We start from the raw sequence: 288358 nt of genomic DNA, 5'->3' as shown, positions 1-288358 counted from the left end.
AGCTGAGGGTCCCAAAGCATTCTAACAAACATAATGAATTTAGCTCTATACCCAACTATGAGGTATGTAATTATTATTCCTGGTGGTGGCATAGAGAGGGTAAGGGACAGATTTTGCCCTGCATTTCATGGGTATACAAGTGCTGGAGAAAGAGATTACAAGTATCCTCTCTCGACGTCTACCTCAGTGCACCTTGTGCAGTGACCTGTACTCTCATTTTCCATGCTATTATACCAGACAATATCTGTAATCTCTTACTCATTCTTGCATGCCCTGACCCACAGAGGAACTCAAATGACTAGTGTTTGGAACAGTTCAAACTCCATTACAAATGACCTAGTAAGTGGTGGACTGCAGTAGTATACGACGGCCCAGCACAGAGGCTCACCTATGAGGAAGAGCGTGGGGAGACTAGAAATTGGAAATTCTGAAGTGACTGGTGAAATCAGGGTCTGACCCACAGGAGTGCTGGCAAGCACAATTATTTCCCTGGCATCAATCACATGGCCAGAGTCAAGGCTCCAAAGGTCAGAGCCCTGTAATGCGACTTGGGGTCAATATGCATATACTCTAAGGATATGTTTACATTGCAGCTGGAGATGGAATTTCCAGCTCAAATAGCCATAACTGTGCTAGCTTTGATCAAGGTAGTTTGCTAAAAACAATATGTAGCCACAGTGGCATGAGCAGTGAGATGGACTAGCTGCCTGAGTATATACCTAGGTTTTCAGAGGAGCTTGTGCTCATGCTATCTAGCCCATCCCACTGCTTGTGCTATCACATCTAAACATCTATTTTTAGCATGCTAGCTTGATCAGAGCTAGTGTGGTTATGGTTTCTACCTGAACTGGAAATTACATCCTAATTAACTAAAAAAAGAAAAGGAGGACTTGTGGCACCTCAGAGACTAACAAATTTATTTGAGCATACGCTTTCGTGAGCTACAGCTCACTTCATTGAATGCATCCGATGAAGTGAGTTGTAGCTCACGAAAGCTTATGCTCAAATAAATTTGTTAGTCTCTAAGGTGCCACAAGTCCTCCTTTTCTTTTTGTGGATACAGACTAACATGGCCGCTACTCTGAATCCTAACTAACTCTTACACTTAATAATTGCTGGGTTTAAAGGCATTGGTTTTGACCTATAAAGCCCTAAATGGTCTAGGACAGACCTACCTCTCTCTTACCTCTCTGATACATTGCTGCAGTATGGGCAGCAGGGGGGCTGATGCTAAATCCCCTTTGGGGTATAAGAGACGGGGTGGCTGGCAGGGCATTCTGTGTAAGAGTCCTGAAGTTCCAGAATGCCCTCCTACCCGGCCCAAAATAGCTTGGTTTTGTTGACCTTCATGGCATGGTGGTTTCATCTGACTTCTGATGAGAGGTAAAGAGATTACAGTATATGCTGATGCATGTGGGTTGTTGGTATTATGCCATGAGTGAAAAGGTTGAGCTCTTTGTATTGTATTTTGTTCTAATTTTAAATAATCAGCAGGGTGCTCATAGCCTGTATATGAGTACTCTATATGGATTCTAAATCAAAATCATATTAAATACTATCCAGTTCCACATTACCTGCTCTGTAATTAAATTAGGCAATGAGGATGATAACAGAGAAATGAAAACAGAGAAATACTCAGACTATATATCACTGAGTGCCTAAAGCATTTTCATGTATATTGTCATTATCATAGACTCAATAAAAATATATCAACACTTCCATATTTTGGAAAACTGTCCAAGTGTCACCCAAATTGGATAGTCCAGACAGAGCTGACATGAGCTTCTGTTAGTGCCAGGACAGTTCAGAGTTCTGAATAAAATATAGCTCCAAAAGTTTTGGAATGAAATATTTTTCTGTAAAATAATCTGGAAAGTCACCTGCTGGTAAACCGGGTCTTGTTGTAAACAGACTGAATACCTTTCATTAGAATTAAGAGAATCTGGAAATGTACCTACAAGCAAATGCTTTGAAGGACTCAGTCTCGCTCTCCTAAAAATCACCCGATCCTAAGGGTTAAATAAAAACATGTTTCCATTATGATTTACAATGGCAATCGCTGTAGAAGTACAGGTACATAAGTGGAGGGAAGTGGCTAACCCAATCAACAGGTAATTTTGAAAAAGTTTCTCTTCATCAGGGTTCCAATGCATTTTATTTTAGGTTTCCTCTCTACCCAAGTCATGGAAAGCTTACAACTTTAAACTCAAAATTTGTTTCCATGGAGATACTGAAACCTCATTTGCAAGGTTATTATTACTATGTAACTTCATGACACCTCAGCTAAAACTTTTGATTGGAATAATTAATACTAATTAGTGCATACAGCACATGTAGCTTCTGTAATATGGAAATACATCATATAGCCATGCCTCCCGTTCCTCTTTCATTTGAGTTTTAATGACTAGATATCAGTGCACTCCAAAAGAAGGACTAATCTGTAATCCAGTCATCTGGATACTTTTAAATATTTTATAAATATACAGCAGCTAAGCAGACACTTACCAATTTGCAGTATGAACGTGTATCATTAACAGCATACATAGAGTTTAAAGCCAGAAGGTACCACTACATCATCTGCTCTGACCTCCTGTGTATCACAGGCCACCAACACCAGCTAGCACCTATACACTGACTAACCCAACAACTGAAATGAGACCAAAATACTGCAACCCACAGGAGACTAGACTATTATGTGCCAGAGGCAAAGAATAGGAGAGACTGAGACACCCAAGACCCCTGTAATGGCAGGGAAATGATTAAGTGAGGTATACATAGGAAATCCTAGCAAGTGACCCACATTCATGTGCTGCAGAGGAAGGCAAAAAACAAGGCAAAACAAAACAAAAAAAATCCAGTGTCACTGCCAATCTGACCTGGGGGAAAATCCTTCCCAACCCCACATATGGCGATCAGTTAGACCCTGTACAAGTATGCAAGAACCAGCCAACCAAGTACCTGAGAGAGAGAATGCTCTGTGCCACTTCAGAGCTCTGGCCCACCCAGCTCAGTGTCCCATCTCAAGTCTTAGCCATCCCTAATGCTTCAGAGGAGGAGATTACCAATCTCCCAGAATACACTGCAGGGGTGGGGGGAGAGATGAATCCCTTCCTGACCCCACCAATGTCCAGTTGAAACCCTGAAGCATGAGCTTTAGGAACATAAGACATAAACCAGAAGTGAGCCGCAGGGCTGTTGAGCCCTGCCCCCCTACCATCACAAACAACCCCATCATACAAATTCTCTGGTAAATTTGTCTAGCTGTCTCTTAAAACGAATTAAATTGTTTCTCCTCACAACTCCGATTTAGAGGCTATTCCAGAACCTCAACCCTCTGGTGGTTAGAAACCTTCTAATTTCCAGCCTGAATTTGTTCTTGGCCAGTTTATATCCATTTGTTCTTGTGCCAACATTGTCCTTTAGCTTAAATAGTTCTTCACCTCCCTGGTGTTGATCCTCCACCTCCAATGTATTTATAAAGAACAATCATAGAGCCTCTCAGCCTTCTTTTTGCTAGACTAAAGAACCCAAGCTCTGCCGCTTCCTCTCATAAAACAGGCCCTTCATTCCCCTGCTCATCCTAGTAGCTCTTCTCTGAGCCTGTTCCAGTTTAAACTGATCTTTCTTGAACATGGGTGACCAGAATTGCCCACAGTTTTCCAAGTGAGGGCTTACTTACCAGTGCCTTACTTACTTACCAGTGCCTTGTATAATCACACTAATACTTCTGTGTATTTACTGGAAATACCACAGCAAATACATTCTAAGATTACATTTGCCTTTTCAAAGCCACATCACATTAGTGGCTCAGAGTCATCCTCTGAGCAATCCACATACCCACATTTTCCCCCGCTGCCACTTCCAACTGATGAACCCCCAGCTTGTAGTAGAAATTATTATTAGACCCCAGGTGCATGATTTTTCTCTTTGTACTATTGAATTTCATCTCATTTCTATCACTGCAGTCTTCAAGTCATCCAGATATTTCTGTATAATGTTCTACACCTCCTCTTGACGATGCCTCTCATCAGCACATTCCTACTTTTTGTGCCAAGGTCATCAATAAAAATATTGAATAAAATTTGTCCCAAGACTGATCCTTGAGGGACAGCACTAGTAACCTCCCTCCAGTCCTACAATTCACATTTCAGCACAACCTGTTGCCTTCTCCTCTTTAGCCAATTCCTTATTCACCTTACAATGCTTGTACTGATCCCCACAAACCTAATTTAAATATGGTAATATGTTCCCATTTGGCGCAATGTCAAATGCTTTACTGAAGTCCAAGTATATTAGATCTACTGCATTTCCCTTAGCTAGAAAATCAGTTATTTTCTCAAAGAAGGAAATCAAGTTAGTCTGGCATGAACTACTTTTAGCAAATGCATGTTGCAGTGCATCCCCTTTACCATTTTACCCTATGAATATAATTATCCTTTCCTTCACGATTTGTTCCAAAACCTTGCATACCACTGACGTCAGACTAGCAGGTCTGTAACAGCCTGGATCACTTTTTCCCCCCACTTCTTAAATCTAGGTACAGTGTTAGCTATTCTTCAGTCCTATGGTACTACACCCAAATAGACAGATTTACTAAAAATCCTTGCTCCTTGATGAGCAATCTCACGTGCCAGTTCTTTCAATATTCCTCAGTAGAAGTTATCCGGTCCCCCCAATTTGAGCACATTAAGTTCTATCAACCATACTGCCTTCATATAATCATCATAACTGAAAACTGAAGCAAAGTATTCATTTAGTTTTTTGGCCATACCTAGATTATCTTTAATCTCCTTCTCATCCACACTGCATAGTGGTCCAACCTCATCCTTCCTTATTCTCTTTTTATTTATATTTTATTTTATTTTCCTTGGCAAGAGCTAATTCCACTTGACTTTTTGCTTTCTCACTTTATTCCTACATTTTCTAACGTCCACAAAGCTGATCAGCCCCTTTTTTTCATTCCCTGTAGGCTTTCTGTTTATTCCCAATAATTTTTTTGAGGTAGTTTTTCATCGGGAGCCTTTCCCTACAAGTTTCTTTCCCTTTGTGGGCTGCAACTTTGTGACACAGAGGCCCATTGGTGGTTCACTACTCTGTGTCAACAACTCTTATCAGGCCTAACATACTCACAACACTTAACACACTGTTGTCATAATCTGTATCTTAAACGTGTCATGAAATATCTCATTGAAAAAGTAATTGTTAACTCTAGTTAATGTGGCAAGCTACTGGATATTGGGTCTTTAAAGGGACAAACTAACATTATTATTTCTCTGAGTGGTCCAGGAGGGGGCTAGACAATTCTGGGCACACTGTTTTGAGGAAACTCAGGTCTTGGAGTGTGTTGGGGTCACTTGGCTAGTAGTATCCAAGGCTGGAGGAGACCAGACTGTGGGTGTGGTATAACAAGCAAGCTACTGGAGTCAGAGTTGCTGAACCAGGACTTGGGAGCATAAAGACAGGGAACTACAACAACAGAGCATTTTAAAGCACTCAAAGTTACAAAGCAGGTGGTGATACAACTCCTTACTGGTCTGGATTGTGCTCCAAAACCTGACAAGTTTTCAGATAGTTTTTGTATAGTTGTGTTGAAGTAATTCCAAGCTTCCTCAATATTTAAGTTCTTGACCTCTTCTGTCCATCTGACTTTTTTAATTAAAGAAGTTTTATTTTGCCAGAGACTTATTTTTTTCAGTTCTTCACATTTTTCAAATTTCAAATTCAGTTCTTCACATAGATTTCATCTAAAGAAAAATGGTTTACATTTGTTTAAAGTTACTTTATTGTATCTAGGATTTGTGTAGAAGGTGAATGAGTCACAAGAGATTTAATTCTCTAAAATCTGTTAGTAAGTGCCAATTCAGAATGTATGCCAGAGACCCTCTGACAAGGGTATACTGAAGTTACTAGACAGCTTTGGTTTTTTTTAAGCTGTTTTATTGTAAATCAGACAGAAAGGCATCATATTGTGCACATGCCTGAAAGACCGATTTGTTCAGCTTTACTAAATTTTGCTGAAAGACTGACAATACCAAACCCTATTTGCAGAACAGTTGCAACTAGAATATTACATGGAAATATTATGCAAAGAATTAGGAAATATGCTAAATATAGAAGTATTTGAAATTATGGATGAGTATGAATGGGATCTTTTGGGATCAAAAAATAAATGCAGAGAGAGGCTCAATTCTAAAATGACACTCAAGTTTTATCACTGTTAAGTTTCAACTTCAAAACTTTGCATTTATTTTCATTTAAGTCCATCTTATTCAAATGGGATCTTTAAGTCAACATGTCAGTTGCATATAAAAACTTATTGGAACTCAAGAAAACTAGTTCTATATTTAATTTTAACTGAAGAGAGGTTGAAGCAAAAGCTTTTTATGTAAACTGTTTCTCCCTTGAACTTCAACTGAAGCTGGATTTGAACAATACCTGGTTCTCCAAACCAAAACCTTGCAGGATCAAGGCCATTGTGATCACAATGCAGATAATATTCTGGTTACCTTGTAGTGGCAGCATAGTTAGCTCAGACAAAATTAAATAAGTAATTTTGTAAATTACTCATTTGATTGCTTTTTGCCTGACTATAATACTTTAATTAAACTCTGCAACCAGTATTACTAAAGATAGCATGCACTGGGCAATGTAAGTAGAGCCCTTTATATTTGAATTTAAAATCCTTTCTTGGAGTCTTCATTGTGGTGTATTAAAAGCTTTTCAGTTGAAATGTAAAACCCAAAAATGAGCAAAAATTAAAAACACTTTCAAGGCAAAAAGATTTGAAAGCGTGTCTGTAATGCTAAGGGAGACACTTGAAATCATGTTTCTCTAATAAGGGTTTGGTAGATCATTATTGCAAGCTAAATAAACTCCAATCCTTAATTAAACACAAATATAATTGAACACCTGAGTCAGAAAATGTTGCACACAGGTTTTCTGCAAATGCATTTTTATTGCAAGTACTTAGATCTCAAATGTTTTTAAAGTCAGTTGCTGTGGAAAGATTATAATGAACACTGCCATGTAAATTGCTAAAAATAATAAATGCATAGCTGCAATAATTATCCTTAATTAGTCTGCAGGGTGCTCAGAATGCTGGGTGCTGGATTTGTACAGCAGCAAGTAAAACATGGAAGAAACAGTAGAGGGGAAAAAAGGAGGCACCTGCTGGTGTGGAGGTCATGCTTGTGTAACCCACTTCAGTCAGGCGTGGTGTCACTGCTGAGCCCTGCCTCACTTCCCTTCACCCAGGTTATAAACAAACTCTCAAAGGCCTTTTTTCCCCCCAAAAGCACACCCTTTTCTAACGGTCGCATTTATTAGCAAGAGCCATAAGCATGAGTAAGAATTTACCCACATAAACCTGGGGACTTTCATTTGTTTGGGCTTAGTCCAACCAGTGGCCTCTGATGCCTTCTTTCAGGAGACTTCTCCTTCCTGAATCTGCAAACAGCCTCTGTTTCTGGAACTCTTCATAGGTCCTTCTCTAGGTTATTCCTTTCAGTCCTCCTTAAAGACATGCGGCAATTCTTCAAAAGAGGCCATATTTTTTTAATTGAATGTAAACCGGACACCAATATCATATATCATTTGAAAGCTTATTTTATGTACATTTAGACAAGGTATGATGTGGAGCTGTCAAGCAGTGATGTAGGCCTGCAAGTAGAGTTGAAAAAATGGTACCCAAAATGAGTGTGTCATTTTTTGCACATTTCCACAAACACTGCAACATGACTACAGTTTTTACTGTTTAAATTAACCATAATAAGGTATTGAAGTTATTGGTCAGAGCTACCAAATGATAATGTATTAAAAAATTTCTATTGATATTACATGGACAAGGGTTTTTTTCCAGAAATGATGAAACCGTTTAGCATGTGACAAAAATGGTGAATATCAATATTTTGTAATATGTTAACATGAAAATGTTTTCACATCTCATATTCTTAAATTTTGAAGCATCTTTCAAAGTAGTTTTTCATATTTTCAATTTCAATTTGCAGACCTGATCTGTCTCACACTGAAGATTGTGCACAAGTAGCAGTAGTGTGCCCATAGTTTGTACTGCATAGTGGATAGACAGAAATGTACACAAATTCCTAACATAGTGCTTCTCCATTTGTAAGACTTTGCACATACAATATAGCATCTAGTCTGCCTGGCTGAAGCTTTTAATTTGTAATTGCCTATGCATGCACCACTAGCCTTTGAAATATTCTAGAAACCAGCTTCTTAATTCAGTCACGCATAGACACAGGTCAAATTAGTGTCAGAGATGACAATACACTGTTCCATATTATGTATATGAAAAAGCTATGAGAGAAAGAAGTGGCCTAATGAGAAGCAGTGAAGACAGAGTCCACAAAAAAGTCCCTGCCTCTGAACTGAAGAGGGATGAAAAGCATGTTAAGCTCTTACCAGCCAAGTCATCAACCATATGACAAACTCATCTGACCCTGAATCACATCCAAAGATAACATATGCTTATCAACATATCTACTGGACTGCACAAAACCTCAGGTGTACAGGAGTCTCTACTGAATATAGCAGCTGTTAATGAAGAACAAATGGAGCGTTTTGTGAGACATGCACTTGATTCTGATGGGACACATAGCTTCTCCAGCCCAATCAAGAAATCTGGAATCAAAATATTTGCTGACATGGCCAAGATGACAAAATTTAGGTCTGGCAAGGGAGGGACAATCCCAGCAGCTATCAGTCTGGAAATTGTCCTTCACAACATGCAGAGATGATGTTTCAGTGGCAAGTGTTCTTAGTCACCGAATAGGACCTGTGCCTATGTCCCTCTTCCATGCTGATGGAAGTATGAGAAAAACACACAAAGCTGAATTAGGGCATCAGCTGGATGCTCAGGCTGAAAGAATCCATGATCTAGGCTCATGCAACAGAGAAAACACAGGATACATCAGAGATGCCATGGCTATCATACAAATGATGGCTGGAGATAAATTCCATGCATCTGAAACATTGGATGCTGAGTATTTAGCAAGTCCTGAAAGGATTTGACTCAAAGCTAATTCTGTAATCAAAGTATCTGACAGGCGGGACAACAGTAATGCTGTGAAAACTGCAGAAGTGACAGACAGGAACGAAGGTGGGATGCAGGAAATACCAGGTGATTGGTGAATGCCCTGTCCCTCCATGGAAAAAGTTTCTAAATGTGACATCCCACATTCAGTCATTTGTAAAATTCCTCTCTGAATATATGGTTCAAAATGCACCTGAGAGCGTAGGAGCATATCCAGCACAATCACTCCTCTTTGCTACTTCACCATTGGAAAAGCCTCCAGCAAGATCTATCACCAGTAGAGATCTTGAAGAATCTCAAGACTTGTACAATACTCAAGAGAAAGTGGACACAAGGATGCTTCTGCATTCTGTATGTGTCAATATGGCTTTTGGTTCGCTTGGTGTCACAGGAATCAGTAATTAGGTCACTGGATACAGATTTTTGGTTCTTGCTATTCACTACTTTCCAAAAGTGGAAAATGTCAATAACATGTGGATTGAAACAGGCACCGTTATCAGCACAACTCACAAGTGCCACTTCATACCTGTGTATGCAATTTGTGATGCAGTCATTCCTGATTTCAGCAACATACTTTCTGCTGTTTAATGTTGTCAGAACAAAGGGATCTTACTTCTTCCAAAATCTTACCAAATTGGGAAAGAATGATAGACAAGCTATCATTTACGCTGCAAGGAAGTTGATAGCAGTGCTGTCTCACCAGAGTGAGAAAGAAAAAGGAGACCCATAGGGACCTGAACTTTTTGACAGCTAGATAGAAGCACAAACAAAACAAGCTACTGGCTACACTCCCACCATGTGAGGACAGTTTTGAAGAGTATGCTAAGAGAATATTTTAGGAAACAAAGATTTGGATGTCTTTACACACAGATAAACCAGGTATTGGATCACCATTGCAACAGCAATGGAAAAATGTGCACAATGAACTACTTTCTGTATTCTTCATGGGCCCAGTGGCATCTGAGCTTCTACAAGACCTTATTTGTGCCTTTACTAGTGAGGGACACTGCACAATCAACTGTGTCTGTAGTCAGAACAATCTTCCCTACATAGAACTCTGTGTGTGCCAAGGCAATGAAGACTGTGGTAACCCATACACACTCGACAGAGATCATAGTGATGAGCAAGATAATGATAATGATGTTGACTATAAATGTCACCAGTGCTATTAAAAATGTATTATTAGATTTTGTTTTACCCTTTAGTTTGTTATTATGACCTCAAAGCATCAAGAAACCCAATTTTGTGTCTTGAAATAATACATTGTCATTAAACTAACAGAAATGAATGCAAATATTTCAAAGTAGCCATTTTAACATGCTGATGGTATTATTGTAACAGCACCACTTGACAGCTCCACATCATACCTCATGTTAAAATAGACATAATAAGCTTTCAAATGATGTATGATTTGCATGTTTGTAGAGAGGATACATTAAATTGGCCAAATCGGCTGTCTGCAGCTTCCCTATTTAGCCAGAGTCCCCTTCCTTAATTAGCCTACAAGGTGTTCAGAAGGTTAGCCTTTCCCTGCTGGTATCTTCTGGTGTCTACTATGCTCTGAGGGAAGAGGTGGTATTTATGCTGTTCACCTTCTCCCAGCTAATCCCCATTTGATTGAGGGAGAGGGGATCCTTGCCCCAGGACCTTAAAGAAACAGTAATATGTGTTTGGGAGGAAAGCCTCTTACTCCCAGAATCACTTCCTTTCTCCCTGTCTACCCCAATGCTTGCATATATATCTGCATTTCTCCAATGCCATCACACACTCTTTATCCGCTGATTCTGCTTGCACCAGTCATTGTTAGATTAATCTAAATGGCATGAACACCAATCCCGTCCAGAATTCTGCTGCATCTTCCCCTTCCACATCTCTAAGATGTGTCCTTTTCTATCTAAATTCTTGATAAGGCCGTCACTATCTCCAGTCTTGATCATTCCTCCCTACCAGCCACCCCACATCCACATTAGCCTCTACTAAATCCAGCAAAATCTTCCTTGCCCATCCCACCCCTGCAGTTTTGAATCTCTCCAATGGCTCCACTATATAAAGACAAGCTTCTTGTCATCATTTTCAACACACTGCACTACTCTGTCCCTCCTTACTTTCCCTCCTTGTTTTGTTTCATGTCAGTCCATGCCTCCTCTGCTCCACCAGTGATGCAAGCCACTTCCACCCACTTATCAGCTTCTTGCACAAATGTTTCAACACCTCTTTCCACACTGCCTTCTAATACATAGAAATTGCCTTCTCTCTCATTCCACAAGGCCACTACCCTCTCCAGAGCCACACCCCAATTAAAGACAACTCTGCTATATGGTCTAGGGGGAAAACTATCTGATGCGGAGTAGTTTAAAAAGTAGTTAGGAATCATTTCCATAGGTAATTTATATTTGAAAAAGATGTTAACTTAACCTTACATTAGTATGACCTGGCCAATCACCATTTCATACACACTGCTATTTTGTATTATCCCTTCCACTTATCCTGTCTGAAAATTGTGAGTTTCTTAGGACATAAGCCAGGACTTCTTTCTTGTTTGGAATGTACTTAATATATTGTGGATGCTACCATCAATAAATTCATAATCACTTTCATGTCTGGCTTGTTTTAATAGCAGAATGCTCTTGTGAGTTGTTACCAAATTAGCAGAATAGATTTAGGTGCTTTATAAACTGGAGGGGGCCAAACTGATACACAAATCTCTCTTGGAATTTTGTTGGGGAATGAGGAAAGGTTCACATTTGAATACCTGGATCCAACACCAATCATTTGGTATTGGCTTCAGTTTAGATCCAAGACTGGAAGTGGCCTGTTTTTCACTTCTGATACAGCTAAAAAGGGATACATTCTGGTCCCATTTAAGCCAATGGGAGTTTTGTCTTTAATTGGAATGGAGCTGGGATTTCATCCATTATGTTGGAAGAATGGTTTGAGACTTGGGCACCTCTGAATCTGAATCCATTCTTGAGACTGAACTATAAACCTCATCTCCTGCCACATACCACCAGTGCTGCCTACTCCTGCTTAAAATATGATACTATGCTCAAACAAGTTACTGAAAGCATTTTTATTTGGTTGGGGGAAAGGGAAGAAAATCTAAAGCATTCATACCTAAATTCACCTTTAGCAAATGTGATTGCTGAAAGATAAATACATACATTTCTATATCAAACAAAAATCCTATCCCTTTTTAACATGACAACATCTGTTTAAAATAAGTACAACACTGTGTTGGACCAGCAAAAGTTTGCTAAGTATCAGTATTAAGAAAAGCAATTTTATTTAGTAACATCTGGATTAGAACTGGGTAAAAAATACTGTACATTTTCAATGAAAATTTTCAAACTAAAAAAAGATGCATTGTTTTAAATTTGTTGCAAAATTTTGACAAAGCAAAAAACTTGAAAATATTTTGTTTTCAGAAAAATGAAAAAAAAAATTTTTTTAGGGTTTTTTCCCTTTCTTCCATTTTTTGCCTTGGGGAGGGGAGTAAAACCGGGAGAGTAAGACAGAAACAAAATAAAACAAAAACTTGGAAAAAAATCATTTTTTAAGTACATTGGAAAATTTCAACCAAAATGGAAAAAAAAATTGAAAATTTTCATTTGAGTCAAAAAGCCATTTTTGATGAAAAAATTTCTACCAGTTCTAGTGTAGATAATTGATTCCAATAGGGATGATGAAAGGACTATAGATTCAAGCCCTACAAAAATACCATATGTGGAAATATACTAATGCTTTTACTTCAACAAGAGCACTCCTGGGAAACTGGGTGGACACAAGATGTCTATTCTTTACGTATTCAGGAATATTACTCAAACAATAAGCGATTTTTACATGGACTGAAAACTAACCATATCATGTCATATCATGATAATAGATTTTCTTGGTAATAACTCCTCTATGTGTTCATTTATGTATTTGTAATACATTTTATTACAGATATGCACATTAATGTTTTAGTAGATATATTTTAAGTCTCTTTATCCACTACAGACAAACCGATTTTGGCCTTTGGAATAGAAATGTATAGTGAATTTAGCAAGACTTTGGAACAAATTTTTATTTTAAAACTTTAATCATTATTTAATCTTGAGAAATATTCACTAAATTAAAAGAGGGTAATTTACATCTCTGTACGCTTCATTGTCTCTGTCAGAAATGTTACAAGTCCTGAGGTCTAATTGCATCTCTCGTGACCCCAATGGTGGCTCACGTTTCATTGATATTGCTAGTGTCTGTCCTACCCATCCTGCCTCTCCTCACCATTACTGCAGGGCCTTGGGGGTGGAATGCATGATCCTGCCCATTTCTTATTAATTAAATTAGACTGAGTTTCTCTCTTCAGCAGCCAGTGTGTTTTCTTCATCGTTCCTGCTCCTTCAGAAACATTGTGGCAGGTGGGACAATTCTTGAGCAAACTCCTAAATTACACCCCAAAACTGGATTATAACTGACTTGACCTTCACTATTTTGAGTGTAGGCATCTTTTTAATTCAATAGAAATAGACAGAAACTGCCTCAGGCTTAGTACTCTTTAGCTTCACTTATGCCAGCACTATTTTCGCTGGACACATACGCTATTCCCTGAATAAATATGTATGCCCCTGGAAGCAAAAACTCCTTCAGTACAAATCTCAGGAATGCAAGTTTGCATAGTATGAAATATATAGTATCATATTAATAAATGATAGGGACAGGAGATGGATGTATTTCTGAGTTTTGATGACTCTCAGTTGCCTTTCTTTGCTATATTACATAGACACTCATTTGTCAATTTTTAAAAGTAATTTCTCATCTTCTGGCATTTTTAATCTAAATTAATAAAAATTATTTTGAATTTAATAAATATGTTTTTATAATACAATAATGTATCATACAGGAATAATGCTGTGTTTGTTTGTAGTAATTTTCTAAATAGAACTTTTGTCATCATTTTTGGATGCAATTTCAACACCTAGAAGTGATATACATCAATGAATCGGTGTCTTCCAATGGCAGTAGATCACCCCATTAATATTTCCTTTAAAGCAAAGTATTTCTGGGCATTGGCAGCTTTAGTCACTTAGCTACCTAGGGTACTACACTTCAGGAAGAGCCATTGCTGCCCCTATGCCTAAAGCTGCCACTGAGGATTTGTTTGTGGGACTCAGTGGGTGGCTGAGGTGCAGAGGTGGAATTGAAGATGGGGTGCAGAGAGGGGGTAGGATGGCTGATCCAATTTCTGAGGCACTTCCAATTGACCAGTTGGGAGTTCTGTATCACCTAGTCGTTCCTTGATTGAAAATTGGCCCTGCCATCATCAAAGCAGGCAACATCCTAGGGGAGGATAGGATGTTTAGAGATAGAGAAGCAGAAACCAGATTACCTTAACTGTTACAGGGCACGGCAGAGGGAGGGAAGTGGGGAAAGAGCTGAGTTGTTGGGCTGCAGAAGGGATGCAGTGTGGCAAGGGTGCTTGAACGTGAGTGCAGAGAGATAGCAATTCTGCAGGGATGTTGAAAAGGTGGAGACTTGGGGAAGTGCTTAGGTTCTGAGGTACCATGGTAACAAGCATGGAATGGGGCATGGGCTGGGGAGAAACAGAGAATGGACACTTGTGGAAATTGAGAAACAGATTAAGAGAAAAAAATTAAAAGAAGGGAGAGAACGTGTAAAGAGGAGAAAAAAATAATAAAAATTAGAAACAGAAAATTAAAATGAGGTGAACAGAAGAAAAGAAAACCAGAAAAGACCATTAAAAAAAAACCCTAACTTTTTAAAAAATAAATCATTCTTACATAGTCACCTATGTTTTAGGAGAGCCTTTTAAGATTTATGATGACTTTAAAATACTGTCTTTTTTATAATATCATTGAGCCTCTTGACACAGAGGCTTGGGCACAAATATTTTCCCCCCGGAGCATCAACACATTTACAAGGCAACCCTTCTCAGACTGATGGAAAATCATTGCTGTGACCATCTAAGTCCGTTTTGTCCTATATCCTGTTTCCTATACACAAACTATTTCAGAAGATTATGAAAAATCTTGTCCCACCACTATACCTGGCCAGATGTACAACAGGCCTTTTTCCCCACTCTTATTTAGCCATTTATCTCTGTAATCTCCTGTAACCATGCTTTGCCCAGATTAATTCTATATTAGCAACCCATGTGAAATAAACGACTGCCTATGTAAGTCTAGGGAATCAGATGTCACCATCTTTTAAATCAGTATCTGTGTCTTGGCCCTTGCACTCTTTTACTGGGCAATGTATTTCATAATTCAGCATTCCATCAGGTCCATAGGCAGAAAGATGGATCATCTTTTGCTCTCAGACCTTGACTATGCTGATGACATTGTTCTTCTAGTACAGAGACCTGACAGTTTTTGCAAGGCATTCTAGCAAAGGGAGGAAGAGTTGGCCACTGTCAGCATCCATTTTTGTGGTCAAAGACAAAGCTGTAAAAACCTAGGATCAAGTCCACCCACAACTCCAATCTCTTTGAATAATGAAATCATTGAAGCAGACTCCAGCTTTTGCTACTTAGGTTCTATATTAATCAATTCCTCCAACTCTCATACACAGGTTCTTCACCAGATTGGCATTGCAGCCTCTTCCATGGGTGATTTACAATGAACATGGAATCAACTTAATCTTGGCATGACATCCAAGTTCAGGAACTATTCAAACTGTATCCTCTCCATACGGTTGTACGGTTGCGAAACATGGACTCTAGGACACTCAGACTGGAGAAAACTGGAGGCTTTCCATACAAAATGTCAATGTCATATATTCGGCATAAAGTGAAATGACTTCATTCATAACACATTATGGTTGCTCCTGTCTACATACTACTGGGGCCATTACCTGCAGCCATTATCTCACTCTTTTTGGACATGTTGCCAGAGTGCCACAAGACGTTCCGGCGAATGCCGTTCTCTGGGTGGCTTGTAACATCTATGTAATAGGAGGTGTGCCTCTGGGCCACTTCCGCCCCTCAGTTGGTGGATTTTTATCATGGATGTATCAAGTGTGTTCTGACATTGGACTTTTGGCCCATCAAGTCCTTGCAGCCACACAGGAACGGACCAAATGCCGAACTATCACTATGGCCAACCATTCGGCTAAGTGTTGGAGGAGAAGATGTAAAATGCATTAATGTTTTTATATAATTGACAGTTCTATTGTTCTTGTTTTGTCAGAAGGATAAAATAGGAACATGTGACTGGCCTTCTTTGCACCACTATTTTATATATTGCCATTGTACACATTCTTATTCTAATCCTTTCCAAACTCAATAATCCAAGCTTTTAAAACATTCTCTCCTTGTATAGAATCCACTGTGCTTTACTAATTTCCTTTGTCCTTCTCTCAATCTTCTCTATTTTGCCCCATCGATTTTGATGTGAAGAAGCCCAAAGTAAACTCAATAGGTTAGGTCCACCAGTCAATTAATACATTTTGATATTTTCCATATTACATATTTTATCTATAAGAGCTCAAGTATTGTGATAATCTATTTCCTTCTTAGCAAAGCCTAACATTTTATTTGCTGTTCTCATTACTCTATGCACTTGAATAGACATCTTAATGGTGTGGTCCATGATGGCAGCGACATTTCTTTCCCTCCCTCACTCCCTCCCTCTTCCCCCACCAAGAGTTTAAAAATTACAAATGGTTGAGAATTCATCAATGTTAATAGAGTTGGAATTGTTCCTTCCTATTGCAACAAATCTATCTGCTGCATACAAATAGCACAGTCACCAAATAAACTGCACCAGCTCTACTAAGTGAGCTAAAGGCCAGTCTTAGCTGTTAGTAATGTTAAGATGCTTACTGTCTCTGTAGATCAGTGTGAAAACTTTAGATTAAATGTACAATACACATTAAAAAAATATGTTAATGCAATGTGTAAAGGGCCTCCTTAGACAGCGAGTTAGCTCCCTGATCAGCTACTCTCCAGCAGCACACACTCAAACAAATGTAAAGAGAATGGTCATGAGGAAGGAATGGTGGCAGAGGACCCAGTCAAGAACTCAGGTTTTAGCCAAGAAGCTCTAGGAACAAAGCTCCTTAGTAGTAAAATGGAGGCATGCCCTCTCGGGACAAACCTTCACACCCAGCTTAGGGACTCAGTTTTAATATATGTGGGACTTTGTATTGCTCTCTTATTTGTAAATCCCTACCCCACCATAGTATCCTCAAAAAGCAGAGAGCCACAGGTCTCAATGAGATTTTTCTATTTAACTATTGCATCAACAATGTAATGGATAAAACTGGATTCATGGTCTTGTTCAGAGATTCCATAAACTCTGTTTTAGACTACTACTGGTTGCCTCCGCACTTTCTGACAGGTACATGCTGTGTCCACAAAATTACATTATTCAACATCTGGCCCCTTTTATTTATTTTAACATCCACACAAACCTGACAAAGATAGGGGAAAAGAGGATTCTCAGTGAAAGACTTCTCTGCTGTTTAGGTTGGTCAATTCCACCAGACAACAGCTAGCCACTAGAGGGCAAAAATCACACATACATTTGAGCTGGTCTGGCATGCTATCTGGGGGAGGGCAGTGGTACAGCTCCATTAGACAATACAATATGTTACCACTCTCAATTGTCAAAGCTAGTCTTCAAAAGCAGGAGATGCCTAGTGTTCAAATGTGAAGTGCCAATCTGTAACTAATTGGTGTGCTGCAGATGTATCAGCAATGTTGTTCAACTCTTGTTTAGCTCCAAAAATCATAGGTCTCTGGCACATGAGCAAAAGGAGAATTTCCATTAACTGTCAGCAGTTTATTCTCTTTAAAGGCTGCTAAGAGAGGGTGACAGACATTTAAAAAGGATTGACATTCTATACAATAAAAAGTACAGGTGAACTTAGAACACACTAGCTAGACCTTACACTAAGCAGAAATTTATTTTGCCACTGTTCTGTATCATATCTAGATTTGGTGCCTCCATCTAAAATTCTTCGCAGTGTTCCTTAGTCTGAACTAACACAAATAACTTTATATTGCTAATCTACAATCCTCTACATTTTCCAAATTCTTAACCAATACAATACACTAAACATCACTGCTCCAACTACAACTACTAGTCCTATTTTAAATAATTTCCATTGGTCATTTATTAATTGGTCATTTATTCTTTCTTTGTTTCTTGTTTTAGCCACGTTTCATCAAGAAAAAGCCTCTTACCCAATGGATTCGAATTTCAAAAGGCTTTTGAAAGTTTAAGTTGATCACTCTTACACATCACTATTAATTATATAGCAGTAAAGCAATATTAGACCCCTATCCTGCAAAGACTAGCATGTGTGTGGGGTAAACTTTAGGTCCCAAATTACTTCAGTGAGAAGATTACATTGATATTCAAATTAAGCATGTGCATAAGTATCTGTAACACCAGGATTTTCATGGTTTAAAAAAATCCAAAACCCTGACAACATACAGTTCTGAAATGTATTGATCTTTTTTGCTTTATGTTTCCTAAAACTGAAGTGTAAGTCAACTAGCAATTCAGAAAGTAGTTCTATGTTCTGACAAATAATAGCTGAAAAGAGTCCATCATTTAGGAAAGTTGCTTTTCCCTGACCAACTCATCTTTCCACTGTGTTCCTATCATACCAACTCCCTGCACACCCTCCATCCCCCTTCTGTGGGCTGTTGTAGAGGCATACATGCAAAAATATTCTCACTAGTGGCAAAACCAGAGCACTGGAGGGAGCTTTGGAAAGAAATCACACTTTTCCAAAATATTAAACATTTTGCCCATTTTGCCCCTGTAGATTTTCCCTTTCCATAGGTTTCCATGAATAACCAGGAACAATTTTTCCCCAAAGTAAAACTATTATTTTGTACGTGATGAAACACCAATTTCTTGGTACAAATGGCCTAATTTCATTTTGAAGCCAATTTTGCACTTGCCCATGTCAAAATTTCACTAAGTTTGCTGGCAGAAAAGATGAACAACATATTTGAATGTTCATAAGAAGCTTACTCTTTCACACCAAAATACTCAAGAAGCAACAAACACTGGTCATTTGGAATAGTTCCTGCCTGCTGTTAAACTATAGCTTTACATATTTTTTCCCCTATAAGAAAAAAAAAAAACCAGCACTTCTGAACATTTCATTTATTTAGGCAAGAAAAATGCTTATTTCATAGCCTCGTGGGTAATGCTTAAACGATCCAATCTCCATTTCATGTAACTGTTCTGTTAACTTTTACTTCTCAGAACATACACCTAATAAGGCAATGCCAGCTCAGAAATTCACGCTGTACTGGAAAGGCTGCTTTTCAGGAGATAGGGTCTAACTCAGACTTTGATGATAATAAATTGGGTGGCTATTATTTGATGTTTGAACCAAATTTTTAACAAATACATATATTTGAGAGTGTTCCATAATACAACAGTTATTCAGCTCCAAAATGCATTTTAGTAGATGTGTTCATTTTTAAAGTAGAGAAGATCCATATATTGCATATTGCATCACAGAAGATATATAAACAAGCATTCAGAAGAGATGCCATTTAAAGAGACGCAATTAATTTGAAATCTAGGCAGTTTAAAAAAAATAGTCAAAGTAGTTTCAATTTTCAGCTAGTCTCTGAAGCTCTCTGCCAAGTTGTGTGTTTAACAATCATATCCTTATTTTTAAAATGTTTCTCTCCCTCATAATGCTTTGTGAAAGATGACCACAAAAAACAGGGGGAAATTAGAAAGAGTGAAAGTGATTATTTATAAATTGTTGTCTAATACGAAAAGCAAAGACAAATAGGAAGAAAAGATTTTTTTCCCTAATCTCTTTTAGTTCCAGTCATCTTAGTTGCTACTTATAAGGAAAAAATGTTCTCACACAAATGTGATCTTTAAATTGGAATTGCCCTTTTAACATAATTTTTATTAGGCTTCTCTGAGTCAGATGTTAACAGTTTTCAGCTTCCTTATCCTTTTTAAGAGGCCTAATCTTTCAAAGCCTTGGTGGTGGTGTAGGTTTGGATATAATCTTGCAGGCAAACAAGCTCTTCCTAGCCTCTAATGCCACTCTGTGGTCAGCAAGTTATGGGGTGGAAGAGAGGGAATCTACACTTTGCTCTGTCAATACTGACTGTGAACATGATATTCCCAAAGCCTAACATTGCAAGACTCAAGAGTCCTTCGGTTGGATACAGTTGTTGCTCCCCAGAGTGCTTGTATGTTACCCTACTAGTGGAAACACTGGCTCAGCGTAACGGTAATGTGTTTCTAATACACCATGATATACAAAAAGAAAAGGAGTACTTGTGGCACCTTAGAGACTAACACATTTATTTGAGCATAAGCTTTCGTGAGCTACAGCTCACTTCATCAGTAATTCAGTATATGATGAAAACTGATATAGTTTATTCCTCATTAGCAATAAGACTCTAACACTGGGGAATGAATTCAGGAATCAGGCTGACTAGGTTAATAGAAGCTGAAATGGTCAGAAAGCTGGAGATGTCTGTGTCCAGATGAGGGGAAAACATAGATCTTATAACTATAATGAACAGATCCACAGCATGGCATAAACTGGAGCTGCTGTGCTCACTGCTTGGGAAGTGCTAGTCCTGATTAAGGAAAGCATCCTCACTTAGGAAAGCACTTGAGCACATGCCTGTGTAAAATTGGGATAATTATACTTACTTCCTTTGTAAAGCCTATGATAACTATGCATGAAAAGCACTGTAAGGACTAGGTATTATTAATGACAGTTAAACATGTGTTTCAGTGCATCCATGAATAGGAATGGACTAAAGCACACACTTAGGTGCTTTCCTCAATTATGGCCTCTGTCTGCCACATTGGGATTTGTGAGTATAGAAGTGGTCATAGGGAGTTGGGGAGAGAAATTAAGTCTGCAGATTCTAGAGGGAAAGATTGTTGTTTGCTATGAGGATGAAAGTAAGATCTCTAGCCTCAAGCAAACAAAAGCAGTCACAGCACGCTTTTCTCAGAGTCAGCTTGATATTTTCCTTCCCGTAAAGTGAAGATTTTTTTAACAAAACTATTATATGCCAATAGTTTTGGGAATTTTATTTTTTGGTAGCAGACGAAATATGTTGTTTTAACTCAATGAATTTCAAGTTTTTAATACAACAGAAAATCCTGTTTTGAACAATAAAATGTATCACTGGCATAACATTACTGTGATGTAAAGAAAATCAAATTTCTAAAAGTTTCTGTACCCATATAAACACATGCACATACTAACACAATATGAATCTTGACTATAAAGACACTGACATTATACAAGTTAGGACTGTCTTTGTACTACTTGCATTGGTTATTAGGAAGTATGTACTATACTGCAGTTTGATATTTCACTGCAGTATGGTAATATAAAACGCAGTTGTAATACATCAATACCATTCCTCTTAAACTTCGTAGGTTATGCTGTTTATCACCTGCATAGTAAATAGCTAAGATTTTCAACATCTAGCAGGGAAATACATATATCAGTGCACTGTATAATACTGTAAAATATTTAAAACTCTTAAAATGTTCACCATTGTCATGTGCGTAATCCTCTAAATCTAGTTTCTAGTAGTTTTGAAAAGTACTGATGCCTCACTGAAAGAAACACTTGGAAAATAGTCTCTTTAGAGAGAACTCCAATATTGATAAAATATTATTTCCTTTTTTATTATCACAAGTTCATATGAGAACAGAATGTTTATTCTTAAATGTTAATCCCCTGCTGATTATTTCTCACTTCCCATTATAATCCTTTGCTTGTGACATAACAATTAAATTGCTGTGGAGATCATTATGACGTCAAAAGCAGCAGGAGTAGATGAGATCTTAATTACCAAATATCCTGCTTTTGTGCAAATGTCTGTATTAATAAAAAAGACCAGAGAAAATACAAAGCCCAAAAAAACTAAGTAGTGTGTTCAGAGTTTCCCCTGACACATCCTTGGCTTTTAACATGTTATAAAACAACTTTCAGAGGGATGAACAATCATCAACTTTTATTAGTTTTGTCATGGAATCAAGAAAATATTAAAATCCTTATAATATGTTTTTATAATGATTTGACCTATTTTAGACCCAGGTTAGTGAGCCAAGGAATTGCAAACTGTTTCTGCTAGTGGCAAAAGGTAAGATGACCAACCATAGTAATTACTATGGTGATTCATGTCCATGCTACCCTCCTTTTGTCGGTGGTACGCATCCTCAGGAGGAGCACTTCCACTCACTTAAGAGGGGCAACATGGGGGGCTGAGAGCCTGGCCTTGCAGCTCCATTCCCCCCTTCCAGGAGCCCCGCTCCCTGCTGAAACTGGACTCCTGCCTGCGAGCTCCGTGCCTGGAGTCTGGGGGTTCCCAGGAGCCTCGGTGCAGCTGCCAGGCTCCCATGGGGAGCCGAGAGCTGGGAGGGGGCAGCTGGGCTCTTGGCGGTGGGAAGCGGGGAGCTCCAGGCAGTAGCCCACCTCGCTGTGAGGAGTGGGGAGCCCAGGCAGAAGCTGGGCTGGAAGCCCGGAGAGCTGAAATTGACAGGAATGACAGACAACAGTCGATGCAAGTAATGCAGTGCCTACGCAGACACTGACACAAGCCCTACACCTCTCGTGGGGGGAGGGAGCGAGGCTGTAATCCATACACTCCTGGGTGGCGGTCACATAGGCTGGAAGAGACTTTGCCTTCCCAAAACAGCCAGGTCTGACCCCCAACCCTCCCATGACCACTCTTTGCATGCAGCCAGGGCCGGGGCCGCCCGCCTTCCCGGGGCTCCAGGACTCGGGAGGCTGGAGTTGCGCACCGCCTGCCTCACGGATGCCCTCTTCTTCAAAGAGTAAATGGTGATCTTATTACTCCCAAGAGATTAATACCAATTACATATCTTTGGCACCCATAACATTTACACACCCATGTCAGAGATGCAAACATGTAACTTGAAAATATCAAAAGAATGGGATATTACAACTCATGGACATCTTTGGACAAGAAGATGAATTTACAGTTTTAAATCTTCCCTGAAACATCTACAAACCACAATAATAAATAACTTGTATAGACCTGCAAATATACAAGCTGAAGGGCAATGTGCTACAAACCACACATACGGTTCCTTATCTTTTTTAAATCATAGGACAGTTACTACAGTTTCATATAACATACAAAAGAATGCCAGGCAAAGGAATGTGTCATTGCTCAGCATTTGCCCTAATAACATATAGGATTCCACTGGCGCATTCCAGCTCTTAAACTTACCTCTCCTAGGCTGTGTCACCAAACCTACCTTTCTGAAGTACTGTCAAAGATGCTAATGAAATAGTAGTATGAAAAACTGAAACAGTAAGATATCAAAGAAGGCTGGAGTTTATATTCTAGTAGTTGTGTGATCACTTACCATAGTTGATGCACATTTCCAAATTAACATCCTGTGGGGAAATTATCTTTTGATTTTGATAATTTTAGTCATAAATATTACTTCACTGAAGTATCTTTCACATATATATTGAGAAAATGTTTTGCTATCTGAATTTTGATAAAATAAACTTTATAAATTTTAGCCACTCTACAATATCTATTTCAATTATATTTCCCCTAAACATTTTAAATGACAATAAAGGCAAAACTTTCAGATGAAAACTGAACTTTCTTGGTCAATAATCAGATCATATTTTTAAATCAGAAGATTTTAATGAAATGCAGCTTTAGCTTTCACATATATAATTTAAAACAAGTATCTATAATTATACAGTATCAAATTTAATAGCTATTTTCTATTTCTTCATACAGAAGATAACACTGATACTTTACATTTCAATTTATTTGCATCACAGACTTTTTAAAATGTGGAGAAACTGCTCATTCAATGAAGCACAATAGCACCATACAAAAAGATTGTGTGTATGTACGTGTGTGTGTACAGAAACAATTCAAATGTCATTAAAATGTATTAAAACAATACATTAAAATGACTTCAGTGAAGCCTAAATAGAAATTAACACAACTATTTTACATAATTCAATACCACCATTTTTCAAAAACATATCTTCTAATTATTTTAATTGTTTTTAATAATTTAAATTTTATGGACATGTTCTTAAGGTATGTTAAACTCCATGGTAATTTTAAACTATAGTATTTCTCTCATGTGGAAGTGGCCAAATTATTTAAGAGTGGGAACCCTCACATCTTCATTATCTTATTTTCCTTTTCTAAGGTGACAAATCTCAGAACTATTCAACTCTTTGCTCTGTAAGACAACATCTGTAATGTCCTGACATTGTGTCACTCCTTAAGATTTATCCATTCAAGCTTTTGTCTGCATTGTAAACAATATTCTATTTTATATTGCACGCAGATTTGATTAAAAACTACTTAAATGAAACTTTTCTTCCAAAAATTTCAGAACCAGCAAGGTCACTAAAGATCCATGAAAGATTAGTCCTGAATTCCTATAATAAAAATTAAGTCTCTACTTTCATTTCAATACATTTAGAGAAGTGGATGACTCACCAAATTTGTCTGTTTATTCTTCATTTGGGCAGACAACTTTCAACAGATGAGCCAATATGAATCCAGCTGTCTCTTCTTCATTCTGGGAAATCTAGGAGATGAGACAGGTGCAAGTGCATTGACAGAGAGCAATAGGGATGTGTTTGTGTGGCAGTGGGCTGGAAGACGAGAGTGAAACCTTACAGCAGTTGAAGAGTTCTGGCATGGTGTGTCTGCCACAGGTTGCAATAATTAACTTGGGCTGATCTCTCCTCTGACATTGCTGCCTATTGAGCTGTGAGTGTGCAAATGAAGACTAATCACTGTGGGTCTTAAGATGTCTCCTACAGTAAGCCCTTATGTTTTGTCAACTGTGGAGATAATAAATGCATAGGGAGGAAAGAAAGTATGCCACCTGTCACCTGAGGTAAAACGATCAATTTCCTCAATGTGGTGCTTATGTTGACTTTAAAAGTAGGTGATAATTATTCCTGCTGTCTTTTGCAATGATTTGTGAAGTACACTGATAATTGTTATTAATACTGGTGTGAAATGCTTTCTGACAAGAGTTCATTTGGTGTAGTTCTGTTTATAGATTAAGCAATCTCTATTTACTGAACCTTGTGGGATTCAGGAAGGACTAGTTCCCTTGTGTTTTACTACACTTTTCCTTAGTAAGGATCAATACTCACTATACATGTGAGGTGTTTGCCACTTCACAATAATGGCATACTATTAAAAAGAAAACAGTGGTTACTTAACAGTTCACTTTGCTTATATACGTCTGAATAAATTAAGACCAAGGTAAACCAGCTGCACTACCATCATATAGGAACAGAAAAGGGGCTGCCTTCACACAGATGTCAAAATAGAATCCTGAGGATGTTTGCTGACTAACACACAAAGCACCACCCAGCATACTCTCTACTTTCATGTTCCAAGAAGGAAAACACTTACCAGTTCAATTCATCTTTCAACAATGGTCAGAATCAGAAGAGAAGTAATCCATATTGTCTCTTTCAGATCACGAGTTTTAGTTCTGAGATGAAAAAGATGAAATAGTACATTTATTCCATTCCTAAAGTTTGATACTGGGACAACAAATAGGTGGATGTGGCCTTGGAACATATTTTGGGCAACTCATAACTTGACTTGTTAGCTGCTATGAATACACAAAAAATTAACTCTACAGCAGAGTTTTCCCAAGTTCAATGGAACTACATTCATATGTAAAGTTGAGCACATGACCAACTGTTTGCAGGATCAAGACCACAGATATGAGTCAGTGTACACAAATAGGAACATGTAGCAGTATTAAAAACTTAAAATATCAGGGATACAATTTTCAAAATAAATACATAACTGCATTGTGGGTCACTGTTTCCAGGTATTGGTCTGCAAAAATGGGGATTACAGCACTGCCCCATCTCACAGGGGTGTGAAGGTAAATACATAACTGGGGCCATATAAGTACCTTAGATGAATGTTAACTCAAGTTAATAAGCATGACAAAAAACTTCAGTCTAGTCAATGCCTTGGAGGGCTCAGCTTCAGGCAGGAAGAGCTTTTCAATACCCCGACCTGGGGTATTCTATCTGCTACCCAAGATCCATAAACCTGGAAATCCTGGAAGCCCCATCATCTCAGGCATTGGCACCCTGACAGCAGGATTGTCTGGCTATGTAGACTCCCTCCTCAGGCCCTTCGTTACCAGCACTCCCAGCTGTCTTCGAGACACCACTGACTTCCTGAGGAAACTACAATCCATTGGTGATCTTCCTAAAAACACCATCCTAGCCACTATGGATGTAGAAGCCCTCTACACCAACATTCCACACAAAGATGGGCTACAAGCCGTCAGGAACAGTATCCCCAATAATGTCATGGCTAACCTGGTGGCTGAACTTTGTGACTTTGTCCTCACCCATAACTATTTCACATTTGGGGACAATGTATACCTCCAAATCAGTGGCACTGCGATGGGACCCGCATGGCCCCACAGTATGCCAACATTATTATGGCTGAGTTAGAACAACGCTTCCTCAGCTCTCGTCCCCTAATGCCCCTACTCTACTTGCGCTACACTGATGACATCTTCATCATCTGGACCCATGGAAAAGAAGCCCTTGAGGAATTCCACCAGGATTTCAACAATTTCCATCCCACCATCAACCTCAGCCTGGACCAGTCCACACAAGAGATCCACTTCCTGGACACTACGGTGCTAATACGCGATGGTCACATAAACACCACCCTATATCGGAAACCTACTGACCGCTATTCCTACCTACATGCCTCTAGCTTTCATCCAGATCACACCACATGATCCATCGTCTACAGCCAAGCTCTACGATATAACCGCATTTGCTCCAACCCCTCAGACCAAGACAAACACCTACAAGATCTCTATCATGCACTCTTACAACTACAGGTTTCAGAGTAGCAGCCGTGTTAGTCTGTATTCGCAAAAAGAAAAGGAGTACTTGTGGCACCTTAGAGACTATTCCACTCTATACGGCTAAATTCAGTGCCTTGCATAATGACAGGTTAACACAGCTGCTACTCTGAAACCTGTCATTATGCAAGGCACTGAATTTAGCCATATAGAGTGGAATAGTCTCTAAGGTCCCACAAGTACTCCTCTTCTTTTTGCAAATACAGACTAACACGGCTGCTACTCTGAAACCTGTCATTATGCAAGGCACTGAATTTAGCTGTATAGAGTGGATTAGTCTCTAAGGTACCACAAGTACTCCTTTTCTTCTTACAACTACAATACCTACCTGCTGAAGTGAAGAAACAGATTGACAGAGCCAGAAGAGTACCCAGAAGTCACCTACTACAGGACAGGCCCAACAAAGAAAATAACAGAACGCCACTAGCCATCACCTTCAGCCCCCAACTAAAACCTCTCCAACGCATCATCAAGGATCTACAACCTACCCTGAAGGACGACCCATCACTCTCACAGATCTTGGAAGACAGTCCAGTCCTTGCTTACAGACAGCCCCCCAACCTGAAGCAAATACTCACCAGCAACCACACAACAGAACCACTAACCCAGGAACCTATCCTTGCAACAAAGCCCATTGCCAACTCTGTCCACATATCTATTCAGGGGACACCATCATAGGGCCTAATTACATCAGCCACGCTATCAGAGGTTTGTTCACCTGCGCATCTACCAATGTGATATATGCCATCATGTGCCAGCAATGCCCCTCTGCCATGTACATTGGTCAAACTGGACAGTCTCTACGTAAAAGAATAAATGGACACAAATCAGACATCAAGAATTATAACATTCAAAAACCAGTCGGAGAACACTTCAATCTCTCCGGTCACTCGATTACAGACCTGAGTGTGGCTATCCTTCAATAAAAAAACGTCAAAAACAGACTCCAACGAGAGACCGGTTAATTTGGAATTAATTTGCAAACTGGATACAATTAACTTAGGTTTGAATAGAGAGTGGGAATGGATGAGTCATTACACAAAGTAAAACTATTTCCCCATGTTATTTCTTCCCCCCCCCCCCCACTGTTCCTCAGATGTTCTTGTTAACTGCTGGAAATGGCCTACCTTGCTTGTCACCATGAAAGGTTTTCCTCCTTCCCTCCCTCCCCCCCGCTGCTGGTGATGGCTCATCTTAAGTGATCACTCTCCTTACAGTGTGTATGATAAAACCCATTGTTTCATATTCTCTGTGTGTGTATTTAAATCTCCCTACTGTATTTTCCACCAAATGCATCTGATGAAGTGAGCTGTAGCTCACGAAAGCTTATGCTCTAATAAATTTGTTAGTCTCTAAGGTGCCACAAGTACTCCTTTACTTTTCAGTCACGTTTTCTTCCCTGTTTTGCATGCTAAGCTGTTTGTTGTTTGACTGCATTCATTCTTTTAGGCCTTAACTGACCATTCTTTGTGAGGCAGACAAATAGGAGATGGAAGAGAACAGAAAGAGATGCTGGCTAGAAGAGACTCACTCACATAAGAGTCCTGATCCTGCTCACCTTAGTTCCCACTGAAGGTTTTGACAACTGAGATAATATGTGAATGAAACAGCAGGAGAAAGTCAAACATTTCTCTAGTTTCATCCAGGAGAGAAGAGTAACTAGAACCCCATTTATTTCAAAATAAAAAGACTAAGACGGTGGAACACAGAGTGATAGCATCTAAAAATAAAGATTGCTTGTCCGTATTTAAAGGGACAGTCTCCATTTAAAAATCATATGCTGAAAATACCCACATTTCTTCACATAGGGCATGCTTATCACCTTTGGTTATTAAAGAATTCTTTAAGATCTCATTTTCTTGTTGATATATATGCTTTTGGTTTGCTGCTTAACTTCCTCTCAGCTTGGACAATGAAAGTGGATGAAGTCAGGTTCACTATTGTTTCAGGTTTTAGTTTGGGAGCATATGTTATTGTTTAAATAACTATTTCCAAGATGAATTTTTTTAAATTGTTGAAACATATCTGGAGGTTTTAGTTTTACATTTTAAAACAAATGTAAATTAACAATCTCCCTTTAAGTAAAAAATATGTATTAATAAAGGATTAACAAGAATAAAATTGAGCATTAAACTAGAAATAATATGATATGAACAACCTCAGTTTTAAAGAAATGGAAACATAGATCTGTATATAATTTAAATACAGATAATAGTTAAGCCATGATAATGACACTTGGCATTATATGGCACCTTTTGTCTATAGAACTCAAAAAGGTTTTGTTTTCAGTGGATGCTCAGCAATTCTGCCAATCAGGCTACTTATTTACGAGCTTAACTTTAGGTATTCAAGTTTAGAATTTTGGGTGGGTGGGAGGACGTGGGAAGTTAAAAAAAAATCAGCCATTGGATTTGATCCTACAAACACTTACACAGGTGAGTAGCCCCCTAAAACTCAAAGGACTACTCACCTGCATAGTTAATCACATATGTAAATATGGGCCACAGGAGCAGTGTGTCACTACGAGTGAGGTGCTGCTTGAAAGTTTATAATCTTCTCTCAAAAAATAGTAAATTACAAAATCTAGGACTATAGGCTAGACCTCACAATTGCTACCAATAAAAAAAGAATATGAAAAAAGTTTGCTTCCATTTAAAACTTTTTTAAATAATACATTCATCCATCTTAAAATATAGCAAATTGAATACTTTAGAGAGCTGAATATTTACTATCTGGTACTTAAACTGTTTATGTTTTTCTACAGTTTTGAATGTTCCTTTTTACAGGAACAAAACCAGTAACATGGAAAGCTTAAAACATCCAGTTTAGAACCTTTAATATAGCACTTAATCCCTTCACTGAAACAACAGATCAGAGAGAAAGATCTGAGCCCAGTTGCTATAGAAATATCGTTTTAGAGGGCCCTGTGTTGATGCTATGCATATGGGATGGCAATGCAGAAAGGAAATGAGACGGTTTCTTTTTTCATGCACAGCAGGACCAGCTTGCACAACTATAACAAATGAGCAAAAATGTCACAGATTGGTAACAGTTGGAGATAGATGGAGGGGGAGATGAGTGGAGAAGAAACAGGTCAGGACACAATAGCAAAGCATGGGGAAAATGGAATGAGTACTATATATATTCTCACCACTTCATCAGCTAGCAGAGGGCTATCACTAAAAATAGGACATATTGTGTTTAGATTTCTTTAATCTTGTTTAAACCTTTCATGTGCCTCCCTATCACCCAACCAGCCAATTTCCATAGCCTAAAGGTAGGCACTAAATTCAAGTCAGATTCTTCCCAAGTATCCTGCACCAGTTGGAGGTGTAGAAAATGGCATCTCAGTCAAAACAAATTGGATTATTGGATAATTCCCATGAATTTTCTGACCGCAAGGTGGAAGATACAATAATTGAAATTGTAGCACCAGTTATCCTAGTGCAGTGCCCATCTCTTTCCTATCTTCCTTTGTGCCACACCATCTAGAAACACTTGACTGCTCAGATGGCATTACTCATTACTCTGGCATTACACTGGATCACTCTAGTGCTCCCACACTAATAACATTGAGGATAAGGACACCAGGTATCTGTGACCTCTCAAGAAAGAGTGAGAGTATTCATTTCTGGTTATTTGTGTGTGTGTGTTTTATATATATGTGTGTGTGTGTGCACGTGTGGGTTGACAATTGGATCATCTTTACAAAATTGTCATATTTTACAATTATATATATTCTATCTCTATATATAGATAGAATATATACAATTCTAAAAAACCCGACAATTTGTAGAGAGGATCCAATTTTCAAAACTTAAAATCTAGAGAAACTTGAAATATAGTTCCCGCTCTTAAAAACTTGACAGTTGCCTTAGATATTTAAATAACATTGCCTCTATATTTGTAGTATTCATTAAATATTTCCTATGGTAATTATGGAGAAGCAATAGAGAGAGTAATGCAAATAGTGGATGTTACCTTATCTATTTATTTTGGATAAAACTGGCAAGATTTTAAAGGATAATCTCTGTATACAATATGTCTAGTTATCAAGATTCTTTCTCTAAAATGTTCTCTGTATGGTGTAGGCAGCTCCTTCTGAAGTCTTTCCCCTCTCTCTCTATAACTCTCTGAGTCCCTATTTGACACCAAATGTCTCCTCCTCCCAGGTATAAGCACACACTCTCCCTCTCACATCATTAGGCATTTGCAAACTAAAACTAATATGTGCAGTAGCCCACGGATCACTTTGTGCCTCTACTTCAGCTTTTCTAAATGCACTTAGCCTTCCTGAATTCTTCAGTGTCCAATGATCCTGTCTCACGCTCATTGTATCACTCTGACCCTTCTGAGTTAGCCAGTGCATACCATGTCAATGTTCTTTCTAACCCAGTATTGTTCACGCCCCGAAAGAGCCAGAGGATGAGGTTATAACAGACTACTACTTTATTTTACACCTTCTGATGCCCTTGTGATAACTTTTCCTGCTGCAGTTTTGCCCTCTGCCCTCTCAGTGTGTAAATTACAGAAACTCATACTCACACTGTCAACATGTAACCTCTGCACCATGTTCTATCTCATCTCCAAATTTGGCCTATTATATGCTACACTGAGCTATCAATTTTGGTAGCAGTGCTGCTTTTGCTGGTCATTCTGTGCTTTTGTGTGTGTTCAAGAAGAAACTGTGGGATTAATTTATGCTTCAGAAATAAATTCAATGAGCTAGTTCCTTGGGAGCTAGGAGGCAGGAAATGAGAGAGGTGAATAAGGTAGAGCTTGCAATCAGGCACACAGGGGGTAATTCACAGATTTGCATTTTATCTCTGAGGTTCCAGTGATTCTGTCTTCATACAAACTATCAGGTAGCATTAAAAAGAGACAAGATAAATAATTCATGGTGTTATTAGATGAAAAAATAGTGCTAGAATTCACTTCAAACAGCATACTGTATTCCATTGTTAGATTCTTAGAGCTGTTCCATTACTGCACATTAAAATGTGTAGTATATCCCAATTAAATATGTTGGTAGGAATGATTCATTTTAATAATTAAAATGTTTCCAGCACTGCCTAAAGAGTGTTACCATGGAGGATCAGACCAACTGCTGGCAATATTCACCACATGCTAATGTACAATCTAGGATGACTGCTTAATGTCAACCCCACATGTATATAAAATCCACATCTCAGGCATGTAGCACTAGTAACTGCATAGACATGCCCTTTCTGTGCATCTTTCAAAGTCTGTGTCTTGTAAAGCTTGCTAGTTGATCCCCCTCTGATAGAATGCAGAGTGGCATTTTTTTTTCTCATTGCTCGTTATGGTGGTGGCTTTTTCCCCACAACTTTCTCCCTCTTATGTTGCCTCATCAAGACCAGATGGCATGGTTTAGTGCTCTAAGCATTGGTGCTGACATTCCTAGCATCCCTGGCAACTACAGGTTCAAATTCTTAGTTTTTCATCTAGTTAAACAGAGTTCCATTAAGTTCCTTGTGTGACTTGGTCTTATAGATGAGAGATTAAAGACATCTGCTCTATATTGATATTAAAGACCCCATGGCTGTTTCTGGAAGAGGAAGGTTTGGTGTGGTGTTTGTGACCAATATTTCTCTCCCCCACTGTTGTGCAGTATATTGGTTAACAGTTGGTATATATGGCTGTCATTTTCCCACCCAGAGATGTCTGCATGGTTTGTGTGCCTCAGTGTGTGTATAAAATGAAAGAGACAGTCTGTAAAGTGCTTAAGGTGTCTTAGCAATGAAACACACTATGTAACATGAAATATCATTATTATCAGAAGGAACCTTCTTTTCTGTATTAAAATGTTCAAAGCCCATTTTAAATTGAACTGAAAGACACCTGACTTGCATTATGCAAAACTAGATACTACAGGGGCCATGGATCCATTTGTATTCATACAATGCTGAGAGTTAGTTTTTATTTTGTGTAACTAAGGAGGGAAGGGGATCAGGGGCATGGTAGGAATCCTACATTCTTCCAGATAAGCAAAGAAACCTATGGGAAGATGAGAAATGTTTATTTAATAAGCTAAAATGATACAACAGATTAAACCAGGCAGAAGAGATAAGTAAAACAAAAACAAAACCTGTTGGCTGAATCATTTTTATTGATAGAGTAAATACATTTGTAACCCTTTCTTACTTCTCATGTACTACAGTCTGAGTGGTCAGTAGCTGTGGAAATGCATTGATAGGGGTCATTCAGCAACGAGAAAATAGTTCAACCTAGGATGTTGTGCAAGGACATTGCCGATAGTGTCAGCCAGTCAGAATTTCCTGTTGCTGTTTTTTGCAATATTTATCTCATATTTGCACATCCTTGAAAGCTTTATGAAGCAATGGTTTATGTTCTCTGAACTATGTTCAGTAAAGCTGATTGAAAATTTTTTGACAACAGGTTTCTTTCCTTTGGAAAATATCAGTTCATCATTGTTGGAACTTTGTGTGGCAAAGAGTCAGTTTCAACAATTCTTTTTACTCCAAGTTTTTTTAAAAATTTTTTTTTAATTGTCAAAATATTTCATTGTGACATTTTTTAAATGAAAAATTCCAGTTTGGGGGTTGTAAAGACTTTGTTCAGAGATTTAAGCTAATTATAGAAAACTGTTGTTTTTTTAAATAACGGTCAAAATGAAAACAAACCCTTTCAACATCATCAAAACAAAACATTTCAAATGACCTGATCCAAATATTTTTCAGAATTTCAGTTCACAAAAATTTTCAAGATTTTGCCTGTTTGTCCCATTTTGGGACAAGAACATTTTTTGAAATCTCAAAAAAATTCAGTTCTAATGTTTAGTAGCAGGAATTTTTAATCACTTGAAAACCAGCTAGTTAGTTGCTGTTTTGTTTTGTTAGTGAAATAGAGAAGAGGAGGCTCACAAGCTTTCATTTGTAGCTATGGTAGATTTCACACACTCTTGATCTCTGTAGACAGCAATATTTTGTAGCATTCTCCTGTGTCTGAGAGGTGGCATGGTTTAGTGGACTGAGCATGAAAGTGAGCCAGTGACCTGTGAGCTGTAGTCTAGAGGCCACTGACTCAGTGTGTGGGCCTTGCACAGGCAATGCCACTAATCTTTCTGTAGTTTCATTTCCCCATCTATAGAAAAGGGGATGATCCTTTCTATCTTCAGCACAGGGAGTGGTAAGGACAATTACTTAATGTTCTCATAATACTTTAAGGATGTAAGGTATAAGGCACCAGTGCTCTGAGATCAGGACTAGTTGCCTGTTGGTTTCAATCTAGAGTTTAAGGTACTGACTATAACTTATCAAGCCATAAATGATCTAGGACCTGCCCACCAGAAATGTTGAATAGTGCACTGTGAACTTTATGGTTTCTTGCACATTAATGCACAACCACAATTTGCACACCCTAAAAACAAAGAAAATTAAAAGGCCGTGACTTCTCCCCACTAGTAGACAAAGGACAGAAAGTATGAATAGGAAGAGTGTGATACTGACAACAAAAAAAGGGTTCACAAACTCTTCAGAGCAAAAAGTCTTCTGGGCTCTCTTAGAGTAAGAGCTGGAATTAGCGCTTCTTGCTAGTGGTCCTCCTTCAGGTGCATTGAGAGACTGGTTGAAGGCTGTTCACATTGTGAGGTGCTCTTGGAAATTCTGGATCATTAGTCTTCTCTCAAGTATCCTGTTGAGCTAAAAGGCTTCGTGATCCAATCATTGATTCTTGTGGTTTACAAATTTCTCACTCCACCTCCCTCCAAGGGCTTCAGGCAAATCAGGTGTGAGGCCTATCTTAGAAGTCATGCAGGCTGGTCGAATCAAGTTTGAACAGGGTCACTGTTACCAAGTGTCAGCTTAGAAAAGTCCCTCTGAGGCCAGCAGTATTCAATAATTTTCATATCATGGAGACTATTCTTTTAATGAACGCCCAAACATATCAAATCTCCAGACACACAAGTCCACTTTGGAAGAAGCTGACTGTCTCTGAAGACATTTGACACCAAAAAAACTATGTCACCAGTTGATGGTTACAGAAACCATCTTGAGTTTACAAAAAAAAAAAAAAAAAAAAAAAAAAAAAAAAAAACAAAATCAAACCCTTATACAAATAAGCACAACAAAGCCACTCACAAACCGTTTAAAAACTGTCAAGAGAAAGGCAGTCTAAACAAGTTAGTGAGAGAGGCCTTAGGGGCTGGATGAAAGTGCACAGGGTTTGGAATTAGGAAGTCTTGAGTTCTAATCTTGGCTCTGCGGCTGATTAACTGGGTAAATCAATTCACCTCTCTGTCTCAAATTCCACATCTATGAAATTGAATGAGGATAATCATTATTATTAATCTAACAAGGATATCATGACAATTATTTATGCATGCAGAGAACTTTGAACACAGAATGAGGTATATAAGTGCTAGAGATAATTAGGAACGGCATATGTATCAAAAAGATGCGCCTGATCTGCGTAGAGAAAATAGGCAGCGTTTCTTATACTTCAGCATTTTCAGTAGGTAGAAAATATCACAAAATGTATTCCTCATATAAATGAAATACAAACATCTGTATAAAATGAGCAGCCCTCATTTGCACATGAATATTCTACAGTACAATGTACTATATGATTTCTTTCCTACCAGTCATTATAGAATTATAAAATACTCTTGTGATTCATATAGGCAGTAGCTGATCTTGGTATTATCCAGAAGCTATTGAACAGAAGCTCTTTGTTAAATCAAAGAGAAACAAGTCGAGGAAACCACAGAAATGACACATCACAAACAACAATATTTTATTTATTTTAAAATAATAAAACAAATTCCCTCAACAGTGACAAAGAAGCAGTCTGGTGGATGATCTATTAAACAAGATAACTCATTTCAAATAAAGAGGATTGAGAATGTTTAGCCACTGGATTGATTTGACTGGTGTAACAAGCTATTTTTATTGGGAGATTTTATTTTATACAATTGAGCTAAGCAATGCTTAACAACTATTTAAAATTGAAATGCACAAAAAGACAGCCAAACCCAAACCAGACCTCATTGCCGATTTTGATTCACGTGGAGATATACTGAACATCAACCCTGGAAATATTTCAGACCATTTGAAATTTTCATGTCATTTAGATATGACTGAAATTCATTTTGGTGATTCCCCCCTCCCAGGAAGTTTTTCCATGATTAGGAGTTAATGCTGTTTAGTCTTGAGGCAGAAGATAGGACCTAGAATCTATTAAGGACTCTGTTTTGTAACTATGGGAAATTACTCAGTTCCCCAACTGTAGAATGCTGCTGCTTGGGTTGTCATCTTTGTAAAGTGCTTTAAGATCCTTGAATGAAAGCTAGATAAAATACAAAGTAAAACATGATAAAATAGCTGCAGCAATTTATCAATCAAAAATATGCAAAATATTTGTCCCTGGAACATTTTCTTGTTTAACTTTCCTCTCATTTCTAAACAGAATCATATCTTAGTTTGACTGACCTACTTCACTCATCCAGTTTATGTAACTAGTTGGATAATTTAATTTTTCTAATATCCCAAACCTAATATGCACCTTTATTCCTTAAGACCCTTCAATTTTCTCTCATCTTAAAATGACAAGTTTGTGTTGAGCGCAGGCGTTTTCTGATCCCATTCCAATATCAGTGTCAAATTCATCCTCAGTGCAACTCAACTGACTTCAGTGGAGTTACACCAAGGACGAATCAGTCCCCACGTAATAAGAAGTTTAAGAAAACAACTAGGCTACAGGAACTGAGCGGGTGTAACATAACATCTCTTTCATCCAGAATCCAGAGAGGGTCTCCAAGTGCTTTTCAAACTATATAACCTGGAATCACACATTCACCACTAAAATACAAACATCCATGGAAAGGAATGCACTAGGCATTCTGTTCCAGTAATACCACACAACATTTTTGTAATTAAAAGTAACTTCAGCTGAAACATGGCAGCTAGGCAGAACTCTGGAATTTGTCCAGGACACTAGGATTAACACCTTATCTGTTGCAGAAAGGGTCATAAGCTTTTTACTAATCCTCTGATAACTGTGTACAGTTTTAGATCTTATGCTATTCAATTTTAGTTCTTCCCTTTTACACTGAATCTTAAATTTTGGACATGAAGAAACCTCATTAAAATGGAGCAACCTACATAATTAGGAAGTAATTCAGAAACAGGGCAAAAATCAAGCTCTTTAAATTTTACTGCAAATGGGAAACTATCATCAAACAGGTGTGTTTCTAGTGGGGTCCCCCAGGGGCTGGTTTTTGGCTCTATACTACAGGACATTTTTATCAGTGACCTTGAAGAAAATATAAAATCATCACTGATAAAGTTTACAGATGACACAAAAATTGGGGGAGTGGTAAATAATGAAGAGGACAGGTCACTGATTCAGAGCACTCCAGATTGCTTGCACCCAGCTTACCAAGCAAACAATATTTGTTTTAATATGGCTAAATGTAAATGTATACATCAGGGAACAAAGAACATAAGCCATTCTTACAGAATGGGGAACTCTATACTGGGAAGCAGTGACACTGAAAAAGATTTGGGGTTGGGATGGATCACCAGATGAACATGAACTCCCATTGTGATGCTGTGGCCAAATAAGCCTATGCGATTCTGGCATACATAGCGAGGGAATCTTGAGTAGGCGTAGAGAGATTATTTTGCCTCCATATTTGGCACTGGTGTGACAGCTGCTAGAATACTGCGTCCAGTTTGGGTGCCCACAATTCAAGAAAGATGTTGATAAATTAAAGAGGCTTCAGAGAAGAGCTTCAAGAATGATTGGATTAGAAAGCATGCCTTATCGTGATAGACTCAAAGAGATCAATCTAGCTTAACACTGTGTAAGCGGGGGAATAGTCTCGCTATTGTGGGGAACTTTCCTGGCTTCTGCACTACCCCGGTGAAGTGGGCTAGCGAAAGGATCTGAGTCCTCGCTCCTACTTCCTTTACCCAGTGGCCTCCCTGCCCTTGAGGACTCCCCTTCCACTCTCCTGTCTGGCAGAGTCCTCGTAACCCCAACAAGGCTGGGCCCAGGATTCCTGGGGGGCTCGACCCCCAACTCTGCTGTGGTCACCTAGGACAGGGGCTAGGGTGACCCCACTCCGGGGTACTCTCTCTGCACTGAGCACTTCTCTGACCCACTGACCATTACATACAAGTTAAAGCAAATGCAAGTTATTTAATCAACAATTAATTTTAAAAAGAATAAGGAAAAATGGGAAAGGTTAAAGGAAACACATCAACTTGCTCTGTGGCAGGGAACATCATAAACAGTCTCTGGAATGTCAGGGCTGTTCACAGTCTGCTCCTTGCAAGTCCCAGGCCTTCTTCTCAGGTCCTGGCTGTGCTGCAGGGATGCTGTGGGTTGGACACTCACTCTGGTGGTGGCCACAGGCTCTAGGTGGCAGGGCCCTTCTTCCCAGTGTTGCCCCTGCCCTGTCAGGGTTACATATCCCCCTCCGAGTCTGGCCTGCAGAGCCTCCTGGCTGAGGCGTCTCCCTGTGCTGGGCCTGCTGCCCAGGGTCCCCCCTCGCTCTCCCCAGCTGCTCACGACACCCGGATCCAGACTGCTCCAGCCCAGCCCCAGCTCCAGCTCCACTCTGTTTTAGCTCCACTCTACCTCAGCACAGCTGCTGCTCTGCCTCCAGCTCCCTGGGCTGCTTCTCTGCCCCTCTGGCTCTGGTTGCTGCAGCTCTGCTCCCAAGACAGGTCTGCTCTGCAGGCTGCTTCTGTGACTCTGCTCCCAGCACTGACCTGCTTCCTGGGCTGCTTTTCTGGCTCCTCTGGCTCTGGTTGCTGCAGCTCTGCTCCCAGGGCAAGTCTGCTCTCTCTGGGCTGCTTTTCTGGTCCCTCCCCAGCTTAGCCTGGGCCCCTGCTTTCTCCTTAGTTCGGCCTCACTCTGTCTGACCCAGGCAATTCCAGCTCACACAGAGGACGGGACCTCTCTGGCCTCCTGACTCCCTGATTAGCCTGCCCACCCTGTCATTCAGGCTGACTTGAAGCATTGGCCTCTCCCCATTTTTCCTGGGGACTGTCAGTCTCAGGGTCCTGATTCCGCATCGACCCTTCCCCTTTTAGTACTGGAGCTAGCCAACCAAAGCACCCCCACTGAATGTTAGTAAGGGGGTAACAATCCCCTTACAACTGGAACAATTTATCAAGGGCCATGATGCGTCATTGATCATTTTAAATCAAAATTGGTTGTTTTTCTAAAAGATCTGTCCTAGGAATTATTTTGAAAAGTTCTATGGCCTGTGTTATACAGGAAGCCAGACTAGTTGATCCCTTCTGGCATCTATAAATAAAGTTGTCTAAATAAGCATGCAACACTAGCAAAACTTGAGAATAGAAGCAAAGAGGATCAGTTGTAATTATTTAATGTTGCTTACAAGATTTTTCCTCTAATTACTATGCAGAACACTTACCTGAAATACCAATTAAAAAGGCAATCAATTATATATCTATTTTTAAAACTTCTCTTTTATTGCACAGGTCTTTTAAGTATTTTGCGAGTATATTTTGAAGTTAAAGCAAAGAGAATCTGTGGTACAATAGGAGGTGTCAAATTCACTATGTATTTGTGCTAATTAAGTGGTCTAAATATCTATCAAGATTATTGTCACTTATTTAACAGCTCATTTTTTGTGGGCTGTATTAGTTTCACCTATTACGTGACTGTCTCACTGCTTATGCCTCCTAGTAATGAAAATAAGAGAACAAACTGGCATGATGAAAGGCCAACTATGCCATAAAGATATTATCATGATAGGGATTGCTTGTGCCTCTTTTTAATCCTATAATATGATTAAAGAACAGAGATGACTCACTGTGGCCCGGAGATGGATCATGCATTGACATACTCTACCAGTGAGCTACAGGCATTGTAGCTAATGTAGAATGAAACAGTGGAAGTGCAGGGGTAGAAGAGAGAGAAGAAACAGATGCCGGAAGGAAGATGTTGAATGTACAAATGTTCTGAATTACAAACCATGTGTGTAAGGGTCAGAAAAGGATGGAGAGGGGAGGCAGAAGTTCCACTGAATATTTTAGTGAGGTTGGTGTAATTTAGAAATCTATTAATACTTACAGAAATGTGACACCCTTCTCTCCTTCCCTTATGCCTTCTATTTTCAATTTTTCCCTCAATTTTCCTGTTGTAAGGATCCCAGAAGCTCATTACTGGGTTAATTCTATTGCCACCTCTGGAATGACCAAGATGGCTAGCGTGGGGCCAAAGGTGTATAGGTAAGCAATCTGTCTAACACCGTCCCACTGAGGAAGGGCTGTTGTAACCAGCGGATCTGGTGCTGGGAAAAGGCTATCCATGGCTTGAACAGGGGCACAAGAGACACAAGGGGCTGCAGAAACCATGTAGCTCAAACTAGGTGAGGCCTCTTTAGCTTTCAAAACAAGGAGAGGTTTATTGGAGGAGGAGGTTTTTTCTTTCTTAGCTTGCATGTCTTTAAAGGGACCCAGAACTTGTTGGGGACAGCAGGCAGCTGTGCTTGGCTTCCTTGGAGACATGAGATAATCAAAATTGCACATTCAAGTGAATAGGAAGGTTTGGGTTCACTTTTAACATCTACAAATGACATTGTTGAGTTCAGATTGCACACTGGCTCCCTGCTGGTGAATTCTAGCAACCTGAATTCAGCATAGTGAGAAATGGATTGAGAGAATTCCAGTGTACACAAGTATTAGATTCCAGGAAAGCAAATTTTGGGGGTGACAAAATCTAGTGAGTCAGATTTGAAGCAAGGGATTAAAACCAACCTAAAGATAGGCTCCTAAATCCATACTTAGCCTCATACATAAAGAAACTGCAGCATCACTTCCTAAAATCAGGCCATTTTTATTCAGGAACATAACTTTAGGTACTCAGGTATGAAATTTTTAGGGGGTGCCTCCAGTGTCAGATTAGCCACTAGGCCTATTGGGCCCATACCCAGGGGCCCCAGCGAACTGCAGGGCCCGGAGTCCTGGGCAGGACGGGAAAGGTCCCACTCCCGGGCAGCAGTGCTGGGCGGGAGGGGCGGCACAGTGGTTGGGAAGCTCCTGTGACCCCAGACCCTGCTTCCAGGCAGGAGTGCTGGGTGGGGCGGCAGCAGGGAAGGCACCCTGCACCCCCAATGGCCATTCTGGGCGCGGGGGCAAGGGTAAAGACCCCACTCCTCATGGCATTGCTGGGCAGGATGGGCACGGCAGCTGGGGAAGCCCCCAGTTACCCACCCCCCCTGACCCCAGCAGAAGCCAGGGGGGCCACAGGGGAAGCCCCTAGTGGCCCCCCCAACCTTATCTCCGGCAGAAGCAGCAGGCAGCAGGGGAAGGACCCAAGACCCCCCGACTCTGTCCCTGGCAGAAACTTGGGGAAGCCCCAGCATCAGGACCCCCACTGTGGCACCAGGACTGGAGAAGCTCTCGCTACCTGCTGCACAGCTCTCACTCCCCACCACAGCCCCAATCTGCAGCAGGGGGACAGAGCTTCTCCCGTCTTGGGCCACAGTGGGGTGAGGCGGAATAAGGGATACTCTGAGTAGAACAGGGGCAGGGCCCCAGGGAAGGGGCTGAAGGGAGTGGGGCTGTGGGTGGGGTTGGAGAGGACAGAAGGGGGTGGGGCCACAGGTGAAAGAGGTGTGGAGGGGGCACCCCACTTGCTCTGGCCCTGGGGCCAAGTAACCCTTAATTCACCTCTGTATGTTTCTATGCAGTGTTAAGCAGGTTATCTAATCAGGGGGTTGAAATATGGAGCTTCTTACTAGGTCAGCCACTAGAGGGCAATAGGATAATACTTGAGCAGATCTGATTCCATCCAGTAGGGGACCTGTTACTCATGCACACTAGCCAGTGACCACAACGGCAAAGTGAATATTAGTTTCTCTGGATGACTCCTATTATTAAGCCAGTGGTTCACATATACACAAATTAGGGCTTGTCTACACAGGAAAGTTTTACCAGATATACCAGTATAATCGTTAAACCAATATAGTTATATGAGTTTCTATAAAACTCCCCTTATTCTGAAATAAGAGTGGCTTTTTTTCAGTTTAACTTAAACGCCTTCCCAAGCAACACAAAATAAACTGATAAAAAAATGAAATAAAAGTGTCCACAAGGAAAATCCTATTGATATCACTAAGATTGGTTTAAGTTCACGCCTTAGCTCATACTAACATAACTTTCCATTTAGGCAAACTCTTAGTCCAAATATAATCAGTCAACAACACCTACTACAAAACTTCACCTATATTGCTCAGCAGAGTGCTTTGAATGTTCACACAGAGGGAAGCAACTCTTGCCATCTATAAACTGCAAAATATGTTTAATATTAAGATTTCTTAATTAAATTTCTATACTTGGGTCTCCTGTTGACACTGCTTATGTTGATTAAAAGATTTCATCTTTGTTTAACAGTTCAGGCCAACTGCAGACCTGCTGTTAAGCACATGCAACTCCACTGATTCACAGGGGTCTGAATTTGGCCCTTAAAAAGTAACATCAGATTCTTTACTAGGAGCAGGCCCAAGACACAAAATTTGGATTTCAAACCCCACAGAATACAAGCATGTTCAGATCTGGAGTTATAGTTAAAGTCCATCGATAACTTGAGCAGGAGGAGCCAAATTTTCAAAGAGTTTCCATAGCTACAGCTACAATATTTATGGGGCATCTGTGCATGAGAAAAAACACAAATTCAGTATTCAGCCTTACATGTACCAAATTTACAAGTGTGACTATCCTTTCACACATATAAAAGCAGGTTGTTATATTCCCAGCAAGAGAAATTAAGATGAGTCTTCCAAAATTTGCACCTGAATTTTCCTCATTTCTATTATTAAACGGTTACGTTTTTCTCCAGTACAGATACCATCTGCATATATTTTACTTGCTGAGAAAGATTCTAACGAACATCTATGTAACATTGGGATCAGTCACTACAAGATATCTCAATTGCTATGATGTAAGCTGAATGTCCAAAGGCTAGCATGAATATTATAAGAAGACTTGAAATATTACATTGGCAAAGCATAGAAAATATTCTTTTTATATTAGTATCTATTACTTTAGGTAGCACCAAAAGTGTGCGAGGTGCTAGATCGTAAATTACATGTGCAATTTCATTTTGACAGGTTAATTTATGTATTGCCCTCATCAAGCAGAGCATTTCAGTTTTTGTAAGTGATCAAAAGTCAGTACAAACTGAAAGGTTTCATATTAAAGAGACATATTTCCATTCAATATTTTCACATTTTGCAGCAAACATTTTCTCTTGAAGGAGTCTGGCAGTTACATAGAAAACAACTTGCATTTCATAGTTTGTTTTTGATAAGGCTTGGTTACAAATGCTTGAAATGCTAACGCCTTAAAGAAAAATCATGATAAATTATGCCAAAAGAGGACTCAAATTCAAGGAAGCTGGTTATGACACAGTTTCCTTGTTAAAATACCTTAATTAGTGTAATATATAAGGAGAAGACAGAGCAGGGCATGCTGAGGGACAGGGAATATTGACATCTTTAAGGAAAATACCTTTGTTTTTCAAGACATCATACCACTCAGAGTTGAAAAAGCATCAGATGCCTCAAATTTAGTCAAGACTAAGGCAATCAGCTATCTGAGCTGGAGTATTTGGTTTGCTTTCTCTGATATGGACTGATAGCTACAGAACTGAACTAAGCCCACTGTTGTATTTATTTCGACAGAATACATGGCCAAACGTGTGAACATAACCCAGTCACTGTTCAACATTAAACAGTCGTAAACAAGGTTTGGGGTTTGGTCTGTTTCAACCTGGATAGTATCCTGGCAAACATAACATTAAAAATCCTTTTAACATTGTATTAAAGATAAAGAAAAGAAGGAAAACAGTTAAAGCATTTGAAATATAAATTATTAAGTAAGGCTTTAACTTGAACAACATCCCTCGTTCTTTGGTTGGAGGGAGATTTTAGAAGGGAAAAGAACCCTTTTTGACAGTCTCTTAGATAGTATCTAGGATGGTAACTGTCCTCTTGGGAAAAAGAGAAGAAATTAATGGCGCTGTTGTTGCTGTGGTTGTTAAAGTCTGATCATGTTTCATCCCAGGTGGTGTTTGGGATTCAGCTGGAGCCAGTAGAGGTAGAGACATCATTTGGGTCCCTCAATGTCCCAGTCTAGTCAGGACATCTTTCAGGGTTATGATGAAGCTCCAGGGTTCCAGGAGATCGTGGGAGTGGCAGTCATGATGATGAAGCTCCCTCCAGTTTCCAATTTTTCTCCTCAAAGTTTCTTTCTTTCTTTAAAGCACCCACAAAGGACTGGTGGGCAGAATAGCCCATCCCTCATTATTTTGTCCACCAGTTAGGCCTAGTTTCTGACACACCAGTTTTGGTTCTCTGATTTCTGGTTTCACACGGATTCCATAGAGAAGGACTGGGCAAACTTTTTAGATTTGTCTTTCTTGTTCCATCCGTAGCCTGGCTCCCCAGTATCGGAACTGGGGGATATTGGGGCCTGTGACCCAAGTTCCAGTTCAGGAGGAAATAGGTCAGCCACCCAGACTTGGCCATAATTACAGTCTATGCACAAGCAGTCCCAGCAGAAATGTCCAGGCTGCCGGGATGCAAAGCTTCCCTCACCAGGCAGATCCCCTTTTGGTCTTCTGCAACTCCTGCCGGATTCAGGGAGAGGCTCTTCATAGGGCCAGCTTCACTTTCTAGGCTTGGGTCCTGGCAGGGGTGAGCTCCCACTTATCTCCCTCGAACTGCAGCCCTGGACTTGTCCCTCTTATGTCCCTCTTCCTCATTCTGCCTTCTGTGGTCTGTGTCAGCTGGGGTGGGGTCAGGTCTCCGCTATTGGCCCGGTGGTGAGTAGATAATTCTTGGATAACATTACAACTGTGGAGAGGGCTTTGGGATGGTGTTGCATCACCCACTCCTATCTTCCAGCCCTCAGGATCTGGATAAACTGCTTCAAGATTACTCATTCAGCTACCTGGGTTCCCATTTTCTCATCAGGCTGGAGCTACTGCCAACAAAGTCTTCTTAGACACGTGCCCATGTTCTCCACCCCTTTGTAGCGGATTTCACTCAGAGGCCAGCAGGCCTAATAGGCAGGTGATGGCTTGACAGTCTTCCATGCCCAAAGACCTGGGATGGGCTTACCCAATGCTCAGTGAATCCAGCAGTCAAACTGCAATCCATTGTTCCCCAGATGGATAGGGTGCGGGGGAGAAAGGTAGGAGGACCCAGACCAAGGGAGAGAAGCATGGAGTGACTGGAGAATTGTTTTGTTCAAGTAGGTGGTTCAAGACCCAGAGCATGCAAAATCAAATTCAGAGGGCCAAATTATGGCCTCTATTCCATGCCTTTCTGGCCCAGTGGCTCTGGAGGCAAGATCAGTTATGCAAATATTTCTTTTCTTGACCACCATGAGTAGGACAATTTATTTCCAATTTATGTTCAGATTACTCAAATATTTCATTTTCTCAGACAAGAACTACTGTAGGCGCACCAATTTATCCTGGCATAAGTGATGTTTTATCCACTACCAGCCAGGGACTACCTACCTTTTCAGCCTCCAACAGAGGAGAAGAGAACCACCACCTGGAAGCTTTCTTCCCTGGGCCTTGGGCAGTCAAAAGTGAAGATTTTCCTATCCACACCAGCACGGCTCCCCTGATACTCCCATGCTTGTGTGTTCATGGGAACATGCAAGACTCCTTCCTGTCTCTGACAGGCACCAGTTCTATCTGCTTAACCCTTGTCCCAGCTTCAGTATGCTGCCCCTGCAGCCTTTTACTCCCCTCACTCTCAACATCTGTTGGGCGGGATAGCTGTCCCCGCATATTTCTTGGTCTCTTTTGAAGTGGGCAATTGGACCATGTCTCCTATTCCATTTCAGCATGGAGGGGTGGGGGCATAAAGGTAAGCTCTTTCTCACCTCCTTTCTGCTGGATCCATCCTTAGAGGCTGCCCCACATTGTCCCACTGAAGCAGTAAAGCTCTTGATCATGCTGCCGCTGCCACTGGCCTATTGACTCCTTGTTAAGAGATGCCACAATAGTGCACATGGCCTAAAGAAAATCTTGCCTCAGGACTCTCTCAAAGAGCCAGTGGAAGCAGTGGTATTAAGCGTATTTCAATCCCCTTGCTCCTGAACAACAGAGCATGAAGAGGCAGCCTAAAGATGGCTCTTCTAGGATTTAGGTGTGGGGGTTGCCTATATTTGTGAACTCTTGAAGGAGCAGAATGAGGAAGCAACTCAGCTGCTAGACCACCAGATTAACCAACTGACCATCCCTCAAAATGCCCAGAAGGGATAAATTGTAATATAACTAGATAAGGAGTTTGATTCATATGGCATCTCTTAGTTTTTCCTGAATGTAGCTTCTTCGGTTAAGTCCTGAGTTTTTGGGGTAGGCTCACAGTATAAGTAAACCCCTTTTCATGTAAACCATTTGCCAGAACAATTAATTTTGTGACAAAGATGCACAAACAAGTGAAAAGGGAAACAAAGCAGCAACAGTTAAGAGTCTGATCCTATGGGGCTGAGTGTCTTTAACATCCATTAAAATCAATGGAAGAGGAGGGTCTCAGCATATAGCATGAGTGGGCCTTTGGAGCTACTTTTTGTTATTCAAGCCCCTTTATTCTGCATTACTTTTCATCCAAGTATCTTACTAAGCAGCAGCTCACACTAATGTTGGCAGAGTCCTGTTAGTGCCATCTATATTAAACCCTGCTTATAAAATGTATAAACAACATCTATAGGTGGTAAATAAAATCCTCATGTCCTGTTAGTGCCCTGGGATTACTGAATCCATGTTTTAATAAAGACTTGCAATTGCAAATGTTTGTAAAGTCTTTATAGTGAATAAAAAAAATATCCAGGATTTTAGCTTTGTCTTTCAGGTACAGAAGCCTCATTTACAAGAGTCTGTGTTGCTCATGTGTATGTCATTAAAAATCAAACAATAGAAGAATGCAAGAAGGCACACAAGTGGCCAAAACAGAAGACAAAGAAAATGAAAAGTAACTTTCTCCTAAAGTTCTACAGAACAATTTTTTTTTAAAAAAAAGAAAGAATAAAAAAATCCAGGTATTTACAAAACTCAAAGTCCACCACAAAGATTGCTTTAGAACAATGATATAATAAATGGTAACATGTATGGTCTACTACGTTGTTTGACCATTAGTATATCTAAACTTGCACACAAAAAAATGCTTTCTCCACAGGCCTTTCTATGCTCACTTGACATGAATTTTACATGGTTGAAATGTCTTCTTTCAATAAAACAGGATGGAAAATGGGCTTCCAGGTCTCCCTATCACAACCACTGAAAATTGCTTACGGTAAATGAGAAAGAATATGAGGAGAATCAACCCATTACAGGAATGAAGGGATGAAATCAGAATTTGAATATCATAGCATTCATCTCTGACAGCTTGAATCTATCGTGAATACTAATACACCCAATACAAATATCATTCAATGTGCAATAATGCGGGCCCAACAGAACTGCTTCAGCACATGCTGTGTGTGAACTTTGAGGGATGTTAGAATTGGTTGCTAGGAACCTTGAGGCATAGAGGAGAAGGTGACCAAGACTGAGGATAGAGAAGGGGCAATCCTGGGAGCCTGTCAGGAGTGAGGGGGTGTTGTATGCTGGTAGCCATTTAGAGAGACCTTTGGATGGTGGTAGGGGAGATCACTGGTGGCCATGAATCTTGATTCAAGCACAGATCTTGTTGGGGAAGGGGTAGAAGATCATGGCATATTACCATACTATCATGGTATACTGAAAGCCTTTGGAGGATGGATCAAAGGAGAAGCCAGCTGGATTTTTTGGGAAGACTGGTCCTGAGGGTGTTCCTAGGAGGACTGTAGGGAAGACAATGCAGAAGTCTGGGATGGGAAGGTACGTGAAGTACCAGGAGTTGCTCATGTGGATGGAAGGCTCTGGGCTGTGAGAAGTCCATTGGGATGCAGTGGCCCATAGCAAGGGACTATGCATGGAGAAGATGGATAGTGAAAAAAAAGCTCTCGTAAGGTTCAATGTGTTAAAGTGCAGAAATCTAAATATAAAAAGCACCTGAAAAAAAATCTACTGAAATAACTTTGAAAAAAGCTACAAAAAAGTTTGTGGTTCCAAGACAGAAGCACTATAACCAGAATGGGCAGAGAAGAGTCCTGAAACCAGAGAATCAGCAGGTGTATGCATGGGACCTAGTACTTTTATCTCAAATATTTGTTTGTAGTTTTGCATTTGTTTTAAGCTTTTCATGAGTTCTCTCCTATTACTACTACAAGGAGACAAAGTAGGCATGTTGCATAGCCCAAAGAAACGCAATCAAACAATTTAATTTCTCTCTCAAGTCTTAACAGTATTTCTTGATTATGGAAGAAAATACAATCTGTAGCCCATAGAATTATTTTGTTAGCTATTATGTTTACTAATTTAGCCAGCAGTGTTAATGAATATGTTTTTTTAAATAATTTATTTTATTTTATATTTTATCAGTATTAATTTTTAAAATTTAAAATGTGTTAAGGCATGTGTTTTTTAATAACAAGTTTTACTAAAATGCTAAAATGCAAGAAGCCTACCGGCCTGTAAAATTTGGTAAAATTTGCTATATAGCAAAAAGTATAATTAGTTATAAATATGTTAGCATAAAAACCTTTGGCACAAATAAGAATGGTCCCTAAACTTTGGAAAACCAAACGGAGAAACTATTTACATTACATTACAAGTTTATCCCAGCATTTATAACCAGTCAGTAACCGCAGGGTACACCACAACTTAAAAGGTCATCAAGAAAGTCTAGAGGCTGGCAGTTTTAAAATAAAATAATTCTTATTAATATATTTAAAAAGTAGGTGTTATAATTTACTAACATATAGAAAAAGGGTACCCATAAATTTTTTAGGGTATGAAAATAAAATGTGGGTATAGTAGGTTGGGCCTAAATTACATAGGTGAGAATTTTATAAAATACCTTGTAAAAGAGCTTTTTGTAGCTTTCTTAGGTGCTAAGCTTTTTAAAGTTTTATAGCTTTGGTTTTTTGGAGTGCTTTACTTTAGAAACGGTTTATTTTTTTTAATTTATTTTATTTTTTATTACGCTATTAGCTTAGCTTGTGCAATATAGTATAAGCATTTAACATTTTTAACCATTAGAAAAGCCAGAACCATTGCAGAATTGGGCATGCCAGAAGTGAGGCTGGTTCTTTACCTTCTATTACTCAAAAAAGGGTGTAAGTATGTTAGGTTAAGGTATTTATAATAAAAATGTTACCACCAAAAGTTTTACATTTTTTTACTGTTTTGTTATGTTTTATTTCATTTTTTATTTTTATGTTAATTTTAATAAAGATTTTATTAATTTGGTATTCTTAGCGTACGTGTTTTCCAAGTACCCCAAATTTTTTTTCCCCCGATATAGAACTTTTTGAGTTCTTGAACGCCGTAGGTTAAATTGGATAAAAACCTATAAATCTTCTGGTCAAATGCAATCAGTGGCAAGTCATAACAACTAACCCATCAAATTCAGGTCAACAGATTGGCGAGCCGGCGGAAATCTTGAGGTGTGCGTGGCAAACACTTACTTAAAATGTTAAAAAGCAAAACTCTGTGTGACCTAGTCATTGGGCATAGTCTGGTAATAATTTCTTTTGTAACAGACAAATTCTGGGCATCAATCCCAGAGAACTTATAATAGTTCCTTTTTTTTCCTCCTTGCAGCTTGTGGGTTAAATGGTTTAACTGTTTTATGTCTTTTTGGTTTATGTGGCCAAATATTAGGAGTAATGGTAGTGTACGCGCGATAAGGGGTGTTTGGTTTTTTTAGTATTGAGTATTAATTAAGCAATTGCATTGGGCCCAATAACCCACACTTGTGGTGGCGGTGAAGTTAATTAACGTAGGTAGGTCAAAACTTGTATGGTTCCAGTTACCCCCTTCGTAGTCCCCTCAGCTCCCCCGGATTGCCCCCCTTAAGCTGTCTCTGAGCAGTATTTGCCCTCCCGTTCAGTAGGTCCTGCCAGGGGTTTTACCTCTTGATCTGCTAATACACATTGGCCATCGAGGGAAGAGAAGGATCCTACCTCCTCCTTTCTTTTGGGACTTGTTTAAGGTATTGTTGAACAGGTCTGGGGTATATTTTTCATTACTATTATTAGTTTTGTAAGGCACCTTTAAATTTATTTACTTAAGATTTAGAGTTAAGTTATAATGTTATGTTTCCCTCCTTGTGGTTAAGTATATTCAGTGTAAAAGCAAAAATAAGTAAAAAGGGCGGCAGAGCCTATAAAGGCTGCCTGCAATATAGCCTTAGAAATGTTTGTCAAAAAATACATTAGGAAACATGGAGAAGGATCGAAGCAATTAAAAGATAAAAAAGTTCTCTCCGAGCATAGTAACCTATGGGGTTGGGTATTTAAAATTAAAAAAAGAGGAAAATAAAAGGGATTGCAATGAAGTGTTTGTGAACAGTGTGTGGTCTTCTAGAACAAAAGTTAAATGCAAAAGTAAAGCTGCTCAAAAGGCACAAAGAGTTGTAAAAAAAAAAAAAAAGTTAAAGGAGCAGTTATATACTGCCTCTAAAAAGTGATTTTCTCTTTTCTGTAAAGGAAAAGAGTTAAAAAAAGTTAAAACAAAGTCAGCATCATAATCATAAGCTGCATAAAAAAGTGTATAAATGGCAAAAACAAGTAGCTGCCAGATTAAAGTCACTAATATGTTATAAGCTAAAGCGTAGTTGATTATTAAATCAAAAAGTTAAAAAGCAATTGTAATTCACTCAATAAGAAGGTAAGGTAAGGTGTATGGAAGAGACCACAAAAGCGCAGGTAACCATAAGCACCGGGGTCCAAACAAAAATTGTAAATAAAAAAAAAAAAATCCCCACAAATTATGGCCAAAAAAAACCCCAAACCTCCAAATAATTCAGCAGCGGTTCCTATCCCTATCGTGTTAGTGAAACCAACAAAAATCAATTGGCCCTTGTGGCCAGTAACAAAAAAATAAAAAGCAAAAAAACTAGCTAGTGTAAAAATGGCTTCTAAAGCTGCTAACACAAAAAAACCAACCTGGTAAGTTAAAAAAAATGTTAACAATAAAGTAACAAAAGCCAGTGTGCCAGCAAAAAAAAAAAAAAAAGTCCTCTGGCCATAGTACCCCCCGGGCCCCCCCCAAAAAGTTAAGTAAACCAAACACTTTAAAAAGTGTTTAAAAAAGTAAGTAAATGTTACCCACCCAAAAAAAGGCAATTCTAAAATAAAAGGTCTCAGCTCTTAGCAGAACAGAAAAAGCACCTTTAAAGGTTCAAATTGCTCAAAAAAAAAAAGAGTGCTGTATCAAAAGTAGTTCAGCTATCTAATGTGTGTAATACAATCACCACCAAAATAAATTAAAAAAAAGTCATTCCCCACCTAATGTGGTGGCACCATCCACTTTAAAAGGTTTTTTAGGATTCCCTGAAAGGGGCAGTCCTTTGCCCTGGCAACCAGGCCAATCACCAGCACCACCCAGGTTCATGGAATACCTGAAAACTCCAACTCCATGGTATGTGTTAATGTCACCACGTGTACCAATAAAAGTGTCAGTATGGTATAAAAATACCTTCCATAAAAGTTATCCAGAATGCTACATTAACTATATATTTCCCAGGATCTACTCAAGAAAAATATCTAATAGTTCTAATAAAACAGGTACTAACTCTGGTAAACGTAAAGCCCCAGTTGCAACTTTACAAAAGCCACAGGCTGCTCCTATAGTAAAAATTAAGAGTCCTGCCGGGGCACCTCAAAGGCAACACTGAACAAATTCCAGGTCTCCTCAATCTCAGTGCTGGGCAAATAATTTCAATTCACAAAACAAATCAACAAGGGTATGCATTTGAACCCCAAAGGGGGTCTCAAAATTGTGGTTTTTTTTTGCAGGTGCTCCGCAAAACTCTTCTTATCCTCAAGGCTCTAGGTCACCACCGCCTTATCAGAAGGAAAACCTCTCAGGGATGTCAATGGTAAAGGCAGTGCAGCAAACCTTGGAGACCCAACGCCAGAATATCCAAAAACTCCAAACACGTCTAAACAAGTTGGTGTTGAAAAATCAACGTCCAAATCCTTTCAACCAACCAGTGGCCTCTGTAAACTCAACCGTTCCTCCTAATTGGGTGGCTTATTCTCAAGGAGGATTGGCTACCCCTAAAACATTAAAGGTAAAAAAGCCTAAAGACTACTCACCTATCTATCCCATAAATTACTCCGCATGACACCAGTTGGCCCCAAAAAGCATCACAACCCCTTTGGGAAGAGACGCAAGTAAAAAACCCACGGTATCTTTAGTGGTAGGGGGCCACCACCTAAATTTTGTTGTAAATACCAAAGTAGCAATCAGTGTCATTCATGTGAAGAATCCTAGATTCTCTGTTTTGGCATCTAAAAACCCCAAAATGTTATCAACATTTGTAAACTACCAAGTTATGGCCATGCTATCTAAACTTATCAAAGTACAAATTGGTCACCTGCGCAAGACCCATGTCTTTGCATTAATCACATTGTCAGACTCAAAAAGTTATCTGTTGGGGTCTGATTTCCTAGGTATGCAAAAATGCATTATTGATTAGCTAATTAATCGTTGTGTATTACTGTAAAACAAAAGTAGGGTTGCCCACTAGTGGTCATGCCGAAGCGTGGTATGGTCACTCCATTGGAGGAACCAAAACCAAACAAATACCACTTAAACACATTAATAGCCAAATATGCACTCTATCCAAAGTTACAAGCCATACTTCACAAACATGCTAATGCCTTTGCTAAACACCAATATAATTGCAAATGCATGTCGGTCACTATAGTTGTAAACTGCCTGCCCCAAAACAATATGCCTATCCAAACTAGGCAATCAAGTCATTGTGGGCACAAAAAGTCATGTGTAAATGCACTTCGACAGCCAATTCCCCAATTTGGCCTGTTAAAAAAACAAATGGTTCTTGGCGTCTCACCATCAATTATCGATGGTTAAATAAGGTCACCCCTACTTGTGCCCCTACTGTGGCAAAAATGCCAAACCTCATGAAGTCTTTTAACCCAAAGGCTAAGTGGTTCTCTGTGCTAAATATCAGTAACAGCTTTTAAACTTTACCAGTGGCCCAAAAGTTGCAATACAGGTTTGCATTAACTTCCAAGGGTCCAATATTCCTGGACCCAATTACCTCAAAAATATAAAAATCACCCAGCATTGTTCCATGCTCAAATGAGGCAAGTCTTAACAAAATTCTCTAAACTGTCTGTTTTATTCCAGTATGTAAACAACTTGTGCTTAGCAACTCGCACCAAAAAGAGGCATTTGGCAAAGCTAAACAAGCTCCTGCAAATTCTTAAGGAAGCAAAATTAAAGTGCAACCCTGCCAAGGCACAACTAATAAAAAACATTGTCTCTTTCTTAGGTCTCACTCTAACAAAATGCGATCAAACTCCCTCACAGCAAAAAGTGAAGGCAGTCTAAAAGTTGCCAATACCAAAAAACCTAACAGTGTTAAAATCCTTTTTTAGGCTTAACTGGGTTCCACTGGAATTTCACTCCTAATTTTGCTTCCATTGCAGGTCTTTTGTACCAACTGCTAAAAAAAACCAAACCAAAAAAAAAAATTCAATAAAAATGGACTGAACACCACACGGAAGCAGTGTCCCAGCTAAAACAGGCCCTTGTCAAGGCTCTGGTGTTGATCACTCCAAATCCTAAAATACCTTATCACCTAAAGGTAAGTGTTAATGCATAAGCGGCTGTTGCTTCCCCAAAAAGGCATAAAAAATTCAAACCTTTGGCCTATGCCTCACATTTAATGTTTCCAGTAAAACTTAAATACAACAACTGTAAAAAGTACTTACTGGGCACTAGTTGGGCCATACAGCATTTTGCTTTCCTAATTGGCCTCAGCCCAATCATATTACACTCATCATACCACCCCCCTTCAGTTTCTGCTATCTAATTGGGTTTAAAATGGGCAAGTTTCCAACGCCCACCTAGCCCATTTGGCTTTATTGTTACCAATATATATATTGCAGTAAAAGCTGTTAAAATGCCATCTTTGCTGCCCACAGCCTTACTATATATAAAAAAACCCCATAACTGTCCAAACACAAATAAATAAAAAAGTCAAAAAAAAAAAAAGGTAAAAAAAAAGTCTTCTTCCCGCCTCTAATCCCCGCCCCCCCCCAAAATAGTTCCTTTAAAGGGCACCACTTCTTTGTAAACAAATCAAGCTATCATAATCCTCAAAAAAATGTGCGCACCAACTTTTAGATTTATGTCATTCGTCCCAAAAAAAAAGCCTTAAAAAAAGGCACTCTCATGTACCCCTCATTCAGCCCAATATGCTAGGTTAGCACCGGTGACTTGTGTATTAATGTACTGTGTACAGGCCTCCCTTAAAACATCGTACCAAAATATTGGTCCGTTTTCAGACTCTGCTTGGGTGTGCAATTCTCTCACTAAGTTCCTGCCCTATTAAAAAGCAAATGGGTTCACGTCCTCTAATGGGTCCCCAATCAAGTATGCATCACTGCTAAAGTACATCCGTAACCTGGCATTAAAAATCACCATCTCAGAATGGCCAGTCATGGTAAAAAAAGTTAAAGCCCATTCCAAATTAAAACCCTATGCAATCAAAAATAAAAAGGCCAATAAATTAGCCAAAAAACCCCCAACAACCTCAATCAAAAAAGCTTTAAAAAAAAAAATTAAAACATTCTCTCATAACCCTTGGTTCAAAATGTTCAACTGCTGCCACCAAGAGGGTAAAAACTAATATTCCAAACTTTAAAAAAATGCAAGCATCAAATAAAAATATAGTAAAAATAATTCAAAAACTCTCCACAACAAAAAAAATAAATGTTAAACCCTGTTTATAAAAAGGTATAAACAACAGCTACAGGTGGTAAATAAAATCCTCATGCACACAAAAGACCTTTTTCCAGTGTGGATGGTTACTACCTCTCTAAATATATATATATTATACACACACACACACAGTCCATAATACTCCAACAAAAAAAATCAGAAAGTAAACAAAACGGTTCAACGTCTCTTAACCGTAAAATGGTGGCCTCTTCTTAAATTAAATGTGCAACAGTACTGTAACAACTGTTTGACTTGTGCTCAAGTCAACCCAACTTCTTCCAAATATAATGCACTATTTACAATCTCAAGTGTATAAAAGTCTGTAAATGGCTTTGCAGATTGATTTCATAGGCCTTCTACCGCATCCCCAAAAAGGCCTTTCATTTAAAAACCAATACTGCAATCCCCAAAAAGGCCTTTCATTTAAAAACCAATACTGCAAAGGCCACAGCCAAGGTCCTGGTAAAACAAGTCTTCTCTCGTTAAAAAATCCCTGCAAAAGTAAAATCAAACCAAAAATCACATTTCACAGGGCAGTTCTTCAAAAACCGTCTTAAATTAATAAAAGTCCCACAAAAACTACACATCCCATTCAAACCACAGTCATCTGGAATGGTAAAATATACAAATCAAACCATAAAAGTAATGTTAAAAAAACTGATAAATGCCAATGAACGCAACTGGAATTCCCTCATGCCTCTAATTCTCATGACATTTAGGGCAAATCCTGCTGCATCTACCAATAAAACACCTTTAAAGTAATAACAGGCCAAAGTACAAGGTTGCCAAAACATCTAATTTGGCACACCAGTGGCACTTAATTTAAAAAAAATCAAAATAAATATCTATCTGCAAAAACATGTAAATCAAATCCAGCTGCAGGTAGCTGCAAAATTAAAAAAATCAAAATGCAAGGCTAAGGCCTACTTTAATAACCGCCCCTTCCCCCCCAAAAATACTTAAAAGATTGATAATATAGTAATGCTGTTATCCTACAAAGCACCAAAGCGTAGGCTGTGTAATCGATAAATTAAACCTTTCCAAATCATCAATAAACTCAGTTCAGCAGTGTACAAAATTAAAGTAACAAAAGGCAAGCATACTAAAAATAAAATCTACCATGCTAATCAGTTAAAGCTGTATCAACCATCCAGGTCCCTGGAGCAGCTTGCTTCCCAAAAGCTAGCTAAATCATCTCCTAAAAACCCACCGTAGTCAAAGTTCAAAAAATTGCAGTCATAAAATAAACATTAAAATTTCTAATCTGCTACTCATTCATCATTGCCCTAAAAATAAAACTAAGTCAAAATCAAAACTTTGGGGCTAAACTCCTGCATAAAGTACACAAGCTGCCCAAAACCATAATTCCCAACAACGCCTCCACACTCAAGTGTTTAAACATTTAAAACGTATCTCACGGCCAACAAAAATTAAACAAACCATTATCACCAATCAAGGTAATAAACTTACTTTAAAGCTATATGCCAATTTGCTGGTAAATGGCTCTACAAACTCATTTCCACATCTTGTAAACATCTTAAGTGTTAATGGAATGGTAAATATCATTTGGGGTTAAAAAAACCAAACAAAAACTAAATCTTCACCTTCACATAATTCAAAATCAAAAAAATATAAGGTAATCATAAATTGGCAATATAAACAAAATAAAAAAAATGGTCACAGCATTAAAACGGTGAACCAAACTATCTGCCTAAACTAATACAATATTAAAAATACACAATGTACCTACATATATGTCCAATGAATACAAAGCAAAAATTTGTACAATTCTTCAACTATTGCCAAATAATTGCATTTGGTAAAGCCATACTAAATTAATTGTTCAAATACCTCACGTAAATAAGTTTCCAATAGTTCTCAATTTAAATCGCTGTCCTAAATTCATCAACCATCCAATCCAACATGTTGCAAAAAAAATAAAATAAAAATAAAAAAATTATGTCACCTTTAAATATCAATTAACAGGGGTAACTTCACTGTCATCAAGTGGTTACAAAAAAAATCATCTATTAAATAAAAATTCCAAACAACAACAAAAAAATGTAACACTATATCTTCACACTAACCAGTTCCACATCCCTCAAACATAAAATTCCCTCTGGGAATTAAAAACACAAGGCCAACTGTAAAAACTCCGTAACCAAAATAGTCTAATCTTACATAAAGTAAAATATCAAAATAAAGGGCTATATAAAGTCTGTCTCATACCTACCTTTCAAGCTAAATTTAAAAACAAAAAATACATATTAAATATAACTTTTAAACTTAAGGTTCGCAACCCAATAATTAACTATAACTACAACACCACCATTGGTAATGTATTAATTTGTCCAGCAACAAACCCAAAACCAGCCAGTGGTCTCACCACAACACCCATGTTTGGAGTATTAATTAATCAAGTTCAATTTATGCATATTCCTGTGGTGTTAAACTTGTCCAACTGACATCTGGAAAAATTTAAATACTGAAAACATACCAAAGTAGCTTCCTTTTTCTCAATACTCTTTGTAAATAAAATTGTAACTTATCAGCAACAAGTACAAAACATATCAATGTTGGCAGTAAATAACAAAACAAAATAATATACCTCTAGGCAAAAACGTAGCTTAAACCCACTGGAAATTCTAAAATCCATATAAAAACTATTTGGTTCAAAAATGTCAATGAAAAACCATATAAATGTTTAAAAAAATCCATAAGCAGATAATTTATGTGTTACAAAAAAGAGCTAATCAAGTAATAAATCCAATGTTATGAGGCATAAAAGGGCCATCACAAAAAAAAAGTTTTACCATTTATAACATGCATAACATAGCGCAACTATTCAATAACACTCAATCCAAAATTAACCAGCTAATTTCTCATAATAATAATTGGCAAAAAACCCAATCATTAAAAAAAATTTATTTGCTCTGCATATAAAAACTATGTTATTTACACTATCACTAAGGCATTACAATCCCTAAAATTAAAAAAAAATCCCCAATCTAATCAAAAATAAACTATTATTAAATTGGTATTGCCCTAAATGTTTTAAAAGGCCTAAAAAAAAATCTGTATGTTTAAATACATGTCCGCATGTATCCATTAAAACTATAAAACAATTGGGGTCTGTAATACCACATCCCAACCAAAACAGTTGTTTATCCTCTCAAAATTGTGTTGTAGCACAATCTTTGTATGTTTCATTCACAGTCTCTTTACCCATGTTTAACTTAAACAATAATGTGTATAAGCAGATGGCTGCAGTACAGTCCTTAGGTCACCTCAAAAACGGCATCTATAAACAACGTGTCAATGTGCCTCCCTTGGTAGTCTATCACACTGCAACCCAAACATAAAAAGTTCCACAAATGGCCTATTGCTCTAAAAAAGGACCTCAGTATATCTGCAAATGTAATGTGTTTAAGGCAAATACTATCTTGTGTAAACTGCAAAAAATGCTCCAAAATCAATCATCATTAAAGTGTATGGTAAAACTAACCAAATAAAAAACTCTTACAAAAAGGGTAACCTATGCTAAAAATGGCCAATTTTGCATAGTAACCAACCAAAAAAATTAATTACCTCAATTAAAAAAATCAAGTAATTTCTCCTATTCCTGCCTTTAAAAACACAACTATTGTTAAATCTAATCCCTTTTATCAGAATTTAACTATCCTATATACCCCAACATTTTCGGTACATATTCCCTCTCTAAAATTACAATTAAAACAATTGGTATCCCCAAACCCCCCTCCACCTTATCCAAATAAACAATGTAAATAAGGCTAAACAAGCAATTGTCCAGTTATTAAATAAAAAAGGCCAAAAGTAAATTCTCCCTAAAACAAAATTAAATTAAAAAAAATAAATCATCCAAAGTATTGCAACGAAAATTGTTTTCATCACTTTAAAATGTATGCAGTGTAAAATCAGTAAGTTACAAAAACAAACACCTCCAATACAACCAACCAGTTATGCCTCTATAATGGATTTGTAATGCATAGAATTATTTTGCTAGCTAATCCTACTAATCCAGCCAGCAGTATCAATTAATTTGTTCCTTTTTCTAAAATTAATCCATTTTATTTTTATATTTTATCAGTATTAATTCCTTAAAATTTTAAATGTGTTAAGGGATGTGTTTCCTAGTAATAAGTTTTGCTAAAATGCTAAAATGCAAGAAGACTACCGGCCTGTAAAATCCAGTAAAATCTGCTATATAGCAAAAAGTATAATCAGTTATAAATATGTCAGCATAAAAGCTGGCACAAATAAGAATGATCCCTAAACTTTGGAAAACCAAAGGGACAGGTTTATCTGGCATCACAGGTTTATCTGGCATCTACAACCTGTCAGTAACCGCAGGGTACACCACAACTTAAAGGTCATCAAGAAGGTCTATGTTGCCAGTTTTAAAATAAAATAATCCTTATTAATATATTTTAAAAGTAAGTGTCAAAATCCACTAACCTATAGAAAAAGGGTACCCATACATTTCTTAGGGTACAAAAATAAAATATGGGTATAATAGGTTGGGCCTAAATTACATAGGTCAGAATCCTATAAAATACCTTGTAAAAGAGCTTTTCGTAGCTCTTCTGGGTGCTAAGCTCTTCTAAATTCTAAGCTCTTCTAATTCCTAAAGCTTCAGTTTCTTGGAGTGCTTTACTCTTTTCATCTATCTATCTATCTATCTGTCTATCTTCTATCACGCTATCAGCTCAGCTTGTGCAGTATAGTATAACTACTCAACATTCCTAACCATTGGAAAAGCCAGCACCATTGCGTAATTGGGCACGCCAGAAGTGAGGCTGGTCCTTCACCTCCTATTACCAGATCCTCAGAAAAGGGGGGAAGTATGTTAGGTTAAGGTACTTACAATAAAAATGTTACCACCAAAAGTTTTTAAATTCTTTTACTGTTTTGCAGTTACAAGTTTCATTGCATTTCTTATTTTTATGTTAATTTCAATAAAGATTGTATCAATTTGGTATTGTGCTCAGTGTACGTGTTCTTGCCAAGTACCCCAAAAATCCTCTCCCGATATAGAACTCTTTGAGTTCTTGAACTCGGTAGTCTAAATTGGATAAAAACCTATAAATCTTCTGGTGGAATGCAATCAGTGGCAAGCCATAACAACTAACCCATCAAATTCAGGTCAACAATTTTTTAATACCATGTTTTGATAATATAACTACCAGTCCCATGCAGGGAAAAAGCAACCTGCCTATTGCAGACCAGCAGAACTGTTGCTGTAACAAATGTAAATCAGTAATTCAAAAGCAGGAAAATCCTTACTTTACAAACAGCTGTGTTACAAAACTACATATAATCCAAAATGCCTATATCTTCCCCCAATCTGACACTAGGATTATTACACATTGCCAAAATTTTCCAAATCCTGATTTTATTTAAATTGTAGGTATCCTCCGAGATCTTCACGCCATCAGGGCTTGCCTATATACTTTTAATTTATCAGAGATCAGTCTTAATGAAAAATATTTTTCAGTTGCTCTTGGCTTTAGACTGCATTTGAGTGAGTTTACAGTACAGTGTTGCCTATTACGGTAAACACATGCTCAGACTGCATACTAGTGGGTGTATAGAAGAAGCATTTGTAACCAGCCACCTATGTTAGTGATGGCCATATACACTACTCTATTTGCCAGGCCAGTATGTCAGGGAGTTGATACTGGAGTTCGGGATCATTCTCATTAGAAAAGCTGGGAAAGCTTTGGTCTAAGCATGGGTGTTAAACTGATTCAAGGTCAGGTTTGTGGAACATTGGTCCACCTTCTATAGGAGAAGGAGAGTGTATGGATTGGATGGCCTTCACAGTAGAAGAAGGATGAATCTCCTTGGAGACAGGCTGCCTAGAGTAGACAAGAGAGGGTTAAACTAAAAGCAAAATGGGAGGGTAAAAAGAGGGAAGACATGAGCACTCTGCATAAAATCAAGATGTTGAGATCAAAATTAATCAAGGAACCAAAGGACTTGAAAAGAAGAAATTCTAGAATTGCCTCTATACCAGTGTTAGGATCCTGGGTAACAAACGAGAGGAATTGGAATTGCTTATTTATGAGCATAAATTCAATCTAATTGGTATTACTGAAATCAGGTGGGATGATTTGCATGACTGGAATGTTAAAATCAATGGTTAAATCCTACTTAGAAAAAAGAGGATGGGAGTAACACTATGTCAAAAATGGCAATACCTTATTTCTGAGTCACTGATAACTTAGAAGAAAATGATCTTGAATGCTTATGGATCAATAACCTAACAGATAAAACACAAGATGAGGTATTAGTTGGTATATGCTCCAGTCCACCAAATCACACTAGGGAACAGAATGACCAACTCCTTATGCACCAATATATAATGTTTAGGGGAAAAAGCTGCATAATCATAATAATTTGAATAATATACGCTGAAGCCAACACAAAAGCATCCTTGTCATTTCTAAGCCTTCTAGATGACAATTTCCTAACTCCAAAAATGTTGCAGATAATACAGGGGAATTCTTTATTAGGCCTTGTACTAACAGATAGAGAGGAACAGATCACAACACTAAAAATTAATGTTAGTTTAGGTACAAGTGGTTGTGACTTGATCATATGTATAATGTGCAAGCGGAATAAAGTCCAGACCAGTAATGTATGTATTGCATTCTTTATTAGGGCCAGTTTCACAAAGCTGAAAACAATTACCAGCCAAGTTAGCTCTGAAGAAGAGTTTAAATCAGACAAATGTGAATGATAATTGGGAATCATTTAATAACACCTTACTAGATAGATGTCCAAAAAGCCACTATCCCATAATTGAGAAAGAAAGCTGTCCTATCTAATATACTTATCTGGTTTAGAGGAGAAGGAAAGGCAGCTATAAATAAATAATATATAACAAATGGAAGAAAGGGGGAGTTGATAGTAATGAATATAAACCAGAAGTTAGTAACTATAGAAAATTGATAAGGGAAGCAAAGGAAAACCAGGAGAAATCTATGGCCAGCAGAGTTACGGACAATAAGGAGTTTTTAAAGTATGTTAGGTACAAAAGGAATCCTGAAAATGGATTTGGTACTTTACTAGATGAAACTGGTAGAATTACCAGTAATAATGCAGAAAAGGCAGAAACCTCCAATAAATATTTCTGTTATGTATTGTGACAGGGTCGGGCCAGATGGCCATAGGAGAGTAATAGAAGGCAGATATATTAGCCCCAGGCTAAGTAGGTCCCTTTTCCCTGGGTAAGGTAACAGGGAAGGTTCCAGAGCAATCAGGAACCTTCTGGAGACAATTAAGACAGGCTGATTAGAATACCTGCAGCCAATCAAGAAGCTGCTAGAATCAATTAAGGAAGGCTAATCAGGGCACCTGGGTTTTAAAAAGGAGCTCACTTCAGTTTGTGGTGTGCGTGTGAGGAGCTGGGAGCAAGAGGCACTAGGAGCTGAGAGTGAGAATGTGGACTGTTGGAGGACTGAGGTGTACAAGCATTATCAGACACCAGGAGGAAGGTCCTATGGTGAGGATAAAGAAGGTGCTGGGAGGAGGCCATGGGGAAGTAGCCCAGGGAGCTGTAGCTGTCGCACAGCTGTTCCAGGAGGCACTCTAGACAGCTGCATTCCACAGGGCCCTGGGCTGGAACCCGGAGTAGAGGGCGGGCCCGAGTTTCCCCCAAATCCTCCCAACTTCTGGTCAGACACAGGAGGAGTCGACCTGGACTGTGGGTTCAGAAAAAAGGCCAAGCTGAGGGCTGCCGTGAAGCTCCAAGGTGAGCAAATCCGCCAATAAGCACAAGACCTACCAAGGTAGAGCAGGAACTTTGTCACAATATTTGGAAGGAAAAGACAGATGATCTAGTCTGATTTTACTCCATTCCACTAGTATCTCTGGCGGATGTTAAACAGAAGCTATTCAAGTTAGACATCTTTAAATAAGCAGGTCCAACTTGCATGCAAGAGTATTAAAAAAGCTGACTGAGCAGCTCACTGAAACATTAATGATTATTTTCAATAAGTCTTGGAGCACTGGGGAAGTTCCAGAAGACTGGAAGAAAGCTAATGTGCCAATTTTTAAAAATGGTGAACAGTATGACCGGGTAATTATAAGCCTGTCATCTTGACACCAATCCCGGTCAAGAAAATGGAGCAGCTGATACAGGACTCTTTATTAATGAAGTTAAAGGAGAGTAAGCAATTAATGCAAATCAAGTTGGGTTTATGGAAAATAGATCCTGTCATACTAACTTGATATCTTTTTTTATTATGAGATTACAACTTTAGTTGATAAAAGTAATTAGAGTGACCAGATAGCAAGTGTGAAAAATCAGGACAGGGGTTGGGGGGTAATAGGAGCCCATATTAAAAAAAACCCCAAATATCAGGATTGTCCCTATAAAATCAGGACATGTGATCACCCTAAAGGTAATAGTATTGACATAATATACTTAGACTTCTGTAAGGTGTTTGACATGGTAGCACATGACATTTTGATTAAAAAACTATAATGATATAAAACTAACATGGCACACATTCAATGGATTAAAAACTGGCTAACTGATAGGTCTCTAAATGTAAATGAAAATGGGGAATCATCACTGACCAGGTGTTTCCAATGGTGTCCCACAGGTATTGGTTCTTGGCCCTACACTATTTAACATTTTTATCAGTGACCTCAAAGAAAATATTAAATCATCACTGATAAAGTTGGCAAATGACACAAAACTTGTGGGACTGGTAAATAATGAAAAAGACAGGTCACTGATTTAGAGCACTCCGGATTGCTTGGTAAACTGGGTGCAAGCAAACAAGATATGTTTTAATATGGCTAAATGTAAACATGTACATCTGGGAACAAAGGCCATACTTACAGAATGGGGAACAAGCTCCTAATGAGATGCTGTGGCCAAAAGAACTAATGCAATCCTGAGATACGTAAACAGGGGAATCTCAAGTAGGAATAGAGAGGTTATTTTAGATCCATATTTGGCACTGGTGTGACCGTTGTTGAAATACTGTGTCCAGTTCAGGTGCCCACAATTCAAGAAGGATATTGATACATTTAGAGGGTTCAGAGAAGAGCTTCAAGATGATTAGAGGATTAGAAAACATGCCTTATTGAGATAGATTCAAACAGAAGGTTAAGGGGTGACTGATGACAGTATACAATACCTACTTGGGGAACACATATTTAGTAATGGGCTTGTTAGTCTAGCAGGGAAAGGTAGAACATGATCCAATGCCTGGAAGTTGAAGCTAGACAAACTCAGACTGGAAATAAGGTGTACGTTTTTGACAGTGAGGATAATTAACTATTGAAGTAGTTTACCAAAGGTCACGGTGCATTCATCATAGATAATTTTTAAATCAAGATTGGATATCTTTCTAAAAGATTGGTTTCAGAGTAGCAGCCATGTTAGTCTGTATTCGCAAAAAGAAAAGGAGTACTTGTGGCACCTTAGAGACTAACAAATTTATTTGAGCATAAGCTTTCGTGAGCTACAGCTCATTTCATCGGATCATCTGTTCCGATGAAGTGAGCTGTAGCTCACGAAAGCTTATGCTCAAATAAATTTGTTAGTCTCTAAGGTGCCACAAGTACTCCTTTTCTTTTTTCTAAAGATGTACTCTAAGAATTATTTTTGGGAAATTCTGTGGCCTGTGCTATACACGAGGTCAATCTAGATCAGTGGCTCTCAATCTTTCCAGACTACGTACCCCTTTCATAAGTCTGATTTGTCTGTGTACCCCCAAGATTCACCTCACTTAAAACTACTTGCTTACAAAATCAGACATAAAGATACAAAAAAGTGTCACAGCACACTGTTACTAAAAAATTGCTTACATTCTCATTTTGCCATATAATTATAAAATAAATCACTGGGAATATAAATATTGCACTTACATTTCAGTGTGTAGTATATAGAGCAGTATAAACAAGTCATTGGCTGTGTGAAATTTTAGTTCGTACTGCCTTCACTAGTGTTTTTTATGTAGCTTGTCGTAAAACTAGGCAAATATCTAGATGAATTGATGTACCCCCCGGAAGACTTCTATGTACCCCCAGGGGTTCACGTACCCCTGGTTGAGGACCACTGATCTAGATGATCACAATGGTCCCGTCAGGCCTTGAAATCTATGAATCATGGCATCCCCCTAGCTTAAGGAAAGATTGCTACCAAATCATGTTCCATCACTAATATATGGAGAGTTACTTTCTCCTCACATTCCTACAGATATTGACTTCAATCAATTCACAAGACCCTGGATCTGCAAATGTTTGATAATGCCTTGGCATTATGAAAATAGGCATAGATCTTTCAACCAACACCATTTTCGTTAGATAAAGGAATGTGTGTATTGTCATCCAGTGAGTTCCTAATCACCAGTCTCAGTGTGTACACACAGCAACAGATGCTAAAAAAATCTGTTATGAAAAATACCACCGCTGAGCGGGCTAACCAGTAATCAGCAAAACTAAATCAGAGCTTCTGATAAAAGGAAGATGAAGGGAGACAAATCCATTGATTCACCATGATCAGATGTTATAGCAAGAAGTCACAACCAAGTGATTGTAAAATGTAAATCACAACTGCTTAGCTGTTTATGTATATACCACTTTTATCATGCTTAGCCTGGCCATTCGGGTTCACAAAACTTGCAGTTTTTTTAAAGCCGGGAATATGAACCCTTGAAATGTACACAGATTACCTTAAACTGTTTGCAGGTAGCTTTAATAGGATTAGTGGTTTAAATGTATTAACATAATTTTTGTGCTAATACCATACATTGTATATATTTACTGTTCAGCAATGGCAGTACGAGATTACAAAGGTGGACATGCTGTCTTTTAAGAAAAGGAGAATATTTACAGGCTGGAATTCAGGAGGGTTGAGGAGGGATGGCCGGAGTAAATGAACTGCATATGGGGAAGACTGTGCAACCATGTCATCTTTGCAATTCCCTACCCACAGGTATTTCTCTCTCCTAAAAACTCCCACAATACAACTCCTCGCTGAGGCCCAGCCTACCTCCAAAGAGACTCTAGTGACGTAGCTCCTTCCCCAGCCCAAGGATGTTGAATCTGAGGGAAAATGTAAGTAGTGTTACGCTTCCAAACTCTGCCCACAAGCTGAGCACCCACCCACTCCACACAGTACAACAAATCACAGGAGACTGTGCAGATGTTCACAAAATAATCACAGAAAACCCTCTGGGTTCTACGGGCTCTTCAAGCTTATCTGTCCTTCTTTGGGGTTCAGATAACCTAAAGGGCTGTCCTGGGTTCCACTCAGCACCTGAAGTGTTTGGCTTGGTTCCCCACTCACTGGCACTTGGATAACAACTAAGCTATAGCTGGGATTGTCTGGTTCTGCTCACTGTCAGGTGCAGAAGAGACTCAGATGCCCCACTGGGCTGTGCTCCTTCATGCCAGCTTTGTGATTGAAGTAATCAGACTGTGGGGGAAAAGAGGGTAATTGGTGGCATTCTCACAGCCTTAGCTCCTAACCCCATGTCCACATGCTCAGCTCACCCAGCCCAAGATGTCACAGCAGATTGTGCACTAGCAGCCCTCTTTCCCTTCTTAAGTGCATTGATCAGCCATGAAATAGTTAATAATGAGGACATTTACATCACTATCATTAAGCTCCAATGTTAACAAGTCAGTGAAACAAAGGGGGACAGTTTACCCTTCTCAAAATGATTCCTTCAGGCTGTTTGCAGAGAGTTAGGCAGATATCAATTTGTAGGTTTTGTTTACAACCATAAGCCATAACCATTATATTTAAAAATGAAAGATTAAATTCTGGATCACAAGATAGCAGCCACAATAGAAGGATCCTGGCTTGCTGAACTGCCATAAACCAATCCCACTGAATAACCCTGCTCCTAATCCCAGGGAGGATCCATCCCTCACTTTAAGAATATCCCAGGTCCATTTTTTCATCCCACTCCTTTAGAAGGGCTTCCTATCTCCCCAGCTACCACTCTGTATCCTAGAAAGAGCAAAACTTCCCCAGTCTCTGCGAGCATGCCTAACTTTACATCTGAAATGTCCCTCACTCAAAGGACATCACTTATTTTAGAGCCAAAGTTTTCTACATTCCACTCAAGCTTGATGCTTTCCTTCATTTACATATTTATAACAAAAAACACCAGAAATGCAGAGTAATGGATCTCGGGTTACAGGAAATGTTATTTACAGTAAAGGAATGAAGTTTTAACTCAATTACATTTCAATGTATTAGCCATAAATGTTAAAAAAAACAAACAAACAAATCATTTACAATTGTTTTTAATCCACAGGTACAAAACAATAACCCTTCCCCACAAAATTCTGTGTTCATGTCAATAAAATAGTCCATGCTGATCATTTCACACTAGACTATGTACTTGAAAAAAATTAATTCTTCACACTCAGATCATTATGTAGGTAAACAAGGAAAAAATATTGAAAAGACAGAAAAAAATGCCTTGTCTGTATTGTAAGTGTGCAGTATAAGGTATTTTCATGAAGAGGGATTAAGATTAATAGGGCTGTCACCACTTTCTTGAAATTAGTGCTATCTGAATGCTGGAAATGGTACATGAGTTGGCTTTTTAGCCTGATGTGGCATGTTTGTTTGAATTTTTTAAAAATGGAAATAGCAGAGGTATGTTTAGAAACAAGGGATAGTCTGTAAACAGAACTGCTGGTAACTAACATATCAATCAAGCATATTTTTCCAATTAATTCAAAGGTTATGCACACGAAATACCAGTTCTGGAATATTCCATGAATATAATTCTGGGAGAGTTTGTGAGGGGGGGCAGGGCTGTGGGTGATAGCGTAAGTCAACCATTTAATAGTCCTATTAATTAAATGGATTTCAAGACAAAGATTTGTGGACAAAGCTCAGTTACCTTACGTGATCATGTGGAAATTCAAAACCTGAATTCAACTGTCCATCTAAATGACCCATTAATGACTTAGGGGTGTATTTTTTCTACACAACACACAGTCAACCTGTGGAACTCCTTGCCAGAGGATGTTGTGAAGGCCAAGACTGTAACAGGATTAAAAAAAAGAACTAGACAAGTTCATGGAGGATAGGTCTATCAATGGCTATTAGCTAGGATGGGCAGGGATGGTGTCCCTAGCTTCTGTTTGTCAGAAGCTGGGAATGGGTGACAGGAAATTGATCACTTGATGATACCTGTTCTGTTCATTCCCTCTGGAGCACTGGCATTGGCCACTGTCAGAAGACAGGACACTTGGCTAGATAGATCTTTGATCTGACCCAGTATGGCCATTCACGTGTGTGTGAGAGAAAGATGTTGAACAATACACCCTAAAATACATTTCAATCATTACAGTCATGAAGAGATCTTTGATTTTAACACTCCGGGCCATTTTTACTATCAGAGGGGTCATCCTGAAAATAGCACCAGACAAATGGAGCTGGTCAGTCAGACCTGTCACTCTCCACAAAGGAGCAAGTTTGACAACATTTTAATGGTATGTGAATGAAATTAAAGAACAAAACATTTTTCCCAATTTGTCATATATTGTCCCTGTTCACTTCAGCTGTCATTTCCCCGCAGATCAAAAATGCAGAAAAAGTCAAAGAAATTCGACTGATCAAACTTCCTCAAGCTATGGGGCAAGCAATAAGAATAGCAATTAAATGGGAATCACTCTTAGGGTGCTTTGTGGCTCCTATTTTTAGATGGGTTTGTTTTTAAATCTGCTGTGAAGAAACATGTCTCTCATTAAAGAGATCCTGCTTCCAGGGACTTCCAGGGCAATCTGTCCAGTCAGCAAGGAGGCTAGTGCTGCTGTTATGAACCTTTGGCTGTATACAGTACACAGCCATCACGGGTATCAGTTGTGAAATTGGGGATAGGACTTAGGATGCTTGGCTCCAAAAATACAAGTTTCCCCCACTTCAGCTAAAGGAAAACCTTTTGGTAGTATCATTAAAGCTGATCTCCAGGATCAGCGCTTGACACTTGCAGACCTTGTTCCCACCAGGGTCCCCAACACCATTGTAAGAGATCTTTCAGTGGAAGCAGGAATTAAATTAGGTGCAACCAATACTAAGCCAAAACATTATGCAGAACAATTAAATGGGTTGTTTTCCTAAATACAAATAATAAACCTAGAGAGAAGTGCACTGCTATCTCTGTGGTACCCGGGGTTTGCCAGTCTGAGAGCGAAAGCACAAAGAGCTATTATAATGTAGCTCTGGGTGTCCAAGATTCTGCATCAGAAGTATGGCATGATGAATTCTATCAAGGAAAAGAGAAATGTTTTTGAAGTCATTAAGCTGGTTTTCTGAAAAGATCGGCAAAAAGCTGCAAAGCAAATGGAGAGAACTAGTAGATGTTAGCTAAGCTTTCCTAACTGGGGAGCTCCAAGCAACCACTGTATTATCTTGCCAAATTTTATGTGGTTCATGGGGAATAAACATATCTCCTCTGGGGGGAAAATGGCAACTGAAAATTGTTGGATACAATACATTCTGATGGTGGAGACAATTCAAAGGATGGATGGCTGCTACTATTTTGTGCTTTCTTCTCTCTCTCATATATACACAGCTACACATACAGACATATGCACATTTAAAAAAAAAAAAGAAGAATCTGTCCTACTGGTAATACTTACTGAGAACCATAACACTTCACAAGGTGTTAACAAGATCTCTCTTGTTTAGGTGTTCTCCTCCATCCCCATTTTATAAGTACTAACTGTGTAATTAGTACATTATAAGGCTACGCAATAATGAAATGTACTTAGAAGGGACATTTTATCCCCTGCACACTAAAGAAGTCATTAATCTCCCACCAGGTTACTTATGTTACAATGTAGGAACTGTGTTACTACAGTATGGATTTGCTTTGCACTGACAGAATTATTGGTACATTTCCAATGATAGCAATTTACACCTTGTGACAATGAGCAGTCTGCCTATATTAGTGGTCTGCCTACAAAAAAAAGTTCATATAGAACCACATTATTGCTTAATGTGCTCTTTCCTTGTATTCATTAATAGCCAAAAATATTTTCATATTATTATGGCTTCAGTTTAAACTGGGTCTCTCAACTTTTCAGAAAGCTCTGGGCCTCATTTTCCTCTCATTCACATCTGTCTAAATTAGCACTAAAAAGCCCACTGACATTCGTAGAGTTATACTAGCATAAGTGAGAACAGAATACAGCATTCTATCTTGGACACAAGATGGAAACAATGGACCTTCTCTCATTGCCGGTGGTGGTAAAGTAAGAAGACAGGCAGGCTCATCCTAAGCAAGATTGCCCTTCCTCAGGTCTCTTCTCCAATGGGATGAGGAAGAAAAGCATTTGTTTCTCCCCTTTCATAGGTGTTAGCTAGGAGAGATTATCTCCTGCTTCTGCTTCAACTGATTAGAAAGATCAGGGAAGGAACAAACCTCCACTACCCACCACTACTTCAAGAGGACTAGCAGAGAAGAATCAGGTTGTGAGTAGCCCCATTCCCCTGGGGAAGATCAAGCCTGGGGAAGCCCCCAACCCACCTCTCAGCTTCTCTCATTCATTGATGGAAGGATGGCGCTACAGTCCCTAATGCCTGACAAGGAAGGGAAGTATGCATGGGAGAAAATGAACCACAGGGAGTAGTGTATGAGAGCAGGTTGGATAGGTCAGCAGAGGTATTAGAAGCCTGGTTGTATCAACCCTGCCTGACAGATGCCATATCAGCATAATGACCCTCACCTTGAGGCTGTAGAGCCATTTCTGGTTCCTCGTAGTGTTAGCAGGTCAAATGGCCTAAGAGGCTCAGAATGATCATGCTGCACCATCTTCACACTGCTTTGCAATAGTGATATCATTGCATGACGATGTCCTGTCTCGATGACCCACAGTCACCCTCCAAACATACCATTCGAATGTCTGGATTTCTGCACTGCTGTGGCTCTCTGTGGCTTGACATCTCTGTAAGACTCTTGCTCTCTAGTAGAGACCCTGTATTCAAAATGCAGACCTAAAGGCTGATATTGTAGTGCCCGTATCCAAATGCTGACAGGTGAGGGGCATGGAAGAAAGGTCAGTTTCCCATCTAGGATTATAGAAAAGTAAGAGAAAAGGTAAGAGCCAAAATGCTTTAGATAGTGTGAGTAAAGCAGTCAATTTGACTACAAAAGACAATGTTCTCTGCTCATGTTACACCTATGCAATTCCATTGATTTTATTGGAGATGCGTGGGTGTAATTTAAGATAGGGGTTAGCCACATTGTTTGTGAATGATCCCAAGAAGTTATACAATAGCATGTTGTATTTTCATACACCAGTGTAAGTCCCTGAGGGGAGTGGGAGTTTGAGGGAGGGAGGGATGCGGGAGTTCTCCCTTTCTTTTATTAATTTAAGCAGTCACTATAAAGTATTTGCTATAAATGCTTCCATTGGACACTGTGCAGTGGGAAAGTTAAGTTATCTCGGGGGAAAAAGTCCAAGCCTCTATTTAGCCAGCTTTCCTATATTAAAACATAAAGGCTTTTAAAATACAGATTAATTCTACAGAAGTGTCTTTTTTTCCTTCACATCACTTACCAGGGATCATGAGAATGATTTAACTGTATAGCAAGCACATAGAACTCTACGCCTTAAGAACTAAAATGTTATGGACTTTCCCCTAGTCCCAAGTGGCCCAATTAAAACACTGAGTTGTAAGTAAGATCACAGTGCCCTCTGCTGAAATATGGAGCTGTGAACAAAAACACACATAACATTTCAAAATCACATCAGGCATGACATTACCATGGTTTTTGTTCAATGTGCAAACAATAAAAGTGGTCTTAAAAGGCTTTACAGTACCTGTGGCTTTCCCTTTACATTAATGTTCTTGGGTACAACAATTTCATTTCTCATTCTACATGGAGGCTATATCCACATAGCATGGTTTACAATAACAGTCTCAGAGAGCTAGTCTAACAGTACTGATGCAGTAGCGAATGTGGGTGGGAATGCTTGGGCCAGTAAAAGATATAATCTCACCTACCTGTCTGTCTTTTACAAAGTGGAGGAAAGTAACTGCAAAGTAATAGTTGGTTCTGATTAGCACGTCTTATATTAGATTATTAAAACCCTGATTATATTATTCTGCTGCAGGTGTGTGTGGAGGAGTGGAAATTAGCATTTCATCCTAACACTTAGAAAGAGGAAGGATAATAATAAGTAGGCTTTTACTGATGTTGGGTTGAATTTTTTAATAGGTTTGGGAAAAACCATGGACAACTAAAGATGGAAGCGGGGGAGTTGAGTCTGAAATAATGCACATCTAATTAGCTGTTTAAGGAAGAGCTATTGTTGACTAATGAGCTTTGGATATTTGACTAATCTGAAAGCATCTGTTCCACATCTGAAAGGCTGATCCAGGAGCAATATGTGGGGGAAGTGGGAGAAGAAAGGGACTGCTGCCACCTATCTGAAAGCTTTTGGTCTGATTAGCTCCTTTTTTCCTTCAATACCAGGACATATATAGTGGATTCAGGTTGGTCTCTATAATGCTGAAGAGGTATTATATAAGCCTTGATTGAAGACTAAGAATCACTAGTATTAAGTTTAAACAGAACCTGGCACCAGCTATTTGGCAGTATAGTGTATAGTAGCACCAGCTGACCCCAAGCACCTGAGAAAAAGATTGAGCCACTCTCATTCTGTTCTTTTTTATCTGGTGCTTAAGATCTTACTAAATCTGTTCTGTAAAACAAGTAATCTTTTTATCAGATGTGCTCTTTAGTACTGACAGATGATGTCTGGTGCTTTGAAATGAGCATAGCTTTTTATAAAACACTCTGATGAACCATCTAAGACAGAGGAGCTGAATAGGGTTGCCAATTTTGGTTGGACATATTCCTGAGGGTTTCATCACGACAAAATTTTAATTAAAGATTAATCTTTAATTCCTGGAGACTCCAGGGCAATCCTGAAGGGTTGGCAACCCAAGAGCTGAATGGAGCCCCATTTCATCAGAAATCAGTTTGTCCCTATACAGCATGCATTTTCTCCATATTTGATGCAGCAGACAGCAGCTTTCAAAAGTTTCTTCAGTCTTTTTAATACCCAAGTAAATCAGAAGTAGAGTTTGTGCAAGCAGAGCTATAAGAATAATATGGTTGTGCTGATTAAAATGTGGCACCCTGTCCTACTTAGAAAGAGATGGCTGAGTGTGATATTTTATTAAATATCCAACACACAGGTTTTGTCTGAGGATGGACATCTGTTGGAGATTTTCACTAGTGAACATCTGGAACTTAATTCTCTAGACTGAGTGGAGCTAGAGACATGCAAAATCTCGTCTTTAGTCAAAGTCATTTGTGGTGCCTATTTTAATCATCCCTCACTCCCCAATACCCCCACCCAAGATATCCTTTCATTCGTATCCATGGCAACAGCGCTTCGCATTTCTTTACACTGAAGCTCTGCAAATGGTGTTAACTCAGTTCAACCAAAGGTTATTCTAATTCCCCCCTCAGTTTCAATTTTAGTGGCTCACATACCCAATAATTAAAGTGGCCCCCCTTCTATTAAAGCAGATCCCCCTTAATTAGTTAATATGATAAGTCTTTTTTTGTCTGTCCTCTCCCTCTCCTTGACAGCAATCTGTTGAGACAACAGCCTCTGTTGGGCAGGGCGCCAAGTGGTAAAATAACAAAGATCCCACAGTAGGCACCAGCCAGAGTCCCTTCCTATGGCATTGAGATTACTGTGGCTATAAACCGTAGGGGATTTACAGCTCCACACAAATGGCTGTTATCAGCAACACTGTAGCTTCCATACCGGTAGACTATGCCAGCAGTTCCTGCCAACACAAAAAGTTAACCAGGATTGGAATACCCTGCTGTATTATATAAGCATAAGCATAAGTTTATGAGTCAGAAAGAAAGCACTACTTTCTTCCTTTTTGGCTGTGGAATCATTTTTACTATTCCGGTTTGGATTGCCTTTGCTCTGCTTTCTCTTCCAGTCATTCTGGTGAACTGTACAAATACAATATCTGCTTCCTTAAAAGCTTTTTTGATGTTGGTGCTCATGTATGTTTACTGTGTGGGTAAGGCCTTGAAATACTCTGTGAGGTCTTTTCCCTCTTACACTTGAGCAATTCCGATAAAGGAAATGTTTATTCTAAATCTTCCTTGTATCTCTTTCATTCAGCACTTCCTGCAATATATGAACACCAGCCAACTGGCTGTACAAAGAATGTAACTTCTTTTAATATAATAGGCAATGATCTGCAGTCTTTAGGCTCATCCTTCCCTTTACAATTTCCTTAGTAAGAGAACTTCCTCCTTCCAGCTAAAATCTCAACTTGAATAATTCCAACAGATACACTGACCACAAACTGATTCAGCTGGCTGCATTTGTTTTTCCTTAAGCAGATGCCTTTTGATCCACATTGTGATGAGAACATGTATTAAATTGTTCTGTACTTCGGAAGTATATGTAGAAAGCAGCACTAAATTGCTTCACTGCAATAATTATGCTTTGGCATAACAGAGGAAGGAAATAGTTGCCGTTGTCTTTGGCTGTGTTTGCTCTACTGCTGCCATGTCCTAATACCACTTGTGCTCTGCCCTGTTTTACAGAAGAAATGCTTCCTGCATGAGAACCTATTCCTGTTTATGAATTTTTTTATCTGGAAAAAAACCATTTTAACTTTTCACCAATGTTCATAGGCATTCTTTCTATAACCATCATTGTCATCAGAATCAGATCTGCTTCTCTTACTGTGTTCTCAGTATTCTGCAGTGGTTGCATCTTTCTTTAGGACTTCCCCCTGGCACCCCTACATCCACCCGCCACCCCCATGAAAGGAAACCTCTGGAAGAACTTGAACTGTCAGCTTGAAAGTGAATTGCCAAACTTTAAAACAACTGTTTTAAAGATCTTTAACAGAAATAAATCACTGAAGACTTAAACACACTCAGTAGTTACATTTAATAACTAGTTTGGATTTTTAAAGAGCTCAGGTTTAAAACCATGTCTACCTCAAAAGTTGAACTGCCTTTAGCTATAGCCTATAGTTAAAGCAATACAACTCCCCAACCCCCTATTCCGCAGATATGGATAAGCGTGCTTGTTCTGGTATAGCTTATTCCCTGTTATAGCTACACATTTATACGCACCTTCGTCCAGTGTAACTGCATCCCACACTAAGGGGTAGTGCTGGGTATGCCCCTACCCAACATATTTTATGGGTACAAAAACTGTGTGTAGCCCAGGCCTTAGGCTTTTTTGAAAACCCTCACCCCCTGCCTTTATTACATATAGTGAAGATAATCTGTAATGAAAGGGCCTTACATACACAGTGTAAGAATGCAGTTCCCTTTTGCACAATGAGGTAGGTAAATAAAGCAAAAGTAACAGATTAAATAAAGCAGAATAAAATACTCTGTCCATTTGCACACTGCAAAATGCACTTCTGTAAAGCTCATAAACAATAACCCACATCAAAAACATTGCCACCCACCCACTACACATATAGGCTCCGAGCCTGCACACAGATGCATGTGAGCCAATTGCTAAGACTACTCATGTACATAAGTGTTGCCAGGGCTGGTTATACCATGAGACGAACTGGGGCAGCCACCTAGGTGCCAGACTGGTGGGGGGGGGGGGAAGGGGGACACCACTAGGATCCAGAGTGTAGAAAATTGTGTCTGCTGCTGGTGCATATGGATTCTCTCTGCTCTAGATGCACAGAGACAGTGAAGTGCTGTGCTGGAGGAAGGAGGGCACAAGAGACATAACAGGCAGGCAGGAGAAAAGGTGAGAGGGAACAACAGACAGCAGCAGGAGCTGCAGGGAGAGAGGGGAGGAGGAGAAGGAGCCTCTTATGTACCTCTCGCACCCCCAGGAGCCTGGACTGATTAACACCAGCTTCCTAGGGAGCTTCCTGTTTCCTGCTGCTTCCCTGAACCCACTAGAGGAGAACAGGCAGCCAACTGAAGTAATAGGAGCCCCTTAGGCCCTTAAGACACTAATATCTTCCCTCACTCAGGCCCAGCTACCAGCCTGCTTATTTTTCCCATTCAACTGAGTGTTGAGAGCCACTATAGCTGGCACAGAACAGCAGTCATGAGGAAAGAAGAAAATGCCCCTCTAGGGCAGCATTCAGAAAAAGAAAGAAAGCAAAGGACAGCTTTTCTATCTAAGCAGGAAGGAGCTCTCCTGAGATACATAGACACAAATGTTCATGGTGAGCTTTCCGGCCCCAGTGAGGATGGGAGTGGTGAGGAGATGCCTGATCTTCCAGTTAGTCAGAGTGCAGGTGACCTGGCAGCTACTGCAGCATCCATATCGCCATCTCAAATGGATGTAACCATGCACATTCCTGAAGAAAAGTGTAGATAGAGAAGAGTTTGGTGGAGGTGCAAGAAACAGCTGCTGCTGAGCTTATTTCCTTAAGTCTAGATGATCCAGGACTGTGGACCCACTTGAGCAGTAGCCTGAGGGACTTCCTTGTACTGCATGGGCCACAGCAAGTGAAAAACTTCATGTTCCCCAAAGACAATGAAAATAGAAGTTTCCATTCAACACTTACAGGCGTGAAATCCCCAATGGTGACAAAGTGGAGAGGCCATGGCTTATGTACTCAAAACCCCAGAATGCTGTATACTGTTTTTGTTGCAAACTGTTCCAATCTAATGTTCCAGCCACATTGGGTTCTACAGGAACAAAGGACTGGAAAAATCTGGCTAGAAATCTGGCATGCCATGAGAAGGCAGCAAATCACCAGAGAGCATACACAGGTGGCAAGAGCTTGAGATGAGGACTAAGGTTAAAGGCCACCATAGATGATCAGCTTCAAGAGAAGATTGCATCAGAATCTCTTTACTGGCAAAATGTTCTGAAAGGCTCATTGCCAATGTGCTTGCTACCCATAACCTAGCACTGCGTGGCACTTCAGATCAGCGTATGTGCCAAACAATGGAAACTTCCTTAAAACTTGTGGAGCTGATGCTGGAGTTGATGCTGTACTCCAGGAGCATCTAAGAATAGTCACCACCCAAGAATGTACACACACGCACTACCTTGGAAAAACCATTCAAATGAGATCATACAGTTACTGGCAACAAGTCAAACAAAAGATTGTGGCAAATCTGAAATCAGCAAGATATTACTCTCTTATTCTGGACTGCACACCCGACATCAGCCATATGGAACAAATGACTTTAACGGTGCGTTTTGTAACAACAACAGAACCTAATGAAAATGTCCCTGCAATGGTGACTATCAGAGAGCATTTTCTAGAATTTATTGACATTGATGATACTACAGGAGCTGGTATGACAAATGTGCTTCTTAAAAAGCTGGAAGATACGGGAATTGCGATAGCTGACATGAAAGGTCAGGGCTACAATAATGGTGCCAACATGAGACGAAAGAACAGAGAAGTGCAGACACGAATCCGAGAGTTAAACGCTCGAGCTTTTTTTGTCCCATGCAGTTCTCATTCATTGAACTTGGTGGTCAGTGATGCAGCATCAGCTTCTAGTGAGGCTGCTGAATTTTTTAATGTAATTCAAAGCATCTATGTATTTTTCTCTGCATCAACTCATCAATGGCAAATTTTGAAGCAACATCTGGGAACATCCTCTCTGACACTGAAACCATTGAGTGCCACACGATGGGAAAGTCAAGTGGAGGCAATAAGCCTAACAAACACCAAATTGGGAAGATAGATGATGCCATAGTTGCCATTATGGAAAATAATTCTATGACAGGAACTGTTTGTGGGAGAATAGTGGCAGAGGGAAATGGAATCACTCGAAACATACATAACTTCAAATTTCTGTTGTGGCATGACATACTGTTTGAAAAAAATGTTGTAAGCAAGAGACTCCAAGGTGTTGACCTTGATATATCTGGAACAATGGAACAACTGGACAAAGCAAAGTCATACCTAGTGTCTTACTGGTTAGATGAGGGATTTCAAAACATTCTGAAGAGTGCACAGAAGTTGGCAGAGGAACTTCACACTGAAGCTGTTTTCTCACCCATTCAAGAATACAAGAGTCACCGAAGAAGACGACATTTTGATTATGAGGCACAGGATAATCCCATAAGAGACCCCAAAAAACAATTCAAAGTTGAATTCTTTAAACAGGTGCTAGATTGTGTAATACAGTCAGTTGAAGAACATTTCATGCAGCTCACGGAACAAGCAGTATATTTGGGATGTTGTATGATATTTCAGAACTCCTCACTATACCTGAAGAAGACCTACACCAGCAATGCAGGGCACTAGAGACAGTGTTGACACATGATGACATGTGCAATATTGATGCGAGTGATTTAGGTGATGAACTGAAAGCCCTTTCAAGATACATTTCAGCAGGATCAACTCCAAAGGCTGTTCTGGAATATATGTGCACAAATAAGATGACCATCCTCTTTCCAAATGCTTTTGTTGCTCTGTGCATACTTCTAACACTTCCTGTAACAATTGCCAGTGGAGAAGGCAGCTTCTCCAAGCTGAAGTAAAAAAGCCAATTTATGCTCAACAATGACACAGGAGAGGCTGGTTGGCCTTGCAACCATCTCAATAGAGCATGAGCTGGCCCAGACTGTGGACCTTCAGCAGGAAGCAGTTCAAATCTTTGCAACCAAGAAGGCAGGGAAAGCACGACTTTGATTATTCAAACAGATAAAAATGCCAGTGTTTATTATGCAGAGAAGAAAAGTTAACTTTCAAATGCCTGAACAACAAATGTAAGTGTTACTTAAAATTTTTGAACACGGCATTTTAAGTTGTTAGTTCTCCTTTATTTGGGTAGGTTGCAGAGCAGTACCACAAGAGGAGTAGAACAGGAAGAAGGCAGAATTGAGACCTTTCAAAGTTTTGGCCCAAGCAAGGGGGAATGGGGAAGTCATTTGAGCTCCCCGCCTCAGGTGCCAAAATGTTGTAGGCCAGCCCTGGTATTTGCAGAATATATATTTTCTCTCTCTCTCCACATACACACACACACACACACTCACGCCCGACAGCTCTTATTATTAAAAATTGTGATTAATCGCACCATTAAAAAAATTAATTGTGATTAATCGCACTGTTAAACAACAGAATACCATTTATTTAAATATTTTTGGACATTTTCTACATTTTCAAATATATTGATTTCAATTACAACACAGAATACAAAGTGTACAGTGCTCACTTTATATTTATTTTTGATTACAAGTATTTGCACTATAAAACAAAAAAATAGTATTTTTCAAATCACCTAACACAAGTACTATAGTGCAATCTCTCTATCATGAAAGTTGAACTTACAAAGGTAGAATTATTTACAGAAAATAACTGCATTAATAAATAAAATAATGTAAAACTTAGAGCCTGCAAGTCCACTCAGTCCTACTTCTTGTTCAGCCAATCGCTCAGACAAACAAGTTTCTTTACATTTGCAGGAGACAATGCTGCCACTTCTTGTTTACAATGTCACCTGAAAATGAGAACAGGCATTCGCATGGCACTGTTGTAGCTGACATTGCAAGATACTTACGTGCCAGATGTGCTAAATATTCATATGTACCTTCATGCTTCAACCACCATTCCAGTGGACATACGTCCATGCTGATGATGGCTTCTAATCGATAACAATCCAAAGCAGTGCGTACCGAAGCATGTTCATTTTCATTATCTGAGTCAGATGCCACCAACAGAAGGTTGATTTTCTTTTTTGGTGGTTCGATTCTGTAGTTTCCTCATTGGAGTGCTGCTCTTTTAAGACTTTTGAAAGCATGCTGCACACCTTGTCCCTCAGATTTTGGAAGGCACTTCAGATTCTTAAACCTTGGGTAGAGTGCTGTAGCTATATTTTGAAATCTCACATTGGTACCTTCTTTGCGTTTTGTCAAATCTGCAGTGAAAGTGTTCTTAAAATGAACATGTGCTGCGTCATCATCTGAGACTGCTATAACATGAAATATATGGCAGAATGTGGGTAAAAAAGAGCAGGGGACATAAAACTCTCCCGCAAGGAGTTCCATCACAAATTTAATTAACACATTATTCTTTTAATGAGTGTCATCAGCATGGAAGCATGTTCTCTGGAATGGTGGCCGAAGCATGAAGGGGCATATGAATGTTTAGCATATCTGGCACATAAATACCTTGGAATATCGGCTACAAAAGTGCCATGTGAACTCCTGTTCTCACTTTCTGTTGACATTGTAAAGAAGAAGAGGGCAGCATTATCTCCTGTAAATGTAAACAAACTTGTTTGTCTTAGCGATTGGCTGCACAAGAAGTAGGACTGAGTGGACTTGTAGGCTCTAAAGTTTTACATTGTTTTGGTTTTGAGTGCAGTTATGTAACAAAAAAGAGTTCTACATTTGTAAGTTGCACTTTCATGACACAGAGATTGCACTACAGTACTTGTATGAGGAGAAAAGAAAAATACTATTTCTTTTGTTTATCTTTCACAGTGCAAATATCTGTAATCAAGAATATACACTTTGATTTCAATTACAACACGGAATTCAATATATATAAAAATGTAGAAAAACATCCAAAATATTTAATACATTTCAATTGGCATTCTATTAAGTGTGATTAATCGTGCTTAATTTTGAATCGCTATTAATTTTTGAGTTTATTGCGTGAGTTAACTGCGATTAACCGACAGCCCTAATATATATTTTATATAAAAAAACAAAAACAAAAACACTTGAAGGTCCCAGTTCTGCAGTGAGCTGTGTGAGTGCAGGGAACTCATTGTGGGAATGAGGCCTAACAATGTTTCTCCCAGAGAGAGAGAGAGAGAGAGAGAGAGATATTTGTGTTGTCTCTTTAGACTGTAAGCTGCTGCACATGGACCAGGACCTCTTCTGTGTTCAGTAGAGCATCCAGGACATTATTAACAACATTTATATTGTAGTAGCCGTGCTTAACCAATGTGCAATAATTATAAACAGCCATTATAAACAATTTCATTTTTTATTTTTATATTGCAGTCTCTTTTACCAAACAGATCTAAAACTTGCTATCATTCTTTCTATATCACTCCAACTTTTTTCACATTTGTAAACACACTTTGTGCAGTATCATTAGGAAACAAATGATGAAAAGTAAGGATGCAGCTACAGATTTCACTTTCTTTTTTAAATTTATCTTCAGTGTTTGTGGACATTACTACAGTGTATGAAGGATATTTGATTCAGACTAAAATCTTAATACAATATAACCCAGAAGAGATTATTTGCTTACTGTAGCGGGGCGGCTGCCCCACTCCCGCAGAAAAGGAGTTAAAGACCAGGGCCGCCCTGGGGGGGGCAAGTGGGGCAATTTGCCCCAGGCCCCGCAGACAGGGCGGGGGCAATTTTGGCAGCAATTTGATGGCAGGTCTTTAAGTCCCTCTCTTCCTCGTCGGCAGCAGCTCAATCGCTCCGCTTCCGTCTTCTGCGGTAATTCGGCAGTGGGTCCTCCTGTCCTCTTCTTTCTTCAGCGGCACGACTTGGGGGTTTTTTTTTCCACCACTTGGGGCGGCAAAACTAACCTTTTTTTATGGAAGAGGCTCCCAAAATTGCTTTGCCCAAGGCCCCCTGAATCCTCTGGGTGGTACCGTTAAAAGCAGCCCTGGAGAGGACTGCAGCAGGGAAAGGATAAGAGGGCTGTGGGCCAGAAGCTGAAGGAGTCTCAATCTAGCTCTAGAGTGGGAAGGGTTGGCTGCCTGGGAGCAAGGTACCTGAGGTGGAGCAGTGCTAAGGAAGGGCAAAGGAAGCTGGGGAGCTCCATCCTGGTAAAGCCCCCAGGCTGCAGGCCTTGGACTCTGGGGCTGCAGAGGCAGCTGGTCCTACCTTTTGCCAATGATGAGTGGCCATTACAGACTGCAGTCTGCCCCAGTGAGCGGGGGGCTAGATGATGACTGGCAGTAGCTGCTGAGGCAAGGTGGGGATAGAGGGTTGGGGGTTCCCCTGGGAGGGGAGACCCAGAGTGGGGGTACTGCTGGGGCAGAACCCAGAGAAAAAAGGCACCAGGGTCTGGGAGGGGCACGGGGCCAGCAGCAGATGAGACACCTGCCTGCAGAGGGCGCTCTGAAGGCTGGAAAGAGCTAAATTCCAAGACAACCAGCAGGAGGTGGTTCAATAACCCTCCAATAACAGACTGCATAACTGAAACCTAAAACAGATTTCCTAAAGTTATATAATGTCAATTATTCTCGCCTGGAGCTCTAATTTCAGGATTTAGCAACTAAGCAGGGGAACTGTCATATAAAGAATAGTTCTGTAATTTTTGACTTTGCTTTGGGATATTTACAAAAGCTTTTCAGTTCACTTTTAATACTCTGGTCTCTTCTAAACTTTAATTCTTCACCCAAACAGGAAATTTCCCTAGGAAAATTAAAACAAAACAAAAAAACGACCCTCAATTAAAGACTTTGGTCTGAAAGTAATGAAACTGGAGTAGCAGGTAGTAGAAAACTTGACAGAAAGCACCAGCACCACTTTTTTTTTTTTGGGTACGTGTCACATCACTAATTCATATCATGCTAATTATAAAACTTTTGTATAATAAACACACAAGCCATTTAAGAACAGAAACCCATCCTTTAACCACAGTTTACAATAGGTCTGATATTAAAGAAATAGCATTGTATACTGAATAGGGAGCAGAGACTTCGGTTTTCACAGTGGTTCTGTTCCATTTAATTCCCTCAATTTCGCTAGCTGGGTGACTCCAGCCTGGGGCCAAAGTCTAGAGTATGTTCACTTTCAATAGAAAGTTCTATGTATCTGTACAATGGGGAACACATAGCTACCATTGGACTCAATCTGTTATCCAGAAAGTAGTATAATTGGAACAGAATTTCTGGGAGAAATCTCTTCAGGGTAATGGATCCTTTAAGAAAGACTGATGAAACTTTAAAGTGGGTTGTGTAGAAAAAGGAGTGGTGGAGGGGAGAGAGAGCAGCTGAAAAGGCTCCACCATTCCAGCTTCCCACAATGATTTGGAAATATCGGTGACATAGAAGAAAGATAGGCCATTCCTCAGGAAAAGCAAGGGAAGCGGGCATTTGGAACACAAGAGATGCAGCTTCCTAGTGGAAACAGAAACACTTTCTGGAGCAGAGTTCTGTTATCTTCTCCTGGAGATGGAAGTATTTCCCATTTCCTCTGTTTCAACTGAAAGGAGGGGGACAAAAGAGAGACTTTCAGAGTTAAAAGAAAAAAATCAGGCAAATTACTTTTGAATGAAGAAAATAAATAGATTTCTATGTCAAACTGTTGAATCTTGTTCTTGGGACAGGTAGTGTCTTATGTTTCTCCACCACTTACCACAATGAGGAGCCACATCTTGACTGGAACTGTTAGGTGCTACTATAATACAAATGACAGTATTTACAGTATTTCATGCTTTTGCTCATGTGTAAGAGAACAAAGGATCTGGGAAAAATGCATTACACCAGTGATATACTAGATTTAATCTCAGGACACACACTTTTAATACTTTTTTTTAAATGGATTAATAAAACTAAGCATTAAAAAGTGGACACACACATTGTATGCCAATGGGTGATGCTAGGATTACCCATAGGATCACACATGCCTCACACATGGATGTTACAGGAGACTATGGCTACTTGTGGCCTTATCTACTTTTATTCAGACTATGTGCCACAAATATCATTTAAGTCATAGAGCATAGATGGAAGAGAGCTATTAGATCAGCACACACACCCTCTAAATGAAGGACACTGTCCCACAATAAAAAGAAACCTAAAAGAAATTAAACTGACACCACTTAATCTTGCGAGATCATTACCAGAGACTAAAATCCCAGCCTACCTAGAGTTGCCAATCCTCCAGGATTGTCCTGGAGTCTCCAGGCATTGAAGATTACTCTTAACTTAAAGATTGTCATGTGATGAAACCTCCAGGAATACGTCCAATCAAAATTGGCAACCTTAACCCTACCTTCCCACCCAAAACCCATGCACCGAAGTGACCCAGACTGATGAAGGCTAGAAATACCAGAATCAGAGATAAAGGTTAAACTTGAAGTTCAACTGTGCCAATGTTCACAATAGGTCCCCTCTCACCTGTCTGAACTAAATACTAATGAATGATTGTGACAACTTCAGAGAGAAAATTAACAGGAAGAAATCTAACTGCAGATACATATAGTATATCTGCTCTAGTATACTTGGGGGAAACAGAAGACACCTACTCATCTTTCACTTAGGAAGTAAATGGGCAGCGAATTTGCTTCATAAAGGAGTGGTCTCAATCAGGCTTGGCTGAAAAACTTTAGGAGAGAAATTTTAGACAGGAGGATAACGTTAGTTTAGGATCTAAAAAGCATGTTATGATTTAGTTTATTTGTAATATTTGTTTCTAATATTCTTACTATCACTTGAATCCCTATTCTTTGAAAGAAAGAGGAAAAAAAACCCCAAACCCTTACTCTCATTTTTACTATACAAAGTGCTGTGCGTTAAGCAAAGTGCTGGTCCTGAGCATACAAGCTGGCATGTATGCTGCCGCTCTGGGAACAGCAGGCCTGGAAATCCTGAGAGTGTTCAGTGGATAAGGGACTGGACACTACAGGGAAGGTTCCAACAGTTCAAGAGTTGGCATGTCCTGTACAGAGAGTGAGGTCCATGGAGGCCTGGAAGACCGTGGTTGTGTTGCCTGAGGCTGATTGTTTCAGGGAATTGACCCACAGCCATCACAGATGAGACTCCCTCACACTGACAGCTGTTGAGGGTGAGGTGCCTCAGAACCCGGGATACCACTGGGGAGCATCACATTTTAAGACAAGCAGCCGGGTCGGGGGATTAGGATACATATCCCCTTATCTGGAAGGCCTGTAGCAGGATTTTAGATTATGGGATCCATAACTAAAAGCATCACTTGAAACAAATACCTTGGACAAACTCCAGAGTAAATTTTAACAGTCTGATTCGTCACTGCCTTGCACCTTATATAATCATGCTGAATTGGTACAATATACTACCAAGTCAGAATGGTACATCGGTGCACATATATACTTTACTCCTACACAAGGTGAAAGGCCCTGTGATTTACAGAACAGGAGTGAGTCAGGAAACCTTTTGTTTCCAAGTGGCTCATGCCCTGGCACAGTCACTTAGTAGCTGGTTCCTCATTTTCTGCTCTCGTTCTCTCCTCTCCCCACTCCATAAATCTGGAAGCATACAGACCATACCTACCCTCACAAGTATATTGGGGCTTGAGAAATTAATGTCTTTAAAGTTTTTTGAAATCCTTAGACCAAAGTAAGTAAAGAACTGTATTTAACATAGAAAGAGTATGAAGATAGCCCATCATTTATCGCCTTGAAGTTGTCAGATATAAAAATTTATTTATATTCCTTGTCAAATGTTAGTAACATGGCTCCCTGGATTAAAAGGAACACACATTAGCACAGAGAAGTTTATTAGATCTAGAATGATTTATTGATAGCAGTTTGAGGTAGTATGCTTTGTAATGTAACAAAACCATAATTTAGCTTCTCTGCATTTTTCTCTAAAGAGACAAGACAGCCTTTGCATTTGTTTCAGGAAGAAAAAATGTACAGATTGATATCTCCACAAAGATACTCATTTTAAATGCAAACTATGAAGTATATTTAAAAGGAGATTCTCATATACAACAATTGGAATCAACAGTACATTTAGAATTGTGGGTACAATGTTGTTCTACTCCTCCCCCACCTTTATGAAACTGGTCTTTGGGCTCTCTGAGATACTGATATTTATGTTCAAAGACAAAAGGACACAACCTCCTAAAATCAGTACCTGCATGAGTTGCAATCCTTCAATGTGGCTTTTCCACAATTTGCAAAAGAATTGACTAGACTGAAAATGAAAACAAACCAAGTGTATAAGCCAGAGGAGGTATTCATTTGTTTATATTAAGAAAGATTCAAACCTAAAGGTCAAGAAGCAGCTGATTATAGCATGAATGAAAATAGCACTAAATATAAATCAAATTACAATTAGAGCAGCGCAAACCAAACATTAGAACAGTGGATCTTTCACACCAATTTCAAAGTACAGTAATACAAATTAAAAGTTTAACTTGCATGGCACAGGTCAAAGAGCATTTGCTCTGCACAAGTTGTTCTGCTGTTTGAAAATTGAATTTTAAAGAGTTATTTTGTGTTTAAGCTATCGCTTGAATAACCAGGCTAGGGGCTGGAGATTTTCAAAGGGGTGAGAAAAGCAGTCTTCTCATCCTAGGCTGTAGCTGCTTTTGTAGTAGCCCCCATGGACCCTGCACATCAGCTGGAGAGAGAGAGGCTAGAGCAGAGGTGGGCAAACTAAGGCCCACGGGCCACATCTAGCCCATGGGACCATCCTGCCCGGCCCCTGAGCTGCCAGCAGGGGAGGCTAGCTCCCAGCCCCTCCCCTGCAGCCAGGCCACTGCGCCACCAGCGCTCTGAGCAGCAGAGCTGCATGCTGCTGCAGGGCAGTGCGTCTGGCTCCGGCCAGGCAACAGCGCTGCCAGGCATGCTGCTCTCAGCAGCATGGTAAAAGGGCCAGGACGGGGGGTTGGATAAGGGTCAGGGGTTCCCTGGGGGCAGTCAGGGGACAGGGGGCAGGGGGCGGTTGGATGGGGCAGAGGTGGTTAGGGGCAAGGGTCCTGGGAGGGGGCAGTCAGGGGACAAGGACCTGGGGGTGGGGGGTTGGATGGGTGGGAGGGGGCAGATAGGGGGCGGGGGCCAGGCTGTTTGGGGAGGCACAGCCTTCCCTACCCGGCCCTCCATACAGTTTTACACCCCCGTGTGGCCCTTGGGCCAAAAAGTTTGCCCACCCCTGAGTTAGAGGATCTACATAACTGTGCATCCATTGGTTTTGTCTTCACTCCAGCCCTACAGCACCCCATATATCCCCTGCACTCCAAGGCACAGGTAGCCTCTGCAGAACATAGCTTCATGACTTGCATAAGGTACAGGCTCCTGCACAGGGTCCTGGAATCCGGTCCCCTTCTCCCCGTGTGCAGTTGAATGACAGAAATTCTGCTACAGTTAGGGCTCTTTGTACCCATGTGGGTAGGGGAACAGGACTTGCCCTTTAATATCTGGAAAAGTGGATATGGACCATAACTAGGCTGGACTGGATTTGATTCAAATAGTCAGTAAACATCGATTTCACCTGACACACAGAAATAAAGAAAAAAATATCCAGTTGGCAAGCACAACCTCCCATGCACCTTCAGAAATCCGGTATCACAGGGAACCCCCTCCAGCCCCTCTGTCATGGCCCTGCTCACTCATTCATCAGCTGGGAGTGTGGAGACTGTCTCCAGGCAGGAGCATTCAACAGCAGGGTGTCATCCCCTACAGCAGATGGCTCACCCTCTTCCTCGTGGGGCTGGCCAGGGGTCTCTGCTCTGCCCAAACTGGACTGGAGCCTCCCTGGCACCTTGTACCCCACAAGGATCCAGTATCCCAAGCCCTGCAGCTGAAAGGGAGCTCCCTGAGAAATGGAAATTTAAAATGCATAGAAAACAGGAGAAAAAAGGTTAAAAATTAAAAAGAGGCTAATTGTTGAATTTACAACAAAACTGATATCTGCTGAGCCTACCCATAACTCGCCTGATTGTCAAATGTGATCTCAGGAATGCGTAAAACAAACAGGAAAAAGGAAATGCAAAGACAGATTAAAATAACCAATTCAAACTGCTTAAGAGAGAGATATTTTAATTAATTTAGTTTTTTTAAAACCCTAAGCAATCCAATAATTGCTACCAAAACCTCTCCAGGCTGATCCTTATGAGCATCCTCAATTCTCAGGCTACAAAAGTATAACACAAAAAAACTGTTTACAGTAAATACAAACATCAGAAAACAAATCTCTGAAAAACCTGTCTATACAAATAGTAATAAATTCTTTAACATTTTGTACAACTAGAAGGTGCACAGACTGGCATTCAAACGGTCAACGTAGGCATATGTCTTTATCAAAACAGTAAAATGGTTTATTTGGGATAAAAGTATAGTTTAAAATGCCATAAATTAAATAAGTTAGTTCACATTTTCTTCCAGCACTTAGTACATCTTAGTCTCTAATGTGCTCTTGAAGCTTGCTTTAAAAGTTCCAAGTCTTTCCGTTTGCTAGAGCTCACTCTGGTGCAGCCATACTCTTCCATTTGTAAAGGTATAAACTTTTCTATCTGCCCTAGGCCCTGCCCAGCAGGACTGGTAAACAGCTTAGCCCAAGAAGGTTTAAAATTTCCTCTGAAGCCAAGAAAAGCTATGCTCCCTGCAATGAAATAATTCAGAGTAAAAGAATCAGAAGTTAGACAGGAAAGAGACACCTTTTACATACAATTTACATGCAAATGGACATTACAACAAGATGACATAGGAGAAAATAATTCCCTTCCCTCCGCCTCATATAATAGTAAATGCAGCCATCCTCACACCAGCCAAACACTATGGTTTTAAAAGCCATCACACCACCACTTTTGAAAGTTTTAAAACCTTAATTAATAGTTTTTCACTAACTTCTTTATTATAAAATAGTTTGACATCAATTGAATGGAAACACTCATGCAACACCTCAAGAATTTGGACTCGTCAAAGGGAATTTTAAAAAAGAAACTGTGTGAGAAAATTAAACAAACCCTTGTTTTGAAGATGAGCTGCTTTGGTTGTTCCCAGGGACATTAAGGCTTCTGAAATATTAAGGTTTCTTATATCACCTCTTGTGCTTAGCAAAACTATTGACCTGCACCAGAAAAAAAGTAGTAAGATGAAGAAACTAAGTATTTATTATCACTGATACTTACACATTTTACAAATTAGCTTGCTTATTAGCCCACTGTATTTGGGGCAACACTTATACAGAGAGCTGACCAAAAATGGTTGGGGAAAAAAAATTTTGGTTGAAGTGTCCTGTTTTAGAAAATGAAACTTTGAAAAATTGTGACTTAATTAAAAACTTTTATTGAAACGTTATCGCTGGTTAAAAAAGTTTGTCTAAGGAAAACTTGGTAAAAGAAAATTGAAAATGATTTCAAGAAAGAGTAAAAAAATTCTACAAAAATTAAAAATGGAGCCATTTTGAAACCTTTTAAATGAAAACTGCAATTTCTATTCTGTGAAGTTAGCTTTTCATTTTTCAACCAGCTTTAGTATAGGCACCTTATTAAAACTGTTTTAGTGACATTTGTATTACTGTCAATGTATAAACAGAAATAAATCTTCAACTTATTACCAATAAAGCACTTTTGTCAAAATTCTCATGGCACAATGTCCTCCATACACCAAAGCTTATTCTTCCTACCACAGTAAAGCTAAAAAACGTGATTATGTAATGCGTCGTTAAAATGAGTCCTTTGAAAAGGAAAGCATATTTTTGGGATTTAATCCAAATGTTTAAGTTTACCTGGTCCATTTTCTCAAATGTAGCTAAACTGTCCCTTTAAAATGTTTGTGCGCTTCTACTTACTCCCTCAATTTAAAAATGTTCTCATAGCAATGTTAAAAGGGAGCTAGAATTGTCAGCCCACAAATAGTGTTCTCTAGCAAGAGTTTGACTATCACGATAAAGCACTCAAGTGTATTTTGTACTCCAGTTTAAGTCTATATTTTATGATACATATAGTAAATAAAAGGATAAGTTTACAATAGCATATACCTTTGCGGAATTCCAGTTTTTAAATATTCGTCTATGCTTTTAATGTTTGCTTGAAAAAAAAGCTTTTTTTCTGTCACAGTGCCAACACAGGCATCAACTATCAGGATAAATACACCCATATCTTTGAAGGGAGACTTATTTCCATTGACCTGAAGTGAGAAAAGACATAAATCACTGCCTGCTTTTGCTGGCGATTTGCAAGTACAATAATATTCTTCTGCACCTGTCAGTTGGCCACATTTATCATAATTTGATATATAGACACATTAGTGTTCTTTTTGACAACCAATAATTTATCAGACAGACATTCTCCATTCTTCCTCTTCCCAAAAAGACCCGGCTGATGGGACTTCTTTATTCCTCAGGGAGCCTTGAGCATCGCCTAGCTTTTCCTCACTTCACTGTAATCACTCACAAGGACATGAATCCTATCTCAGCCACCACCATTCTTGACAAGGAATGGAAGTAGCTCACTTGTCCTGAGACAGTGCCATTCAGAGACCCAACCACTCACTCTGTGCACAAAAGCAGAGCATGTAGCCTGCTCAGTTGATTAATTTGTACTATATTTAACAAAGCATATTATTGAATATTGTTATTAAAAATAAGCCACAAAATCCCTTACAAGCTTGCATTTATGATGTTACAAACGCATGCTGTTATAGCCTGCACTTTTCTGCCTAAATAATTCAGAGTTTTACTATTTCACAAACACAATGTATGCATTACTCTATAGGACAAATATAAATTAAAATTTCACCCTTGGGGTACTGAGAATGCCTGCAAACCCTCACCTCCAGCATCACATACAATTCTCTCTTGGTTCCCAAGTGGAAAAATGGCAACAGACCAAGTGTTAAACAACATTACATCATCGCATTTATCACCACTGAGTTGAAGTGTAAACAAAAAATAATGACTCCTCTCTTCTAATCACAGTTTTGAAGGGCTTTAACAGAACAATGTTGGAGGACTGGTACTGTTAGGTAATAGCCTGTTAGTATAAGAGAGTTATTTCATGGATTTGGATTTAACATAGTACTGAGTACCCACCAGTTCCCATTGGCTTCAGCAGAAGGATGCTTAGCTCAAAAGTGGTGCTCAGTGATACAGAATTGCACCAGTGTGCAACTGCCATAATTCAAACTGCTAAGGAAAAAGCAGTTAAAGAGGCCATAAAAATACTTACAGAGATAAAAGATGGAAGGCTACTTTGTAATTCTACTTTGCTCATTGACTGAATCTGCACAAGGAGGTAGGTATTGTGAGGATCACTGGTAAATGCCATCTAGATGTAAAAAATAAAATTTTAACATGTTTACACTTCCCCCCTTTCCCAGAAACTCTGAACAGCAAGTCTTATTTTAAACCCTAGATAGCATACTGATAATCAACAATTATTCTGACAGACACTCTAGACTGCCAACTGGAAAAACCAAGATTAATAAATCAACACTGTCAAAATGCATGGATACTTTTAGACTGAAAGCTCTTCAGGGAAGGGGAACTATATATCCATAAAGTGCCTAACAGATTTTGAGTGCTATTGTAACATAAATGTATTAGTATGGACGAAAACCAGGACATTAATGTATTCAAGTCTGAGCAACGGCACTTTGTTCTTACAGCATCTTTTGGTGTCTTGCCCCTAGACTTGTGCTGGGTATCAGTTTCTGAGCCACTTCTGCTTTTTTTGGTAACACACAAGTATGAAGTAACGTATATGTTGGAAAAAAGGATCAAGACAGCACTGAAGATACCAAACAGGTGCCTATAGCCCTAATCTTGTAATCTTTATGCTAGCGATATTCCCACTGATAGCAACAGAAGTTTTTCCTGAGTAAAAATTGCAGCATTTAGAATCTCATTAATAGTTAGCATTTTGGGTGTGATGGTACTGTCTGGGGAAGAAATTGCACGACAACAAACTGGAAACTGAAAAATGAAGAAGTAATGAATAAAGTAGATTTCACAAAATATCACCATAAAGCAGACTTTTAACTGTAAAAAAAAAAAAAAATCACATTCACAGAGAGAACAAAACCTGGCTCACTGCAGTGAAATGAGAAGGGTGACCAAAAGGTCTAAGTGGCAGAAAAGAAATGGTAAAAAAAAGTCATGAACTTATTTTTCATGTTCTGTCATGGGGGACAGAGAATGGAGTTATGGAACATGATAAGAGTATGAACATTTTATTGAACTGGAAAGAAAATACATTTTCCCTGTCAAACAGAAGTAAAGAAAAAGATGAGGAAAATCCAGTTACTGCAGAAGGGGAAAAAGTACATTATAAGTAGAGAAGCCAAGTCTTCTCTATGAAAGAATAGGAAGGAAAAATCTTGCACACTCGTTACTGGAATAATGAAAAGTTAAGCAGCAACATAATGGGTTAGATCCTCAACAAGGGCAAAATTGCACCTGGTGCAAATTAAAGGATGGGAGAGACAGCTACTAATGGCCCCCCAAGGGGCTGAAACCACAGGCAGTGTTTGGTGGTAAGGAGATTTCAGCCATGCTCCTTTTCCTCTTGCTATGCCCCATTTCCCTGCTTCTTCACAGAGGAAGTCTTTCTGTGGTATTGAAACCAAATAGAAGATCAGCTCTTCTGAAGCAAACAAGGACTGGGAAAGCCCTAGAGATCAGGCTGTAACTCACGCCATCTTAATTCTCTCCAGAGTCTCATCCGTTTTATCATTAGAAAGACCTGACCCCTCAGAGAGGTTTGTGTGAAACTGGAGCAAGGCCTGATGATTTAAGCCATGGTTTATGCCCCTCTCTTTCTCCATCTGAGGAAGCAGTCACGGATTCACTTTGTTTTGCAGAGATCCTGGGCTAGAGAGATCAACTTTGAATTAGCCAAGGGACATTACAACAAACAACAACAAAAACTGAGGACCCTCTAGGGGTACAAGAGGCATACAGTTAGCTCTTTTTAGTACTGGTGGTGAGGACAGAGAGATGTGTTCTTTAAGCAGTTCTTTAAGCTTTAAGTCAAGCAGTAGAGGCATTGCCAAAAGCCTTGAAAGAGGCCCTCCCGCCCCCCAAGTCATGAGAGGGGAAATCGACTGTCAGAGGTATGTGAAACAGTAATGTGCCAAGGTCACCTGGCACCAGAGTCTCAAAGGAGGAGAATTATATGCCAGGGCAGAATTAAGACTAGTAAGGAGTCTCCAAAAGTGACGTAGTTTTGGAGCAGGAGAACAATGCCCCATTTGGTGGATCATAATGTTGCTGCTTTTCCTTCTTCCCTGAAACAGGGACATAAGATTTGGAAGCCTGATTCCTCAAAGTTGATCTGTGCTGACTAGAGCACTGAGGGAATTTTTGGTGCTGACAGCAGCTTGAAAGCTATTTTGATGGGGACTACAGTGCCAGACAGCATCAGGTGAGAGGCACAGAACCAGCAAACGTGTGCCTTGGGAAGGTCGTTCTTAGGCTCGACACCAAAGCTGGGGTGACAGGGCATCTCACATCTCTTTACAGAAAACCTCAGCAAAGAAGAGGACCTGGAATTCCTGATGGATGACTGGCTGAAGGCTCAAAACAAGCCAAGTGCCACTGCAGTTGTAAGTGCCTATCATGTCCTTACTGAGGAGTGAGGCATGGTAAATTTTGTATTGGAACCCAGTAGCTTTTCTCCCAGCAACGTGGAGTCATCAAGCTGTATGTCCCTCTCTGGAAAGATGGCTGAAGAGGATGCATGCCTTTTGGAGTCCTCTATAGGATCAGGGTATGACACAGCACTGGAGATAACACAAGGCAAGTAGCTCCAACTACTCTAACTATAAGAAGATACGCTACCTAGCTCGTAACAAAGAGGCAGTTCCATTTAGCTCTCTCTGTGGAAGTGAAGGAAATGGGGGGGGCGGGGTGTGTGTGTGCACGCACGCACGCTCTCTTTCTCATGTAAGACGAGCCAATTAAGTCATCTTAGCATGAGAGCACTCCCACACTGCACAGTAGGAATGGCTTTGTTATTTACAGCTCCATAGCCTCATGCTAGAGACACCAAAACCCCTAACTAAAAATGCACAGAGGCCCTTGAAGTACACGCATATTCAAGTTGAAAAACATTGCAGAGGGGCTGTTTCACTTTGGTTTTAAAAAAAAAAGTTATTGGATCACTTTTACAAAGCTTAGTTTTTGTAAAAGCCTTTTTTTTTTAATTTAAAAATTTTGAATAAATTTGAATGGAACTGACTTGCCCTTTATGTAGTAAACAATATACACAATAGTAGAACTTTATTCTAGGTTATATCTGCTTCTGAAGGGTTCACACTCCTTCATAAAAACCATATTTAAGGCAATTATGTGGAAGATAATATCTATTGGTAATTTACATACACATTTATGAATTTTTTTACCTGAGTTGTGCCACAATTTTTACACTGTACAGTAGTTCTGGCTGGCATTGGCTGTAGAACAGTTGGTGCTTGGTAATATTTTGGATAAGCTTTTGTCATGCAGTTACTGATCTCTTTTGATTGAACAGTGGCCTGAATCTTGACCCTTTCACATCCCTGAGCTGAACAATAACTGTGACCATCCCTATTATATTTGGCTTGAAGATATAAAAACAGCAATCTAAACACAAAACAATACAAGAGATTAGAAAACTAGTTGATAAAATACAGAAATTTACATAATCAAAATTTTGTCAAATGTACTGATTAGTGAACACAGGAGATCTCAGACTGCAAGCTTTTCAGGGACAGAGGAATGGTCATGTGTTTTTGTTTTTTAAATCTCCGCAAATTTACAGTACTTTGTAAAATGTTCTGTAATAAGTACAAAAATAGGGAAGTCTTAAGTAATATATATTAGAACTCTCCAACTATTAGAGAAGTCATTATGACAGGATTTGTTTGGTAAGAGAAAAAAAAAAATCATCTAGCCAGCATAAGCCACCCCCCATCTCGCACCAGTAACTTTCACACCATACATCTTAACAAATGTTCATTAAACTTGCTATTTGGCAATTAACATATCAGACATTAATCAAACAAAAACAGTGCTCTTGTTGTACAAAAATACAAAAATATATGAGTATAATTTGAAAACAAATCTTTATTGCTCTGAGTGTGCATAAAGCCCAACACACACATCCTGACTGGAAGACTCTTATACTGATAAGCTCTACCAGCTTCTCTATAGTTGCTTGTCACTGTAGTTTCTAGTTGAAAAAAGAAATTCTAAATATTTTCTAAATGATATCAAAGACTACATACATCAGTTCATCTACATGAGTATCTCAAACTAGTTAATAAAAGCCTCCAAAAATCTTATACTAATATTCTGATTATAATAAAAACAAAATAAAAAACTACAACATTAAAAAAATGTGTACAGTTTTTTTCCCTAAGGAAGCTTTCTTATGGTCTTCAGTGGTAACATTCAAAGTGCTTAAGTGACTTAGTGCTTAAGTGACTTAGGAGCCTAAGTCCCATTTTCAAAAGTGACATGCCTAAGTAACTTTTAAAAATTTTACTCCATAGCTTAAGAAAATTCCTGTTGGTCCAGAAGGAATCAGGCCTATTTTCTTAAACTCTGTTTAAGAGGTGAAGGAAAAACATTTACAGTTGAGCCATACTAAATTAATAAAGCAGTTACTGGCCAAAAGGTACCTCTCCGTGGTATTTGAGATACCACAGTTTTCCCCATACTTAGAATAGGAAATAACTGTGGTAGCTGTGGTATACGTTTACAAGTGCTGATTTGATGGCCACTACATTTATAATTACAAGTTATGTAGATTCCTCTTCCAAACGTCCAAATGGTGACATGCTTAGAGTTTCTCCATAAGATTTCCCTTCTTAAGCAGCCATCAGAGCCAATTCTTAACACTACCAAACTTGCAATTTTACTATTAAATAATGTATCCTTTTATTATCAATCTATATAAAATTACCCAGTGCTGTTATCAAAATAAAACTTCTTCTCTGATCGATTTTTCTGCAGCACCATCATCGAAGTTACTGATGTATAGTCCTCCACACTATAGAAAGCAGATGTCTGCCTTTGAAAGACATCAAACGTTACTTGAAAAGTTGTGCTTGATGGATAACAGAGTCCAACCCGAATCCAGTCATTCCTAGAAATATAGTGAAACAAAGTTGTTATAATTCATTCATTTGAACAAAATTTCTTGTTTTTGTGGTAGTGGACACAGAGTAGCAGAGAGATATTTCATTTCATTTTATTCAACAATTTCAGTTCAATCACTAATCATTCAAAGTAAGACACCATTTGGGAGCTGAAAAAGCAGAAAAGATGTTTTTCTCTTCCAATCTATGAATAAAAGCTGTATATGAGAAGAAGAGGTCCACTAGTTCTAAAATCTTGAAGGACATTGGGACCAGAAACGAACTACAGATAATACTTTTTGTTTAATAAATCAGTTAATTTTAAATGCAAACCATGTTTTGATAAAAAAAATCTCTCTCTTATGTAGCCAGCACATTCAAGGTAGTTTTAGTTAATAAAACAATTAAAATGTTTTTGTGCATTTTTAACTGAATTTCAATTTTCATCCAAATTGAGCTTGACATGAATCTCAAGTGGGAGAAAAAACAAAAAAATCAGTCATCCAGTTGAAAGTTAAGCATGTCTGCTTAAATATAGAGTATCCTCCTGCTTAGCAAAAAGCAGGATCACATTCAGTGTAAAGGTATATTTAGTTGCAAATCATCATGTTTTAATGATTATCAACCAATGCAAATCAACTTTTTTTTTTATATTAAAGTACAAATGCAAAACATGAATAAAATCTATTTCCTACTTGCTGATTTAAATCAGGATACAAATTTCAATGATTTAAATCCATCCACCGTTTGGATACAAATTTTAAATTTTCCAGTTTGACATATTGTATCTTATTCGGGTGACTCCTAACAAGGCCAGTGATAGGTCAAACCATTTGTAGTTCTACTCTGCACAGCTTCACGCAGTAATAAAGCAATAGGGCTTTTCTTTAAATGCTTCTTTACAGAATTTTCTGTATAGCTCTACATAGCTTTTGGTCTAGGTCTCCAGTATACATTTTGCTTTTAATATTTGCTATTTCAGATAAATCAAGTTCCAGTCTTACTCATGGTTGTAATTTTGAATATATAACTATTTCTGCAATACATTATTCCAATGGTGTCTTTGGAATCAAAGGCAAAAATGAAAGGAAAGGAAACATACCTGTTAAAATTAATGAGATAAAGAAAAGTGGTTTGGGGAGCTTGTCCATTCCAATGTATTGTATAGCCCTTCTGAAGCATCATTACAGGCTGGTACTGTTGAAAGGCAGCTCGCTGGTTAATACCTCGGAGTGCCATGGTGCTGGATGGGTATTCATCTCGTACTATGGTCATAGTAAGGTTCTGTGGGTTCCTTGTCTGGATGTATAACTAATATTAAAAAAAAATAATAATAATAAAGGCCTTAGAAGAGGAGAAGGAGATTTGAAGTAATCTGACAATTTTTGATCAGTTTCACTAGAAACAATACAATATATATGAGGGAAAAATACAGAAACAGTGTAAACAGAACCACTAGAACATTACATGTCATGCCTAGAGGCCCCAGTGAGCCTGGCACGGTGCAAACAGTTAAAGACAGCTGCTGTCCTGTAAAGTTTACAACCTAAAACAGACAAGGCCAACGATATTTTCCCCATTTTACAGATTGGAAACATAGGCACAGAGGTATTCAGTAACTTACTTAAGGTCACACAAGGTCTATGATCGGCTAGGAACTGATCTCAGCAGAGGGGTTTATATTTAAAAAACTATATTTCACATTTTTAATAATATTGTGAGAAACAGAACTGCAAGTGTAAGAAAGCCCCCATCCTTAAATGTTTTTGCCAACAGGACTGCGTCATGCAGATGATGGCAAGTCAACTCACTGCATAATCATAATCCTCCCTTCCCCCAACAAGTTGTTCAGAACCATCTACAAGGCAAAGTGTAAAATCAATTTTTAAAAACCTAAGAGGAAGGGCATTTCATGGCTTTGATAAGTTTTTCTTCAAGTCTTGTGAATATATAGAAAATATAGAATACACAAAGAACTGCAACAGTTCCAACCTGTGCATAGGTCCCACTGCAGACCACACCATTCCACTGTGTAACATTAATGCATTTTGGATGTCGGATCAGGAAATTATCCATTCTACCAACGTAAGTGTCCTTGTATTCAGTCACAGAACCATCTATATCATGGAATATTGAGTTCTTGTCACCATCCAGCTCACTGTCTTCAAACCAGGGACCAGGTTTACCAAAGAAGACTTTCAGAGAAACCTGATCATAAAAGGGAAGTGAAACATTCCAATTAAGTCTCTCTTATAAAGCCACCAATTTCAGTTGTGCTACTGCATGTATATGGTTAGTAACACACTGATAAACATTTCCATGTATGTAAAGATCATCAGGAGTCGGACAAGGTTTATGAGCTGAATAACTTCTCTAACAAGGACAACATAATTTTGCAAAACAGAATTTAATTATTTTGTAGTAGTCACGGTTTTCAGTTAACACACGAAGCCCCGGTGGTTCAGACTTCTGCTAAATATGTTTCAGAATTTTGTGTTAATATTTATGACTGCAAATTCATTATTTCAGCTGCCTCAGGTCTTAAATAATGACAGGTTTCAGAATAGCAGCCATGTTAGTCTGTATTTGCAAAAAGAAAAGGAGTACTTGTGGCACCTTAGAGACTAACAAATTTATTTGAGCATAAGCTTTCGTGAGCTACAGCTCACTTCTCACGAAAGCTTATGCTCAAATAAATTTGTTAGTCTCTAAGGTGCCACAAGTACTCCTTTTCTTTCAGGTCTTAAAGAATCTGGTCTCATCATCATCATCACACGTCCACAATCACTTGTTTTTGAGGTCAAAGCAAGCATTAAAAACCCAAACCAAAACCCCATTTTTGGTCTATTCTCTGTCTCCACAGCTGAGCTCAGTTTGCGAGGCATTGACTGGTCTTTTAGTTTCAAGCCTCACTATACAGTTCTGTCAGCAATTGCACAGCCTAATAGGGGTGGTTCTTCACTTTACTATGAATTCTATATTAGAATTCCATGATTTAAGTAACTCTTGTAACCAGAGTAAGCAAGCAAGCAAACAAAATAAAAAAGAAAAGTTAGTTTCCAAACTAAGAGAAAACATATTTGTAAATGTAATTGGCTATAGAGAACAGATTATTCTAAACTGATGATGTGCAAATTTAAAAAAAAAGTCTGGAAGCTCTGTTTTGAATACAATTTTGGACTGGAAACTCTTTGGGCTAGAAACTGCACACAAACAGGCACTTGTTATTTCCTGTACTTCCTGGTAAGCCAGAAATAGTACAAGAACAGCACTTCTCACCAGATTTTAATACAATCATTTCTGGCTCAAATCAGGAAGTTCAAAGGCACGTGACAATGGAGGATAGTATGGTTTTCAACCCTCAAAAGTCCAATTCAGTCTTAATTGTAAGCAAAGGCAGGAGGAGCTGGATGCCATTTTATCCAAACCCATCCATCTCAACGCTATCATGGGACAGACACCAAAAATGGGAAATGTAGGACATGCATAAGTCCCCTAGAAGCTGCTTAATCTCACCTCCCAGCCTCTTCAATGTTTCTGGAGCCTTCTACAGCAGCCCAAACGGTCCTTAAATGTGGCAGACGCCCCTTCTCCAAACTACAACTCCCTTGCTCAGCAGACATTACTTGGGGAACCTCAGTTTGGGCACATTTGCCTGAAGAAAAGCAGTTACTTGCAGGGAGGCAGGGAAAAGGCAACCCAGGCCCAGAGGTGGCAGTCAGCACAGAAACAGGGCAGGTGGAGGCAATATCGGGAGTGCACATGGGACTCCCATTTGTTTGAAGAAATTGGAGGACATCACCAAAATTCTTTCTAAATAAATCTCCTGCATGAGACACTGAATTCATCCTTTCCTACTCCATGAAGTCTCCTCTTTCCACCTCATCCACTGAAAATGAATTTTGCAATAAAAACTTACATTTGTATCAAATTTAATGAGAGAAATGTTGTTTTTAGGTGTCAACTGCCAAGGGTTTTTCAATAGGAATCCAATTGCACTGGTGTATCTATCAGCAGTCGGCACAAAGTTTTTGAATGTGCATTTGGTAAGATGAATGGGTCCATCATAAATCTGAAAACCTCTGATTGGAAATGTCCTGTTAAAAACAGAATATGTTTAACACACAGACACACACACGACCTGTTAGAAGTCTTGGTTCAGGGTCCCTAAGAGGCAATGCTTCCCTTCATTTAAAAGCATTAAGAATGCAGTGCTAAGACAATGGTTTGTAGAGTGGAACACTAAAGACAAATGAAGTCTTCCCTCCACTATTAACTTACAGGTAAGAACCTACACCTCAAATTTTAGAATTAGAAAAGGGAGCCAAGCTGACTGCAGCTCACCCAACTCTTCCCCTTTGCCTCTCCCTCTTAGGATGCTTTGGGACCCCTACAGCAGAAGTGCCCAATTGGGAGTCCCAGTGCTTGGGCAGGCAGGAAGCCTCAGGCTTCCAGACCATCTTAAAACTTCTCTCCGTCAGATGGCCCACCAGCACAGAGCTGCCATGAGCTGAATCTGCCCTACACCTTCTCCCTTCTTATGTGAGGCAAGGGGTGATAGCTGGCAGTGGGTGAATAAGTTTCCCAAGGCAAGCCGTTGGGGAGGTGGAGCTTGTCTGACACGGGGAGAGGAGCGGGACTGGCTATGCATAATAGTCCCAAACCAGCCACTCAAAATCCCCTAGCCACAGACTTTCTAGTCTCCACCAGACCCAATTATTTCAAACCCTATTGGACTTGCTGGTGTTGTAAGACCTAAAAGTTACAGCAATTCATGATATTACGTATGGAAACGTGAAGTTAAAGATGCAATTCACCATACCAGTTAGTTTCTCGAAGGCACAGAAATCAACTGTCAATATGTGCGGCTTTCAACTAATTATTATTGATTTAGTACGAGAATAAATTTTAAAATTTTTGTATTTTATTTTCTCATCACTATTGTTTCATTACAAAGTTGCACAATTTTTAGAATACCAACATTTAAATTTTTATTGCTTATCAATGAATGAAGATTTGACAGCAAGAACACATGAAAAAGTGACTATTATATACTCATATACTCTATTAAAAAAAGGTGCATAACCTTCCATTTGAGATTTTTCACCTCTAACAAATTTGACATTAAAAAAGGAAAAAAAAAAAAAAAAAGGGAAAAAAATGTGATGTTCATGCCAAAATAATTTTACCCCAATCAAAAGTATTTTTCAAAATAATAAATGAGAGAAATGATCAGAAATCACTATTAGTAAAGGACTTTTCTTTTTTTACCCCATTGCAGTTTGCAGGCAAATTATATTGAAATTGAAAGTTTCTGCACAGTAAATCATTTTTTTTTGTTTTGTACTGATGTTCAAACTATTGATTTATTTTGGGCTAGGTAGAAAGAAATTTGTGGCACCTGGCAATTTCCTTTACAAACTGTGTTGAAGTAAGTTTAATACCTTAAAAAACCGCTAGCCCAGAAGCAGAAAGTGGTACACACGGTCATCAAGTCCCCAAACCATGCAGACCCCCTTGTAGCCATGTTTTATCTTGGAGTATTTTTTTATTTTGTGCAATGTAATACTAGTTCTAAATTTATAGTGCTATTTTCAAATAAGACAAAGTAACTTTTGTAAAAAGCAACTTTGTTTTACCCACTGAAACACACTTACCGATTTCTAGGCAGAGTGCGGTTTTTATTGTCTATTCCTCCAGTTCCTGAGTATTTGTTTTGGCCACCCTGAAAGCCATAATTCCTGCTCTCACCAACAAACAAAGATTCTGATACTTCCTGGCTGGAGCCTTCATCTTTTGGGAAGCTTCCATCACTATCAAAATGAAGTCTGAGATTACGGATATGATACTACAGCAAACAGGAAAGTTATATTGCTCTGAAATACAAAGACAATTTCTAACTATTGTTTACCTTTACCTAATCAAAGCAGGCTAAGCCTTTTGTTTAGAAGTGTATTACAATATACAATTTAATCCCTGCTTTTCAAAAACCCCAGCTTTAAAAAAAAAATTACAATTAATTGACTTAATACACATTCTGTTGCTTTTAAGTATTATATTTTCTTGTTCCCCTTGTCCTCCAGTCCCCTCTTTAAAACTTGTATATTCAGTATTAGGAACATTTTAATTATACAAGGTGAAAAGCTAGGATGTTGTACACTTTCCTAGAGTTCTGGGTCATGTCATCTAATTATCTAGCATCATGACTTGACATATCAGAGCTCCAGCAGAAGCAGACTCAGAGTCAAAATTGATGAGACATTCCCCTTATATAAAGAAAAGGAGTACTTGTGGCACCTTAGAGACTAACAAATTTATTAGAGCATAAGCTTTCGTGAGCTACAGCTCACTTCATCGGATGCATCCAATGAAGTGAGCTGCAGCTCACGAAAGCTTATGCTCTAATAAATTTGTTAGTCTCTAAGGTGCCACAAGTACTCCTTTTCTTTTTGCGAATACAGACTAACACGGCTGCTACTCTGAAACCTCCCCTTATATAAACCCTCTTGGCCTTCTTGTTGTCATTTTCACAATTCTAATATTTTTACATTTGGGTTTCTAAATAGCACCAGTATCACATCTACTACTTATTAGTTGACATATACTGACAAAAATTAAGCTAGGAAGACTGAACATAGCGATGAAATCCGGTACAAAAATACTTACCTGGCAAAAGTTAAACCTATTCCATTGTCAGCAAACCTACAAGAGAAAATTATTTTTGAACAAAGCAAATTTCAAACCACATACAATACTTTAATGTTCATTAAATGTGTATTTATATTTTAGCTTCTCAAAGCATCAGAGCACAGGTTCACGTCAAACTGAATCGAATCTTGATCTGTGTATGAAATGAAATTTACAAAAAAACCCACCATAGCTATTATACTTAAGATATTTCTAGTGTTTTAAAATCAGTATAACTGTTTCTATATAGTTTTGTTAAGTGGTAATATGATAGCTTCAGAGAAACCTCAAATATACTAAAAGTCAAAATTTTTAAAAATACTTTCTATGGTCTCAGTTAATTTTTGGACTTAAATTTTCTCTATCATGCAATTTTAAATCTTTGTTTGCTTCCCATTTAAATGAAATTTCCATGTAATCTTGCATAGACTTAGTTTCAGCCCATTAGTGGAATGAGACAGTCAAACAACTTCAATGGTTTAGCTCTGACATTCTCTCTCATAACCCTACTTTAATATAGGCTTTTCCAGACTTTACAACTCTCACTTCTACTAGCTTTTATACCGCTGTCCAGGCGAATATCTTTTTATAGTAGGTAGAGGTTTGCTCTTGGATACCTACCCAGAGTTCCGAATGATGATGTCCCCTCCTCTGACCCAAGACCCATGATCATTGTTTTTAAAAGCGATTAGTCTGTCAATCAGAGCAGCAACTCGGGGCTTCTCAGGGTCAGCATCTTGATGAGGTCGAAACCTTAGAAAGACGAAAAAAAACCCAACACACCTGAAAGGAAGGTATCTGATTTATGCTCTGTGCACATATACGCTGTTGTGGTATATACCAAGATATAAACACTTGCACTCACTGGACAGGCAAAATCAGCTCCTGCAACATGCTTGAGACAAAAAGGCCCATGCTGAAAAATGAAAGACTAGTACCCTAATTTCACTGAGAGTGCCCCCACATTTCTCCATTCCCACAGCAGTGTCTTCAGAGATCTGACCATCCTATTCTTGGGAAGAAGCAATAAAAAGAGACGAAGCATTAATCTTCTCTTCCCTTCCCAGAAGGGCTAGGATATCTCCCACTATGGATTCCCGTCCTACTCTTCCTGAGCTGCACCTTCCTGTTCCCCGACTCCTTTGTCCCACAACTTGAATCTCACCCCCTTCTTCTCTCTCACCTTTCCTGGTGTCTTTCTTCCCTCCCCTTCTCCTTAAAGCATTAATCTGAGGGTATGGAGAGAGAGGAGGAAGATTGACCCTGCCACTGAGAGGGCATATAGGACTGCAGTTGCACTAGACAGAAGGCTGGAGGAATGGGTGCTGAATGCTCCCTCCTAGACCTCTCAAGTACACCTAATTTTGTGGAGTGCTCTTCATTTGGGTAGGACACATGTTTCTCCACTCCTCCATACCTGCTGCCCAGCTGGTCCCACATAGTGGCAGCTGCAGTCTATTTTTGACCCAGTTTAGCAGTGTACTACAAATACAAAAGCAACAGGGAGGATGGAAGAAATAGCCTGGGTACAGGCTGGGGGTGCTGCCAGTTGGGGAGCCCATGAAAGCTTAGGGGGCTTAAGGCATATTCGGTTCCCGTTTTAAGCTAACTGGGAAAGTGGAAAATAATTCATACCCACTCTGTATTTTTATTGATATGAACACAAAAGTAACTAGACAGAATCAAAAAGGTACAGGTACATTTATCGAAGGGGAAACCCACAAAGTAATTGCTATGAAACTTGCCCAATACTATACATTATGGAGCTCTCTGCACCACATTTATGGTTTAGTAAGTTGAAAGACACACTATTCCTTCCTCTCCTGCCTGCCTCAGCCAGTCCCCTCTACTCTGCCCCCAGAAGCATCAGTAGCAGAGAAGGGGCAGAGACAAGGATTGGAGAAGGAAGCAGTTCACAGCTGGCCTACTTCTACCTACTCAGTGATCCAGAGCGGCAAGGAACCTTTTTTAAAAAAAGAAAATTTTCTGACACCAGATTGACTTCTGCTGGGACAAGAACATCTGGGCCTGAATTTAAGAACTATGGATGGTTGACCAGTCTGACACACTAATCATGTCACTGTACATCAGTTCAGGCAACAATGAAATGTATGAAGATTAACTTAAAAAAAAAAAAAAAAGACTTTTCTGCAGTTTCATCTGGGAAAAACTGTTGTAGTATATTATATAAAGTAACTTTACAGTAAGTTATTTTCAACCTTAATGAGGGAAGAAGTCCAACTTTAAAGTAAAAATGGACTATTTTAAATTCTTCTTCAGGTATTACTATCAAATAATCACATGTATGCAGTCTGTCAGATTCTTTTAAGGACAGATTGTGCAATCTTAACTAAAGACAGTGGTTATGACAAGGTTACATTTCTCTGATCAGAGAAAGAATGGATTTCACAAGATATAGTCACTGAAACTATTTTCAATTAACTCAGACAAGCTCAAGGTTTCTGTCTACAGGATGAATGATGCATGATTTCACAGATACTATTTGCTCAAAGTGCCGTGATCATCCTCTACAAGGAAACAGAAGTTTTATTAAATACTAATATGGACTCCCTCCCTGCACAAAGGTATGTTTTTCCTCAGTGAATTGCAGAGAAAGAGAGAGAAATGTTCAGATCCTTCTCTTTCTCCTTGCAACCTTCCTCTGTGCTGCTGCTGATCATGCAACCACCACACCGGACACCCTCCAAGGAGTTGGTTCCCATCTGTTCTCGCTTCAGTGATATGTGTCTTTACCGCATCTCATAAATACTGGTTCCCCCTCCAGCCTCTTTGGACATGTGCTCTAGTGCTTCCCCCCCCCCGCCATAGTAATTAGCTCCCAAGTGCTCTCCTATCCAAATACATGTGCATCCTGACTCCTGTCCCTCAAGGTACGTCTACACAGCAAAGAAAGCCTGCGGCTGGCCTGCGCCAGCTGACTTGAGCTCAGGCTATGGGGCTATTTCCTTGCTGTGTAGACTTCAGGCTCGGCTGAAGCCCAAGCTCTGGGACCCTCCAACCCCACAGGGTCCTAGAGCCCAGGCTCCAGCCTAAGCCTGGACGTTTAACAGCAATGAAACAGCCCAGCAGCCTGAGCCCTGCAAGCCCAAGTCAGCTGGCACAGGCCAAATGCAGGCTTTTCCTTTGCTGTATAAGCATACCCTCAGATTCCAGACAGCCTCCAGCACATAGATACCATTCAGCACCTTGAAATTTCTGAGTTATTCTAGGTAAATAATGTTTTAAGTTCCTCCACTATGATTTAACGTCACCCTCTCCCCCAGAATCTGCTGTGTAAATAATCTTACTTTATTTCCTGGGATGCTCATGCTCTGTTTTAGCCCTCTAAAATGTTTTATGAAATACTTTCAGTTTTTCAATGCTCTTTGTTCCCTGTGAGACTACAGTATATTTTTGTAAGATGTCATGTACTACTTTGTCTCAAATCCCTAGCTATGATTACTTTGTTGGTAATTCACACTGGTCTTATCTGCCTTCCATCATAATTTCTGAACCAGAAGTTCATTTCCAAAGCATGAAGTACAGTATGTTCTCAGAGTCTTGCCTTTTCCTCTCTACGTCCACACCTATCATTCAACTGTCCCCTTCCTAAACAGAGGTCAGTTCAAATACACAGATATAGTCCTCTTACCCAATGACGTTTTCCAGCTCAGGAAAAATCAAGACTTTGAAGGTTATTTATTTTACTAAATTCTACAGCAGGGTATATGGGTAGATGCAACTATTCAGTTTCTCCTCATTAATTTCATTTGAAGTGCAAAAAAAAAAAAAAAAAAAAAAAATAATGTCAGCCAGCCCATAAGAAGGAACCTCTCCACTATTCTTCCACTGAGCAAACTACATTAGGAATCCTAGAGAGAATCTGGAATATGTCTGTCTCTGTATACTGAATCAATTAATACCCTGCAACAGATTCTCTCAAGTTGCACTTTTGAGCTACATATTCAATAAGTTGCTGGAAGACTTAGTGAGAGATTTTCAAAGGTGACCAACTCCTATTGACTTGCAATATGAGTTGTACTTTTGAAAGTCTCTCTCACTAGGTCCTTTAGACCAGTGTCTCTCAACCTTTCCAGACTACAGAACCAGGAGTCTGATTTGTCTTGCATACCCTCAAGTCACACCTCACTTAAAATCTACTTGCTTACAAAATCAGACAAAAAAAGAAAAAAAAAAGTGTCACAGCACACTATTACTGAAAAATTGCTTCCTCTCTCATTTTTACTATATAATTAAAAATAAAGCAATTGCAATATAAATATTGTACTTACATTTGAGTGTATAATATATAGAGCAGTATAAACAAATCATTGTCTGTATGAAATTTTAGTTTTTACTGACTTTGCTAGTGCTTTTTCTGTAGCCTGTTGTAAAACTAGGCAAATATCTAGATGAGTTGATGTACTCCCTGGAAGACCTCTGCATACCCCTGATAGAGAACCACTGCTTTAGACTGAACCACAAGCTAGGGAGTCCAGCATTCAACAGCCTTTAACAGGTTTTCAACTTTGCACATCAGATAGGAAAACATTTTTCAGAGCCTGTTGAAAATAATGGCTTACTATGGTTGAGAGAACCAGCTCAGGATGAGGGTGCATATGGAGCAGCAAGCTCCCAGAACAAGACATGCTCTGCTGATTCAAAAACTGGTGGGTGGGTTGGTATGGGTGTGTGATTATACAAATAAAACAACAGAAATCTGACAACTATCATGTTTTGCAGATAACTGCAAATAATTTTTTTAAACACTTTATAATATTAGGTTACGAATATTTTGAAAGGAGAGGATTCAATTCTGAGAACTTATCTATTTTAATGTTAATACGCATTCAACAGTATTGAAACAACAGATTTTACCTCGCGTTGTTGTCCAGACAAAGATATTCCCTTGGATCCTCAGCACTAGCATTGGTGGTTTTTACACCTTTATCAATAAATAAGCCAGCCTGAAACAAGCGAGGAAAGAAAAATAATTTACCTGACCCAGCCCCAGACAGCTTTACAAAGTTACCTTTCGCAATAAATCTGAAATTGAGTTCACAAAACAGTGAGTCACTGTGTGTATAATGTTGGGTTTGTTTTTTAAACGTACTCTCTTTTAGTTCTTCATTTCCCTTAGCTAACATACTCTTCCTAAGGAAGCAGAAAGCCTGGGGAAATATATCTCAAATAATACTTAATGCCATCACAGGACTGAAAATGTTCATGGAAATACTATAGTTTAGAATTCATTAAAAACATTTGAAATCTGTTATTTTCAAATGTAATTAACTTTTCTACTGCATAGTCACCACATAAAAACTTGAAGTCTTGGCTTAGAATATTCCCTACCATCAACCACATTTTAGTTTAAATAGGAATGTGTGATTTGGTTTAAGCACCTCCATTATAATATACTTCTGATTTGAATACAAATTTTTCCAACTCTCAATAACTGCCATGAATTTTCAGATGGAACTGTTTTTAATTTACAGCCCCCATAAAGTTGTTTATTCCCCCATTCATGCTGTGATACTGTCACTGCTATTTGGAGCAGGAAAGATTATTATAACCGGAAAAGTACTAAAAGCCAGTTTGTAACATCCCAAATTATATGGTATGTAAAATTTACTGTTTAGGACTTGACTTTCAGAGAACTCCTATTATGTCACCTTTAAGCTAATATAGATGGGTAAAGAAATATCTAGACGGTTTTATAAAATGAAGACGTAAATCACCATACAAAGCGGCTACCATGAAATTATAATGCTTTTTACTGAAGGGCTTTAAGAGCTCACTGTGAATTTATAAGGCAAAAATGTAGGAGAGAGACTCTCTTATTTCGTCAACTGAAGTTTACTAATTTAAATAAATTGGAATCACTTTCAATGGCTCAAAAGTCCCTTGCACGTACCCACTGGTACAATAGATCTGAACTGATGCCAAACTACCATATAAAATGGTTTATGGGCTTCTCAAGTCAAATACTGTGAGACTATAAAGAAGCACTTGAAGTTTGTGTGTTAATGATCCAATGGGAACAGGCCACTGACAGTTTATGAACTACAACTTTCACTTCATAGGTTTCAGAGTAGCAGCCGTGTTAGTCTGTATTCGCAAAAAGAAAAGGAGTACTTGTGGCACCTCAGAGACTAAAATTTATTTGAGCATAAGCTTTTGTGAGCTACAGCTCACTTCTCACAAAAACTTATGCTCAAATAAATGTGTTGGTCTCTAAGGTACCACAAGTATGTTTTTTTTGTTTTTTTTTGTTTTTTTTAAAGTTCATAGCCACCCTGATCTGTGGTCTACCTTGACTGTCAACCACCATTGCACTTCAAAGCACCAAATGATAGCCTTAAAACACTGAGCGATAAATATGAGATATTTCAATGCTGAGAAACTAACCATTTCAGTAAGCATGTTATGCAAAAATTGTTGAAGTTTGTCAAAAACAAAAATCCGTAACTCCCCACCTTTTTAAAAAGAGAATATTAAACACCAAAGCTACTTTGAGGACAAGCATTACACGGGACTGCACAAGTACCTGATTATACTATGTGCTACAATACTAGACAACAAATTTCAAGAGCAGCAAGCTTTCAGTCACCTCTGCCATTATGATTTTTTTGTTTAATCATGAAGGTATTAATATTGAATTATTATTATAGTTATTAAAGCCCAAGTATCAAGCTATTACTACACTACCTTGAAATTAGAATGAACTCTGTTGTTATAGAAGATGCCTAATGGTGTAAGCTCAGCTTTGGTTTCAGGGTATAAACCGTGAGAATCTCCTGTTGAAATCTTGTGGAACAAATACCATATTCCAGCATCCTGCAAAGAAGAGTGAGAACATGTTTTAAAAAAGTGACAATGACCTGTCTAGCACCAGCAGGTTTAAATCATCATTACTGCTATATTGACTTCTCCAACAAATCAAATGCATTTTAAAAATAATTTACATATCTCAAATAATAAAATGAAAACACAACCGATATCCTTTCACGATGAATTCCACATTAGATCATGTCTGAAAAAAGAACTGTCTGCAGTAGAACTAAAAATCTGAAAAGGTTGCATGCATCATTACAAGTTACACAGAAAGGAAAATTTTAGCCACAAAGGTTTCCTAATTTTGAACATTTCAAGTCTGAACTCCGAGTCACTAGGAAAAAGTGTAACCTTTTGCATTTCAATGACACATTACATTTCGGTGTACTCAATCATATTTTGTTCAACTAGCTAACAAATTATTTTATTGTAGAATATTGTAGAATATACACAAATATTTTTCCGTTTATTTGTCTTTAAGAATTGCTCATCACTATGCCCATATCAAGATTTAATGATACATTCACAAGAGCTTTCAAAAAAATTGAGAAGTCTGGCCAGTTCAGACCTCTGAGCCAATAATATGCAGCAATTATTTCACACACCTATGTCACTCTCCATTTTCTCTCAATTCGCCAAACAACTGCTCTTAAAAAGGTGACATTTACCAGTAACCCTCTACCCGGTATGTTACCCTGCATGAGAGGTGGCAAGGACATAGTAGTTGAGTAGGAGCCTCTGCAGTCCGGGTACACCGGGGGAAGAGTTCCATGCCATCTCTGAATGCGCTAAAATGGTGTGGCTATAAGATCTGAGCTATTGAGCATTCTCTATATGAGGGTTTTTCTTAAGAGAAATAGGGATGCTCTAGCCCAAAAGGCTTGAATAGTGGCTATAGAGCTACTGTGCTGTACGCTACAGTTTGCCACTGGGGGAGAAGAGAATAGTTTTAAGTCACCAAAATCCTGCTCGCATTCTATATCTGGTGATAGAAGGGTCTCATCATTCTAGGATTTGTGTTCTGCTTGTCACAGCATTTTAGGTATCAGTGTTGAGAAATGACTAACTGCAGAGCCAAGACAATTAACACATTTTAGTCCACTGTAAGAAAAACACAGTACAGCTATTTTGGATTCCACTAAATATGACCAAATTTTAAGTCCTGAACAGTAGCCATACAGTATGCTAACAATATAAACTACAGAAAATACTGAAGCCTTAATATTAGCATGGATGTATTCAAAAGATCCCTTATTCACAAATGATTTCACTATACACAGTCACAAATATAAAAGAATTAAGAATTCAGAAAAAGGAGAATTATCTTCTGTTCTCTTCAGAACAAAGAGGTTCCGTATCTTTCAAATGCCCATTTAGAAGGACAGCTTGCATGTAAAATGCCATTGTACTTCTAAACATAAAAAGACAGACATCTACATGTGAAATTTTGAAATGCCTACCTTTTTAATAGTGTATGCCTTAGTTATCTGAAATATAAACAGTGTGTGTCAAAGAATGTCTATGTGCTCACCTGTGAGCCTGCTGCTGCATTATTGATAAGATGATTGTTAGGATGAGCAATCCAGAATGTTGAAACAGCCCTGCAATATATTATTCAGAAACTATAAATAATTCAGAAGCTATAACTGGTAAAATCCTTACAGAAAACCTAGCATTCATATCTAGCAAATTAGTGAGTGCTAATTTGACATACAAAGCAAGTCTGTCAAAAGATTCAAGTAAGAAATCATGAAGAAAGTCATATTTTCCTAAAGAAAACTGTCTGTTTCTTTCACAAGACCTCCTGCAAGCTCTTGTGGTTAAAATACTACATGCAATGATAAACCATTTTGATAGTAAGTGGCATAATCGTATTTGGCTTTTACAGAAGAAATCTGATACCTTAATTCATAAATTAAGCATTAAAATGGGGGTTTCATAGCATCTGGTGCCTTTGCATAAGAATAAGGAAATAGCCTGAAGAGAAGTATGCTCAATCAGGTACCATATCAAGTAGTTACTGTATTTCAGCACAGTTGTTCATATATTCTATTTGTGTTGTTCAGATTGTTAATGCTTTTTTCTAAATGCCAATGTTGTATTCCAGCTGTCCGCCTTTGGTAGCCTACATAAAAAAAAAATCTTGCCTTTTTGTAGAGCAACAAGAGATTTTCAAAAATTTAATTATGGCAACTAATTTGATTTTCTTTTCTTAGCCAGATACCCACATGCAGTCTGTGGCGGGCACTGGAACGTAATTTCCATACACTTTATCCTTAATGGCCATACACATGGTGCTATTCCTGTCTGTGGGAAGAAGAGTGCCTGGTTTGGTGACTAGTCCAAGGTTGTGGAACAGAATATTCCTCTGTTCAATGCCATCCTCTATGAAGAAACAGTGGCCGAGTGTGTCATAACCAATGGTGTCCTTTATCTGCAGAAATACAAGTTCATTATGTCATTAGCAATGTCAAATAAATCTCAATGAATGCTAAGTACCGTTTAGTTTTACTATCTTGGCATAACTGCAAAATGACGTTTCAATATCAGCCATAATGGACAAGTTAAATGTTAAGTTTTATTTGTTCCCCAGAGACTTTTTCTGAAGATGTTAGCTAACTGCAAGGCTCTAAATATTCAATTAGAAAAAGACCAAGACTTGTCACAAAAGTCATTGTTTACACATGGTAATTATGTACCATCTCTAAATTTTTAGTCATGTTCTGCACATTTAAACTGAAAAATGTAATATAATAAAGTATTTTCACACCGACTGTGCTTTGTAACATTTACTTTCAAACAATTTGAAATGGCACCTACCAACAAGCCATTAGTTGCATGAATTGTCACACATCTGGAGAAACAATGATGAATGGAAAGGCCTTCCAGATAAGTCCTGAAGCTATAACCTCCTTTCTCATCCACATCCCCACAGCGGTGGAAGTGAACAGGGTAACTTCCTATCAGTTGCTGTCCCATTTGCCTCAATTCCACATGGGAGAGATGAACAGATGTGAAATTCTTCAAAATCTGGAGTGTGTAACAAGAAGATCTAACTGAATAATCAATTACACTTTTAAATTGGTAAAAAAGTTTAAATTTAAAGCCATCGTGAACGGATTTCCTCCAGGCACAGACAAGTACAGCAGAATATTACAAAAATCAGTCTGGAGAATCTTCATGTTTTGCTTTCTATCCAGATCTATAAATCGGTGACCTTTATAAACAAGAGACATGCACATAAGCTAAATGTTCATGTTACCAAAACTAAAAAAGTTTCATCAGGAATTTTATTGCTACAGCAAGTCAGTTTTAAATGGCTCTTACTGGAATTCTCACAAATTAAACACTTTAAAGACAGCCAAATGGTATTGAAACAAGAAAGAATTTTTCTCCTTATATACACAAAAGTTGTATTGATTTAACTAAATTGGTTTAGAAATTGATTTAAACAAACATGTGCAATCGTATGGACACTCAAATTGGTTAACTAATTTAAGCATCTACATAAGGGGATTGCACAGTTTAGAAACAGAATTAATTTGGTGCAACTTTCTTGTGCACACAAGGCCTTAGAGAGATAATAAAATCCAGTTACTAATCTGATCCTTAAAAATGAATCTTCTGTGATTACTATAAGCAACGGGCAAAACCTGAACTCTCACTATAAGGGACTTAGCAAAACCAAAAGACTTCTAGACCTGTATTTTATTACAACATTCCTTGAAGCATATACTCTAGTTTAAATTTCCAGTAGACTTTTGTTATAACTGCACTTTCAATTACTCAGATTCCCAAACAATTCTCTGTTTGAATAAAACCCTCAATAATCATTCCCTTTAACACCCAAGGAGTAAGAATCCTTTCAGCATCAAAATGACACACTAAACTAAAACAAAATCCAGCTATACCAGTTCACGTGGCCAACCCTCACAAAAGGAAGTCACTATGTAAGGCTTTGTGTACAGCACTAGCACTTTTGTCAGTAAAACTTTTGTTGGTTAGGGGTGTGAAAAAATACACACCCTTGACAGCCCTAAGTTTCACCAACAAAAGCATCGACAGCGCTATGTCAGCACGAGACGCTCTTTTGCCAACATAGCTACTGCTGTTCATTGGGGGTGGGAGAGCACTCTGTCAGCACAGAGCTGCTACACAGGAGATCTTACAGCAGCTCAGCTACAGTGGTACAGCTGTGCCACTGTAAGATCTGTAGCGTAGACATAGCTTGAGCCTGCAGTTTTAGATAAAAGAGGTGGGTTGCTCTTTTGCTACATGACTATGGGAAATTCCCTCAGAACTATGAAATTTCACATTAAATTGCATAATTGGCTAGTACACAGCTAAATATCGTACATCAAAGTTGTTTAGGTTATGGAATTGCACAAAACAATGGGGCAACTGCAAATATTTCTTCTTCCTTGTCTTAAAAAAAGTAAACTAAACGCAAATGCTTAGTTATGTGAAGTTAAGTTTGCAAATTTGACAAATCAAGAACTAAGTTCTCATTGTAATATTAGCTTACCCACATAGCACATTTGAGGGCTTGTGAATTAGACTGTCAAATATAAATACCTTAACACAAAATTACATGTTGTAGGCAAGTTAAAGAAGCAGTGTTTGACCATTTCAACTTTTTAGCTGCTGAGCTTAGATTTACCACCTCATCTCTCCAATAGCTTTATTGAAGAGACAAGGTTTTGAGCCACACAGAGGCATTTAGGACCAGTGTAATGCTGAGGGCTGATAGAAATTAGCCTTGCTGCATTTGCTCCCAATTAACACCAGCTGAGGATCTGGCTCTTAAATGTTTAAACACACACAGTAATGAAACATTAAAGCTACAAACTAAGGCCTGATTCAGATGTACAGTACAACACTTAAACCACTCTTTCCATGTAAAGGGGTCTTATCAGCCTGTAGTTTCTACTGGGTCCAGACATTTTAAACTAATTGTAATAGCCTATTTTACCCAAATTTAGTACAAAATGAACAAAAGCTGAAAAATGCTCAGTGGTAGATGTTTGTAAACAAATGCTAATGTAAATTAAGCAACATCTGCCCAACTATTCAGAACAGACTCACAAGAACAATTTAACAACTCTGATGTCTCAGAATATTTGTTTTCTGTTCCATCTTCATGCATCTGAGGGGCCCACTCAGTTTGAGTTATTGCAACAGGCTTTGTAATGCACACAACTTGTCAACATCTTTCTCCACTGCATTATCTTAATCACAATAGGAAACTTAAAACCCAATTTATTCCCCTCCCACAAAATAAAGGCTACAACACAAGAGAGACTGTAGATTTTTCCCACCCACTATTTCCAGCATTATGAAACTAAAATCTATACCCAAAACACTTAAAAAAGGAGACTAAGCCTGTGACAAAAAACAGTGAAAGCAAAGCAATTTGCATTTAAAAGGATGAAGCCTCAAACATTTCTAACATCTACTGGGAACCACCATCAAATCACAATCAAATCACGTCAAATTACTCCTTGCATCTATTCCCATTGGAATAAATATGGGAAGTGTTATCTTTAACCCAGCTTCCCAAACAGTGGGTCTCAACTCGAAATGGGGTTGCACCATCAGCAAATGGGGTTGAGATGATCCCTAGTGTGGGGAGGACACCATTCTGTTCTGCACTGCGTGACGTTACGGTGCCTGGAGGACACTATTTTGCTGTGCAGAAGAGCCATTTTGCTCTCATGTGCAACGAATGCCAAGTCATGCTGTGCAGTGGAGGCTATTTTGTTCTTCAAACTGGCGTCCTCCATGCTGTCTGGGGTCCTGGGAGGAAATTAATTAAAATGTGGTCGTACCAGCAAAACTTTTGGGAACTGCTGCTTTAACCATTAGTTTCCATACTACTGCTTTCCATCTCAGCCTTAATCTTCCTTTAATCTATAGCCATGCAAGATATAAGAAGTGGTAACACTAATGATCCTTCTAGATCCCTTTATTTTAAAAAGTGACTCTTGGTTTTGGGTGCCCAACAGGAGATGCCATAAAAAAGCCCAAATTTTCAGATGGTATGGGCTCAGCACTTTCTGAAAATCAAGTTCCATTAAAGTGACTCAGGTTGGGTACCCAAAATCAGTCACTTTTGAAGATCTTGCGCTTTGTATATCAAATCATCAGTAAATTGAACAATGCACAATATAAACATAAGCAACAGGCTTCTAACAACGTTATACACATTAACATTTCCTTGTCCTTGATTCTTCAGTCTAATTCTTGGCAAATTAATTCCAGTTTTAGGAAAGCTGAGAAGAAATATCGATAGACAGAACCGCTCAATGAGAATTTAGTAATATCAAGTTAGAGGATATTGAAACAAACTCGCCCCCCCAAATTTAGAATTAATACTTTTGCTCAGAAGCCATCCTCAATCTAAGGAAACTACTTAAAAAGTTTTTCAAACCTTGATGTGTCCACCAAATGTATCATAATTGAAGTATTGACACTGATTGTCAGCATAGCAGGACTTTTCTGTCTCTCCCTTGATTAGGATATTCCTAGTGAGAACTCCAACCTCTGCCCTCATGTCCACTCCATCAATGACATCTCCCATATGAAGGAACTGGGGATTTTCTGTTCAAAAAGTCAGTTCAAGAAAAGAAAAATAGGGTAGATGACCAACTTAACTTCTCATCCATTAAAACCAGAAATTTAACTTGTTAGCTTACATAACATGCTCACTTAATCAACTAGAAGATAGGGTAGGCAACATCATATTCTAAAACCTCTTGGAATACTGGATACCTGAATCCTAATATTCTGATTGGTTAACAAAACACTTATCAGAGATGAAGAGTCCACTAGAGCAGACAAAATACACATCACTGGCAGGTGATAAACATCAAGCAACAAATATTTGTTGCCATGGGTTTCTGTACAGAAGGCAACACTCTCTCCACAAGGCAGAGGGCTGCTGAATAGGAGACGGCACAAGGAACAGCAGCAGTTTTCCTATAGCCAGGTTTTTAGATTGTAGTCAATTTAATGATACATAAGCACCCAACAGTACACTGATAGGACTATTAGGGACTAGTACCCTCCCCATAAGGGAAAGGAGGGGGGTCCTAAAGAGAATGAGTGCTGAAGCTCTCCCACGAGACTGAAAGAAGGGTGGCAGTAACCTTCCTTTAAATCAGGAAATAGAAGTGGAGAAATGGAAAAGATTAAGGATGTTTAAATTATTAAAAGCATCAAAAAACAGTAGGATTTCATAGGAGAGGTTGCTTTAAAAAAAAAAAAAAATCAATTGGCTAATCCTTCCCACACAGAATAATCAGAAAACCTGGAAGTGTGTGATAAGTGATAAGTAAATTCAAACACCTTTTCAAGATTTATGGCCCGGATCCTGCAAAGACGTGTGTACATGCTTAGTCTTACTCGCTGTGGGTAGCCCCACTGACCACAGTGGGACTCCTCACAGTGTATAAAGCAAGGCTACTTGTAAAACAGTGCAGGAGCAGTGCCTAATTGAGTAAAACTTTAAACAATCATTAAAAAAACTACTGAAAGAAAATTCCCAGACTCATTGCTCCATTTTTTAAAAAAACAAAAACAAAAAAATACAGGTTTCAGAGTAGCAGCCGTGTTAGTCTGTATTCGCAAAAAGAAAAGCAGTACTTGTGGCACCTTAGAGACTAACAAATTTATTAGAGCATAAGCTTTCGTGAGCTACAGCTCACTTCATCGGATGCATCCTCTGTCACAGCTGGCTCCGACTGCTACAGAAAGAGTCCACCTGAAAAGTTTCAATAGGAGTACTTCTCATACTATGCCTGATGTTATGTAAAACTGACCAGAACTGGTATGTTTTCCTTGAAGCTGCCAATCTTCGCTCATTCTCTTCCCCACCCCTCAAAAAAGAATGATGGAGAAGAGGAAGGAAAGAAAACCGAGGCATTCTTCAAAAAAATACTTTCCCCTAACTTCTGTATCCTACAAGTGTTACATGGGCTATCAAAATTTAAGGAAGGGGAATACTAAAATCTTCCTTGTGGTGGCGAACTCAACTATCAAATTGCTTCATTTTTTTCACGTTTGTACAAGATACAAATACCAGTGAAAAGAGAAATAGTGAGAAGAGGAGGAGTACTTGTGGCACCTTAGAGACTAACAAATTTATTAGAGCATAAGCTTTCATGAGCTACAGCTCACTTCATCGGATGGAGAAGAGGCTGATTCAAGGCATGCTGTAAACATACTCTTCCCCCCTCCCCAATCCGAGGAGAGAATTTGGCTTGACAAGTTTACATGACAAAAACAAAAACAAAAAAAAAAAAAAAAAAACACATGCCTTGGGGCATGATAAAATTTCCCTTTACTGTCTGCTTTACTTGGTTTCAAACTACAGTACTATGAGGAAAAAGCACTTAAGTTAATGCTGAAAAGTAGTAAGATCGGCAAATTCACCTCTCTTATGAAAGTGCTAACTATTTACATAAAAATTTTAAAAGCTCCAAATTTCTCTTCCTTTCAGAAGGTGTGCACATTGTACTTGACTCCCTAGTATAAGCCCTGTAAAAATGTTACTTACAAGCTCTATAAGAGCAACTCTAGAGTGAATCATACATGGACTAAAAGGTACGTTTTCCAAGGTGAAGGGTTTATACATACTACGTTGAGAAGGTGACTGAAATACAACATGATTTAACAGTTATTTACAGACCGTATCCCAAATTTTGAGTTACAGAATAGCTTCAAAGTGGAAAAAAAGAGGGGGGACAGACAAGGAATACATTTTGGATGACGTGAAAAAACACATGGTGATTCAGTAAGGAGAGGAGATACAAAAATTCTGTCCCAGATGGCAAGACAATACACTTTTTCACCAACACCGAGAAGACATTTCCAGAACAAGAAAGGATATTGGATCCAGAACAAATAGGAAGACAGACAGACCTGTTTAGGAGGGGCACTATTTGGTTGTACTTCTTCCATACATGAGAGCAAGTGAGGAGCAGCATTCCACAGATGCTGGACACTAGGACTTGGAGGCTAGAGAATTAAGTTCTTATAGTCAAGATGAGAAGATACGATTGCAACAGTACGTGTTTCACCGGAGGCACTGAGGCAGTAAGAAACAGAGTTGCGGTCAAAGGAGAAAGTTCAGGAAGTAAGGATGATATTACGATTACATGCAGTGGAAACAAAAAAAAAAAAGAGTTCTGAGTCTAAAAGAGAAAAAGGAGGGAGATAAGAGTTGTGTGTGAAGGTGCTCATATTGTTCAAGTCATAAATCTGAGAGGCCAACAGGATAGACAGAGGTATCCCTAGAAGGTGTCAAAATTATATGGTGAGTTGATCAATGTTAAAAGTGATTGCTAAGGTTAAAGCCATGAGATGAAGAGGATGAAAGCTCAAGATTTGAGACTTGCAGGCCCCTCCACAGAGGAAAAGTTTTGGCTTGAAGGGGGAGCAAAGAGGTATAAGAAAACCAGAGATGCCAATACAGCTAAGGATGCAGTCTCAGAGAATGGAGTGGGCTGCAGAGGCAACGGAGGGAGGGCAACATTCCACTGCCCCAATTTTTGCCAGAGTTTGCTGGCCCTGCTTGGTCACATTGTGCAGCCGGGCCCTTGCCCTGCATGGCAAGAGCTATAGCTGGCAAACTGGAAGCTGTACTGTTGCTGTGGGGAGAAGCAGCAGCAAACAGCTAGAAACTGCAGGGAGGGGCTGCTGAGAGTAAGAGAGAGGGACATGTAGGCAGGGGCGTGACACAAGCTGTTGGGAGGGCCCTTTAAATTGTGCCCCCCCACTATCAGCAGGCACCAGTCATCTCTGCACTGCAGTGAAGTCAAACGAAGGGGGTCGTAGGCAGCAAAAAATGAAATGGTCAACTACATGTAGGTGAGACATTTCTGTGTTTTGCCTAGAACAAAGACAGTTTGCAACCAGTCAGAAATATGACAGTCACGTGCATAAAAATTTTTGCTGAGGGGGGAAAAAAAAAATTTACAAAAAAAATCAGGGTCAAAAGGAAAGGTTTTTGCTTGTTTATTTTTTAAAGACAATAAGGATATATCATGGCACATTTAAAAGAGCTAATAAAGGCACTAGAAGCAAAGGAATTGAAAATCACAATTCAGGGAAAAAAGATGGGGAGATAGAAGGAAGGTGAGAAGTTATTTTTAGGACCAGATTGTTTCTGAAGTATCCACTGAGAAAAGTAAAGCGAAGGAAGGAAAAGAGGCAAAAGGCAGTGTTTGTGGGTGTAAAGTTAACATGGTCAAAGATCAGGACAATTGTATACTAAAAGAATGAAATCCATTCCTTGCATATAGCTGGAGATAGTCTGGGAGGGGAGGGAAAGATGGATGAGTGGGCTGAGCCTGTCACTTGCAAGAGTTTACCGTTCCCAGTATAAGAGGCCATTTCCCTAATTAGTACATATTACACAGTCACATTGTACGTACTTTACATTTTCATCAGTCTCCTACCTTTGACTTTGACCTGATATCTGCTACACTCTGGACAGGGAAGGAGAGTGAATTCCTCTGCTTGGTACATTGAATAGTCAGTGCTTGCAACTACGATCTGGTCTTCAGACTCCCACTTACTAACATCTTCCAATAGATCTAGTATCACTCCATCTATAGCCTCTACCTGGAAACCTGAACGTGGGACACCTAAAAAAGGAAAAATGATGCATGCAGCAATATATAAAGCTATAATTTCAAATGTCATCTACTTTACAATACTTAATTATTTTAACTAATAAGGAACTCTGATATTTAACTAACATTTTCCAAAATATAAGAAAACTTTCTAGTATGGTACTGCCTTGAAAAGGGATCATGTAAAATGGCATCAAGGGCTTCATGTTTGGCGAGTCTGATTCAGATGCAATGATCTCATTTTAGCAGTAGAAGTGATAAGTTTTTGTGCCTTTCAGCCTATGTATACAACCCGGGATCGGAGAACAAAGCTATGTACTTTCCTTATGCACCACCACAAGAAAGACTTGGCAAGCCAAGTGACACTTGTGCAACTACACGCCCTTCACTGGGTTTCCACAGATGCAGCGACAAATTAATTCTGTTGATACATGTGCAGGAATATCAGGGCCTGCTCCAGCTTTTTTGCCACACCAAGAGGTGAAGGAAAAAACAAAACCCAACCCTGGCTGAGCTGTCGCCAAAGTGCTGCCGAAGAGGAAGAGTGGGACTGCAGGGCCCGCTGCCGAATTGCAGCCGAAGACCTGGACATGCAGCCCCAATGACAGACTGAGTGTCGCCCCATTCTATTAGCCGCTGCAGGCACCTGCTTCCTTCGCTGGTGCCTGGAGTCGGCCCTGAGGAATAGAATACAGCTCTATCTCACTTAGCAGTATAGAGCCAGTATGGTTAACAAATAAAAAAGCCAAACATACTTGTCACTCATGTGGGCAGATTCAACCCAGTATACATATTCAACAGATGGTGCCATTTTTCCATAGTCACTTTTCAGAGAGACTTTAAGCAATTCAGAACCAACATTTTGGTCATTATGAAAGCAAACTGTTAATTCCCTTCTCACACCTTGCCCATCACCCACAAGAGTATAATCTCAAAAAGAATAAAAGATACACAGTAGTCCTCTCAGTGAGTGAAAACTTTGTAAAAAAAACCAAACACTATTTTTAAATGTAGATCTTCTTAGACTGAAAAAATATGTGAAACTTCCTCACTTTAAAAGTGATAATTGATAATTCATTTGTTCCCAAATCAGTTTCCTAGAAGCTGCCAGGAAAGTGAACTGCCTGGCAGAGACGTGGTGCTTAAAAGAAGCAAGCAGCACTTTGGAAGAGCGTGTGGTGAAGTGGGAGTTTAGTGACCCCCAAAATATGACATGACAAGGAGAGTCTGGAATTCCATAACCTCTTGGGACAATTTAAGAGAAACTATTCTTAGGAAATTAAACAGTTGCATATATTTACAGAACTGGAGCAGGGAGGATCTCAGAGGAAGACAAACTCAGAAAATAACTGGGATTTCAAGAAGAAGATCACAGAACATTCAAAATACAAGGGATGAACAAAGTACAAAATCTTATTGGGAGATGGACCTTTCACAACATACATCCTGGATAATCAGCTGAACAGCAGCATCATAACACTAACATGACCAGTTAGGGTATCTCTGACCTTAAAAAACAACTAATCCCCCAACCATATCTATCTCATAAGTCTGGTAGACCATATCTGCATGGGTCTCTCTTCAGTCTGATAATTAGTCCAAGAATATTATACATAGTCTTATACACATCCTTTTTAAAGACCAAAGACCAAACTGCAAACAGAAGAATGTGATTGTACTGAGCCACTGATTAAGAGGAGAGTTTTGTTAATCTGAAATTCCATCACAGCTCCAGTAGAGAGACTTAGGCTGTGTCTACACTGCCACTTTCAGTGCTAAAACTTGTCACTCGGGGATGATTTTTCATACCCCTGAACGACTAAAGGTTTAGCTCTGAAAAGCATCAGTACAGACAGTGCTTTATCGCCTGGAGTCTACCACCCCTCGTTCAAGGGGGTTATTTTTTATTGCCAGAGAGCTCTCCCCCAGTGATAAAGCGTGACCACATTGCCCATGTCACAGTGCTGCTGCAGGCACGATGTAACATGGGCAGTTTTGACATACCCAGGGACAGATATTCCTTGGCTTTGTGGTGAACACAAAGGCCTTTACTACCCATGACAAAGATGCTACATCAAGGCAGAGCCATACATTTAATGGGGATCCTACAATGCCCTCACAAATACAAGGGGACTTGGGGATATTTATAGGTCACAGGCCTTGGTGCAGATTTTCCTGATCAAAACTAGGCTGCAAGCAGTCACCAGACTCAGTGGCCTGCATCCATTTTTGTTTTTTAAAAGGAAATAATGATAAGATTGAGCTTTAGCATCATAAAAGATGAAAATGAACTCCTAGTACCGATAACATTTATTGCCAAGGAATTTGACCTCAGAAGCAATTTCCTTTTTCTAATCAGGACCATGAAGCTAAGAATAAGAAAAGCAGTTAAGGATTCAACACCCCCAGAAATAATCTTGTGTGTTCAGATACTGCTTCCTACCAGACCAACAGGCTGTCAGAAGTATGCATGTCAGAATAATTCAACTAATCAGAGACGCTTTTGTGAAAAATAAAAAAATCAGCCATGCTTAAGAGTTCTCCAAACATCACAAGCAACAGCAGTTAACACAATATTCTAATAGGACTAAAGATAAGAAACCCAAAAGGCAAACATGGAAAACATACACAAAAACCCACAAGCCTGTCAGATCTCCAACCTGCAGTAGGTGATTTTATATTTCTCCAGCACGCTTATATAACTAAGTTTTTAAATACAAGTATTAAGGCAGGGGTGGCCAACCTGCACCTGAGAAGGAGCCAGAATTTACCACTGTACGTTGCCAAAGAGCCACAGAAATACATCAGCAGCCCCTCATGAGCTCCCCGCCCTCCTTCACTGGCAGCCACACCGATCAGCACCTCCCAATCAGCTGTTTCATGGCATGCAGGAGGCTGGGGGGGGGGGGGGGGAGGGGAGAGGAGTGAGGGCATGGCCGGCTCAGGGGAGGGGGTGGGAAGGGGTGGAGTGGGGGGCAGGGCCTGTGGCAGAGCCAGGGGTTGAGCAGTGAGCACCCCCCAGCACATTGGAAAGTTAGCACCTATAGCTCCAGCCCCGGAATCGGTGCCTATACAAGGAGCCACATATTAACTTCTGGTCATATTAACACAGGTTGGCCAGCCCTGCATTAAGGATACAGTTCTCCGTGTCCCCTGGATGCTATGTTGGATGCCCACAGCACTGAAACAGATAAGGAGATTTGCATTTTAAAAAGTTTTCATTTTTGATACCTTCCCTTCTATTTGGATTTCATCCAAAAGTTAGGCAACATTAAAGGTAAACAGACAAAAACCCCATTGCAGTAATTAGGAAGTTAACTTGCATTAATAAACTGTTCTGGAAAATAATCCATACAAATTGTTTTTTGAAACGTTTTGCCTATCAAGATTTTAGGGGAAAAAAAACACAAACAAAATTTTCCTACCTTCATTCCATTCACTAAAAGCTCTCACAGCAAACTTCTGACCATCTACTGTGAAAAATTCTCTTTGAGCAAGAGCTTTTCCCCCAGTGCTATGATTTTCATAGTCTCTCACAGATTCATTACAGGAGGAATTTCCACCACCTGCAACACCGACTAAAGCCCAGGCTTGCCTGCAAAAAATTAAGTAAATATTTAAACACAAAATCCCCTTAAATTAAATCCTTTGCAAATAGACACTGTATACAACATTTATTCTTTTCCCTCTTTTCCAAAACTCTCTAAAATATAATTCCAAAATGCAGTAGAAGAATGGGAACTCCTCATGCAAGAGATAGTTGTTGAAAATATTTGGTTGTTCTCATATGCAGGCTGGAAAATGCTCACCATGCATTTTCCACCCTCTTCTTCTCTCTCTCTCTCTCTCTCTCTTTTTTTTTAAAGAGAAAGATTTCAGACTTCAGGAAATATTGTTAATACTTTGTCCAGTGACCAAAGTATTTTACAAACCACAAGATCATGTGATAAGTGTTATTTTGTGCATAAAACAGAGAGATTCAGACCTTGTTTATACTAAAGAATACTTGCTAAAAAAGTTTCCAACTATGGTAGTGATAGAGTAGGGTAGGCACTGATAGCCGTTAAGGACCTTTCAGACAAACCTGCTCTAACCAGCCTGGAGACCTGACTATAGTGCCAAATCCACTGTTGGAACTGAACTTGCAGTAGTAACAGTGGGAACTTTTTAGCTAAATGTATACATATGCAGTACATGCACTTTGTACTGCTATAGACACCCCCTGAATGACTTGCCCAAGACCCCATAGTGAGTCAGACAGGAGACTTGAAACGGAAGCCCAGACTTCCATCCTCTACTTCATTCACCACTTTCACTACATATCCTCTCATATAACGTGCTTTCCTTCATTGTTAACCCCTGCCTATCTTCATGTGTTCTGCCCTTTAAATCAGAGCTGGGTTTTGACTTAATATAATTTATAAGCACAATATCTTGAGATTCCTCTCTTTCTTACTACACCCCTATCTAGTCCAAATCACACAGCCACCTGAATCAAACTTTCCAGTTATTTTCTTAAAGAGCATTGCAAGCTATTGAAATTGGATTAGGTTGTACAAGCAAACCTATTCAAATATATAAATAACATTTTTAGTAAGCATTCACTGTTCCATACTACTTGCATAGTCAGCGCTCTCAATCATTGGCTTGAGACAAAAATCCTACTGTAGTTCTGAAACTCAAATCAAGCATGGTCATATCACTAAGTGCACAACACTTATTCCTAGGACTATTGATCAGGTGATTAAATCTAAATCTGATAAAAAAATAAATATCCTATTATACCAAACAGAATCTGTGCCACTCAGTCATCTTGCTGGATGGCCAATCATTCACCAATTAAAGGCAGAAATTAAAACCTTCAGCCAAGACACTAGTTTATTCATAAGCATAGACTTCGTTTTATAAACAAGTATTTTTACATGTCAAATCCCATAACTGCTGTATTCTAGTCTAATCACAATGATAATCGGTGGGCGTGGGGGGAAGAGAGGGAGGAATAGCTCAGTGGTTTGAGCATTGGCCTGCTAAACCCAGAGTAGCGAGTTCAATCCTTGAAGGGGCCATTGAGGGATCTGGGGCAAAAATTGGGGATTGGTCCTGCTTTGAGCAGGAGTTGGACTAAATGACTTCCTAAGGTCCCTTTCAACCCTGATATTCTATGATTCTTTGCAAGAATGTTACACTGAACATGACTTTCTATAACCTCACTGTCCATGAAGTCAAAATAAGCATTTGACAGAAAGAACACATTCAAAAAGATACTGTCAGACTGAAGATCTCTTATTTTAGGTGGGAGGGAAGTCATCTTACCTTTGCATTTTTTTTTTTTAAACTGACATGAGACGTGAGTGACTATTACTTGCGAGTGGCCAGCAGAAGAGACATGGACTGTCTCTGTCTTCTACTGCTGGGACAATGGGAAACAGAATTCTGTTAAGAAGAAGGGAGTCTAAGCCTACCAGTGAAAGCAGCCAGGAATCAAGAAGGGGAGGAATGAGGGGGGAAAAAAAACCTCCTGCTCCCTCCCAGCACATGAGGTAGGGAATTTCTCAATTTCAGATGAACAAATGCTGATACAAAAGAGGAGGTACAACCCTCCCAACTCCCGCACACCCATCCCAGGAGGTCATGGGGTAGTTCTGGGCACCTTGAATCTGAGGTGTCCTCCTCCGATCACTTCATGCTCACAGGGAGAGATTTAGGATCCAGCGTGGCTGTCTGCACAAGGGCACATCAGAACCAACCTTTGACTGAGTCTTTACTGTACCAGGGGACCAGTGCATATTATGGTATGCTCTACTGCCCCCATATTTGCTGTTCCTATAAAAGCTTCTGAGGCTAGAATCCAGACTTAGGAAAGCCTCCCAGTCCCAGGTGACTAGATCCTTCTCTGATGGCTCAGAGGACTCTTTCTTGCAGGAAAGCCCTTTAAAAGGCACTCAAGTCACAAGGATATTTCTAGGACAATCAACGTGAAATGATATTTTGTCAAGGCAAGAAGTTGGAACCCTGACATTTTTCCTGTACTGCTGAAGCAGAGGGAGCATAATAGCCCAAGACTGAATATGGGGAGGTGATGGTGGGAGGGGCACAAAGACACACTACTGACTTACTATTACAATATTATAGTTAAAATATTTATCTAACAAATCCCAATGCAAGCTGAAGATTGGGTTCCACTCAAGCTAGCAGAAAAAGAGGAACTAAGACACAGCTGGAGACTGAGATTTTATATCCTTGGCTTTCAAATGCACACTCACTTAATAGGCTACAACACACTTTCAAATGGGTTCTACCACCAGGTGGCAGGGAATGGGATTGTGATCTGTAGCAGCCACATTATGAAGGAGAAGTTGAGATGCCTAGCAGATGCAGTGTCAAAATATTGGTTTCTTATTAATTGCCAGAGAAAAGTGCTGACAACAGAAGAATGCAGCAGCTGTCTGTATCACTTTTAACTCTCTTTTTTCTGTGGGGCAGGGAGGAAGTTAAGTTGGTTTGGTCTGGTCTGGTCCGGTCCGATTAGGGCCCCTTTTCTGCATTTGGTTTCTAATTTGTCACTTCTTAGCCCAGAGGTGTCAGTAACAGGCATCAGATGTCAACACCTGCTTTTGATTTGTGTACTTAAAAGAAAAACAAGTTCAGAAAATAAGCACTAGTCATACAATTATATTAGAAGTTATGAAGATCGGTGCACTAGAGTAAGTGTTAAAATCCATTATATATACACACACAGCTATAAGCAGCACTTACAGGCCTTTACACTGTTAAATAATGTACTAATTAGTCCTCTTCAATACGTCTAAGGGATTATCCATAAATAAGACATTTACTTGCATACCATACCAGTGCGAAGAGCTTTGGAGAACAGAACTTGGACGAACAGTGTTAGATTGTGAAAATAAATAAATAAATAAATAAATAAATAAATAAAAATCACACTTTCTTAAGGTTTCACAAATCCCTGTTCACAGGATATATTCTACATCTAGAGGCACTAAGTGGATTTGAAGTGAAAACAAAATTGTTTACCTGTAACTCAATCCTTTGACAAGCTTACTTCCCAGAAGATTTTGAATAGTCAATCTGGTTTCGTCCAGGAGATTTTTAGCAGCTGAATCTCCCACAGCAATAGCAACAATGCGGCCAGGATCCTGACCTTTTAAAAAATCCTGAAGTCTCCGGCTTTCATTTTGATATTCATGTGTATCAAACTTATCAACAACCAAAACTTGTGCTGTGTCCTGGTCAATCACTCTCACATTTAGCCCCCGGGAAAAATTCCTTTCAAATGCATAAGAACCAGAGGCCAGCCCTGAGGAATACATAGACTTTGACAGCAAAGTCCATGATAACTTCTGAGTCCCATGCAATTCCAGTGTTCCATCAGAGCCAACACCAATGAACTTTTTGCCAAATGTTGGCACCTCATCACCTTCATCAGATTTGCCATACAAGATTATAGTTGCTTTGGATTTATAGCGACAGTTCTGTGCTCCAATATGAAGCGCTCCACCATCCTTTATCAGGATAAACCGAGTTCTCAAAGTGATATTTCTGGATCCGTCTTTATCATCACCGAAGACAAGCAATCCTATAGGAAATAATTTCAGTATTAAGCTATGTTTTAAAGAAACAGATTTTGCTTTAAAAAAAGTGCAAGCCAAACTTTGCAATAAAAAAACCTAAATGTTAGGGGAAGTTAAATAATTTTGGTTTCTAAATGGATTTAGGAAAGGAAAATGGGTTTTACAGGCAGTCATATGTTAAAATCTTTCTAGTATATCAACATTTTGGCAAACTGGCTTAGTTTTATTAAGTATGATAATTGTTAATCTGTTCTGCCAATTTGTTTCCTCAACATCTGAACAAACAATGCATCAATATTGATTCCACCAATCAGATAGAAAGTTGGTGTCCAAGTCCTGCTTTACAAGGCTCCTAGAGTCTCTTGCAGCTGTCCCATTGAAGAGCCAGGGGCATTTGTACATCGGTTTATATATTTGAGACTCTTGACACAAAAGCAGGAAGTGCAGTAAAAGGTGAGGAGCTAGTGATTGATAAAGCTGCAATACCACTGGACCAATAATGACTTCAACATCAAGACAATCAGACAGATATGGGACATGGAATGATCTAACAAGATTGTTTAACTTTAGACAGACCTACCAATGCCTACAGTATGATAGGAAAGAAAAAGAATTAACTAATTCCCAAGAATTAGAATCATCACTCCATTTTTCTTGACTTCGAAGATATATGGGCGTCCTGGGTCCCATTATGCAATCTACTCATAAATCATACAACACTATACAGGCACATTGCCTGCTGTGGGCAGCTTGCATGTAGTGTATGTGTGACAACCAGGGTCCAGACATCCCAAGGGGAGAAGAGAACATTTAAACCCCAGCAATGAGCAGTTAAACCAACTGACTGCATACTGTATTATCGTACTATAAAAAACACATCAGGTAAGGTCTTTTATGAAAGCTTGTAATGTATACAGGCTATGGTTATGAATTTACATATTTGTGTACGTAGAAAACTGTGCTCAGTCTGTGGTGCACTTCAGCTACCTCTCAGCAGGGCAGTGAGTAGTCAAGTGAGGAGGGGCATCTCCCAAGCCAGTTGTTTATACAAAACCAGCCTCAAGAAACTATCCCATTGTCCAGCCCAGGAAAAGACAATGATGGACCATTAGAGTTAACGGAAAGACAGAGAATTTGAAACTGAAAAGAACATCCTGGCTCCCCACACTGACTAACCATGAGTCACCACCATGGGGCAGGGTGGGGTTTGAGGGAGATTAAAAAAGCCTTTTAAAAGCAGGCTTGAAACTGAGGTTTTTTTAATCCATAACTTGGGGGACACGCTCAAGGTGAGTAGCTTTTGGGGGTGGGGAGAATTGCTTTAAGGCAACAGGTAACTCATTAGGAAAAAAGGGATTTTATCTTTAATATGAACATGCAAAAGCCTGAGGTTGTCTTTTTATGTTGATTTTCCATGCGACTCGTATATGTTTGCCTTCCCTTACTAATTCATCTTTAAATCTGTGTTTATTTAAAGACTTTTTATTTAGTTTTATCCCAGGCAGGTTGCTGCTGTGCAAACTGTGTGGAGTGCATACGCCTGGGGAAGCAGGAGACTTGTTTCAGGCCTTCAAAATTTACAAGGCAGACACTGACAGAACTTCTTACTGATCTGTCTGGTCCCCCCAAAAAATCACAACATATTACTCTTAACAAACCAAGATGCTACAGAGCCTAAGCACTTTACCAGTAAAGATGCAAAAGTGATAAGTAAGTTATATGTAGTTTTGTGAAAAAAAAATATTAGTCATTTAATGCTGGACTATTTCACAACTCAAATTTTAATTTTCTTCAAAGTGGTCATTTTCATATTGAAACTGTACATTTTCAGTGCAAAAGTATTTGTTGAAATGATGTTCAATTCTGAACTTTTCTTAAAAAAAAAAAAAAGCCATCAGAGTGAGAGAGACCCAATTTTTTTAAAGTACAATTGCTAATTTCCAAAGTTTTTCACTAAATATTTCAAATGAAATGCAAATTGAAGTTCTCATATTTCATTGCAGGGTTTCTGCACACATTACTAATGCAGAAGTGTTTTGGCAACACCTGAATGGGAAAGGGAAGTATATGTTTGTTTGCATACGCCAACTTCCCTCCTCACCAGCCTTCCCTCTTCAACCAACACTGTCACATTCACCTACACCTGTCTAGTGTGCTTTGAGCATAAATCAGAAATGTGTTAAAAAATGGGACACAACAGTTGATTGAAGCACATGGCTTGTTTTGCCATTACACACCTCCATCCTGTATGACTATAGAGTGCACTGTAGCATCCAAATTCAGACGCAACAAATCTCCCTTTTTGATGATAACTCTCTTTCCAGTATCTTGTCCAGGGTTCCAATTCTGAAGACGAGGGTTCTGATCTGGACAATTCTCTGCAATAACCAATTCAATTAAAAACACCACAAAACACATTAAGATAAGACATTGCCATATAAAGTAAAAAAAACAAAACAAAAACACAGAAGTCAGGGGTTCTCCTCCCTCTACAGCAACATGAAGGATTCATTCATTAGGAACAAGTGGATATAGCCCATATGATGTTTCTTTTTCAAATTAGATGGAATGGGATCAGAAATAATGGATGATCTTGTTTCTTTCTGCTGTTTTCCTAATTGTACCACAGAAGATACTGCAGTTAGTCGCATCAGGGTTCAAACTTATGCAGCAAAAACAGTGACAGGATATGTGAAGGCTGACTAAGCTTTAGAAGGGAAGTATTCTTGCTCTTAAACTGAGCCACTTAGCGCAATAAGAGCATTACAAAATACTCCTGCCAAAAGGGCACCAATCATTTAGATACCAAGGAGACCTATATGTTGTCAGCTGAAGTTACAAAAACATAGAATTCTCTTCTCTCAAAAATTGCGTTAAGATTGTTAAAATAGCTGCCTACTGCAGTGGTAGAGACCTGCCTTCTCATAGTATGGAGGAGGGGAGACAGACAGAGACACTCTCTAAAGCATCTGGAAAAGGAGAAATTGGGGGTAGGGGGGTGAACACAACAGATGCCAAGACTAACAGGCCAGCACCCAGTGTTAGAACAATGGTTGGATGGTTCCATGTCAATGGAATTCATCCATTTAGCCTTCTCATTTCTCCTTCAGAGACAATCTTACATCAAGAGGCAATTTAGTTTCAGAAAATAAACAGGCATGTAAGAATAGACAATTGTAAAACAGCCCTATCTAAGGAAGTGGGATCGCCACCCTGTAATGAAATAGTATCTCTTCATCTCATCTTTAATGTAATCATTAGCATTTCTGATATATATATTTTGTAACTTATTTAACACCATACTCTCACTTCAATCTTTTTCTATGCTGTGAATTCATATCAATCTTTTTCACAGGAGCCAAGATTTGACTTAGAAAACGAAGATTAAGACAACTAAATATGTAAATACATGGCCAGAAGAAACCTAAGGGATAATATAAACTCTACAAGAAAACAAAGGAAGGAAATATCAGGGCAGGAGAGAGTTGTTTAGGGTGGTCCAAAGTAGTGATGACATAAAACTCAACAAATGAATTTAAGCTAAATAGCAGGAAGCATTTCCTTAATTGTAATATCTGCTAGACTGTTGATTCATCTCCAAAGGAAATGGAAGCCCCATTATTTCAGAATTGGACTGTACAAAGCTGTAGGGAAACACATTGCCAGGGACACCAAAGGGACATTTAATAAGATGATCTAATGAGACAGTAAATTTACTATAAGTTTTATGAAAATATCTATAAAGTGTAATGCTAAGGACTGTAACTTCAGTGCAGAGATAGGAAGGAGAGGGATCAGAGTGCAATACTAAAATTGACTGTTTTAGGAACTCTGATAAATTAAATGCTGACAGAGGAGATATGAACATCACAGGCACAAATTAAGTTCCTCTAACATAAATAGGCTTTTGAAACACAGAATGTGCATCTGTTCTCTGATGATTGCTATGAAGAAAATTAAGACTTTTTTCCACAGTTGGAAGTGCATTGAAAATCTTCCTTGATATTTCAGGACCTGGGACCAGAATGAAGCAGCCAGCATTTAATACAATATATCACCCTCCAAAATTATCAGTTGTGTTTTACACAGATACGCTTTTTAGTATATATTCCTGTTTTCAATTATTTGCAACTTTGGCAAAGATAACTTTGCCAAACTAATGGTTCAGGCTGAAAATTTTCCAGGCTGGGTGGCTGCTTGATTTTAAGTTTCAGCAAAAGCAGTGCAACTGTTTCTGAAAACAAGTTTAGGGAAAAAAAAAATATGCTATTTTCCAAATGTTTAAAAAAATAAAAATCTTATAACACTCTTTAACTGAGAAGCTTCGGAGCAATAACTTGAAATTTGTCAGGGGGCTGAGTAGGTAGAGGTGTCATTACTGTGGTCACATAGGAGCCTTTTGTTGTCCCCACAAAAAGCCCTCAAATTTAGGGGTATAAACCTCTGGAAAAATCACCACTTTCATATGCTTGAGGCTCGCAAGAGACTGGCAGCTAAATTCTCTGAAGATCTGTCTACCCTCAGCATGATCTAGCCCAGGGCTGCAAGTGCCAAGCAGAATTTCTCTACGTTTGCTCCTCATTGAAGCCAAGGGTCACTTTTAGCATGAGACAATGGTACCAAGAGCAGGGAGATTGTCTCTCCTTGTGCTCACAATGGTCTCCCTTGCTGGCATCCAAACAGTCTGACTAGAACATAGGGTGAGAGGAGCAAGGAAGAGGGCAGAAGCAGAGAGGGACAAGCTGGGAGGAAAGGACAGAAAGGGACAAGTTCATGGAGGGGCATGGTAGAGGGAAAGGGTCTAACTACTACAGCACACTGCCCTCATCCCAAAAACTTGGAATTCAACCCAGGGTTCCCAAGTCTCACTGTTTCTCTACTATTAAATAGCTGTGAAAACTATTGGCAAAGTGGGTACCTCATCTAACCTCTAATATTCACAGAGGGTACCAGCCTACTACTGCTACCAATTACTCCATTAGCTCAAGTGGTAGACACAAGTCTTCGCTGTGGATATAAAGATTCCAATCCGGCTGAAAAACTATGAGGGGGAAGAAGGGATGCAGAGTTCAGCATGGTTCCACATGACAGAATGTTTGGATTTTTTTTTTTAATTAAAGGGGCATAAGTGGAATTCTCTTTTATATAGCTACTTGGAAAATTCCAGTCAATGTGTCATTTATTTTAAGACACACAGAATAAATTTTAGGCAGGCGGAATGTAACTAGCTGTATTGGAAATGGCCTGAATTCCAGGATTAATACTTCTGCTCTTGTAAAGAGAGCAATGAGATCTCCAATAATGCAAGTAGATCTCATCAAAGTAGACTGGACCTCAAGGATCCCAGTGCTCACTACCATATTAATGATGAAGTGATTAAGGTATAATTCAGAGAATAGTGCCATCTACAGAATCATGTTTCAGAGTAGCAGCCGTGTTAGTCTGTATTCGCAAAAAAGAAAAAGGAGTACTTGTGGCACCTTAGAGACTAACAAATTTATTTGAGCACAAGCTTTTGTGAGCTACAGCTCACTTCATTGGCAACACCTCTTCCTTGCAACACTTTCCTTGGAAGCCTGCCAAGTACTGATCAGGCTCAACTCTATTGAGGGTGCAAAATTCAATCAGTTCAAAAGTCTGATGAAGGAACGACTACAGATCAAATAAATGTCATCTTGAAACAATCTGCATATGAACACAAAAGCACACTAACTCTTTCATAATTTTACAGATTAAGGCAAGAAGGGATTATTATGATAATCTAATCTGAGCTCCTGCATAACCCAACCCAAAGAAATTTACCTGGTAAACTCTGCTACAAATTCATTGCTTTTTAGAAGGTCCACTTTAAAAGTCTCCCAATCTAGATTTAAAAAAAAAAAAAAAAAAAAAGAGAAAAGAAAAGAAAAAAGAAAAAAAGACTTCTGAAGTCACCTCCTCCTAACCTTCTTTTAGATAAAACTAACTAGATTGAGCCCCTTAAATTATTCACTGTAAAGCAGATTATCCTAGAATTTGAATAATTCTTGCAGCTCCTTTTGAACCCTTTCCAATATCTTTTTTTGAAGGGCTGACACCAGAACGGAAATACAATGGGAATACCATCTCCCAACTCTTATTGAATATTCCCCTATTGACACATCCAAGGATCCCACAGCACTGCACTGGGAGCTCATATTCAGTTGACTATCTCTAAATTCTTCTCACTTTCCATGAAACAGTCCCACACCCTGTAAGAGGGATTGACTTTTGTTGTTCTCACATATGTGGCCTTGCTGTGACACAGACAGACTGGTCAACTGGCGTATGACCCATAACTTTTAAAAACAGTGGTGTATTAGCTTTTTTCCATTCCTCTGGAACTTTAACATATTTTGGAATACTGGGAAAAACCCAACATCAATGGTTCAAATAGCTCATTCGTCAATTCTTCTAAAACTCGAGTATAGGTCATCTGGTACTGAAAATTAAAAAAATGTTTAATTTTATTATGTGCTGTTTAACATCCTCCCTAGTTACGATTGGAATAGAAAAATATCGCTGACCTATGAATTCATCATCCAGCCTCTCCCCAAATACATAACAGAAATATTTGAACATTTCTGGTTCTTCTGTATCATTGCTGACAATTTTATCATGCCTATCTAGTAACGGATCTATAACACCATTAAGATTTCTTTTGTTCCCAGTTATTTAAGTCTCCTTCTTATTGTCCTTCGCCCTAGAGGCCATATAGTTTTCATGGATGCCCTTAGCTCCTTTTATAAATTGCCTTATAAATTAGACCAGTTAACATCTCCGCTATCAACTTCCCCTTTTTTACCCATGTGTTATATTATTTTTAACAAAATATATTTTTAAATAAACAAACATCAATATATATATTTATTTTTAACATTAATACTGATGATTGTTAAACTATATTCATAGGGAGTTTAACTTGTGTAAATGAATTCTTATTACAACAACTTACCATCTGGTGCATATTTTGAAGATATTCCCAAGATAATTGCCAATGCAATAAAAAATGAAAAGCTAGAAATGCCAAAGCAAATGAGAGTATTTTTGTGTCTTTTCTTTCTGCTTGCTTCTGCTTGACGGCGCTGCTCCTCTGGCGAGAGGGCAAACGTTGCATGGGCTTCTTGTCCTGCAGACGTAAATTTGGCTGAAGTCTGGTTCTTTGGACATGGGGATGGACGAAGAGGAACAATTCTCCCTGGAACATAGCCAGAAGATCGATGACTGCTCCCATTCTGAGGCTGAAGGAAAACAGGGGAATTCCCCCTGTGATCAATGGCTTGCATGTTATAAGGTCACTGAAGGGGGGGAAAAAATAAATGAATGATTATGAAAAACAATCGGATAGTTTAGGTCATGTGTGTTACATGACTATATGCATCTCTCTCTGCTCTCGCTATTTATACTGTACCAACGTTGTAGTAGCCAGAATTTGCCATAACATATCAGTTCAAAACATTTGTGCATAAATGAAATAAAACCTTATCAGCAAAAAATATTTGCTATAGGGAATCTAACCACTGACAATCTCTCAGCATTTCAGCACAGTAATTGCTGATCCCCACTAAATTTTTAATTAAATGTTTGTGTGTATAATTTTGTGATTAAGTAGTGACTGGTTAAACAGTAAGACAGCTATGTCAGCACAATGGTTATGTAGAGAATGCCTACATGTATTTCCACAGTATGCAGAAACTGAATCAACTCTTCATTGTTCTCCCTTCAATAAGTGAAACATGCAATTCCCTTCACTTCGTATTTTAAAGCACCAAAAAGGCCCCTTTTCATTTAATATGTACAAATCTCAGACATAGCGAAATTACACCCATCCCCCCTTCCTTAGATGCAGTTATGTTAACATGTATAATCAGGACAAGCATAGATGTTCTGCATGCAGTAATTTTTACTTACAGCACAACTTTGTTGTTAGGAAAGGTGTGTCTGGAATGGTTTTATAAGCAGATCACCTGTATCCTGTTCAGCAAAGTCTCATGATACTTCTCTTTGCCAAGCTGCGTGGGTTGTGACACAAAGTCTGGGAGCTACATGACCTCTCCAGACCCTGGCACTTATCACCCAACATAGAGAAGGATTTTTGTTCCAGTTGCTAGCAACCTCTCTCTGAGGGAGCTAGTGACAAAGACCCATTAAAAATATGGTTCCCAGACCCCCACCATTCTTGTCAGTTGCTCAGAACTGACAAATCTTAATTTATGGTTTGCTTTAAAAGATACATAATTTGCACTATATTTCAATTTTTGTCTAATATTTACTGCAAGCAGCGTTCTGAAAGTCAGCATGTATCCCATTAAAATTTCTAGTTGTGTGATATTTGAGAAAGCTGAGTAAATTGAATATATGTGAAGCTTGATCTACTAAAGACTATAGATCCTGTTAAATAACACGTGCTGATGAATGATAGAAATAAGAGCCTACCAATAATGAGACAAAGACCCTTTATTCTCCTCTACTAACAAAGGAGTCCTACAGTATATATTCTAAAATGCCAGGCACATTGATGAAGGAGAGAAATTACAATGGCAATCTTATTCTGAAAAATAGCAGGAAGTTTTGTGTCTCACATGCTGCAAAATCTGATACTCCACTGTTCCTGGGTGAGAACCAGCCTGTTCAGTAACAGCCTGGATTACCCTTTTATAGAGGACAATGCATCTCCTATACACATAATGAAAGCTAAAATCATTGGAACACTAGCTAGAGAAGGAACAGCAGAGGGAAGCGCACAAATTGGCTCAAATCCTCTAGGGACTATCCCAAAGTTCCTTGCACCTGCTCCTTGTGGCAAATGGACTTTTCAACATTCTTCCCTTTATTTTTTCATAGCTGTTTCCCAAACTCATTTACTTAATTCCCACTCCCAGATTTACTATCCAATGTTTCATGAGCATTTGAAGAATAGTTTAAAATGCACATACAATAAAGAGAACTAGACTCAACTCAAACTCAACTACTAGACTTCTAAATAAAATACTGATTCAGATTTTATTTCAGAAAAATCAACATGTAGCCTTAAAGTCAAATTACTTTGAAGCCTCAGCCTTCTTTATGAAAGACGGCACCTATTGCAAACTGGATCAAACAAAGATATCCTTTAGTACAGCGAAGTGAGCTGTAGCTCACGAAAGCTTATGCTCTAATAAATTTGTTAGTCTCTAAGTGCCACAAGTACTCCTTTTCTTTTTAGTACAGTGGTTTTCAATTTTTTTTTCTGGCAACCCAGTTGAAGAAAATTGTTGATGCTGGAAGCTGGAGTGGATACAATTTTCTCAGGTGGTGGATCCAAAACTAAACCACATCTTCAGGCCGCAGATAGAGAAAGCGATTCATGAGTTCCTGGCTACGCAAAAGAAAGATGAAAAACCTTGCCAGCTCTTCCACCAGAGCCTGGGAATCAGGATTCTCCTGCTCCATCCCAAGATGCCTCGTAAGTGTGTTCCTGGTACTAAAAACAGCTGCAGTTGCAAAATACAAGTTTGGGGCAGAGGGGTTTGGGGTGTGGGGGTGAGGCTGGGAATGAGGGGTTCAGGGTGTGGGAGGGGGCTCTGGGTTGGGAGGTGCAGGCTCTGGGGTGAGGTTGGGGGCGCGGGGCTCAGGGCTGGAGATGGGGGTGTGGGTTTACCTTGGGCAGCTCCCTGTCAGCAGTGCAGCAGGCATGCTAAGACAGGCTTCCTGGCACTGCAGACCGCGCCAGCAGCAGGTCTGGCTCTTAGGCTGGGAGGGGGGGGGCACGGAAGGGGAGAGAGGGCCGGGCCCAAGGGGCATCACACACTGCCCCCACCCCGAGCACCCACTCTGCACTCCCCATAGGGCGGAGCGGGTGCTCGGGGCAAAGGCAGCGCACGGAGTCCCCTCACCCCCCAACCTAGGAGCCGGACCTGTTACTGGCCACTTCCAGGGTGCAGTGTGGTGTCAGAACAGGTAGGGGCTAGCCTGTCTTAGCCGGGCAGCACCGCCAACGGGACTTTTAACAGCCGGTCGGCGGTACTGACCAGAGCTGCCATGACCCAGTGCCTTACATTCCACAACCCAGTACTAGATTTCGACCCGCAGTTTGAAAACCAGTGTTCTAGTACAATAATTCTGACCAACCAGATGTGTGGCACTTTAGAGCAGACTCATAACCCAAAGACATGAATCTGATCTGAGAATTTTCAGATACAAGAGTAACACTTAACTTTAAGATAAAATGCCTGAATTTATAACACTCAAATCACAAAAGTTTCAGATAGTGTAAAAAAAAAAAAAAACAAAACCCACCCACAGATCCACCACTTAATACGTTTTGTTTAACAGTATAAACCAAACCCAGAGGAGGTATTCAAAGTTTATTTTATCCTTATGAAAGGATCCTACTTTAGAGAACATTTATCAGATCAAACTGAATAGTGCCATTTCACAAAGGAGACCATTTAATAAAGTTTTTCCTCTGTTTTCAACAAGAAATGTAAGGCTCTCTGGCACACAGTCTCAAGACAACCTACAGTAATTGTTTGAAAATAATTCATTTCAAACGTTTAGGAAATGTTGCAGGAAGTCAATGCTGCAATTCAAGTATATTCCATCATATCATAAAACTGATTTTAATACTTGCTTGGGACCATCATTTTGCTATTTGTAAAAGTTTCCGAATTTTCCATTTAAGGGCAAGTGTTGTTCTTCCAGAGACAGGTGGGAAAGATACCTCAGAACCACCAAACCCCTCTCATCTCTCCCAGAAAAATCAAAATTAAATTCAAAAGACTACCATGAATGAGAGGTCTTGTACAATCAACAAGTTTACAGTGCAGCTCTGCTCATTCCTCTTTGCCATATAACAATTATTTAAATATTGTGAATTTCCTTCTTCCTTTTGTCATTTTAAATTCTATGGCAGAAAGAATGGTTTTTATTTTTCAATTTTAATCCTTTACACTAATGATTTTATGTTACTGACTTTTTGTTTTAAAGTGAGACATCACATTTGAAATTGTTGGTTTTATTGTTCATTTGTACTTTATGGATGATTTTAGACAGTAACATACCCACCCATCTACACTGCAATTAGACACCTACGGCAGGCCCGGGCCAGCTGACTCAAGCTCACAGGGCTCAGGCTATGGAGCTGTTTCATTGTGGTATAGACATACCAAATCAGTCTGCAGCCAGAGCTCTAGGACTCTCCCACCTAACAGGGTCATCGATCCCAGGCTCCAGCATAAGCCTGGACATCTACACCACAATTAAACAGCCCTGCAGCCCAAGCCCGGGGCAGCTGCAGGTGTCTAATTGCAGAGCAGACATGCCAATAAATACTAAGGCCCTGTGCACAATATAGCTGTGCAAATGACTGCATTTACATGTTTTGGCTGAGGTACAGCCTAAGTCTTTCTGTACTATATAAAGTGGACATTTTCCTGCCAGCTCCTGTTCAACTCAGCTTGTCCCCCTACCATTTTTGATTCACTCTCCACATCAAGCATGTTTCACCCACAATAGGAATTCACTGTTTCCTCTTCAGCAGCCCCTGTGTCACCACAATTACAATGGAAGAAAGCAGAACAAGAGGGAGATCCTCTGTAATTCAAGGCAGCAATGACAGTGGCCAGAGCAGCAAGAGCTATAAACACTGGTTTCATGGGGAACTAGGGGCGGTTTGAAAGAAACACTGGCTTGCATCTCAGGCTCCTCAACTACACAGAAGGAGCAGCTTTTTATGGGGAGTTTCATGCTCTAGCCATCTGTCCTTGATGGTGCACCTCCTAAAACAAAGAGTCCTCTGCTACAATTCCAATTAATTAGAATCACTGGTTATCTATTTTTACTTTGCAGTTAATTTTTGGAATTATTCTAGTACAAGTGAAAGTTATCTAATGATTTTGTGATGAATTAACATAGCTGTCACGAAGTTGTTCAGAATTCACTACAAATCTGCCATGTAATTTAGGTGTCCTATGTTACACAATACAGAGGACCTTTCATGTAAGAATGCTCAAAATTATACTCCTCTCCCCCCACAACAGAAAGCTTTGCATCTTTTTATCTATTATATATTTAAGGGCTTTATTCAGAGCAACATTTAAGCACATGCTTAAATACCACTCGAGAGGTGAAGTAGTATGTGCTTAACAGGTCATTAACTTTAAACGCATGCTTAAGAGCTGTTCAAAATAGGACTGTTTTCCTACATTGAAACCTAAAGCACCAGAAATTGGTGTTACTACTCTGACAACCAGAAAAAGAAATCTACCTCTACTTCACAGAGGAAAGATTAATGTATTTGAAAGGTGTTTTGTTTTTTAAAGTCGCTATTGCAATAACCAGAACTATAAACAGCTAACAGGATCTCTGTTTTCAAAGTTTTAGCTTCAAACATGGGTGTGCCTAAAAAGAAAAGGCCTATTTTCAGGAGTGCTGATGACACACAACTGCTGTTGGCGTCGATAGAAGTTGTAGATGCTCAACACATTAGAAGTTCATGCCACACTTATTTAGATGATTAAGTATGGATTTAGAGGACTAATTTTAGGCACCTTTCTAACATTTTACTAGCACCCTTTTAAAAAAAGAATTTAAAGAATCCATTCTGGGAACATGGTCTGACGCTAGCCAAGATGAGGAGTCAAGTCCTCTTCTGGCCTTGAATGATTATCCTGGGTAAACACTTACAAACCTTCAGAGTCACTGTTCCAGAGCCCTCCGAGCATCCAATCCTGAGAGACTATTTAAAAAAGCAAAACAAGTTTACTTCCTAACTCCATCATAACATAATGCTTCTTTAACACACAATATTTTAAGGATTTCTAGTTTGCTCAGGTCATTAAAAAAAAAAAAAAAAAAAGATGCTAATACTGCTGCTCTTGGCTATAAAACTACAGTTCCTGTTCATGAACTTCTCTCACACAGTGTAATCTCAAACTGAACAGAACTCAGAAAGAACAAACAAAGACATCAAAGAGGACATCTCTTTCATGTAACATAATACTTGCATTGATCACTACAGCTTTCTTAGTACATAGCCAGACTATTGTTTGGTATGGAGCAATGAGATTAAAAGGTAGAGATGGAAATCCAAACTGTAAGAGAGGTAGAGGGGAATGAACTAAAGGATGCAAAATGGCTTACAAATTAGCAACAAAGTCTGATATGTTAAACAGAAAACATGGGTGATTTTCTGAATTTCTGACATGTACAAATTTACCTGTCTGGAACCTAGTTATCAGCTATCACAGGGATTTTATCCCACAAAAGACAAAACAAAACATTAGTCTTCGACAACGTCCCTAAATGCATCAAGGCTCCAATTCAGCAAATCACTTAAGAATATGCTTAACTTTAAGCATGTGAGGAATCCCAATGAAGTCAGGTTAAGCACATCTAAGTGCAAGTACATTTCCTTCTCAGGCACACTTTTTCCTTCACCATTTTTAATTTTTAAAATGTTTATATACTGTAATGATAGACTGTTTAATAAGAACCTATCCTTACTTATCCACATTTATAAAAGGAAAATAAAGCACATGCTGCAGGTGCATAAAGAAACACACAAATAGTATGGAATGCAGAATAAAAAAATATTTTTAATAAATGAGAAACCCTGATGGGCTACATAATGTGTAAAGTTACTGCGAATATTTTATGTCACACTGTTTACTGAACACAATTTAAAGTGGTTTATTTTCCCCCAGATGGTGGTATTAGAAAGTCAGATGAAATAGAAAGCAGAGTGTAATCAGTAAGCTGTAGAGAGTCTCGGACAAGACAGAACAGAATTTTTAATATGTCAGCCAGGAGAAAAATAAACCTGGGTTTCTGCATCATATAAACCCAGACTTTTTGAAGGCTCAAAAATCTCAGACTTTTTGAAATGTCTCAGTGAATGGATGAGACAATGGCATTCAGAGGAAGGGTCACATTTATTAGCTCTGGTCTACATTATACACAGCTCAATTTAAGTTTTTAGTGTAGACATGATCTTAGGAAACTTTTGGGAAAGGAGGAGCCTATACAGGAGGGAGGGGCTCCACCTAAACCAAAACAGAACCAAATTGCTGGCATGCAAAATTTAAAACATCCTCAAAGAGTTTATAAAGGGCTGGGGGAAAGCTGACAGGTGTGGTGAGACATCATTTAGAGTATGATTTATTAAAGGGGATACTCTATATCCTAGCAAAGAGGAGAGGATAGAAGATAACATACAGGTAGGAACAGAAAAGAAACACCCATCGAAAAAGAGTCCCATTCAATTACACCACATGAAGGCAGAAAAATAAATATTGACAAATTTTATAAGTGCTTGTATACAAACACTAGACATCTAAATACTAAGATGGGTGAACATGAGTGTCTTGTATTAAAAAAGGATATGGATATAACGGGTGTCACTTGATGGAATGATAATAAACCACGGGACACAGTGATACTAGTATTCTTGCTTAAATTTAGGTATAGTAGTACATACCTAAATTTAAGCAAGTAAATAGTCCCATTGAAGTCAAGAGGATAATTTATGTGCTTAAAGTTAAGTATGTGTGCAGGAGTTTAGCTGGATCACAGCATTAGAAATCCCCTGGTGGAAGATACTACAGAAGTGCAAAGTAGTATAGAATACTGAACTTCTCTTAACAGCTCATCAAAGATGAGGCTCATGAGAAATTGTATTTATAAATGGCTGAAGTCTTTAAAAGAACAAAACTCCAGGAGTGCAGGTATCCAAGGTAGCCAGACAGCCCAGAACCTACTAACTGTTTCAAAAATATGTTTGAAAAGTAGTGATGACACTCTTTAAGAAGAGAAGACATGGTTCTGGCACTTTTTGGGTGACTATAATACATTCAAAGTGAGAGGGAGATCAGACCACCTATCTTATGTATATGGCTTACATAAACATTTGAGTTATAAGGCTCTCTCATATGTACAATATGCAAGAGAGAACAGTAAAATACTGTGGATGGATCCAGCACAGTGTCAAACTCATTCAGAAGAAAGGACCAGAGCCCATGTTCAATTATGGTCCAGGAGCTGGGATATAAAAAAGGATGTCATACTCCCCTCAAACCATGACAGAGCTCCCCGATGTTAGTTGGACATTTATGAAGAGATCAATGGGAGAATACAGCTTTTATGTAATAACCAAACTTTTATTATTTATTCAGCATCATTCAGCGATAGAACCCACTTCTGTTTTATTTCTTCCTTCTCCATCGCTCCCTGTTCGCCGTGTCTCTTGTTTTCCTCTCCGTCTTTTCAGGCAGCCATTTCAAACCCACACCTCTTAAGGGCTTCACTCCCACTCCCTTTCCCAGTCTGCTAATATAGTCAGCAATTAAATAGTTAAAATTGGCATGTAAGTGTCATCACTGGGCTTTAGAGTTGTCACTCCAGTGAGATTAATAAAAACAAGGGAGTTCAACTGAATCATTGATTCAGGCTGTCTGCAGACTCAGGCAGATGTCACTGCAGCATTTAGACTTTGTTTGCTTTGGCAGGTTCTCTCTGAAGCCATGAGGACTAAAATTTATTTTTAAAATGCTTAGGTCCCAAATAATCTGAAGCTGTCACGTAAATGCATAATGCAAATTATGTACAATGGAGTCACTAAAAATGGGTATATAATCTTTTTTCTTCTATTTTATTTTTGTAACATTCTCTAGGTGTGAGAGAGACAAGAAAAACGTGTTCTGTAAAAAAATAATCACATATGGAAAGGAAAGGAAAAGGAAAGTATTCAATAGCTGAAATAAACATTTTAAAAACAAAACCAAAGTTTTGAATCTACTGTTAAGTTTTCATTCTGCTAAAATGGCAGCTGAAAGTAACAACATAATATTTTGCAATATTTTGGCACATTCAATTTGAGGAACTCAAAGCACTTGCACACATTAGTCAAGCAAGTCTCACAATATCCTGTGAGGCATGGTATCTAGTTTTTTCTTCCATACGACTGTAGTACACCTTTTTCTAGTTTATCATGTGCGTCAAAGTTAGAGGGAACTGCTAGTCTGCCCCTTTGTCAGCTTGTCTTGCAATAGTGACCAGAAAAGTTTATTTAAATTCTAAAGCAAGTTATCTTGAACATCCTCCTAACATTGCTGCATTCATAACATTTCTTGCTCAAAAAACACACATTTTCTTTAAGCTACCTTTTTCATTTCCCTTCCAAATATTACCGTTAGCAAGAAGATATTTAAATGAATCCTTGTCTATAACAAATGATTATTGAATCATCCTAGTTTCCTTGCTGAGAGGAGACTCTTTCGATAGCAATCTGCTTTTTTTTTTTTAATAGAGTTAAATTGGTTAGTCTTAGATACTACTATACTAGTATTAGATACTACTATATTAGATACTACTTCCTTAAGTTACATTTGGGAGGAATTACTGGTAACACAGCATTTTTCTTATCCCAGATACTATACGGAATTAGTAAGTGTGGTGCTCTGTTGAGGTACGGAGAAACAACTTCCAGATTAGGAAATGGGAGTTGTAGGTAGGGAGTTTCAGGATGTATGCTTGCACATGGACATGGCAGTAGTTCCAGCACACAGAAGTAGCTCTGATTCCCAGCTGGGAACAAGCATTATCAAAGTAATGCCATTTGGACTCCCTACAACCTCAAGTTTTAATCACATACTTTACAGTAGCAGCCCTCAGAGTCTCAGCAATACACCATCTATCATACCTGAACTGGCTCATCTGGGAAAGTCTTCTCAGGACATCACTAATAGCTCAAACTGGTTCTCAAACTCTTCCACTCTCTGGAACTGAAAAACAGGTATGCTAAATCCTACCCACTCCAAATTAATTGGTGGAGCTCATAAGAGCAGTCCTAGACTCCGGCCAAGGCCTTTCTTCCACAAGAAAGATCCCAAACAATTTTAAGCTTCATTTCAGACATCAAAGAAATCCACACACCATTGCAAAAACTTGCCTAAAACTACAACACCATGTGGACTCAGGCACATAAGTAATACCTCTTGACTTCACCTGTAAGGCTGGCTGAGGTCAGTGTACTAGTCAGACATAACATGGATATTCAACTCATGATTTCCATCGTTCTAGTCTCCCTAAACAGGGGGATAAATCCAGACAGTCTGCAAATAAGTCCCCCTTCCACACTCTTGTTCCCTGCCTTCCCCCCTCATTCCTAGTGACTGATATTTCCACACACAGAAATGGGGAGCTCATTACCAGCGACGGCTGTGGACCTCTCAAGTAGCCAGGCTCCATGTAAACATACAGGAGCTCAGGGCAATTTGCCTGGTAGGCAAGGCTTTCTGTCCGATGCCACCCTCCAGATCCCAAAAGACAATACCACTGCAATAGACAAAGTGGAGCTCCATCACCACCTTATGCCAAGAAGCAACCAGGTTCTGGAACTGGTGTGTTCAACAGAGCATAATTCCCACAGTCCTTCACTTAAACAGGCATAAGTAACTACCTGGCACACCACCTCAGTAGCAAGTACTCAGAGCATCCCAAGTGGTCTCTGAAGGATTATCCCTTGTGGACTAATATATGCTGGCCATCATATAAATCATAGAATCATAGGACTGGAAGGGACCTTGAGAGGTCATCTAGTCCAGTCCCCTGCACTCAAAAAGGCAGGGCCAAGTATTGTCTAGACCATCCCTGACAGGTGTCTGTCTAACCTGCTCTTAAAAATCTCCGACGATGGAGATTCCACAACCTTCCTAGGAAATTTATTCCAGTGATTAACCACCATGACAGAAAGTTTTTCCTGATGTCCAACCTAAACTTCCCTTACTGCAATTTAAGCCCATTGCTTCTTGTACTATCCTCAGAGTTTAAAAAGAACAATTTTTCTCCCTCCCCTTTTACATACTTGAAAATTGTTATGCCCCCCCCATCTTCTCTTCTCCAGACTAAACAAACCTAATTTTTTCAATCTTCCCTCAGAGGTTATTTTTTCTAGATCTTTAATCATTTTTGTTGTTCTTCTCTGGACTCGCTCCAATTTGTCCACATCCTTCCTGAAATGTGGCGTTCAGAACTGGACACAATACTCCAGTTGAGGCCTAATCAGTGCAAAGTAGAGCAGAAGGATTACTTCTCATGTCTTGCTTACAACGCTCCTTCTAATATATCCCAGAATGATGTTCACTTTTTTTTGCAACAGCATTACACTGTTGACTCATGTTTAGCTTGTGGTCCACTATGACCCCCAGATCCCTTCCTGTGGTAGTCCTTCCTAGGCAGTCAGACCCAGAACTTAAATATATATCATATTAATTGTATGCATTATTCACACCATATATTAGTATGCATTAAGTACCAACAACATTAAGCACAAATATTATAACAGTGATATGGCCTAAAAAGGCCTAAACCATAACCCTGTTAATTTATGCTAAGTAAGTATTTGGCACAAGCAGATAGGAAACCTGTCAAAATGAAGATACATTCATTCTATGTCTTAGTACAAGACTCACGGATCAGTAGCTTCATGGAATGCTAGTATCTAAAACAAAGGTAAGGAAGGAACAGAACAACAAGTTAAGGAACTGGAACAAACTGCTGGGCTGGATTTTAGTGATGTGTGAAGACATGTGTAACTTGTAAAATCATAAATACAAGCTGAAACATGTAATTCGGGGAGCACACATTCTGCATAAAGTGTATGTAACATCGCTGCACAGGACCGCTGTTCGGGGACAGGTATCATATAGAACCTTTTTCCTGTACCATATTAATGAACCTGACTGATACTGATTATTTGGTCTAAAGTATATTTCATAATGAAATAATGAACCAAAGTCTGGTCAAGCAAATGACTATACAATTTATCAACCTGTTGTTCAGCAACATTGCTAACAAGTGCCCCCAGTTCTGTTCCAAAGAAGGAAGAAGTCCCAGCTATCAGACACTTTTCTCCTCTCCTGGTCAAAAGATGTATTATCCACCTTCCCTCTGGTTCCTAGGATTCTCAGAGTCACCACAGAGATCACACATGATGCAGCCAGAGCTTTCCTCATTGCTCTCTCTTGGGCAAGACAATTATGGTTCACACAGCTGCTACACCTAGTGCAAGACCTCCACATGCAGGATATTCAAGAGAGAGACTTTATTCAGAACCAAGGTCAGATTCTTCACCCCCTCCCAAAGTCCCTGAATTTCATAGCAAACATGTCAGCTGGCTGAGCTACACAAACAGGATTTGTTCTGCAGAGGTCTGCAGGATTTGTTCTACAAGACATCTCAGCTAAAACAGAAAACCATCCAGCAGAATCCTTTCAAGGGGAAGTGGAAACAATTCTGCATATGGCCCTCCCAGGAAGGTGTGACTCTTTCAAAAAGATCCTGTTTGTAAAATCCTATGTTCTCCAACTAAAAGCAAACAAGACCCAACATCACTTCAGTCAGAGTCCACTTAGCTGCAAACTTCATCTGTCACCCTCCAATCCAGCCTTCTATCACCTCCTGGTGACCAAGTGCTTTAAAGCCCTGAGCCAGGCTTTTCCATCAACCAGAGAACCACCTCCACCCTGGCACCAAACTATTGTCTTAACCATTCTTATAAACCCCCCATTTGAGCTATGAATGACTACTCACTTTACCATCTCTCCATAAAGATTCCTTTCCTAGTGGCAATCATCTCAGCTAGGAGGGTGAGCAAGATTCAAACCTTGATTCAGATCCACAGTATACAGGATTCCATAAGGATAAAAAGATGTTGAGGTCTCACCGCAAATTCTTATCTAAAGAGGTTTCCAAATTTCACATGAATCAGTCAGTCACTTCTTTGCTAAACCCCATTCAAACCATTGGGAAGCTAGATTATACATTACATTTCATTAAATGTAAAGAGAGACCTTTGTTAGTATCTACAGAGAACAATGCCATTCAGGATCTCTCTTATTTGTAGCATACAGGGACAATTCCAGGGGTCAATTTATTTTGAGAGATTGTACATAAGAATGGCCATACTGGGTCAGACCAATTATACAATAATTAGGCAGCATACCCTTACTTATTACAAAACATTAGGGCCTTTCCCCTCCCACAGGTATCAGGGTTCATTCTACTAAATCTAAAGTGGCTTACATGTTACCCCAGATTTGAGGGGTAAGTGTACCCAAGATTTTGATCGAGCCAATTGCAATCATATTACGTGCATTCAGCCATCATGAATTAATAAAAATAGACCACCACCTACTTAAGGGTTAATTTGAACAAGCAAAGTTTCTGGAGGTCAAATACATTTGCAGGCTTCCAGTCTCTACGAATCAGAATGGGAGGAGAGGAGAGAAAAAGTCAACAATTGAGACGAAAGCAAATTAGTGAATGAGAACCTTGGAGTTTGGGCGCCTTTGATACAGAAGTTTATTATGACTAAGACTGTTAAGAATGTTTGTTGATAAATAATGTATTGATGTTAGGAGATGTGATGACCTCGTAGGGGTCATTATGATGTGTTTGTAAAAGTTAGCTGTAGAAGGATTAGATAATAGAACGTACTTTGGAGCAGTCCTCTGAAGCTATCCTGAGAGGGTTTTTTTCCTGACACCTTACTCCCTGGCAGGGAAGCAACCGACCATTGCTGAACTGCTGCAATTTACTCAATACCGTCCCAGATTTTACGTAAATATTTGGGATGTTCTAAACCTGTTTTGTGTCTGTGTGTGCTTAAATCAACAAATTGTAGTTTTAGATAAGAGCATGCTTAATGGTATTAATCTTTCATCAGCTGAAGCATTGTGTTCCCACTGATTTATTCCTGACACTGCCTGGAGTGAAACAGTAAAGTTACCACTGCTATGGGTTCTGAAAACTCTGGGTAACATATGCCGCTTACTTTAGGAATGTTTCTCTTCAAGAGATTTGTTGAGTGGCTACCTGGAGCTTTATCCACATATCAAAATATTGGGACCTGGCATCCAGGTTTGCAAGAACGTTTCTGCATTTTATTTAGCCAGGACTCTTAAGACTTTCCTCCTATCTGGTCTGGGAATAGCTTACTAGTCACCATGAATGGGACACAGACACACAATAACTGAAGAAAAACAAAGCCCTTACCTTACAGTAGTGTTTCTCAACCTGGTGACCCCCTTTGGACTAAAAAAAAAAAAAAAAAAAGTAGCGACCTTCCCTTACTAAGACTTGAAAAAATTGCAACCCCCTACCTTAAATATCATTAAGTTATGACTAGTACTCATGGCTGGTATTGGCAAGCAGGGCACTTGCCCAGGGCCCCATGACACAGGGGCCTCACAAAGCTAAGTTATATGCTTCAGCCCCAGGCAAGGGGGCTCGGGCTTCCAGCTGCAGGCAGTGAGGGGCTGAAGCATGTAACTAAGCTTCCCGGGGTCCCCTGTGGTGTGTGTCTCCTGGCAGTTGCCCTGCTTGCCACCCCATAACGCCGGCCCTACACTTGCAACCCTCCCCAAACCTGTCCCACAATGCCCCTGGGGGTCATGACCCCCCTTTTTAGAAGCACTGCTAACTGGTAGTTCTTTGAGATGCATGCCAATCCTATGACTCACTCTCCCCACTACTTCAGAGTCCTCCTATACAAGTAAGCAAACAGAGTGCTAATTGGAGGTGCACTCCTCCTTTAGTCCCTCTGGTAAGGGGGCACGAAGACATGCAGGGCACACATGCCCCCAACTCTTTTGGCCAAAAGATTTCAGACTTGTGGATTTCCACAAGTGGGACCTCCAATGACTAAGCATTTCAAATAGGTGAGGTTTTTCGTAGGAGTGGGTGGGTGAGATTCTGTGGCCTGCATTGTGCAGGAGGTCAGACTAGATGATCATAATGTCCCTTCTCACCTGAGTATCTTTGAATCTATAAACTAGATATGGCAAGATAAGGGCCTTGTTTTTTCCTTGTTGCACTGCAGTCTTAATTCTAATGAGCAACAGGTCATCCTACACCAGTAAATTCAGATGTGTCATTGCAAGTCTATTTATAGCATGCACCAAAAAATCTTTCTTGACTGAAGTTTCTTCAGAAGGTAGGCTATCATTGTCTAGCAGATCAAAGAGCTACTCTTTCCTCAGCATAGCATTACACTTTTTTTGTTTTAGGTTTAGGTTACGTTACTTCCCAGCCTTCTCTTACCTTTTTTCCTTTAGGCGCACATAAAACTGCCTCAACTTTAAAGTGTGCGTAATATTGCAGGGTAAGATCCTCACACACACCAAGACAATCTGCAAGGTATTTAAATATGAAAAATATTGTGTAGCCAGTTTTTCCAGATACCCTAAAACATATGCTTTAATTCCAAGGATTTAGCTGTACAACTCCTATTATACTTTCATGGACATCCCTGTGCTCATAAATTATCCCTTAGGGACAACATTTTAAACTTGATCATATAGTATACTCTAAACTCAACAAAAGTTAATTAAGATGATGTAAAGGCTGCAGGCATGGTGATTTCATACATATTATCTTCCAAGAAAATTACAGTTAAACTTTTATTAGAAACACAGAATTAAGGCTACACCTAAACAGGGTACCCAATCTGTGGCTGTATTGAAAATGTGCACCACATAACTATTACAATTTTTGTTTTACATACATGTCTCAAATGCTAAGTGTGATACTTTGTCACCATACTAACCTTTGTTCTTTTCATGCCAGTGCTCTAAAAGCACATGAGAGTTCTATGAATGAAGACATGGTAGCTCTTTCTAGCAACATTTGGATAATTGACTGTAATAGAGTAACCACAGAATCTTTATCTTGTGAGGTGCTAAGCACCCTCACCGTCTGGCATGACCAAGCCTTTAATGAAGAGTGAGGAAACTTCATCTCAACAGACTGATCATTCTGACACCTTAAGATGACAATATATTACCAACATTAACTATTTCACTGATGATCATTGTAGCAGGAACAGCTAATGTGTTTCTCCCATAATCCAGAACTGCCTACCATGTTTAAAATCCCCAGCTGGTGGTTAGCCATTGTCAAAATCTACCACATATTAGAAACAAGCTAGAAAAATAAACAAGGCCTACTCTGCCTATTTTTCATTTTTGTATTTAATTCAATAGCCTCCATTCTGTTCTTACCATATTGAGTAGTAAAGCACCACAAACTCAATATAACACCAAACAGAAGCTAACATCTCACTAATTCACATAACCATTGCAAATTCCTGAATTTTGCAAATTCCATGCAAATGAACAACACACTTTGTTTGTTTGGGGATTTTTTTGTTTGGGGTTGTTGTTGTTAATCATAGCTCAATTTCAAACATTTATGATAATGCAGTAGAGGTTTCTAAATTTTAATTCATGGACCACTGGCAGTCCAGAGCAGTTGTTGGTGGTCTATGGAAAGCTGGCTGGTAACATGGTGCAGGCTCCACTATTTTTTTCCAATTGATAAGTTTCATTAAAAGAAGCTAAAACTATATTAAGTATTTTTCTAATATTACTTTTATGCAAGCGATTGCTGTAGATACCATATGAACATTATATGATCATGAATAGGAGAGAATATTGTCCATATGTTGCAAATGGGAGGGGAGGTAGCCCATGAGATTAAGATATGGTCCACGCTATCAAAAAATAAGTTTGAGAACCCCGATGTAAAATACTTAAGGTTAGATTATTTTTACAATGCAAGACCCTGCTACAGCATTTATTACCTGCTGAGAGGTGAGAGCACCCTGTCAAATTTGTTGTGAATTATTAAAGAATTTTTAATGCATTCAGTAGTTTTGTTAGAACAAAAATGCACTTAAAAACAAGTTACAATAAATCATTATCAATCTGGTTTAAACAAAGAAAAAAAAAACTGTGGAATTCAAAGTTAAGGCAGCTAATTCATCCTGAACTCACTGCATTTGTGTACTGCTGCAGGTGTTGAGGTCAGTTCTCACCATGTGCTGGGAATTTATGCATGCAATAATCATCACTGGAAGAATTTACTTGAGGGTATGAAAGATTACACTCTGTTCAGGGACTCCATCCATTCCTAGGATACAGTGGACATGACATCTAACTAGAATTTGAAGTTGTGAATTTCCTAGCTCTCTCCCTATCTCCCAAATTTAAGTCAGACCCTTATTTTTAATATAAGCTTTTTCAAAAGCATATTTAAATAGGTAACATGTTACATCAAATGATAACATTTTTATTTCCTTTCAGGGAAGTCTACAATAGCAGTTGCTATTACTACTCTAACTCTGACACACAACAGCATCAAACCTAAAACAATATTTAAGTGCATGTGAATTTTTAGAGACTTCCCAACTTAGTTTAAAACACAAGATATTAGCTTTCCATTTGTTTATTAAAACTGGAATAAAGGAAAGATAGGGTTTAGTTTAGCAAAGATAAGCATGACCAGCCAAGAGATAAGACTTGGCAATACAAGTGTAACTTTCTTCCTAAGAAAAGGAGTACTTGTGGCACCTTAGAGACTAACAAATTTATTAGAGCATAAGCTTTCGTGAGCTACAGCTCACTTCATGCATCCGATGGCTTATCTTAAGTGATCACTCTCCTTACAGTGTGTATGATAAACCCATTGTTTCATGTTCTCTCTGTGTGTATATAAATCTCTCCTCTGTTTTTTCCACCAAATGCATCCGATGAAGTGAGCTGTAGCTCATGAAAGCTTATGCTCTAATAAATTTGTTAGTCTCTAAGGTGCCACAAGTACTCCTTTTCTTTTTGCAAATACAGACGAACACGGCTGCTACTCTGAAACCTTTCTTCCTAAGCCAACCAAAAAAAGGAAAAAAAAAAAGTTGCTTACAAGTAGATTTGTCAATAACTCAACCTAATTAAAAGAATGCATTAAGATAAATTATCACCTTTCAAGTAACAGTTTCTTGTCTTAAAACAATCTTCTTATGCAGTCCATGAAAGGGTGTGGAAGGATGTTTTAGTTCCATTCCTAATTTAGGCTGTTTCATACAAACTTCTGTTGGTGAAAGAGAGAAGCTCTTCTCCAGATCTGTGTAGCCCCAAAGCTTGGTCTCTTTCACCAACAGAAGTTGGTCCACTAAAAAAAAAAAGTTACCTCACCCACCTTTTCTCTCTAATATCCTGGGACCAACAGGGCTACAACAGCCCTGCAAGCAACTGTTTTGTGCTGCAGAGGAAACTCATTTGTTCATTTAAACTGTATCGGGGTTTGAGAAAGTCAGTGGAAAAGAAAACAGGGACCGGAGGGTGGTGAGCAAGGGGAAAGGAAGCAGGGAGCGAACAGTGGGGGGCGCAGAGCGGAATGGGGTACACGGGCTCAGCGGTGGGCTAAGCAGCAGGGGGTGCTGGGGAAGAGGGCAGCCGGGTTGGGGTAAGGAATCCAGGGCAGAGAGAGAAGCCAGCAGGGGGGTGAAGAGGACAGCGCTCGGGGGGACAGAGCGAAGCCAGCAGGGGGCGAGGAGCCGGAGCCGGAGCCGGGGGGCGGAAGTCAGCAGGGGAAGAGCTGCACGGAGCTTGGGGAGCAGCACAGAGCAGGGGGCGCTCGGGCGGCGGCCGGCCGCACTCACCTCGGCGGCGCGCTCAGGACGCTCCCGGTCAGGGCGGCATGGTGTCCCGGCTCCCCGCCCCGGCTGCTGCTTTTACGCAACTGGCAGCGGCTCCTGCCGTGGGGCCTGGAAGGGAAACAGCCCGCCCCGCCCCCGTCCCCGAAATGACGCGGCTCTGCCCGGCCGCCCCTTCCGCGCCCAACCCGGCTGCACCCCCGCTGCCAGCCCCTTCCCCGGCGCCGAGGGGCTGGGCGGGAGGAGGAGCGCCGGGGCCTGGGCTGCCCTGCCCGGCGAGGAAGGCCGGAGGCGCCGCGGGGGACGAGCCCCTCCCCCCCCCGCGGGGCGTGTTCGGCCTGCGGGCTCGGGGCCCGGCCGGCGGCAGCGCGTCACGCCCGTAACCAGGCGAGCCGCCCAGCGGGCCCCCGCCTCGTGCAGCCTCCCCAGGGCCTCTCCCGCGCGTGCGTGTGAGTGGGAGCGCGAGCGCGCCGGCGTCCCCAGCCTGGCCGCTCCGGGCGCCTGCCCCAGCGGTTCCTCTCCCTCCCCAGCATCGGCCCCCACCCCTCGTGCTGCCCAGCTTCCCCTCTTTCCTTACTCCCGTGAGCCACTTCTGCCTCCCTCCCCCAGGCATGCCCCCTATTACCCTGCCCCCTCTTCCTAGTTTCCTGCACCCCCTCCATGTTCTCCCAGGTCTCCTTCCCTCCAGTCCCGTCCTATTACCCTCGTTCTCAGCCCTGCACCTCTTCAGCCCCCTCCTGCTTCCCCCTTTTCATCGGTTCCTGGTGAGCTCGCCACGCCGCTAATCCGCCTCCTTCTGCCCTTCGGGCATCGCGGTGGCCGTCGCACTGCGGACCCGGGGAGCAGCCTCACAACGGGGATCATTGCAAGCCTGAAGCCAACAGCAGTTGCAAGTTTTCAGTAACGCGTCCTTGGGGGGCTAGGGGTAGATGGTGGTCTGGTGTGCTCATCCTGCTTTCCCTCTTACCACGTGAGCAGGGACTTTGCCTTCCCCGTGGAGATGTGGGCAGCGTATAGCTCGTGTTGTGGATTACTAGAACTCAAATAATCACTTCGTGTTGTGTTGGAGGGGAAGTTGGGGAACAGTCTGCAACACACACACACGACTCACAGTAAGAGAGAGGAACCAGAGAGAAGTACGACCTTGCACTGCTTGTCATGCTATAGAGAGTCGCACCCCTTCTCAAACAGGAGACTATTAAGGAAAACTAGGAACTGAAGACAAATGGAGTTCCACACAGCTTGAGTTCTAACTTACTCTTTGTTTACCAGAACCAAAACCATGTCTGAATCGCTGTACAGTAGAGGAGACATCTAGTGGCTGAGTCGCATACTGCAACTAAACAGCACAGTTGAAAGCAACAGGTAGCACCAGTTACTTAAACTTGAGCCACTCCACGGCTTTATTTCAGAGTAGCAGCCGTGTTAGTCTGTATTCGCAAAAAGAAAAGGAGGACTTGTGGCGCCTTAGAGACTAACAAATTTATTAGAGTATAAGCTTTCGTGAGTTACAGCTCACTTCATCGGATGCATTTGGTCTCACACCACTGAGAGCTGAAAAACCTGCACTCAAGCTACACCGAGTGCTTTGATTAGCAGCACAAAGCGATTGGACTAGCATCTGATATATTATGCTAACTGCAGCTACAGTCTGTACCTGCATACCTATGATATTACTAAATCTAGCATTTGCAGCTCTCAACAAGCTTCAACTCATACCCCCATGGGCCAGCTAGCTAGAGTTTAATGTACCACTTAACTCACCCAAAATATTTTTGCACATGAATGGGAGTCAGGTTAGAGTTAATACTCAATTTATACCTTGAGCTAACACTATAGCCAAGACAAGCTGTTAGATATCTGAATAAGGCAGCATTTCCCCCCTTCCTTCTTCACTCTAGTTAATTATACTAGTCTAATTATTCCAAATTATATTGGGCCCAATTTTTAAAAAAGTCAAATTAATAATTACATGTACAAATATGTTCATAAATCCATCATAATTATGAAAAATGCACATGCATAAGGGCATTTGCACTTGCAAGTAATCTGTCATGTCTCAGCTGAAGGAATTGCAAGGTCATTTATTTTTGTTTGTTTTACACAATGGGAGCATCTTAGACTTATACTATGATAAACCAAAGCAAGCATGAAAATCAAGGATGTTTCTATATGTGTGCTGCATTTTAAAAAATAAAGTATATCATTGGGCATCTAATTTATACATGCAATTACTTTGTTTGCCTATGCAATGAGGTTTTGGGCATTCAGATTTCCACTTAGTCTGACTATTTTTATGTACAAACTGCCTGAATTATTTCTTCAATCAGAATAGTTGCATGAGCATATTAGGCTCATAACTGCATGCACTTTTTTGCATATGCAATTTCATGCCTGACCTTTTGAAAATCAGGCCCTTTTACATCAAGAATCTTTCAGTGATCCTGCTTTCTTTGGTCTCCTGTAAACAATGATAAATCTGAACTATTCCCACTGAGCTTTCACTGTAAAAAGTAAGATCATGCAATTTAATATCAGTACTCCCTGAATGCTATTAAATATTTAGGACTTAAGTTTTTCCTCTCCTTTGAGAAATTACACTCACTAAATGCAGTTTTTACAAAAATCAATAAAAAGGATCTTGGCCAGATGGATATGCTTCCTGCTTTCAGTGAGCAGAAGGACCTACCTCTTAAAATGTGTTGTCCTTCCAATGCTCATTTCTCTTTAATACATAGCATTTCCCATCTATCCCTAAAGCAAAGTTTCCAGTAATGCAAAGAACAGTTTACTTTTATATACAGGTATATGGCAAATTAAGAGATCCAGAATTCAGTTAAAATACCCAAAATATGTACCTGATCCTGCAAAGTGTTCCAATTTCAATGGGACTACAAGTGGCAAGAGAGCCACTTGGGGTCATAAGCAGCAGGGAGGGTGAAATCTAAAAAAAAATTGCTGAATGTTTTCCAAAATTTACTGAATAGGATCAGGGTCGGAGGGAGGCGATTGAGACATCCTGTGGAGTAGAAGGGGAGGGTTTGGAGGCTGGATTTGGGTGAGTCAAGGTGGGCAGAGGATGGGCCTTTCCAAGTCTTATCCCGATTCCTGAACCACAAAGTTGAATTGCTGGGCAGGGCTGGTACTTTTCTGCACCATCCCCATTGCTCCACGCTAACACCACTTGACAGCCAGGCTGGACCCTTTGCTCGGTCAAACATCTGGGACAGCCAGCCTCACCCGGTGCTGCCTCCAGCATTACTAGGAGACAGCAGTCGAATTCAGACTCCTGGGGTGGGGGGAGGCTTGCACAGATTGCACAGTTTAAAAAAAAATGTCTGGTACCATTCCCCAGGCCACCAATTTCCCCCTCTCCAGAACCAGCACCACCACAGCCAGCTCCTCAGCATCCTCCCTGGCAGCATGTGGGAAGCCCAAGAGGCAGCGCCACCCCACACCAGCTGGCAGCTGTTGTAAGCCGAGTTCTTCTGCTGCCATTCTCTAAGGGCAGGGGGAGAAGACCCACCAGCTTGGCACCAAGCTGTCTTTAAAGCCACAGCAGCACTAACAGCTGGTGGACAAAATTTTACCAAATGTGTCAGGAGTGGGGGATTTCACCCCATCCGCCCCCTCTTCTGGTGCCCCTGCCTGTGGGAGTAAGGATATGTGCATGGTTAACTCTTTACAGGCCCTATAGCCCTTAACCTGCAAACACGGATATATCTATTTAAAGTTATGCATGCTGTGTGTCAGTGTTTGCAGGATAAGGGCCTAGGTTTGTCAGAAGGCAGGGATGAAATGGGAATACCGTAACTAATGTTTATTCAGCAGTTTGAAGTTAAAAAGTAATATTTGTGAAGCCTCACAATTCAAGATTAAAACTAATTTTAAATAGTAAGGATTAGGATGAGATTTTCACTGAAGGTCCAGATTATATCCCACCTCTGTATGTGTGGGTTTCTTGCGTCTTCCTGTAAAGCATTTGGTGCTGATCACTGTCCAGGACTAGAATTGCCATATTGGCTCAAACCTATGGCCCATCAAATCCAATAGCCTAAATTCTTATACCTGTGATCTTGTGATGCTTTCCTCAGGGAACCCAAAACCGTAAATCACTGTGTTCTCTCCCTGCCTCAACTAAAGAGATCTTTGCTGGAGCTTAAACTCTGACAATTCCCTACCACCCACTCCACCGGCCTCACCACCAAACTCCTTGAGACTCGACAGTCTAAACTTTGCCTTGCAGGTAACATTCAATGCATCCAGTTCCAAATTACCTAAAGGCATCTCTCTGAAACGTCCAGTCCCTCTCATTGGACACTCTCAGAAAATAACCAAGTCCACTGCCACACCAGCCTGTTGGCTCAACTGAGGATGCACTCCCCACTTTAATATAACAGCACTGAGATGATTTGCAGTATAACTAAGCATAAATTTATTAATAAAGAACATGTATTTAAGCGATTCTAAGCAAGAAAAGAGTCAGGAATGATTACAAGTAACACAAAATAACACACTTTCAGTGACTAAAGCTTTTTCACTTCCATCAAGCTGTCTGCATCTCCAGCCCTTCAGGGAGGAAGATCCACTGTTCACAGAATCAAAGAATCCTAATTCCCTTTGTCCACTAAGTGATGGATAACTAAGGGTTTCTCTCCACTTCTTCTTATAGTCCAGTAACCTTTGAAATGTATTCTTTTGGAGTATATCCCCAGATAAAGCTTTTCTCTTGTGCTGCTTGTGCTCCAGGAAGTTGATACCATGCTGTGTTCCAATCCTCGCCCTTCTCTCAATTTGCTTTTCCTGTTGACTCAGATATAAATATAACTTCCACTGTCTCTGGCATCACCTTACTTAATTTATACTGGAGACAAAGGGAAATAGACAAAAAAACATTCCTTTGCTAGGACAAATTGTTTATCAGCTCTACTTGGATTGCTTGGTCTAAACAAACATATTTCTAGCACACTACCTAACTTTTTACAGCTAACCCTATGTAACACACAAAAATATTAATTATCTCAGTGTCACCAGTTTTCCTGCAATACGTTACAAGATACTTTTTGGATAACAATTATGACAACGGTTGAGTTATGTATAGTGGAGTTTGCCATGATATCAAGACTATCTACTAAGAATAACAGATAAGCAATCATAGTGCAAAAGGAGGAATTTGTCAGGTCTGATAATAGTTGTAGTTACGGATAATGAGCCCTTTGCCAGTGGCCATTGACTGGCTTATAAGGTCATGGTAATATATACACACACACACACACACACACAATTGGTATTAACTGTTCTGCAATACACAGTTCTGGTTGATCATCAGACCCACTCTAATATTATGCCCTGGCTATTAATCAAAAATAAAATGTTGGAAGCCAAATAAACTAGCAAATGTTGAAAACAAACCATCTCAAAGCCCTCTCTTTCACAAGAAACCCAAGTTTAAAATTTTAATATTCTTTTAAAATTATGTTAGAAGTCACATCAAACTTGATAGTGTGGAGGATCACTTTCTGAAATTGCGTATGACTTCTTTTCTGGAAATGTTCTGAACTGGAAGTTCACAGATCATCATGCCAAAGAGATATCCTAACATTTAAAAGAAACATTGCTAAGGACATATTTGAAAAGAGGATATGGATGTATTTTGAAATCAGTGCCTCAGACAATAAAACGTGAGTGTCAAAAGAGCCTTCTTTAAGTCCTTCCAAACTAGATAAAGTCCAAACAAACCAAATTTAAATAAGTTCCTTATTAAAATTGCAGCCCCTTCTCTTTAAGATCTCATCTACACCTTTGTGATTCAGGAAATCTTAATATTTGTAGGTTATGGTTGAGAGAACTAGCACATAGTCTTCCCGATTTACAACTTTTTGGCTCACCCCCCTCCTCTTTGTAGTAAGTAACAGCTACTGCATATAGTAGGTGTGTTTTAAAGTTATTACAAACATGTATGTTAATTATGACTCAGGCGCTCATTTTTTTAATTTCACTTTAGCATTTACTCTCTTCCAGGCAATCTGTTACTCGTTATTTGATGTTCGTTTTGTTATAAAGAGTGAAATACTGGTCCTACTGAAGTCAATAGCAAAACTTCCTACTGACTTCAATGGGGCCAGGATTTCATATAGTCTCACTACCCTTTTTGGATTTCTTTGACTACAAAGTAAATTGAGTCTTGTGGTCTATTTTGTTTTTAGCAACTGGATGAAAAAATACTGTATTTTTTAAAAAAAACCTGGTGCCTTTTCTGTATGTCTGCATAGTTCTTTTGGATAAATTGTATATTTACAGTATTTTTATTGATTTTCTTTATAGACTGGGATCCTCACAGACAATATAGAGTATATGTGATAGACTGTCATAAATTATGTGGCCATTTTTAAAAATGCCAGTAAAAACTTTATACTATATAATACCTTCACATGCTTTGCTTATACCAGATATTTTACAGAAAAGAGATTTTAAAAACTATTTAAAGAGCGCTTACATTATTTTTCATGTCCCTATACCTGTTAAGTCTAGTTGCCTTAGTTACAGATTTTACAGTGATTCTTTTAAAAGAGTTTGATCTTTTAAAATATATTTGTATAAAAGGTATCATTCATATTACAAGTCATTTGTTAAGATGAAAGACAAGTGCACACTTAAGATGTAATGTAAAAACCCCCCCAAAGAACATAACATAATCAGACATCAAAGATCATTCCTCCTTGACATTTTGAATGCATTTTGAATTTGAACTTTGAATTTGAACTGCTGTCTTCTTAGAAGAGGGAGTAATGGAATATTATTAGACTTTTAGACATCCAGAAATAAGAAAAAGGAAATAGTACATTTTACCTCCTGTTCTTTTCAATCATCTTTGGTGACATAGGCTAAAATTTCCAAAAGCCCTTAAATGACCTAGGAACCTAAGGCCTATTTTCAAAACACATATTAACCTAAAATCATGACACACGCTTGTGCACACTTAAGTGCTTTGTTAACTTGGGGTCTAAAATAATACCGGTTTTTCTTACTGATGAACTATAAAAAGAAAAGGAGGACTTGTGGCACCTTAGAGACTAACAAATTTATTAGAGCATAAGCTTCCGTGAGCTACAGCTCACTTCATCGGATGCATCCGATGAAGTGAGCTGTAGCTCACGAAAGCTTATGCTCTAATAAATTTGTTAGTCTCTAAGGTGCCACAAGTACTCCTTTTCTTTTTGCGAATACAGACTAACACAGCTGCTACTCTGAAACCTGATGAACTATAATAACTGAAATAAATTTCTGAGATGTACAGAAATTTACTCTTGGCCAAAAAATGTCAAAACTGTTGGAGGTAGGTTGTATTTGAATACTGGACTGACACAGAGTATACAATAACTCTAGCCAAAAAAAAAAAAAAGTCTTGAAATGTATTCCACTTTATCCTTCGATTACATTTTTATTTTAGGGCCCTTTAGATTAGTGCCAATTTTTAGTCAGAACTTAGCATTGACTAGTTTCAGCATAATGACTTGTACTTTATTAGCTTTCTTCTATGATATTACATGTTTAAATCTTACAAATATAAGTCAGCGGCTGTGGAAGTCCCAGGGAACATATTTTATTTCAGAAACACCATGTGGCAGTCTTGCGGAAATGACTTTTTCTTTGGACTTTCCACTTTGCAGGAAATTACAAAAAAAAATTGGTTTCATTCTGAATCACAACGTAACCAAATTTCAAAATATCAAAATTTCCCCAAAATTAAAAATCCCAAGTTTTGGCCATCTCCACTCAAGTAATCTGGATTCAGTTCTTGGTTCTCCTGAAGATTTTATGTGCGACTTTGGGCAAAACACTTGCAGTGGATTTTCAAGAGCATTTAGAAGTCAATGGTAATTTTACTGTTGATTTCTGTGGTAGTGGAGCTAAGCAAATGCTAAGTATTTTTGAAAAACACCAGTGTCTCTGTGCCTCAATTCCCCATTTTCGCACCCTTTGTGTTTCTTGTCTATTTACAATGTAATCTCTTCTGTGCAAGGATTGCTATGTATCTATGTCTTACTATGTGTTTGTATGGCATAATGGTACTCCGGTCTTGGTGGACCCTCTAGGTACTATTATAATGCAAATGAAGAAATAACAACAATTGTAGTAGTAGTCATGAAGGGCTTAATTATGCCTTAGTGCTGGGTCAGCTGGGAGACTGGGTGGTGGAATTACAGCTGCATGGATCCATAGAGGTGATGCAGTCAGCAAATGTAAGGGTCAAGGCTGCAGTACCTCCCATGGAGTTACTCCCCCTTCATTTGGACAGACTTCTCCAACAGAGAGCTCAAGTACTCAGCTGGGTGTTGAGTCCAGGTTTTACCATTAAGATTGAGCAAATTCACTAAATTAAGCACTTGGAGAGAGACATGGTATAAGAACACAGACAGACAGATCCGTAATAGAACAAAACCCTACATCCTCTTTACACCTCTTCAGTCCCCAACTCTTATCCATCACAATTGCACATATGGCTTATGAGTCAACAGGAGTCCCCAACTAGTTATCAAATTGCACTAGTGATCACAGAACGATCAATTCACCTTGTCTAGCAAAGTGAGTCTTTCATATATTGCAATATCGAACAGATCATTGATCCAAGTGTCCATCCAAAGGGATGCAAAGTATTAGCTTCTTAGCTGTCACTGATCAAGAAATTATTTTCCTGACTTTGAAGTATATAATTTTGCAAACATAATGCTCTCAACATTTTTGGTATGGCATGTGTTTAAATTGTATAGTCAATTGCTTGACCACATTTTGGTTCTTTGTTTTTTTTTTAAATGAAATATACTCAAGAGACTAAATAACCAATGTTAGTCAGGCTTATTATTATGTTACAGGGAAAAGGTTCTGTACGATGCCAGTGTCAAAGAGCATCAATGTTACATTCACCTTATATGGAAGATATGCCCTGCAAAGTTACATCCCTAAAACCATCTTTTTATAACCTACTTATTTACCAGTAAAAGATACTATATACTTCACCTGAAACTGAACTCAATCTACTTTTTACCTTGTTTGTTTCTGGTACCATGGTGTACCCCTTTATCTTTTGTTCTGAACCAGGCATTTCAGGTCATGATGTAGCCTTATCTTTGTTCTGAGCACATGCATTCCAGGTACTAAGAGGCATGAAGACACCTCCTAGGCCTGTACTAGAATAAATAGGTTTGTGAGGGTAACTCCCTTTCTGTTGCTATGAAGCAACTATTGTATGTCGTGATACTGACAGTTTTCCTATCTACTTAAGCCAAAACTTCCTCCAGCTAATGCAAGTTGTCATAGAATACTTAGCATAAGTGAACAGGATTACAATAAAGGTACAGGCCTATATAACTGATATTAATACTTAATATGTATACTTAAATGCTTGGAATATATGTGGTAGGAAGTATTATCAGCATAATATATAGGTATGCTAGCCAGCATATATTAGTCAACACATGTATAATATTAAATTATGTTTATTTTGTGGTTACAACAGTTGTGAATAGGATAAGTGAAATGAGAGTAAATATTCTGAGAGTCTACCTTACAAGTGCACATGGGTATTAAGATGGTACTTGTGGAGCACTTATTCTCAACAATTTGTCTAAAATCTCTTAAGCAGACCTAATGAGCTCCTATAACTTTATCTCCAAATTAGAGGCCTATGACCTGGGTTTCTTTTGGAACAAACCATTACCAAGTCCTTAAGTCAGGTGCAAAGAAACAAAAAAAGTTTTTTGTTTGTTTTTTTTATTATGAATTATTATTATTAGGCTGTCATCCCCTTCAGGCAGATCCTCTGCAAGAAGGCTGCTGAGGGAATACAGAAGATACATGGGGAGGGAATGGAGATGAGCAAGGAGCCAAGAGGAACTGGAGAGATGTCAGAGGACCAAAAGGACATAGATGGAAAGCAGGAGATGGAGAGGAGACAGGAGGGCTTGGTATAGTCAAATGTAGCAAAATATTTCCTACAAGTTATTTTTCACTTACATTCCTCTACCAAGGGGCAACTTCACTGTAGGCACAAAATATGGCAGATGCATAGTGTGATATCATTTAAAGTTGTCTGGGTAAAACTAACATAATTGTGGCATCTAGTATTGAATGAGGACCCAGCTCTAGTACATTTATTGACTGTTTAACTACCCTCATGTGAACACAAATGGGTACGCTCTTCCCAGAAGTCTGTGATCCATTTCCATGCACTATTAAAAATGTAAAGCCTATTTACATATCCTACTTAATTATATGCATGTGTGTTGTGGAGACTACAGCTGAATGAAAACTTAAAAAAGTATTTTAATATTTGTTCCAATAAAAATTACATTTGTTTTGTTATGTTTACCCCCTTATGTGTTAGCTTTCTGCAAATATTGTAGCAAATAAATTTACTAGCAAGAATATTTGTTGAAGCAGTAAATTTGAAGTAAATATTAAAAATATGCATTGAAAATTAAGTTTGAATGAGTGTGAGGATTTGCACCAGAAACTTGAATCTAAAGGTTATGCTTGTCCAGTCAGGGAACAGAAACAATAACATGTAATTATATATATCCAATCCAGAGCAGTCAAGGCTATGTCTACACTACAGGCCTTACGGCGGCACGGCTGTACCGCTGCAGCAGCACCACTGTAAGGTTTCCTGTGTAGCTGCTCTGTGCCAATGGGAGAGAGCTGTTTCGCCAGCCTAATTAAGTCGCCCCCAATGACCGGTGGTAGCTATGTCAGCAGCAGAGAGTCTCCCGCCGACACAGCACTGTTGACACCAGCGCTTTTGTTGATGAAACTGGCATCAGTCAGGGAGCTGTGTTTTTCACATGGTATAGACATAGCCCAAGATAGCTTGAGTTTTGAATATGAAATATATAGTAGTCACAATGAAATGCTCAGCAACAATCTATAGCCCTTTGAAGCATTTGTCTAAATTATTTGGTAAATAATGAATTCAAGAAAATTACAAACTGCTTGTATGCATTTCACAAACTAAAAAGGAGGTTAAAATTGTCAGATACATTATTTGCTAAACATTATTTACCTGGCTTTAGTTCATACCATCTAGAATCTATGGTACAGTTTGTGTTTTATATCATGGATTTAATATAATTATTTAAAATATATTTTCCTGTTTAAAATCCTTACTTATAAACATTTCACCTAATAAGTCTGTGTTCCTTAACTTTCACTTTTATTTGATCTTAATAGATATTGATTTTGCCATATGTTCCATGGAGTACACAAGACAACTAGAATTGAGCCTAAGAGCTACATGTTTCTGACCTCAATCCAAACCAGCAGATATATACAAAAGCAGACAGATTTGTTACTACATTGTGTCCTTTTTGTCTTGATTATGTGGAGACAGATTGAGTCTTTCTTACGCACACACACACACACAGAGCATTATTGCTTTTTTGTTTGTTTTCTTATAAAACTGCCTTTTTTATAAAGTTAAGTTAGAACTATAAATTTGATAGAAGTACAGTAAATATTTTTACAAATGAAAATGTTTTAAAATGTATATTAATTATAAAACATTAACAAACAACTCTGGAAAAAGCAGAAAGATGTAATTATTCTTCTTGATTGCTGGCAAACAAGAATGGCTGTCAAAAATGCTTAGAATCTGAATTGAGTTTGTAACTTATTTTCTCTGAGAAAAAAACTTGTCTGTAGCAGTGTTTTGTGTATCCTTGAAAATGTAGCAAGTAAATTGCAACAACCTCAAGATATTAGAGCATTTCAAGGGGAAGTACTTTAATGGACTATTACAACCAAGTCTAAAATAAAATGTACCAAAAATCAATACGAGTGAAAGAACCATCATGCAAGATGACTTGTTAACACAAAGCATTTTACTGTTGTTTTGTCTTTCAGTTGCCATATGCCTGTAGATTTTGAGGGTGCTAGTTCTCCAAATACTTCTATATTACCTGTATAACAGGAAATTTTCTGAAATAAACTAGAATGTAATCAAATTAATTATATTACATATTGTAGAATAAAGCTTCTTTACAGCTTACCTTGTTTATTGTCACTGCAGGAAAGCCAAAGCAATCATAAAAATGCATACAACTGACAAGATTTTCTTCCAGTTAATTTACAGTGTTCTGTCAACATAGATGGCCAACAAACAGCAAACTGAACCCTTTTCCTTTTTGGAGAAGAATGAATATAAAGAGTAATCACTGTTACAGGAAGAGCATTATCTGTAACATGCTCTGCTCAGGATATCATCTTGCCCTCTTGTTTTCTGACCTACAAAAACAGGAATTAAAGTGTCTCATACAAAAGACTGTTGTAAGCTAACGATTACAAATGAGGAGACTTTATCACTTGAGATTATAGGTTTTAAGATCACTGCTCAAAATATTCAAGCTTGTCTGTCTAAAATGAGACACATCTTTAGGCAGCTAAATAGAAATGGCCCGATTCTCAGAGAGACTGAGCGTGCACAACTTTAATTGGCTTCAAGTTAAAGAATAGGTGCTCAGCACCCCTGAAAATCATGCCACTTATTTCAGTGCCCAAACATGGATTTAACTTTAGGCATCCAAGTTTAAATATTTGGACCTCTGAATCTATACTCTGATTTTAACTTGTGTCAGTTATTTGTATTCAGTCTACAGCAGCTAATTAAAAAAAAAAAGAGGAGACTAAGCAAACAGCTTTGCATGTACAGGTGGATACCCACTTGTTCCCCTGAGTTTATTTCAAAATCATTAAGAAAGAGGTATTAAAGATTAAAGCTGCCCACTGAACTGATGAGCACAACATATCTGTCAACTCAAAGGAATTTATATTTGTCATAAATCCATAGACTTAGACTTTGGGGAACCTGAGAACTACATTAAGACTCAGATCTGACTAGAGCTTCCTGCAGGATTCTAGTGTGTTTTTATCTTTTGCTGCCATGCCTACAAACATTCAACCTGAACAGGAAAACTGAAATGGCTATGATGCAAACTAGCTCATAGCTCTCTAGAGAATTTCACTGACGACAATCCGTTGAGACATGCACCTATTCTTCAAATGCCTCATACAAAGAAACAATAAAACCATGACCGCTTCAGAATGCGCAAACCATTTGACTGAAACATATCATCAGTTCCCTATTGCCCTTCTGAAACATTAGCATTTAATTCTCATATGATGAATAATAGCCCCCCCCCAATAAAATACATGAAAAATACCTAATAAAAATGTTGGGGACATGACAAAAGCTTGAGACACACTAGAGTCTGTAATGGAAGTTTGATTTCCTTCCAGGATACACTCAGAAGGCTGATCTCCAGTAGGGTGAGAAGTTGTGGGGTTAATGGGTTTATTTTGCTTATTTTTCTTCAGATTCTATCTCTTATCTCTATCATTAATCGCTTCTCTTTACTTTATTCCACTTCCCTCCCCCTTTCTACTGTTTTATTGCTGCAGAAGTACATTTACTGAGCAAGCCAGATGTACATATTGGACTGATACCAATATTTTATAGTTAAATCCTACCTCCACAACACTTTGTGGGCTTATCCGTGTGCAGCAGAAAACAGGCTGCAACCAGCAACAGACTCAACTTCATTGTTAATACAACTAAAGCTCAAATTAGCAAACATCTCCAAGGCAATGGTATCTAAATTAAAAGTTCAGGCTGTGCACTCATATATTATAACAACATATATTCACCAAAGCAATTTTCTTCATTCTAGTACTACACAAAGCTCAGACTTTATGGAAATGAGAGATCTGGTAGTGACTCAAGCCTGGCTAGAAAAAAAATATTACAGTTGAGATCTACAAAAAATACAACAAACCTATTAGAGATTCTGGGGAAATGCCCAGACGCTGAACAGAAAGACCTCGCAAGGTTCATGTATCACTTAGACCCTGCTGCAGGGCCTAGGTCCGCCAGCATTTACTGCTAAGCTCAGTGTTTACTATCACAAGTATTATTTATTTCAATTTCACGCACATCACAGTTCACATGGTGAAATTCACTCCTGTACAGAGATAGCATAATGGCTAGTCACCTTTTAAGTATTCAAAATAGAGTTCCAGTGTAGTTAGACCTTGTTCTTCTTTGTAGGGGTGAATTTCGTTAATAGATTAGACAGTTTTGGAGTGGGATTTTTTAGGTCAAACCTCCCCTTCCAGGTCTTTTTATGTGGAAAAGGGAGTATTTGACACACAATATCTATTCAATTAGCCAGGAAATTAGACAATTTTATTTTTCTCGTCTCATTTAGCCAGTGTTAGTGGTTTTTAATCAGTACCATCATCCTGTTTTGACATTAACTGCTTTTGCTGATGTTAGTTTCAGTGCTACAGAAAAACAACAATGAATACAAATTATTTATCACCTTGACTTTTGTGGGCTGCATAAGCATACTTAAAAAGATATGAGAGCTCATATGCAAGAATCTTTTCTGTGAAAGAAAAGGAAACAAAACTAAAAAATACCCCACACACTTCTATTTGAATTATTTTTAAACTGACTTGGATAGAAATGCTACCTAGAATGACTCTCTCTGAAAGAGACGGGAGGAAAAGGTAGTTTCCCACTTTGCTTATTTATTTGACAAAAGTTTCTGTCCAGTCAGTATCATGGCTTTCACAAGCAAACAGGGGAAAGAAAATATGGCTCTAGCCATATTGGTGAAAGGTGGGTATATGTCCTCAATAGCTCGGGAAGGTAGTCTCCAATCCTCCAAATGCATTAAAGATAGAAGGGATAGGAGAAGCCTTCTAACTTGCTCTTTATTCTATCTACCCTCTTCAGGGACAGCATATTATTCAAGTTGGACCAGTGTTTTTCTCTCAGTTACCTTACAAAATTCCAAAGGAAATCAAATGTATCAATAGCAGAGGTCACATAGTGAATGTGCATGTATGTAGAAGCATTTCTGTATTAAAAACAAACCTCATGTTTTTTGAATCCTCAGACAGATTTTTAATAATGGTGGTGTTGGTCTTGAGCCCATCTACTCTCCCTTGCTGAAAAGACTCCTATAAAAATCAGCAGGGAAGCAGAGAACCCTTTATAACGCTTTTTAAAGCTACACTTTAAATAAAATTCCAGACATACTCGTTAAAGGCTGCTCTATAAAAGTTTGATTTTTTTTAAATCAACAACATCCCTGTAAAGAGAAGAGCTCTGTATAAGCTCAAAAGAGTGCCTGTCTCACCAACAGAAGTTGGTCCAATCAAGATATTACTTCACCCACCTTGCGTCTAATATCCTGGGACCAACATGGCTACAATAACAATGCATACAGCATCCCTTTAACTCACAGCATATCATGTCTATGTCATGCAAACTGTTTTATAAAACAAAGAAATACAGACATTAAGAATTGCTTAATGGGACTGGATCGCTTGGAGAGAAGGCCACCTGTTCAACTAGTGTACCCTTGATAGGAATGATCAACTAGTTTTTAGTGTTTAAAGTGGGTTGCAAACAAACTACCAAGTTTTATTAGCACTAGAGAGGACTTGTCATCAGATGACTGTTTGCTTACCTGTAAAAATGAGTGGTTTTCTCAGGTCTACTAAGTAACAATTATCATCACAATTGACACCCTGATTCACAGTCTCAGCAGAAAGGTCAAGAACTGAGTCTCTCTCCAGGTCACTGTTCTCTCTTCAGGTTCTTACGTCAGACTCCTCATTGTGGTATCTGAGGGCTTGAAGCAAATTGAGAGAATATGGGGAATTCACACAGTTATTGCTTTTGTGCTGTGTCCATTCTGTGGAGAAAAAGAAAGAAAGAAAGAAAACTGAAGTTAGCAAAAATGAATGAAATGTTCAGCAAGTACCTATTCAAACCAAAAGTGTATGTATTCCCAGCACACGTAATACCATTTGCTATATTTTTTCTGATTGCTTAGACAAATGTAACCACACATATCAATTTATCATGTGCAAAAGAGACATTCATATTACATACATAGGTCAGTCTCACAGCAGATTTTTTTTAATTGAACTAAAAACTGAATATACACTAGCCCTGTACATTTACAAAATTGTAAATTTTGAAGTTCATGTCTGAACATCTATTCATTCCTAGTAATACAGGTATGTGTCAGCAGAGGGCGTAGGCTCATTTAGAAAGATTTAGCAGCAAGCTAACCTTAAAAAATACCTTTAAATAATCTCTCTGTTACGGCTGCATTTGATTTTGTTTTGTTTTGTTTTAAAATATTTGGTGTTCCACTTTGCTTGAAAAGTCTGCATTTCATGATTTATTATAGCAAGGGAATTTGATATTAGTCAAAGTAACTTACTCAAGTAGAGTTTTTAGTGTGTCAGCTTAAGGGTGAGTTCTGTGACTCATGTCTATGCACACACGTAACTTCCATTATAATTATCGGGACTTTAGCATGCATAGCCATGACAGAACAGACCCCTTACTAAGGTTAACTTTTTTTTTAAGTTTCAGAGTAGCAGCCGTGTTAGTCTGTATTCGCAAAAAGAAAAGGAGTACTTGTGGCACCTTAGAGACTAACAAATTTATTAGAGCATAAGCTTTCGTGAGCTACAGCTCACTTCATCGGATGCATTTGGTGGAAAAAACAGAGGAGAGATTTATATACACACACACAGAGAACATGATCTCTGTGTGTGTGTATATAAATCTCTCCTCTGTTTTTTCCACCAAATGCATCCGATGAAGTGAGCTGTAGCTCACGAAAGCTTATGCTCTAATAAATTTGTTAGTCTCTAAGGTGCCACAAGTACTCCTTTTCTTTTTTTTTAAGATATCCCTAATCTAGAAATATATTCTTTGTGACCCACTATGACTGCACTTTAAAGTTTTAAATGTACCATGTTGAAGGCATAGCACAAAGAATATACTGAACTCAACAGGGCAACTCATATGAGTAAAGTTATGCATGTGCTTACATGTCTTGCACGAATGTGGGCAAAGTCAGAAAAAGGAATATTGAAGCAGCACTTTCTTATTAACGATGATTCCTTAACAAGTTAAAGGAACACAGCTAGATTTGCAGATTCCAGGTTTTGCTGCCCGAGCTGGATGTTAGAAGAAAAGAGAAAAGAGAGAATAAGTTTTGAGCATATGATGTCATTTTTATAGACATTTTTCTCAATACTGCTCCACTTTAAGTAAAAAGAAAAGGAGTACTTGTGGCACCTTAGAGACTAACAAATTTATTAGAGCATAAGCTTTCGTGAGCTACAGCTCACTTCATCGGATGCATTTGGTGGAAAAAACAGAGGAGAGATTTATATACACACACACAGAGAACATGAAACAATGGGTTTATCATACAGTGAGCTGTAGCTCACGAAAGCTTATGCTCTAATAAATGTGTTAGTCTCTAAGGTGCCACAAGTACTCCTTTTCTAGTTCCCACTGGGTTCAACAAGAGCTGTGATGCTCTGCACTTCTGAAAATCAGGCCCCCTATGATTTGGTCTTCCAAATTGCTAAGACCAAGACAGAGATAATTTACAGGATTTCAATTTGTCCAGACTGAATTACAGTAACTCCTTGCTTAACGGTCTGGTCATGTTCCTGAAAAATGCGACTTTAAGCAGAACTATGATAAGCGAATCCATTTTCCCCATAAGAATTCATGTAAATATGAGGGGGTTAGGTTCCAGGGAAACTTTTTTCACTAGACAAAAAACTATATTATATATATACACACACACAGAGAGAGTATAAATTTTAAACAAACAATGTAATACTTTACACAGCAATGATGATTGTGAAGCTTGGTTGAGGTGGTGAAGTCAGAGGATGGAATATTTCCCAGGGGATGCCTTACTACTGAATGATGAACTGGCACTGGCTGAGCCCTCAAGGGTTAACACATTGTTGTTAATGTAGCGTCACACTCTACAAGGCAGCACAAATGGAGGAAGGGGAGACAGCATGGCAGACAGACACAGAGACACACACCCTGTGAGAGAGAGACACACACACATTGTCCCTTTAAGTACGCTGATCCCACTCTGAGTACATTGCCTTTTTAAATATATCAGGAAGTTGAAAGAGCAGCTGCAGCCAGCAAACTCCCTGCGTCCTGAGCCCTGTCCTGTCTGCCTCCTGTTCTATGGATGGGGTAGGCAGGGGGCAGGAGCAGGGGGGAGGAGAACACCCTGACATTAGCCCCCTTCCCCCCCCCCCACACACACACACAGCAAGCAGGAGCAGCTCCAAGGCAGAGGGCAGGAACAGCACATGGCAGTGGCGGGAGGGACAGCTGAACTGCTGGCAATTGATAGCTTGCTGGGCGGCTGCCACACAGGGAATTTAGGGGAGTGGGGAACTGATAGGGGGCTGCCGGTCCACCCTGGTTCTAAGCCCCCACCAGCTGGCTGCAACGGGCTGCTCTTCCTGCAAGCGGTGGACAAAGCAGACAGCTGCCAAACGACATTTTAAGGGAGCATTGCACAACTTTAAAAGAGCATGTTCTCTAATTGATCAGCAATATAACACCAAAACAAAGTTAACCGGGTCGACTTTAAGTGAGGAGTTCCTGTATCACACATTTCTTTTTTCTGTTTCACCTCATATATTAAGCCTTACTTATGCAAAGGGCTGAGAACCCTCAGCTTCCACTGTTAATGAGAGTTGAGACCGTTCTAGACCTTACAGGAGAAGCCCTAAATCAGATTACAGGATATGTCAACAATTGCTTTGAGAAGGTCCCTGGAGAACTCATTACATAGCTCTAGAAATCTACTTATATTCTGTCCATAGTACAATGCTTGAATTGGAAAATAAATGTAGTGGTGCCTCTTCCCTCAGGGACATGGTACGTCAGAAGTCCCATTACTCACCTTTATTCCTTCTTTCAGAATCACTTTCCTCCCCAGGGAAATGTAACAAAATGTGGAAACTAGAATAAATTGAAGGGGAGGTAAATTTGTATATATTCTCTTGTTTTTCTTTTACTTTCCCTGTCTTCTTCTCTGGAGTGATTCACCGTGTGAATGGTAACCTTAGGGCAGATTGTCAAAAACAGGGCAAATGCCCCAAAACAGTAAGTTCTATAATTATATTTCACCAACGCATTAACAAACATGAACTCCTGAAGCACGATGACAATCTCATCATGGAATCTCAGACAATCCCCTTGGGCATTCCAGTCTATCTTGCCACCAAGGCAAACGGGACTGAGTGATAGATAGCTGGTTGCCACACACCAAAGATCACAAAAGATTCAGGTTACTTCCAGTCCCAAAGGACCAGTCAACTAACCCCAGGTCAATTTGTACCTCAGATCTCACACCAAAGACCATGTTTGTATCCAATCCTTTAGTAAACCAATGAAGGATTTATTAACTAGGAAAAAGAAATGAGAGTATTATTTGCAGGTTAAAGCAGTCAAACATATATACATAAATGAGTTACAGCCTCTGGTTCCAAAAGGTGACAGAGTTGTAGTAATCTGTCAGCACTGAATGTCTTTTAGGGCGAACTCAGGTTGACTCTTGGAATTTCTGCTTTTGCTTCCTACCTTCAACCCTGTGACAATCCAAAAAACAAAGAGATGAAAAATGTTCATGTCAGCAATCTTTATTTCCTTCTTCCAGCATTCATGCTGATGGGATGAGCCTTCTTGCACGTATCACCTTCCTGGGTGTGAGAGGGCCACTAATCCAGTCTTTATATCATGATGTTCCACAATGGCCCATTTAGTTTTGATAATGCTTCTTGGTGGGCAGGGAAACTACTTCTCCTGCCTGGGTTGACAAGTTCAGAGCAGGAATTTTTACTGTTTTAAGCAAAACTTACATACTACCTTATAGGTATGGGATACAGACATTACAAGAAGAAAAGGAGTACTTGTGGCACCTTAGAGACTAACAAATTTATTTGAAAGAAAAGGAGTACTTGTGGCACCTTAGAGACTAACAAATTTATTAGAGCATAAGCTTTCGTGAGCTACAGCTCTGCTATTCTGAAATTTATTTGAGCGTAAGTTCCACTTCATATGGATAAATTAGTGCCTTGCATAATGACAGGTTTCAGAGTAGCAGCCGTGTTAGTCTCTAAGGTGCCACAAGTACTCCTTTTCTTTTTGTGGATACAGACTAACACGGCTTCTACTCTGAAACCAGACATACAAGTAAGATTAAGAACATAAGGACAGCCATATTGGGTTAGACCAGAGGTCCATCTAGCCCAGTATCCTGTCTTCCAACAGCAGCCAATGCCAGGTGCCCCAGAGGAAATGAACAGAACAGGTAATCATCAAGTGATCCATCCCCTGTCACCCATTCCCAGTTTCTGGCAAACAGACTCTAGGGACACCATCACTTCCCATCCTGGTTAATAGCCATTGATGGACCTATCCTCCATGAATTTATCTAGTTCTTTTTTGAACCCTGTTATAGTCTTGGCCTTCACAACATCTTCTGGCAAGGAGTTCCACAAGTTGACTATGCGCTGTGTGACAAAATACTTACTTTTGTTTGTTTTAAACCAGCTGCCTATTAATTTCATTTGGTGGCTGCTAGTTCTTGTGTTATGAGAAGGAGTAAATAACACTTCCTTATTTACTTTCTCCACACCAGTCATGATTTTATAGACCTCTATCATATCCCCTCTTAGTTGTCTCTTTTCCAAGGTGCAAAAGTCCCAGTCTTATTAATCTCTCCTCATACAGAAGGCATTCCAAACCCCTAATTATTTTGTTGCCCCTTTTCTGAATATAAGATTAATGCATGCAGCAATTTACAAGAATTTAATAGAGTTTAAACACTAAACACATTTTTAGAAATCTAACATCTATATTGAACAATACTAACATACAGGTGAACTGGACTGGTTTCCAGCTATGAATTTGTTAGTGCTCAGCTGACACATATAACCTTGGCAAGAGCTGGCACTTGGTCTACCAGCACCATATGTTCATCTTCCACTTCAATTCTGTTTTTTTCTTTTCAATCTTTCTGCCTATTGCTTTCTCATCTCACCCTCTAACTGATTAACCTGAGAGCATTGTCGTGGAAGGAAACACTGTAATAAGCAGGTTTCAGAGTAGCAGCCATGTTAGTTTGTATTTACAAAAAGAAAAGGAGTACTTGTGGCACCTTAGAGACTAACAAATTTATTTGAGCATAAGATTTTGTGAGCTACAGCTCACTTCATCGGATGCATTCAGTGGAAAATACAGTGGGGAGATTTATATACACACACAGAGAATATGAAACAATGGGTTTTATCATACACACTATAAGGAGAGTGATCACTTAAGATGAGCTATTACCAGCAGGAAGGGGGGGCGGGAAGGTGGAAAACCTTTTGTGGAAATAATCAAGGTGGGCCATTTCCATCAGTTAACAAGAATGTCTGAGGAACAGTGGTGGTGGGGAATAACATGGGGAAATAGTTTTACTTTGTGTAATGATCCATCCACTCCCAGTCTCTATTCAAGTCTAAGTTAATTGTATCCAGTTTGCAAATTAATTCCAATTCAGCAGTCTCTCATTGGAGTCTGTTTTTGAAGTTTTTTTGTTGAAGGATAGCCACTCTCAGATCTGTAATCGAGTGACCGGAGAGACTGAAATGTTCTCCAACTGGTTTTTGAATGTTATAATTCTTGACCTCTGATTTGTGACCATTTATTCTTTTATGTAGAGACTGTCCAGTTTGACCAATGTACATGGCACAGGGGCATTGCTGGCACATGATGGCATATATCACATTGGTAGATGCGCAGGTGAACGAGCCTCTGATAGTGTGGCTGATGTGATTAGGCCCCATGATGGTGTCCCCTGAATAGATATGTGGACAGAGTTGGCAACGGGTTTTGTTGCAAGGATAGGTTCCTGGGTTAGTGGTTCTGGTGTGTGGTTGCTGGTGAGTATTTGCTTCAGGTTGGGGGGCTGTCTGTAAGCAAGGAGTGGCCTGTCTCCCAAGATCTGTGAGAGTGGTGGGTCGTCCTTCAGGATAGGTTGTAGATCCTTGATGATGCGTTGGAGAGGTTTTAGTTGGGGGCTGAAGGTGATGGCTAGTGGCGTTCTGTTATTTTCTTTGTTGGGCCTGTCCTGTAGTAGGTGACTTCTGGGTACTCTTCTGTCAATCTGTTTCTTCACTTCAGCAGGTGGGTATTGTAGTTGTAAGAATGCATGATAAAGATCTTGTAGGTGTTTGTCTCTGTCTGAGGGGTTGGAGCAAATGCAGTTATATCGTAGAGCTTGGCTGTAGACAATGGATCGTGTGGTGTGATCTGGATGAAAGCTAGAGGCATGTAGGTAGGAATAGCGGTCAGTAGGTTTCCGGTATAGGATGGTGTTTATGTGACCATCGCTTATTAGAACCGTAGTGTCCAGGAAATGGATCTCTTGTGTGGACTGTTCCAGGTTGAGGTTGATGGTGGGATGGAAATTGTTGAAATCATGGTGGAATTCCTCAAGGGCTTCTTTTTCATGGGTCCAGATGATGAAGATGTCATCAATGTAGCGCAAGTAGAATAGGGGCATTAGGGGACGAGAGCTGAGGAAGCGTTGTTCTAAGTCAGCCATAAAAACGTTGGCATACTGTAGGGCCATGCGGGTATCCATCGCAGTGCCGCTGATTTGAAGGTATACACTGTCCCCAAATGTAATAAGCAATCACTCTGATAGCATGGAGACAGGTTTCAGAGTGGTACCTTTGTTAGTCTGTATCAGCAAAAAAACAACAAAAACAAAAAAACCCGAGGAGTACTTGTGGCACCTTAGAGACTAACAAACTTATTTGGGCAAATAAAGCTTATGCCCAAATAAATTTGTTAGTCTGATAGCATGGACTTCATGATCACAAGAGATTACTTTCTGAGTTCAAGACTATTTATTTATGCTGCTTGACCATTTATGTGCTTTATGCAAAATAATCACCCTGGGCTTGACTACACACAAGTTGTATCACTTCCATGTATTGGCATAGTTTAAATGGTACAACCTCCCCCACCCCAAGACATACATACACTCCCACTTAGATGCAGTTTCACCAATATAAAGGTGCTTAGACCAGTGTAACTGAAAATCACCAACTTTACACCATTCTCAAGAAATTCAACAAAATGTGAAATTAAACAGTGATGGATCAATACTTTTGCTGATATATTTTAATGAACAGCAGTCAAATTCTATAGCCTACTTTACATATATGTGGTCTTTTCTCTTTATCAAATTAGCTGATGCTTAATAAAGACCGTTCCTAAGAATAACCCTGATCCTACAAAACTGAGCTGTGCATGTGGACCGTTGAGCCTGCACAAAGCCCCCGTACATTTCAGTGTGACCCAGCTGTGTGGATCACCTATGGCCTACCTCGTGCTGGCACAGGAAGAAGCCTGTGAACCATCAGACATGGAAAAGTATTAATACAAATAGGGCTGATTAAATTGTTCACTGTGAATAAAGGACCAGATTTCAGTTGGTATAAAGCAGTGTAGCTTCACAGCCTTCACCAGAGCTATGCTGATTTACACCAAGTAAACTTTTGGTCCAAAATATCAGCCATACTTAAATCATGTAGTATTGTTTGGGCTTCATGGGTGGGTGACACTTTTTAAAAAAGAGAACAACAAATTTTCATTTGGAAATATCTATATTCTTATAGTGTCTGAAGTCCTCAGTCAGAATAGGAGAATTGCGTTAGGAGTTGTACATACACAAACGAGAGACAACCCTGCCCAGAGGGCTGGTGATTAATGAATAAGAAATAATGAAAAATGAGTCATAATACTTTGTTCACGCATGAATAGCCTTGAGCATAAGTGGGCATTTATTTGAAGAACAGCCGTTCTCCAAATATACATGCAAATAAACCTGTTTGTGCACATTTTTTGCAAAAAGCAAATAATGGTCACAATCATAGTCAATCTAAAGGAGCATTTGTAATTCAAATAGATATTTGTGAACATTGTTTCACATAAAAAGAGCTCCTTCACATTACAAGGTGAAAAATTAGTCTGAAATGCTCCTGTGTTGCAGATTTAATCATTTATGTGACCTCTGTGTTCTTCTTCTGGAGGTGAGCAGATTTGCACATTCATAGTTGCCTACTCTCATGATTTTATTGTGAACCTCATTGTATTTGGTATTTTACTTAAAGCCCCGATTACTGATAACAAAAGATCATCAAAATCTCAGTTTTCATAACACTAAGAGCTGAAATTTGGAATTAGCATTGAGAAAAGGAGCTAGCATGACAGTCAACTCAATTAAACCATAATCTTTGTGCATAAGTTTTTGTTAATATATTCTCTTGTACTATCTGCATTTTCACCTTGGATTGTTTTACTAAGATCACACAGTACCCTTAACTGGGTACTGTGTGCACCCTTAACTGGATTACATAATTGATTATCATAATCTTTCAAGTGGTAGTGGTCCCTAATTCAAACTTGTGCTTGGCAGTAAATATTTCACAGTGCAAACAGAGCTGATTAGAGTTGATGATGTAGCACATAGCTCCATCTGTACACTAGAGACCCCATACTGTATTATAAAGCAATAGCCTAAATGTTAGTAGGGGAATTGTGGAATAATCTGTGTTTAGTACCAGCTCACACTATTGGTTTTACTAAGGAACAAGTAAGTATACCTGGGTGCCAGGAAAGAGGACTTTTATTTTTGAAGAGTGCTTATAGCATCTTTATTTCATATCTGGACACTCACCCTACATGGCTGGGAATGCCATTGCTCAGATAAGCAATAGCATCTTTGTCACTCTGTTCACATGAAAAAAAATAGATCATTCTAGGAAACCATTTTAAGACTTTTGGCTGCCATGGTTTTGTCCCTACGCTGAACAGATCACAACGCAGTTTAAATAGTTCTTGAAAACTTACCAGTCATTAACCTGCTAAACCAGAAGAGGGGTAAAGCAGCCCTAATGGAAACTTTAAAAATAAGGATTATTTAATAAATGATTTTCTAGCATGACCTTTTGTAGTTTAGAAAAGATGTAACAGCACAGTGTACTTCTCATTCAGTACTGTATTGCACTCTCAACATTTATTATTGTCCCAAATCCTGATGTTAGGTTCAGATCCGCAAAGGTATTTAGGCTTCTAAATTCCACTGAAATCAATGAAAGTTAATACCTCTGTGGATCTGGACCTTTGTGACTACATAACCTTCTGCCTCAGGTTGTATGTCTTGCAGCATCTTGCACTTTAAAGAACAATTAGATTGTAAACTTGTTAGGGCAGGGCCCTTGTTTAATCTATGGTCTCAGTGATTTTTACACTCATTTCTTGCTGCTTGGAAAAAGTCAAACCATGTGGCCTAGCCTAGTATATGCAGGGGGAAAACGTTTTAATTAGGACTGTTGATTAATGGCAGTTAACTCATGCGATTAACTAAAAAAAATTAATCGCAATTAATTGCAGTTATACAATATAATACCAATTGAAATGTATTAAATATTTTGGATGTTTTTCTACATTTTAAAGTACACTGATTTCTGTTACAGCACAGAATACAAAGTGTACAGTGCTCACTTTATATTATTAATTTTGATTATCATTTTTAAAGTGCAAATATTTGTAATCAAAAGAAATAGTATTTTTCAAGTTACCTCATACAAGTACTGTAGTGCAATCTCTTTATTGTGAAAGTGTAACTTTCAAATGTAGATTTTTGTTTTGTTTCTGAGTGCAATTATATAACAATGTAAAACTTTAGAGCCTACAAGTCCACTCAGTCCTACTTCTTGTTCAGCCAATCGCTCAGATAAACAAGTTTGTTTACATTTACAGGGGATACTGTTGCCTGCTCCTTATTTACAATGTCACCTGAAAGTGAGAAGAGGCGTTCACATGGCACTTTTGTAGCCAGTGTTGCAAGGTATTTACGTCCCAGATATGCTAAACATTCGTATGCCTCTTCATGCTTCAGCCACCATTCCAGAGGACATGTTTCCGTGCTGATGATGCTTGTTAAATAATAATGCATTAATTACATTTGTGACTGAACTCCTTGGAGGAAAATTGTATGTTTCCTGTTCTGTTTTACCCACATTCTGCCATATATTTCATGTTATAGCAGTCTCGGATGATGACCCAGTACACGTTTGTTTTAAGAACGCTTTCACAGCAGATTTAACAAAACGCAAACAAAATACCAATGTGAGATTTCTAAAAATAGCTACAGCACTCAACCCAAGCTTTAAGAATCTTAAGTTTCATCCAAAATCTGAGAGGGATGAGGTTTGCAGCATGCTTTCAGAAGTCTTAAAAGCGCAACACTCAGATGTGGAAACTATAGAACCCAAACCACCAAAAAAAGAAAATCAACTGTCTGCAGGTAGTATCTGGCTCAGATGACGAAAATGAATGTGTGTCGGTCAGTTCCGCTTTGGATAGTTATTGAGCAGAACCTGTCATCAGAACCTGTCATCAACGTGGTGGTTGAAGCATGAAGGGACATATGAATCTTTAGCACATCTGGCACGTAAATGTCTTGTGACGCCAGCTACAACAGTGCCATGTGAACGCCTGTTCTCCATTTCAGGTGACGTTGTAAACAAGAAGCAGGCAGCATTGTCTTCTGCAAATTGTAACCAAACTTGTTTGTCTGAGCGACTGGCTGAAGTAGGACTGAGTGGACGTGTAGGCTTTAAAGTTGTACATTGTTTTATTTCTGAATGCAGATTTTTTGTACATAATTTTACATTTGTAAGTTCCACTTTCACAATAAAAAGACTGCACTACATTACTTGTATTAGGTGAACTGAAAAATATTATTTGGTTTTGTTTTTTACAGTGCAAATATTTGTAATACAAAATATAAACTGAGCACAGTACACTTTGTATTCTGTGTTGTAACTGAAATCAATACATTTGAAAAGGTAGAAAACATCAAAAATATTTAAATAAATGGTATTCTATTGATTAACCATGTGATTAAATTTGATTAATCCCACTTTTTTTAAAAATCACTTGATAGCCCTAGTTTTAATAGATGTTGCTTGTAACTCCTAAATAGCTTAATGTGTGCATCTTGAGGTGGGGGTTTGGTAACAGAGATATAAAGCAAAACTTGATTTTTGTTTCTGCAGATATCTGAAATGACAAAACTTTTTGTTTCAACTAATTATTTTGTAAAATTGTCACCCTGAATGTAGATAAACTGTTTACCAAATTCAGAGCCTGTCAAATGGTGATAATCATGGTACTGATGGCCCGGGAAGTGGTAATGGCAACTTAGTCAGCAACTTGCATGTAAAAGTAATATTTGGAAGATATTTATTTTTTTAATGGTCTTTTGGCTATTTAGCAGCTTGAAACAAAGAAAGGGATCACCGTGTGACCAGCCAGCTCTCCACAGACTATGATCAAGTTTTTACTACAGTTGGGAATTACTCCTTTACAGCATAAGTCATATATTTATGCTAATAGACTTTGTGAGCTTTGTTAAAAATCTATTTAACATATGAAAATCACTGCCCCAAGATATCACTGAAGTAAAGAGCATTGCAAAAAGGATTAGCATATATTCTACACTCATGGAAAATAGCATCTAGATTTTTTAAAAATGGAGGATATAAACACTATGCTCTATAAACCAACCATCAGTTGACAGGGGAGAAGAAATTTCCTGCTATGTGTAAGGTTATTTCATAACTGCCCATTATATGATTTTGTATATCTTTCTCAGAAGCATCTAGTACTTAACATTTTCAGGCAGGGTACTAGACTAGGTGGATAACTTATCTGATCTAGCATGCCCATTTTTATGTGCCAGTGGTTTAAATCTTCACACTTTCCACTCCAAGCATAAGGCATACTTCTTTGACCTTGCCTTTACTAACATAAATATACCTGTTGCTAGATGTGTATTAAAAAGTCTCTACCAACACACACATTTCTCCCCCAGGGAGCTAAAGAACAAATACTACATGACAGATGTGTAGTCATGTTGCTTAATAAACTACTGGAAGATGCTCAGGTTCTACAATAAGGAGCACCATATAAAAACCATTATGGGTTAGAGCACCTGACACATAAGATAGGAGCCTGCTGGAGGATTCCTCTTTGTAACTATGTTTCTACTCTTTCTTTTTAAGAGAGGCATAGGAGGAATCGAAGGAGCACTTCTAGCTTTCAAAGGATTTAGCAACTCAGCTCACCAGAAAGAGAAGCAAGACCTCCAAATCCACAGTTATATTTCCATGTAAAGCACATTGCAATAGTCTAATTTCAAGGTGACAAATTACAAGAATAATGAGTCCTGGAGTCCATATGAAACGTCACAATCTTGCAAAGTTCAGATAGGATAAAGCAGTCTTGGTCACAGCTGCTACATTGTCCTTTATTAGCATCATAGGCTCTTCCAGACCTCATAAGACAAAGCAACAACTGACATCTTAATTCAGATGTTTTACTTAAGTACTTCATCTTGATGAAGAATAGTTTATCCAAAAGTAGGGATGGCGACCTAATTGCTTTTCCTGACTAGAAGTCAACCTGCTTGTCTGATGATGGTGGCACCTCAGAAAAAACTAAGTTATTAAAAATGTTAATGCTTATTGCTTACACTTAAGAAGCTAAAGACTGCCATTTGCACAGCTTTAAAGAATAAACAAGATAGAAAATTTTGAACAAATGTGCTCTTTATGCATGTGCATCTGAAAAAAAAATGCCTACTTTGACTATCCACAGGAAGCTATAATTGACCATCAGCATGAAGGGAAATTTATTCTTCACAAAATAGTTTCCATGGGGGTAAAGTCATAACTACTAATGACTAAAGAAATAACAGACATGTAAAAAAATTTTTGGGAAATAGACTTTTTAATAGACTTGTGCAAAGTCTGATCAAATGAACAGCAATTTATTTTCCTCAAAAGTAGTTCTACGCTTCTCTATCCATGTATCTGTTCATCCAAAAATCCTGACAAAAATGTAATAATTTACTTCATATAGTAAGTGAAAAATGGTTACTTACTCTATTGTAATAGTGGTTCTTCAAGATGTCATAGTCAGTATGGATCCCACAGTAGGTGCATATGCGTCTTGTGTGCAAGATCAGGTTGTTGTTTTTTAAATGGCAATATCCATTGGGCATGTACCCTGACACTTTTGCTCTCTAGAGGAGTGACCTCAACCCTCCCTTGCAATTTAATGCCATGGTAGCTCAGGATTCTGAAAAGTTGGGATGGAACAGAAGTCTGAGAAATTGGTGGTGTAGATCCTCTAAGAACCACATTTCGTAACTGTAGTGTAAGTAACTGTTGTTCTTCAAATACATTACTGTTGCTCTCACTGTAAGTGATTGGCAAGCAGTATCCCCTCAAAATGGCATGCACGACAAATTTCAGCTGCATCTTTCAAACAGCCATAGTAGAACTGCTCTCCTGAATTTGGCATCTCACTTGACTGCAAAGTTGAAGGCATAGTATTTAAGAAAGGTCAGTGGATTACTCCATCCCACACAGCCTTGCAGATCTCAGATCCTGGCAAATTTCTGAAAGCAGGAAAATATCACCTGAACTCTGAGGGAGTGAGCCTTGATGTTCAGTAGGAGATGTACACTCTCCAACTGGTAACAGACAAAGATGCAATCCATTTTGATATTCTTTGAGATGAGATGGCCTTATCTTTAGAATCTATAGATTTGAGCTATAGCCGGAAATAGATGGGCCAACAGTCTGAATTGTTGTTTCCTGTCCATGTAATAAAACAGAATCCTAGACACATCTAGTGTGTGCAATTACTTTTCTCCTAGTGTTGAGTGTGGTTTCAGAAAGAAGACAAGCTGGTTGATTGGTGACAATAAAGTTCTGAGACCACCATGGTGATGAACTGTAGATGAGATTTCAGCACTACTTTGCCCCTATCAAATGTTGTACGGGGAGGGTCACTCATTCTTCCAGCAAAAGTGATAGCTCCTACAATGCATCCGATGAAGTGAGCTGTAGCTCACGAAAGCTTATGCTCTAATAAATTTGTTAGTCTCTAAGGTGCCACAAGTACTCCTTTTCTTTTTGCGAATACAGACTAACACGGCTGCTACTCTGAAACCAGCTTTCATAAGTCTCAAGAGAACTATATTGGAGAACCCAGGCAGAACTGGTGTGCAAGTGTGTAGTAGCCCTTTAAGAAACTTTGATTCATAATACTAAGGTCAGAAGGGACCATTCTGATCATCTAGTCCGACCTTCTGCACAACACAGACCACAGAATCTCACCCACCCACTCCTACAAAAAACCTCACCTATGTCTGAGCTATTGAAGTCCTCAAATCGTGATTTAAAGACTTCAAGGAGCAGAGAATCCTCCCTCAAGTGACCCATGCCCCATGCTACAGAGGAAGGTGAAAAACCTCCAGGGCCTCTTCCAATCTGCCCTGGAGGAAAATTCCTTCCCGACCCCAAATATGGCAATCAGCTAAACCCTGAGCATATGGGCAAGATTCACCAGCCAGATACTACAGAAAATTCTTTCCTGGGTAACTCAGATCCCATCCATCTAATATCCCATCTCAGGGGATTCGGCCTATTTACCCTGAATATTTAAAGATTAATTAATTACCAAAATCACATTATCCCATCATACCATCTCCTCCATAAATTTATCGAGAATCTTAAAGCCAGATTGGTCTTTTGCCCCCACTGCTTCCCTTGGATAGCATGTTTAATGATTAATTTGCCCTGGCATTCGTAGCTCTCCTGGATGTACTCCCAAAGCCTTTGCAAAAGGTTTCTGGGGAGGGCAGCCTGATTCCATCCACCATGGTAGGAGTACATGCTACTGGCCTGGAGTGGTAAAGTGTCCTACCATACTGTGGAATGAAAAAAACTGAGCATATTTGCACAGGTGGGTGCTAAGCTGAGATCACTGCGAGATGGGTTCTAATAAAGCTAAATCCCCTCCCCTCCAAAAAAATCCTGTTTGAGATGCAGTAAATAGTCAAAGATCTTTGGCATTGAGGCCTGGATATGATTTTGGGGCTGCCCATATCAAGAACCTCCTCTACTTGGAAGAATGTTTTTCTGTGAAATGTTTTCCTTTGTATCAGGATTTCCTGGACATGTAGGGAGCAGTGCCTGTCTATGGTGCTTAGGCACACAACAGCTACAATGTCAGGTGCAATGATTTTGGGCTTGGATTGACCATCTGGCTGTGATGCTGAGTGATCAAACTCAGGAAATCTGAGAGCTGGATCAGAGACTGAATGGACTCTCTGTAGTAGATATCAACCAAAATTGCCTTGGCCAGTATGAAACCCACAGAATGATCACAGCTTTGTCTCTTCTGATCTTGGAAATCGCTATGGGAATCAGTGGAATTGGTGGAAAGGTATACAGCAAGCGTGAGTTTCATTGCAGAACAAAGGCATCCATAACACAGGTTTCAAAGTAGCAGCCATGTTAGTCTGTATTCACAAAAAAAAAAGGAGTACTTGTGGCACCTTTGTTAGTCTCTAAGGTGCCACAAGTACTCCTTTTCTTTATCCATAACACAGTTGGACTCTGGCTAACTTAAGCAAAAGTGACATTTTTTAATTCTTCCATGAAAACCTGCAATTACGTATTTTTGGAGGACAGATTAGCTTGTAATGGCATTCCTATCTGATTCCAAGCTCCAGGACGTTAGTATACAATCCCATGTAGTGTCACATACCTGCATGCGGACATGTGCCCTAACACTCTGAGCCTTGGTCTACACTAGGAGTGGAGGTCAAATTTAGCAGCGTTAAATCGATTTAACCCTGCACCCATCCACATGACAAACCCCTTTTTTCTGACTTAAAGGGCTCTTAAAATCAATTTCTTTACTCCACCCCCGACAAGGGGATTAGTACTGAAATCGGCCTTGCCGGGCCAAATTTGGGGTACTGTGGACAAAATTAGATGGTATTGGCCTCCAGGAGCTATCCTAGAGTGCTCCATTGTCACCACTCTGGACAGCACTCTTAACTCAGATGCACTGGCCAGGTAGACAGGAAAAGGCCCATGAACTTTTGAATTTCAATTTCCTGTTTGGCTAGCGTGGCAAGCTGCAGGGGAGCGCAGAGCTCATCAGCAGAAGTGACCATGATGGAGTCCCAGAATCGCAAAAGAGCTCCAGCATGGACTAAACGGGAGGTACGGGATCTGATCATTGTATGGGGAAGAGGAATCCATGCTATCAGAACTATGTTCCAGTTTTCAAAATGCCACATACTCGGGAATCATTGTAGAACAAAGCATTGTAGCGTATGTTTGCTGGCGTTCAAACATCATCTGTTCTTTATCTCTCTGTGTATCAGGAGAGTGATATCATTCATGGTCACCTAGTTAAAATAGGGTGCTTTTCTTAAGGGGACATTCAGAGGTGCCCGTTCCTGCTGGGCTGTTTTCCTATAGCTGAACAGAAATGTTCCCTACTGTTAGCCATGGGGAGGATGGAGGGGCTAGCCCCGTGCTGGAGGGAGACAAAATGCGACCTTGGAACGAAAGCACATGTGCTATGTATGTAAAGGATGTTAAGAGCAAGGTTTACCATGAAAGAGTGTACCCATTGTTCTATAAAATGTGTCTCTTTAAATATCACTGTCCCTTCCCCCCCCCCCACCAGCTGCATGTGTTTCAAGGCTCACAAGATCTTCTCCTTCCCAGAGGCTAGCGAAGATTAGAAGGCGAAAAAAACGCACTTGTGATGAAATCTTCTCCGAGCTCATGCGGTCTTCCCACACTGACAGAGCAATGCGTGGAGGCAGAGAATGTCAGAGTGCAGGAAAGCACAAAATGAGCGGGAGGAGAGGTGACGGGCTGAAGCTGAAAGGTGGTGGCAGCGTGATGAGAGGAGGCAGGATTCAATGCCGAGGCTGCTGGAGGATCAAACTAATATGCTCTAGCATATGGTTGAGCTGCAGGAAAGGCAGCAGGAGCACAGACCACCGCTACAGCCCCTGTGTAACCAACCGCCCTCCTCCCCAAGTTCTATAGCCTCCTCACCCAGATGCCCAAGAACACGGTGGGGGGACCTCCGGCCACCCGGCCACTTCACTGCAGAGGATTGCCCAAGCAATAGAAGGCTGGCATTCAATAAGTTTTAAAGTGCTATGTGGCCTTGTCCTTCCCTCCTCCACCACCCCTCCTGGTGCTTCTCTCCTCCACCACCCCTCCTGGGCTATCTTGGCAGTTATCCCCCTATTTGTGTGATGAATTAATAAAGAATGCATGAATGTAAACCAACAATGACTTTATTGCCTCTGCAAGCAGTGATCGAAGGGAGGTGGGGAGGGTGGTTAGCTTACAAGGAAGAGGAGTGAACCAAGGGGCGGGAGGTTTCATCAAAGAGAAACAAACAGAACTTTCACACCATAGCCTGACCAGTCATGAAACTGGTTTTCAAAGCTTCTCTGATGTGCACCGCACCCTCCTGTGCTCTTCTAACCGCTTTGGTGTCTGGCTGTGCATAACCAGCGGCCAGGCGATTTGCCTCAACCTCCCACCCCGCCATAAATGTCTCCCCCTTATTCTCACAGATAGCGTGGTGCGCACAGCAAGCAGTAATAACAGCGGGAATATTGATTTTGCTGAGGTCTAACTGAGTCAGTAAACTGCGCCCGCGTGCTTTTAAGAGTCCCAATGCACATTCTACCACCATTCTGCACAATCTCAGCCTGTAGTTGAACAGCTCCTGACTACTGTCCAGGCTGCCTATGTATGGCTTCATGAGCCATGGCATTAAGGGGTAGGTTGCGTCCCCAAAGATAACTATAGGCATTTTAACATCCCCAACTGTTATTTTCTGGTCTGGGAATAAAGTCCCTTCCTGCAGCTTTATAGAGCCCCAGAAATCTGAGGCAAGCCCTTGAGTCTTTTAAGGAGTGGAAGACTTAGCCAATCATTGTGTGGAAAAGCGCCATTCCCTCAAATAGGAGGTACTGGATAGTATCTTGGACCTCTCAGTATCCCAGAGGCTGATAGCCAGTGAGCTCACAGTGTAGTCATGGTTTTGGCCATGAACCTTGTGGCCATGTCAGAGCATGCATGGCTATATGGTAATATTTGGCCTTCTTTAACAGTCTCCTATAGCATGTCCCTAATGTCTTGTGGCAGTCTGGCTAGAAAGGAAGTTCCCACATCAGGAAATTGTACTTGGCAAGTAATGCCTGATAGTTTGCCAGCCAGAGAGTTAAGCAAGGCTGACAAGTAAGCTTTGAGCACTTCTCAGGGGTACCAGCGTTGTAAGCACTTGCTACCAGCTGTCCTCAACGTGTGGAAGCCTTGTCTGTCATGCGGGGGGTCAGTTCCCGAACTCCACCAGCCTCCGACAACAAAAGCATGTTTTCAACACCTCATACTCTCTTTACAGGTTAATGATAGGTACACTCGGGGGTTAGAGTCCCCAGCCTCCCTATTCCACTGGACACTCACATAATTTGCATATCCACTATTCCCAAAGGAACAGTACACATTAGCTTAGCAGTTATGCCTCACAATCACAGCTCCCCTCAACTCACAGCACTTGGAATTATTTAGAGAGAAAACAAGTTAACATTTATTTAACAAAGATTCAAGGAGCAGTAGATAGAAATAAATGGAAACAAATGGTCACAAAATCGTAACACTTTCTAGAGTCTAAAAAACTTAAGACATTGTCATGTCATATAGAGCAAAAGCTCACCCAAAATCTTGCAGCTTATTACAGCCAGGCTTGGTGGTACTCCTCCATTCATGAGACAAGCCCCCATCCTCTCACTGTCTCAGTGGAAAGATGCAGAGTATCTTACAGTAAGAATCCAAAAATCCATTATCTTCATTTGCAAACAGGGTAACCCCTCACTTGCATTTCTCTGCCTATAATCTCCCCTGGAAAAAACTTTGAAATCACTAGCATTTTCCTGAGGCTGTAAATAGGGACCCATTGTGAACCATACAACAATTTACATAAGCAACTCTTGGCTGAAAGAAGCCTGTCTCATCTTTTGGTGACAAGCTTCATGCCACAAACCTTAAAAAGTTAGTTTTCCGTACATATACATAACTCCTTACATATTAGCCGTACTTACATTTTGCAATGATTATGAGGATCAACATGAAACAAGCTTTCAGAAGAGACCTCACATGACACATTTTGACAAACTAGTACATAGATACCAGATCCAGGGGACCTCTGTAACCCCCAAGAAATCTCTGGGTCTAACTTCTGAGAGCCCTTTTCATCATTTTGACTTTTCCTGCATTGCTGCTAAAGATCCCTGGTTTAGGTGGGAGTAAAACTAGTCAAAAGTTTTCAGGGGCACTTGATGGGGCTTCTCCACTAGTCTGGATGTGGACTGAACAGTGGCTCGGGTTTGCTAGAGACCCTCGGCCAATTCTAATATGCCCTCATTGACAGGGAGAGAGATCTTAACTGGAGCTAATGTGCTCTGGCTGTCAGAGTTTATAGGATCTCTCCTGGATAAGCATCATTCCTATATCCAAAGACTTCGCTATGTAAATTACAATGCCTTTCAGGATCTCCTAATGGTCTTCTGCCAGGGGATCGGCTAGTTAAATTGCCTCACTGGCAGGGCTGGCTCCAGCTTTTTTGCTGCCCCAAGCGGCGAAGGAACAAAACAAAAACAGAAACACCAAGCCCGGTTGAGCTGCAGCCAAAGTGGAAGAGAGGGACTGCAGGGCCTGCTGCCGAATTGCTGCCGAAAACCCAGACATGCCTTTCCGATGACGGATGGAGTGCCACCCCTTTCTATTGCCCACACCAGGCACCTGCTTCCTTTGCTGGTGCCTGGAGTCGGCCCTGCTCACTGGATGACAACGATTCTATTGGCAGAGACTGGAGGTGCCACTGTTCTTCTAATTGCGGTTCCACGGTGCAGATGTCAAGCTCTGTGTCAGTTGTCTAAGTAGTAATTCCACCACAGAGCTGGATCGCTTCCTCTTTCTAGATCTGTAAGATGATCTGCTATAGGACACTAGGGATGATGTTCCCCAGTAGGGCTAGTACAGCCAACATGCCATTATGAATGGGTACTGGCTGGTCAGTGTTGCAGCTGGTCAGCCCATTGAGCTGGTGCCTTGCGAGAGAATCTTTGATGCTGGTTCTAAAGGTCACTCTTGTAGGAGAGAGAGAGGTGTCCCTGTTTGACACTAGGGAGAGGTGAAATCTAGAGATTAATAAGAAGTTGCACTCTTCGAATAGCTGAGCTGTGGGGTAGTGCTCAGAGCCTGAAGCAGGCTAGTCCAGTGCTAAAAATATCCTTGGATATTTAGGCTGTTCTGTAATGACATATCTTGGGCCTGTAATTGGTGCAATGGTCAGCACTGGAGACTTTTCTGGTTCCAGTATTGGTACTGGTTTTCTAAGCATCACTTCCAGAGACAGAGTTTAAATTCTCGGCCAAGGTAAGAGTCCTAGCTCTTTTCCTCCTTTTAGGAGGAAGTCTTCTGGTATTTGGAGCTCTGCCCAGACTCTGGTTGGGCCCTTTTGGTCCTCACCCTTGTATTGGGGTGCCAAACTTCATTCTGATGATATTGTTAATGTTGTGGGGGCCAGTGCCAAGTCAGTCAGCAGTTGCCTGTAAAGTTATTGGTGCCAATTTTGATGGCATTTTCTTTCCTGCTTTTCTGTTGCTGCTTGGGTATGGTTTCCGCTCAAGGAAACACTTGCTGAAGATGACCCTTTTCATTGTTTGGAGGCAGTAGTCCCTCTCAATTGAGTAGGTGTAGTTTCAGCCATGTCCCTTGACTTACAAGTCCTCAATAAGGATTTGCATACTGGCACACTTACTGAGAACGTGACTTCCTCCAAACAGAATAGGCATCTGCTAAGCCTCTCAACCCAGGGGATATGTCCAGCACAGGTTGGACTTTGCCATAATGGAAGATGCAGGGTGCCAAAGCCCTGCTACAGGGGATGTACTCAGGGTCTTTTCTATTTTTGGAACATCCAACTTAAAAACCTAAAAATGAGGATGAAAGTGATTTTTTCCCCCCCCACCAGAAAGTTCAAAAAAGGATTATGTTTGAAGCTCCAGAGAAGCAGGACAAGCACTCACTGGATTCTGTCTCATTGCCACGGGCAGTAAGAGAACTGACGGAGGGTCACAGCTGCTTCACCTTTCATGCCCTTGCATCTGAGCACGAGATGACACATGGTACATGCATGGCCCTGACAGACACTATTAAACAAAACCCAATCTTGTGTGCAACAGGCATGTGCTTCTACAGCAGGATCCACCCTGACACTCACTGATTATGTTTGAGCCAATGAAGGTTTGTGAGTATACAGAATAGACCTACCAACCTTTCCAAAGGTCAGAAACATAAATACAACATATTCAACTGTATTTTTTTGCCTATACATGTTCATCTTTTCTAAAGGATCATGAGTTTCAGTGTTCTTTTCTGCTTTGGCAGTTTGTCCAACAACAAACTTCTGTTAATGGATGCTGACATCAACTCTTATGTTAAAAATACAATTGTCCCACGATCATAAAATAGCCCATTGTCAGTGTCACAAAAATGAAGCCCAGGTATAAGCATAAAAAATGTAATACCATGACCACATAATACCCCGTAAGACAGTATATCAAACTTTTCCAGCTGCTATAATTAGCAGATTGTCATTAATGAGAAGAGCTTTTATAACTGAATGAATATGCTACATAGCTTTTACTACATATAAAGTATATTAATTGCTTCAATAATCATCTTTCCTGAAAGACTCCATATTAAAAAATAGAGATCAGAATAAAGCTTTTGATAACCATGTGGAATTGCACTCAAGAGTCCAGTTCTCCACTGCCTAGAAGTATAATGAGACATAGCTGTACAAACTGGGTACTAAACATTATGGGCAAAATGCCTTAAACTCATAGCCCAGGGAAAACTGGGGGTAAGATGGCTTTAATCTATCTTTGTGTCCTTCGAGTTCTGAGCTGCTATGTCCCCCAGGATAAAACTCATACAGAACGAGGAGTACTGCCCAAGTTATGACAGCTTGTCATCAGCCGTCTATGGGCAGCAACACTACCCACGATCTTTGCAGGCAAACATACCATATCCCTGGTTTTGTGAAGGGGGCCTCTGAAAAACAGCCTGCAGATGATCTTCCTCAGAAATATCAGTCTCGTTTTATAGTTAGTAGCCAGATAGTTGTTTAGTATGTTGAAGTTTTTCAGAAAAAAATAAACAGTATATTGTGTAATATTATTTACTGTTAGTTAACACATCTGAACCAAATCATTCACAATATTTGATAATACATTTAATTACACAGTAGTCTTGGACAATCACAAAAACAAGAACAAACTACATAAGGCCTTAAAATTAGAAGCACAGTGTGTATTGTTGGATTATTATTATGTTTACAAATTAGGCTACATCTAATTTTAAGTTTGTCATTATCTTTCATAATTTTATTCAAGCAAAACTCATTCAAGGGAAAGGCAACTTACAAAATTTATTTCACTATGAGTTAATACAAAAAAGTGTCAACATTCTCTTTCTTCACTGTTCAGGAGCAGATTAGTAAAATTCTCATACAGTAATAAAAAAACAAAAGGTTGCATACTAATAAACACCCAAAAGTAAACCTGAACTGACAACTGCAAGCTTTCATTTGTTCATTAGAAAGTTAGACAAACTTCCAGAATTCTTTCCATCCATATACTGCATCTCTACAGAACTGACATTTAAAACTAGCTCTAAATACCTTACTGGTTTCAAACAAACCACTAAAATATTTAGTTACACCTCAGTAGTGAGCATGTGAATGAAATTTGTTATAACAGTGGTATTTTAGGACTCCATTTTACAGAATAACCTCTTTAGCTAAGGAATAGATGAGTAGGCAGATTTAAACCTCACCTTCCAGGTTAAAAAACAAACAAACAACAAATTAAGCACAAGACATAAGATATAATGCACTGTAGCAAAAAACACTTGTTTTGACCTGCTCCCTATAAAACAGGGCCTGGGCCAATTCCAGTGAGTGTTTATGTTTTCATTACATATTTGCTTAAATTTCATGGCTATTGGTATTTTTACAAGTACAGCTGTTTAGAAGTCTGATTTTTAATGTACACCTGTGTAACAGAATAAGTCACAGTACATTTTGAGATGTTTAAAAAATATTTATAGATTTGTTTGATATGCTAAAGCATTTGGCAACACTTTTACAGCATCTGATTTTACATAATTAAAATTTCATACAGTACTCCTTGTGATATTTTGTACATCTAAAAAGAAAAAACTCACACATACTATACGAACTACACAAGTTGAACTGCATGATCATGTTATTCCAGTTTATAATACTGGTATTAAAACCTTCATTAATTATGTTCACAAATCATTACCTGTACATTTATGAAGGCAACTGACATGATTTGAAAACAAAACCTTCAGGTTTTATGTTAGTATTTATCAAAGTGTGCAGTTCTGCAGTGAAATGAAAAAGCATGTAAATATATAAAGTACTTTACAAATTCACCAGTTCCTGTGATACAAACTGTTTTAATCGTTCAAGGTACTGTCCATAAAGCTCCACATCATTATGGCCCGCTCCTTCTACCCACAGTGGCTCTACAGGTCTCTGGCAACGCTCAAATAATGCTAAACCATGCGAAAAGTCAATTACTTCATCTTCAGTCCCATGGATTATTAACACTGGTGATGTTATTTTAGAAATTTTGTCAATGCTGCAAGAAAAAAGATTCAAACAAACATGAACACAGAACAGTCACATTTACACACTTAACCTTCAAGAATAAGAGACTCTTAGGCTGTGTCTACACTTAAATAGGTACAGCAGCATGGCTGCAGCTGTAGTGCTTCAATGTAGCCACTTGCTATAGCAACGGGAGGGGTTCTCCCATTGCTGTAGTTAATCCACTTCCCTGATAGTCAGTAGCTAGGTTGATAGAAGAATTATTCTATTGACCTAGTGCTGTCTACATCAAGGGTTAGATCATCTTAACCATGTTGCTCAGGGGTGTGGATTTTTCACAACTCTGAACGACATAGCTGGGTCAACTTAACTTTTTTAGTGTAGACCTGTCCTTAGGCTATGGCTGCACTACAAACTAGAGGTGCGATTCGTTTGCTTATGTACACATGCTCATTCTAATTGTCATCAAGCTAGCACAAGTATAAATAGCAGCATAGCTGCAGTAGCATGGGTAGCAGCCATGAGGGCACAGCTTTTTCCAGTCCTTGCTGGTCTGAGCAACAGACTCAAAGAGACACTTTATTCAGAGCCAACAATACACTTGTCAGGATCACCCACTAGTATCATTACATGGTTATATTTGGGACAGTTATATTTTTCCTCTTACTATTTAATATAAAGACATGTATAAAACTGGTTAGCAATATAAAACATTCACAAATGTGTGAATCAAGCATTATAAAAATATTTTAAATTTTATAAGTTAGGGTTAATCTTTTTTCATGTATTCAAATGTTTCTGGATTCGCCATGTCTTGATCCACTCTTTGTACACAAGAACGACCATACTGGGTCAGACCAAAGGTCCCTTTAGCGCAATATCCGGTCTTCCAACAGTGGCCAATGCCAGGTGCCCCAGAGGGAATGAATAGAACAGGTAATTATCAAGTGATCCATTTCCTGTCACTCATTCCCAGCTTCTAGCAAATAAATTGAGTATATATATTACATTACCTTAAAGGACAACTGCAAAGAATTTGCAAGATTACTTTCTTCCCTATTCTGAGAATGTTAGTAGCAACTTACTTTGGGAATGCATCAAAGCAGTAGGTCTTCTTCGTATCAGGAAAGGCTACTCGCATTCCCGAGGTCAAAGGAGAATGAAGAATTACAGCAGCACTCTCATACCGAGCAGCAAGATCCACAGATGGTACTGTTCCTATACTTTGGCCGTATATAATCACATTTTCAGGGCGGATTCCGTACCTATAACATTAAGAGTGTTAAAAACTGGTATACACTAAAATAAACTGAATCGGTTTTGTTACATGAATTAGGTAGAAAAATAATCATATTTGTGGATCAAAATTTACCAAGTAGGATGAACAAAAGTGACTAGTAAGAGAACCAGATATCGTAGTTGTATTACTACTTTCCTGTACTTCAATCTTCCACTTTTGTCTGACTTAGAATTTTGACAGTAAAGCTTTTCTACCACCAGTTTTGTATTTGGCAAACATTTTTGTCTTATGTCAGGAAAGATACTGAAATATGGGGGATTTGTTTTTTGTTTAAAGGATACATGTATGCAATAGCACCATGGATAAAGTCAGAAGAACTCTGGAATCACGTCCACTAGTTAGCCTGCTACAGAAAACAGAAGTGTTTGTTGTATTCCAAGATGAAAGTATTTTGAATCAAGGCAGCTTTCTACATCAGATTTAACAAAGTTAGGGACATGCCAAATTTGGGACAAACAAAACTTAAATATGTTTAACAATAAAGCCCAGTAATAAAAAAAGGCTCATGCTGCTGTCACAGTCCATTTCCCCCCCCATTATACTTAAGCTATGGATAGGGCCTTACCAAATTCATGATCCATTTTGGTCAATTTCATGATCCTAGGATTTTAAAAAATAATAATAAATTTCATGATTTCAGCTATTTAAATCTAAAATTTCATGGTGTTGTACTATTTAACACCATTATAAATGCTGGAGGCAAAGCAGGGTTTGGGGTAGAGGCTGACAGCTCGCAACCCCCCACATAATAACTTAACGACCCCCTGAGGGGTCCCAACCCCCAGTTTGAGAACCCCTGGTGTAAACTTTAAAGAATCTGATATTGACTTCAAAAATTTAGTAAGTAATCTATTTTTGTTAAATGGCTGTATAGTCCTTTCCCACACCTTTTATCAAATATCAAGGTAGGAGTACTTCATTAAACACTATTCCATTTACCACAACCTTGTGTAATAAACACTGTGCAAAAGAGCTATTAATACTCTATATGCAACAAACATGGGATGCTAAAGAAGATGATCAGTTACAACATTACTCAGCCACTCTTAATTTTCAAAAAATTACTTACAAGTAAAATGAAGCATCACCTTGTTAAAGCACAAACCCAACTCTGAAATAAAATCCTCCTATACAGAGGCAATGTCAAATTTCAACTCATCAAAATAAGTACCATCAAATTTTAAACTCCAGAAAAAAGTCTTAGGATTAGGACTTGAAAAAAATCCTAATTTTTGGCCAAAGAACATGTGAAAAATTATGCAGGTCCCCTCGGGTCAGATCAAGGAACAAAGCCCTGGAGAGGTGGCCAGGCCCCTCCCTGTTTGAAAAGAGGTTGGTGGTACAATTGCAAAGTGGGTGCTGTTTCTGGATCCTGCTCAGTCCTCTCCATCTTACATATTGGCTTTCCAGACTCACACAGACCATTATCAACCTCTGTCACTCCTGCTGGAAAAAGAGAAAGCATTTTCTCTGCTACCCAAGAGCTTCTTCATTCAGTTTAGAATACAACCCATTTTATGGAATAACATGTTCAACTCTGATCACCCTCTCAAAAATATGTAGCAGAAATAGAAAGGGTTCAGAACTAGATGATGAAACAGTGGAATGGAAAATATTTCAAATGGAGAGATAGCAAATACTGGAACTGTTCAGAGAACAAATAATGGAGAGACATGATAGATATATAAATAATGAATGGTACAGAGGAAGTGGACTGGGTACTTCTATTTAGCTGTTCTCATAATGCAACAATAAGGAGGCATTCAATGAAACTGACAGGCAACAAATTTAAAACTGATGACAGGAAGTATTTTTTGCAAACCACACTATTAGTCTGTTAATTCATCCTCATCAGATACCACTGAGGCCAAGAGCTTAGCAAGATTAAAAAAAAGACTAAGATTATATGAATAGTAAGAACATCCAGCTATGTTAAGATCACATTTTAGAAAAACCTTAACATTTGGAAGGCATATAAAACCGTCAAGCTTCATTCAAGGAATAAGCTAACCATTAACTGACTTCCTATAGGGGCTGGTTACTATACAATTGTCCCATTTGAGGTTTCTTGCATCTCTCTCTTTAAGAAATTAGGTAACTGGCCAGAGACCAGATACTGAAACAGATTAACTACTGATCTAGATAAGGGAGAGTTTGGATGCTTGTTCAGGGGTTCCATCCTTCATACTGTCTCTAGTTAGCTGTCCAATATATTATATATATATTTAGCCCCCTCTCACTGAACCCTATTTAGCTGATTTAAGGCAGAAGATCTTCCCTTTATGTTCCTTCCATGCACCCCAGAGTCTCCTAGCCACTGTGATAAGAGTCACAGCTACTCTATTCTGTGGCTGCTGTGAGCTGGTATCTCCATTTTAAGTTCTCTTCCCCAGTAAATTGCTTTAGTGCCTGCCTCTGCTGCAGCTCAGTTTTCTCCACACAGCGTGAAACTGACCTAATTTTTGAGAGTTTCACTTCTGCATAACAAAACTGGCAAGGCTAGTTAGTTTTCACTCTGCTGCAGCTTTGCAAAGCTGTGAGCAGCAGCAGGGACCCTGGAGCTTAGGAAGAGAGCACAACATTTGGTTTATGCTAGTTGCTACTAGCATACTCAATCAAGTTACAACCAGCTACTTTTTTTATATAGGGATGTCATAAATGATTCCTATCGCCACCTTCTAGGAGCAAGAAGATTCCCATTTGTCTGTGATGACAAAAATCGCAGTGAAATGTGCTCTGCTCATTCACAGATTTTTAAGGCCAGAAGTGACCATTATGATCATCTAATCTGTCAAACTGCATAATACACGATACAATTTCACGCAGTAGTTCCTTTATCAAGCCATTATTTCTGGTCAGTCTGGAGTTTTTTGTAGGAAGACATCTATCTTGATTCAAAGACTTTAAGTGATTGAGAATCTACTTTTGGTAACTAACACCCATTTTACAAATGGGGAACAAGGGAAAGATTCAATGACCTGTCCAAGGCCACACAGGCAGACTGTAACAGAGCCAGAACCCAGATTTCTGCTGCCCGAACCAGAAGGCAGCCAGTGCAACAACCTTCCTCTACATCGCTCACTCCCATAAGAGCATGGCCACAGAAAAGCAATTCATAAACTGGTGCTTGGAAGACTTAAAGGGGAAAGAACCAAATCAGCACCAAGTACTCCTCCCATCCTCTGCCAGAGGCACACAGCTCTTTACAGTCTGACTGCTAGGAAGTTCATTGAAGCAGCATCAGGGAGAGAACACGTCAGACTGGAGAAAAGGGTTAACTGAAACAGAATTAAGAACAGACAGGTACAGAGCACAGAAGAAGCTAGTGGGAATAGATGGGAAGAGGTAGACAAAAGTAATGGAGAAAAAGGAAATTAAAAAATGGATTTCAAAATGTGAATTGATCTAGTTTTCCTTATGGAAAAGTGGATATGCAAAACATGCATAGGAAAAATCTAAATAAAGGACGAACACAAAATAAAACCAAACAGCATAAATGGAAAACAGAAGCTTTAAAGTAGTGAAATATTTTAGAATATCACAGAAGAAAATAGAAAACTGAGAAAAAATAGCCATAGGGTTTGTTTTTTTTTTAAAAAAGGTTTTAATAAAAACAGTATTCACCATTTAATACAATTTGTGAAACAGGGTCATTTTTTATTTTATTTTATTTTTTTTAATACATGTTGAAATAGTGGTATCACACACTTTTAGACATTCTCCCCCACGGGAACATTGTGCAACATTGATATGTTGAGAAAGATGTCTGCCAGTATGTTTTAAAGTAGTCCTGTCTGCCTTAGAAAAATAAAACTCAGAGCTCCTCTTGAAGATATGAGAAGCCACTCCCTTTAGGAACTCTGCTTTAATTTTCGTAACTAATACAGTAGTATGGTGTACATTTGCACTGGTATTTGTAAGAAGTTTTTAAATTTTACCAATTCAATACATACAAAACTTAGGCTAAGTATACATGACAAACTTTTGCCAGCATAGCTACGTTGGTCAGAAGTCTCTAGCCTCTAGTATAAATGCAGTAATACTGGCAAAACTGCTCTTTTAGTTGTATAGCTTATTTTGTGGGGAAGGTGACCAGGGGGCTGTGTTTGCTGGTATCAAAACTGTGTCCACACGAGGAGCACTTTGCCAGCATAGTATACCAGCAAAGCACTTCTAAAAGTTAGACCTAGCCTTACTATCAGGCACTTGTGAACATATACCTAGCCAGATACTTAAGCCGGGAGCTTATCCGGCAAGACAGGTATTTAAAGTAGAATATGAAAATACAGAAACAGATCTACATTCAAGATCAACTTAGCACAGTAAAGAAAGCTTCAAATAGCTTGTTTTGGCTTTCTGATTCTGCCTCAGTTGTCCCTGGTCCCAGTGTCAACTAGAACAGAACAGGGACAACTTGAACGTATGCCAACTGGCAACTTTCCTAAAAGAGACAGTCTACCAGCTGAGAAGAGCTGAAGCACTGGCCATACCCCTCCATACCATTTGGCCTATGGGGGAAGTAGAGGCAGAGGAGCCTGATAGCTGGTGTAAAGCCAGGCTGAGAATACTCATACCAGGGGAGTTCTCAGCTGAACAGATTCAACTGGATTCACCCCTTTGTATCACTGAACCTATGAAGAGGGATCAGAAAGGGAAGGGAAGAATCTGGCCCACATTATACAAAATATGGCTAGACAATTGTAATACGACTGGCTGGTATATGCAGTGATGGAATACATAGTCTCCAAATCCATCCTGTATTTAAAAACAAAACAAAAACAAAAAACACAAACAAAAAAACCTAGGAAACCTTCTAAATACTTCAAACATTAAGTGGCTTAACAATTTCCCAATAATCCAAGACAGAAAACATTGCATTTAACACAGAAGCTAGTAGTCAAAATATAAAACAGAAAGCTAGTAAAATGGGTACAGAGCAACCAGGTATCAATTTTAAAATGACTACAGATTGTAAAAATGAAAGATTTCATTTTACTCCTCAAACTTCAGAAATTAGGATGTAAATCCACTGTTCACACCTGGCCATGTCAAAAAGGGAGTATATAAAGTATTGCCCTACTACAGCAAAATATTGGCTAGAAATACACCAAAAACTAAAGCATTAAGATATTGGGAAGATGCAAGCCCATCTGTGTTTTTGATTATTCTGAACTGTGATCTCACACATTATTTAGGGAAATAGTAGCTATGATTATAGCCACATGTATAATTCTTAAACATTGGGAAGAAAAATAAGACACCCGGACATAAGGAATGGCTGAAGGACAAGTCCATTTATCAGCTATAAGACAAAATGGGAAAATACATCCTGGAATCGCTTCCCAAACGTCCATCATGCAGAACATACATAATTATGTATTTTGAAGCACCAGTACAATTCATCCACATTAAAGACCCACCCTGTTATTTCTGTGTATATACTTTAGTATCTGAGCATCTACCCATTGTCTCATTTCCTTATTCTGCAATTATATAATTGTTTAGATGCAAGGTAAGGCAATGTTTATTGCATCATTTGCCTGACTGATGTATGCTATACCAGTAGTTCTCAAACTTTTGCACTGGTGATCCCTTTCACACAGCAAGCCTCCGAGTATGACCCCCTCTTATAAAATTAAAAAGACTTCTTTATATATTTACCACCATTATAAATGCTGGAGGCAAAGCAGGGTTTGGATGGAGGCTGACAGCTTATGACCCCCCTGTAATAACATCACAACCCCTGAGGGGTCCTGAACCCCAGGTTTGAGAACCGCATGCTATACAAACTCTCAATAAAGAGCATATGGAATCCTCAAACAAACAACATGGGCTGTGTTTAATTTATTGCATTAAGAAAGTTCTTAAATTATTTTTGAAAAATGCAGGTCCTTCTACAAAAATTTAAATGAAAGCTCAAATTATTATACAGAATTAAATACATTTTTGGAGGGTAAATTCCCCAATTTTCCCTTGCTGTTCCCAATAATCCTTTCCTCCAGCCAAGGGATTTGGCCACAACTATAAACTGGGAAAAGTAGTTCAAGAATAGTACAAAGTAATCTTTTCTCTACAATGACTGAACATACTATTTACACAGCGTTCTCAGCTGCTACTGGCCTCAAAGTTTACAAACTGAAATAGAGAAGCTACTAATCAGTAAGGTTAGCTCAAGAGCATTGCTGCACATTCCCACATGTGGATAAGTGGGACATACAAACATGGAATATAGAGAGCAGTGACAGTTGGGGCCACATTTCCTTTCTATGTTCTTTTCTTGCTGTCCTTCAATGGCAATACTTAATACTAGACTCCAAAGATTTGAAGAGAGGGTGGGTACTGAGCATAAACACCAAGAGAACTACAGTTACTGTAAGTAACTTTCTTCTTCAAGGTGGCCTCTGCTTGCTCTGTTCCCACTTGTAGGCATTTAGTAAGCACTACAATCTCCACTCGGGTTGGTGGAGAAGTTCTAGTTTAACAGAGTACAGAAATATCCTCCCAAATAGTACATCAGTTTGGAGAGTCAAGTTGAGAGTATTAGTAAGAAATGACTAATACTGTTCTCCCAAACTGGGCCTCTGATTTAGAGACCAAGTTGAGGGAAACATTGCCACTTAGAGCATACAGAGTTTCAATTAGCAGCTCTGAAAAATACTAAGACGATGACAGAGCAAGAACACACTATAAGAACTGCCATGTGTCTAGTTCTGCTTAAACAGACATCTCCAGAAGGCTGAACACCTGCAAGATCACAAGAGTAATACATAGTGTCAAACATTTAGACAGCCTTTGGGCTGTGATTGGCATAGCCCTGGTCTTCCTTCATCTGCCTGAGAGGCATGGGGAACCAGAACAAATTGTCTATTTAGAATCAAACTTTGGGCCCTCCAAACATCTAGAATACAGAGTTTGAGCTCCTTTAAATACCAATGAGGTTGGGGGTGGGGGGGAGATCTAAACAGGGTTACTGCCCCATTAACATGGAATCAGGGGTCAATTTAGACAAGAATTATGAATAAAGAGACAATCACCTTATTCTTATGGAACACAACATTGGGAGAAACAGAATCGTATCACAACTTCGGGCTGGTGTAATGGCTATGAAGATTACTGTCCTCAAAAGGAAAAGGAGTACCGGTGGCACCTTAGAGACTAACAAATTTATTAGAGCATAAGCTTTCGTGAGCTACAGCTCACTTCATCGGAAAGCTTATGCTCTAATAAATTTGTTAGTCTCTAAGGTGCCACCAGTACTCCTTTTCTTTTTGCGAATACAGACTAACACGGCTGCTACTCTGAAACCTGTCCTCAAAAGATAAATGGTACATAGAACAGTTTGACTTAAGTTTGAACAGAGGCTGCACTAGCTTTGTGAGAATAGGATTCAAGCCTATGGTGCCGGTGGTACAACAATACTTTCATCAACATGGTTATTGTAGTGAGTGAATACTGTCAACCCTTGCATGAGTGTGAAAAGCTGAGATAGCAGTGAAGTGCATCCTGATAGCTGTAGCTTTCTGATTCTTTTGGGGATGGCCTAGGAAAAACATGGAAGGCTTTGATTTTGAAGAGCAGGGACAGGTTCATTTGCACCCATTCATAGGATATCTAGGATAGCGGTCTGCATTCCCTGACTCCTCCGGGGAGTCTGTACAATTTTTTTTAAAACAAGTTGAGAGAGACCATACTTGCAATACTGTCCACCCACATTAGCATTGTTTGTGAAGGCATGCAAGGGCACTTGGGGAGTCAGATGACAATTTTCTTTGGTTATTTAGTTATTCTTGTGGGCCTGGTGACCTCGATAGTTTTAAGGCCCGAATGAAGGTGATGAGGTGAAGCCTGCCTGGACTTCACTATATAGGCCCTTCACATGCAACGAAGGGGCCACGCTTTCCGGTAAAAATGTTTTCCCGCTAGATGCTACAAGTCCTTGACCACCATTTATCTTCACTAGTGACACTAGAATAAAATTTTGACTAGTGCACACCAAGGCATCTGACATTGTAGAATGGACACCAGGGAACTAGAAGAAACACTCGTCCCCGCATTGGGTGGGGAAGAGCAAGCTGCCACTTCCTGGTCCCAAGGCTGCTGCTGTCATCTGTGTCAGGCCTGAGGGATTTTGCTGGTGAGGTATTGCCACGTGTTCCTGGGAACTCTCCTGTTTGAAGGAGGGGGTCTTCTGGAAACACTGCCCTTGTCTGAGCACATGAAGTGCCTGGGTCTCCACAGGACAAGCAGAGATCTCCATGCAGACATTAATTAGCAGAACACGTGCAGGAAACAATGCAGGTTTTTCCTCTTAGCCTTCTCTGCCATGCTGCAGTCTGCATGGGTGAGCAGGGAATGCAGAAAGTTCCAGCAACTGAGAAGAAAGGGAATCCTTTCTGCCAATAAAGGAAGATGTGACAGCCTGGAGATTTTATGCCATTTTTCTCTCTTTAAATTTGCTCTGCAGTAGGGATGACCTGGTCTGCCTGTCACTAGAGAGAGAGAGAGAGAGACAGACAGACAGACACACACACACAAAGCTGGGGATTCTGAGAGGTGGAGACATGCTTCCTCTACCTCCGATTTACCGATCACATCTGCCTCCAACGCTACAGGGCAGAGTATGCAATATCATGGATTTGTGGACCTCATTACAAACAAGAAAGCTTGTAGTGGTTTCTTAGCTACTAATATAAACTTATAGTATGGATACTATGATACAGCATTCGAATATTTTAAATAGCTATTTACACACTTAAAAAAATCAAGCATTCACGGTACATCATTTCTCTAGTTCTTTGATCATTGCATTTATAAACTCAGCATACCTTTATATAGTGTTCAGTGGAAACTATAAACAATAATACTATTTTAGGCCTTCCTGCACTCTGAGTCTTAAATTTCACATGTAACAAAAGTTTCCACACACATTTTAAATGTAGTTCTATGCATTAGTTCCCATTAATGGGTTATATATAAAACAAATCAGACTAAAATATTCAAAACATGCATATTAAAACAAGGCCTTTGTAAAACACTTCCACTTTTGAGAAATCCTCCCTTTAGAGTACTTTACACTGAAATAACTGCCCCCCTCTGGCTACAAATCTGATGAGGTACTCTGTACAGAAAACATTAAGAATTTTTTTTACCCCAGAAATTAACAATATGTGGGGGAGAAAAGCTTGAAGGAAACTTCTCAATCTTAGCTATGAAATCCTTGTTAATTCAATCAAAATTATAAGAATTCAAGTTGTACAGTAAAGCACTCAATAAGGTTGAAATGTCAAAGTTAAAGTTGCCTGTGTAATTTTAACTCCTCTCCCTAAGACATTAGAGTAGCTATGGATTTCCAGGCTCGTGGAATCCCTGGGTATGCTCCTTATGATGGCCAGAGCTAGATTGCAGTTCATAAGGCATAAAAAGGGAAATAAGGACAACCTGGGCAGGGAACTACAGACCAGTAAGCTTAACTTCTGTATCCAGAAAGATAATGGAGCAAATAATTAATCAATCAATTTGCAAACACTTATAAGATAATAAGGTGACAAGTAACAGCCCAAAAGGATTTGTCAAGAACAAATCCTGTGAAACCAACCTGATAGCTTTTTTGACACGGTAACAAGCGGGAGGGTCGGGGGGGGGGGGGGGGGAAAGAAGAGGAGAGAAGAGAAGCAGTATAAATGTGGTATCTCTCACATGACCTTCCCAGAGAGTAATTATCAGTAGTTCACAGTCATGCTGGAAGGGCATAATGAGTGGGGTCCTGCAGGGGTTCTGAGTCTGGTTCTGTTCAATATCTTCATCAATGATTTAGATAATGGCATAGAGAGAGTACACTTATAAAGTTTGCAGACAATACGAAGATGGGAGGGATTGCAAATGCTTTAGAGAATAGGATTAAAATTCAAAATAATCTGGACCAACTGGAGAAATGGTCTGAAGTAAACAGGATGAAATTCAATAAGGACAAATGCAAAGTACTCCACTTAGGAAGGAACAATCAGTTGCACAGATAAAAAATGGGAAGACCGCCTAGGAAGGAGTACTGCGAAAAGGGATCTGGGGGTCATTATGGATCACAAGCTAAATGAGAATCAACAGTGTAACACTGTTGAGGGGAAAAACAAACAAAAAAACAAAAATGCAAACATCATTCTGCGATGTATTAGCTGGAGTATTGTAAGCAAGACAAGAAGTAATTCTTCCGCTCTACTCCGTGCTGATTAGGCCTCAACTGGAGTATTGTGTCCAGTTCTGGGCGCCATATTTCAGGAAAGATGTGGACAAATTGAAGGAAGTCCAGAGAACAACAACAAAAATGATTAAAGGTCTTGAAAACATGACCTATGCGGGAAGATTGGAAAAATTGGGTTTGTTTAGTCTGGAGAAGAGTAGACTGAGAGGAAACATAAGTTTTCAAGTACATAAAAAGTTATTACAAGGAGGAGGGAGGAAAAAAAACTTCTTTTTAAGCTCTGAGGATAGGAAAAGAAGCAATGGGCTTAAATTGCAGCAATGGTGGTTTACGTTGGACATTAGGAAAAATGTCCTGTCAGGGTGGTTAAGCACTGGAATAAAGTGCCTAGGGAGGTTGTGGAATCTCCATCAATGGGGATTTTTAAGAGTAGATTGGACAAACACCCATCAGGGATGGTCTATATAATACTTAGTCCTGCCTTGAGAGCAGGAGACTAGACTAGATGACTTCTCAAGGTCCCTTCCAGTTCTATGATTCTATGACAGTGATACATGATCAGATGATCTCCTCATACAGCAGGCTATATTGGATTTAGGACTAGCTTTGCTCTGGAAGACCACTGCAAAATGCACCAAACCCAGAAGAAAAATCTGACTAGTGTCTAAAACAATCATATACTATTTCTCAAGCACAATGCACTTTCTACAGTTTAGATGCACAACTAGCAATTTATACCATTCTGTTCTTCTGTCTATGCAAGAGACAGTCCATATGTTTGTTTTTTAAAATACTTTAACATATACAAGATATAATTTAAAAAGGTTTTAGAAAAGGTTTTGCATGCCCCAAGGGGCAAAGTGCTCCCAATCATTCAGTGGCATGGCCCTCCCCCACAACATCCAGGTACCTCACACGCCCCTTAAACTACTTGTTCCTTGTTGCTGAAGCTACAGGTCTGAAGTGGATGAGATGGGAAAGGAGTCTGCTGTAGGTTACCAGCACACCAACAAAGAACATTACAAGGAAAACAGAAGACAGCTTTCTCAGATCAAATGTGATATCACTCCCAGGAGCAGTGGGCTTGGTTGACATTTGCCGACATTGGTATCTGGGATACACATAGGTTAGTTAAATGGACTGGTCCAAAAGTATCTGCCTTTGGGCACTAGAATTTCAAGCCATCTATAATCATTTATACCCCAATCCTGCAAGCTGATCCAATTTGCAGAACTGGAACCTAAAACAGATTGAACATATAGCAGTAATTTTGTAAGCAATTCACTTGAAATGTGGCAAAGTCTCACCACCCAGATCTGATATGAATTTGATAATGCTAGAATACAGTATTTTAAGATGGGAATAGACTCCATACTAGCATAGATTAAACTTTTGTAAAGCACAGCAAAAAAACAATTTGCGATTAACTCCTTACCTTGTCCTAAGAGCCACCCAAGCAGCATCAACATCAGCATACAGGTTCTTCTCTGTCGGTTTCCCAGAACTTGCGCCATATCCAGAATAATCATATGAGAATATGTTGCAGTTAATCCGTGAACCCAGTCCTATGTAAAAACTGCTCATCTGACCTAGGTCAACGGCATTTCCATGTGAGAAGAGCAAAGTATATTTGGCGTTAGGTGAGCAACGCACAAACATACAGGCAATCCTGTTACCTTTACTGGTTCTAGTCATGAAACACTCAATGGCATCTTTTTCTCTAGAGGAGTATTGCCAGTCTGCTCGTTCTGAAAGATGTAGAGTCCAGCGACTACCACTTTCATCACACATCAGTGTGTAAGTAGGATCTGGAGGTAAAAATGCCAGTTTGGAAGCAATTTTCCCTGGGCATGGTGGACAACAGAACAGGCAACACAGTTCACTAAAGGAAAGATTATTCATCTTCTATTCTGAAATAGGAAGAGAGAAAAATATTAATTTCTAATTACAATTCCATAGAAGAACATGGAGTAAAATTAAACATGTCATTGTAATTACAGACTACGGGAGAACGTTGGAAGAATGTTTTTCAACAAAGGTTACTCTTTATAATCTTAAGTTTAAATTTAAGACAGACTATCAACTTGTAACTAAGAAAATTTGTGTACAACAATTTTTAACATCTTAAAATATAACTTTCGATCATTATTAGAGGTGAAATTTGAAAGCCAATAGAGGAAAATTAATATGTCATTAATCATGAGAATTTTTATTAAAAGAATAATTATATTCCTTAAGACAAGTACAAAAATTTTGACGTTAGAAATCAATTATTCACATGATGTATTTTGGCCCAGAAAGCATGGTACTGATCCTTCCAAAAACTTAAGTTAAAATGACAATCACTGAAAAGCCAACAACATTAAACAGAACACTGTTTCCAATGCTCTAAAGGAATAAGGATCTCGTTAGCCAAGAATCACTACTGTGTCATCAACCATTTCAAACTTATCGTGAGTAACGTGATGTTGGCCCCTACTGCAGGGAATCTCATGACATGAAAATCTCCAGCCTTCAGACTATTTTAAGGATGCAAAACCAGAGACAGGATCCCCATACAGAGAGTACTGTAGCTTAGCAGAATTTACAACTAAACTGCAAGCCCAGAGTCCAATCCCAGTTCTTCCACCAACTGCCATTTGTGATGGGTTTGGTCACAGTCCCCAGGGGGTCTCTGTCACCTGATGTGCTCAAACTACCCCAAGCCAGTCTTCCCTGCCAGCTTGGAACTCCAGAACTCTGTCTTGTTGAGCCAGACATGCAAGCCGGCTGCAACACAGACCCAGGGTCTGAACCACACTCCCAGCTGCAGACTTTAACCCAAAACTTTTCAGCACGACACCTATCTTCAGCACACAGACACCCAGTTCCCAATGGGATCCAAACCCCAAATAAGTCTGTTTTACTCTGTATAAAGGCTTATTGTCTACCCTCTATAACATAATAGAGAGATATGCACAGCTGTTTGCTCCCCTAGGTATCAATCCTTTACTCTGGGTTAATTAATAAAAAAAGTAATTTTATTAAGTATAAAATGTAGGATTTAAATGGTTTTAAGTAATAACAGACAGAACAAAGTAAGTTACCAAGCAAAACAGAAAACAAAACGCAGCACACATGCCCAATACATCAAGAAACTGAATACAGGTAAATCTCTCCCTCAAAGATGTTTCAATAAGCTTCTTTCACAGACTAGACTCCTTCCTACTCTGGGCCCAATCCTTTCTCCTGGTACGGTCTTTGTCAGCTCCAGCATAGGTGGTAACTAGGGGATTCCTCATGACTGGCCACCCCTTTAAAACTTCACTGTTCCACCCACTTTTATATCTTTGGCACGAGGCAGGAATCCTTTGTCTCCAAGTTCCCACCCTTCCTTCTAAATGGAAAAGCCCCAGATTTAAGATGGATTCCAGTATGATGTTCACGTGTCCAGTGAGACTTCGTTACCCACTGGAAGACACACAGGTATACAAGAAGGCTTACAAGTAAACAGAGTCATTTACCACCAATTGTTCTAGTTTATGGGAGCCATCAAGATTCCAAGCCACCATTAATGGCCCACACGTTGCATAGTTAGAATAGAACTTCAGAGAAACTCCATATTTCTTGCTTCAGATACAAGAATGATCCATTCATACAAATAGGATGAACACACTCAGTAGATTATAAGCTTTGTAATGATACCTTACAAGAAACCTTTTGCATAAAGCATATTCCAATTACATTATATTTACACTCAAGCATATTTCCATAAACATATGGAGTGCAATGTCACTTTACAAGCTTTATTAGCAGCAAAGGCTTTGTACCTTGTGGGGTAATAACTGTCAGTCATCAATTTTACAAATAAAATGACAGAGTTTGCATGTGTCACTTCAGGCAGAGCTAAGAACAGAACCCATCTACTTTGCCACAAAGACTTTCAACAGGAACATGACAAATCAGATGCTTGTGTAACCCCGCACTAACTCGGGCAACATATAGTGGGTTATGACTCTGATGGTACTTCCATGCTAAGAGATTTGGTTCTTTAGCTCAAACGATAGAAACCTTTAGAAACAAGCCAAACTCGGAGGTCCTGGGTTCAAAGCTCTCAAATGACCCAAATAAGAGCATTGTTACGGTTTTTTATGCTATTTGTAACTAGACCACAATCTAATGACGGAGCCCGGAATAGAAAACAAGAAGCCTGATGCTAACCGTTCCCATTGCTATCTCACGAATACTTGTGTAACCCACTGGCTGTGTCCAAATTTAACTTCTAAATATAATGCTTTGCAGTATAAAATTATTTCGACAGTTACTCCAGGATACTTATGCTATCCATTATACATGTAAATATTTTTCACTCCCACATGGGTTGTCAGTGGGATATCACATCCCTCACCTCACTTCCTCACCTCACTTTTGTAAGGCTTTACATGTGACCATTGTAAGTGTGGTTGAATCCAGTATAATAACCAGGTACCCACATCTTGGACATGAGTATTCCCCATTCCAAGTCAAATTTTTAGTGATGTATGTTACCACAAAATGTGTTGAAAGAGGTACCCTTCTCTTCAGGTAATCGATACAGATGCCTTCAGAGCTGGTTGGGAGCACCACTATCACTGTCCAATAGTTTTTGTAGTATGTACTCCTGAGGGAATTCGGCTCCAAAATACTAAAAATTTTACACAATATTTAAAATTCTGCATATTTTGTCACAACACAATATAATCAAGCCAGTTTCAATTATGTTGGTAATTTTTTATTTCAAAATACCTGTCAGAAAGTATGTCTATAACAATACAGGCAACAAAAAAGATTTGAGAATTGTTTTATGACAAATAGATTCCTTACTAGGCATACAGAACTGAGTAATAATTCATTTAAACTACAATACAGAAATGTATTTCCCACACCCCTCACAAGTAGTGCAAACACTTGGGGGAGTCAGGGGTAACATAGGAGAGGAGGGAGAGGGAAGTAATTGCTGGGAAGGAGCCTGGGAGGGAATTTGGAAGGTTGTTGGGTGTGGGAAGTATGGAACAGGTTTTTGGGGGGATGGGTGAGAGGGATTGTTAGTGAGTTGGGGAGCCTCCCTCAGGCTCTCCCATTCAGTCAGGCACCTCTACCGCTTTACCCATGTGTTCCTGCATTCCCTTTCCTGATTCAGTCAGGCATAGCTGCACATGTCCCCATGTGAACCTGCACCCCAACTCAGCCACCCCCTCCCCACATCCCTGCACCCCCACTCTTCCTCATCCCCTTGTGACCCTGCACCCTTTTCCCCATCTCCATGTGGTTCTGCACCCCCACTCCCATTCAGCCCCTGGCTCAATGTCACCCCACTAGCTCCTCTGCCTCTCCCCCTCCCACTAGCCCTTCTGAATCCCAGTTTGTGTGACCCCAGCAGTCCTGTGTGACACATCTGTCCATCCCTCCCATATCCCATGCCTTCCTCACCTGTGAGGAAGGCAGCCTCTGCACCCTCCCTGTCTGCAGCTGGCTGCTCCAGCTCATAAGCCAGCTACCCTCTCTTCTGGAACCTCAGCAGTGCCTGGTGGACAAAACGTCTAATTGCAATGTGACCCCTCTCAGCTTCCCTTCACCTCCCAGTCAGAATCAATTATTCTGCAGTGGAATGTTCAAAAAAAAAAAAAAAATCGGTGGGGGACATTGATTCTGTGCTTGCGCAATGATTCTCCCAGGATTAAGTATGGATATCTAGCACAGGAGAAACATTGTACTTGTCACTGGCAAGTTAAGATATAGAGCTCCAGGAAGCTCAACAAGGTACAAATATGTTTGCAGTGTCAGCATTTCCAAGATATGTGCTCAAAATTCAGAACAATAAGAAACTAACTATTTAAAAACATGAGAAAAATCTAAGGTTTAAGGAGAAAATTTCTGAAGCATAGTTTAAAACTTCACTGCATAAGCTTGCATTATTGCACCAGTATAGGCTCAGAATCATAGAACCAACTTGCCCATCCCCCTCTTTACTGGACAGTTTTTAAAGCATAAATAGCCTGCTTGTTAAAACTAATCTCTTCTAAGCTTCAGATGAATTATAAACTGTTATACCAAAGCAGAACATTCAAATTGCCTTGCAGGCTAAAATCTAATCCAATCTTCAGCAATTAACCTTTTCAGTAGAGGTGGAGAAAGGGGGAAAAAAAAGATAGATCACTCTAATGAGTGACAACATCCCAAATGTTTATCTTGGGCTCTTAGAACACTTCAAGTGTAATTGCTTTACATAGTCAATTTCTTTCCTTCCAGACCCATAAAAAGTAGCACAACCACTATCTCCTTCCCTAAAAGCTCAACTAAGCGTATGTCTACACTGCAAAGTTGTCCACAAAACTCTTTCATGGGTACTTAAAGCCCCACCCGCTGTGAAAGACAAAAGGTTTGCCAACACAAATGGCAGTGTGAACGCGTCAGCAAGCATGCTCTCCTGCCAACGAAGCTAACTCTGCTCGCGAGGCTGGAAATATTTTGTCGGCAAAAGTGCAGACAGAGCGTTTACACACGCTGACTTTTAGCAACAAGGCTGAGTCGACACAGCCTTGTTGCTAAAAGCTGTGTGGTGAGGCAAGCCCAAAGTCTACATCTCCCAAATGCTGTAAACACCCGTGTTGTGCATAACCTTATTCATGTGAGTAGTCCCACTGTTTACTACAGAAGGGCTACTGATACGAATAAAGTTAAGCATTTGAATATCTGTTTGCAAAGTTCTTGGTGTGGGAGTTAAGACAATACTAAAAATATGCAATAGTTGCACTCTGCAACATACATAAAGTGTTTTCATTCCCCCCCGTTCTTATTTTAGCAGCATAGATTTGGACTATTCCACAACTTCCTTCACCTTTTCCTAAAATTCTGAAAGCACACAAATGAGGACTAAAAACTACAACAGAATTTACACAACAATTCAATAGCTGAAATCCCTTTCCAGTTACATAATGAATTACTGTGGAACAAATACATATGAATAAACATCCTTAAACTAATTTGACAGGAAAAGGGATAAGATATTTGAAAATGTAGTGAGAAACAACTATAGGAAATTAGCGCCCAATTAAAAAAAGATAAAGGACATTATACCAATAGAGCTATAAAGAACAAACAAACACAATGGATGCAGAGAAGAACATGGAGGAATCCTGAAAACTAAAGCTAAAAATAAATACACACACACACACTATGTAGTTATTCTGTTATTTTCAAGTACTTCTCGAACATATGAATACCGTATACTAAAAACTGATCACTATAAAGGATTAAACTAATTTTTTTGCCTTTAAATGAAACTATTTAGCATCATCATAGCTAAAGAAGCACTCAAGGAAGACAAGGCCATTGTGAAGCTAAATAAATTATTTGTATCAATCTTCACTGCAGAGGATGTGGGGAGAGTCTCACCCTTGAGCAAATTTCATTAGCTGAAGAATCTGAGGAACTGTTCCAGAATGAAGTGTCAGAGGTTTTGGAACAAATGATAAATTAACCACCAAGAAAGCACTAGATGGTATTCACCCAAGTGTTCTGAAGGAAGTCGTATGAAATTGCAGAATTATTAACTCTAGTATAAAACCTATCACTAAAATCAGCCTCTGTACCAGATGACTGGAGGATAGCAACTATAACTCTGATTTTTAAAAAAAAGGCTCCAGAAGCAAGTCAGGCAATTACACATCACTGAGCACAACTTCAGTACCAGGCAAATTGGTTGAAATTGTAGTAAAGAACAGAATGATCAGACAGAGATATGAACATGGTATATTGGGGAAGAGTTAACAACTTTTGTAAACAGAAACTATGCCTCACCAATTAGAGGTATTTGAGGGAGTCAAAAGCAGATGAACAATGAACCTTGGTATTAGAAAAGGAATAGACAAGACCGAATAGATCATAAAATCACTATATAAATCCATGGTATGCCCATACCTTGAATACTGCGTATGGTTCTGGTCGCCCCATCTCAAAAAAGATACATTAGAATTGGAAAAGGTACAGGAAGGGCAACAAGAGAGACTAGGATATGAAACAGCTTCCATATGAGGAGAGATTTAAAATACTTCAATTTAGAGAAAAAAATGACTAAGGTGGGGATATGTTAGAGGTCTATAAAATCATAAATAGCATGGAGAAAGGATATAAGGAAGTGTTATGTATGCCTTCACATAACAAGAACTGGTGTCACACAATGAAATTAATAGGCAGAAGTTTTAAAACGCACACAAAAAAGTACCTCTTCACACAACACACAGTCAACCTGTAGAACTCGTCGCCAGGGAAGGCTGTAAAGGCTAAAACTTTAACTGGGCCTGAAACCAAATTAGATAAATTCATGAGGGTTAGGTCCACCAACAGCTATGAGCCAAGATGGTCAGAGACATAACCACACACTCTGGGTGTCCCTAAAACTGTTCATTTCCCTCTGAAGCATCTGGAATTGGCCTCTGTCAGAATATAGGGGGCTAGATGGACCTTTGGTTTGACCCAGTATGGCCATTTTTATGTTCTTGTGGCTGTAAGGTTTTTTTCTCATACTTTTTTAATAATAGTGAGTATAGTAAAACCAATCTTGCATTGACTGTTCAATAAAGGTTTCAGAGTAGCAGCCGTGTTAATCTGTATTTGCAAAAAGAAAAGGAGGACTTGTGGCACCTTAGAGACTAACAGATTTATTTGAGCATAAGCTTTCGTGAGCTACAGCTCACTTCACTTGTAGCTCACGAAAGCTTATGCTCAAATAAATCTGTTAGTCTCTAAGGTGCCACAAATCCTCCTTTTCTTTTTGTCTAGTAAAGAATTCCCTAACTGGTAGCAGCCATCATTGCTGGATATTTCATATGTTTTAACAGCTCTGGGGTCTATTTTGAGGGGGGAGGGGGAGGAGAAAGAGTCAGAAGAAACAGATAGCAAAAAACAAACAGAAAAACAATCCCCAGAAGATCCCAGATATACACAAATGTGGGATTAAGTCAGATTACATAATGTTTGTGTTCTGTAAGCAAGACACTGGTCTATAGTATTCTTCTACTTAAAACAATCTGCACATTGACAGCCACTGAAGTACTGCATTGTTGGCGATTCAGTGCCTCAAACTGATACCTCATCACACCATTTAAGGCACAAATACTAAAGAAAAATATAACTATTTGAAACTGATTTGTTTTTAAATTTATATTTTGGTTTAGTATAGTTAATTGCTTAAATATCATTCTGAAAATAACTGAAATCTATCTGCAAGATGGGTTATTTTGCCACAATTCTGTTCATACTTTTTCTTCCATAGAAAACTAACAAATCTAAAAAACGGTCAAATCAGGACAACCAAAAAGCGATCTTCACATTTTCCAAACAAATATCCAGTTTTTAGTTACTCCATAAAAACAAGAGACTTCTTACATATATAAAAAACTATCTGAACTTATAAAAAGAAAAGGAGGACTTGTGGCACCTTAGAGACTAACAAATTTATTTGAGCATAAGCTTTCGTGAGCTACAAGTGAAGTGAGCTGTAGCTAACGAAAGCTTATGCTCAAATAAATTTGTTAGTCTCTAAGGTGCCACAAGTACTCCTTTTCTTTTTGCGAATACAGACTAACACAGCTGCTACTCTGAAACCTATCTGAACTTACTAAATCAATCAATCAATCAATCAATCAGATTTGCTCTGTTATGGTCATTCTCCCAATTCATGGACTTCAAAAATAAAGTATTTGACTTCTCTCCGTCCACAGTAGCACTTTTCATAGCTCAATTTACTTAGAAATGAGGTACTAACACACTACAGTACTCCCATCCCCCAAAACACACACCGTTTAGAAATACCTCGCCTCATGCTAGCTACATTTCATTCCGCCACCCACCCACCCCGCAGAGGAGATAAGCAGCAGCTGTGTTTCAAATATCGATATAGAATCTTTCCGCATAACCGTAGGACCTGCTGCTCGCACCAGAGGGTGGAGGCAGTCGGCTCCCCATTCCGCCGGCGAAGGGGAAGAAAGGGGGAGGCTGTGCCCCTTTGGAGTGGCCCCATCCGCCCCCGGGGCCGCAGAGAGGAGACAACAGCCCGCGGCCGGGAGTGTGGGAGAGCACCTAGGGATCGCACATAGCTGCAAAGCCCCCTCCCTCCCTCCCTTTCACCCTGGCCCCCGGTGCCTCGGCACCTCACCGTGCCCCCGAGACCTCCCCCCGGCCGCAGCGAGAGGAAACCAACTCGCTTCGCTCTACCGCCCGGCGCGGGTCGCTGGAGACGCGCCACCAGCCCGCCCCTCCGCTGTGCCCCGGCGGTGACCCCGCCGCAGAGACCAAACTCCCCCCTGGCCGCGGGCCGCCCGGCCCGAGCCTCCTGGCCCCGCGCGCAGAGCTGCCCCCCGCCGCGGAGACGCGGGACTCCGCCCGGGACCTGGGCCCCGCACTGCAGGAGCGATCAGTGAGTGGGGTCGGAGCACGCACCTGTCTCCGGCTCACGTTGGTTCTGTAGCGTGGCCGCGTCCGGCTCCTGCTAGGGGCTGTGGCCCCGTCAGGCCCCCCCGGACCGCCGCCGTTCGAACGCCGGGGACGCGCTGAGTAACGGCTCCGCTTGGCGCTGTCAGCGCGGCGGCCTGCAGCAGCGCGCGGAGCCCGAGTCGCTCGCACCCCCGGCGGGACACTAAGAGGACGAGGGCCGGGCTTCTCAGCGGCCCTCCCGAGACCCCGTCCCCGCCTCCCTGACTGGACTGAATTAATTTGGGTTTAGGCAGAGCAGAGGGCGGTTCGGCGACCAAGGGGCGGCAGGGTGAGGACAGGCCCTCATTGACCGGCGACCGGCCACAACGCACCAATGAGCTTGCAGCCCGACTAGGGCCAATGCGGAAGCACAAGAAAGCCACAGGGGAGCAAATCCCGGCATACAGAGCAGCCGATTGACAACGAGCCCCGGCCAATGGGAGAGCTCGATTGCCTTTGGGGCCGCAGCCAATCCGGTTACGAGGCCGGCAGCGGGGGGGGTGGGGTGGGGCGAGAGGTTCCGGGTCAGGGGGCGGGCCAGGGAGGCACGTGCGGCAGCGGTGGCCCCAGGTGCAGGAGGATGAGTTCCCAGAGGGGGAACGTGGCCCGCTCGCGGCCCCAGAGACATCAGAACTCGCGAGTCTTCAAAAATGACAAGTATGACACAAGCGCCCAGCGCAAGGTACGAAGCGGCCGGGCCGAGGCGCTGCTAGGGCCCTTGCGCCGAGAGCTTCCCCCGGCAGAGCGCTGAAGTGCTGCGAGCAGCCGGACCTAGGACCTCCGTGTCCCCGAGCCGTCTGCAAAGCCAGCCCCGGGGGGAGCGGGCCCGGCGGCGGGTGTCGGGCGGGGCGGAAGCGGGGAACTTGAGCCCGGGTGCACGTGAGGTGCTGCGGCAAGCCCGTCACGTGCCCGTCCGCTGGCGCGTGCTGAGCAATCGTCGTTAACGTGCGATAAAGAGCCGTTAAACCTCTAAGCTGAGCACGGCGCGATCGGGGAAGCGCTTGTTTGTGCTGGTGCGGCCGGGAACCCCATAGCTGATAACTGGGGGTTGGGGGCCGGGGAGGTGGCGCGTGGTTTGTACAAGGGAGGCTTAGGGTTATGGGCACCTGCCTGACAAGCTGGAATGACTAATAACTTCAACTGGCATCATTAAAAACCAGGCATGGGGCTGATCGCTCTCTCCAGCCCGCTAATAGGGGAGGGGAATAGATCCTGGCCTCCGCTTCAGCTGCTTTTGGCCTTCAGCTCTCAGCGTGTTGGCTCGGTGTAAACCTACCTAAACTCGAATGTAAAGGGACCCTGGGTCAGCCTAGCTTAGGCCAAAAATGTAGGATTTGTGTAATAATACTCTTGTAGCTCCAGGGCTCAGCACTTTAGAAACAAATGCCTGAATTTATTAACACCACCGCTGGAAGCTAGGCAAATATCCCCATTTTACAGATGGGAAACTTTGCCATTGGATCATTTACTGGTTTGTTACAGATGCAGACCAAAATCTTTGAATGATTTCTGAACTTTGTGTGCGGCTCTGGCTTACTTAAGTCGCATAAAACCATGCAAGAATCACAGGTTTGCTTAATGCTGAACTGACAAACTTCTTGTTTGGGATTTACTTTCAGTTTTAGGATTAATTTAAAACAAAAGCTCATGGTGTGTGTACATCTCTGTGGCAGAACACAGAATCAAACGTTCAGATAGACCCTAATCATTATAACCCAACAGTTTCACAAAGCTCTAGTTCACCACCCTGCAATAAATATTTAAATACTCATAACTAATTTCACTGACATTTATATAAAAATTGTTTCCTTATGATTTTTTGTAGTTACTGGTTATATACACACATAACATTTCAATTGTTTGTAGTAATTTTTGAGTTGTACAGAACTGAGCACCTTAACTGGGACTGTTTATTTTGATGATGATGATGATGATCTTCTGGATAGGGCAGGGACTGAGAATCAACAATCTGAATTCTGGTCTTGATTCTGTCATTAACTTGTTTGTGCCAGTGCATCACAACTAAAATATGGTGGCTCAAAAACAAAACTGGCTATTCTAATCTCTTTCTCTAAACCAGCAGTTCTCAGGTACAGGTGACTTTTCTGGGGCATCCAACGGTTCTATGATGATTGTTGGGGGTGGGGGTGGTGGTGTCACTGCAGGAGTTGGGTGTACATTTTCCAGTTTGTCTAGGACACCAAAAATTCTAGAGAGCTAGACTTCAAGGAGTTCTGCACTAAACACAGTTTTAGGATCATTAGGAAAATTGTATTTGAATGTATGTCAAACACCTTTTTAATGTTTTCTAAAATTAAACCATATTTTATTAAATTGGCAGATAAGTTACCCTCATCACCAAAATCCCGTGAACAAAGACTCATTCTTTCCAAAAACTTTTAAAAAAAGAAATTGGATTCTTATTCCTGTCCCATACAACCTCTGAGCTGCTCCTTATTCATGTACATTTAGCCTATAATTATAGAACATTCACATATTGTAATAATGTATAGGCTCTAGAATTGCTTAAGTCTTCTGAATAAAGCACATTTTTCAGATCTGATTAATGTTCTGTTAATCATTTCTTGCTTCACCTTCCTTTGTTTTAGTGACGTAGGCCCCAATCCTACAATTTACAATGCATTGGTAGCTTTTGATGCCTGCATAGAGCCCTAGTGAAGTCTTTTGGGGGCACTGCACATGAGCATGTACATTGTGAATTGCAGGATTAGAGCTCTAGTTTAATTGCATAACTATTCGTAATCATATAAATACATAATATTCATTTAACAGTAAAATGACTTATTGATGCTTCCTATTTTTCCTTTAATCATGAGATGAATTCTAATTTAGGAAAGCAGCATGGGCTATTTATGGAGAATGCTGATCATGCTTAGTTCTATGTCCCAATCTTGGGCTAGTCAGAACAGATAAATATGAGTGCTTAGTCTCTGAATGATTTGGGGGCTTGGATTCTATTCTATACAGGTTTATATACTGTTCTTACCACAGTAGTGCCTGAGCTCTTTCTAGTAGTGTATTAATCAACATGACTACACCTGTGCCCATCTTGTTTATTTTCTTATCTGCTCCCCTGAGGGAGAAGCATGTAAAGTGAAGTGGAGTGTCTGTTTGGGGAGAGGGTTTTCTAGGGATGACAACTAGAGGTCTGCGGTTCATCTCTGATAGGAGCAATACACTATCATCAGGTTGGGGGGCAAGGGGGAGGAGAACAACAGGAAAAAATGGTGGAGTTATCCACACTCCTATAGATTCATAGATACTAAGGTCTGAAGGGACCATTCTGATCATCTAGTCCAACCTCCTGCACAACGCAGGCCACAGAATCTCACCCACCCACTCCTATGAAAAACCTCACCTATGTCTGAGCTATTGAAGTCCTCAAATCATGGTTTAAAGACTTCAAGGAGCAGAGAATCCTCCCTCAAGTGACCCATGCTACAGAGGAAGGCGAAAAACCTCCAGGGCCTCTTCCAATCTGCCTTGGAGAAAAATTCCTTCCCGACCCCAAATATGGCGATCAGCTAAACCCTCAGCATATGGGCAAGATTCACCAGCCAGATACTACAGAAAATTCTTGCCTGGGTAACTCAGATCCCATCCATCTAATATCCTATCTCAGGGGATTCGGCCTATTTACCCTGAATATTTAAAGATCAATTAATTACCAAAATCGCATTATCCTATCATACCATCTCCTCCATAAACTTATCGAGTAGAATCTTAAAGCCAGATAGATCTTTTGCCCCGACTGCTTCCCTTGGAAGGCTATTCCAAAACTTCACTCCTCTGATGGTTAGAAACCTTCGTCTAATTCCAAGTCTAAACTTCCTGGTGGCCAGTTTATACCCATTTGTTCTTGTGTCCACATTGGTGCTGAGCTTAAAGAATTCCTCTCCCTCTCCTGTATTTATCCCTCCTGATCAACAGAGTGGGCTAGCTACTTTTTATTTAAAAAAAAAAAAGTCAATTTGGGGATCAGTTGGATGCTCAGCTGAAGGCAAGACTTTTTTTTTTTTTTTTTTAAAAATCGGTGTGTGGCGAGGAAGAGCCAGATTTTTTCTGATGGGGGCTCTGTTACACTTATTCTTATCTTTCATGTTGACCATTGGAATGTGTTGTATAGGGAACCGCATCTTAGGAGAATTTGGAAATTGAAGCTGTTGAGCAATGTAACTGCCAGTTAAATTTTGCTTCTTTCTTTCAACAGCCCTGTCAAGGTTCCTTCCCCACTGAACTTTAGGGTACAGATGTGGGGATCTGCATGAAAGACCCTCTAAGTTTATTCTTACCAGCTTAGGTTAAGAATTTCCTCAAGGTACAAAGTTTGCCTTGTCCTTGAACCCTATGCTGCCACCACCAAGCGTGTTAAACAAAGAACAGGGAAAGAGCCCACTTGGAGAATCTCCTCCTCCCCCCCCCCCAAGCCCTACACCCCCTTTCCTGGGGAAGGCTTGATAAAAATCCTCACCAGTTTGTACAGGGGAGCACAGACCCAAACCCTTGGATCTTAAAAACAATGAAAAAGCAATCAGGTTCTTAAAAAAAATAATTTTAATTAAAGAAAAGGTAAAAGAACCACCTCTGTAAAATCAGGATGGTAAATACCTTCCAGGGTAATCAGATTCCAAACATAGAGAATCCCTCTAGGCAAAACCTTAAGTTACAAAAAGACAAAAAACCAGGAATATACATTCCATTCAGCACAGCTATTTTACCAGCCATTAAACAAAAGGAAATCTGACACATTTCTAGCTAGATTACTTACTAACTTTTTACAGGAGTTCCGAGCTGTATTCCTGATCTGTTCCCCGCAAAAGCATCACACAGACAGACACACTCTTTGTTTCCCTTCCCCTTCAGCTTTGAAAGTATCTTGTCTCCTCATTGATCACTTTGGTCAGGTGCCAGCGAGGTTATCTTAGCTTCTTAATCCTTTACAGGTGAAAGGGTTTTGCCTCTGGCCAGGAGGGATTTTATAGCACTGTGGACAGAAAGGTGGTTACTCTTCCCTTTATATTTATGACACGCCCCTTATCCCCCGTCCACACGCCTTCAGCATATACTGCATGGCCTATCTGTCCTATTAGTATGTGATTGAAGGTGGAATGTTACCCTGCTGTGTATTTGTATTTTAGGAACCGAGGTTGATTTGAAATGGACAAGTGTGACATTACCCAGGGTACAATATGGACTGATGAACAGCTGTTTCACCCCTTCAATTCTCCAGCCTGGGGTGCCTTTTACACTCTTTACTGTGAGAGTTACTACTTCTGGCCTGCCCGCACACAGCCTCTAGTATGTAAATTACTCCCAGTTACAGCATATGAGTACTGTAGCGAGCCACTCCTGAATTATATTGCAGAGTAACACCAGCACAGTTCCCAGTCTCACACTTATCTTCAGAAATGTGGGTCTTGTACTGCACAGGACCCTCCTGGACAACACAAGCTCATAGTCTGTCATCATATTAATAGAAAATGATATGTACAACCTTATCTCAAATGGCGCTTCCCAAACATTTCAATCCAAATGCACATTGGGTTAGATTAAAATAATAAAACAAGTTTATTAATTACGGAAGATAGATTAAGTGGTAAGTAATGAGGCATGAAAGTCAGAATTGGTTACAAATAAATAAAAAGGTTAAATGCAAATTAATGCCTAACTTAACAAGCTAAGTGAATTCAAAGCGAAAAGGTTTTTTACCCCTCATTGCTCACAGCAGTCTGGCTGGATCCCATCAGCCAGGACCCCTCCCCCAGTTCAGTGATGATTTTTTTGGGTCTTTCTCCCCTCATCTCAACTCATTGAATCGACAGATCACCTCTCAAATGTTGTGTCTTCTGTTCTCCCTTTTTATAGCATTTCTCTTCTTACATAAGAGCATAATGCTCATACTGGGTCAGACAAAAGGGCCATCTAGCCCAGTATCCTGTCTTCTGACAGTGGCCAATGCCAGGTGCCCCAGAGGGAATGAACAGAACAGGTAAACATTGAGTGAACCGTGCCCTTTTGTCCATTCCTAGCTTCTGGCAAACAGAGGCTAGGGACACCAACCCTGTCCGTCCTGGCTAATAGCCATTGATGGACCTATCCTCCATGAATTTATCTAGTTCTTTTTTGAACCGTTCTAGTGTTGGCCTTAACAACATCCTCTGGCAAAGAGTTGCACAGGTCGACTGCATTGTGTGAAGAAATACTTCCTTTTGTTTGTTTTAAATCTGCCCATTAATTTCAAAATCTGCCGCTATGTGTTATGAGAAGGAGTAAATAACGCTTCCTATTTACTTTCTCCACACCAGTCATGATTTTATGGACCTCAATCATATCCCCCACCTTAGTCGTCTTTTCCAAGCTAAAAAGTCCCAGTCTTATTAATCTCTCCTCATATGGCAGCCGTTCCATACCCCTATTAATTTTTGTTGTCCTTTTCTGAACCTTTTCCAATTCCAATATATCTTTTTTGAGATGGGGCGACCACATCTGCACGCAGTATTCAAGATGTGGGCATACAATGGATTTATATAGAGGCAATATGATATTTTCTGTCTTATTATCTATCCCTTTCTTAATGATTCCCAACATTCTGTTCACTTTTTTGACTGCTGCTGCACATTGAGTGGATATTTTCAGAGAACTATCCACAATGACTCCAATTCTTTTTCTTGAGTGGTAATTAATTTAGACCCCATCATTTTATATGTATAGTTGGGATTATGTTTTCCAATGTTCATTACTTTGGATATAAAAACATTGAATTTCATCTGCTATTTTGTTGCCCAGTCATCCAGTTTTAAGAGATCCTTTTGTAGCTCTTTGCAGTGCCAACTTTCTTGAGTAGTGTTTTGTATCTGCAAATTTTGCCACTTCACTGTTTACCCCTTTGTCCAGATCATTTATGAATATATTGAATAGGACTGGTCCCACTACAGACCCCTGGGGGACACTACTATTTACCTCTCTCCATACTGAAAACTGAGCATTTATTCCTACCCTTTGTGTCCTGTCTTTTAACCAGTTACCAATATATGAGATGACCTTCCCTCTTATCTCACGACAGCTTACTTTGCTTAAGAGCCTTTGGTGAGGGACCTTGTCAAAAGCTTTCTGAAAATTCAAGTACACTGATGACTCTTTTCAGAGTAGCAGCTGTGTTAGTCTGTATCCGCAAAAAGCAAAGGAGTACTTCTTGCACCTTAGAGACTAACAAATTTATTTGAGCATAAGCTTTCATGAGCTACAGCTCACTTCATCGGATGTATCTGATGATTCTTTGAGACTCTTCTCCAGCGGGGTTCAGGTGATAGCAAGTCTGAGATGGGAACTTCCAGCTGTTACTTTGCCAACATGTAAATTTCTTGCTCATACTTTTTTTTCCTACCAAAGAATGGCCTCTTAATCAGGTGATAGTTCACTTGATTATGATGACACCTGACTGAGGTGCTGGCTAGCCTTTTGTCTCTGGGGAACTGGTCTGAAGCGGTTTTCCTAGGCTTGGAACATGTCTTATACAGTGGAATTTCATAACTTTACATACAGTGTTGCTACGCATTTTATCAGGGCAATAATATTCAGTAGATTCTGAATTTTCAGATGATACCTCATAAGGCATACTTTGTACAACATTTATCAGAGTCTTGTAAAAAAGGATGAAATTAAGGGTACAGCCTGTCACAGCAAGTAAATTGCTTGTTTGGATATTTATCTTTAGGTTAGCATGATTATTAAATAATAGTACAAATATCTAGATATTCAGGATGGGCACTCAAAACAAATTTGAAGAAAAATAAATATTTTGGTTCTAGTTGCATTGAAGTCCACACTTTATTTTTTATGTTGTAGTCTTAATTATATAAAATGCAACCAATAAGTCAGGAAGACCTTGAGAACTGCATCACGCTGTTTAAGGATGTTTCACTGTGGGTAGAAATGAGGCAATATCAATACACCAAGTGGAGTTTGCCACTGTGTCACAATGTTCCCTCTAACTTTTTACATCCATGTGTGGAATGAATTTTGTTATGTGCACCAATATAGAGGTGATGTGTGGTGGGGGGTTTGGCAGAGGGGTTCAGAGTGTGGGAGGGAGCTCAGGGCTGGGGCAGAGGGTTGTGGAGCAGGGGGTGAGGGCTCTGGAGCAGAGAGTTAGGATGCGGGGCCTGAGGGTTCCGGCTGGGAGTGTGGGCTCTGGGGTGGGGCTGGGAGTTTGGGGTAGAGGCTGCCCTGGGGATGGGGGAGAGGCACCTCTCCCCACCTGTGCAGCCCTTGATAGCCTGCTTCGTGGTTGCGCAGTTTAGAGGGAATTTAGGTGTTAAAACTATCTAATCAGATTAGATAAGCAAATATAGTTCATTTGGGACCTCACAGTTTGAGCTGAAGTGCCTAATCAGAACCCCAAATGCAACTGTCCTGCACTGTACAGTTGGGTATTTGTGATATTTTGAAATATAAGGTCAGAACCTTTCTTTGTGAATTGCTTTGTATTTATATTCTGGAATTTGTATAATTTTTTTTTTTCAAGATGGGATTAGGAAATGTCTTCAACATGCACAATCTTACGTTTTTTTTTTTTTTTTTTTTTTTTTTTTTTTTTTTTTTTTTTTTTTTTTGATGGCCAGGTGGTTCATCTCTGGAGTTGACATTGCATCTATGCAAACAGTATTCTACTGGTGTGGTTCCAAGGTTACAATATATGAAGCACAGAATTATATCAATCACACAAAATTAGACCACCTCATGCAAACATTGCTAGGACCTTTTGAAATATTGTATCTTGCCTTTAAATGCCTTAATGCTAGCTTGATAGAGATTTTATGAGCTGAGTTAATAAGTGTACTACATGTATTTGTAGCTAGATGACTTAATATTGATTACATGAATATTACTGAGGTCACCATTTCTAGTAACACATTTGACTTTATCGGAGTTTGTGTGAATGTAATGTTCATTTAATATGTACTTACAAGTTTTGCCATAAAACTTGAAAATGTTAGACAATATATTTTAGGATATGTTTGTGAAAAATAGTGCTTTTTGCATTAGCTTTTTAATGCCAGTTGTCCTTGGGCAGGAAGTGTGGCAGTGGGGAACGGAATGAGAAATAATAAACAAGGAAAATAGAGAAATACTGGGGGAAGTTATTGTTCTGGAGACAGCGACCCTTATTATTCACAAACCAGCAGGACTGCTGTCAGGAAAGCCAACCCGATTCCTGAAATGGCAAATGAGGTGGCTGAAGGTTGAATCACTTGAGATCTGATAAGAGATAAACTGGGTCTGCCTGTTAGTCAGATTTATTTGAAAATTATTTAGATTATATGCATCTTCTAGGTTTCAGAGTAGCAGCCGTGTTAGTCTGTATTCGCAAAAAGAAAAAGAGTACTTGTGGCACCTTAGAGACTAACAAATTTATTAGAGCATAAGCTTTCATGAGCTACAGCTCACTTCATCGGATGCATTTGGTGGAAAAAACAGAGGAGAGATTTATATACACACACAGAGAACATGAAACAATGGGTTTATCATACACACTGTAAGGAGAGTGATCACTTAAGATAAGCCATCACCAGCAGCAGGGGGGGGAAAGGAGGAAAACCTTTCATGGTGACAAGCAAGGTAGGCTAATTCCAGCAGTTAACAAGAATATCAGAGGAACAGTGGGGGGTGGGGTGGGAGGGAGAAATACCATGGGGATATAGTTTTACTTTGTGTAATGATTCATCCATTCCCAGTCTCTATTCAAGCCTAAGTTAATAATTGTATCCAGTTTGCAAATTAATTCCAATTCAGCAGTGTCTCGTTGGAGTCTGTTTTTGAAGCTTTTTTGTTGAAGTATAGCCACTCTTAGGTCTGTGATCGAGTGACCAGAGAGATTCAAGTGTTCTCCAACTGGTTTTTGAATGTTATAATTCTTGACGTCTGATTTGTGTCCATTCATTCTTTTACGTAGAGACTGTCCAGTTTGGCCAATGTACATGGCAGAGGGGCATTGCTGGCACATGATGGCATATATCACATTGGTAGATGCGCAGGTGAACGAGCCTCTGATAGTGTGGCTGATGTGATTAGGCCCTATGATGGTATCCCCTGAATAGATATGTGGACAGAGTTGGCAACAGGCTTTGTTGCAAGGATAGGTTCTGGGTTAGTGGTTCTGTTGTGTGGTGTGTGGTTGCTGGTGAGTATTTGCTTCAGATTGGGGGGCTGTCTGTAAGCAAGGACTGGTCTGTCTCCCAAGATCTGTGAGAGTGATGGGTCGTCCTTCAGGATAGGTTGTAGATTCTTGATGATGCGTTGGAGAGGTTTTAGTTGGGGGCTGAAGGTGATGGCTAGTGGCGTTCTGTTGTTTTCTTTGTTGGGCCTGTCCTGTAGTAGGTGACTTCTGGGTACTCTTCTGGCTCTGTCAATCTGTGCATCTTCTAGTAAATCTCCCCCAAATACTTAAGTATTTTCATAGGACAATTATTAACTAAATCTCTAGCCACTCTCAAAAAGTAACCATATCAAACCGAACACACAGAAAACTGGTCTGTTTATTTGAAGTGTTTTAGTAGCATGAAAATCCATCATTTAAACGTTTAAAGATTCAATATTCATCCTTTCAATAAGTAGGGTATTATTTTCCTACCTATAAACTCCTTTCCCTTTAGTATAATACATATATATTTTCCATCGGGTGCTAAATAAGACCCCACCCCTTCAATTGGGTATCTGCCAGCGGGGCCAGAAGTTTTGCTGCATGGAGCCAGTTGCAGGATCAGGATGCAAATCTTGCCTGTCATTTTATAATTGTGCTCTCAATAGATGTGATCTGATTTTGTGCCTTTTATTTTCTGTTATTAGTACCTTAAATTGACATGGAACCTGTTTACACTTGGACAAATTTCTTGAATTAATCTCGTTACTGATGTGGTGTAAGTTTATATTGCTATCAACATTTAATATCCAAGTGTGTATGAAAGGAAAGCTGCTGCTGTTTTATACTACAAAGTACTTTAGTTATGACTAGCAAATGTACTATGAGACTCTGCTACTTGTAACAACACTCTGACGAGTAAGAACTGTAGTATTTATGTAGTGTATACATTCACATTCTTTGATTACATATTCACAAAAAGAAAAGGAGTACTTGTGGTACCTTAGAGACTAACAAATTTATTAGAGCATAAGCTTTCGTGAGCTACAGCTCACTTCATCGGATGCATTTGGTGGAAAAAACAGAGGAGAGATTTATATACACACACACAGAGAACATGAAACAATGGGTTTATCATACACACTGTAAGGAGAGTGATCACTTAAGATAAGCCATCACCAGCGGGGGGGGGGGGGGGGGAGGGAGGAGGAAAACCTTTCATGGTGACAAGCAAGGTAGGCAAAAAGAAAAGGAGTACCCGTGGCACCTTAGAGACTAACAAATTTATTAGAGCATAAGCTTTCGTGAGCTACAGCTCACTTCATCGGATAGTTTTACTTTGTGTAATGACTCATCCATTCCCAGTCTCTATTCAAGCCTAAGTTAATTGTATCCAGTTTGCAAATTAATTCCAATTCAGCAGTCTCTCGTTGGAGTCTGTTTTTGAAGCTTTTTTGTTGAAGTATAGCCACTCTTAGGTCTGTGATCGAGTGACCAGAGAGATTCAAGTGTTCTCCAACTGGTTTTTGAATGTTATAATTCTTGACGTCTGATTTGTGTCCATTCATTCTTTTACGTAGAGACTGTCCAGTTTGGCCAATGTACATGGCAGAGGGGCATTGCTGGCACATGATGGCATATATCACATTGGTAGATGCGCAGGTGAACGAGCCTCTGATAGTGTGGCTGATGTGATTAGGCCCTATGATGGTATCCCCTGAATAGATATGTGGACAGAGTTGGCAACGGGCTTTGTTGCAAGGATAGGTTCCTGGGTTAGTGGTTCTGTTGTGTGGTGTGTGGTTGCGAGTTTGTACTGCTGTGCAATTTTTTGTTGTTGTGGACTGACTTTTTATCCTGAGTCTGCAGATTCTGTAATGAAATTTTAGTGTTTGTTTTGTGTGTATCTTTATGTAGAAGACCTTTATTTATAGCTGTCTCATATTTTAATAATGAAGGGTAGGGCTGTTAGTTTGCCTTTTGTGAGTTTTAGTAGAGTACAGGATGTTAGTTTGAAGTAATTGTTTACAGTGGCATAGGAGAAAGCAGCTTGGGAATAGGTTGTGGTCTCAGTTGTGATTATATCTTCTTCTGTTATGTATCATGGGAACCACTGCCAGATGTAAAAACAAAAGGTTAAACTGAATTTTGCATAGCAATGAGTACATTACCTCTCAGAACCCATACCCGACATGTCAAACAGCTACCTGAGCTTAATGCACACTGACAATTTATTCCTTGCTACTGCACCCAATCTCAGATCAGCATTTTGTAAGTGCACTTCAAGAATGCCTGCCCCCAACAACTTTCAGTTCTACTCTTTAAGGAAGTTGCTATTCATTCTAAAGTTTAAAAGGGTATCCCCAGAATATCTACTTGCTAGAACTAATAAAATAGGGAGTGTACCCCAAAGAGGGCTATAATTTCATTGTCTCCACATTTTTTCCGAAGAGATGTGCCTGTGTTAATCTACTCTTGCTCCTCCTCTTGATGTTTCTTCTCCCCCCACCTTCATAATTTCCACATTGAGTCATTGCTGAAGGTAGTACTACTAGTGGGGGAAGGCCTTATCAAAAGATTGCTTTGTTTGGTTTTGAACACAGTTAGGGGTGTAATCAGTCTAATCACCTCTGCCAGAGTTTTCTTTAGCTGGTGACTACTACATTGCAAATGTTTCCTGCTCTGAGAAACTGACACGGACCAGTTAGCTATACTCACAGGGACACCGCAACCTGTCTTTCTGGTTCATGAATGTGTATGAAGCCATTGGGAGTTTTAGTCCATTAATAATCTTACAGGCAGCCAATGGAGCTTGTAAAGTACTGAACAATGTTCACTCCTGCCTTGTTGAAAAAGGAAGAAGTCATTCCATGCTCGCTGGTTCTGCGCATTGAGTCTGAGGCTTCATGGTGCAGTGGTCAGATCCCCTCAGTTGACAGCAAGGTCACAGTTCTAGCATGACTCTAGAATTTTTTGTTTTTAGCAGCATCACTTAGGTCTTCATCTGGATTATGGTTTTAGCTAAAAAAAAAAAAGTCCTCTAAATAGAAAGAACTAAAAATATCCCCATATTGCAGTCTAGATGTGTTTGAATAAATAATAAAAACTCCAAAAAACCCTACACTTGACAATGTGGTAATTTTTGGCTGGTTAAATTCTTAAACATTGACTCTAAGTAGGGCTTCTGACTTTCGGTTGTAGATGATAAAAACCCGCCATACAAACAAAAAATTGGTGTTTATCCAGTAAACACTGGAAATGGTTGTGTAGACAAGCCCTAAGATGCAAGTAATGTGTAGAGTCATAACGTGGACTACAGAGATGTGATTTCTAAAGCACACTAAATGTGTTGAATATTAGTTAGTCTCTGTAGACCCTGCTGCTGCACAGTAGAGATTCCCAAATGCACTTCAACATAGTGCTGTTTGAAACAGTAGTAATGTTAAAGCGCACAAGAGAACATTACAAAGACATTACTCAATACAGTACATAAAAGTTCCAAAACTCTCTGATTTTTGGACATCTACAGAAAACTTCAAAATTGCTAAAAAAATAACCCCCCAAAAGTGAAACTAACAAACCTGGAAAGCCAGAAGTCCTATAAATAACACATACAGTAGCTGGCAACTGCTCCCACATGTTTATCTCTCTTGTGGTTCCACTCAACTCAGCCCTCTTACAGATTAGTACATTTCACTTTGTCTTCTGCACAAACACCACAGGTTGGAATGGCATAGGACATGCTGGCAAGGCATCAGAGGACAGGGGACAGGCAGACTTACAAGCACAGGCAAACTGCTATTCTCTTCCATTTCTGTATCAGATTTGAAATTGCCCTTTTGATTTTTTCAAAGCTTTGGATTGCTTCTCCCTTTCTTGGACTGCAAATCCAGCTACACATAGATTCATAGATACTAAGGTTAGAAGGGACCATTATGATCATCTAGTCTGACCTCCTGCCACAGTGAGCTGTAGCTCACGAAAGCTTATGCTCTAATAAATTGGTTAGTCTCTAAGGTGCCACAAGTACTCCTTTTCTTTTTGCGAATACAGACTAACACGGCTGCTACTCTGAAACACAGGCCACAGAATCTCACCCACCCACTCCTGCGAAAAACCTCTCACCTATGTCTGAGCTATTGAAGTCCTCAAATCATGGTTTAAAGACTTCAAGGAACAGAGAATCCTCCAGCAAGTGACCCGTGCTACAGAGGAAGGCGAAAAGCCTCCAGGGCCTCTTCCAATCTGCCCTGGAGGAAAATTCCTTCCTGACCCCAAATATGGCGATCAGCTAAACCCTGAGCATATGGGCAAGATTCACCAGCCAGATACCCAGGAAAGAATTTTCTATAGTAACTCGGATCCCACCCCATCTAACATCCCATCACAGGCCATTGGGCCTATTTACTATGAATATTTAAAGATCAATTAATTGCCAAAATCATGTTATCCCACCATACCATCTCCTCCATAAACTTATCGAGTTTAATCTTAAAGCCAGATAGGTCTTTTGCCCCCTCTGCTTCCCTTGGAAGGCTATTCCAAAACTTCACTCCTCTGATGGTTAGAAACCTTCATCTAATTTCAAGTCTAAACTTCCCAATGACCAGTTTATATCCATTTGTTCTTGTGTCCACATTGGTACTGAGCTTAAATAAATACCGGAGAGGGAGAGGAATTATCCCTCTGATATATTTATAGAGAGCAATCATATCTCCCTCAACCTTCTTTTAGCTAGGCTAAACAAGCCAAGCTCCTTGAGTCTCCTTTCATAAGACAGGTTTTCCATTAAAATATTTCTGTAGTTAAACCTGTCATCTAAAACCACTGTGCTTGGACTGAAGTGTTTGGGAAACTCCATTTGAGATAAGATTTGTGTACATCATTTTCCAATACTAAAATGATGGACTTTATATGAGCTTGTGTTGTCAAGGACAGGGCTGGGCAGTACAAGATGCACATTTCTTGGGGAAAGTCTGGGAGTGGGAATTTGCGGGTGTAATTCAAGAGTGGTGGCCATAGCACTCTCACAGTATAGCTGGGAGTAATTTTGCATGCTGGAGGTGCGAGAGCACAGACCAGGCATAGTAGCTCTCACAGCAAAGCAGCACAAAGAGCTCCCAAGGCTAGAGAATTGACGGGAGGTGGGGGGGAGAGAAAACACAGCTGTTCAACAGTCCAGATTGTACCCTGGGTAATGTCACACTCCTACAACCATTTCTCGCAAGATCTTAGTTTTGTAGAAAAACTAAAAATCACTCAGGTACAGAAAAAGCAGATTGGCAGAACTTCTTAAATGGAAAAAGAGCAAGAACTCATACACTATCCAGTGAGACAGAACTGAATAGATTTGCATTTATTTACACAAAGGACCTATGTGGACTGAAGTCTCTAGATCAGGCTGAAGCATTGGTCTGGGCAAAGGAGAAAAGGGCTCAAATCTGGTACAAGTGCCAATCTCTGCAAAGCAATGCCAGATATATCAACGACAACAGTAGAGAGAAAAATGCACTCCAGAGAGGAGATCCTCATTCCCATGCCAACCCTTTAGATTGGTGTAAAGGAGCCCTTAATGCTCCTTATCCGGTTGTAGGAGAATTCCACCACTGCAAGTGTAACACCAACAGACCCCGGTCATTGGCGGGCAGGATCAAACCAGGGACCTCTGAAGCTTAGTGCATAAGCCTTTATAGTAGGGGTCGGCAACCTTTGAGAAGTGGTGTGCCGAGTCTTCATTTATTCACTCTAATTTAAGGTTTCACATGCCAGTAATACATGTTAACGTTTTTCAGAAGGTCTCTTAGTCTATATATTATAGAACTAAACTATTGTCATATGTAAAGTAAACAAGGTTTTCAAAATGTTTAAGCAGCTTCATTTAAAATTAAATTAAAATGCTGATCTTACGCCACTGGCCTGCTTGGCCCGCTGCCAGCCTGGGGTTCCATTCACGTAGGCCAGCAGCAGGCTGAGCGGGGCCCGCGGCTGGGACCCCGTCTGGCAAGGGGCCGGCAGCCAGAAGCCCAGACCAGCAGCGAGCTGAGCGGCTCAGCACGCTGCTGTGAGATTCCATCCACCGGCTCCTGCCAGCCAGAGTCCCGGCCGCTGGCCCCGCTCAGCCCGCTGCCGGTCTGGGATCCCAATTTGCTCAAAGAGTGGGTACCTACCTTCTCCCTGGTTCTAGCCCATTCTCTCTCTCTCTCTCTCTCTCTCTCTCTCTGCACTAAGCTGAGGGTGGGAGTGCACTGAGCACAGGGCTGGGGGTGAAGGAGTGGGCTGGGGGTTGGCATGTAGGGTGTGGCCAGGAGCTAGAATGAGGGAGGGGGCTCAGGGTTGGGGCAGGAAGTTTGGGTGTGGAGTGCTTACCTGGGAAGCTCCCATTTGGTGCGAGGGGTGGAAGAGTCAGGGTGCAGGGGGGCTGGGTATGTGTGGGGAGGATGCAGGAATCAGGGAATGGGGGGGCTGGAGTGTGTAGGGGTGCAGGGGTCAGGGCAGAGGGCTGGGGGTATGGTTTAGAATCATGGGGGTGCTCCCTGCCCCCTGCCCCCTGCCCAGAGTGGCTCACGGCAGGGAGCTGGAGGGGATATTCCCTGATTCCACCCCCCTTCCCCCAAGCATCAGCTGATTGGCAGCAGGGAGGAATAGGAGGAGGGGCAGGAACCCAGCACAGCGGGGGAGAGGGACCTTGCCTGCTCTGCAGCCGGCAGGACCAAGTTTCTTCACCCTGCCCCCATGGGGGGCGGGAGGGCAGAGAAGAGTGGGCCGGGGCAGGCAGGATTTTTAATGGCACGCTGCAGCCCGCTAGGGCCCCGGTCTGGGTTCAGCAACGGGCTGAGCGGGACTGGCGCCTGGGACCCGGCAGGCAGCAGCATGCCATTAAAAATCAGCTCGCATACCGTCTTTGGCACGCATGCCATAAGTTGCTGACCCCTGCTCTATAGCATGAGCTAAAAGCCAACTGGCTCTTAGCCAAGGCTGCAGAGCAAACTCATTTAACTCTAAGGGGTCTCGGTGCCACTAGATGGAAAGAACATGACACCCAGGTGGCGTGTGGGTTACACAAGCACTGCAGAAGACAGCTTTAAACTGCCTCTCAGTACCTCCTTGCAAGCCCTGCTTTAGGGGGACATTCTGGGGGCAGAGCCACAGCATCTGTTAGAGGCACAGCACAGAATCTCACCCAAGGACTGTCAGCCTGTGGTTTGTAACCACCCTGCCCTTTCCATATTGTTAAGCGCATTCACATTCAGGGATATCCCAGCATAGAAGAGATTGAGAGCCACTGATGTACACCAATCATGATTATGCCACAGGGAAAGCACATCATGCCTGATAGAGTCTAGATACCAGCTGCAGTCTCTTAGGAGAGCCCACTGATTTATCAGCAGACAAAGCTTCTCTGTGCAGGCCCATTCCTAGATGCAAAGAGGTGCAATTCAGATCATCAGTTAGGATGTGTACTTAACCTACTCAGGGACATGCCTGCACATCTTCAGAATGGAGTTACATCCATCAAAACATGGTCTGCAATTCATCCCACTACCTATTGCGATGCGAGCCACTCTATTTGCTCAGATACACCATGAATGACAGATAGCACAGGACCGTCTAAACTTATGTATCAGTGCTATCTGTGGGCTCGCTTTGGTTTTATAATACAGGTCTCTTCTCTTTATTTGTGTGTTTCACTGTAGGTCTGGTAGGGGTTTCCACTTGCACTGCTCAGTCTGTTGAAAACTTTTTCCTGCCCCTATTCCAAAGTACTTCTACTCTTTAAATCTGCTCTACTCAAAAAAAAAAAAAAAAAAAAGTGGTATTGTGTTTTAGGGACCCAAGGTGATAAAATTACTTTCTTGTTTAGGCATCATGCATTTATTTCCATGGTATTTTATCATAAGTTGACTAAAAATATTTGAAAATTGTTAATGGTTATTAACAGTGGTCAGTTTTCCTGATTTTTTTTTAAAGCTTTGAATTGAGTATCAAATGTCAGAGAAATCACACACACGTTGAATGCCAATCTTAAATCCAAAAGAAAAAGGAATCTTCAAATATAACTAAATATTAATTATGCCAGTGAAGACAAGGTAATTAGACAAATGTTACTTATACTTTAGCTATTAAGAAATTGGACTAGTTCTTCAAATTGTAAAGTGATTTGCTGCAAAACAAAATTCAATTGCATTAAATTTATATTACCCTTTGTTAAAGGTTCTCACAGGTACTGTTCATTTTAAATAAAAATCACTGGTACTACTCAGTGCATGTCTTTGTCGGAGAGGACCTCCAATGGGAGCTCTGTAGTTTCATATTATTCAAGCATATGTTGCTGGTAATGCAGAAGACGAGGCATAGCTTTTTTGTCATGTGAGCCAATCACCTGATCTTAACTTAAGGTGAACTTTGGCGTTTCAGTGTAAAGAGGAAAAGTTAAACTATGACTAATATGGGCAGGGCTGGACACTCACTAAGGAAGTGGAGGGATTGGGGAGAATGGGGGAAGAGTTTATCTTTAACTGATATGCCTGTGACACTTGTTTAAAACTAACATACTTCAGAATTGAAAAAAAATATATACAATATGCTGATTGCTTTCGTTGCTGTATGCCAGTTGGTTTCTGCACGAACAGGGCTAATACAGGAAACCTGCTGCCAACAGGAAATGAGCATCATTCTTTTGTTTGGTAATTATAGTGTTCAGTGCTTTATGTCTCCATTAAAATGAACTCAGGGTTTCTCATAGATAAATACCTGTTTTTGAAGCTATCAACTATGAATTATTTCCAACTAGTACTTGGAAAAGTATGCGTTCTTCAGCATTATTACATGCATTGCAATTCTCTTGCGTATGGCCTTTTGCATTCCGAGTACATTACACATTGCCGAGTTGATCTTTGTCATCACTCCAGTAATAAATGTTTCCTTTTCCAGTACCAGTCACAGCATATTATAATTACTGAAGTATCTGTAAGAGAAGCTGACTCCTTTTTTTAAAAGTACACCGCTTAACAATAAGGAACTTCCTTCAACTCAGAAGTGTAGTGTTGTACCTCCGTAACATATTAAAATAGTTGATACTAAAATGCTCTTAGGAATACAAATTACTGCATATTGATTCAGCAGTATGGGGGGAGGGGGGAGAAACTAGTATGCACTGGTTTGCAGGGCTTTAAATTTTAACTCAGACTACAGTACTAAGTTTTTTTGCAATTCTTTTATCCTAAAAGGAGTATGGTTGAGACACCACAGGAAAAGGAGTCTTAGTTAAAAAAACAGCACTCTGGGTTAAAGTACTAAAATATGGACCCTTTCCTTTAAAAACAGAACATTCTGAAAATGACCAATTTGTTTTCAGCTATCATGCTGTAAATTAGCATACAGAAAAGGCACATACTTGAACGTGCCTTTAAAAGCTGGATGGCTAATGTAACAAGTTTTTTCTTCACAAATACAGAATGGTGCTAGGATGTTTATGCTGGGGTGTTATGTAATCCAGGTAAGTGTTAAGTTTATAAGGCCAAGCCCTCAACAGTTAGGAAATACCAAAATTAAGGCTGCTTATACAATTTTAATTTCTCTCTCTTCTACATATGTACTATTATGACAGTCTTCAATATGATCACATGATGTATTTTTTCCCTCTGCAGTTGAATCTTCCTCCTCCATGCTGTCTGGGCACCAGGAGCATTAAGAGAATAGGTGGGACAGTATCAGTGCTCTAAGTTTCAGTGCCTGGTGCCATGTTGGCCCCAAGTACCAGCTATTACAAGGCATGAGAAGGATTTTCCGTGTGGTCCTGAGATAGAGCATGCAGTCAGTCACTGTGTGGTGATGGTGCACGCACTATGCGGTTGACATACAGCTCTTGTGAAAAGATGGAGTGTTCTCGTGGCAGCTAGAATCTTCAGAGAATTTAATTGCCAAATTCTAACAAGTGTCATCTGAGCATTTGTGAACAGACTTTTCAAAGGCTTATCACTTGACAAAATGTGGACAACTTTTCATGAGGATAGCAAAAGTCATCACTGACAGCAGGGCAAACCCGTGCCAAATTTTGTGTACATGCTCCACATTTTGGCATGAAGGCACTACAGCTTCTCAACGAAATGTTTCAGAGTAGCAGCCGTGTTAGTCTGTATTCGCAAAAAGAAAAGGAGTACCTTAGAGACTAACAATTTATTTGAGCATAAATGAAATGGTTGTAAATAAAAAAAATGGATTGAAAAATATTGTTTTCCCCTAATCTTATTCTTAGAAATGGCTGAACTCTTAGTTGAAACTTTTCCAAAACATTCTGTCTTACGCAAACACTCAGCATTGAAAACAGACTTATCGGTTTGTTTGGCAAAGTTGTAAGCATCTGAAAGCTAGGTCTTATAATGCGAAGTTTCGGGCAAATTTGACTATAGGTGGCGCTGCCTACACCACTAATAATAATTAGTTTAGAATAAAAACCCACTATATTTTGAGACCAAGTTTTTATGTTTACTGTACTAAGGTGGAAAGTTAATTGTAGAATGAAGAAAGATAAACTGCTTCTTCAGAAATTTAAAAAGTCATTGTATATAATAGATACTTAAATACAAATATATTCCATGTTAAGAAAATAAGGTTAGTTGCAGTTCCATTAAAGAGAATGGTGAAACTGATGTTGATTTAAGTTGAGCAGGATCAGGCCTGAAAAGCTTTTTAGTTAATCCAAACATGACAATTAGATGAATTGCTTAGATGTGTCCATTCTCCAATCATTTTATGCTGCAGTAGTTATTTTCATAATTATAATTAAAACCTGTAGTATTTAAGTGTTTCTCGTTTGCATAGGAACAATCCCTTCTAACTCCATGATATTTTTTTCAGCTGTAATGGCAGATCCTGAGGGAAAGACTGAGTTTAAGAACTGCCCTTCATGTGAGACAAATGTCTGTAAGGCTACTATACATAATGTCTTTGACGCATTGGTGAGGAGCATTTACTCAACAGATGTTCAATCTGCCTGAAGTTCACCACTTGGGCCCACAAGGATCACAAGTAACCTCCAGTCTGTGAAGATGTAAGAAACTTAGAGCTTCCAGGGTGGAGTTGGAGTGGCTCCAGTCCCTTTAAGTCCTGTTTTGGAGCATGTTAAAATCCAGTTCAGAGAGGTTTTTTTTGTTTTGAGGTGGTAGGGGGAGCATGGTCTGGGAAGCCAAGGATTTTTGGACTTGGCACAGAAAAGTTTTTCCATTTAAAAAAAAAATAAAATAAAAAAAAATTTTAAAAATTAGAGGAAGAGGCATTGCCATCACTCCAAGTCCCCTTTTAAGAAGTAGCAATTCTAGGAGGGAATCAGCACTGAAGACATGAGTGAATAGGTAGATATCATGGTTCAAAGTCTGTGTCTGGGGCAGCCTGAGGCCAAGGGAGACAATGGATTAGATGTCATGGTGACTAAAAACGTTAGCTTCTTGTCTACATTTGTTTCGATTACTTTTACTGCTGGTGGAGCTACCTCAGTCCAAAACAATCACCATGTACACAAATTTCCCAAAGTAAAAAAGGCCTCAGGCAAAAGGAGGAGGAGATGAAGGTAAGGGTAGGGCCTCTAGGTCACGTCTGTGATGTGTCGGGGAGCCAAGAATTGTACCCATCAGAGGAAATATGAATAGTAATAGACTCGATTTTGGGTGTGGGGGAGTACTCTCCAGTTGATCAGTTGCAATGGAAGGCTGAAGGGAAATAGCTTTCTGGGTCTTATTTCTCAACTTGTTTGCAGGACTCTGGGAAAAATTGTCACTAAAGAGGTAGGGATTATTATAGTGTAGAATATTTGCAAAAATATTCAAAACTACTAAGTAAATTGATTGGGCTTAAATCAGGTGGGAAGGAAGGTAAGCTTCTTGTGTTGAGGTAGAATAAAAATGGCTAAGGAGGTCAGAGAACTTAGAGTTGGTATTCCTGAAAGTTTGACAATTCAGTAGATAAAATGGACATGCATTCATCCTGAGTCTTATTAAAAGATTGAACAACCTATACTAAGGAAACTACTACTTTGCACTCTTAACAAGGACATCTATCTTAAGTAGATAGGTATGGAAGATTAAATGATGAGTGTTAGAATACACAACTTACGCTACATATTTAATATTTTAACCCCACAGGTAAGGTGACTCATTACAACTTGTGCAACCTTACTTCAGTCCCACCTTGTGCATATGCATTATGATACATAATATCTAGTTACTAGGGTTGCCAGTTTTGGTTGGACATATTCCTGGAGGTTTCATCGCATGATAATCTTTAATTAAAGATTAATCTTCAATTCCTGGAGACTCCAGGACAATCCTGGAGCATTGGCAGCCCTACTAGTTACAGGATACTGTTTTCCCACAGAACCCTTGCCTTGCTCAGTGTGCAGGATGGACTGTGCTTTGGGGTTGAAGCAGAGTTGTGTACTAAAGGAGACAGTTGTCTGTAGGAATCATGTCTCATGTTACAGAAGTTGAAAGATATGAGAATGAGGCAGGGAAATGTCAGAAAAGGATAGTCTCATGCTTAAAGCAGTTAAATGTTGCCCTGGAGTATTGGATTTTATCCCTGAGTCTATCACAGAGTTCCTTTAGGATGCTTGGCAAATCATTAAACTGAACTTTTCAGTTGGCCATGAATTGTATGTTACTCACTTTCTGGGTCACCTTGAGATATCTGGGGACAGATATACAGAAGTGGTGAGTTCTCACAATCATAGCTGGAGTCCAGCTTTGAACATATTGGAGTGCTATAAAAATGTTAAGTATGTTGAAAAAAAATCAGCCCATTGCCATCTTCAAATTAGACACCCCTCCCCCCCAAATAGTGGACTCTTGACCACTTTTGTCTTACTCTCTGCCTCAGTTCCCCAGCTATAAAAAGGATAATCCCAGTTACTTAACAGAGGGGTGTTGTGAAAATGACTTCATTACTTTTTGTGATGCGATCAGCTACTATGTGGGACTGCCACAGAAAACTTCAATGAGGAAATTAAGCATAAGGTGTGGATGGCATACATTAAGACCTACCCAGGGGCCACACATTTTATGTGAAGGATTTAAGGGGGTGGGGAGTTGAATAACTTTCCATTCACTGAATGAGGCAGCAGGTCCCATGGGGAAAAATGCCATTTAAGGACTGAATCAAAATGCATATGCACAGGCAATCTTAATTCTGGCATTTGCTAACGTTTGAGTGCTTGATATTGTAATATTAAAATGTAGAATTTGTTGGTGGTTTGAAAGAAGAAGTATACAAAATGTTAAATGGTGTAGTCCTAGAGTAGCTATTCTGATGACAGGAACTATAGCTAATATAATGGAACTTAATAGCTATTTATTTTATATTATGCCTATTACCAGGACAGCTACTCTAGGCCTACCTCATTTTAAAAATCATTACATGTGCATACTCAGTTAGTATTGTGAATTAACATAAATGGAGAAAAGACATGTATACCTTGCGACTACTGGGATGAAACCAACATGCTAAATTGCCTAAGTCTGTCACTTATGATCATATCTTTCCATTTTATAATGGTAATATCTTGGAACATAGAGACCCTGAAGTACTCAATTTTTACTTCAAAAACCCCCAAACAAGAAAACCCCAAAACCTTAAAATAGGCGGAGGACACAGAGATTGGGGAACCATTACTACATCTGAATTGCTTTTTGAAATACTACTATTGCAAGAAATTCTTCAACATAGTGTACCGCTTTCTATAACCTCACGTTTTTAGCATGATATACATTTATGTGAGAGAACAGTCATTTACACGCTCTGTCTAAAGTAGGGCATTTGTGGTGGGGCGGGGGCACAAAATGGGACTGGGGCTTCTTGGCACTATCACAGTAGAAACAACAGTAGGATCCTTTTCACTCTGTTGGCTGAGGATGTGAAGAGTGAGAACTCTGCTCTAAGCTCTACTAGTGCGCTCTATGAAATTGAAGCAGATAGAAAGAAAGGAGCCCAGGCTAGAGATGCTGTTCCATAGCTCCACTGGGGAGACTGCTGGTGTGCTCGTCCGCTCCATCATGAGTAGATGCTTCTGAACTGTAATATTTAGAGGTGGTTCAATAGTCAATTGACTTTGTTGCCATTATTTCCAGTTTAATATAATTGAATATAGTAATTGTCATTTAACTGGTTGCCATTGTCTCCTTTTGAAGCTGTTTACAGCAAACGTATGAAATCTATTCAAAAGCATAAGTGTTCAATATTCTGAAAAAACCTTAAATTTTTCATTGTTTTCTTCATTTTAGCCATATTGCACTATATATAGCTTGTAGCATTCATGGCTAATATAGTTATCCACTCATCAAATATTTCAAACATGATATCTTACTCTTGTGTTTAGAAATAGTATTGACACTTTATTGAACGTAAAAGATAAGAAAATCTGTGGTCAGTCTTTCATGGAGACTGGCTTCTATAATGAAACTACCCATGAACAAGAAATAAGTAGCATACTTCTGTGTAATACCCATTATTCAGTCTCCCCATTTAAAAATATTAACAGGTTTGATTTTTCTCAGTTCAGTTCTTAGTGGATAGATGTCATTACCAAAATTAATGTCATTGACAGTCCAAGGTGAAGGAATGATATAAAGAATGTGCCTGATTCAGTCTAAGAAAGGGGAGATGTTTAAGGAAGCCAAGGTTTCCTATGCCCTGGATAATTATTTTCTAGGGCAACTAGTGATGTTTCATATGTACTGTATTCTCAGCCAGTTCAGTGAATAGGACAACTTTCTTTTGCAATATGTACCTATACTAAGCTTTCCCTTATCACGGAAACACTTCTCTAGTTGAACTGATTCATTCCTTCTTAAAAATGAAATTAAATATGGAAGGAAAGCAGAAGGAACTTTTTATAGGAATGAAGTTCATGGTATGGAAGACATTGTGTCCTCTTGATGGTATAAGATGTGGCACTTACATTTCCTCTGTGCTTTTAGAAAAGTTTGAGGCTACCCACAATATACATTATAATTGCTAAAGCCTAATATAGTGTAAATTATAGATATTAAACTTGTAACGGTCTTCAGTGAGCAAAGCTGGTCTCTCAAAATCCATTTCTGTACCAAACACATGCATTTTACTCTGAATGGATGTAGTCTGGCAACATTTACTTTTACTGATTTTTAGGAATGCTTGGAAGCATTCAGTCTCTTTATTACTAACATAAGAACAGGTAAATAGATGAAATCATTGTTCTTGCACTGCCATTAGAATACATCTTCCCCCAGTACTGTACGTGCAGGATATCAAAAGATGATGGATGGAATTACTTCATAAGAGCCTTTTTTTTTTTTAAACTAAACTGATGCATAGTTGCTAATTGGTCGGTTTATAAAAGAAGACACTTCAAGCACAACTTTTTTTTTTTTTTTTTTTTTTTTTTTAGAAAATTAATGCAAAGCTTCATGATGGAGTGTGTCAGCACTGTAAGGAGGTCTTGGAGTGGCGTGTAAAATTCAGCAAATACAAACCATTATCAAAACCGAAGAAATGGTGAGTCAACAATTACTTCACAGCTAATCACTGTACAATTTGTACACCTTTTTTGAGGGGGTGTATTACCACTTTTGGAAATTTCATTTTCATGTGTAGAAGAGATATAATCCCTATTGTATTGAGCTCTAAATTCAGTAGTCTGAAGTTCTAGGAAAGCTTATAATGTTGTTGTTTTTACTTTAAAAAAAAATTAAAAAGTGTTGTGTTCTCTTAAAAGACACCATTGGGTGTCTTTTTTTTTTTAAACTACATATATAGCACCTTTCATTAAAATACCTAAACAGCCTTATGCATCATAGTGCTTATGAGGGACCTAATTATCCTAATTCTCTAAATAGACAAACTAGAGGCACAGAAACATAAGTGATTGTTCCAAGATTGCAAAGTCAGTCAGGGACAGGGAAACATCTCTATTTTACACAAGATTACACTGGGGAGAAAGGGGTGGAATTTTTAACCAGATGAATTTATTTTTTCAATCTTGGACCCTGTCAAACCTCATTCAGTACCACAAAATGAATAGGCATCTGAAAGAGCTATTGGACAGGGGCCTAAAGAAACCCTTTTAGGTCTTAATTCCACTTTTTTAATGCAGGCAGAACTTTGTTTGTAATCAGGTTTTAAAATAAAGTGTTTTGTTTCATAGGAATATATTGTATAAAATACGAATGGCCTCTATGCAGGTGACGAACCATTTTCACTAGTAGATTTTTCTAGTCATTCATGGAGATGGAAGACCATTAAATCAACTTTATTTTCAAAAATTCTCTTCAGTAGCTGAGATAGAATAGATGGTTCTGGCATTTATCAGATCTTCCTTATTCTCAACATATACAAATAAAGACTGCCACTATTACAAACTACTCCTTATAAATGGATGTCACTGAAACTCTGTGAGGGTGCAGAGCTCAGCTTATGCAGATCTAATTGCAGGATCAGGCCAAAATATGTATTGTTAGCTAATAGAATGCTTACTGATGTGCAGGTCACATTAAACAGATTAAAAGAAAAAGGAATGTTTTAAGACTATTTTTGGTGGAGTTGCACTGATGTTTGTTATTATGGGAGAACATTTAAGATTTCAGTAACTGGGGGACAGGGGAGAAGTAAGAATGTTTCAAAGGCAGAAAGGAGCATGAGGTGATACTTTTGATAGAAATTATTGCCTCTTGGGCCTTTCAGGGTCAACCCCTGAAATGTTTGGAACCTTGTGCATATACTTTGCAACAACAGTATAAACTCAACTCTAAATTTAAATAGTGATTAGTATTTAGAAATCCAGTTATGAAAGAATTATGAAAAATTCAGATTTAGCCCAGTCTCAACTGGAGATTAGCATCTTCAGTTGAAACGACTTCATACAATTATACACTGGTGTACATGTTCTAAACTTGAGCTGTTGAAAAACACTACTCTGCAAAAAAGTACACATACACACTTGTGCTGATTTTGCAGTTATTCGCTTCATTGCAGATTTTGGCAGCTTATACCATTTAATTTTTTGTGGATGTTACTTGTAGATTTCAGAATTATTATAGCCTCCACCTAGAGCTCCAAGTGCTAAAACCAAAGTGAAAAAATATCAATTGCTTCATAGTAACAAGGGTTACTTCATGCGTTACTAAGGGTAGATGTTTGGGTGGATGTTTGATCAATTTGGGAAAGCAAACAAACTTGAAGACAAGCTGACATTCTGTTTTTAATTTTACTTTTACTGAATTAAGTTGATATTCAATTGTAAACTTTAATGAGTGACCTCTGTCCACAACAGAAAGCATAATGGGCTGAAGATGTTGAGAGTTTGTGTAATGACAAAAGTCTTTTAGAAAATAAATCTTGAAAATAAATCTTGTGACTTAATTCTGTGGCTAGTTCCAGAAGGTCCAGTCCTAGAAAAGTTGAGTTCCTTTAATAGGGATGGGATAGGCAGGCCTCATGGCCAAAAGAGAAAAGCCTGTTGCACCTTCTGAGTGTGGTTACTGATAAATCTGAATGGAAGGCAAGTAGTGGACATATCCCATTTTTGCCCTCATCAGGAGTAGGAATGCTCTGAAGAGCCCGTTTAGGATTCAATGAAGACTATTGTAGTTGGCCTTCTACTTGCTTTGTTGTCAGTGAGAGCAGCTCCCCCTGCAAGCCTAAAAGTATACCAGCAGTGGCTGCTCTTGACACTTGGATCACAATATTAGTTCCCAAAGCTTTCTTATGGCCTTCCTGGCTTCAGTGGTAGTTTAATTTTAAATTTATTTTCACTTTGAAAATAAATATTCAATGCTATAAAATCCACTTTAAAATGAAAGTTAAATAGACAGCTTGGACATTTTCATGAAAAAAATTCAAGTTTTAATTTAAATTCAAGTCAGATCAATTTTTAACATTACATTTAATCATGCTAGTTACTGAAACAGACCCCCTGTGAGAGAAGCTGTATGCTTAAATTCTTCAAGTGCTGAGAAGGGCTGGCTTTCAGGGAGGTGTTTTGGGCCCGACTACATTACATCAGAATATCTTCTCTGTTTGTCCAAAGAGAAGACATTTGATATATCATGAACGTTTGAGTCATTCAAACCTTCAGGCCAGAGGTCCTCTATCATTTTTATTTTGACAATAGCAACCAAAGCCTCTAAATATTTCGAATGGTGTTTGGAGTAGTACACTGCTTCTTGTGGGTTTGGACTCATCTTTTGGCCATTGAGAAATTCAAAGGTGTATAATGTTCTCTCTGCATTCGTAGTTTGCATTTATAAATTGCACATGTGACTTAGTACTATATTCTGCGTGGACTAATCTTGTCTGATTAGAAATAGGAAATAGGAAATGTTGTACAGCTTTTAAAGCAGTAGACAGCGTTAGTGAACCAAACAGCCTGCTCAAATAAGTGGCTACAGAGATCTGTGTTCTATCATTTTGATAATTAAAAAATTCTTGTTTTAATTTTCCGAAACTGACATTTAAAAAGTTAGAGAAATATGATAGCACAGTCAATTAGTTAACATATTTCTTTAATATTAATATTACATATGAGATTGGCATATACATAGGACTTTATTATTACAGAAAGTAGTCTTCTCCCACTTTGGAGTCTATGAAACAATTAGACTTGTTATTGGAAAGTTTTAAGAATTAATTGAACATTCCAATTTGCTAACTAGCCCATCATTCTAATATTGTTTTCCTTCTTAATAGTGTGAAGTGCCTCCAAAAGACTGTAAAGGATTCTTACCATATTATTTGTAGATCCTGTGCTTGTGAATTAGAAGTGTGTGCTAAATGTGGAAAGAAAGAAGAAATTGTTGTTCCGTAAGTACTTCTCAGAAAGTTTGATTACCTACTTGCACGAGTTGTATCTCATGCATTCTTTTAACAAAATATGTTTGGAAATTTTCATTGTTCTGTTGTATTTCAGGGCACATTTCCTTATGTTAGTATGTGCTTTAAGTAATCGGGACAGGATTCAGTAGAAGACAGCAACCTCAGTCTACAGAAATCGGGGGTGAAACTCCCATTGTCATTAATGGGAATGAGATCAGACCCAATAAGACTTTATTTTAAGTTGCAAAGGGTAAAACCACAAAACCAAAGTTCCCCCTTCTCCACTCCCAGTTTAATAATTAGATTCTGGAAGTCTGTCAAATAAGACTTGTATGTTTCCTTTTAGGATCAGTAAAGGACCACAGAAGATGGAGAATGAGACTACGGGAAATTGCCAAAGAAGGCTCAGTAGAAGAGATGAGTCAGAGGAAAGTGATGAACTGGATTTTGATATAGACTTAGATGGCATGGACGATAAGAATCCTGACATGCTCGAAGAACATTTTAAAAATATGAAGTTTGAAAGGACAGAAGTCTGAAACTGTTCCTGTAGAATCTTATATGAAAGGCTAAAGTTCTAATCAGGAGACTGTACAATTGAAGAAAAAAGTCAAAGTGATACCTGCCTAGTATTTCTGCTATGACAATTCAGTCTGACATTTGAGTGCTTGACACACTGCTAATATAAATGATCCATTTTATATTTGAATTTTATCTCACAAATCTTTATGCAAGAGTGGGATTCCTCAAGAAAAAAATAAGTCAATTTCTGGTATACAGGGAATTATGGAGCCTTTCCACTTCCAGGTCACTGGTTTTAAAAATCATCCTGATTGGAAATGTCTGTCATGTGGTGACTATTCTGTTGTTTGTGCAAAGTGAGTTACAGATCTCAGGCCAAAGTATTATGGACAAATGGCTCTAGCACAGGAAGGAAAGGTAAACTGTCAAAAATAGTGCTAATGAATGAGTCTAGAGACTAAACTACTTTCTTAGTCATGTTAATATGCTCCAGGACAGGGTTCTGTGGAGTACTGCCACTACCCCCACACTTGCTGCTCATCTCTTGTGCGTAAATAGAGGATCTGAATGCTGTTAAGGTACCTCTCATAAGCCATAGTACTTCAACTGAAGTCATGTCATTAACATTTAAAATGTTAAGTGACAAGTTTGTATCCTTAGAAGATTCTCAGTGTGTAAAGACCACAAGACTATTGTTTTTGGTTAGTGTATAGTTTCACACAACTGATTTTTCCTTTGAGCTGTATTTCTAATTCAGTTTGCATTATGATTTGAGAAATAAATAGTGTCCTCTAGTGACAGTCACATATAACTGCATTTATTTTTCAGCTGCACTATTGCCAGGTTTGAACTCTAATCTAGTTCACGTGTGTGTTTTTGTAGGAACAGCCTTTCTGAAATTAAAGCAAATCAGTTTTCTGCATTATGGAGAAAAAGCTATAAAATATGGACTAGAACATCTTAATGGGGAATGCTTAACTAAATTTATTGGAATAGAATAACTCTTTTATTACTTGAATTCAGTAGCTCCCCTTGGTCGTGTGCTTTGCACCCTGAAATACTACTGAAATTAGCAAGTGTTTCATCTGCTATGGCAATAGATCCCAAGGCCAGAAGGGACAAAGTATTAACCAAAATTTTTTTTATTAGAGAGCATTTAAATTAACCACATATGACTCATTATAGAATTGCCCAGTTCTAAGGGACCTGGCTCAGTGTACACAACTGACCTACCAAACAAAGTGCCATCTCAGATGCCCTGTCCGATTACAGTAGCAGTGAGCCACGGAGGTTGAACTTCCTTATACCCCACTTGGAAAGTTAGGAGGTGGAACCCAAATTGTGTGTGGTTTTTTTAGCCCATGTAAGGCAATAAGGGCTGGCTCCCAGTAGGTGGGAACTGCTACACCATGGATTTTTTTTATCCAAGAAATTTGAGCAATTGCCATAGAATCTAAATTGTAAAAGAAATTGCATGCAGGCTGCCAGGGAGCGTTGAGCATAGAAAGGGCCAAAAATGAGGAATAAAATTTGCTTCTTTTGTATAAAGAGCAGCAGCATTCAGAACCAACCTATTCTCTGTGGCCAGCCACATTATATTGCATGGAAACATTTCCCAGCCTTGTAAAAGGTTCTCTTCCCTAACTTGAACGTTCTGTTTAAACAATCGTTTAAATTTCAATTTAAAAAAAGTAAAGGAGGAAGTAGTAGTATAAAGAGGGAAATGCTTTTAAAAGCTCCAAGTGCTTTGGAGACTGCATTGACCTCCTCCGTAGGGAAGTGAGACTTACTGGATTGGATAGTAACTTCTGCTGAGCTAGTCAGTCAGTGTGGCCATGACACCTTCTGGTTAGGGGGCAGAAATGAGAAGACAGAGTAAAAGCAAGTATTTTAGTTGGCTCTATAAACAGAAAGTAGATAGTCCCTCCATATCTGTGCTGGAGTCAGAAGACAGGATACTGATACTAAAGCATATAGTGTGGGGTGTTGGTAAGGAGTAGGTTATTGTAGTTATTAACCAGCTTTGCTGCAGAAACTAATTGCAAAACTTGTAATTATTAAATTGGAGAAGGAGATGAGCTTGTGTTATACATGGACCTCCACACTGGATTCCAAAAAAATGTTTTGAGGAAAGTAGGAAAATTGCATGGAAAAGGAGAAAAGTTGGGAGAGGCATAAAAAGACTTTCATGCAAGGAGAGGTTGAAAGGATTAGGGGATGATAGATATCACAGTGTAAAATGACAAGGGGTTTGGAGAAGGTAAAATAGGTGCTCCTTCATAACACAAGTCTGACAGTCCCAGGCAAAATAATGGAATGGCTCATGCGGCACTGTTAAAGAAGGGTAATATAATTAATGTCAATAAACATGCGTTTGTGGGAAATAGTTCTTGTAATCTCATACAAAAGTGAGAGAGGATTCAAAGAAAAACCAGGAGAATGATTAAAGGATTGGAAAATATGCTTTCTCATGAGTGGAGTTATGAAGATGCCCTGTAGTTAATTTGTCTACAGTAAAAACCATGTTTTTAAACACAGCTACATAAAGTTGTCTTTAAGAGGATATTCTGTAGTGTGTGTGTTGCATTTGAAAATCTGGAGATTTAGTCATGTCAAAACATGCAATTAACTCCCCTTTACTTTACATATCTTATAGCAGGAGAAAAAAATCTTAAGCATCTAGGACAGTAAAATATGAGGTATTTGCTGGGGTTACACTTAAGAGTGCCTGTTTCAGATACATGGGAAGTATGAGCTCTTTTCTGAATTTAGTCAAGTATATTGATATAACAGGCAACTCCACTGATGTGAATGGAATTACTTCTAGTGGTCTCACACTGGTATGAGCTGAATCAGGCTCTGTGGGAGAGATTTTAAGTCAGGACTCAGTCCAGGGGATGAAGGGCTAAGACAGCTTTAAGCCACTTTGCACCCTCTGAACTTGGGCTTCTTCCAGAGCTGGAGAGACCCAGGGCCTGCCTAAATTATGCTGGGAGCATCTAAGATACAGCAGCCTTCTTAGGCCTTCTGGATTGCAGGCTGGCATATGTGTTACACTACATAAGGAGTGTATACACTCCTTAGGTATCCCTCTGCCACTCTGGAATGCCCCTTATACCAGGTGTATTATGGAAGTCTTATGGCTGTCTTTCACAATGCACACACTAGGGGGATATTCCCTATAGTTTTTAAGGGCCCTTTATGCTGCTCTGACCCATTTACCCAGCATAAAAAGAGACCAGACTGAGTGTGAGACTCTTTCACTGAACTTCATATACATAGTGGGCGAGTAACAGAACATGAAGCTGTATCTACTGTCAGTAACCTTTTTAAAGAAAAACACACACACACGGTTTGAAAATGTGTTTCAAAGCCAGGGCACTAATACTTACTTTATTTTCTGTTCCACTAGAGCTCTTTCATGTAATGGTTTTACAAATAAACTACAAACTCTGTAGTTTAAGAAAAATATTCAGCACACAGTGATATTTGAAGACTGTGTGGCAGAAGTGGAAAACAGATTTGAAACTTTTGATGTACAGTCTAATGGGAAATGAGTAGATGGTGTTTGAAGCCTGGGCTATAGGTCAAACCACACTGTTGTCAGAGGACGTCCCTCCATTGACAGCACGGACGTCTGCTTCAGTATGACACTGCCTTCCTTCCTGCTCGCTGATGGCAATACAGGTATAGAGAAAACAAGGATTTGAAAACCCCCTAGTTTTCATAGGTAATTTGGAATTAATTACAGAATAGGGTTTTTTGAAATGGAAACAAGGAAGTTCATTGGATATGAAATTCACTCAGGAGAGTGATTTAAGTATGACAAAACATCCTTTCAGTAAGCAACAGTATTGTTGGGAAAAAACTCACTAATGGTCTGGCCCTTTAGCCTAAGGTTTGAGGAAATCCTGAAGTTGTAGGAAAGTACGTCATGGAACTGGCAGTCTCCACAAGATTGAGAATTAGTGGAAGGTTTCTGCTCTTGTGGTGACAGCCTATCAATGCTAGGGACAAGCCCCGGTGAGCTGATGGGTGATAGGGTAAAACAGGAATACAAAAAGAGGACTTGTTCTTTAGTTCTACTTCTTTCAAACATTTAACTGATTTATGGTTGGGAAGCTACATTTGACTCTCACCTAGGCCACACCATCTGACATACATTGTTACACTAAAGCCTTTTCTACACCATTGCCAGCACTGATTTCATTGCACTAGTGTTGAAAGTGTGGGGAGTTGCTATTTAGACAGTTTTGGCAACCATTTTCCATGCCTTGTTGATTAGACTTGCCTAGAATGGGGGTTTATTGATAATGGTGTGAAAACAACTGCCACAACCAAAGCTATCATGCTTCAGTTCCCAAAATTGCTATCCACAGTATAAAAATTCCTTATGGTATACATGATTTGAAAAGTTACCACTTCACTCTAGGCAGTAGGAGAGACTAACAGGATAGATACATCTACATCAAAATCATCATTTCAAAGTCTTGTAAAGAAAAAGTAAACCAGACTAATTGCCATGTTAGTCTAGATTGAAGTATGAATTGAGCACATTGAAGCAAGAATCTCTAAAAATGCAGTTTTCCTAGGAGTTCGATTCTTTGTAAAGAAATTGTTTAGTTAAGGGAGGGAGGCAGGCAACTGGTTATACCTGGATATTTCCAGGTATAACACACCATTATGGGGCTCCAAGTAAATTTAGACAAGGATGCAAAGAAGGGGAGAAATACAATCTCCTCTTCGAAGTGCAAGTCTTGTGCGAGATCTCTGGAGTGACCAGATTAGGATTACAAAAGAAGGGAAAGTTTTCAGATTATTTCTATGGCAGTTGTGTCTACGTACCTACACATGGAGATAATTTTGTGATGGCAGCTATGCCTCACATTAATTTATACTCATGTCACCAATCCATAAGTTCTGTGCCACACTCTACATTTTAAGTAGTCCCTTGGAGGAACCTCTTCTGTGCAACAGACTCCTCCAGGGTTGGCCATGTGACCTCAATGGCTCCAAAACAGCCTCTGGGCACCAGCACTGCTGTTTCGCACAGTGAGCTCTGTCCCGTGGGTTCTGCTGAGCTAGACTCCTGGTCAGAGACTTTTGCCCTCTTCAGGGGCCAGTGCATCTCACTAAGTATTTGTAGTGAGATCAGGCAGCCTTCTCAAGACATAAGAATAGCTATACTGGGTCAGACCAAAGGTCCATCCAGCCCAGTATCCTGTCTACCGACAGTGGCCAATGCCAGGTGCCCCAGAGGGAGTGAACTTAACAGGTAATCTAGTGATCTCTCTCCTGCCATCCATCTCTACCCTCTGACAAACAGAGGCTAGGGACACCATTCCTTACCCATCCTGGCTAATAGCCATTAATGGACTTAACCTCCATGAATTTATCCTGTTCTCTTTTAAACCCTATTATAGTTCTAGCCTTCACAACCTCCTCAGGCAAGGAGTTCCTCAGGTTGACTGTGCGCTGAGTGAAGAAGAACTTCCTTTTATTTGTTTTAAACCTGCTACCCATTAATTTCATTTGGTGGTCCCTAGTTCTTATATTATGGGAACAAGTAAATACCTTTTCCTTATTCACTTTCTCCACATCACTCATGATTTTATATACCTCTATCATATCCCCCTTAGTCTCCTCTTTCCAAGCTGAGAAGTCCTAGCCTCTTTAATCTCTCCCCATATGGGACCTGTTCCAAACCCCTAATCATTTTAGTTGCCCTTTTCTGAACCTTTTCCAATGCCAGTATCTCTTTTTTTGATATGAGGAGACCACATCTGTATGCAGTATTCAAGATGTGGGCATACCATGGATTTATATAAGGGCAATAGGATACTCTCCATCTTATTCTCTATCCCTTTAATGATTCCTAACATCCAGTTTGCTTTTTTGACTGCCGCGGCACACTGCATGGACTTCTTCAGAAAACTATCCACAATGACTCCAAGATCTTTCTCCTGATTAGCTGTAGCTAAGTTAGCCCCCCATCATATTGTATGTATAGTTGGGGTTATTTTTTCCGATGTGCATTACTTTACATTTATCCACATTTCATTTGCCATTTTCTTGCCCAATCACTTAGTTTTGTGAGATCTTTTTGAAGTTCTTCACAGTCTGCTTTGATCTTAACTATCTTGAACAGTTTAGTATTGTCTGCAAACTTTGCCACCTCACTGTTTATCCCTTTCTCCAGATCATTTATGAATAAGTTGATTAGGATTGGTCCTAGGACTGACCCTTGGGGAACACTACTAGTTACCCCTCTCCATTCTGAAAATTTACCGTTAATACCTACCCTTTGTTCCCTGTCTTTTAACCAGTTCTCAGTCCATGAAAGGATCTTTCCTTTTATCCCATGACAACTTAATTTACGCAAGAGCCTTTGGTGAGGGACCTTGTCAAAGGCTTTCTGGAAATCTAAATACACTATGTCCTTTGGATCCCCCTTGTCCACATGTTTGACCCCCTCAAAGAGCTCTAATAGATTAGTAAGACATGATCTCCCTTTATAGAAACCATATTGACTTTTGCGCAACAATTTATGCTCTGTGTGTCTGTCAATTTTATTTTTTACTATTGTTTCAATTAATTTGCATGGTACTGATGTTAGACTTACTGGTCTGTAATTGCCAGGATCACCTCTAGAGCCCTTCTTAAATATTGGCCTTACATTAGCTATCTTCCAGTCATTGGGCACAGTAGCTGATTTAAAGGACAGGTTACAAACCATAGTTAATAGTTCCGCAATTTCACATTTGAGTTCTTTCAGAACTCTTGGGTGAATGCCATCTGGTCCCAGTGACTTGTTACTGTTAAGTTTCTCAATTAAATTCCAAAACCTCCTCTAGTGATACTTCAGTCTGTGACAATTCCTCAAATTTGTCACCTACAAAAGACGGCTCAGATTTGGGAATCTCCCTAATATGCTCAGCCGTGAAGACTGAAGAAAATTCATGTAGTTTCTCTGTGATTACTATCGTCTTTAAGTGCTCCTTTTGTATTTTCATTGTCCAGAGGCCCCACTGGTTGTTTAGCAGGCTTCCTGGTTCTGATGTACTTAAACATTTTGTTATTACCTTTTAAGTTTTTGGTTAGCTGTTTTCAAACTCCTTTTTGGCTTTTATTATATTTTTACATTTACTTTGTCAGTGTTTATGCTCCTTTCTATTTACCTCACTAGGATTTGACTTCCACTTCTTAAAAGATGCCTTTTTATCTCTCACTGCTTCTTTTACATTGTTGTTAAGCCACGGTGGCTCTTTTTTAGTTTTTACTGTGTTTTTTAATTTGGGGTATACATTTAAGTTGAGCCTCTATTATGGTGTCTTTGAAAAGTGTCCATGCAGCTTGCAGAGATTTCACTTTAGTCACTATACCTTTTAATTTTTGTTTTACTAACCTCATTTTTGCATAGTCCTCTTTTCTGAAATTAAATGCCACAGTGTTGGGCTGTTGAGATCTTCTTCCCACCACAGGAATGTTAAATATTATATTATGGTCACTATTTCCAAGCGGTCCTGTTATAGTTACCTCTTGGACCAGATCCTGCACTCTACTCAGGACTAGATCGAGAGTTGCCTCTCCCCTTGTGGGTTGCTGTACCAGTTGCTCCAAGAAGCAGTCATTTAAAATATCGAGAAAGTTTGTCTCTATATTTCATCCTGAGGTGACATGTACCAGTCATTATGGGGATAATTGAAATCCCCCACTATTACTGAGTTTATGTTGATAGCCTCTCTAATCTCCCTTAGCATTTCATAGTCACTATCACTGTCCTGATCAGGTGGTCGATAATAGATCCCTACTGTTGTATTCTTATGGAATTACTGTCCCTAGAGATTCTATGGAACATGTGGATTCATTTAAAATTTTTATTTCAGTCCAGGATTTATTAATCAACTAAAATATTGTCAGAAAATCCTTACATTAGCATAGAGAAAAAGGTTAAAGCCAAGCCAGTGTTCCAGCCAGCCATGGAATCCCTTTCTGGTTCTGCCTCTCAATTTGTGTCAGTCCCAGGTCATTACTGCTGATTCACTACAAACACCAACTGTTATCCCAGTACGGATATCTTTTGGTCCATTGTTTTTGAGCTGGGACCTGTGCTTTTCTGGTGAGAAGTGGGGTAGAAATCTCCTTCCTCTTTGTTGCTGCTACCTAGGTGTAAGTGTCCTGGCAATTGATAGGTCAGTTTCAGTCAGTCTTTTAGTGACCATTACATTTACATTCCATCCCAGACACAACATGGCAACACCTTGTGTCTCCTGTTCTGCCCCAAGAGCAGCTTTAACCCCTTTGTACCCACTGGGTACCAATGCAAAGTCCAGAGGTAAATGGATGCATGCGGAGCAATCAAAAGTGGCCTAGAAGATTCTCACATCATCACAACATGCTACTCTGGTGAGGAGGAAATAGTATTCCAATTTTTCAGATGAGAAAATGGATACACACCAACTGAATTGCCCAAAGTGATGAGTTGGGAGTCTTGTGAGTCAAGTCCAGTGCATTACTCAAATCCATATTTTTCTTCCCTATCAATTAATAAGAAAAATTGGAGTGCCATGGTACTGCAGCCACTTGAATTCCTGTAACCTGATATTTGTACAGTAGGTGAGTTTTATCAATTCCTTGACTAGACAGAGCACTGTGAAGAGCTCTTAAAATGATAGGCCAGAAGTCTGGCATGCAGGGTGACTCTCCCTTCCACAATAGGATAATTTATGGAGACAGTAGTGATTCACATCAATTAGTCTGTTGACTTGAATAAAATAAAAATTAAAAAAAACAAAACAAAACAAAAAAACCCCAAACCTTATGTGAAAAGGAATTTTTCTAAGAGAATCAATTATGAATTCACTGCTTGTAGCCAGGGTACTTCTGTCAAACTTTGGAGGATAGCTGCCTAACTATCTTGAAAGCTGTAAGTGCAAAAGTACAAATAGGCTTTTGTATCTCAATGTTGAAGCATCATGCCAACTGCACTACAGTCAGTTATAGTGGGGAGTCAAAAATGAAATCCACTGAAGAGTCAGGTAGTGGATTCACCCGTTAAAGGTTGTAGATAGTCCTACTTCCACTGAAATCAATGGCAGAGTTCTTATTGATAGCCATGGGAAGAAGGTCCAGAATTCAGTGCATGAAGAAAGGCCTGGATTGGAGGATGTCAGAACTTGGATCCAAGTACTCATACTTATTGCTGAAGACTATACATCTAAATCTGTGGGCACCTAAATAAATGTCCTGATTTTCAGTGATGCTCTGCACCTACACCCCCACTTACTTAGATATGGATTTTGGTACCCAACTTTAGGCACCCAAGTAAGAAAACTGGGGCATAAGTGACCTGCCTGCAGTCAAGAACAAAATCAAAAAGTCATCAAGTTCTGTGCTTTAGACACACTATTATTCATTATAACTAGGATACATAAAAAAACAGACTATTGTAAGCAGATCTGAACCTTGCTGATAGCACTAGAACAAACACAAAATTACCTCCCTTCAACTGCACAATGAGGCTGGAGTTTCTAGGTACTGTTGCAATACACATAATCCTAATATAGGTCCCAGTGTCCTTGCCATAATCTGCCTGGAAACAAGTTAACATCTATTGCCCCCTAGCAGATTTTACAAGCATTGCAAGCAGGCTCCAGGAAATTAATTTTTTAAAAAGCTGTTGTTTTCAGAGAGGATCAACTAAGAAGTGATTCAAGAGCTAGTGGTTCTTTTGCTGGATTCTAAGGGACAATGCGTCGGGGGAAAAAAATAAAGATTAACAGATTATTCCACTGAGTGAGAACCCAGTTTAAGCTCGATCCTCTAGGTAACAGTGTACTGTGTTACTTCTAGGTCATCATACTGGCTCAACAGGTTTATTTATTTTATTTTTGTAATTCTGAACCATAGTTGTAGCATTATCAAACAAAATTCAGTTGTAAGAAAGTAATTGCTTTAATAGCCCCATAGAGTCATGTTATAATTGTACAACTAGGACTGCTTTTCACTTTGCCAAAGGTAAAATACTTTAAAATATAACTAGATTTACTCATCTTGGGGAGAGTCACAGGAGTTGTTAACTGGCTCTTCTAAAACTGAATTAACATCAAGAGATTCCAGCAAGATTTTTATCTTAATCTGCTCTCCGGTGTTCAACCAATTACTGTAATAGAAGTAGTAATTCTCCACACTTTTTTTTTTTAATTTAATCAGTCAAGTTGAGATCCCAGTCAAGGTAAGGGTCCCATTGTGTTCGGCACTGTACAAACATATTCGGAGAGACAGTCACTGCCCCAAGGAGTTTACTATTTGCATAGACACAAATAGTGGGAGAAAATGTGTGGCCTGCCCAGTGGTCTGTCCACAGGTCAGCAGCAGAACAGGGTCCTTCTGACTCCCAGTCCAAAGCTTTATCCACTAGACTTCACTGCCTTTCTATGATTTTGTACTGTATTAACATTACTATTGAATATTACTATGCTAAACTAACAAAAGAAGACTGGATCGATTAGGTAAGGGAGGCCTCTTTTCCATTTAAGGGGAAATAGGAAATAGTATGTTGGGGAACAAAAAATAAAATCTAACCAAAAATGGTTCAATTTAAAGTATTGTATATATTTATATTTGCTTAGAGTTTTGTGGTGTATTGCTGGGAGGCTATGTTTGCTCAATAGGAGAAATTCTTTACTGCACTTACATGTTATAACCAAAAAAAAAAAATTCAGTCTGAAAAACCTTGTCGGTTTTGCATTTGTCCTCACTTATACCAGTGACTTCCACAGAAATTCATTTAGGACACTAGGTGTCGCTAAAACAAAGAAGAGTTTGCAATAAAGAGGGATCTTAATTGTATACAATAATTAAGGCCAGTGTTTTCTGGAATCACTCCAGAAAACACTGTGATTGGGGTGTCTCAGTTGTTGGGTTTCAAACTGGAGACATCTTAAAGGAACCTGATTTTCATAAGGTGGACGTTCAGCACTTTCTGAAAAGTCGGGCCCTTTAAAGGGGCCTGAGGTTAAGCACCCAAGAAAACAGACATCCAACAATCAATTTAGAGACTTTTAACACCCCCCCACCCCCATAACATAGTTTGTGCTTTATGTTGTTTTACAGCTTGAAAAGGCAGATTAAAAATGAAGTATCCTTTTAAAGCTAGCTGGTTATATTTGATTTTGAAGTGACAAAATACTCAGATCTGTCAGACAACTCAGACTCTGCTCTCCTTACACATATGCAGCTTCACATGCCAGGAAGGCAGAATATTGGATTTTTTAAAAATGCAACAACAAGTACCCTGTGCATGCTCTAGCCATTTATCTCCTTAATTAAAAATAATCACAGCATGAACTTTATGTCCATGCTCTTCAGGATCTAAGAGGAATCACAGGGTAAAGTCAAGTAGGGTACAAAATTCCAGAGTTTATTGAGGGAGTTCCCCACCTCCTTGGTCAGGGTTACCCGTACAGTCTCATTAGGCCAGATCCAGGTAGCACAGAAAACCCCAGTAGTCTTTTGAAACAAACAAACATAATACTCCCGGCTGGCTGGCTGGCCGGCCGGCCGGCCTGCCTGCCTGCCTGCCTGCCTGCCTTCCTTCCGACTGTCTCAGGAGCAGTTCCTCAAGGAGCAAAGGATAAGATACCTGCACTCAACCCCTGCTGAGTTGCCCTTTTTAACCACCCCCCCTCATCACCTGACAGTGAATTCAGGTATAACCGGGCAGGGCTGAATGGGCCCACAGAAGCTCATTAACCCTTGCAGGCCCAAACAAAGGACTGCCCATCAATATACCCACTTCAGCCTATACCCTTAAGCGCCTTTGTCACGTGCCCAGCTCGTAGTGAATTTGGGCTCTGGCAAAGCAACTGTGGTGAGCAAGTTCCAAAAGACCTCCCAGAGAACACGCTGCCAGCAGCTCCTCATGTATACTGAGGGAGCTCCAGCTGAGCTACCTCTGTGGCAATACATTATGGGGAGAGAAAGAGATGGTGACTCAGGTCACTGGGTCTCCAGCCATTTTGGGCTCTACAGGTTAAAACTAGGAACTTTATGATGAGCAAAGCAGTGTCAAGATACACCTTTTATTATGAACAGAACTATATATAGCAATGGGGCGACCACTCGTTCCGTTTTGAACTGGGACACTCCTCTTTTTGAACGGTTTGTTCCCCCCCTTCCAGTACTGAGACAAAACAAGACATCGTTTTGGCTCGCATCTGATGGGGGATGGCCTTTAGGAGAAGTGATTTTTACTGTGCGTGTGAGATCACTGGCAAGGGTGAGATTACTCCAGCAGAGGCAGGCACATGCTAGTCCCGGAAGTACTAGAATGTCCAGTGTGAGAGGCTTCCCTTTCAACAGTGAGGTAACAAACTTCCTACTGCTCTGTGTAGCTGCAGCCTGTGACTCGTGCATCCTGGGCTTCTTTGTTTCTGGGCCCAGCAGGAAGGGTGACAGAGAAAACAAAGATGGCATTTACAGTGTACAGGAAGTGTGGCATCTTTGCACTACCTATATGATTTACTCTATCGCACATCTTCCCTTTTTTAGATCCCTTTACTGAACTAGAACACTATTAAATTAAGCTAATCACTTATGACACATATAATAACTAACTTAACAGCCCTTCAAGTTGCTTTCACACAACATAACGTCTCAATCAAACTCTCAGGGCATTTCAGCAATCTTTCCAATCTGCTGCATTGCAAACCCTCATCAGACAAGTCCTTGTCTGTAACAGACTGTTCAGACTCATGGTCAAAAACAGTGTCAGTCTGTGATCATACTTTCACTTTTCAAAAGTAATTGCTGTATCCTAGGTGTGTTTTTCTGCTTTGAGGCTATGACCAAAGAGAAAGTCATAAAATCTGTAATTCCATATGCCATATTTAGTGTTTCCTTTTCAATTTGTGCTTACAATTTCTCTGCAGCTATCATAGCCCAAGATGCATGTGAGACTGGCAACCAATCAGTTCCAAGACACTGTGATAGTACTGCTCTCAGCTCTCCTTTCAAGACATCTGTAGAGAGCTTGCTATCTTTCACTGGCTTCTTAGATGTGTATTTTTGGGGGAGATTGGAGTGAAAGGATGGTCATTTTCTGCATGAGCACTGGGATTTACATTCACAGATACCTGTGTGTAGAAATGTAGCAGGTGCTAATTTACACGCTACTTTTTGAAAATTTGGTACTTTGCTTATTTTGCTCCCTTCACAACTTAGTTGTTTTATGCTATGGTCTGTGATCAATGGAGGTAACTATTTACCCAAGCTGAATCAGTATTACCAGTCTGTTCAGATTCACTTGGCATGTTCACTTTTTTAAAAAATAAATATTTGTACTTGCTTGAACAGCACAGCACTGACTTTTCACTCTGGGAAGGAACGTGATTGTTTTCTCAGAATTACTGAGCTGTTCATTCATCGTGGGTCAAACCCAGGTCACACAAAAGTCAATGGGAATTTTGCCACAGAATTCCATGGGACTTGGAATTGGTCATGCTATTTATGCTGTGTTTATGGTTATTCCTGACTGTGTTGTCTTATGCTATTTTAAATATTTAGAGTGACATTGTGCAAGCCTTACTCACATTGGGGCATACTTATTCAGCTGACTCAATGGGCTGACTCGTGAGAGTACCTGGGCATAAGAAGTTCACAATCTGCAATAAATAATCAAAGTACTAAAACAAAAGATGTTTGTAAGGACTTTCCTCCCCTTGCCCCAGATTTATATTTTTCAGAATATAAATGCTTGGGGTGAAGTTTTGTTGGGAGCAGGAGTTATTGTAATACAGAGGATCTCACTGTAGACTGCTTGTTGGGTAAAATTCACTTCTGTACAGAGGACAAGCACGAGACCTATGCCCCACTAATTTTCTATGGGCCAGATCCTTAAGTCTGTCTAAACTGTGCTTGGTGCAAGACCCAGAGGTTGAGGTACAGGTGGCTATAAATATCCTTTCCATTTCCGCAGTGCTGTGGCCAGTTTTCCCTAGTGTAAATTAAGCCCCATGGGTACCATCCTGCTGGCACGGGATAAGCAGAGCACACTATGCTCTGGCCATGCCCCTCCCACTCTTGACCGCACCCACAGATGCTCCTTTTACTGGAAGGTATGCCAGCTTTAGGCAACTGGTGATTTTCTTATGACAAGGGGGATCTCCAGCTGTCCTAATAGGGCAGCTTTGCAGTGCCAAGTCTGAGCTTGGGCCGGTTGTCAGTACAGGGGTGAATTTCATCCTTTTAACCCAATGTGGTCACGTGGATTCCCTCTTCTCCCAACATCCCAGTCACAATTCTTGCTGTGTTCTCACACCATCCCTATGGCAACAATAGCACAGTATTTCTGTATTTATAACAGTCTCCAATTTAATGGGAGACTCTAATTCAATGTATTCATCTGATATCAGACATCTGAAGTGAGCTGTAGCTCATGAAAGCTTATGCTCAAATAAATTTGTTAGTCTCTAAGGTGCCACAAGTACTCCTTTTCTTTTTGCGAATACAGACTAACACGGCTGCTATTCTGAAACCTGTGAAAATCTAAGATATTGCTTTTTCACACAAATGATACATTTATTAGCACTCAGATCTCTGGTGAAGATATACCACCGAAAAAGTAACCACTGTGCAAAATTCAACACATGCCTTGACTTCAGTGAATTTTGTGGAGTGGGTATTATAGCAGAAGTTCAGCTATCAGAAGCACTGTTCCATTATGTTATGGAATGTGCAGAGGTGTCCAGATCAGATGTCCGATCATCAGACATGACGATGTCATTATGCTTGTGCATGTGAATTAAGAAATAAACACATTTTCATCATGTCAAAAGCAATAAACCGCATAAATGAGGATAGACAAGTTAAGTTTACAAACAGATTTTAAAATAAAGACTCCATGGCATTATTCGCAAAAAGAAAAGGAGTACTTGTGGCACCTTAGAGACTAACAAATTTATTAGAGCATAAGCTTTCGTGAGCTACAGCTCACTTCATCGGATGCACGAAAGCTTATGCTCTAATAAATTTGTTAGTCTCTAAGGTGCCACAAGTACTCCTTTTCTTTTTGCGAATACAGACTAACACGGCTGCTACTGTGAAACATGGCATTATTAGTACCTAAAGAAAGTACATAAATATTTCAGTTAGCACAGTGTAAATCCTAATAGTGTATCTTTAAATAGGTAAGTGATGTGCTTAATGCTTTCTAAAAATCTGATTATGCAACGTACTGGATTGAGTATGTGATTATTCCTTTGTTAAACTTTGAAAGAGCATTTCCTTTTCAGGATCATTGACTTTGACTTTATAGTGTAATGTCAACAATGCTTATGATCCTTTGAGATACATAACTCCTCAATGTAAACTGCCAGAAAGGTAAGATTAAAATTGCATGTTTTTACAAGCTAAGTCTAATTTATGATCAGACACAAAGAGCAAGAAAATAACACCTCAGAATGCGAGAAATAGCATTGGACATCACATTGGTGTAGAGTGTGTAGAAGAAAATAACATTTGGGGTTTTACCTCATTGCATAAGAACCAGCAAACACTTTTAAAAAAATGTGTCTTTTCCCCTTTTAAAAAGGGCCATTGAATGAAGATAGAAATGAATCTGGACTTCAGGTATTGTATGTACCATTAAATTGATGATTAAAAAGAAAGTAGGGATGGGTGAATTGGCTTGGGAAATGTCCCAAAGAGTCTAAACCATGCCCTTTTTACACTCAGTGTGTGTGCGCCAGTCTTCTGTAACTGTACCCTGCGTTTCAAACTTCCACCAGTCTGCTGTGCTATTGTTCTGCCCTTCAATGGTTTCCTTGGCATAGGTGAGCAAACAGGAAATAGCAAAAATCTACTTCCTGTGTAAATCTCTCTTTGCTTAGGTAAGAGAACAATTGACAGAAGGACCATTTTGGATGGACAAATATTTTTAATAGCAATTTGCATAGCAAAATACTAGGCAGGCCAGATCACAGAGTCAGCTAGGAGAATTTTGCTACTTCTACAGATTAGTGGCAAACGTGCTGTACAAATACATTAATCAGGTTTTAAATGATATTTGTTTTTTCCAAAGCATCAACTAGCTTCTATGCAAACTCTCAAGAACTTTCAAAGCTCAAACTGAATTAGAACGGAAGAAAATTGCTTTCTTAGAGTTACTGTCTTTGACTCCCTCTTAGTCACAGGTTGCTTTTCAGAGGAGGAAACAGAATTATAGGGAGAGAAAAGAAAAAGAGGGAAAAAAGGCATCACTCTGGTTGGGTGATAGAAAAAAGAAAACAACAAACTTATGCTCTTTTCTCACACTTTCCCTCTTCCTCACCATTCTGCATCCTTAGTGTCCTTCCAGATAGTTTCCTAATCATGCAGTTGCTAATCATAGGCAGTGACTATTAATGGGGATGCATTGCTTGTGTTCTGGATCCTTTTAATTGGTACAGGTTATTCCATCATGGGTTTTCATGCCCTTTGCCCCCGAAAGATCTTGTGCTGGCCAGTGTCAGAGACAAGACCCTGGACTACCTCAGCCAGTGGTCTAACAATTATTTTGTATTACGAAGCATGGCTATAGGGTGAAATTCTTGCAGAATGCTCTATGCACCACTTGAGACCTACATTAGAAGCATAAGTGGTGCGTAGGGACTTGGTTTCTTCTATTTCATTATTTCTGTCTGCAGGTCAGGAAAGATTTGATTAGTTTCTATGTTTTTCCACATCTAAAACTAGACCTATGCAATAAAGCAATTGGAATCATAATGTTGTCAAGCACAAGTGTAACGTACAAATCACTGGGACAAGCCAATTATACTCCAGTGTTGGGTTGCATTCCCTATTTTTGGCTATGGGAGTAGGTAACCATGGTGATTGCAGTAGTGCTACTTCTGCATACGAAGATTACAGTGGAAAGTCTACAATTGCCAGCACTCACAGCCATGCTGCTTCCTTAACCCAAAAGGAGAACACACTCTCCTGCTCAGCCATGGGGTAAGTAATCGTGCTTGTCAGTGCATGGTAGCCTACCCCATTACTGTGCTAACCTATTCTGCCATTATGCCTCCCAACCTTATTAACACTGGATGTGGACACGACAAACAGCATAGCTATCTGGGCTGACAGCCTGAGATTCATATTGCCACAATTCCATGTTCACTTTCTAAGCTCACATTCACAACATGTTGTTTTTGTCTGTTCACTCTTGGGATTATTGGGAAGAAATGGTCTAGGTCAGCAAAATTCATTTCCTGGCAGAGACGCAGCTGGTGTGGTGATGCACTGCTACATGCTGATGTTATGGCTCCTCCTCTCCTTAATTACCAGGACTGAGAGCGGCTGCTTTTTTAGGAAGAAGTGTCTTTTTTTGTGCCTTTTGCCCGAAAACATTGGCTGGGGATGAGGAGGGTTCCAGAAACTGTTTTAAGGCCTGCAAAGACAGGGATGGTGACTTACTGCTCGGAGAGGCATAACAGTTACTGACTAGGACTTGGTGGATGTGGAGGTGTGGACTGAGCTGTTTTTAATGGCAGATGACCCCCATGTAGACTGCCACTCTTGGGCCAGGAAGACAAGCACACACTGGTGGAACCACACTGTGATGGAAACATCGGATAACCAGCAGTGGGCCCAGAACTTTCCATGAGGAAATGCCACAGGCATTGGCTTCCTTTGGGCCCAGGGAGTGCTCAACCCCCTGCTCCACCCCAGGGCCCACCCCCACCTGACCCCTTCCCCCAAGCCCCTCACCCGCATCCTGCCTCTTCCTGTGCCTGCTCTGCCCACCCACCCCATCTCCCAAGGCCCCACCCTCACCCTGCCTCTTCCCGCCCAGTTCCGCCTCCTCTCCTGAGTATGCCCCATGCCTACTCCTCCCCCTTCCTCCCAGAGCCGCCTGCATTGCAGCAGGCAGTAGGCACTGGGAGGGAGCGGGAGGAGTTGATCAGCAGGGCTGCTGACGGGTGGGAGGCACTGTGCGGGGATGGGTGGAGCTGGCTGCCAGTGGCTGCTAAGCACCCACTCATTTTTTTCTGTGGGTGCTCCAGCCCTGGGGTCGGCGCCTATGGGAAAGGCACATTCATGGAGTTGTGTGAGCTTATCTCAGCACTTGAGATGCAGCTCATCCAGATGACAGAGTCACTAATTGTCCAGCAGTCTATTGCTGTCGTTCCTAACTGCTACAAACCTGTTGGCAATCCGGTTGAGGTTGGAAAAATCTACAGCTGACACAGTAGTCACAGCAGTTAATGCTGCACTGTCCCCTAGGCTTGTCAGAATTGAAAATAGTCCTGAAATAATTGTCGGATTTGAATAGATGGGATTCATGACCTGTGCAGGTGTGAGTGATGGGACACATGTACCCTCCTATACCTGCCATTTGAAGTAAGTGAGTATACTAACAGGAAAGGATACTATTTGATCATCATGTAGGCGCTTGTGGACCACAACGGCATATTCATGGACACCTACACCAGATGCACTGTCAGGGTCTTTGATGCTATGGAGTTCCACAAGTTTGGCCAATTTCAACATGAGCAAACTGGTACATTGTTCCCCGACTAAAAACACACTCATCAGTGGGGTGTCCCTGGCAAGTGTGATTTTAGGTGATCCAACATATCTCTACAGCCCTGATGAAGCCTTCTCCTAACATGAGCCAACCGGACAAAATGCAGTTCAACTACGGCATGAGGAAGTGCAGGATGGTGGTGGAATGTGCCTTGGCTGACTAAAAGCAAGATGACACAATTTATTGACTCATCTGGCCTGTGGCATCTTGAATGTCATGCGTGTGATTGGGGCATGTTGTGTGCTTCACAATGTTTGTCAGCTTACAGTGTTTTGGGCTAGAGTGGATTCCTGGTCATTTGAATTGGCATGTAATTAAAGACAACCAACAAAAGAACCCGTTATGGCTGCAAGGTCTGCTACAGCAAAGGCTGTAAGGGATGCCATTTGTGCTCACATATTTGAGCTGCATGGCGACTATACTGGGGCAGAATAATGGGGCTGTTGCATAGTGCATTGACAAGCTCCTTTCCAAGGCTATGATCACTCCCCTCTTCCTCTTTCTCTCATTGCTGTCTGACTGTGGGGGTGGGGTCATGTTTTTGCAGACATCCTGGTTCCAAACGCACACCTGTCCCAAAGAGATGCCTCCATGCTGAAATGAGGCTGTGTGCTCAGAATATGGTCCAATTCACTGTAAAACCGACAGGTTGTTGGGGCATCACTGAATCTCTTATCCTTATTGCTGGCCTTCCAGTAGCTCACCTTGAGCCCCTTAATCTTCTTCCTGCACTGCTGTCTGGTCTACTCAATCCATGATTGGTCAGCAGCTGCATAGATACAAGTTCATATGGTTCAATGTTCCTCTTTGTTAAATTCATGAGTTTTGCTCACTTCAGCCCAAAGATGTATTCATATGACCAGGTGCCTGCGCAATGAAACACTGGCTTCTTATGGGCCATTCCTCTGCTGGTTCAAATACCAGGGATGGGTGAAGCTGGAGAAACTGCAAGCAGGGTGGGACTGAGGATACTGAGCTGAGGGATATGAGGGTAGATCACTCCCAGTCAGGGATCAGAACACAGGTAGCATGGGTAGATGGCAAGGTACTACACTGGAAAGGGAGCTTATAATGGTCTGGAGGTCACCCTGGTGCGCCCACTGTGGTCAGGTGCGGTGCTGCAGGTGAGCCATTGCCCCGGTTTCTCCTTACCCCAAGTATAAACTAGTACAAGCTGACTTTCTAGTATTAAAGAGTGTCCCCTTTGGAGGGTCTTATGTATTTAACAGAAAAAGACAAAGAAAGCTTCAGTCAGCTACTTCACCAGAAACTCTCCACCTAAGGGTTATAAGAACAAACATATTGGGGGCCAATGGTCCTTCTTGCTCAGTATCCTGTCTTCTGACAGAGGTCAGTGCCAGGTTCTTCAGAGGGAATGAACAGAACATGCAATCATTGAGTGATCCCTCCCCATTGTCCATTCCCATCTTCTGGCAATCAAAGGCCGGGACACCCAGAGCATGACGTTGCATCCTTGACCCTCTTGACTAATAGCCTCCAAGGACATATCTAATTCTTTTTTGAACATTGTTATAGTGTTCGCCTTCACAACATCCCTTGGCAATGAGCTCCACATGTTGACTTTGTGTTGTGTGAAGAAGTACTTCTTGATGTTTGTTTTAAACTTGTTGCCTATTACTTTCACTGGGTGACCCCTGGTTCTTGTGTTATGTGAAGGAGTAAATAACACTTACTTTCTTCACATCATTCACGATTTACTGACCTGTATCATATCCTCTCTTAGTCTTCTCTTTTCCAAGCTGAGAAGTCTCCTCATTCGGAAACTGTTCCATGCCCTTAATCATTTTTGTTGCCCTTCTTTGTAACTTTTCCAATTCTAATATACATTTTTTGAAATGGGATGACCAGAACTGTGCACAGTATGTGGGCATACCAGGGATTTTTATAGTGGCATTATGATATTTTCTGTCTTATTGTCTATCCCTTTCTTAATGGTTCCTAACATTCAGTCTCATGTCTTGCTGCTCTAGAGCCTGGGCACTCTCAAACTGAATTCCCTGACTGGAGCTTGGGCCTCTGCTGGACATTTGGCCCCCAACAGTGCACCACTCTTTGCTAAGACAGTCCCTAATAGCTGCCCAGGAGGTTCCATACCCAGTTCATTCTCCTAGATTGCTCTGGTCCTTATTAATACAGATTCCCATAAATGGCTCTGTTTCCTACAGTAACTGAAGGGCTGTTATTTACACAACATGAACTCTTTATGAGCGGATTACATTGGCACCAGTCCCAGATTAATCAAATTGCGTGGGTCAGTCTGCAGACTCAGTGAAATGAATGTTCCAGCTGGTTCAATATTTCTTAACATCATTATGATGTTTGAAATCAACTGATGGGAAAGTGCCTCCTCTCTTGCAACTGTGACTTTTACATCTCTTGTAACTGCAAAGGGTACTTTATAATTCACCTGTACATGGTCATTTCTTCGCTACCTGCTGAAAGCCTCTCTCCCCTTAAAGAGCACTGTCAAGAGGGGGAGAGATTAAAAGGGCAGCATGCAAACACCATTTTCTCCAGAATAATATTTTTAAAGCCCTCTATATTTTTAATAATCCCATTTAGAATTTTTTTAAGACTAAGAATAAATGAGAGCAGGGTTAAATTAGAGATGTGGCAGTGTTTTCATTATAAAACACCATTTTGCAAGAGTTTCTAGTATGTTCACACACACACACAAAAATCCCACTATAGGTTAAAACCAAGGAGAGACGGCTTTTTTAAATGGCTGCTGAATTTGAGTGCAAAGTTAGAATGGAATTTAAAGCTCCCTCCCCCCATTCCCACCCCTTTTTTTTTTGGCATTTGCGTAGCTCACCATTTAAAACAAAACAAAACAGAAGCTATTTTCTGAGAGAACCTATAAATCCCTGACCCTGCACTGCAGTTGGCTAATGGGACTCCAGATGTGCACGGAGAACTGCACTGGTGGGCAGGTTCAGCCTCGATGGTGATGAATAGTGTTGGAGGGTGGAGGCCCATATCAGGCTGCCTAAATTTTACACATGTAATGATAAGCGACATAAAAATAGATCTACAATTACACTAGCTGGGATAGAAATTTTAAGTGGTATAAATTCAACCCTCATCCTTCAGGATTTAAGATACTCCCTAACTGCCCTGGGTTAAGAAGAAACTTCCCCATAGGCATGTTAATTCATATTTGTCCATTTCAACACGCCAGCTAAACCTTCCTCTGAAGTCTCTGGAACTGAGGACTGTCTGACACAGGGCACCAAATAAGATAGACCATTGGTCTGAATTGGAAAGGGAACTCCTTTGTTCAAATGTGTTAGTACAAGGAGTGCTTTTGGTGGTGACAGTGTTATTTTACATGTTCTGCAAATGCTGAAAAATAAAGAACAAGCCAACATGGCTGCCTCCTGACTACACCAATCATTTACCATTTCTATTGGAAACTATTTCTCAAAATAAATTTGAGCCTTTCCTTATAATCGAAAAAGTTGTTAAAGCTCTTTTCATATTTTGCCAGAAGGTGTTTCAGGATTCTGACACAGAAAAGAAATGTATGTTTGACTCATCTCTTTTTGTTCCATTAGGAAGAAGGCTACAATCATTTCTGAGAAACAAAGTAATAGCTGTTTTCAAGAGAAGAGACTTTTTTATTTTTCTTTGCATTGCCTGGGCAACACGGGCTCAGAGAAGAAAATCAATACCTTTAAACAAAGAGTTCACCAGTCTTTGAATTAATGTAGTTATTTTAATCCCACCTAAACATGCATGGATTGGTTAATGAAGAGACTGAAAAGCCTTCTGATGATACAGAAAAAGGAAACTGTGGGGGCAGATCAGTGTGTATTGGATTCTGATGATCCTATTCATGTTTCCAATTTACCAGATTTTTAAATCAACCCCCTCTCATCCGAGTTTCTGGTTTATTTTTCCTTTCCCTTTCTGCAGTGAGGCAGTGTGTCCTGATCTTTGTCCCTGTATAAAAACTATTTTTCTAATGTAGTTTTACCATGTGAGTATATACAGTGATTGAAGTAAAAAGTAAAAAGCCCATTGACTCCACTGGGAATGTGTTTCCTCACTCTTAAAGTATCCATAATCCATTAGCCTGGGAATAGAAGTCTCTCTCAAATTCATTCCTGACTCTGGTCTATTATGTGGCAGCTTTAGAGAAGGAACTGCTGTTATATTAAGGAACAGATGACTCTTGCAAAATCAAAGCCTTTAGGTTGTTCCCAACTCATAACCAGATTGCAATGTATTAGCTGATCCCTTGTCACTCCTGAAATGGTACAGTCCTAGGCTGTGAGTGTTCCAGATTGCATCATTTCAAAAGAAAGAGCTCTGACATGAACCAGTATTGTGTCTGCTTTATAATCTCTTCCTAGCAGATGTAGTTGACTACGGTCTGCTCTTGATGCCTAGAACTAAGCAAAGAGCAGGCCTCCATGGCTAAGGGTCTATAACTATGAACACCATGCTGGGAGAGGTCCTCTTGAATCCCTCATTTAGCTGCCTTTAAGGCACCTGACAATATCCATCTGGTTTACTTGAACTGTCCTATATACTTCCCCCTTCCCTGCTTTTCCCCTTCATTTATAATAATTTGAGAACTGAGCCCTATTTTGGATAGAGTGGTTGGACTTTGTCTATTGGTTTTCCTTTGGTGCTAGAGTCCTTGCTCTCTCTTGTTTGAATATGTACATGGGCTGGTTAGTTCTTTGATTCATTTCTGATCTTTTGTGCTTCATTTTTACTGCACTGCTCTAGATGCTTTTTGATGAATATTTTCTAAAGACTCAGTCCTGCAAGGAATCCCCTTGAATAGGGCTACTCAGAAGTCTAAAGTCAAGCAGATGCTTACCATGCTTTGCTGGATCAGGGCAAAATGCAAGCACCTCGAAGAACCAAGTCCTAAATGCACTGAATAAATGACTGTTCTCTGTAAGAAACGCAGGGGACTTTCCAGTGGATTACAAGGGGGAAGGACACAAACCAGTATGGACACAAAACAGTTAATCTCAAGCTTTTAAAAGCAATTCTTAAAAACAACAGAAAGGGGGGGAAAATCCAAAAAACAAACACTAGTGTAAACTATACAGACACAAAAAGTACTTAACAGTGCCCTTTCACAGACAACCTTGAATCGTGCAGCCAGAGTGTGAGAGCTGAGAAATATGTCCCTCATAACAGTAAAACATTTAATCTGTATGGCTCCTATCTGAAATCACCTTCTAGGCCCCTCCGGCAACAACATTAAGAACAGAAAACATTAAATCATCGATAGATAAAACAAAACAAGATAGAATGACATACATGATTATAACTAATATATAGAATAACTTTATGCCCACAGGATAGGTACCATAGGCATTAAAATAGTGATGTGTGAATAGGAGAATATTCATATTTGGGAGAATTTGACAGCCAGAGTCCTACTATTCAGGTATCAGGACCCCCAAATAAGAGTATAATGCACATCTGAGTACCAAATTGGCACTTGCAACATATACAGCAAAATACTTGGGGTAGCTGAGTTAAGAATTGAATTATTTGTATTTTATGTTAATTTAGGCTGGAAGAGGCAGACTAGTGGTCTTTTATCTCCTTCCCCTCTAATGTCTTCAGAAGTACACAAGCTTTTCCTTCTTGGAGCGTCCAGTTAGCATAATCTCCCCTCCTGCTTCTTAGGGATCCATCAATAGGCCCTCCTCTCCCACTCTAAATCATGTCAGTAGATATCTTCACAGGGTGGGCACCTTGCCCACGCACCTTCTTACAGCATCAGAATTAGAACACTCCTGCAATACTAGCCTTTTAACTCACTAAAGACACCCAAGAGTGCACTGTACCATTGGGCAAGGTTTTCCAATATTCCAGTCTACTCTGGGGTATGTCTGGTCGAGAGTTTTAAAGGGCATGTGCAACAAAGCCAAAGAAAGTGTTTCCTGGTCCTGATGCTTGGAGGATGGGGAAGGAAAGTAAGCATTTCTTACATCCCTTCTGAAGATAGTTACTGGGGGGATTTGGGGCATATGGACCTACTGACTGGCTCCCTAGAGTAACTGAATGGAAAAGTGGGATTGCTAATCACTGAAGATCCAGAAAGGAACACTCAGACACCCTATGAAGACACTGGGCATGAAGGAAAGAACACCAGACTACCTTCTGTCCAGAATTCACTTATTGTTAGGAAGCCTAAGTCCAAATAGGGGAGAGAGGTCCTGGATAAAGGGAATAACCCTGTCCACCCAACATCTTTCTTCTGGGGGTAGGCTGTGGAGACATACACCCATCAAACACCCCATTTGGGCAAAGGGAAGTGGACGCTAAGAAAACAACTTCTCAGTATTTGGGCTAGGGCAAGGGAGACAGAGCATGGGGATGAATCTCATTTTCAGAACTAGTTAAAGCTAGCAAATACTACACAGTTTGAGAGAGGGTTACTCACTTTGTGCGGTAACTGAGGTTCTTCGAGATGTGTATTCCTGTGAGTGCTCCACTTCAGGTGTCGGTGTGTCCCGGCACCGTTGCTCAGAGATTTATGGTAGCTGTGTCTGCACGGGTCGGCATCTTGCAGTGCCGTTGGTGTCGCATGTAGTGTGTGCACGACCCAAGCCCTCCAGTTCCTTCTTTACCGCAGTATCCTAATGGCCAACTCTGAAGTAGATGGGAGGAGGGTGGATAGTGGAGCATCCACAGGGACACACATCTCAAAGAGCCTCAGTTACTGCACAAGGTGACAGAGTAGCAGCCGTGTTAGTCTGTATTTGCAAAAAGAAAAGGAGTACTTGTGGCACCTTAGAGACTAACAAATTTATTAGAGCATAAGCTTTCGTGAGCTACAGCTCACTTCATCGGATGCATCCGATGAAGTGAGCTGTAGCTCACGAAAGCTTATGCTCTAATAAATTTGTTAGTCTCTAAGGTGCCACAAGTACTCCTTTTCTTTTTGCACAAGGTGAGTAACCCTTTCTTCTTCTTTGAGTGCTGTCCCTGTGGGTGCTCCACTTCAGGTGACTGTAAAGCAGTGCCCCTCAGAAGGCAGGAGGGACTTCGAGTTCATTTGAGTCATAGAGGTAAGTACAGTTAGGCCCACTATGGCATCAGCCATGGAGTCTTAAGTGATTGCATAGTGCTCAGTGAATGTGTGGACAGAGGCCCAAGTGGCCACCCTACAAATCTCTAGTATTGGAACATTATTTAGGAATGGTATAGAGGTTGAAACTGATCATGTGGAGTGCACTCTGATGTGCGTAGGAGAGTCTGCGTTCCGAATATGATAGCAATATTGAATACATGCAGAGATCCATTTAGACAGTCTCTGAGTGGAGATTGCACAGCCTTTCGAATGTTTGGTAGTAGAAATGAAAAGTCTAGAAGATTTCCGGAAAGGTTTGGTCCTTTTCATGTAAAACACTAATACACGCCTGACTGCTATTTTTTCCAGAGGTTTGGCAAGAGTGACAAACACTGCCCCTGAGCTCCGTCTTCAGACGAGGACGGTTGAGAAGAAATTGGAGGGCTCTGGTGGTGCGCGCACTAGACGTGACACCAATGGCACTGCGAGACGCCTACTGCACATGTATGACACTGCTACCATAAATCTGTGATCGATGGTGCCAGGACGCACCGACAGCTGAAGTGGAGCACCCACAGGGACAGCACTAGAAGAAGAATGTATTGTTTTTAAGAGGTTAGAGGAGGGAGATTCTCAACCTGATTCTGATCTCGTATATTAGCATCAGTTGCTCCACATCTTGTAAGATCAGCTGATCTTTTTCGATAACATATGTTTTCAGGGATCGCATCTGAGACAGGAATAGATTTTGTGTACCTCTGGTTTTGGGGGAAACACTTTGTGCCTGATTTTCAGAAAGGCTGAAGTTCTATAGCTGCCAAGGAGGGTCATCAGCACCTCTGAAAATCAGGCACAAGAAGTTTCAAAGTGGGCACCCAAATACCTAGGGCACAGAAAATCAGTGAACACTTGTGAACTTGAGGTCACTGTTCGATGTGTGTCTAACTTCCATATTGCTGCTGAAGTTTGCATCTTTACAAGGCTTTATCTTACTCTGCTGGAAGAGGCTACAGAGCTGTAAATAATTACCATAGTATTACTGAAAATGCTTTCAGTTCTCTTTGGCTTTATTGGGGAACAGAGTGCTTTTCCTTGGTGGTGTCCCTTTTGTTCTCTGTCACTTATTTTTGTTTAATTGATGTTGTCAAATATAGTATAGGTAGAGCTTTCAAAGGTAACTTGGTTCTTTTTGCTGTACATACAAGGATCTTATGAGGAACTATATAAGAGACTTAAGGGAAAGAGAAATTGAGATATGTATGGCTCTGTTCTATTGTTTTCACTCTCAATAAGTAGGTTGGTAGAGAAAATTACAAAAATGTGTGTTGTGAATGGCAGAGCAGCAATGCCATGCAATGTGTGCCCCTTTTAAATTAAAATGTACATTCTTTTTTGAATACTTGATCTTACTGTGACTAAAATATTTGATGCAGAAATGTTTCCTAGAGTGTAATCCAGCAGAAGATATTAAACTTAATTATTTGCTGAAGAGAAAACATCAGATAACTAACTCATTTTTATGTCGTATGGATTCCTATCTCATAATACCTTGTAAATCAGTGGTGCCAAACACTGGATCTAGTCTACTTAAAGTACTGCTCCAACCTTCATGAAGCATTCAGATGTGGCAGAATACAATACTTCATTTTTTAAAATAAAAATCTCTAGCCCTTTCTGTTGCAAAGGAAACGTGCCAAATGTGAGCCAAGTATAACTGATATAAAATCAATGCAGAGTTGTCTGAATCTGCAGAGAGCATAAAACAAAAGCTCCAAGAAATGTGAACTGCACTTATTCATCTCAGTGGATTGTTGACTTGAAAGCCTTATAATGGCCCTTAATGATCTGTATTGTAAATATTTTAGGAGTGCAGTAGTGCACCTAATTTTCATATTTACCAGAACTTCTTATGCAAATTGGGTAATTGCATGTGCAAACGACCAAGTAAACATAGGGCAGACATAGTAATGGTTCTAAAAGTACTTTGCCTTATTTTTTCCCAATGAGAGATGCTGATTGCAACAGTAACTTTGCTAACTAACTAAAGTCATATCTAGGAACAGAAAATGTAGGCCATACCTATAAAATGCAGTGACTCTGAAAAAGATATAGAGGTGATAGTGGACAAATAACTCAACGGGAGGCGGGAGCTCCCAGTGTGATGCTGTAGCAAAAATGGCTCGTGTGATTAATGGATGTATAAACAGGGTAGTAGTGAGTAGGAGTAGGGAAGATTACTTTCTCTCTCTATAGGGCATTGGTGAGACCAATATTAGAATACAGTGTACAATTCTGGTGTCTATATTTTATAAAGGATGTTGAACAATTTGAAAGCAGGACTGTAGTGTAAAAGCTTATTTGTTACATAGGTGCCATACTCTACTCAATCTTTGTGCAAACCTGTTTTATTGAAAGTGGGAAAATTGCTATGGATTAAGGGTAGCTTTATAGATCCAGTCAAAAACCTTTGTTAAAATATAGCCCACTCTTCACAGAATTAGGGTCACAAACAGGAGATGGGTGGTCAGACCTAGTGGTCAGAGCAGGATCTAGAGGAGGTCAGGTATTAGAAAGCCAGAGGGCAAACCAAGAGTCAGGCAGAGTTAGAGTATGGGGTCTCTTTATTCAGTCTGAAGCAGAGGAAGAGAAAGAGGCAGGCAGTCTCTTGTTACTCAGACAGTTCTCCATCATAGCTTCCCAGTTTAAGTACTGGTACCAGCCCATCAGTGGGCCACTAGGAGGTGCCACTCAGGTCATGCGAGGTGGTACTTCGTGCCGAGCCTCACACGGTCCTCCTGCAAGAACCCAGCCTAAGCTTTGGAGGGGGCTATGGAGACTTCAGCAGCCTAGAACCCCCTATGATCCCAGGTTCTAGCCATGCAGGCTCTTACAGTGAGTTTGATATGCCTGTAAACCCCTATATGCCTTTATTTTTGTGATGATTTTCTCCAACAGTCTGATGAAATCTGCTATCCAAACATCAACAAATAGAGGTACTATTCAAATATCACTTAGATTTGGACCTTACAAACAATAGCTCAACGGGAGGCGGGAGCTCCCAGTGTGATGCTGTAGCTTTATGGATCAATTAGCTGATATCACATCACTTTTCTCTCTTATTTTTTCCCATCTGTAAAATGGGAATAATAATACTTCCCTTGCATCCCATGAAGGCCAAAAGTCTCTTAAAACCAAAAGTGTTTATTAATGTGCCGTAGAGGAAACAAGCTCCGTCAGGAAAAGTTTGTTCCATTAATTTGTTCATACCTTTGAGCTAAGGCCTTCTGACACATGGTGTTATATAAGTCCAGATCTGTGTACAATCTGTTTTTTTCCTGTTGCTCGCCACTCTCTCCCTATTTCACAGCTCCGCTAGCTAAGATTACAGAAATACTGAGCCTTGCTGTGTTCACCTGTAACATTGTTCTCAGTAACTTTTTTCTTGGTATTTGTTGCATTGCAGGCAGATTTATGAATAGTGCCACCACCAAATTCAAGGGGATCAGAAGGGGTAAATGAGCCAGGCAAGTTCTCTCCAAGATGTAAAGTCTGAATTTTAATTAAAGGTCTTGTTCTTGTTCTGCTGTTTGTAGGATGAAGGTTTAGGCCAGTCCTTATTTTACGTTTAATCAAGGACAAGCTCTTGGTCTAAACCAGTTCACGCATCCTTAAGGCGAGATCAGGTGAGAAATGTCTCAGGAAAATACACCCTTTCAGATCAAAGTATACTTTCCCATAATTCAATAGATCTATTTTACCATATAAGTGGATACCTCTCATTATGTAAATGAACAAAAGTCATCAGAATAGTGAGTGCCTCTAGCATTATGTTTTAAAAAAATGTATATTCAGGATTGAAATAGAAAACCCAATCCCCTTTTTGTGTAATAAAAAGAATGGCAGAAATGGAGTGTTTATCCATGTCAAACGTGTCTTTTACTCAGTTCTTCACTTAAACCTGGGTAATTATCTTAGCAACTGACAGGTTTCAGAGTAGCAGCCGTGTTAGTCTGTATTCGCAAAAAGAAAAGGAGGACTTTAAATTTGTTAGTCTCTAAGGTGCCACAAGTACTCCTTTTCTTTTATCTTAGCAACTGCCATATTACTTCAAACCCTCTTGCAAATGTGAAGTACAGAGTACTTTCCGAAACAAACTTAGCCATGAGAATTAATTACAGGAAATGACACATTTTTCAGAATGTTCTTGGGGAGGGAAAACTTATTTCAAGCTGGAAACGTATGTATGCTTTTTAAATAAATGTTATTAATGAATGTTTTCCCTAAACATTGTAAGTAGTTGTTGTGCGGCTGACCCAGGGCTGCTGTGCCTTTGGCCGCTGCTCGGGCAATCCAGGCAGCTGGCCCCAGAGGCTGCCAGAGCAGCAGTGGCACCCTGGGCCAGCCATCCCGCCAGAGCAGCAGTGGTGGCCCGGGCCATGCTCCTGCCCGGAGCAGCAGCAGTAGCACCCCGGTCCCACCGCCCCACCCCCAGATCAGCAGTGGCACCCCAGGCCGCCCCCCACCCAGAGCAGCAGCGGCTCCCCAGAGCCTCCCCTCCAAGCTTCAGTGGCACCCCGGAGCCTCCCCTCCAAGCAGCAATGGCACCCCGGAGTCCCCCCGAGCACCTAAGGTTTAGTCGGGGTATTTATAGTACAAGTCATGGACAGATCACGGGCCATGAATTTTTGTTTATTGCCTGTGACTTTTACTAAAAATACCCATGTCTAAAACGTAACCTTAGATACAATGTATGTGCAGTTGCTGGAGAGGCCTTTAAAACTATCTCTCTTGCATGCAAAACATAGTAGCATATTTTCCCCAAACATTGGGAGAAGTTTTCATGTGTGCATTTGCACATTGATCAATACACTCTGGTCATTATTGTTATTATTTTTATTGTGTTAGCACCTAGAGGCCCCAACCACAGTGCGGCTCCCTTTGTGCTCAGCCCTGCACAAACATACAGTGAGGCTACGTCTTCACTAAAGATTTAACTGGTTGTGAATCACAAGCTTTCTGGTTAAGATACTTTGTGTTCAGATACCAACACCCTCAGTCATGCTATCTCTGTGCCATGCGGCGGCCACCACACTCTGAGATCTAGGGCAAGCCAAAATTTACCTTGAATTAGTACAAAGCAAGACAAGCTATCTGCACAGCCACAACTAGTCACAACAATCAAGAGATGAAGGTCCACCAATCTCTTCCCACAAGCCCCCAAGGTATCCAGTCCTGTCTCCTAGCTTGCCATCGACCTGTGCTTTGACTCTTGACCAGAAGTTAAGTACTTTTTAGTGCTTCTGCTCAGTTTTCTCAGTCCCATGCTGTCTGCAATACCTTCAGCTTTAGTCATCTCTGATTTCTGACACACTCATAAGAAGAATGCCTAGCGAGAAGCACACGTATAAGTGTCCAGACCCCTGGCCAAATGCTGACACCAAAGCTTTGGTCAACCTTAGGGCCAAAGCAAGCAAAATCCATGCCATTGGGACCAAGAAGAGGAATCCCCAGTAGTATGATCCCATAATCAGCCAGACTAGTCATAGATAAAAATGATAAAGGGGCTTAAGGTGAACTTCCATGATAACAATTCCAAGCTTGGTGGTGCCCCAATGAGCTGCCTGTTTTACAAGGAGCTGAACAGCATGCTGAGCTCCCTAACTACAGAGCCCCATTTGGACTCTTCTGTGGAACTGGGATGAGTGCAGATTTTGAATTTGATGTCTATGAGAACATGCAAACCACTCTCTTGGCTGTGAACAGCCAGCCCAGAGAGGAAATCAGCCTCATATCACAAGGCCTCTTTGGTGTTCTAGACCTCAGTGAGCATGGCTAGGTGAAGCCCAACATGGAAGATCCAGAGGAGGACACAGCATCTCAGCTGGGTAAGATGGGCACATTATTATTTTTGTTATTATAAAGAATATTACAAAATATATGAGGGGGTTTTAGCCTTAGCCTCGACATTCACTGCAGTGTAGGTTAATGCAGCACCATTACATCATCCTCTGCTTCTCCACTTCTCCCAGCCAACCATGCTCTTCAATACAGTGGACAAACAGGGAAGAAAAATTGGAAAGGAACAGCTTACAGGAGCTGATCGCAGTAGCAATTTATTAATAGAAAAGCATTGCATTGGTGCAAAAGACTTAAAAGCTAAAAGCATTGCAGCCATAGCCTTGGGAAAATAAGCACCTTTACAGCTTGGAAACCCCATCCATTCAAATTATTTTGGGGATATTGCCCAATGTAACCACCCTGTGTTGCAATAGAGCAATAATGGCCTTGCAAACCTTCATGACCATTGTGCCAACAGTGGATTTGCCAGCAACAGACCTGTAACAATCAGTTTCCACAGAGTGAAAGCAACATGCTTCTGGACCATTATTGCCTCTCTCTCATATCGAGAGGTTCTGGTATGCAGACAAGCTCCTCACACAGCTCCAGCAATTTGACCTTCCTCATGTAAAAGTTCTGAGCCCACTGCTGGTCATCTCATATTATCATCATCATGTAATCCTACCACACTTGTGGTCCTACTACAGGGGCAGCAGTTTGAATAGAGTGGGGGAGGTCTGCCATGGAAGACAGCATCAACTGGATCCATGACTATGTGGTGCTGACCTTGTATCCTTTGGTTTGTAACAGCAAGCTGCTACCATCTTCTCCTGCCAAAAAGCCACCTCAGAAACATCCACCAATACCTCTTGGTGACAGCTCCTGCAGAGACATGCTAAAGAAACACTGCCTCCATAAAAGCCAGCAGGGATCAGTCCCAGTTGTTAAGGTGAGTGGGATCTGTACCTTATAGTACAAGGAGGTACCAGCACATTAGCTTGGGTCTGGCCAGGAAATGAATTTCTCAGGTCTACACCGTTTCTGCCCACAATCCCCCATTGCAGGTGGCCACAGCACCATTGCACACATCCCTCCTTCCTCCCCTCCCAACTTCCTCCGGGCCAATCATGCTGTTCAACATGGTGGACAAGCCCTACAAAAGGGAGCATAGAGCAGTACAGTGAGTTGTGGTGCTATGAACCATGGGGTATGCATCTTTGCGGCTCTCCTGACTGGATGCAGCACCAGTGTGGATGCAGGGCATGACAACAGGCACCCAGAACTTGACTGTTATTCTGCAGTGCAGTCATGCCCTATCAAGTTTGGGAAAAACAAGACAACTAATTTGTGATTATCCAACTTGAGGTTAAACTCGTGAATTAGTTTAATAGGTGTTAAGCATATTCAGATTAGACCTTTATAATATGAAATACTACTATTAGGAATAAGAAGGCTTTTCTGATGGCAACTGCAATCTTTTAAAAGGTCACTCTTTAGACAAAGTGTTCATGTTTTCTCTTTGCTGAAAGGTGATTATTTTGTTTTATTTTATTTGAACCATTTTTGAGTTCTGAAAGAGTGAAAGAGAAACAAAATACTTTTCACATTATAAAAAATTATAGCCAGACCTTTTTCTTGTCTGAATAACTTAAAAAATAGGCTGAGCATTTCCATTCTTCCCTGCAGCCCCTTACATACAAATCACTAAGGATAAATTAACCTGAATATTGGAATGAAACAATGAACAAAGGGGAGTTTGTTTTTTTTAAGTATCACAGCGAGCAGTTCATCTGAGATCAGAAGTTCAGTTGCCAAGTGAAGATATCAGCTGAGTAAAAGTAGCTGACAGTGCTCTCTCTCCTCTGCTTTGGACAATCAACAAGGTTTAAAGCAACAGATGTTTCCCATCAAAAGAGGAACTGACACTAGAACTTTAGCACTGCTGTTTACAGTAACAAGCTAAGACCAAAATTTGCAAACATAGATGCCTAAAATTAGGTTTCCCAAAATGTACTTAAATGTGGTTTTAGGAAAATACTGGCCTAAGTCTTTTAATACATGTAAAAAATAGGGACTTGGGTTTTTTTTTTAAGACGTGCTGAGCACCTGTAGCCCACACTGAAATGAGGGGGAGATGGTAATGCTCAGCACCACTGAAAACTAGTCTTTTATGTCTAGAACAATCATGAAATAAAAGAAATAAAATGGTCTCTAATGTGGGGTTAAAAGAAACCACTTAGTAATGAAGTACAGGAGAGAGCTGGGTGAAGTATATACAATAAAATAGGGAGGGTGAATCAAAATTGTTGTTTTCCAATCTGGAAAATGTTTGTAAAATTGAAACAACTTTGTTTCTTGACAATTCATTTGGTTTATTAGCTTCTATTTTTCCTATCAAGATCCCTGTGGAAATGTTGTGGCAAATGTTCACATCACTAATTACTTATACAGTAACATCATGGCTGTGCAGGGCGTGGCAATAGCTTTGTGAAGGCTGCTTTAGCAGCAGGGATTTGGGGGGTGAGGGGGGGAGTTGAAATCCCTGAGAGAGACTGGCTAACTGAACTGGACACTGAGAGACTGAGCAGTCTGCTCAGCTGAGACCATCCCTCAAACTGAGACGTTTCAGGTTGGTAGGGACTGACCCTGGGGTAACAACATTTTGGATCGCTCAGAAATTGGGCTGGACATTTCTAACATCTCAAATTACACTCAGGAAACTTGCTTTCATGCTGAAAATCTGTATCTTTCTCCGAGGCACAATGCAGCTCAGGTATACATAGAAGGAACAGATACAGCGACTTTGATGTATCCACACTGTCACACTCAAAGGAGGCAATTATTTGTTTGTGGAGGACTTTTTTGGATGCCCTTGTCCACTTATGTCTGATAGGAAAAGTGTTTATTTCTCACCCTGACAAACAGCCCCTCTCACATGCTGGCAAAAATTTGAAAAGTAATACTCCTGGTTGTGTGGAATTGACTAGCTAATGATTTTCCTCTAGTATGGATGCATCTACTGTTCATAGCTCCCAGAAAACTGCTTGATCTATGCAATCTGCCCTGCAAAGTGCTCTCACCCCCCAGTTCTGCCACAACTGTTAACTGTAACCACTTTTCATCTGCAAGCACCCAGCCAGCACCCTAGGAGGAAGTAGCAGGCACCTCACCCAGCATTTTTTTTGTCAAACGGGTTTCTACAGAGAGAGGACAAAATGTACCTAACAGTAAATGACAGGAGTATTGGCCCTTTAGTCTCTGTAGCTGAGCAAGAAATCCAGAAGCTGGGAGTGGACGACCGGGGATAGATCACTTGATGATTACCTGTTCTGTTCATTCTCTGTGAAGCACCTGGCATTGGCCACTGTCATAAGACAGGATACTGGACTAGATGGACCATTGGTCTGATGCAATATGGCCATTCTTATCTGAAAAGCAGTGATCACCCAGATTCATCTCTCCTGCTCTGAACAGGGCCTCACTAAGCAGGAGAGAGAATGGGTCTGCTTTCTTCTTTGCCTGCACCAGATGGCCTAACTAGTTAACCCTTCCTGGGGTGAATCAATGATGAGCCCATTCTACAACCCCCAGCACTGCTTAGACCAGGGATGGGCAAACTTTTTGGCCCAACGGCCACGTCTGGGTATGGAAATTGTATGGTGGGCCACGAATGCTCAAGAAATTGGGCATTGGAGTATGGGAAGGGGTGAAGTCTCCAGCTGGGGGTGCAGGCTCTGGGGTGGGACCAGAAATGAGGAGTTCAGGGAGTTCAGTGTGGGAGGAGGTTCCGGGCTGTAGCAGAGGCTTGGGGTGCGGGGAGGTAGTGAGGGCTCCAGATGGGGGTGCAGGCTATGGGGTTGGGCTGGGAATGAGGGGTTGGGGTGCAGGAGGGTGCTCAGGGCAGGGACCGAGGTGTTTGGAGGGCGGGAGGGGGATCAGGGCTGGGGCAGGGGGTTGGGGTGCAGAAGAGGGTCGGGGTGCAAGCTCTGGGTGGAGCTTACCTCAAGCAGCTCCCAGAAGCAGTGGCATGTCTCCCCCTTCTGGCTCCTACGCAGAGGCATGGCGAGGCGGTTCTGCGCACTGCCCTGTCTGCAGGTGCTGTCCCTCCAGCTCCTGGCCAATGAGAGCTGCAGGGGCGGGTGCAGCGTGTGGAGCCCCTTGGCTGCCCCTACATATAGGAGCTGAAGGGGGGACATGCCACTGCTTCTGGGAGCCACGCAGAGCAGGGCAAGCCCCTGACCCTGCTCCCCAGCTGGAGCACCATAGCAGGGCAAGTCCTGGAACCTGCTCAACGGTGGGAGTTCGAGGACTGGATTAAAACGTCTGAAGGGCCGGATGCAGGCCGTGGGCCATAGTTTGCTGACCCCTGGCTTAGACCCAGAAAAGCAGCACTTAAGATGCACATAGCTATAGCACTCACAACTCGCTGAGACTATGCAAACAAGTGATTAGGGGTGTTAAACATAAGTGTCATATAGGAATTGCCAGACCAGACAAAATTAGTGGTCCACATAGTCTGGTACTCTGTCTCTAACAATGGCCACTGCAAGATACATCAAAGGCAGGAGTGAAAAACCCAGTAATGGACAATTATGAATAACCTGCCCATGGCATATCTGGATCCTAAGTCCTGTCAGTTCCTTCTGTTTGATACCAATAGAGAGAAAAATTGCAGGCACACTAACAAATCAGCTATCCTAGGGGAGTCAAGAGACACAGGAGTCAGCAGTTCGTTTATGATAGTTACAAGTAGATACTCATGAAATGGGTTATCACCCTGAAAGCCAATGGGACAGAATATAATTTTTACAGAACATGGATATGTTTGGGCATGCATTGAGCACTCAACCAGAAACCTGTGATAGTGTGTGTAACTATCTGTACAACATAAAGTTATTTAATTAATGGTGATAAATAAACCTTGGCTTTTGTCCACTTGCAACCTTACTTGTAAGGAGGTTTAAGTTGTAGCAATAAAATTTATATAATTTTGTATTTGTCCTATACCTGGGCTGCTCATCAAACAAAATGCCTAGTGGATTTCTATTTTTTAAGGCCAATAATGTCAAAACAGGTCTTTTTAACTGCTGCATAGAGAAAAGGAGGAGCTGGTTATGTCCCTGAGGCCAATACACAGAACCTGCATGGGACACAAGCATAAAGCAGACTTTCTGAGGGCCCATCTCATGTCTGTCCTGTGTTTGTGGACACAATATTCTACCTGTGAAGGCACTGACTTAAAACAGGACCAATGGAAAAGAAGCCCTTGAGGAATTCCACCAGGATTTCAACAATTTCCATCCCGCCATCAACCTCAGCCTGGACCAGTCCACACAAGAGATCCACTTCCTGGACACTATGGTGCTAATAAACGATGGTCACATAAACACCACCCTATACCGGAAACCTACTGACTGCTATTCCTACCTACATGCCTCCAGCTTTCATCCAAACCACACCACACGATCCATTGTCTACAGCCAAGCTCTACGATACAAACACATTTGCTCCAACCTCTCAGACAGAGACAAACACTTACAAGATCTCTATCAAGCATTCTTACAACTACAACTGCTGAAGTGAAGAAACAGATTGACAGAGCCAGAAGAGTACCCAGAAGTCACCTACTACAGGACAGGCCCAACAAAGAAAGTAACAGAACGCCACTAGCCATCACCTTCAGCCCCCAACTAAAACCTTTCCAACGCATCATCAAGGATGTACAACCTATCCTGAAGAATGACCCATCACTCTCACAGATCTTGGGAGACAGGCCAGTCCTTGCTTACAGACAGCCCCCCAACCTGAAGCAAATACTCACCAGCAACCACATACCCACACAACAGAACCACTAACCCAGGAACCTATCCTTGCAACAAAGCCCGTTACCAACTCTGTCCACATATCTATTCAGGGGACACCATCATAGGGCCACACTATCAGAGGCTCGTTCACCTGTACATCTATCAATGTGATATATGCCATCATGTGCCAGCAATGCCCCTCTGCCATGTACGTAGAGACTGTCAAACTGGACAGTCTCTACGTAAAAGAATACATGGACACAAATCACACGTCAAGAATTATAACATTCAAAAACCAGTTGGAGAACACTTCAATCTCTTTGGTCACTCGATTACAGACCTAAAAGTTGCAATTCTTCAACAAAAAAACTTCAAAAAGAGACTCCAACGAGAGACTGCTGAATTGGAATTAATTTGCAAACTGGATACAATTAGCTTAGGCTTGAACAGAGACTGGGAGTGGATGGGTCATTACACAAAGTAAAACTATTTCCCCATGTTTATTTCCCCCCCTCCACTGTTCCTCAGATGTTCTTGTCAACTGCTGGAAATGGCCCACCTTGACTATCACTACAAAAGGTTCCCCCCCCGCCCCCGCTCTCCTGCTGGTAATAGCTCACCTTACCTGATCACTCTCGTTACAGTGTGTATGGTAACACCCATTGCTTCATGTTCTCTGTGTATATAAATCTCCCCATTGTATTTTCCACTGAGTGTATCTGATGAAGTGAGTTGTAGCTTATGCTCAAATAAATTAGTTAGTCTCTAAGGTGCCACAAGTCCTCCTTTTCTTTTTACAGTACCTGAGTATAGGCTCTGTAGTATTGGGAACTGTAGCAAAGTATTTTAGCTTCCCAGACAGGAGGTCTGGGAGAGGGACACTGCAGAAGCCCATGTTCAGTTATGTTGAGGCAGTTGCAACTGTATCACTGAATATAGTATCACTTTTGAGCACCTTGGGCCAAGCATGATTACCAAACACCAGTTTCTTTTGTACTTCCAGGCCTAATCTTATCTAGCTATTTAATTTATCTGTGTTTGAGATGGTTTTCTTGCTTTGGAATGCCTCTCAGATATTTACAAAGAAATAACAAAACAATATCTCCTTCATTTCCTTCCAGCACATGAAAGTCAGATGATCCAGGGTTGTTTGTTTTTTTAAAGTTATTATTAATGTTGTGTGGGAGAGAAGAACTTATTGTAAACTAAGTTGAATAAATAAGTTTTGCAGTTAGTACTGAACACTGTACCGAACCAGTCATTTTTAGTTCTGGTGCTCACAAGTCTCCTGCAGGAGTAGTCGCAATGCAATGCCCAACTGATATGTCTCACCTTGTTTTGGACTTTCCTGGAGTGAAAGCATATAGCATCCATGATTCAGTTCTTGGCCCCTCTATGGAGACTGTCAGCAGGGTTGCCAGTTTCTGGGAAGAACTGGAATGAGACCACAAATTCTTTTTCCATGGGCCACCATAGCACCACCAAAGAATAAAAAAAATCTGTGAACAGCCTGGAACTGAATTATGACCTAGGGTGAAAGACTGTAATCTGTTACCACTTCTCTGAGGCATTCATGTCTCCTCTGCTGTTGTTCCGTTAAGAATAATGTGTGTTGTTGTTTTGATAAATGTGTGTGTAGTGATACAGTTTTAAAATGTAAACATTTATAAAAAATAAGCAATACCAATAGCTAAGACACTAATTCCAGAGGCAGTGCTACAGGAATAAAATAAAGCAGAGTAAATTAAATCTCTTATTTAGAATTAATTGTCCAGCAGAATCGATCTGATCTCAAAATTGCCATTGAATGTAATGTTTCAAATTTGTATTTGAAGACTCAAGTATTAATTATAAATCACAAGATTATATCATCTATATATAAATCATAGATTAGCTCAGCTAATCTATACAAGGCAATAATCCGTTAAACAATTACAGGATTTCATCCCGGATCACATTATTATTATGTACATTAGGCAGAAATTGTTTCTCATCTAAAGAAAACTTGGGAGAAAATGCAATTCTCAGTTCAATGTAACGGGTGACACAATGAGGTGCAATGTAATGGGTGACACAATGAGATGCAATGACTGAGATGTTGGCAATCCCCTTAATCAGAGGAAGGCTGAAGGTTAAAAAAGGGCCAGGGCTCATGTAGGTGCCAATGAATGCAGTCTTTCTGGCAGTTGCATTTGTGGCATAAGTGTGATGACTAACACGTGTTTAAATTAGCCTTGCCCACACAAAACCCAGTTTTACTCTGACATCACACTGGCTTTCAGGCAGTATTCAGTGTATGAAATAGTTCAGAAACCCAGATTTGCAGCCCGCTACCATGGAAAGTTGGTCTCTCTAAACAGCCACTACACAGAAGCATGCTATTGTTGCCACTTTTCGACCCAAGTTAGCCAATATTTGGGGTCTTGCAGGTTGTTTCCATTAGGAGGAGAAATTGATGATGTTGTCAGGTATTTCTTTGATGCAATCTTGTTTATTTACAAAGAATGTACACAAAGTCCTGTTTTCATGAACAAAATAGGAATCAAACAATATGAGACAGTTTCTTTGCTCTCAGTTCAGCCAGCACTGTAGCCAAATAGTCTCTCTCTAGGCTTTATCTCAGGGCCATGCTCCCAGTGCTTATTCTGGCTGTCTCCTTGGCTTTCTGTCTCCTTCATTGTGTCTGCTCTGTCTCTGTGGTGTTTCTCGCTGCTTTTCTCTCTCCCACACACAGCTCCACAAATCAATGCCCTAGCCTCTATGTTTGCTATATCAGTCTCCAGGGAAACCCTTGGGCCACATGGTTCAACTTCAGCTCAAGCCTAGTATGTGTTTTGGGTGGTACTCCTATTGTTTCAGCTATCTGTTTCCATAAAGGAGCTCAATTGCTTTTTTACACTTATGCTGAATGGAAAGCGATTGTTACATCCACTTCAGTGGGTGTAGAGAGCTTCAGTGAGATTTAACCCAACCCATAATACTATCTTAAAAAAAAATCTTAAAGTGAATTGGCAGTATGTCATTAGCCAGGACTCCACTGAAGCCCACTGTGGAGATCAACAATATCAATAATGTGTCTTTCATAAATCCCTTTATTCCCCTCATCATCAGCCTATTAAGTGAAACTCTTCTGCAACCTTGCATAGCAATGGCAAGCTCACACTCAGGAATGATCCCTAAGTGCGATGTTGCTGTGTGCACTCATTACATAAATCAGGCCCCTCCCACCCATGTGTGCACAGGTACTGCACCTTTCTGATTTTAGACTCACAGCAATGAATACCAGTTGCCTTATAGCTGTCTAATTTATGCACAGATGTGCACTCTGGTTGTAGATTGAATTGATCCTCGCACATTATATGTGTCTGTATTTTCACTGGGTTTGTGCTTGCTGCCATAGAGAAAGAAGGATTGATAAAACCTTCAATACAAGAATTGCATGTAATACAATAAACTGAAGATTCTATTAAAATAAAAATTAAATAAATTAAAATAGATCTATAGTCACATCAGCCTTGAAAACCTGGCTTTCATATTGAACGCTGGCATGTAGGCCTATCCAGTTCTCGTGACTCTCCAGACTAGATAAAAGATCAGATGACTCTTTGCCAATTCAATACAAATACATATTCTTTTATTTATTTGGTTTTTCCTTTTTATTCTTTTTTATGCAGGCTGTGCTGAATGTGCTGCTTAAGTACACACACACAATGTATTGTACAAGTGCTTTTAGGACATATTGTGCAGAACGCCTCTCTAATTTCTTTCTACTGAGTTTCCCTAGATACAATAATGACCGTTCTCCAGAGCAGTCGAGATATACCATTCTAACAGTACTAAACATGCATTTTCATACACTCATAGACAGTTTTTAATTACTTAGCAAGCAGAAACATGGGCTCGATCTTCAGATGGATATAAACTGGTATAGTTCCACTGAATTCAATGGAGCCATGTTGATTTGCACCAGCTAAGGAGATGGTACAAACCACTGTTTTCAAATGCACAAGCTTAGCTACGTCCTCAGGGAGATATGTTGCTAGCAGATACACTTGCACAGTAAAAGTATATACAGTAATGTATTTATCACTCCAAGTCAGTATTTAAACTGGTACTTCTGAGTGTGATTTAAAGGAATTGGACGTGTGCAGTGTGGGTAGATGTACGTGGGCAGTGAATGGAAGTTTGTTATGGAGGTGAAGAGTCTGAATGCTTGTGGGTGTTGAGGCATGTGAATTGAAGTTACTGTGAATATTAATATAGCTTTAAACTGGTGATTTCCTTGATTTATATCAATTATGCTGATTGGAAATGCAGCTGATCAACCTTAATTTTAAGTTAATTAAGTTTTTGTAAGGGAATAGAAATACAAGTTCACTCTTCCATAAACAAATCCTCTGTACAAAATTATTCCATCGTAAAACCATTCATCATAATACATCACTACCTGGCACTGTCTCCTCCTCCAGAAATCTCTGCAGCATACAAATAAAGAGATCTTGATCATCAAAATGTGTTACACTTCTGCTTAATGTCCAGTTCCACACTATCAGTGTGGCTGTGTGCATAAAGCATTTCTGATTTTTGTAGCCTACTGGCTGTACAAACAGATTCAGGTGAATCTGCCAGCTATGTATAGATAGATGCCAGTTTGGTTTCCTGGGCAGTCCAGTCTGTGCTGAAAACCTCACTTGTTCTTTCACCTATGTTAAACCGAATGCAGGAGCATACATGAGAATCACTACATTCATCACTAAACATTTATTGTGATTCAGAGTTCATCTTGCTTTAGGTCTCCCAAGTGTAAAGTCTATTCATGTTCTATAGCTGAATGTACAATTGAATCTGCACATGTCTATCTGTGTTTAATCAGGAAGAGGTTTCATTAGCCATGGCCAAAGAGGCATACCAGGTCACCCAGAATCACAAAGTCGAAAGAAACACCACTGAGGTCAATATTGTTCAGTGAGAATAGAATTCCCCCTTTAAAAATCCAGAAGTTTCAGAAATTCTCGCACCCATGCACTTTGTCTGGCCACCTTACATACATATCAGTGAACACTCCATGATGATCCACTGAGTCCTAGATAAACCCTTTCTGTTTAATATACTCCATACTGGGTATGTTGGTGGAAGGCACCATAGTAGGCACCTGGGTTTGATCAGTGGCTCCTACATAATCCAGGAGCCCCCTATTGCTTAATCAGTGTTCCCAGGCACACTTGCCACCTTGTTCATATGCTGCTACACCACATTATGCATTGTCCTCAAAACCTCTATCACAACACAACAGAACTTACTGCAGATCTCCCATCCCCAAATGGTGACTAACAGGCTGTTAGCTACTGGGGCCAGTTCCCTTTGGGACATCTGCCATTCTCTTTTTCACAGTGAGGATGGCTCTCATCCTCATCGTCTGGTGGTGCAGTTTTGGGGCCACCTAACTAAAGCTACAGAAAACTCTCCATCTTCACCATGAATGGCTGCTCTTTCCAGATCTCAAATACAGCTTGGTCCCACTAGTCTATGGTTGTGGTCTGGACACAAAAGCGGCCCTCCATCCAAAGAACATCATCTTTGAATACATGCAGCTATCTACTTGGGAGGTGCAAGACAGTTGCAAATAGCTCTGTGAGCTGTTTGCCTTGGTCTCTGGCTCTCCACAGGCACACCAGCTTCCACTGCCTGTCTGCAGCTGCCTGCTTGTCAGAAGTTCCTTCAGAAACCTTTCCAGATGAGCAAGGAACAAACATTGAGCATTTAACCTGGCCTCCATGTTCAGAAAAGGACCAGGAATGGGTGCCAGCTTCAGGGGAATTGTGGGAATTTCCTCTCTCCTCTCTCAATTCCCCTCTCCAAAATTACCTCAGAAGGTCTTCCTACCACTTTAGGGAAGCTGGGAATTGGGGATAGATATTCAGAGGGCAGTTTAACTGCACCAGTGTAAAATGTGGGTCTCAGGGCAAAAATGCAATGGTCCTAAGCCTAAAGCAGCATGTGGATATGCTGCACTGTTGGTATTTATACTGGTGCTATCCCAGTGGTTCCGCATAGACATGGCCATAGTGCAACAGCTTGATGTATTGTTCATATGCCATTCATTGCCACCCAAGCATTATATTCATTATGAAGCATTCTCAGAGAACTTGTGCAAGTGCAATGGTGGCTGTGCAAATGACTGGGAAACAAGAGCTGCATCCATTTTATTAGTATAAGATAATTCCTCTGTGCATCCTTTGTATTTGATCCAAAACACACGAAGTACAGCACTTTCACACAGGGAGTCTGTGAATGAGTGTGACATGCCTGAGAGGAGAGTTCTCAAAGAAAATAAGCCAATTTCCTGCTTCTTCTGCCTTTGTGCTAGAGCTTACTATTTAGAGCTCACAACCTACATATCAAAAGGGCCTATGAGTCATGTCAATAACCATGAGTCACAGAAACAACCTTCCTTAACAACTCTATTCTGTAATTTTTTAACTCAATACGGACAGCATTGTTGAAGTGACATTTATGTATTAGCATGAGCTCACCGAGCTGGTGCAAGTGGGTGTTCTGAAGCAACAAGCGCCACTGTTTTTCTCCACAAATACCGAAAGGAGCGAGGAAAGTAAAGGAATAAAGAGGTCTCATTTCCCCACCATTTTTTAAAATCAGGATTTCCATTGCTATGGTGAAATGAAATGTTTAAACAGAAAAAAAAAAGGGCCTCACTACCACACTGATGCCCAATGCCAAAACAAAGTCCATTTGATACCAAGACCCAGTGGGGCAGATTCACTGTTGGGCAGCACAAAGGGAGCAGAGACTGACGGCAACCTCCTAGCCGGGAATTCCTCTGCCTTGGGGGAATCCCCAGTGGCCTCAGACCCAGCACCTGTGCACTCTTCTTGCAGCCTTGAAAAGAGGGAACATGTTGGGGGTGTGACTAGAGCAATGTGCAATGTGCTCCAGCAATCATAGATCAGGGATCAGTTTTGGGACCAATCTTATTTAATCTTTTTATTACTGACCTCGGCACAAAAAGTGGGAGTGTGCTAATAAAGTTTGCAGATGATACAAAGCTGGGAGGTATTGCCAATTCAGAGAAGGATCGGGATATTATACAGGAGGATCTGGATGACTTTGTAAACTGGAGTAATAGTAATAGGATGAAATTTAATAGT

The 288358-nt window shown here is 40.0% G+C and overlaps 3 protein-coding genes and 3 long non-coding RNA genes across 14 annotated transcripts; 3 read left to right on the top strand and 3 right to left on the bottom strand.

Moving 5' to 3' along the window:
• Window positions 1-87536: 87536 nt before the first annotated feature.
• CEMIP2 (cell migration inducing hyaluronidase 2) lies at window positions 87537-165078 on the bottom strand. 9 transcript variants are annotated; one of them, XM_038401612.2, is made up of 25 exons: window positions 152821-152938; window positions 149427-149515; window positions 134302-134644; window positions 129566-129706; window positions 126772-127333; window positions 123162-123331; window positions 119560-119748; window positions 115530-115699; window positions 111920-112129; window positions 111328-111533; window positions 110631-110700; window positions 108974-109102; window positions 107144-107232; window positions 102887-103018; window positions 102245-102280; window positions 101236-101391; window positions 99498-99675; window positions 97571-97786; window positions 96681-96889; window positions 95404-95586; window positions 93860-94079; window positions 90685-90783; window positions 89496-89644; window positions 88480-88583; window positions 87537-88115 (listed from the first exon to the last, which is right to left on the bottom strand). In XM_038401612.2, the coding sequence occupies exons 3-25, from the start codon at window positions 134630-134632 to the stop codon at window positions 87919-87921; spliced, it is 4146 nt and encodes a 1381-aa protein (XP_038257540.1). In that variant the 5' UTR covers window positions 134633-134644; window positions 149427-149515; window positions 152821-152938; the 3' UTR covers window positions 87537-87918. The 9 variants fall into 9 exon arrangements, with proteins under 9 accessions (XP_038257540.1, XP_043370604.1, XP_038257542.1 ...); XM_043514669.1 differs by lacking the exon at window positions 149427-149515 and adding an exon at window positions 144025-144106; XM_038401614.2 differs by lacking the exons at window positions 149427-149515; window positions 152821-152938 and adding an exon at window positions 164859-165078.
• LOC122460233 lies at window positions 160005-164394 on the top strand. The gene is made up of 2 exons (XR_006281406.1): window positions 160005-162779; window positions 164041-164394. It is a non-coding gene; the product is annotated as an uncharacterized LOC122460233 (long non-coding RNA).
• Window positions 165079-166990: 1912 nt separating the features above from the next.
• Window positions 166991-185583, top strand: LOC122460232. Its single transcript, XR_006281405.1, has 3 exons — window positions 166991-167002; window positions 172212-172217; window positions 185360-185583. It is a non-coding gene; the product is annotated as an uncharacterized LOC122460232 (long non-coding RNA).
• A 5397-nt stretch (window positions 185584-190980) lies between these two features.
• ABHD17B (abhydrolase domain containing 17B, depalmitoylase) lies at window positions 190981-214500 on the bottom strand. The gene is made up of 4 exons (XM_038401884.2): window positions 214360-214500; window positions 205337-205811; window positions 193492-193671; window positions 190981-192437 (listed from the first exon to the last, which is right to left on the bottom strand). The coding sequence occupies exons 2-4, from the start codon at window positions 205801-205803 to the stop codon at window positions 192218-192220; spliced, it is 867 nt and encodes a 288-aa protein (XP_038257812.1). The 5' UTR covers window positions 205804-205811; window positions 214360-214500; the 3' UTR covers window positions 190981-192217.
• On the bottom strand, window positions 194762-202732 carry LOC122460231. Its single transcript, XR_006281404.1, has 2 exons — window positions 201012-202732; window positions 194762-200819 (listed from the first exon to the last, which is right to left on the bottom strand). It is a non-coding gene; the product is annotated as an uncharacterized LOC122460231 (long non-coding RNA).
• A 328-nt stretch (window positions 214501-214828) lies between the features above and the next one.
• Window positions 214829-247250, top strand: C5H9orf85 (chromosome 5 C9orf85 homolog). The gene is made up of 4 exons (XM_038401886.2): window positions 214829-215074; window positions 239967-240073; window positions 243263-243376; window positions 243735-247250. The coding sequence occupies exons 1-4, from the start codon at window positions 214829-214831 to the stop codon at window positions 243925-243927; spliced, it is 660 nt and encodes a 219-aa protein (XP_038257814.2). The 3' UTR covers window positions 243928-247250.
• The last annotated feature ends 41108 nt before the right edge of the window (window positions 247251-288358 follow it).

Source organism: Dermochelys coriacea, chromosome 5, assembly GCF_009764565.3.
Source record: "Dermochelys coriacea isolate rDerCor1 chromosome 5, rDerCor1.pri.v4, whole genome shotgun sequence".
In the NCBI taxonomy this organism is placed as follows: Eukaryota; Metazoa; Chordata; order Testudines; family Dermochelyidae; genus Dermochelys; species Dermochelys coriacea.
The sequence above is the reverse complement of the archived record's forward strand: the minus strand, read 5'-3'. Positions and strand labels throughout refer to the sequence as shown.

Excerpts from the sequence above, each read along its gene's own strand:
- CEMIP2 (XM_043514668.1), bottom strand. The coding sequence starts at position 134,632 with ATGCAAGCCATTGATCACAGGGGGAATTCCCCTGTTTTCCTTCAGCCT. Across the intron at positions 115,700-119,559 it reads ATATCAGGTCAAAGTCAAAG|AAAATCCCCAGTTCCTTCAT; the intron begins GTAGGAGACTGA and ends CTTTTTGAACAG. Across the intron at positions 101,407-102,244 it reads ATAGGTTTAACTTTTGCCAG|ACTTCATTTTGATAGTGATG; the intron begins GTAAGTATTTTT and ends CCGTAATCTCAG.
- ABHD17B (XM_038401884.2), bottom strand. The coding sequence starts at position 205,803 with ATGAATAATCTTTCCTTTAGTGAACTGTGTTGCCTGTTCTGTTGTCCA. Across the intron at positions 193,672-205,336 it reads TGGGTGGCTCTTAGGACAAG|GTACGGAATCCGCCCTGAAA; the intron begins GTAAGGAGTTAA and ends TTAATGTTATAG. Across the intron at positions 192,438-193,491 it reads TGCTTTGATGCATTCCCAAA|CATTGACAAAATTTCTAAAA; the intron begins GTAAGTTGCTAC and ends TTTTTCTTGCAG.
- C5H9orf85 (XM_038401886.2), top strand. The coding sequence starts at position 214,829 with ATGGGAGAGCTCGATTGCCTTTGGGGCCGCAGCCAATCCGGTTACGAG. Across the intron at positions 215,075-239,966 it reads ACACAAGCGCCCAGCGCAAG|AAAATTAATGCAAAGCTTCA; the intron begins GTACGAAGCGGC and ends TTTTTTTTTTAG. Across the intron at positions 243,377-243,734 it reads AAAGAAGAAATTGTTGTTCC|GATCAGTAAAGGACCACAGA; the intron begins GTAAGTACTTCT and ends GTTTCCTTTTAG.